Genomic DNA, 288358 nt, shown 5'->3' on the forward strand with positions numbered 1-288358 from the left:
TTTACCGATGAAGTGGCGCAGTGATTACGGTAATAGAGCTGCCACCCAGTTAATCAGACTTAGTTTTCCTTAAATTGACAAAGGATTATGCCGGGGCAGTTCCTTTGAAAGGACTCGGCTAATTTCTACATCTATCTTGCCCTGTCGGAGCTTGTAACCGATCTTGTTATCGACGATACATCAAACCATGCTCTCCCTTCCTTCCATTTCTTTATTCTAAGCTGAACTCGACAATATAGTCCCTCTCTATCCCAGAAAGCAGAAACAGGTACAAGAAGAGAATCACAGCGTTCGAAGGACCAGTATATAAACTAACGACACTGAAGGTTAGTGTAGTTAGCTCGTCGTATAAAATAATACAGTGGTTGTACGACTGTGTAACTGCGGGTTCAGCATGGCTGGATGTCACACGAAGGGGTCCTGTTTCGATTCTCAGCCGGATCGGGGGTTTTCTCCAGTAAGCGACTGTCTGTTGTGTTGATGTCGTCGTCAGCATTTCATCATAACCGACACGCAAGACGCCTAAATGACGTCACCGAAAAGCAGTTACACCAGGAGGTGAAGCCACCACACGACAGAGCGAGATACAGTGGCTGTTTCAAATTAAATTTCTAAGTGTTGTACCAGTTATTTAACATGTAACAGTTGTTGCAAAACAATGTAAACAGCTAACCTATGAGTGTTGTCAGAGTGTGCGAGTAGGGCAGAAGTATTTCGTTCGCGTTGTGTATTTTCCTACTAGAAAACATTACATTTTTGCTGATGTATGTTGCACCTGTTTAATAATATTTGAACAGTACTTTGGAGGAACATAATTCAAGTAATGTCAGTAGTTTTGATTATGGGAAGGAACAATAAATACGAAACAAATATTGCCACTAAACCCGATGATTCCATTTTCTGATTTCCAGTAATGAAAAACTAATGTCCTTCCGCACCCTCAGTGTGAGTTTCGCCGCTGTCGAAATGGCTAGAAGCTCACAACTGATTGGCCTTAAAAAGTTAACTCCAAGAGTAACTCCTTTCTAGTTTGGATTACAGTTCAAATGGCTCTGAGCACTATGGGACTTAACATCTGTGGTCATCAGTCCCCTAGAACTTAGAACTACTTAAACCTAACTAACCTAAGGACATCACACACATCCATGCCCGAGGCAGGATTCGAACCTGCGACCGTAGCAGTCGCGCGGTTCCGGACTGAGCGCCTTAACCGCGAGACCACCGCGGCCTGCCCGCATCTCGTGGTCGTGCGGTAGCGTTCTCGCTTCCCACGCACGGGTTCCCGGGTTCGATTCCCGGCGGGGTCAGGGATTTTCTCTGCCTCGTGATGGCTGGGTGTTGTGTGCTGTCCTTAGGTTAGTTAGGTTTAAGTAGTTCTAAGTTCTAGGGGACTGATGACCATAGATGTTAAGTCCCATAGTGCTCAGAGCCATTTGAACCACCGCGGCCGGCTTGGATTACAGTTCCATGAAAGTTGTAGCATCTCTGCACTGGAAGGAAGGAAGGAAGATTGGGATTCAGCTTTCCATAGACGATAAGGTCATCAGAGACGAAGCACAAGTTTGGACTGAGAAAGAAAATCGGCCGCGTCCTTTTCAAAGGAACCACCCCAGCATTTACATTAAGCGATTTAGGGAAACAACTGAAAACTTTTTCGTGGATGGGCGGACGAGGAGGTGTAATACTAGTCCAGTGTCTTACTATGCCGAATGGGTCAAAGACTCTCAGTATGAAGATGATAGTGTCTTCTTTAACACCAATATTATAAATCAGATTTTCAGTCAACAATGAAGGGCGAGGATTCAGAAAGTCCGGGCGGCACTGTGTCATGTTATACTAACAAGGACAAACCAGAGGAATAAGTCCAGGAGCTTACAGCACGAAGAACATGTTACGTGATGGACTGAACACGACAGTACCAAGGCCGTCATGGTTGGAAAGCATGACGGGACCTGCCGAAAAGGCAGAACAAGGAAGCGATGGGAGGATGGTTTCGGGGAACACGGACTACCAGGGTCTCAACGAAAAGGGTCGCAGTTTCTGAAAGCCCGCGTGGTTTCGAGGGAATAACGTCGACCAATTGCCAAAAATTGTCGGCTAAGTTCCCCGAGAGTATTTGTTACGCTTATCTGTTTGCAATGCTGACCTACTAACCTCCCTTTACACCGAACTAAGACAAGCGAACGCGCAACACTGACGAGAACTGTGCGTTGCGTTCTCGCTTCCCGCTCCCAGGTTCCCGGGTTCGATTCCCGGTGGGGTCAGGGATTTTCTCTGCCTCGTGATGACTGGGTGTTGTGTGATGTCCTTAGGTTAGTTAGGTTTAAGTGGTTCTAAGTTCTAGGGGACTGATGACCATAGATGTTAAGTCCCACAGTGCTCAGAGCCATTTGACGAGAACTGTCTGTGGTGTAAACGCTAGGTGCACCTGAGCAAACGGCATTCGGTCGTGGTCGGTTCGAATTCGCTAACGTTCACTCGTGTTTCGTTGGATGTCGCTCACGTTGCGAACCATCAAAGGAAGTCACTTCCTCTCCACTTCGGCGCTAGCAGTACAGAAAGCCTTATCTGCTGTCTTGCCCACTTTTGTCGTTGTTGACATGAACCGCGTGAGCAAAGGATTGGATTGAACAGAATGTAATGCTGCTGACAGTGTAATATAGATACCATAGGATCCAAGAGATTCGCCACACCAATGCCGAAGGAAAAGAACTGGTAGAAAATTGCCGAAGCACTCTCACATCCTACTGGCGACGTGAGAAATACGATAAATTCATAATTCTATCCTCGGAGTAGTGAAGCAACTTATATCACTTAATAAAAGCAAGTCTTCTGGTCCAGACTGTATAACAATTAGGTTCCTTTCGGAGTGTGCTGATGCATTAGCTCCATACTTAACAGTCATATACAACCGTTCGCTCGACGAAAGATCCGTACCCAAACGCTGGAAAGTTGCACAGGTCTCACCAATATTCAAGAAAAGTAGTAGGAGTAATCCACTAAATTACAGGCCCATATCGTTAACTTCGATATGCAGCAGGATTTTAGAACATATATTGTGTTCGAACATTATGAATTACCTGGAAGAAAACGGTCTGTTGACACACAGTCAACATGCGTTTAGAAAAGATCGTTCCTGTGAAACACAATTAGCTCTTTATTCACATGAAGTATTGAGTGTTATTGACAAGAGATTTCAGATCGATTCCGTATTTCTGGATTTCCGGAAGGCTTTTGACACTGTATCACACAAGCGGCTCGTAGTGAAATTACGTGCTTATGGAATATCGTCTCAGTTATGTGACTGGATTTGTGATTTCCTGTCAAAGAGGTCACAGTTCGTAGTAAGTGACGGAAAGACATCGAGCAAAACAGGAGTGATTTCTGGCGTTTCCCAAGGTAGCCCTTTGCTGTTGCTTATCTATGTAAACGATTTTGGAGACAATCTCAGCAGCCGTCTTCGGTTGTTTGCAGATGACGCTGTCGTTTATCGACTAAAGAAGTCATCAGAAGTTCAAATCAAACTCCAAAACGATTTAGAAAAGGTATCTGAATGGTGCGAAAAGTGGCAGTTGACCCTAAATAACGAAAAGTGTGAGGTCATCCACATGAGTGCTCAAAGGAACTCGTTAAACTTCGGTTACACGATAAATCACTCTAGTCCAAAAGCCGTGAATTCAGCTAAATACCTAAGTATTACAATTACGAACAACTTAAATTGGATGGAACACATAGAAAATGTTGTGGGGAAGACTAACCAAAGGCTGCGTTTTATTGGCAGGACACTTAGAGAATGTAACAGACCTACTAAGGAGACGGCTTGCACTACGCTTGTCCGTCCTCTTTTAGAATACTGCTGCGCGGTGTTGGATCCTTACCAGGTAGGACTGACGAGGTACATCGAAAAAGTTCAAAGAAAGGCAGCACGTTTTGTATTATCGCGAAATATGGGAGAGAGTGTCACACAAATGATACAGGATTTGAGCTGGACATCATTAAAAGAAAGGCGTTTTTCGTTGCGACGCAATCTTCTCACGAAATTCCAATCACCAACTTTCTCCTCCGAATGCGAAAATATTTTGTTGACACCGACCTACATAGGGAGGAACGATCACCACGATAAAATAATGGAAATCAGAGCTCGTACGGAAAGATATAGGTATTCATCCTTTCCGCGAGCTATAAGATATTGGAATAATAGAGAATTGTGAAGGTGGTTCAATGAACCCTCTGCCAGGCACTTGAATGTGATTTGCAGAGTATCCATGTAGATGTAGATAAGATGCATTCATCAAGCGGAAATGGAGTGAAAAATCACAAGGTTTGAAATTATTTTTATTAAAAAGGAAAGACAAATTTCCTTCAAAGAAAAAGGTGCGATATGCATTTGTTGTGGTGATTAATATGCGAGAGGCCTGATTGTTCTCGTCGCTTATGTTGATGGTACCTGTAGTTATATGGCTGACGTATCACTGTTATTTTAAAGACTTTTGATAGTAAATAAAGATGGCCTCCTGACATCACGCTTTCTGCCCTCTACAAACTATACAGGATGCCTCTGCTACGAGGCGTCAGGCGCATTTTCTATGGTTTTCCGCAGATATTTGCAATATCATTTTTGCAACGTGTAGCTGGAGTCAGCTCAAACAAATTGTGCTCATCACGTCTTTTGTGCGGCCTCCAGCTTCGATACAAAACGTCGCTTTGTTACTTGTTCAGACAAAACACCATGATGAAAAGCATCCTTATGATGGACGTTAAGTGCAGTTCATAAACCACAGTCTCCTCCGGAGAATAATTTTGCATATTACACAGTCGTACTAACATCCTCTGTGCCGTAGGATTTCTTCGCACTCCTCATTATCCGCATTTTATGCCCTCGTTCTAAGTTGAGGTATGTGGTCGGCTGCATCGAAATTGGGCTTATGCGAGTGCGCGTTGTTCAATGTATCAATGTACACCTTGCAAGGAATTTCATGTACACATTTTGCCGAATGCTTTGGTGACATACGGTTCATCGAGGTTCCATATGGTGCTTTCTGCGCTATGTTCATACGATAAATGATGCTCAGATGAAACTATATGGTTCCAGAGAGCTTTCCAAGTCCCAAACATCTATTATATCTATTATGTATATATGCAGACTGAAGAGACGAATGAAAATTTATACCAAGGCCTGGATTCGAACCCGTGTCTCCTGCTCGCTAAGCAGATGTGTTAACCACTGTGCCATCCTTGCACAGTAGTTTTGCATCACTGAACACACTACGCTAGTTCTCCTGCCTACTTAATCCAAACTCCCACTTATGTCTCAGTCCACTATGTATTCCTCCCTAAATACCTCATAAACCTTATTGCCTCTCCGTTCTGCTGGGGTCTTCGATCTGACCAACTTCCCACCCCCAACCTCGGTTCTTTAAACAATCAAACTCCCATGAATCAACAGCTTCCAACATCTGATTACTTTACAACTGAGTTGATATGTTAAGCATTTGATACTAAGCATGTAAAACGTCTTTGGTTAAAGACGCAAAACCCTAATTATGTTCGTTTTATTAGTAGCGGATTATTTTCAAACTATAGTACGCCAGCTAAAATCCAGTACAGTCCAGCCGATTCTTAAATGGCAATTCTCTGCTTGGAACGTACTTTCGTTAGAGAAGCCATTTTGAACGCTACGTATAGCGCCGCAACGTACTGGAACTTCCTGAAACTATAGGAGCTAAAGCGGGAATTCTCCACATCCCAAAACAAATTGCGCATTTTTTCAACCGATATTGCTTGAGAAAAGAAAGAGTGGCATTAATTAATGAACTCCCGTCGTATTACAAGCGTGGCGTTGTAGAGGGGACTTACTAGACAAGGTTTAGACAAGGAAACCGTATCGGAAATTATAGCATTTGGATATGAAACTGCCGGCCGAAGTGGCCGCGCGGTTCTGGCGCTGCAGTCTGGAACCGCGGGACCGCTACGGTCGCAGGTTCGAATCCTGCCTCGGGCATGTATGTGTGTGATGTCCTTAGGTTTAACTAGTTCTAAGTTCTAGGGGACTAATGACCTCAGCAGTTGAGTCCCATAGTGCTCAGAGCCATTTGATATGAAACAGGTTTGAAAAGCGGATCACTTTCAAATCACCCGTTTCGCGGTACACATGTAGGCTGAGTTGTAATTATGCCATCACCTAGCAGGCTGAGAGAAATTGGTGCGAGGAGAGTTGGCTATGGTGCTCCACGGACTGTGAAGAGGTGGTCCTCCGCCAACATGAAGAGAAGCCGAAGACGAGCATGGAAATATGCCATGCAATGGGCTCCGCTGTGTGCGTGCAGTAAAGCTAGAGCTTTGAATGTGATCAAATATTCGCACTTATTTTGCATCCAGACTTGGTTTCCCCACCAAAACTAACTATATGGTTCCAGAGATCTTTCCAAGTTCAGACTTCTACTATGTATATACACCATGTGATCAAAAGTATCCGGACACCCCCAAAAGGCCGGCCGGCCGGCCGCGGTGGTCTAGCGGTTCTAGGCGCTCAGTCCGGAACCGCGCGACTGCTACGGTCGCAGGTTCGAATCCTGCCTCGGGCATGGACGTGTGTGATGTCCTTAGGTTAGTTAGGTTTAAGTAGTTCTAAGTTCTAGAGGACTGATGACCACAGATGTTAAGTCCCATAGTGCTCAGAGCCATTTGAACCCCCAAAAGCAAACGTTTTTCATATTAGGTGCATTGTTCTGCCACACACTGCCAGGTACTCCATAATCACCGACCTCAGTAGTCAGACATCGTGAGAGAGCAGAATGGGGCGCTCCGCGGAACTCACGGACTTAGAACGTGGTCAGGTGATTGGGTGCCACATGTATCATACGTTCTTACGCGGGATTTCCACACTCCTAAACATCCCTAGGTCCATTGTTTCCGTCGTGATAGTGAATTGGAAACTATTGAAGGGACACGTACAGCACAAAAGCGTACAGGCCGACCTCGTCTGTTGACTGACAGAGACCGCCCACAGTTGAAGAGGGTCGTAATGTGTAATAGGTATACATCTATCCAGACCATCACACAAGAATGCCAAACTGCATCAGGATTCACTGAAACTACTATGACAGGCGAGAGGTGAGAAAACTTGGAATACATGGTCGAGCGGCTGCTCATAAGCCACACATCACGCCGGTAAATGACAAACGACGCCTCGCTTGGTGCACGGAGCGTAAACATTGGACAAGAACAGTGGAAAAAGGTTGTGTGGAGTGTCGAATCGCGGTACACAATGTGGCAAACCGATGGCAGGGTGTGGGTGTGGCGAATGCCCGGTGAACGTCATCTGCCAGCGTGTGTAGTGCCAACAGTAAAATTCGGAGGCGGTGGTGTTACGGTGTGGTCCTGTTTATCATGGAGGGGGCTTCCGCCCCTTGTTGTTCTGCGTGGCACTATCACAACACAGCATGTTTTAAGCACCTTCTTGCTTCCCACTGTTGAAGAGCAATTCGGGAATTGCGATTGCATCTTTCAACACGATCGAGAACCTGTTCATAATGCACGGCCTGGGGCGAAGTGGTTACACTTCAGTAACATCCGTGTAATGGACTGGCCTGCGCAGAGTCCTGACTGAATCCTATTGAACACCTTTGGGATACTTTGGAACGCCGACTTCGTGCCAGGCCTCACCGACCGACATCGATACCTCTCCTCAGTGAAGCACTCCTTGAAGAACAGGCTGCCATTCTCCAAGAAACCTTCCAGCACCTGACTGAACGTGTGTCTGCGAGAGTGGAAGCTGCCATCAAGGCTACGTGTGGGCCAACACCACATTGAATTCCAGCATTACCGATGGAGGGCGCCAAGAACTTGTAAATCGTTTTCAGTCAGGTGTCCGGATACTTTTGATCACGTAGTGTATGCAGATTGAAGGTACGAATGAAACTTTGTACCAACGCCGGGATTCGAACCAAGGTCTGCTGCTCGCTAGGCAGTTTCGCTAGCCAGCCAGTATGCCACCCTGGCACAGTGGCTTTGCACAACTGCACGGACAACCCTAGCTCGCCTCCATGCTCAATCCAAATTCCTATTCACGTCTCAGCCCACTTGGTATTCCTCCTAAACTCGAAGAGGATCTATCTACTAAGTTTGCTCCACAACCACTAGCAGCCAGTACTAGGAATCGTGAAACATCGCGTATATACAGTACTGTAAACGGTCCGAAAATTGCGTTTACATCTGTCGATTTTGTCCCGTTAAGAAAAATGCACCTGCTAGGAAACACATTTGGCATAACTAGCCTTTGTGTGTTGACTCTCGCGCAACTGAAGTGTGACTACATGTGAGAATCGGCCGCAATTCCTCGCCCGTCGACCAGGTGACCCCTGGAGCTGGGACAGTGGGCATCGGTGTTGCCGCTAGCGTTGTCCCGCCAAGGTCGTTGTCGGTGCCCCACTGTCCCGCTAGGCAAGCCTCACAGTCGGCGTGCCAACGCAACGGTCCACTGTATATACTCAGCATGGCTACTGGGTATACTCTACTTCCTCTCTTTTTTTCTGAGGAAAGGAGAAGGAAGAGACTACAGCGTAGCTTCCGACCTACTACATCACGATCGTTTTGTTTGGCGGCAAGAGGTAAACAGATTAAACTCGCATTCAAACGAATCGACTTTTGTGATCGACGGGTATATAGGGGACTGAACATACAGTGGGTAGATAGAAACATGGAAACACCAAACACTCAACACATTACCACGCCCAGTATGGCGTAGGAAAATCGCTGGCTCTCAAAATAGTTTCCAGTCGTCTCGAAATTGATAAATACGAGTCCTGTCCAGCATTCAAGAGAATCTCAAACCCACCATCCTCCAAAATAATTGGAAGCTCAGGTGACGATGGCGGAGGTGAATAGCGATCGCACACCCTTCTCTCCAAAGTACGTCCACATCTACATAAATACTCCGCAAGCCAACGTACGATGCGTGGCGGAGGGCACCCTGCCTACTAGTTGTCATTCCCTTTCCTCTTCCGCCCGCAAACAGATGGAAAAATGACTATGCCTCCAATGAGCCCTAAATTTTGCTATATATTATCTTCGTGGTTCTTACGAACACTGTATGTTGCCGGCAGTAGAATCGTTCGGCAGTCAGCTTCAAATGCTGGTTCTCTAAATTTTCTCAATAGTGTCTCTCGAAAAGAACATCGTTTTCACTCCAGGGACTCCCATTTGAGATCCCGAAGCATCTCCGTAATAGCCGCAATTTGCATGAAAATCCAAATATTGTTCGAACCTACCGGTAACAAATCTAGCAGCCCGCCTCTGAATTGTTTCGCTGTCTTCCTTCAATCCGACCTGGTACGGATCCCAAACACTCGAGCAGTACTCAAGAATAGGTCGCCCCAGCGCCCTATATGCGGTCTTCTTTACAGGTGAACCACTCTTTCCTAAAATTCTCCCAATAAAGGGAAGTCGACCAATCGCCTTCCCTATCACAATTCTCACGTGCTCGTTCCACCTCATATCGCTTTGCAACGTTACGCCCAGATGTTTAAACGACTTGGCTGTGTCAACCACGACACCAGTAATGCTGTATTCGAACGTTACAGGTTTGTTCATCCTACTCATCCACATTGACATACATTCTTCCACATTTAAGGCTACCTGCCATTCGGGAAATCTTGTTTAAGCCGTCTTGTATCTTCCTACAGTCACTCAACTTCGACACCTTACCGTACACAACGGCATCATTGTTGCTGTAGTGTTGGCAGAAGAGCCAACACTGTTTTTCTAGAGTAGGCCGAAATGCACGCGTTTAATTACACGCTGACTGGCGTGAGGTCTGGAACAGGACAATATCTTGAGAATTGCAAATAAAGTAAGTAGTTGATATAATACTTAACTTTAATCTACAATTGTAGAACATCTCTCGTTACGGTACATGCTTCATAATATTAATTATCAATTGAATACGGTGCCTTGCTAGGTCGTAGCAAATGTAGCTGAAGGCTATGCTAACTATCGTCTCGGCAATTGAGAGCGTATCGGTCAGTGTAGCTTCGCTAGCAAAGTCGGCTGTACAACTGGGGCGAGTGCTAGTACGTCTCTCTAGACCTGCCGTGTGGTGGCGCTCGGTCTGCTATCACTGACAGTGGCGACACGCGGGTCCGCCGTATACTAACGGACTGCGGCCGATTTAAAGGCTACCACCTAGCAAGTGTGGTGTCTGGCGGTGACACCACAGTTGCCACCTCGTCAGGCGAATCATTTATGTACGCAGAGAACAGCGGTCGTGTCACATTTCCCTGGGGCACTCTTGACGATATCCTTGTCTCCGATGAACACTCACTGTCGAGGACAACATATTGCGTTCTAAGAACAGGTTTTCGAGCCACTCACACATCTTTGAACCTATTCCATGTGCTCGTACCTTCATCAACAGCCTGCAATGGGGCAGGTTTTCTTCTGCTGCCGACGATATCATTAGAGACGGATCACAAGCTAAGACTGGACAGGGGGAAGGAAAACTGGCTGTGCTTGTTTCATAGGAATTCATAGGAACGAAACCATCATACGGTTTATGCGATATAAGGAAACGACGATTAACCATCAGCAATGAATTTCATGATGCCGGTCGCTATACCATTTGCGCGGCCCAAGTTGACACTCGGCGCAGTGCCTGATGGGAGCGACTGTGAGCGGGACTTGACGCTTTTGCTGTCTGGTTAGCCACCACGCCGAGTGTCAGCCTTGCTTGTGCGAGATGTTGAAGTACTCCGCCTGCCCCCTCCTTGTAAACGGAGCCTCAACAGTCCAGGTGCAGAGAAACTTCTTTGTAGTCGGTATTTATGTATGGAGCAAAAGGTAGACATGCTCTAAAGAGGCAGAGAATTCCAATTATTGTAGTAATACGCATGATTTATTGTTTCCGTTCGTTTTATGTACAAAAAATCAAAGGTATTCAAATAACAATGCTTAACGGCCGCGGCGCGCGAGGCAACAATACGGGTGAAGAGACTGTATCAGCTCATGCTTCCTGGAATTTCCGAGTCGCCTGCGCGTAAACCAGTGATGTGTGGAACGATTGTTTTGCGATTTCAGTTACCACGGTGAAATTAATTTTTCGGTACGAGTTATTTTTAGCGGTGATTGACACCTGTCAGTGGTTCTAAAAGTGTGATTGGCTATCAGAGAGCAGAAGAAACAGACGCCATATTTTATTTCATGATTCTGAAGGTAGTGTGTTTTATTTACTGTTTTACCTATTATACTTACGTGCGACGAAGATTTGCTCTTTTTAGCCGCCATGTATTAATGATCTGTCAAAAACTGGTCTTCTAGAAAAGGTAATGCCAGAAAGTGGTACGTCGATACCTAATAACAGTCCACACATTAGCGACAGATCGCAGTGATCGTCGGCAAGGAATGTCCCTGCAATTAGCCGCTCGGCCCAACCGCACCACACATCAGCAGGTTGCCAGGCAATTTCATTAACGACCGATCGCTTCAATTTGCCCACACACGTGCGTTCTACGAAGCGATCGCATGCCCAATCGACAATGCTCCTGACTTTGGCGAAGTCAACGAATTTAAATACGGAATCATAGTTGTGGCGTTAAATTAATCTGTAGTGTAGCCTGAAGTTTACTTTAGATTAATGGGCTACTTTCCTATGTTAAAAATATGGTTGAGGTTGTTGGTATTTGGAGTGATTATAACATTCATATCACATTTACGGTTCAATATTCTCCCAAAGCATCATTCATTTTTATGCAATTAAAGATTAAAAATCGTTAAATATCAAGATTTGATCACGTGATCGAAAACGCTGTGTTACTGGCTTAAGCTCTGGTGACGTCTCAGACTAGGAGTGAGACGAAGCTATACGTGTGTCATACGAATGTTAGCCGAAGGTATTACGTTTTACGTACTTTTCTGCAAATAGTTCAGCTAGTTAGTGATGGAAAATGCATTACAACTCTTAAGTAGCAATAGAAAGGAATTTTGTGAACACTGATAGTGGAAACCTTACGAAAATTGATGCATTTGTGCGTCAATCGTTTAGAGCAGCGATATGTACAAGGACGGATATTGTTTTCCCTGCCCTCTGTTGTTGCTGTTGTGGTCTTCAGTCCTGAGACTCGTTTGATGCAGCTCTCCATGCTACCCTATCCTGTGCAAGCTTCTTCATCTCCCAGTACTTACTGCAACCCACATTCTTTTGAATCTGATTAGTGTATTCATCTCTTGGTCTCCCTCTACGATTTTTACCCTCCACGCTGCCCTCCAATGCTAAATTTGTGATCCCTTGATGCCTCATAACATATCCTACTAACCAATCCCTTCTTCTAGTCAAGTTATGCCCCAAATTTCTTTTCTCCCAAATTCTATTCAATATTTCATCATTAGTTATGTGATCTACCCATCTAATCTTCAGCATTCTTCTGTAGCACCTCATTTCGAAAGCTTCTATTCTCTTCTTGTCCAAACTAGTTATCGTCCATGTTTCACTTCCATACATGGCTACACTGCATACAAATACTTTCAGAAACGACTTCCTCACACTTAAATCTATACTCGATGTTAACAAATTTCTCTTCTTCAGAAACAGTTTCCTTGCCATTGCCAGTCCATATTTTATATCTTCTCTACTTTGACCATCATCAGTTATTTTGCTCCCCAAATAGCAGAACTCATTTACTACTTTAAGTCTCTCATTTCCTAATCTAATTCCCTCTGCATCACCCAACTTAATTCGACTACATTCCATTATCCTCGTTTTGCTTTTGTTGATGTTCATCTTATACCCTCTTTTCAAGACACTGTCCATTCCGTTCAACTGCTCTTCCAAGTCCTTTGGTGTCTCTGATGGAATTACAATGTCATCGGCGAACTTCAAAGTTTTTGTTTCTGCTCCATGGATTTTAATACCTACTCCGAATTTTTCTTTTGTTTCCTTTACTGCTTGCTCAATATACAGATTCTGCTCTCTGTAACATCATTGAACTCCTTCAGAACTAAGGAATCGTTGAAGTTTTGCAAATGGGTCCGTATGTCGACTATCAGTCATGAAATACGACCCAAAGCACAATAAAATAATTTTTGGCAAATTTTAGTGCTGATTTCCACTATACAACACACTCAGCAATGCAAAGGCCGAACCTCTGCGTTCTGTAGCGCAACGGATAGCGCAAGTGACTGCAAGATTCTTAAATATTTAAAAGTCTTACACGAAATATGAAAATAGCGTTACCAAGAACTCATTGTAGCAATTGTTTCGATGGTGGGATGTAGTATTGTACATAGTTTCACATTAATCCTAGTTTAAGAAATGGACGAGTGAGCATACTTTGCTTACAAATAATTAGGTACCTTTTTTGGAGAGCATTGCTGGGCTATGCTGTTTGTGAGTGTAAACTAACGTCAATTTGTGAAACAGACTTAATTTCATCATATGTAAGATGATGAAGCTTCAAAAGATTAAACAATAAGGATCCTAGATGGACAGACCGAATATAAAAAACGTTGTTTTTCATAACGTAAAAAGTGTGTGGTCACATTAACTAGAAAATATCTTTTTAAACGTGATGTATGTGAACAGCTATTGTAAATGTGAGCGTGTGTAAACATCAAGGAAAACATAACAATACTCTGTTTCGAATCGGTTTGGTGAAGCTTTGTAAATGTGATCTGGTTTTCACGTGAAAGGGCTGTCGATTTGTTTTATAAATAAGTTAAAATATTGTTGCGACCTATATTAGAACCAGGATCCTAGGGATATCATCGTTTGATAACCAGTACTCCACTGCTCTACCAACCGAGCTACCAATAAAATTCAAGAACCCGGGTACTGCGATAATTTTTATTGAGAGTTTAATTTCGCCGACTGTCGCAATCTTTTGTAAAAGGGGAAACCGTATCTCGGAGATAAATTTCCGCTAACTTTAGAATGCAAAACATTTTTAATTAAGTACGGGAGCTTCGGCATCGACATGGTGCATTTTGCCGGTGCAATACAACCAATTTTTACACACCTTCACATTTTCTGAAACAGTCAAAAACGATTTTTCAAAAGGTTTTTATGGACGTATTTGTGCAGTGTGATACTGCACAGCATTTGCGATCTATTTTCCGAAACGTAAATTCCAAAACAAGATATCACTGTGAATTAGCTGGATGACAGTAGAAGCAGCGAGCTAGTCAGTGACGTCACGAGACTCGAATGGAGTGTTTTAGCGGGCTTTCAAATTACTTGAATTTCATTTCTGTTATTATAAGAGAATAATGAAATTCAAGAAGGTAAAAAAAGCATGTTATGAGCATAAACGGACATAATTAACCATTTCAGAAGATTCCCAGAAAACAGTCAAATACCTTATTCCTAACGCACTTTTCGTTATGTCCTAAAATAGAAATAAAGCTGTATTAAGTAATAGACAATTCTCCGACGTGTATTTTGGTACGTATTATTTTTATAATATACAGTATTATACATATATTCACTATATAAAATGCAACCTGGAACAGTAACTCTTACACTGATTTGTTAATACCAAGTGAATAAAAAATACACTTGAATATCCAAGTATGTGGTACGTATCAGAATTTGTACATCAGTACTGTACGTTTGGCACGAATGTGCATGCCTTATATTGCGGTATTCATCGCTTTCCAGGCGGTTTTTTGTGCATTGCATCTTACGTTTAGAAAAGCGAGGAATAGACGTTTTGGCAAATAAAAATTGTTTTGTAGAAGTGACGATATTCCAGTGCATGTGCTCTTAAATGAAAGGTGGACTAGTATTCAGAGGGATCTTGACAAGTTTTTCGAAGTGGTATAAAGATTATCAACTTGCTTTCAGTGTTTAGAAATATTAAATTGTGCCCTTCATAAAACGAAAATATGTAGTATCCTATGACTATAATATCAACGAGTTACGGTTTTTATAGGTCAAGTCCTACAAATACCTGGGCGTAACACTTTGTACGGATATGAAATAAAAAGAGCTCATAGGCTCAATTGTAGCTAGAGGACGTGGCAGAGAGATTCATTCGTATGTACTGGGGAAATGAAACCAGCCTACAAAGGAGACTGCTCAGAAATAACTCGTGCGTCCCATACTAGAATACTGCTGAAGTGTGTTGGACGGCAGGGCGTCGCCTGGAACGGCGTTCCGGCATCTCCAAGAAATGTTTTTAACACACTGACAAATGGCACCAGAGATTTAAAACAGCACACGTGTATTAAGTTGCAACGTAACTATAACTTGCTGCTGCGCCTGCATCTGTTACCGTAACAGTGGGTGACCAACGTGCTGTGATGGGCAGGGTGTTGGGCGAGGTGGTGTGTGTGTGTGTGTGTGTGTGTGTGTGTGTGTGATAGGTACATATCGATAACCTTCGTGTCGACTGCCTTTTGTTTACGACTGCCAGCGAACTCAGTACAACCAACTTGAGCTTCGCTCCGATGTTGTGATCAGTACAAAGCACCTTTTGGTTACGACTGCAGAAACTTCGGCAATTCAGTAGCATGATGATGTCTCGTGTTATGTGTGTCAATGAGGAATAAATGACGTAACGAGTTTTTGAACATGAGCGTCTGTATAGCGTGCTGTCAGGAATTCTTGTTTCTTCTGTGACGTAATTTATGCCGTACCTAATGATCAACTACGTGCACGGCTACGGCAACTAAGGAAGAATGAGTTGATTGTTGATGTTAATAACGATCATCCTCCTTTACCTCCCCTGCATTACTGCAGATGACGTGTCACTGAGCACATTTGTTCTGTGCCTAGTTGTTTCCACTGCAGTGTGGAATACGAAGGTTCTGTTATAGTTAACTAACCTTCTGTCTTCAAGTTGATGTCCCCAGCGCAGAAAACAGCACGCAGGTCGTAGGATCTGTATATTGAGGCTGAAACTGACATTTAGCGAGGTTCTGTTCTGAAATAATGTATCACTTCATTGGGATGCCACTCGCGTATTTTAATATAGCCACACGAGAAGTCTACATGATCTTAATACAACACCTTCTGATACAGCAAAGTACATGATCAAGCACAATGTTTACGTAAATGTATCTTTACACTATTTGTGGCTAGTGTGTGTGCCTCATGGCTACCGGAATGAATCTTTTAATACTGAATACTGGATCGAATTCGCCCGGCGGATTAACGACGAGGGCTGGTGTGCCGGCCAGCCTGGATGCGGTTTGTAGGCGGTTTTCCACATCCCCTAGGTGAATACCGGGCTGGTCCCCACGTCCCGCCTCAGTTACACGGCTCGCAGACATCTGAACACTTTCGCACTATTCCATGGATTACACTAGTCGCAGACAGTTGGGGTACACTAATTCCTTCCCGGGGAGGGGGGGTTACGGGGTGGTGGCAGGAAGGGCATCCGGCCACCCCTTGAACTAACATTTCCACATCCGATTAACCATGCCGCCCCTGCGTATCCGCGGGAAAAACGGCACAAGCAAAAGAAAGAAAGACTGGGAAAAACATCCTGCCACAGAAAACATGACTGTACGTACATCTCGATTGCCTAATCCAGAGTGACGAACAGGAACTTAAATAAAAATTGGAAACACATCATACGACAGACATGTCTGTTCTTCTCGACTGCCTAATCCAGAGTGACGAACAGCCTGAAACACTTCGCGCGCCATACCAGAAAAGGCGTGACCCGAACGCTTCCGAAGTGCTTCGTCTGCAATTTCGTCAGTCTTTTGTTTTTGATTAAAATTGTTTTTAATAATTCTAAAATGACTGATTGATAGTCAGCTGTTGAGAGATATTTATATTAAAAAGCGAAGTCATTCCAATGAGTAGTTTAACTAATAATAATAACTATATTTTAACGTTTTGGCGCCCTTGCTCCGAACACAGCAGCCAATCAAAGAGCAGTAGCATTATGCAGGCGGTCCTTCTCACGGGCATGGTACCGAATCTAACATCTGTCACAGGTACCTCACACCACATTTCGTCATCTATATACTTGTTGCATCTCCACCGCTCTGGGATCAGCTTCTTGGAGCCTAATATTATGGCTGACTAAGACAGAAATATTACACGGTGCACGTTGGCCAAAGGTTGGCAGCCTTTCGAGCCGATACGTAAATATCCTTCCCCCTCACGGACCGATGATCTCGATGTTTGGTCTCCTCCATCAAATTAACCAACCAACCTCCCCTCACGTCCATTTGCCCTTGGCGCTCACGATCTTTCGCTCTTTCTCCGTCCCGCACCCTTATAAGAGCACAGATTGACGCTCAACTTATCTTTGATTACCTACCGACTTGTGCCGATACGTATCGAGCAGAAACAGGAAGCAACGTGCCACTGTTGACAGGGACAGAGGGCAGTAACTGTTGCACGTATTACGTCCTGTGATTTTATTGTTTTGATTATACGAAATTGTTTTAAGAATTTGAATTTCCGGGCAGTATTTTATAAAAAAGTATTTCTCATTGCAAGTTTTATCAGAAGTTCAGGGACTGGGTGTTGTGTTGTCCTAATCATCATCATTTCATCCCCATCGACACGCAGGTCGCCGAAATGGCGTCAAATCGAAAAACCTGCACCAGGCGAACGGTCTACCCGACGGGAGGCCCTAGCCACACGACATTTCCATTTTCCATCAGAAGTTTTCAGGAATTGTGATTTTGACGTCTGGGGGCGGGTTCAAAAAAATGGTTAAAATGGCTCTGAGCACTATGGAACTTAACAGCTGAGGTCATCAGTCCCCTAGAACTTAGAACTACTTAAAGCTAACTAACCTAAAGACACCACACACATCCATGCCCGAGGCAGGATTCGAACCTGCGACCGTAGCGGTCGCGCAGTTCCAGGCTGAAGCGCCTAGAACCGCTCGGCCACAACGGCCGGCCTGGGGGCGGGGGTTTGAAGAAATGCGTACCGAAACCTATAATTTTAGAAGTTAACTCTGGGGGGATCCGTAACAAATAGGTCTAACAGGTGGGTTTGAACGTTTATAGAGAAGGGCATTATGAATTTCCACAATTTTGCTTCACCTGTGGGAGAGTCGCCGAAAAATTAAGACGTTTAACGTGGAATGGTGTTTGGAGCTAGACGCACGGGACATTCGGTTTCAGAAATCGTTAAGGAGTTCAGTATTCCGCGATCCAGAGCGTCAAGAGTGTGCCGAGAATACCAGACATCAGGCTTTACCTCTGACCGCGGACAACACAGTGGCCGACAGCCTTCAGTTAACGACGTTCGCGTAGAGTTGACAGTCCTAACAGAAGCAACAATGCATGAAATAACGGCAGAAATTGATGTGGGACGTATAACGAACGTATCAGTTAGGACACTGCAGCGAAATTTAGTGTTGATGGGCTATTGCATCAGAGGACCGACGTGAATGCTTTTGCTAACAGCAGAACATCGGCTGCAGCGCGTCTCCAAGGCTAGTGGCTATATCGGTTGTACCCTAGACGAGTCCCAGTTTAAGTGGATAAGAAATGACGGTAGGGTTCGAGCGTGGCGCAGACCCCAGGAAGCCGAGGAACCAAGTTGTCTGCAATGTACTGTGCCAGCAAGTGGTGGCTTCAAACGGCGTCGGCTGTGTTTGCTCGGAATGCACTGGGCCCTCGGTCCAGCTGAACCCCTCATTGACTGGGTAGACCATTTGCTGCCATGCATGGACTTGATGTTCCCAAACAGCGATGGAATCTTTATGGATGACAATGCGCCGTCACCGGGCCGAAGTTATTCGCGGTTGGTTTGAAGAACATTCTGGATAATTCGAGCGAATTATTTGGCCACCAATATCGCCCGACATCAGTCCCATCGAACATTTATGGGACGTAATGCAGAGATCAGTTCGTGCTCAAAATCCTGCATCGTCAACACTTTCGCAATTATTATTATTATCGTATGCATAAATTACAGTAATACACATTTAGCAAAACAAAGAAATATATATAAAAATGAACATATGAAATTATACATAGTACACAAGTTTCAAAACGGCTCAGACATCACTCGAATGTTGATGGACTCGATCCAGTGGAGTGCCTCGTGGGATGCTTGATGAAGCTTCTCAGTGCCACCAGGGAAAGCGTCTGATTGGACCTCTACACAGGCCGGCCGGTGTGGCCGTGCGGTTAAAGGCGCTTCAGTCTGGAACCGCGTGACCGCTACGGTCGCAGGTTCGAATCATGCCTCGGGCATGGATGTGTGTGATGTCCTTAGGTTGGTTAGGTTTAGGTAGTTCTAAGTTCTAGGGGACTTATGACCACAGATGTTGAGTCCCATAGTGCTCAGAGCCATTTGAACCATTTTGAACCTCTACACAGCTGATCTGCCGAATTTGCCCGCCGAAAATTTCGATATGCAGATGACCTGGCAATTTCATATCAGAATGAAGACCTTTCTGAATGTGAAGAATTCCTAACGAACTGACTTACTAAACTTTATGAGTATTTTGAGACATGGCGACTGAGACCAAATGTTTCTAAAACCGACGTAAGCCTGTTCCATCTCTCTAATCGCCTTTCATCAGCAAAGATCAGGCCACAGTTCGGCCTTTTTGGCACATTCAGATACAACAAAAGCCCAAAATACCTGGGAGTCACTCTAGACAGAACTGTAACATACAAAAAAAAAAAAAAAAAAAAAAACACCTTTCCAACTTGGCCAAGAAGATACAAACACGAGTGAACCTTGTGAGAAATCTGGCAGGCAGTACATGGGGAGCAACTTGGCAAAGAAGATATAAATACGAGTAAACTTTGCGAGAAAGCTGGCAGGCAGTACATGGGGAACCACCACATCAGTCCTCCAAGGAGCATCGCTTGCACTGGGCCGGCCGGTGTGGCCGAGCGGTTCTAGGCGCTACAGTCTGGAACCGCGCGAGCGCTACGGTCGCAGGTTCGAATCCTGTCTCGGACATGGATGTGTGTGATGTCCTTAGGTTAGTTAGGTTTAAGTAGTTCTAAGTTCTAGGGGACTGATGACGTCAGAAGTTAAGTTCCATAGTGCTCAGAGCTATTTGAGCCTTGCACTGGTATACTCTGCAGCAGAATACTGTGGACCAGTTTGGCTCCGAAGCGCCCACGTAGTGAAAGTAGACGTCCAACTGAACTCAGTTATGAGAGTAATTAGTGGTACAGTCCGGCCTACACCTACTTGCTGGCTACCAGTGCTTTCAAACATCTGTCCACCAGACCTCCGTCGAAGGGCTGCTCTTTACAACCTCTGTCAGCAAGTTTCTGAAAACAACTCGATCCCTCTTCATGACGATTTGCTATCACTGCCCAGGAAACGCCTCAGATGTAGAAGACCAGCATATGAAATGGGAGTCCAAATGCTATCCACAGGATTCGACCAGGACGCAGAGTGGAAACGTGAGTGGCAAGCTACAAGAACCAACCACGGACTTGTAGACAATCCAACAGTTCCAGTCCCAGGCTTCCACCAACCGAGGGAGGTGTGGGTGCAGTTAAACAGATATCGTACTGAAGAGGGTAGGGGCAAATACAACACGCACAAGTGGGGCTCCTCAAGTGACAGTGTGTGTGTGAGTGTGGTGACACCCAAACAATGAGCCACTTTCGCAATTATGGATGGCTGTAGAGGCAGCATGGCTGAATATTTCCGCTGGGTAGTTCCAACGGCCCACGTGAGGCAATACCGACCTTACAACTTATCTTAGAAGAAAGATTAAGGAAAGGCAAACCTACGTTTCTAGCATTTGTAGACTTAGAGAAAGCTTTTGACAATGTTGACTGGGATACTCTCTTTCAAATTCTGAAGGTGGCAGGGGTAAACGATAGGGAGCGAAAGGCTATTTACAATTTGTACAGAAACCAGATGGCAGTTATAAGAGTTGAGGGACATGAAAGGCAAGCAGTGGTTGGGAAGAGAATGAGACAGGATTGTAGCATATCCCCGATGTTATTCAATCTGTATATTGAGCAAGCAGTAAAGGAAACAAAAGAAAAATTCAGAGTAGGTATTAAAATCCATGGAGAAGAAATAAAAACTTTGAGGTTCGCCGATGACATTGTAATTCTATCAGAGAGAGGAGCTGAACGGAATGAACAGTGTCTTGAAAGGAGGATATAAGATGAACATCAACAAAAGCAAAACAAGGATAATGGAATGTAGTCAAATTAAATCGGGTGATGCTGAGGGAATTAGATTATGAAATGAGGCATTTACAGTAGTAAAGGAGTTTTGCTATTTGGGGAGCAAAATAACTGATGATGGTCGAAGTAGAGAAGATATAAAATGTAGACTGGCAATGGCAAGGTAAGCGTTTCTGAGGAAGAGAAATTTGTTAACATCGAGTATAGATTTAAGTGTCAGGAAGTCGTTTCTGAAAGTATTTGTATGGAGTGTAGCCATGTATGGAAGTGAAACATGGACGATAAATAGTTTGGACAAGAAGGGAATAGAAGCTTTCGAAATACGGTGCTACAGAAGAATGCTGAAGATTAGATGGGTAGATCACATAACTAATGATGAAGTATTGAATAGAATTGGGGAGGAGAGGAGTATGTGGCACAACTTGACAAGAAGAAGGGACCGGTTGGTAGGACATGTGCTGAGGCATCAAGAGATCACAACTTTAGCATTGGAGGACAGCGCGGAGGGTAAAAATCGTAGAGGGAGACCAAGAGATGAATACGCTAAGCAGATTCAGAAGGATGTGGGTTGCAGTAAGTACTGGGAGATGAAGAAGCTTGCAGAGGATAGGGTAACATGGGGGGCTGCATCAAACCAGTCTCAGGACTGAAGACTACAACAACAACAACTTCCAACGACTTGTTGAGTCCATGCCATGTCGACTTGCTGCACTACGCCAAGCGAAATGAGGTCAGACACAGTATTAGGAGGTATCCCATGGCTTTTGCCGCATCAGTGTAAACCATACACGAAAATGTGTGGCTGGTTGCGGTTTTTTTCTTCAGCGATGTTGCGTTGCAAGCCGCGAAGTGTAAGCGAGAGGTGGTCGGTGGCTGTTGCAGGCGATGTGGCGTCCGGTGGCGCTGTCGGTGTGGCTGCTGCTGGCGACGTCACGCGGCCTGCACGTGCCGCCGCCCGGCGAGCCGTCGTTTGTGCGCGACGCCGTGGAGGCGCCGCCGGGCCAGAGCCTGGCGCTGCGACGCTCCGCCACCGCCGGCCGCCCCCGCCTGCCGGCCTTCGGGACGAGGCAGCTGCCGCTGCGGCAGGCCGTCGAGAGTCCGCCCATGGCTGCCAGGTACGCACCACAGAACACGAAAAGAGAAGCGCAACTCTCGTGTTAAAAGAGGGCAACACTGACTGATAGCAGCGCCTCTAGTGGTATGGACATAAACTACAAAAGGATAAACATTGAGGGTTCTTTTAATTTTCTTATCTCAGTTTTCTGGGCGTGCTATGTAATTATTTTGGCTAGCATTGTTGTTGTTGTGGTCTTCAGTCCTGAGACTAGTTTGATGCAGCTCTATCCTGTGAAAGCTTCTTCATCTCCCAGTACTAACCGCATCCGGCTACTATCGAAATAAATGTTTTTGGGGTCGAGGCTGTTTGTAATCCATTTTTGAACTACCTTTAGCCAAACCACTGTTTCTTCACGAGAAATCTTCTAAAAATTAGTCCTATACTGAGCTAAAAGTTTCAAGTTCCTTATTGAGATTTGTCTTTACTGTTTTTTTATCTAGTCTACTACAAATATAAATCTTTCTATTTTGATGTGCCCTTTGTATTTTGGTAACCATTGCTGCTACAATCGCCTCTTGACCAACGATACCTGTTGCAATGTTAACGTCCTGAAAGAGATCAGATTTATTTGTTGCCATTAGATCCAATATATCTCCATCATTAGTGGGGTTCTAAACTACCTGTTCTAAGTACACTACTGGCCATTAAAATTGCTACACCAAGAAGAAATACAGATGACAAGCGGGCATTCATTGGACAAATATATTATCCTAGAACTGACATGTGATTGCATTCTCACGCAGTTTGGGTGCATAGATCCTGAGACATCAGTACCCAAAACAACCACCTCTGGCCGTAATAACGGCCTTGATACGCCTGGGCATTGAGTCAAACAGAGCTTGGATGGCGTGTACAGGTGCAGCTTCAACACGATACCACAGTTCATCAAGAGTAGTGACTGGCGTATTGTGACGAGCCAGTTGCTCGGCCCACCATGGACCAGACGTTTTCAATTCGTGAGAGATCTGAGGAATGTGCTGGCCAGAGCAATAGTCGAACATTTTCTATATCCAGAAAGGCCCGTACAGGACCTGCAACATCCGGTCGTGCATTATCCTGCTGAAATGTAGGGTTTCGCAGGGATCGAATGAAGGGTAGAGCCACGGGTCGTGATATATCTGAAATGTAACGTCCAATGTTCAAAGTGCCGTCAATGCGAACAAGAGGTCACCGAGACGTGTGTAACCAATGACACCCCATACCTTGAGGCCGAGTGATACGCGAGTATGGCGATGACGAATACACGCTTCCAATGTACGTTCACCGCGATGTGACCAAACACGGATGCGACCATCACGATGCTGTAAACAGAACCTGCATTCATCCCAAAAAAATGACGTTTTGCCATTCGTGCACCCAGGTTCGTCGTTGAATACACCATCGCAGGCGCTCCTGTCTGTGATGCAGCGTCAAGGGTAACTGCAGCCATGGTCTCCGAGCTGATAGCCCATGCTGCTGCAAACGTCGTCGAACTGTTCGTGCAGATGGTTCTTGTCTTGCAAATGTCCCCATCTGTTGACTTAGGGATCGAGACGTGGGTGCACGATCCATTACAGCCATGCGGATAAGATGCCTGTCATCTCGACTGCTAGTGATACGAGGCCGTTGGGATCCTGCACGGTGTTCCGTATTACCCTCCTGAACCCGCCGATTCCATATTCTGCCAACAGTCATTGGATCTCGACCAACGCGAGCAGCAATGTCGCGATACGATAAACCGGAATCGCGATAGGCAACAATCGGAAACGTGATGGTACGCATTTCTCCTCCTTACACGAGGCATCACAACAACGTTTCACCAGGCAACGCCGGTCAACTGCTGTTTGTGTATGAGAAATCGGTTGGAAACTTTCCTCATGTCAGCACGTTATAGGTGTCGCCACCGGCGCCAACCTTGTGTGAATGCTCTGAAAAGCTAATCATTTCCATATCACAGTATCGTCTTCCTGTCGGTTAGATTTCGCGACTGTAGCACGTCATCTTCGTGGTGTAGCAATTTTAATGGCCAGAAGTGTAGTTTCCAGAGAAGGCATTAAGTAATGGACTACAGGATGTTTTGTCACCCCCGCCACCAACAAAACTGTGCCTTTCCCAATGTACTGTTGGACGTTTAAAGTCTCCACCAGTGATTGCTGTATGTTTGGGGAATTTACGTGCAAGAATACTGAAGTTTTCTCTTAAGTTTTCGGTTACATCCGGAAGTGAGTCTGGTGGTCGATAGAAGAATCCAGTTAACACTTTTATGCCCACCCCCGATACCAAGTCTTTTCCAAACAGTCTTGCGTGCGGCTTCAATTTCTATTTTGGTGGATCTAAGTTTCTTATCTATTGCGATAAGTACACCATCTCCATTTCCCATTAACCAATGCTTTCGATATACGCTTAAACTTTCTACAAAAGTCTCACTGCAGTCAAGTTCAGGTTTTAACGAGCTTCCTGTACCTACTATTATGTGAGCAACTTTAAAGTCTGTTTTACTCAAGAAAATTTCTGGTTAAAATCAACTACTCGTTGTGGGTGCGCGCCATGTGCTCTCGTGTAAATCATCAGCCAATCACGTCGCGAGTTTTAAAATCGTGAGTATGTTTAAGACTGCACATGCGCAGAAACAGGGGACCGTGGCATCGTATGCTAATATGTACTGTATATGCTGGCGTTCAGTGCTTAATCCAGGATGTAAAATTCTGTCGCCTCCTCATCGCTTCCACATACCCCTGTAAGGTCCTCCTTCTTTCTTAATACATGTCCAATCCACTTTCATTGCTTTCTATCCATCAATTTATTCTTTCTGCCCTCCGCCGCGTCTACATCTAAAAAGCCAGCAGTCTTGATATGTCTTTCTTCCTCGTTGTCCACGTTTCAGGATTATGTAGGAGAACACTGCATACAAAGTATTTTAATAGTCTTTTCTTCAAACTTTTGTACCAACATACAGGAGGACACTACATATAAAGTATTTTAATAGTCCTTTCCTCAAACCTTTGTAGCACCATACGGGAGGACACTGCATACAAAACATTTTAATAATCTATTCCTCGTACCTTTGTCGGCATCGCTGCAGAAAACCCTCTTTTTATTGCAATACGTCTGTTTTAATTTCAGTGATGCTCTTCCTTACGCTTTCTATCCTGTTTCCTAGGTACTTAAAGCTTTGGATATTTTCTAATATTTCTGCATTTAGTATTGTTATTTTTACCCTTACATTTCATCCAAGTGCCTTTAATTTTCTTTTCTTTGCACTGATTTTCTTCCTATAGCCCATAGCTTCAGTGGTATCCACTTCATCCTGTAATTCCTTTTCGTCTGTTGCTAGAAGGACCATGTCGTCTGGGAACCACAAACATCGTATTCTTCTGGCCTCAACAAATTTTTACCCCTCTTTTCATATAGCGGACTGTGGTCAGTCTTATTTCCTAAGTACAGACTGAAAAGGGCTGGAGATAGATAGCAGTTTTGTATCAAATTTGTGATCCCTTGATGCCTCAGAACATGTTCTACCAACCGGTCCCTTCTTCTTGTCAAGTGTGCCACAAACTCCTCTTCCCCCCAATTCTATTCAATACCTCCTCGTTAGTTATGTGATCTACCCATCTTATCTTCAGCATTCTTCTGTAGCACCACATTTCGAAAGCTTCTATTCTCTTCTTGTCCAATCTATTTATCGTCCATGTTTCACTTCCATACATGGCTACACTCCATACAAATACTTTCAGAAACGACTTCCTCACACTTAAATCTATACTCGATGTTAACAAATTTCTCTTATTCAGAAACGCTTTCCTTGCCATTGCCAGTCTACATTTTATATCCTCTCTACTTCGACCATCATCAGTTATTTTGCTCCCCAAATAGCAAAACTCCTTTACTACTTTAAGGGTCTCATTTCCTAATCTAATTCCCTCAGCATCACCCGATTTAATTCGACTACATTCCATTATCCTCGTTTTGCTTTTGTTGATGTTCATTGTTGCTCAATATACAGATTGAATTACACCGGGGAGTGTCTACAACCTTGTCTCACTCCGTTTCCAACCACTGCTTCCCTTTCATGCCCTCGACTCTTATAACTGCCATCTGGTTTCTGTACAAATTGTAAATAGCCTTTCGCTCCCTGTATTTTACCCCTGTCACCTTCAGAATTTGAAAGAGAGTATTCCAGTCAACATTGTCAAAAGCTTTCTCTAAGCCTACAAATGCTACAAACGTTGGTTTGCCTTTCCTTAACCTTTCTTCTAAGACAAGTCTATGGTCAGTATTGCCTCACGTGTTCCAACATTTCTACGGAATCCAAACTGATCTACCCCGACGTCGGCTTCTACCAGTTTTTCCATTCGTCTGTAAAGAATTCGCGTTAGTATTTTGCAGCTGTGACTTATTAAACTGATAGTTCGGTAATTTTCACATCTGTCAACACCTGCTTTCTTTAGGATTGGAATTATTGTATTCTTCTTGAAATCTGAGGGTATTTCGCCTGTCTCATACATCTTGCTCATCAGATGGTAGAGTTTTGTCATGATTGGCTGTCCCAAGGTCGTCAGTAGTTCTAATGGAATGTTGTCTACTGCCGGGGCCTTGTTTCGACTCATGTCTTTCAGTGCTCTGTCAAACTTTTCACGCAGTATGGTATCTCCCACTTCATCTTCATCTGCTTCCTCTTCCATTTTCATAATATTGTCCTCAAGTACATCACCCTTGTATAGTACTTAACCTAAATTATCCTAAGGACAAACGCACACACCAATGCCCGAGGGAGGACTCAAACCTCCGCCGGGACTAGCCTCACAGTCCATGACTGAGAAAAGCAATTACTTTTTACGACAAGTTATCAGCTATCACGCTGCTGGTGAACAGAGATCTGTCAAAAACCCATACATTTGGTACGTAAAAATCCTCATAGCACCACTTCTCTTAGAGATCTCAACGACCTGTCTTTTTTGTCATGTGAATGCAGAGCCTTTATTTTCTTTTTTCTTTTCCTCTGCTGTAGTCTGTGGCCTATAGCCTTTTAACGTGGTGCATATTTTGCATAATACTGTATAAGGTTTGTTCCTGATGTGGTGATGTCAAAAGAAGGAAGGAAGAGTTTAACGTCCTGCCAACAGCGACGTCATCAGAGGCGGAGTACAAACTCGGGCTACGAAAGGATGGGAAAGGAAACTGGTCGCGCCTGTTTCAAAGGAACAATCTCGCATTTGCATCATATCGTGTGTGTGTGTGTGTGTGTGTGTGTGTGTGTGTGTGTGTATGTATGTGTCCCTCCGAATGCGAGTTCGGCGTGTTAACCACCTCACTCGGTTAATGTCAAAAAAACACTGCTTCAGTTTATGTTGTTTGTTACAACTTCCATACTCCCCCTTCATTCTTCTCGAAATCATTTTTTCGGCGGGCAGCAAGAGCTGCAAAGTGCACAGCTGCAGACAATTATCCGCGTTTGAAAGCACACCTGCGAGTGAATGCTTCGGCTTCCATCGGCAACATTCATATATCATCGGATGCGCTTCAATGCACGGGTATACGTAGACTACGTGGGCGACAGAAGCGAGCGACAGCGCGCGACAGCTTTAGGCGACAAACCACAACTGCAGGTGTAGTTACGGCAGTGCCCTACGTGAGCGACATCTGTGTCGCTGCCTGTCTCCCGCTGCAACTGGCGACGTTTGAAATCAAACGTGTTTGAATCTTGTCGCTGCAGCACGGGCGACACAGAGCGGTAGCCAGGTGTCTTCTTGGCAAAGCAGTGGAGCGGACGCGATGGCAGCTATGAATTACTTAACATACGGCTTTAAGAAAACTATTCGGTGAAAAAATTTGATTCTTCCGCAACGTATAGCTTGATATCCTTAAATGATAAAGGTCAGGATTTATTTTCGTTACTCGTCATAGTTACTGTGCTGTACGAAATTGAGTACATGGCTGCACGAAATTTTTAATAATTTGCAGAGGTAAAATCACATTGTGTAGACTTTCCGTATAGTTCATTTAAGGCTATATATTATTGCGTATGAAATGTAACCAATATCCAGAATGAGATTTTCAGTCTGCAGAGGAGTGTGCACTGATATGAAACTTCCTGGCAGATTAAAACTGTGTGCCAGGCCGAGACTCGAACTCGGGACCTTTGCCTTTTGCGGGCAAGTGCTCTACCGACTGAGCTACCCAAGCACGCCTCCCGCCCCGTCCTCACAGCTTTAGTTCTGCCAGTACCTCGTCTCCAACCTTCCAAACTTTACACAAGCTCTCCTGGGAACCTTGTAGAACTAGCCCTCCTGAAAGAAAGGATATTGTGGAGACAAGGATTAGCCATTGTAACCAATATATCTTATTTGTATTTAAAGTTGAGACCGGAATGATATCTCTTTTTATTCTTGAGATATTGGTTGAAATATCCGCGATCGGGTTGCTCGCAGTACGTCCGAACCTTTCCTGCGCTTCGGGAATCAAGTGGTCGTAAAAATCGTCGTTTCTCATAAAAGGTTCAAGATACCGAAATGACGAATTTTGGAAATGACAGCATGCAGAAAGGACTATTTTATCATATGATTAACACTCGATATGTTTTTGTAAACGCGTTAGCAGAGCGAAAACAAGACTCCCTATAACTTACATGAGGTTTTGTCCAAATTTTTATAGCCAAACAAAGGGAGAGAAACAGGTAAACGGGGTATCAAAGTGATCAGCGTGAGGTCTAGTTTGGCATGAAAATATGTAACTGCTTGAAAGTAATCAGGGTAATGAACGAAAACTTAATTAATAATCTGAGGAAAAATTGAAATATTTCGCGAAAAGCTGCTTTAATAAAGAGTCAAAAAAGTCATGTGTTCAAGACCTAGCTATTTTGCAAATAAAAAGATAATCTAATGCGGTATTTAAATGTCAAAAAGGCTTCCTTCGAATCAAGTACGTCAGGAAGGCAAACGAGGAGTCAGTAAGATCATGCTTTCTGAATGAAACGTGAAATTAAAAAATGGAAGAAATCACTCAAATATTTTATGAAATAATTTGTGTAAAATAAATAAGTAGATCAGAGAAACGTACTACGTGCCTTTGAATAATGCTCGAAATCATGGACAGAAAATGAGGTGCAGCAAATATTTCCCTAATATTTTTTTATTTCATACTGTTAGACAATTCACTACACAAAACGTTTGACTTTCTTTTCAAAAATTTTGTAAGCTTTACTTTTACAGACTATTTAGAGTAATTGAAACGCTTGGCCTTAACAGTGACTGCTGATGATTACGTTCGCAACATGAAATATCTAAAATTTCATGGTTCATTGTAATTTATTAGGAATTAAATGTGTGTGATATACTGGGGTAGGTGTGAAGATCAAGTTCTTTGGCCATACCTTAAAAATATACCGTGCGGTTAAAGGCACTGCAGTCTGGAACCGCAAGACCGCTGCGGTCGCAGGTTCGAATCCTGCCTCGGGCATGGATATTTGTGATGTCCTTAGGTTAGTTAGGTTTAACTAGTTCTAAGTTCTAGGGGACTAATGACCTCAGCAGTTGAGTCCCATAGTGCTCAGAGCCATTTTGAACTTAAAAATATACTTAGCGATGCAGTAAATAATAATAATTTCGTGTGACGAGGGCCTCCCGTCGGGTAGACTGCACTCCTGGTGCAAGTCTTTCGATTTGACGCCACTTCAACGACTTCCGCGTCGATGGGGATGAAATGATGATGATTATGACAACACAACACCCAGTCCCTGAGCGGAGAAAATCTCCAACCCAGCCGGGAATCGAACCCGGGCCCTTAGCATTGACTGTCCGTTGTGCTGACAACTCAGCTACCGGGGGCGGACAGCGATGCACTGTAAACAGTATACATAAAACTTGGTATACAGAATCATAAATGAGTCAGTAAAAATGTAAGAATGGCCCAGAATCGAACCCAGGTTCGTTTCTCCAAATGCTATTGCGTGTGGCGTACACTACCCTACACCACAGACAGCTATGACTCAATGGTGTCAATCTGTGTACTTATGTTTGTACATTGCGTAGTTAGTCACGTAATAGTCATACCTCCGCATTTATTGGCTGTTAAAAGTTCTTGATCATGTATAAAAACATCCGTATTTAATTTGTTGATGCTCCTCTGATCATTCACGTGTATTCGAAGAATTTGTCTGGTGATCTTCGTAGTTGACGATACTTAAGAAATTCTCCATGGAGATTCCTCTCTTTGTAAATTTCATGCACAGCACTGCTTTTCGCTTTATTTTCTTAAGTAAACCTAATTCTGTAGCCTTATTCTCCAGCTACAGTATTCTACAGGTTAAGGATGCTGTTTTATAGAAACATCTGGTTGGCTCTAAGCAACCATCTTATAGTGCGATATGGTCGCTCGCATGCAGGACACCAAAGCTTGTGTCACCCGATGTTGCTGCTTGTTGCTGGAGTGTCGCGTATCCAGAAGTCTGTCGCTGTCGCTCGCTTCTGTCGCTCACGTAGGACACGGCCTTAAGCCGTCGGCACACGGACCGTGCTGTCGAACGTTAACGTTGAGCGTGCCAAGTTCAACGTGCCGCTGTACTCTTAGGAACGATGCGACTTGTGCATACGGTACGTGGGCCCCAACGTGGTATACGCGATCGCAACGCACTCCAGCGGCAGTTTTAGGGATGTTTCTAGTTCGTAAATGACACTGTTTACGAATCGGGCGCGCGTAAAATTCCCACGTTAGCTCTATTAAAACGCACATTTCCTCCATCGTCCACGAAAAGGGAAGTACCATCTCCAATCAATAAGGACACAGGCTTATAAAAGTTCCATTACAAACAGTGCGGTACAAATTTGGAATACTTCTCAGCATAAGATAAACATTATTTCATCATTCCCAAATTTTAGTAAAACCCCAAGGTCAGTCTTACTTGACCACTGTTCCTACCCAATAGCAGAATCTTTGCAACATGTGTATTACGAAGTGTAAAAGAAAAAGGACCAGAATATCATTATACAAGTAACGCAAGCTGTCCTGTAATTAAGCCAGTCGAGCAAAGTCACCCCTCAAAAAAAGGTGAAGTTATATTTACATAACATCAAATATTATAGCATATACTTATATTAAACTGATAACAAAGTATCAGAACTAAATAAAAACGCGAATATTAGGGAAAAAAATTGGGAGCGTTTAGACGCGAAACCACCGCCCCATGAAGGATTCATTACTGGACGCAGACGCTACTCATTACGCTAAACCAACAACAGGCTGCTATTTCTTAAGAATATTCTTGCTAAAAATGTTAATGGCAGATAATTATATTGTTAATTGAAATTTAATTATAACAAATTGAACGAAGGACAACGCGTTTTGGGTGGATCCTCAGTGTGTCGCTGCCTTCAAATAGGCTACTCTCATAATACTCTCGTTACAATAATTCTTTTGCCATGAATATGATGTTTCTCGTTGTTTTATTGGTACGAATCACACAACTAACAACGGGTTTTCCAGTGATTCTCAATTTTCTGGTGCTCAGAAACGGCATATATACATATAGGCTTGAAATGAATGCCAATATGGCGCCTCACAACTCTGTACTGAAGGGAGACGGCGTGCGTGTGACGTAGGTGGCGTTGTGCCATCTCATTGGTCAACGCTCAGACGCACGCTCAGAATATCTGACATGCCAGATACTGCTCTGCACGTTAGGAAAGACTCCCGAACGTGCTAGTCCACGCTATGACGTCAGAAACTCGGCACGCTCAACGCTCGGATGCACGGTCCGTGTGCCGACGGCTTTAGACTTGCCATCGGTCCCGCGCGACATGGATCAGCAGTGTAGACAGTCTGCGCAGCTCCCTGTAAACACTTGCTGTGAGCTGACAGGAATATATAAATGTCTTCTAGCACTCGTAGCTCTAAAACAGCCCCCCTTTCTCAGGCTGAGATCTTCAGAGCGACTGCCGCTGCGAGATGCGGTGGAGCACGTGCCGTATGATGCGCGGCCTGGCGCGCCGACCGCCAGCGAGGCGTTCTCGCTGTGGCGCGGCTTCGGCGACTGGCTGCCCGAGAACCTGGCCAGCACGCGGCAGTTCAACCACTCGTTCGCCTGGTGGCACGACGCCATCATCGCCAAACTGTCGCTCGGCGGACCGCGCACCAAGCCGCCGTCGCTGCAGGCGCCCTCTACACACAACTCTGGTAAGTACTGCACTTCTGCGTGCTCGTAAGCATTACACCCATCACCACTTGGACTAGAGATAGCCGCAGTATTGGAAAGGTGTGGCTTCTGCCCAACAGAGTATGGAATACTTTGGCGTATCACGTGACTAAGTTGTCATTGTGCTGGATTTGGTATGACAGTACACATCAAAAGTATCCATATACCCCTATGTAATGCAGAATTAACCACTGAATGTCACGAGAGGGGGACCCGCCAGTGTAAAACGAGACATGTTGTACACTACTGGCCATTAAAATTGCTACACCAAGAGGAAATGCAGATGATAAACGGGTATTCATTGGACAAATATATTGTACGAGAACTGACATGTGATTACATTTTCACGTAATTTGGGTGCATACAGTCTGGGAAATTAGTACCCAGAACAACCACCTCTGGCCGTAATAACGGCCGTGATACGCCTGGGCATTGAGTCAAACGGAGATGGCGTGTTCATCTACAGCTGCTCATGCAGCTTCAACACGATACCACAGTTCACCAAGAGTACTGACTGGCGTATTGTGACGAGCCAGTTGCTCGGCCACCATTGACCAGACGTCTTCAATTGGTGAGAGATCTGGGGAACTTGCTGGCCAGGGCAGCAGTCGAATATTTTCTGTATCCAAAAAGGCCCGTACAGGACCTGCAATATCCGGTCGTGCATTATTCTGCTGAAATGTAGGGTTTCGCAGAGATCAAATGAAGGGTAGAGCCACGGATCGTAACACATCTGAAATGTAACGCCCACTGTTCAAAGTGCCGTCAATGCGAACAAGAGGTGACCGAGACGTGTAACCAAATGGCACCCCATACCATCACGCCGGGTGATACGCCAGTATGGCGATGACGAATACACGCTTCCAATGTGCGTTCACCGCGATGTCGCCAAACACCGATGCGACCATCATAATGCTGTAAACAGAACCTGGATTCATCTGAAAAAATGACGTTTTGCCATTCGTGCACCCAGGTTCGTCGTTGAGTACACCATCGCAGGCGCTCCTGTCTGCGATGCAGCGTCAAGAGTAACCGCAGCCATGGTCTCCGAGCTGGTAGTCCATGCTGCTGCAAACGTCGTCGAACTGTTCGTGCAGATGGTTGTTGTCCTGCAAACGTCCCCATCTGTTGACTCACGGATCGAGAGGTGCCTGCACGATCCGTTACAGCCAGACTGTCATCTCGACTGCTAGTGATACGAGACCGTTGGGATCCAGCACGGCGTTCCGTATTACCCTCCTGAACCCACCGATTCCATGTTCTGCTAACAGTCGTTGGATCTCGACCAACGCGAGCAGCAATGTCGCGATGCGATAAACCGCAATCGCGGTAGGTTACAATCCGACCTTTATCAAAGTCGGAAATATGATGGTACGCATTTCTCCGCCTTACACGAGGCATCACAACAACGTTTCACCAGGCAACGCCCGTCAACTGCTGCTAGTGTACGAGAAATCGGTTGGAAACTATCCTCATGTCAGCACGTTGTAGGTGTCGTCACCCTTGTGTGAATGCTATGAAAAGCTAATAATTTGCATATCACAGCATCTTCTTCCTGTCGGCTAAATTTCGCGTCTGTAGCACGTCACCTTCGTGGTGTATCAATTGTAATGGCCAGTAGAGTATTATGTTGTCAGTAGAGGCGTAGTGACAGCAGGATGGAACTCTCACAAGGGAACCTCCCCATCGCACCCCCCTCAGATTTAGTTATAAGTTGTCACAGTGGATAGGCCTTGAAAAACTGAACACAGATCAATTGAGAAAACAGGAAGAAGTTGTGTGGAACTGTGAAAAAATAAGCAAAATATACAAACTGAGTAGTTCATGGCAAGATACGCAACATCAAGGACACTGAGAACGAAGGAGCGCCGTGGTCTCGTGGTAACGTGAGCAGCTACGGAACAGAAGGTCCTTGGTACAAATCTTCCATCGATTGAAAAGTTTAATTTTTTATTTTCAGTTTATGTGACAAACTCTTATGTTTTCATCACTTTTTTGGGAATGATTATCACATCCACAAGAAAACCTAAATCGGGCAAGGTAGAAGAATCTTTTTACCCATTCGCCAAGTGTACAAGTTAGGTGGGTCGACAACATATTTCTGTCATGTGACGCACATGCCGTCACCAGTGTCGCATAGAATATATCAGATGTTTTTTTCTGTGGAGGAATCGGTTGACCTATGACCTTGTGATCAAATGTTTTCGGTTCCAATTGGAGAGGCACGTCGTTTCGTCTACTAATCGCACGGTTTTGTGGTGCGGTCGCAAAACACAGACACTAAACTTATTACAGTGAACAGAGACGTCAATGAACGAACGGACAGATAATAAATATGTAAAAATAAAGAAAGTAAAATTTTCACTCGAGGGAAGACTTCAACCAAGGACCTCTCCTTCTGCAGCTGCTCACGCTACCGCGGGACCACACCGCTCCTGAGCTCGCAGTCTCCATAATGTTGTCTATGTGGCCCATGGACTACCCAGTTTGTATATTTTGCTTATTTTTTCTCAGTTCCACACAACTTCTTCCTGTTTTCTCAATTGATCTGTGTTCAGTTTATCAAGGCCTATCCACTGTGCCAACTTATAACTAAATCTGAGGGGGGTGCGATGGGGAGGTTCCCTTGTCAGAAGAACTCAGTGACTAAGAAAGATGGGCCAGTCACTGAGTCACCTGAATAACAAATTCATAAGGGACACTTCAACTGTTCTAAAACTGCCGAATGCGACTACTGGTGGTGTTGCTGTGAAGTGCAAACAGGAAGGAACAACCAAGATCAGATAGACCTCATTTACTGGCTGACAGGTATCGTTGATCATCGCGTGTAAAAAAGTCCCAGGAAATCAGTGGCTGAAAACACTCAAACCATTACCAGTAGCGCTATGACTGGATATGAGTGATTTGGAGTGATGAATCATGCACACCCAGTGCTAATTCAATGGAAGGGTTTGGGTTTGGCGAATCCGAGAACGCTACCTCTCATTACATCTAGTGCCAGCTGTGAAGTACAGAAGAGGTGGTGTTACTGTACGGGGGTGTTTTTCATAGTTAGGGTGTGGGTCATCTATCGTGCTTAAGAAAACCCGAAGATTTCTTGCTTGGATCGTTGAAGATAAGCCGAAATAATAAAATAATCCAAATGGATTGTCGAGACGAAGGCAACATTAATGTAAGGACTCAAAACTATATGCGTCATTTCTGTACTGTCATTTTTTCTCATCCCTATAAGTTAAAGGGAAAAGCAGTCGTATTGTTCTCTTCCCTGCCGAGAACGTTGTTCGTACGTATACACTGTCTCCGTTGTAATTAACATCTCAAATTTAGGGACCTATCATCCCCTCCAACCGTTAATCGTGAACATCAAAATGTTACGTAGGCTTCTCATGTATGCTGAACTTCAACATTGTGTTGTTTCAATACCCATCACCGTTCTACTGTATGAGAAATCACTACTAAGAAATTTATAATTTAGAAGTTAAAAATGTTGGAGGCCGCTCTGTGTCCTAAAAACAATGTGCTGTTTTCTCGAATTTATTCTTTGTTGCTCATCTTATATTGGTTGAAGCATAAGGACATTTTGATTTTCCTGTTGCTTTAGTGGTGACTTTTCGGAATTCAACCATTTATGACCGGAATAATAGATTTATGACTGAAATAAAACTGCGACCCATACTTCAGTAAAAAAATACGAGGTCCAGTTTTTACACGCAAATCCTTTACAATAATATATTTGCCAACAAACGTTTTTTAGATTTTTGACACAGTCATTTTGTAAAGTACTAGCATGCCTCGGCTAGTATTGCAGGAGGCCAACACGTTGGCGTGTTTTATAAAATTACGCAGTCACACATGCTGGCAATTTTATTAATACTAACTCTTGCCACTGAAGCCTACGCTCATAACAATGTTCAATTAAATCAATTTAAATAAATTGAATTATCCTCTTACAGGTATACGTCAGTTTAAGGTAGTATGCTTCGTGGAAGGATGGGCCGGCTACAGAAGGGATCCAATGCGGTTTACCACTGCCGACATCGACCCATTCGCCTGCACACACATCATTTACGCCTTCGCCGTCATGGATCCTCACGACCTACACATCAAGCCCCAGGATGAACAGTATGACATCATACAAGGTACGTACATATGACTACACTCACAGGCTTAAGATTGTTTAATTTTCTGTCTGATTCCGTTTTATCTTTGATATTTAAACACCAGCTAATTAAAGACCTTATTGTGAATTGTGGTTGTTAAAACGCAGTAAGTCAGGGTTTCTAGCTATTACATTTTGAAAATAGTAATAGAGGCGAGGAAATGAGAAAAAGAGCCCGGATATTATGGTGTTTCACCACAAATGGTTGAAGGTGTGCAGGGGGGGGGGGGGGGGGGGGAGCCGGCCGGTGTGGCCGAGCGGTTCTAGGCGCTTCAGTCTGGAACCGCGCGACCGCTACGGTCGCGGGGTCGAATCTTGCCTCGGGCATGGAAGTGTGTGATGTCCTTAGGTTAGTTAGGTTTAAGTAGTTCTAAGTTCTAGGAGACTGATGACCGCAGATGTTAAGTCCCATAGTGCTCAGACCCATTTGAACCATTTTTGAAAGTGGGGGAAATGCGGTACGGAGAGAATTTGTAATATTATTTGTAGAACTTCTACAACGGAAAGCAAATCTCTCAAACCGAAGCAATGCTGTAATTCCTGTAGTTCGCAGGACAGAATGCAGACAAAACACAGAAAACTAGAAAGTTTTGAGACTCCTCTTCGTCAGGTGCAACATATTCTATAAACTATCACCAACCTTTTGGGGGAAAACAATTGGAAAGGAAAAAGGAAAGAAACAAGAAAAAATGTTCAAATGTGTGTGAAATCTTATGGGACTTAACTGCTAAGGTCATCAGTCCCTAAGCTTACACACTACTTAACCTAAATTATCCTAATAACAAACACACACACCCATGCCCGAGGGAGGACTCGAACCTCCGCCGGGACCAGCCGCACAGTCCATGACTGCTGCGCCTTGGACCGCTCGGCTAATCCCACGCGGCAAAGAAACAAGAAGTTCTTGCAGTGACGTATCACACTGGACCATTTGCAAGAAGTGAACGGAAGTGAAGAGTTTGAATTATCATTTTGTCTTTGGTTCATAGCTTTTCGGAAAGCTTTTGAGTCAATTTCCACAAAATCTATGATAACAGTCATTGGTATACACGGCATTTATTCAACCCTTATGCTAGACTTCACAAAACATTGTGTTTCTGAAGTTCAAAATGTAACTTGCGAGCGGAGTTCCTCAAAAACGTGAATAGTATTTCGGTACGTATTTCCGTAGGAGGTGAGCATGCAGAAGCGAACAGTTACTACGAAAATAACTAACTGAATGAAAATACTCACTGATGATGGCACAAAGGTGCTGAAACATGTTTGGTCATTCAAAAGGGTAGTAGTCAGTATATTAGGCAGAAGCGAATTCCCATAATTAAGTCTGAAAACACGGCTGCTGATAGGGCTTCGAAATCAAACGATGATTATTCTGTTGGGTAGCCAGTATGTGGAGAACGACTTTAACTAACCTTCAAGGGATATTTCAAAGTAGTTCTGTGTGTTACTTTGGTTGTGGGGTTGTGAATGGGTAAGCATGTGTAGATATCATAGGTATGTAACGGTAGGTATTTGATCCCCTACTATTTCCGTGGATTTTGGCACCTTCAGGAGCCCATGCTTCCATCACGCTTTTCAGTGAATGTGGGATCATTGGGATTTACGAAATGTAGAACAGAGAGCAAGGGGTATGTTGGCACCACTGTAAGGAAGAAGGTGTACAGGAGACATCAGCGCCGAGATTGAATGACAATAGGGAAATGGCGGCCTCGCAAAAAGTGTTGGTAGATAAATGAGCACTGCATTTTTTTTTCCAGGAGGGTACCGCTCCATAGTGGGCCTGAAGAGACAGAACCCGCAGCTGAAGGTGATGATCTCTGTGGGCGGTTGGCCCGAGGAGCGGCGCAAGTTCGCCGAGATGACGGCCAGCGCTTCGACCCGGCGCGAGTTCATCCGCTCCGTTCTGCACTTCATCGACGAGTACGGCTTCGACGGAATAGACCTCGACTGGGAGTATCCAGGTAAGAGCCCTAAACATACAGTTTGGCAATTTTTGGCCTTAAATATGTATACACAGGAGGACAGCTGTAATATTCTGAATAATTGGGGTGATCTTTAGAAACAGCCACCACTCTGTACAAGTCTCAGAGATGTTGACCTCGATGCAACTAATTAGATACTTTCACATTGCATGAATCATTTCTGTAATTACGAGAGCATGTTGAAAAGTAATTCCTCTGAAGTTTTTACTCCATTCACAATATCAATTAAGGTACAGGGTGTTTAAAAAGAGTATGGGGGTTTTAACGCTTTATAATATGTATTATATTAAACTTACAGTTATAAATGGTATGCCAAATGAAAGAGCAACTCGAACAGTTGTGTTTAGCACCAGTGCGCATGCGCAGCGCGCAATGTTTCCGCCGCAATCCGCTAGACAGCGGTAGTAGCGAAGATGGCGACTAGTGAACAGAAAGCGTTTTGTGTTTTGCAGTTTGCAAAGACCGAATCTGTAGTTACTGTGCAACGTGCGTTCCGGCTGAAGTTCGGTTGTGATCCTCCAAGTGGTAATAACATTCGTAGATGGTATCATCAATTTGAAGATACCAGCTGCCTTTGTAAAGGGAAGAGCACAGGACGACCAAAGAGTTAGTGAAGAGACTGTTAAGCGAGTGAGAGAGTCGTTCACTCGTAGCCCAAAGAAATCAGTCCGGGAGGCTAGTCGTGAATTACAAGTTCCCATGTTGATTGTTTGGAAAGTTTTAAGAAAACGTGTACAACTACGTCCTTACCATTTACAGTTATTACAGACTCTAAAGCCGGCAGACCATGGATTAAGTGCCAACTTCGCAAACGAAATGTTGTTTCATGACGATGAAGATTTTCTGGATCATGTTGTCTTCAGTGATGAGTCGATCTTTTACCTTAGTGGACATGTAAACACAATGTGCGCATCTGGGGCTCAGAAAATCGTCATGAGGTGGTACAAATGCTACGAGATTCCCCTAAAGTGACTGTTTTTTGTGCCGTATCCCGGTGGAAAGTTTATGGGCCTTTCTTTTTTGGTGAACCTACTGACTGGCATTTCTTACCTTGATGCCTAGAGCAATGGCTCTTCCCTAAGTTGGAAGAAGATGAGTCAGAGAACTTCATTTTCCAGTAAAATAGTGTGCCACCTCGGTGGCATAGCGAAGTACGCGATTGGTGGAACTTCAATGTACCCAAGCGCTGGATAGGCTGCAAGGGGCCCAATGACAGGGCTTGGTTTGCATGGCCTCCAAGTTCACCCGACCTAACGCCATGCAACTTTTTCCTTTGGAACTTCATCAAGGATCGTGAGTATGTGCTTCCACTACCAGCAGACCTCCCTGAATTAAGAAATAGGACTGAAGCAGCTGTTGCTACAGTGACTGAAGACACACTTATCAACATTTGGGAAGAACTCGGCTATAGACTTTATGTGTACTGTGTGACAAATGGTGCTCACATTGAACATTTATGAACATTTATAAGGTTCCTGGTAGAACTATTTGAGTTGCTCTTTCGTTTGGCATATCATTTATAACTGTAAGTTTAATATAATAAAAATTATAAAGCGTTAAAACCCCGATATTCATTTATAAACACCCTGTATTACACGTCACGCATGTTACTCATTTGGCTTTTCCGCTTCGCTGATGCAAGTTGCAGCTCTTTGCCGCTAGGGGGATCCGATTTGTAGCGTATAATGTGGCGGTGTGTAATGTTAACCATGTCGGTATGTGAGAGATGACCCCATCTGATTTTCATCTGTTTACAAAACTTTAAGAGCACTGTCGAAGACTTCACTTTGATAGTGACGAAGCGGTGCAAGCAGAGGTGAGGTTGTAGCTCCATCAACAACTCAAACGTTCTACAGTGACAATATTAACAAATTGGTCTCTCGTTGGGAACAATGTGTTTGTCGCTCCGGTGACTATGTTGAGAATGTTAATAATGATTGTTTTACAGTTTTCACATAAAAAAATTCGGACGTGTTACTTTTCAGCATGCCTTCGTAATTGTAATGACGTAAAACAAGTCGTTTATATTCACATATATTCAAATGGAGGTGGAAAGAAATTATGGTGGGAGATCAAAACACCAATATAGTTAGCAGATTCAAAAAGGTGTAGGTTGCAGTAGTTGCACAGTGATTAACAGACTTACATGTAAATTAGTAATTTCTAACGACCACCTTTTACATACTACGCCCCAACATGCTTGATGTCTTTCGCGACGGCGCTGACACGTTCCAGTAGGGTAACTGTTTGTATCTGTTCGAAAGGTGGACCAAAACGACGTTATCAAGCACGTGATCATAATGTTTTGGCTTATCAGTGTACCTAGATATACAGGAAGATAATTCGTTTTAATTTGTTTCAAAAAACTTTAGTGAACATTGTCGCACAATGTGTCAGTTTTTCGAAAATCTTGGCCGAACTTAAGAAACTTAAAATTTCTAGTTAAGAAAATTTAATTTGAGCTAATATGTTCGCTACAGTGATGTTTGGACTGCCAAATCCTGCCCATAGAAACAGTCAGCACCTTTATCCGATTGTTGTATTTCAGATCAAAATTACTGCTCTGTTGTGTGCAGAATCTCAGATTAGGCAAGCCGAGAAAGTATTGCGTATGCCGCGTTAAATATTTTTGTTTTGTATACTCAGATCATGAAATCGGGAAGTAAGTTCTTAAATGAAAATACTTATTTCATCATTTGGCCAAATAGGTATTTTGTTTTTTAACTAATGCTGACAAGTTAAAATCAATAAAAAAAATCACAAAATGTGAAGAAAAGTGAGGGACAAGTTGCGTATTCTACAACATTATACAATTTTTTAAATTGTCTGATGAAGTATGTATTATTTCTTCACCAAACACTTGTAAATTTAACTATTAGCCACTATTGTGGTAATACGCCACATTTGAAATGGCAGCTGCAGTATGCCGTCATTTGTGCATTTTTTGAAAAACGATTAAAAAATGCAAAATCTAATTCAGATTCGTACAAATATGACGTTAATCAGTACTTACAGCATAATTATACGAACACAAACAGCTAAACTACGTAGTTTGTTATGTAAAAAACAAATAAAATACCATTTAAACAAATAATGAGAAAAACGAAAATCAGAAGTTGATAAAGCATATGCAACAGTAATATTATATGGAAGAAATACTGTGTATATTGATACAAGCAGGCAGTAAATTGAGAGGATTACGTTTTTAAGAAGTTCAAGAACTGTTTGTATAGTAAGGTATCCTTTTTACATAAAACAGAAAGCACATCGTCAGGTCGACCTCAAAAACAATTTGAAAAATTATTTGCTATGTCAAAAGGAATTAGAACTAACGATCTTCGTCGAATTATAGACCATTTGTGTCATCATAAGCTATGCAAATGGATCACCAAGCTTTAGGAAAAACTGACATTTCAAAAGTTGCTAAGGAACATTGCGCTCTCCAGCCCTGTCAAGGCAACAGGGAATGGGAACAGTTGAAATTTTGAGATAAACTTGAGGGCAGTGAAGACATGTCTTTTATATTTCACTCTGGATTATCAAAAGAAAAGTATCAGCGATTGAGAAGTTGATCGATGAAAAACATTTCTTAATTTTTGGATTTTCTCCGCCGCATTGGACCCATCATATCAATTTTCATGAAAATACTGATTTTTCTTTCTAACTTTGTCTACCATATTAGATCCATTGTTTTTCATTTTTGTTGCCATATTTGTTATTTGCGACGTCAAAAACGCCATTGTACATATTTTTGTGGAGGAGGAGATTAGTGTTTAACGACCCATCGATAACGAGGTCATTAGAGACAGAGCACAAGTTCGGATTAGGGAAGAACGGAGAAGGAAATCGGCCGTGCCCCTTCACAGGCACCGTCCCGACGTTTGCCTGATGCGATTTAGGGCAATTACGGAAAATCTAAATTAGGATGGCAGGAAGTGGGTTTGACCCGTCGTCCTCCCGAATGTGAGTCCAGTGTGTTACCCACTGCGCCACCCGCTCCTTCATATTTTTGTCTACATTGACAGAGATTCTGAATGTTTGCCTTGTTTTGACAGTTCTGAGGCATTATGCATTGGCAGCATCCGCCATGTCTCTAAAATATTATTGTGCATGTGCAAATCCTCTTCACGCCAGATACATCCATCTGTTCATTCATGCTGCTTTTCCTTCAGATCAGAATGCTAAAGTGTTTTCCCAGTTTCCACAAATGTCGCTGGCACCCTCTCTTGCCCGTGACATCCCCTTTAAACATAAAATAAAACCTCATGTGTCCGTATTTTTGTTTTTATACACTACTGGCCATTAAAACTGTTACACCAAGAAGAAATGGAGATGATAAACAGGTATTCATTGGACAAATATATTATACTTGAACTGACATGTGATTACATTTACATGCAGTTTGGGTGCATAGATCCTGAGAAATCAGTACCCAGAACAACCACCTCTGGCCGTAATAACGGCCTTGATACGCCTGGCACATAATTATGATCTCAATGGCTGGCACAAACATGAAGTGTGGTTACTGCATAGGTAATCCAAACTGAGGCTGACATCTGCGATGCAATGTTGTAACCATTGTTCTCTCCCACTTATGCATGTACCGGTTAGTTATTAATGGCTAGTTGTTGTAATGCAAAACTTGAATCCATGTTCTCACTCAATTGTATTTTGTCATATTGTGGGTTTTTTATCGCCTCTTATGGCAAATGTTTTGCCCTATTACTATCATGTTATGTAGTTGGGTGTAAGGGCCCTCGTGTCAGGGCTCTATAAAATAAAAATAAATAAAAGAAATTAACCTCAGCTTTACCGAAGGGGGGTGTGGGATGGGGGTGGAAAGAGATACTTTGTGCCCATCTTTTGAAAATATTGTAATCTAGTAAGTTAGTTTATTTTTAAAAAATAGAAAAAAATATTTACTGTTTTTAATGAATTCTTCTACTAGATTCCACACATGTATTAAATTTTTGAGTTATACATAACCCAAAAATTAAAGTCTCATTCCCAAGTGAATGCCATATTCAGTATGACAATATTCAGGGTCTTACTTAAACATAAATATCACTTTAAAAAGTATGTTAAAAATAAAATTCAGCAACAATGCACCAAATTTGTATCTTTTAATTTTTCTACTCTGTACTACACGTTACTGAAAGTACGTTGATATTGCTAATAGTATTCTAAAAGATATTTTCAGGTTCTGAACCATACTTACAAATAAGTACCTCTTTAAATAGTATGTTGTCAATACAATTCAGCAATAATTAACGAATTTTGTTTCTTTTTTAAATGTTTTGTAGGATGAGCATAACGTACCACACACACCCCTCCAGTTGGTATTGCGCGTTATGGAAAATGTGTTGGTAAGGGTTAAATGTTAACTCTATAACAAATCAGTATGTACTACAGTCGTGCGAAAGATGAGCACAGTTGTGGAATTAGTGACACTTATAATACTTTACCTTACAATTCGCCTTGGAACTCCACTCATGGAAGCTTAAAAGCAAGCCACAATCTAACTTAAAGAATCCCAGACTGCCAAACAATATTCATGTGTATCTTTATTTTTTATATATTCCGTAGAGCCAAATTGAAGAGCAAGTGTTCATGGTTATGGAACGAGTCAGTTCATGAAATTATAACAGAAGAGTAATAATAGATAAAATGGAACGCATATGATTCCTATGCAGGCGACAAGTCATAAGTTTAAATAAACATAATCAACAAACTCATACACGAATTAGCTAAGTTTCTTAGTTTTTCTAGGACTATAGCTGAGGGTTTTGTAAGACTTTTCTTTGTGGATAAATGACACTCCTTGCAATTCTTACAAGTAACTGGTCTAACATTTGTCTTCTCCACAATGAGATTTATACCGTCGTTTTGCTTAAAGCACTTAACATGGAAACCCCTATGTATCTGGCAGGTGTGATTGATCCCAGAAGTTGATGGGCACAGAATTGTATCGATCGGATGGCGGGATTGGCCCCCACCAAAAGTGCAGGCACAGAAACTGACAGGAAAAACAAGAAACAAAACGAAAAGAGGGAAAGGCGGTTTATGTTTGCACCGAGAGATGTACGAAAGTTCTCTTTATTGTTCCTATCTTTTGTCCATGAGAAAAAGCCTTTTACTTGGCCCAAGCTTTTGCCACATTGTCGTTTCGTCCAAGTAGCATGCTACAGAAACGACTGTTGTCGAACAGATGTTTATCGCCAATATAGTTTATGTAGCAACAGTGCATTTTTTCACAGCTGTGGTGCCTACACAGCTCTCTTAGGTTCAACAATGGATCTCTTGCTGGTACTTGGTACGATATTATAGGACAGGCAGGCCTAGTTCACGTGCGTACTTACTACTTTCCATAGAGTAAATATCTCTGGAGTGAGCATTCACATGCGCAGAAAAGATTTTGTGTTGTCAACATACATTGCCGGCTGGTCACATGTTCTCGGGACGTGTGTTTGTCTGTATAGCGCCCTGTATATTTAGAATGTCACTACATCCCTAATACAGATGGATTCTTTTCGTACGTGTCGTGGATTATTTATATATGTTGCGCAGACATTTTAATAGTATCCATTTGATACCGGGAATAAACCAGCTACGTAACTTTTAAGGGCAAGTGGTATTGCATTCTGCTTCCTTGCGATAGGTGTCACAGTTCAGATGCAATCGATTTTTGGTAGTTTTCGGTATGATACGGCACTTTTTAGTATTACAGAGCCTGAAGTACATTTTTGCAGTGATAGTCTTGCAAAACGACTTGACAGTACGCTAGTACTTTTGCAAGTGTCCGAGAAACACCGAATTTGCTACACATTAGCGATTATATCCCTGCTAATTCGTCCTTTTTTCTGCTATTTCTGCGTATTTATTTTCTCGTTTTTGCGACCTAAAGCACAATTTTTCTTACTGGTGACACTTTGAAGTATTTATTTAACGCAATTTACGTACTTGCTCCCAGTTTTTTAAATAAATGGTAGACTGAGTAATCTATATACATAATCGACAAGTCACTGATAAATGCATGGAGGATAGTATTTGCTGAAACAACTAACCATTCCCTTTCCTGTTCCACTAGCAAATTTACGTGAGGAAACGATTGTTTGTAAGCTTTTGTACGAACCGTAATATCTATTATATAGTCATAAAATCGTAGGAAAATAGGTCTAGAGAATCAAGCCTTAATTATAATGCGTCTCGAAATTTTTAAACATATACAGTGTCTCTTACTAATATGATAACTATAATTAGAGCTACATGGTATGTACCCATGAAAAGTTACTATCCCTACTTTCACATATTTTTCTTTGCATCCGTAGCAACGACAGTAGTTCACCATCGCTATTACACTATCAACAAACGGTGAAACGCAACAAAAACTCTTGATATTATAAACTTCAAACGCTGCAGAAAGCACACACGCACAGCGAGGTCCCGAAAACACGTGACACTCCTAGTTTAATGTTGACAACATGCGCAGAACGCAATGCTCACTCCAGAGATATTTACTCTATGGTACTTACGCATGAGGGCCGCCTCGTCACGTGACACGACAGCAGCGCTCCTAGCACATACAGAGTCAAACTTATAGCGTCCGCGACGTTAATATCTATGGCGCAACGCACCGATATGAATGGCACTCCTTTCCTGACACGCCGCGCCAACACATTATGCCAAGAATATGCGTTTTTGAGAGTGCATACATTTTATGTTCACTTCGTCTTCGGATGTTTACATTTATTTACGCGCATTGAACATAGTTTCTTTACTTTCTTTTTACAACAGCTGTCTAAACTTCCGTTGCAAAATTCTACATTGGTGTCAGTAAAGAAACAATGTTCACCACACATAAATATACGTAAACATCTGAAAATGTGATGCCAGGCGTCTTCAAATGTTATCATGGAAAAATAAATGCCCATAAAAGCATCCTTTTGTATGCATCAGAAACATGGACTACCTATGCCAAACAAGAACGTCGCCTTAATGCTTTCCACATGCGGTGCCTGAGATCCATCCTCGGAGTAACGTGGAAGAACCGAGTAACCAACGAAGCAGTGCTATCTAAAACTAACTGCAACAGTATTTCAGCTATCTTGAAGCAGAGACGACTCCGCTGGCTGGGACACGTCCACCGTATGGATCCTGAGAGATTACCACGTGAGGTGATGCTTGGAGAGATCTCTATAGCCAATGTAGGACGTTCTGTATTGAGGTTCAAGGACTCCTGTAAACGAGATATGGAGAGCTTTGGAATCGACACAAACAGATGGGAGGCACGGGCTAGCACGAGACCAGAGTGGCGTGATGATATATCATCTGGAATGTCGAAGCATGATGAAGGCTTTGTAGACAGATTAAGGCAGAAAAAGCTTCGCAATGCTACTGCTGCTCCTGCCTCAGCAGGATATATATATATATAGAGTCACCTAACGTTACCGCTGGATATTACGTAAACCACATCAAATACTGACTAACCGATTCCACAGACCGAAAGTGAGGAGAGGGGCTAGTGTAATTGTTTAATACAAACCATAGAAAAATGCACGGAAGTATTTTTTTAACACAAACCTACGTTTTTTAAAATGGAACCACGTTAGTTTTGTTAGCACATCTGATCATATGAACAAATACGTAATCAGTGCCGTTAGTTGCATTGTAAAATGTTAATTACATCCGGAGATATTGTAACCTAAAGTTGACGCTTGAAACCTCCGACGTTCAGTTGAGCGTTGTAACAAATACGGGCCACGGTCGGCGAGCAGCATCTGCAGGGACATGTTTACGATGACGACCGTGTTTACGAGTGTGGCTGTAGTGCACTGTTGTGGTTTGGTCTAGCTGTCGCAGTGTCCGCATGTAGCGCTTGCTACTATTGTTATTCTGCATTCGTCTCCGCACGCAGACCAACTGTAGTACACCGTGTTACCAGACGTCTGTAATAGTGTAGTGTTGTAGGAACTGTGACCATGGTGTATTCGAACTCTGAAAAGGCGGAGATGATACTCATCTATGGCGAGTGTCGACGAAATGCAGCTGAAGCCTGCGGGGTGTATGCAGAACGGTACCTGGACAGAGAGCATCCAACGTGCCGCGCATTGCAAAACATCTACCGCCAACTGTATGCAACAGGTATGGTCGAAGCACGCAAACGGGTCCGTAACAGTCCCGCCAAAGGAGAAGCGGGTGCAGTTGGCGTGTTAGCTGCTGTTGCCATGAACCCACACATGAGTACACGGGACATTGCGAAAGCCGGTGGACTGAGTCAAAGTAGTGTCATGCGCATACTGCATCGTCACCGCTTTAACCCGTTTCATGTGTCGCTACATCTGCAATTACATGGTGAAGACTTTAATCATCGAGTGCAATTCTGTCAATGGGCATTAACAGAGAATGCGTTGCAGTTCTACCTGTTTACCGATGAAGCGGGTTTCACAAACCTCGGGGCAGTGAATCTACGGAACATGCATTACTGGTCCGTGGACAATCCTCGCTGGCTCAGACAGGTAGAGCGACAGCGACCGTGGACTGTAAATGTATGGTGCGGAATCATTGGCGACCACCTCATTGGTCCCCACTTCATTGCAGGGGCCCAAACAGCTGCAACATACATCGCGTTTCTACAGAATGATCTGCCAACGTTGCTCGAAAATGTCCCACTGGAAACGCGTCGACGTATGTGGTATCAGCATGATGGTGGACCTGCACATTCCGCAATTAACACTAGGCTGACCATTGACAGGATGTTCGACGGGCGTTTCATAGGACGTGGAGGACGCCTAAATTGGCCACCCCGTTCTCCTGATCTTACACCTCTGGACTTCTTTCTGTGGGGTACGTTAAGGAGAATGTGTACCGTGATGTGCCTACAACCCCAGAGGATATGAAACAACGTATTGTGGCAGCCTGCGGCGACATTACACCAGATGTACTGCGGCGTGTACGACATTCATTACGCCAGAGATTGCAATTGTGTGCAGCAAATGATGGCCACCACATTGAACATCTCTTGGCCTGACATGTCGGGACACACTCTATTCCACTCTGTAATTGAAAACGGAAACCACGTGTGTACGTGTACCTCACCCCTCATGGTAATGTTCATGTGCGTCAGTGAAAAAGACCAATAAAAAGGTGTTAGCATGTGGACGTAATGTGCTGTTCCAGTCTCTTTTGTACCTAAGGTCCATCACCGTTCCCTTTGGATCCATACGTAATTCGGTGCTCTCCGATACACACCATCGACCAGCGGAGGAGTGGTACTCAAGCGTCAACTTTAGGTTACAATATCTCTGAATGTAATTAACATTTTACGATGCAACAAACGGCACTGATTACGTATTTGTTTATATGTTCAGATGTGCTAACAAAACTAACGGGGTTCCATTTTAAAAAACGTAGGTTTGTGTTAAAAAACATACTTGCGTGCATTTTTTTATGGTTTGTATTAACCAGTTACTCTAGCCCCTCTCCTCACGTTCGGTCTGTGGAATCGATTCGTCAGTATTTGATGTGGTTTACGAAATATATTTAGCGGTGACGTTAGGTGACTAACCCTGTATATATATATATATATATATATATATATATATATATATATATATATATATATATAAGCAATTGGTTGCAGCTAATTCATTATAAATTACCTTTGATTCCAACAGTTGTAGTGTTCTAATACGTCCACATCGGACAAGAATTATTTACTAATGCTTATACAAGAAGCAAGATACGTTATTGAAATAGGCAGCTGCAGTCGACAAAAGATGTAAGTTTGCCATTTTGGCTACAGACTGGTCGTTCTAGTGTTTGTGGATATTAACAAAACTGAGGTGACAAAAGTCATGGCATACCTCCGAAAATGGTGTCGGACCTCCTTCTGCCCGGCTCCTTAAGCCGTTTGAAGGCTCTGCAAAAATATTCAGCTATGCTGCCTCTACAGCCGCCCATGCAGCTTTGGCAGTTTGAAAAAATCGCTTTATTTTATTGTCAGATTTGGTGTTTTCTTTGGCCAGATTTGTTGCCGAATTCGGCGTTATCTTTACGCCCAATTCGTTGCTATTTTTTTCCAGATTCCTTGAGTTTTTTTTACCAGGTTCATTGATATTTTTTGCCAGATTCATTGTTTTTCTTTTGGCAGATTAATTGATATTTTTGCCAGGTTAATTGTTATTGTTGTGGAAATCGTTATTTTTGACAAATTCGGTGTTGTAATTCAGCGTAATTTATTGCAAAATTTGGCGTTTTTTTGCCAAATTCAGTTATTTATTTTGCCAAATTCGGTATTTTGTGCCGTATTCGATTGATTGTAAAATTTAATACTTTTTGCCAAATTCCAGGTTTATTTGCCAAAATTGACAGTTGCTAAAAAAGCCGATACGACACTATTGTAGTCGTCACATCAATGCTTGTTTCGCAGGAAATGAAATGTTATTTTAGGACCGTATTTTAAGATTATACACAAAACTCAGCCTTGAGGAAGTTGTTAAGTCAAAATGCAGTTTTATCATTCGCTAACTGTCAATTATTAATATTATCAAACTTCCATCCTCAAATGTAACTTTTTTGCTCGGCAAAATTGCGAATAACGCGATATATTGTGACAATGGTCGATTTCGCTAAAAACTGCTAATTTCGCGTTGTCGTTTTCGCGATATTTTCCTGTTCGTAGCGATAATGTAATCACACAGAGGAAACTACATGAAGAGACAAAGAAACTGGTACTCGTGCCTGATATTCTATAGGGCCCCAGCGAGCACGCAGAAGTGCCGCAACACGATGTGGCATGGACTCGCCTAATACTTGCAGTAGGGCTGCAGGGAGTTATCACCATGAATCCTGCAGGGCTGTCCATAAATCCGTAAGAGTGCGAGGGGGTGTAGATCTCTTCTGAACAGCACGTTGCGAGGGATCCCAGATACGCTAAATAATGTTCATGTCTGGGAAGTTTGGTGGCCAGCGGAAGTGTTTAAACTCAGAATAGTGTCCAATTCTAGACGTGTGGGATGTCGCATTGTCCTGCTGGAATTACCCACGCCCGTCGGAATGCACAATGGACATAAATGGATGCAGGTGAGTAGACAAGATGCTTACGTACATGTCACCTGCCAGAGTCGTATCTAGACGTATCAGGGGTCCCACATCACTCCAACTGCACACGCCCATTACAGAGCCTCCAATAGTTTGAACAGTCCCGTGCTGAGATCCAGGGTCCATGGATCCGTGAGGCTGTCTCCATACCCATACATGTCCATACGGTCGATACAATTTCAAACGATGCTTGTCGGACACGCCAAGATGTTTCCATTCATCAACAGTCCAATGTCGGTATTGACAGGCCCATGCAAGGTGTAAAGCTTTGTGTCGTGCAGTCATCAAGGGTACATGAGCAGGCCTTCAGCTCCGAGAGTCCATATCGACGATGTTCGCACGCTGACACTTGTTGATGGCTCGCCATTGAAATCTGCAGCAGTTTGCGGATGGGTTGCGCCTCTCTTCAGTCGTCGTTGGTCCCGCTCTTGCAGGATCTTTTTCCGGCCGCAGCGATGTCGAGATTTGGCGTTTTACCAGATTCCCGATATTCACGGTTCACTCGTGAAATGGTCGTACGGGAAAATCTTCACTTCATCGCTACCTCGGAGATGTTGTGTCCCATCGGTCGTGCGCCGACTGTAACACTACGTTCAAACTCACAAATCTTGCTAACCTGCCATTGTACGAGGGTCACTCCAAAAGAAATGCACAGTATTTTTGTAAAAATACAGTTTTCATTCTGCATGTGTGTAAGTTTTACAGTGTGTAGATACATTCTTCCCGCTTGTTTTCAAACTTAGTTCAACCTGTTCCCGTGAGTGGCGCCGTCACAGCATGTCTTCAAGATGGCTGCTACACTTGACGTTCGTCAGAAGCAACGTGCTGTCATAGAATTCCTCTGCTGTAAAAACGAGACAGTGGGAAACATCCATAAGAGGTTGAAAAAGGTGTATGGAGATGCTGCTGTCGATCGCAGTAGTTAGTCGGTGGGCAAGCAGGTTATATGATGAAAGCGGGCACGGCAATATTGAGGATTGTCCTCGCAGCGGCAGGCCTCGTACTGCAGACACTCCAGACAATGTGCAGTGAGTTAACGAATTGGTGACTGCTGACAGACGCATCACAGTGAACGAATTGTCACGCTAAGTTGGGATAGGGGAAGGATGTGTTTGCAGAATACTGAAAGTACGGCGTTAAAAAAGGTTTGTGCCAGGTGGGTTCCCAGGATGTTGACAGTGGCTCAAAAAGAAACAAGAAAAACGGTATGCAGCGAACTTTTGGAACACTATGAGAATGGTGGAGTTGAATTTATTGGAAGAATTGTGACAGGTGATTAAACATGGCTCCATCATTTTTCACCAGAGACGAAGAGGCAATCAATGGAGTGGCATGATGCAAATTCAGCCGAGAAAAAAAAATCGGAACGATACCTTCTGCTTTAAAAGTTATGGCTACGGTGTTTACCGACTCCGAAGGACTCTTGCTTGTGGACATCATGCCAAGTGGAATCACCGTAAATTCTGATGCATATGTGACGACACTGAAGACACTTCAAGCTCGACTGAGTCGTGTTCGACCACTTCGGCAAAATCAGGATGTTTTGCTGTTACACGACCATGCACGGCCACATGTCTGTCAAAAAACCATGGAAGCGATCACAAAACTCTGATGGACAACACTGAAACACCCGCCTTACAGTCCTGACCTGGCTCCGTGTGACTATCATCTCTTTGGGAAACTGAAAGACTCTCTTCGTGGAGCAAGGTTTGAAGATGATGACTCCTTTGCGCACTTTGCCAAAAAGTGGCTCTATCAGGTTGGTCCAGAATTTTACCGTGCGGGTATACAGGCGCTGGTTCCAAGATGGCGTACGGCAGTTGATAGGGATGGAAAGTATGTGGAGAAATGAAGATATTGTTCCTGAATGATGTATCTACAAACTGTAAAACTTTGAAACATGTAGAATAAAAGATGGATTAAAAAAATATTGTGTGCATTTCTTTTGGAGTGACCCTCGTAGCAGCAGTAACTGGTCCAACAACTGCGCCACACGCTTTTCGTCTTACATAGGCGTTGACGTCCCAAAGAAAGCAGGTGTTGACAGTTGTGAAAATTACCGAACTATCAGTTTAATAAGTCACGGCTGCAAAATACTAACGCGAATTCTTTACAGACGAATGGAAAAACTGGTAGAAGCCGACCTTGGGGAAGATCAGTTTGGATTCCGTACAAATATTGGAACACGTGAGGCAATACTGACCCTACGGCTTATCTTAGAAGCTAGATTACGGAAAGGCAAACCTATGTGTCTAGCATTTGTAGACTTAGAGAAAGCTTTTGACAATGTTGACTGGAATACTCTCTTTCAAATTCTGAAGGTGGCAGGGGTAAACGATAGGGAGCGAAAGGCTATTTACAATTTGTACAGAAACTAGATGGCAGTTATAAGAGTCGAGGGACATGAAAGGCAAGCAGTGGTTGGGAAGGGAGTGAGACAGGGTTGTAGCCTATCCCCGATGTTATTCAATCTGTATATTGAGCAAGCAGTGAAGGAAACAAAAGAAAAATTCGGAGTAGGTATTAAAATCCATGGAGAAGAAATAAAAACTTTGAGGTTCGCCGATGACATTGTAATTCTATCAGAGACAGCAAAGGACTTGGAAGAGCAGTTGAACGGAATGGACAGTGTTTTGAAAGGAGGATATAAGATGAACATCAACATAAGCAAAACGAGGATAATGGAATGTAGTCGAATTAAGTCGGGTGATGCTCAGGGAATTAGATTAGGAAATGAGGCACTTACAGTAGTAAAGGAGTTTTGCTATTTGGGGAGCAAAATAACTGATGATGGTCGAAGTAGAGAAGATGTAAAATGTAGACTGGCAATGGCAAAGTAAGCGTTTCTGAGGAAGAGAAATTTGTTAACATCGGGTATAGATTTGAGTGTGAGGAAGTCGTTTCTGAAAGTATTTGTATGGAGTGTAGCCATGTATGGAAGTGAAACATGGACGATAAATAGTTTAGATAAGAAGAGAATAGAAGCTTTCGATATGTGATGCTACAGAAGAATGCTGAAGATTAGATGGGTAGATCACATAACTAATGAGGAGGTGTTGAATAGGATTGGGGAGAAGAGAATTTTGTGGCACAACTTGACCACAAGAAGGGATCCGTTGGTAGGACATGTTCTGAGGCATCAAGGGATCACAAATTTAGCATTGGAGGGCAGCGTGGAGGGAAAAATCGTAGAGGGAGACCAAGAGATGAATACATAAAACAGATTCAGAAGGATGTAGGTTGCAGTAGGTACTGGGAGATGAAGAAGCTTGCACAGGATAGAGTAGCATGGAGAGCTGCATCAAACCAGTCTCAGGACTGAAAACCACAACAACAACAGGCGTTGACGACCGCAGCGCCGTGTTCTGCCTGTTTACGTATCTCTGTGAATACGCTTGCCTATACCAGTTTCTTTGGCGCTTCAGTGCTGCCACCGGTTCACAAGCGACGCTGTTTCCGTGCAGGCGCGGCGGACATGGGCGGGTCTGCGCGCGAGAAGGAGCACTTCTCGCTGCTGGTGGAGGAGCTGGCGGAGGCGTTCGCGCCGCGCGGCAGCGTGCTGAGCGCGTCCGTGTCGCCGTCGCGCTTCCGCGTCGAGGACGGCTACGACGTGGCGCGGCTGGCGCGCCGCCTCCACTTCGTCAACCTCATGGCGTTCGACCTGCTGACCGAGCAGGACGCAGCCGCCGACCACCACGCGCCGCTCACGCAGCGCAGACACGACTACGGCCTCGCCGTCTTCTACAACGTCGTGAGTACCCGCTCGTACCTTAGCTGACAGACGAACCTGATAGTGTTGCGTAATGAAATAAGTATTCACGATAAAGGATGACAGCCAAAAACAGTTGCAGGATAAAAATTTATTAAAATTCTTGACCAAAGTTTCGGTACATATAAATATACCTTCATCGTGGCACAATTGTTTTATTAATCTCCATTGCATGATGTAATTTTAGATTTTTTACTTCTGATGAAGGTATATTTATATGTACCGAAACTTTGGTCAAGAATTTTAATAAATTTTTATCCTGCAACTGTTTTTGGCTGTCATCCTTTATCCTGAAGAATTTCAACAGTTGCTGTTGCAGCCATGTTCAAAATCTTGAAATAAGTATTACTGTCAGTGGTGTTGAGAAGCAGCTGAAATCGTTAAAGTCGAAGAAATCTCCAGGACCCGATGGAATCCCTATCAGATTCTGTACCGAATTAGCCACTCTTCTAACTGCAGGCTGACAATTATTTGAACTATATGAAATAAAATCGTCATAGCTTCCGAACGGTTTGCGTTAGGACGTTCAAACTGCACAATTGACCACCGGGCGCGATGGGAATTGTATGGTTCGGTTTAGTGATGAAGCCCACTCTTGTTTCGATGGGTTTGTCAACAAACAAAATTAGATCATTTGGGGGACTGAGATTCCGCGTTTTGCGATCGAGAAGTCTCTTCACCCTCGACAGGTGATTGTGTGGTGTGCAATCTCCAGTCACGCAATAATTGGTGCGATGAAACTTCGTGGCAGATTAAAACTGTGTGCCGGACCGAGACTCGAACTCGGGACCTTTGCCTTTCACGGGCAAGTGCTCTACCAACTGAGCTACCCAAGCACGACTCACGCCTCGTCCTCACAGCTTTAATTCCGCCAGTACCTCGCCTCCTACCTTCCAAACTTCACAGGAGCCCTCCTGCGAACCTTGCAGAATTAGCACTCCCGGAAGAAAGGATATTGCGGAGAAATGGCTTTCACTCTACAGCAGAGTGTGCACTGATATGAAACTTCCTGGCAGGTAGAAGGCGAGGTACTGGCGGAATTAAAGCGGTGAGGACGGGGCGTGAGTCGTGCTTGGGTAGCTCAGTTGGTAGAGCACTTGCCCGCAAAAGGCAAAGGTCCCGAGTTCGAGTCTCGGTCCGGCACACAGTTTTAATCTGCCACGAAGTTTCATATCAGCGCACACTCCGCTGTAGAGTGGAAATTTCATTCTAGAAACAACCCCCAGGCTTTGGCTAAGCCATGTCTCCCCAATATCCTTTCTTCCAGGAGTGCTAGTTCTGCAAGGTTCGCACGAGGGCTTCTGTGAAGTTTGGAAGGTAGGAGGAGAGGTACTGGCGGAATTAAAGCTGTGAGGACGGGGCGTGAGTCGTGCTTGGGTAGGTTAGTTGGTAGAGCACTTGCCTGCAAAAGGCAAAGGTCCCGAGCTTGAGTCTCGGCCCAGCACACAGTCTTAATCTCCCAGGAAGGTTCATATCAGCGCACACTCCACTGTAGAGTGGAAATTTCATTCTAAAATTGGTGCGATATTCCTGAACTGCATGCTGACTACCAAATGGTATGTGAAGGTTTTGGAATATAATTTCATCCCCATAATCCAAAGTGATCCTGATTTCGACAAGATGTGGTTCGTGCAAGATGGAGATGGACCCCATCGAATCAGGAGAGTGATGTCTTGGAGGAGCACTTTGGGGATCGCATTCTGGCTTTAGGGTACCCAGAGGCCACTGGCATGGGCCTCTATTGGCCACCATAATTTCCAGATCCGAGCACAAGCGAATGTTTTTTTTGGGGGCTATATTAAACGCAAAATGTACAGCAATGACCCCCATAATCATTGGTGAGCTGAAAACACCCATTCAGGAGGTCACTGACAACATCATTATTCCGACACTTCAGCAAGTCATGCAAAATTTCGCTATCCGTGTGCGCCACATCATCACCATTGACTGTAGGCATATTGAATATCTGTAGTGACATTTACGTGTTGAATAAAGTGTGTGCACGCCGTAGTTTGTAACTAATTTATGTCTTTCATATATAGTTCAATAATTGTCACCCGGTATAATCTGTCGTAGATCCCATGAACAAAAAACTGTGTCCAGTTTTTGGAAATAGCACAAGTCACATCCGTCTACAGGAAGGGTAGTGGAAGTCTTCCACAAAAGTACTGCCCAGTATCCTTGACATCAGTTTATTGTAGAATCTTATAACATATTCTGAGCTTAGACATAACAAGGTATCTCGAACAGAATGACGTCCTTCATGCCAAACAGCACGGATTCTGGAAACACTGATTGTGTGAAACCCATCTCACATTTTTCTCACGTGACATACTCAAAGCTGTGGATCAAGGCAGTCAAGTAGATGCAGTATTTTTCAATTTCTGAGAAGCATTCGACTCAGTACCCCACCTACACTTATCGTCAAAAGTACATTGAAATGAGGTATCGAGTGAAATTTGTGACTGTACTGAGGAATTTTTGATAGGAAGGACACAGAGGAGAGTCATCGTCAGATGTAGAAGTAACTTCAGGTGTGCCCCAGGGCAGTGTGTTGAGACCCATGATGTTCATGTTGTAATTAATGATGTTGCAGACAATATTAATAGTAACCGAAGACTTTTCGCAGATCATGCAGTTATCTATAATGAAGTGCTGTCTGAAAGACGCTGTATAAATATTCAGTTGGATCTTGATAAAATTTCAGCATGGTGAAAAGATTTGCAACTTGTTTAAATGTTCAGAATTGTAAAATTGTGCACTTCACAAAAAGAAAAAATATGTAGTATCCTATGACAAGTATCAGTAAGTCACTGTTGGAATCAGCCTGTTGGTACAAATACTTTGGTGCATCACTTTGTAGGGATATGAAATGGAATGATCTCATAGGCTTAGTCATGGGTAAAGCAGGTTTTAGATGCTGATTTATTAGTAGAATACTGAGGAAGTGCAGTCACTTGCGTAACTGCTCCCAGAATATTGCTCAAGTATGTGGGACACATACTAAATAAGACTAACAGGGGATATTGAATGCATACAGAGAAGGACAGCACAAATGGTCACAGGTTTGTTTGAGTCATACAGAGATACTGAAGGAACTCAACTGGAAGAATCTTGAAGATAGGAATAAACTATCCCGAAAAACCCTATAACAAAATTTCAAGTACTGGCTTTAAATGATGTGTCTAGGAATGAACTGCAACAACAACAACAACAACAACAGCCAGTAGGGATCACGAGGATAATATTAGAATAAATACTGCACAGGAAGGCATTGAAACAATCGTCTCCCCACAACATTTGTGAATGGAAAGAGGGAAGAAACTCTAATAATTGGGACAATGGATGGGGACCCTCTGCCTCACACCTCTTGGTGGTTTGTAGAGTACACATGTAGATGTAGATTTCTAGATTTAGCATGGACGCCCACAGAAATTCATCCAAAATAATAATTTCTTGTACAGTGTGAGCCAGAAGTTATGCAACCCTACATTCAAACCTTTATTAATGTACTTATAATGTATACACTCACAATATATATTTGCTCATAATAGATGCTGGAAACACCCTCTATGTGCTGCAACACATTCCTCAACACAATTCTTTGTCAAAATTTTAAACATGGCTGCAACAGCAACTGTTGAAATTCTTCACGATAAAGGATGACAGCCAAAAACAGTTGCAGGATAAAATTTTATTAAAATTTCTTGACCAAGGTTTCGGTACATATAAATATACCTTCATCAGAAGTAAAAAATCTGAAATTACATCATGTAATGGAGATTAATAAAACTGGAAGTTCATAAGTGAAGTAATGGTGCTAAACTGTTCGCTTTGGCGCTGTGCCTTAGTCATGTTGTACTAATGGAGAAGATGTCTCAATTATTGATGACGCCTTTGGCATAATTGTTTTATTAATCTCCATTACATGATGTAATTTCAGATTTTTTACTTCTGATGAAGGTATATTTATATGTACTGAAACCTTGGTCAAGAAATTTTAATAAAATTTTATCCTGCAACTGTTTTTGGCTGTCATCCTTTATCGTGAACAATTCTTTGTGTTGGCTGCTACTTTTTGGATGGGTGCTACACTTATGCAGGCTGTTTTGTCTTCAGTGTTGTGTTGGTCAATTGTGTAAGAATTGTTCTTATAGATGTTATCCTTCAGATATCCCCAAAGAAGCTAGTTGCCATGCAGAATGACAAATGGCATGGAATTCTTTTATTTATAAATCTAATCAAAAGAGTTTGATCATCATATTTATTCAATTAATGTATTTTCATCATCATATTGATGTTATTATTTGCTCTTATTTTTCTTCCTGTCATTCTGTTTTGTTCTGGAATGTCCCTGTGTCATCTGTAATCTGCAACAATGTGGCAACATGGACTGCCCATCAGTTGGTAACATTGCAGTTCGTATTGCTAATGTGAGGGTAGTTTCATGTAAACAGTGTAATGAGAAATTACAGTTTGCTGAAAGTGCTCAAACTGAAATTGCCGGTAGATGTTAGCTTTAATAACCATGAAGAGGGGGATCATGATTTTATTTTTGCCGCAAATTGTTGACCACTGCTGTCTCAGATACGTTACATGTCCCAAGGTTGTGGTTAGCTTAGGACATGAGTTTAAAGTCAAGGCTACAAAATGTGTCTCCTACTGCTGTTAAATCATTGGTCACTTAAAATCAGCTGTTGACAGAGCATCTCGTATTTCCGACATACCTTGCAGCTGCCACTTCCAACACTGATCTGTGTTATGTATTGACAGCACTTGTGAATTGACATGCCATGTTTGTTTGTTATCTGTAACTGAGCAGTAGCCAGCGGCCAACATAGCAACAAGTGACAAATGTCAACTATCAAGTAATTTTAAACAGACTGCAGTTAGTCTAGGTGGTTGCTTCGTAATCTCACAGCAATACAGCAGGAGACAAGGGTTGATAGATGAGGAATGCTGTATGAGAGTGGTTTGAAAAGTTCTCGGAACTGGATGAGACGTCAGCGCTAGCGCAATGAGTTGTCCATGTGATATTCATTGGACCATTGCCTGTAAACACGTGCCACTTCAGTGCTGTTGGAAGAAAGCTGTGCTGGTGATGTGACACTGTTGTTGTTCCCACATAGTGATTTGTGAAGATGGAAAAAATCGATTCGAGAGGTGATTAAGTACTTTGTAAAGAAAAGTATGAAGGCTCATTCATGCTGATTTCCAGAATACACTGGGGGACTCGGCTCCTTCATATTCAGCTGTTGCCAAGTGGACAAATGAATTTAAATTTGGTCAGGAGAGTTCAGATGATGATCTAAGCAGTGGTCGGCCAAGATGTGTCATTACTCCAGAAATCATTGCAAAAGTGCACAAAATGGTCATGGAGGATCGCTGACTGAAATTGCGTGAAATTGCTCACGCTTGCCAGATGCCATCTGAAATGGTATATCACATTTTAAGAGAAGAATTATAAATGAAAAAATTATCTGCAAGATGGGTCCGCAACTCTTGATGCTGGATCAAAAACGCATGATAATGGACCTATTGGAACAATGTTTGGCCCATTTTAGGAAAAACAGACAAGATTTTTTGCACTGGTTTGTGATTACAGATGAAACTTGGATGCACTACTATACCCCAGAGACAAAACAACAGTCAAAGCAGTGGAAACATGCTGATTCTCTGCCACCAAAGAAAGCAAAGACAATTCCTTCAGCGGGAAAGGTCATGGTATAAGGGTTCTGGGATGCGAAGGGGATTCTGCTTGTTGATTATCTCCCCACTGGTCAAAAAATTACTGGAGAATACTATGCTAACCTCCTGAACAAATTGCAACAAAAGATACGTGAAAAAAGGTCAGGTTTAGCAAGGAAGAAAGTCATCTTCTGTCAAGACAATGCACGCCCGCACACATGTGCCATCGCCATATCAAAATTACACAAACAAAGGTATGAATTGTTGCCACACTTGCCTTATTCACCTGATATGGCTCCATCAGACTTCCACCTCTTCCCAAAATTGAAAATTTTTCTTGGTGGACAAAGGTTCACTTTAAACGAAGAATTGATAGCCGGAGTTGACAACTATTTTGCAGGCCTGGAGGAAACTAATTTTCAAGATGGAATCAAGGCACTGGAACATTGTTAGACCAAGTGCATTAGTCTACAAGGAAACTACATTTTGCAGGCTCAGAGGAAACTCATTTTCGAGAGGGGATCAAGGCACTGGAACATTGTTGGACCAACTGCATTAATTTACAAGGAAACTACATTAAAAAATAAAAAAGTTTCAGACATGTAAGTACTTTTTTTTATATTCCGTTCTGAGAACTTTTCAAACCACCCTCATATTATTATGATCAAATGCTCCTGCCACTGCTTACAATACATTGTCACTGCTAAACATGGTATGCGAACATATGTCAGTACAATGCAAAACAAAATGTCAGTCTTACGTACTAAACTGAAACATGTGCAGCTGTTGTCGTAATGCTATTTTATTGTATTGCACCAAGTTTTGGTGGCTCAGTAAACCATCTTCAGGCCTTAACTGACCTGAGGGGGTCAACTTCAGTCATATACATGATCCCATCAATGGCCAACATCTATGAATTGGCTTTTGTAGAATACTATAACAGCGATGTTGTGTCTGCAACTATGGTTATCACTAATGGGATTGTGTAAATGATTGGAGTTCAGCCCCACAGAAGCAGATATGGCCTGAAGATGATGTACTGAGTCACCAAACCTGGTTGCAATGTAATAGAAAGGTCATCAGAATGCTGGATGTAGGTGTTTCATTTATTATGCAAGTGAACAGTTGAAGCCCCACAGACCATCAGTCAGAAGAATGGCCATACAAAAACTAAATGTTAGTCTGCTTGTGAGTCATTCCCAGAGATGAGCCCCATATGAGACAGTTGGTCTTCTGCATCTCTATTCTACAGGCCTTGCTATATGTGGATATTGCATGTTTTCAGAAGCCAGGTAAAACTAGCAGGAACAAGTATTTAAAAGTCCAGGTGAAGCTCTTTTGTCCAAATTGTGATATATTTAAACTCCCAGTCCTGAGGAATGCCACCAAAACATAGAGAATGGTGCAGATTACTTTGAGAAGTTGCAAGGGGAATCATTACTTACAGTAAATGTGGCTGAAAAATCTGGAAAAATTCACAGTGATCTTCATATTGGTGAACATTGCCCTTGTTTCATGAGGGAACCTGATTTTTTTCAATAATTTCTCATGATTTGATTTGTTGTGTTTATCTAACATCAAGAAGAGTGATCGTAATAAATTCACCATTCAAGATAAAGAGCATAAACAACAAAACACACCGTTACAGAAAAGAAAATCTGTTACTTTAACAAGGTCTTGTAGAACTTAAACTTTTAGCTAATCTTACCTACCCCCACCACTCCACCTCCACTGCTCCCATCAGTCCCTGGGCAATTACTTTAATTCATGCGAACACTTTGTTTGGATAGCATTGCAACTTAAAGTGTGAAACAAATCAACGGGTCACCTATTCCTCACTGCAGTTTATTACCACTTTAAATGCAGAAATTAATTTTGCCTGTTTTATACCAAGAGCATTTTATTGGAATTGCTAAGGTCCTATTGGTAATAACAGATGGCTTGAACAGCTAGTTTATATTTACTTAAAGCTTAAGCAGCATAACTGAAGCTGACAACACTGACTCATCTTTATAGGTATAACAGGCTGTGTTTGTTTATCATAAACCAGCTGACAAACCCAGTGTTGCCCAGGTATTCATTTTGCCAATTTTTTTCCATTTTTGCATGCATCTCAGTGTTTATGATCTCATACCTCCTGAACTATGTGTGGTGTCACACATTTGGAGGTGCATTTAGTGGCATATGTGGATACTACCTGCGAAATTTATTGAAAATAGAGTTAGTACCATACAAGTAATAAATTTAAATGTCATGCATGATGTGGCTCTTTTTCACACATCTCATTGTTTGTGATGTCATATCTCCTGTGATATGTAGGTGGTCATTACTCCAACAGTGATTGTTGACTGACAGTGACGGATGTGTGTACCAAGTTTGATTGAAATTGGATCAGTGATTTAGGAGATGTGGAACATACATACATACATCAGTTTTTATAATATATATGGAGATCATAAAAAAAACTACATCCATTTGTTTTAGGTACCATCATGAGTAGAGGAATCAAATATTTCAGCAGCAATTTAGCTCACTGCACCTTCAGCAACATATTATACTTAAAATATGATCATTATATTTTGCTCTCATTTCACACTCAGTCATAAAAACACCAACCAATTAAGTAACTATCATTCTTTATGCAGCTATACACAATGTTTACATTTAGTTTTTAAACTTTCATTATGTAATTTCTTTACATCAGTTTTTTATAATATCAAGTTCAGCTTCTATGGACCGTGTGGTAACAACCAATTTCATTTTAGTGTCTAGGTCTGGTTCTTGTTGCAGCTTTGACTTCCTGCCAGTATCTTCTGAGTCCACCAAGGAGTGCCTGTTTATGCTCTTTAGATAATGGTCATCTCCATCTTTTGGATGTTGATGCTATTTTAAAACCTTGGTACTTGTTCACCAATCTTCTAAATTTGTTCCTGTCAGAAATTTCTCTCTCCGAGATAACAGTCTGCCTAAGATCGTTTTCACATTCTTCAAACCATCTTGACCTTGTTTTCTTAGGTTGGATGAAACTCCATATTCTTTTTGTTAGTCGGTCACAATCCATCCTCATGAGATGACTGTAAAATAACAATCGTCTCTTCTTAATGGATGGTGCAATAGGTTCTGTCTTGCTGTACAAGTCCTCATTTGCTCTCATTTGCCATTGTCCATCAACCCATCTAATATCTAGGATTTTCCTTAATATTCTATGCTCTGGATTTTCCAGCTGCTCAGCCTGACCTTCTCTATTCATGGTCAAAGTTTTGGACGCATACAAGCCCTCAGGTTTTACAACTGTATTATAATGTTGGAACTTGGCCCCTATACTCAGAGGCTTTTTGCTATAGGTATTCTTTATCAGTTGGTATGTGTGGTCTAACTTCCTCATTCTGACATTAATTGCTTCTTCTTCTCATCCATTCTCCTGGATGACTTCACTGAGATACCTGAAATTCTTAACTCGTCCAATTTTTCCCAGATTGGTGATCATCCATTCAGGTCCATCACAGATGTACATAATATGTTTTGTCTTTTGAATAGAAATCTGGAATCCAACTTTTTCAGCAATTTCTGACAACCTATTGATCTTGTTGGCTGCTGATGTTATGTTGTTAGCAAAAATGGCCAGGTCATCCACAAAGGCCAAGCAGTCAATGTGCACCCCTTGTTCTTAGAAACAAGTCTGAACCGCTCTTCATTTGTTTCTTCTTGGGCTAACAACTTTCTCCACTCTCGAATGATCTATTCCAAGATGCCATTGAAAAGGAGTGGGGATAGTCCATCTCCATGTCTTACGCCCATTTTGATTGTAAAGGGTACTGATATCTCACCAATAAATTTTATTTTTGATACTGTGTTAGTGAGAGTTTGCTTGATCAGCTTTCTTGATGTATCATCCACCCCAAACTCTTCCAAAATATTCATTTGTTACATTATGTCTACAGGATTATGCAGTTCGATACTGGCTTAGGAAGGGAGCCCGACGTGACCAACTGGTTGTTGGCATTCCATTCCATGGACATTCATTCACCTTGCAAGATGAAGCTAAAAATTCTCCAGGAGCCCCTGTGAAGGGCCTAGGAAAAGAAGGACCCTTTACCCAGGAGAAAGGTTTCTTGGCATACTTTGAAATATTGCAACTGCTTGAGGAAGGCCACTGGATGAAGGCAACTGATGATGTAGGCAGCCCCTACATGGTTAAAGGCAACCAGTGGATTGGCTATGAGGACCAGCGTAGTGTTGCCACTAAGGTAAGTTCTACACACTACTTTCAAGTAATTTCATAGTATTACTATTAAGATAAGATCATTTCTTCATTTGTCACTCATGGTCACAAGAATATTTCATTTCGTATGCTTTCTTAAATCACCTTAAAGTGTTTGCTGATAAATAGTAGATGAATAAACATGAGGCTTGGTTAAAATTGTGCGTTATCTGACATACATCAGTCAGAAAACTTTTCTATAGGTCCATACACATGTGTGTCACATGACAACATAAAATGCCTTTTTGTGTTACAGAAGATAAAAAAATTAAGAAAACTGTATCAGGTGTAAGGAGAAGTGGGTAGATGTAGACTGTGCTTGCTTCATCCTGTTTGTCTCATGTCTACCTCACCTGGATTTCTATTTACTTTAATTAGCATATATTTGATTTATGTCTATCTACATATCCATTTTTATTCCTTTTGTTCTTAGTCTTGGATAGTGAAATTTTCGTAAGGCGAGCCTCTTGTCAGGCAACTTTAAGCCATCATCTGAAATTAAAATATCTCTGGCATTTCATATTATTAAATAATTCATTATCTTGGTACATATTATTTCTGAACCTGTCAATTTTTCTACAAATATATTTGCTTGTGGTACTTCAAAAAGGAATCTTGGATTACAGAATTTCACTAATAGTTCAGATATATTGTTATACTAAGTGATTGCTGTCTTGAAATGTAAGTTATAGTTTTTATAGTGTAATGATAGTTTCCCACAAGATTTTTCAAGATCATAGTTTTCTCCCTTTGCACAAACAAGTTACTAATTTTACTGTTATTAAAACATGCAACAATTTATCTATTTGTGTAGAAAGTACTATGTCATATGATACTATGTTTATGAAAAATACATTTTCTTTTCAGGTCATGTATATCAAGAAAAATCTTCTCGGTGGAGCCATGGTGTGGGCACTTGACTTAGACGATTTTGAGGGAGCATATGGACAAAAATGGCCTCTTCTTTCAGTAGTGAAGAAGGGACTCTTGGGTGAGAACCTTTAATTATTGTGATATAATAACTAGTACCCATTGACAAACACAACATGAATTTACATAAAATAAATCTACATATGGGCTTACTTTAACAGTATTTTGGTTACAATATCTCACTACATAAAGACAAAATTAAGAAAATTTGCATTCCCTATCAGAAAAGACATTCATGCAGTTGGACACTGGCCCTTTAAACTGTGATATTTTATCCTCTTCCATTGTCCCCATCCTCTAGTATTATAGCATGACTGTGGAGGCATAGGATGCAGGAGGGTTTGTAGTCTCCAATTTAGAGCACAATAGTAATTTACCAGCAGTTGCTGAATACACTGCAACACAGAATAAATTATGCACAGATTGTACAAGCTACTGATCCTGTCAATTTCTCATGACTGCAAATGAAAACAATTGGAATTTACACAGTTTAAATCACAGTGGTAGAAACCACTAAGGATATGTGGAACATAACTGTATTCTAGTCTCAAGCAGACCTAGTTGTAACAAAAAAAGTCCAAAGACTAACCATTTGAAGTGCAGAACCATTGTCAGTACTTCAGTCAGCTTTGGAGAGGAATACATTACCTTCTAAATAGAAGCAAGTGTGAGCTGTGGCAGCTTGGCCTTAAATTGGCTAGCTGATGGGCCCATGTGACCTAATGGCTCGAGATGCTGTCTGTTCACTGCTTACAGTGGCACTGCTGGATGTATGTATAATGAGGCATATCTATAGTATGGCATCAGCCATTGATATATCTGGTGGGGTTACAACAGGGGGGAAGGACAGCAAGTATGCAGTAAGGATATACACAAAGAGGAATGGTTCTCCCAGGTAGAATCCCAGGTTATGGTATGTCGCATATGGGAAGGCAGGGATGGAGCGAGGGAGTGGGCATGGGATTGACAGAAACTGCTTTGAAAACTACGTCAAAGAGCTTTTATGGCCCAGAAAGAGACAAGTGCGCCAAGAAGTATAGTGATAACTGCAGGCTGAGACTGAAGAGGAAAGTAATGTACAGCGATAGATATGAATAATAACAGCAGCATAGGGCTAAAAGCTGGTAGAGCCAGATGAATCTCTATGACCAGTGAAAACTATAAAGTCAGAAAGGTTATGAGACAGTAAACTTTGTTCGCTGGCCAGTTTCCACCTGTGAATTTCAGAGATACTGGGAAATGGGAAGGTATCCCAGTGCCATTGGTCATGAAGTAATTGTTGAAATCAGTCATATCCTTCTGTGTGGTCAAACTTACCCTTGTACACTGCTTGGCATTCACCAATTATATTGGTGAACAGCTGATTTATGATTCTGCTGACATTGAAAGCTGTGTGATGATTGCAGTTAAAGTGATTCATGAGCCCTTTTTCACAGTATACAATATTTTCCTCTTTGTTTAACCCTCCTTTCCCTCCCTTTTTACTCTCCTGGCAGCTTGTGTTAAATCTGCCAGTACCACAATTTGCACCTATGAGAACTGCTGCTCATGTTGCCTATGTGTGCATTCCACATCTTTTCTCTCCATCTCTTTTCTCCTCACCTCTTTGTACCCATTATTGCTTCTGCACTAATATATGCCTATTTTCTCCTCAATTCAGTTTTCATGCAGTGAGTACTTGCATTCCCCGTACTTTAGTTATTTATTTATGTATTGTACCCTAGGCAAACTTTATTGCACACACTGAGTAGTATACGTTGTTCACTAACTAGTATTTAGCCAATTATATTTTGTACAATAATATTCTAACCCTGTTACACATTAAATCATAATTTTGTTTCCATCATTTGTGCTATATGTACTTGTACAAGTAAGTTACATGACATTTTGTTACAGTAACTGCACTGTAATTTGTCTTAAACTGTAGTGCACATAAATCATTTACGCTGTAGTAACAATTATACCAAGAAAGTTTTGAGAAATTTTTTGAAAATATTTTTATAGTTTCTCTCTTAAGTATGAATGTAGTTTTTCTAGGGCTTTTGTACCTGCATGAAATGGTGCTGATTTGTATTTCATGCTGTCTCATATGGGCACATAGGACAGGTTCCATTTCCTTGTGTCGTGCTCTCTTATTACCTAGAGTATCGAGAGCATATTTAAATTTTGTCCAGCGTAAGAGTTCACATAGATGTATGCTGGATGGTGGTAGTATCTTAAGGGCTTTAAATGCTGTCCTACATGATGTTCTACATTTAAGACTGACTATCGTTCTTATTGCTATAAGTTGATGTTGAATAGGTTATTGCATAGTATACAATTTTAATAATATTTTTGTACTCCTTCAATAAAATTCTTCAGGGTATCAGACCGCATCGTCATAATTTAAAATGCGCCAATGTTTCGGCCAGCGTTGCAGCTAGCCTTCATCAGGGCCTTACGTTAACTGCTAACGTAAGGCCCTGATGAATGCTAGCTGCAACGCTGGCCGAAACATTGGCGCATTTTAAATTATGACGATGTGGTCTGATACCCTGAAGAATTTTATTGAAGAAGACAATGGCCGCGGAAGCCTACGCTTACAATATTTTTGTACTTTAGATATCTGAGTCTATGCAGCACATGTGGATGTCAGCTGAGTTTTTTGCCTATGTGCTTATCTCAATTTACATTTTCAACAATTATTATTCCAAGGAATTTTGTGTATTTGGAGTTTTCTCCTATGCACTTACATCTTGATATCTTCATTGTACTGGTTTTTTAGTTTGAAATTTAGGCAAAGTGGTTTAGTAATGTTGTTATGCAAATTTAGTTCAGTAAATCTTTGGATTGTACTATTTACTTCTAAGTTGGCTTTTATTTGTAGATTTTCTGTGTCTTTATCCTTGACCAGTAGAGTTGTGTTGTCTGCATAAATGACTATAATGTGACGACAGTACTGGAAGTGGTGGTGACAGGTTTGAGAGACGTGTGCGACAACATGACAAAAATAACATTTTTTTATTTATCTGCACAAAACATGCATCTAAAACCAAAACCTAATCAAGAGGGGAATTCCTGATCACAGTGTTATTATCACAGTCTATAATAACCCCAAATGTATACTCCATGTGGGAAAAATATATTTAAAAACAAAGATGATGTGACTTACCATACGAAAGCACTGGCAGGTCGATAGAAACACAAACAGACACATACATACACACAAAATTCAAGCTTTCGCAACAAACTGTTGCCTCATCAGGAAAGAGGGAAGGAGAGGGAAACCCACTTCCTTTATATATATATATATATGAAGATGAGGTGACTTACCGAATGAAAGCGCTGGCAGGTCGATAGACACACAAACAAACACAAACATACACACAAAATTCTAGCTTTTGCAACAAACGGTTGCTTCGTCAGGAAAGAGGGAAAGATGAAAGGAAGTGGGTTTTAAGGGAGAGGGTAAGGCGTCATTCCAATCCCGGGAGCGGAAAGACTTACCTTAGGGGGAAAAAAAAGACTTACCTTAGGGGGAAAAAAGGACAGGTATACACTCGCACACACGCACATATCCATCCACACATACAGACACAAGCAGACATATTTAAAGACAAAGAGTTTGGGCAGAGATGTCAGTCGAGGTAGAAGTGTAGAGGCACAGAAGTTGTTGAAAGACAGGTGAGGTATGAGTGGCGGCAACTTGAAATTAGCGGAGATTGAGGCCTGGCGGATGACGAGAAGAGAGGATATACTGAAGGGCAAGTTCCCATCTCCGGAGTTCTGACAGGTTGGTGTTAGTGGGAAGTATCCAGATAACCCGGACGGTGTAACACTGTGCCAAGATGTGCTGGCCGTGCACCAAGGCATGTTTAGCCACAGGGTGATCCTCATTACCAACAAACACTGTCTGCCTGTGTCCATTCATGCGAATGGACAGTTTGTTGCTGGTCATTCCCACATAGAACGCTTCACAGTGTAGGCAGGTCAGTTGGTAAATCACGTGGGTGCTTTCACACGTGGCTCTGCCTTTGATCGTGTACACCTTCCGGGTTACAGGACTGGAGTAGGTGGTGGTGGGAGGGTGCATGGGACATGTTTTGCATCGGGGGCGGTTACAAGGATAGGAGCCAGAGGGTAGGGAAGGTGGTTTGGGGATTTCATAGGGATGAACTAACAGGTTACGAAGGTTAGGTGGACGGCAGAAAGACACTCTTGGCGGAGTGGGGAGGATTTCATGAAGGATGGATCTCATTTCAGGGCAGGATTTGAGGAAGTCGTATCCCTGCTGGAGAGCCACATTCAGAGTCTGGTCCAGTCCCGGAAAGTATCCTGTCACAAGTGGGGCACTTTTGTGGTTCTTCTGTGGGGGATTCTGGGTTTGAGGGGACGAGGAAGTGGCTCTGGTTATTTGCTTCTGTACCAGGTCGGGAGGGTAGTTGCGGGATGCGAAAGCTGTTTTCAGGTTGTTGGTGTAATGATTCAGGGATTCCGGACTGGAGCAGATTCGTTTGCCACGAAGACCTAGGCTGTAGGGAAGGGACCGTTTGATGTGGAATGGGTGGCAGCTGTCATAATGGAGGTACTGTTGCTTGTTGGTGGGTTTGATGTGGACGGACGTGTGAAGTTGGCCATTGGACAGGTGGAGGTCAACGTCAAGGAAAGTGGCATGGGATTTGGAGTAGGACCAGGAGAAACTGATGGAACCAAAGGAGTTAAGGTTGGAGAGGAAATTCTGGAGTTCTTCTTCACTGTGAGTCCAGATCATGAAGATGTCATCAATAAATCTGTACCAAACTTTGGGTTGGCAGACTTGGGTAACCAAGAAGGCTTCCTCTAAGCGACCCATGAATAGGTTGGCGTACGAGGGGGCCATCCTGGTGCCCATGGCTGTTCCCTTTAATTGTTGGTATGTCTGGCCCTCAAAAGTGAAGAAGTTGTGGGTCAGGATGAAGCTGGCTAAGGTGATGAGGAAAGAGGTTTTAGGTAGGGTGGCAGGTGATCGGCGTGAAAGGTAATGCTCCATCGCAGAACGTATCTCTGCCTACGTAGATCAACACCTTCAACCCATTACATGCAGTCTCCCATCCTTCATCAAGGACACCAACCACTTCCTTGAATGGCTGGAATCCTTACCCAATCTGTTACCCCCGGAAACCATCCTTGTAACCATTGATGCCATGTCCTTATACACAAATATTCCGCACGTCCAGGGCCTCGCTGCGATGGAGCATTTCCTTTCACGCCGATCACCTGCCACCCTACCTAAAACCTCTTTCCTCATCACCTTAGCCAGCTTCATCCTGACCCACAACTTCTTCACTTTTGAGGGCCAGGCATACCAACAATTAAAGGGAACAGCCATGGGCACCAGGATGGCCCCCTCGTACGCCAACCTATTCATGGGTCGCTTAGAGGAAGCCTTCTTGGTTACCCAAGTCTGCCAACCCAAAGTTTGGTACAGATTTATTGATGACATCTTCATGATCTGGACTCACAGTGAAGAAGAACTCCAGAATTTCCTCTCCAACCTCAACTCCTTTGGTTCCATCAGTTTCTCCTGGTCCTACTCCAAATCCCATGCCACTTTCCTTGACGTTGACCTCCACCTGTCCAATGGCCAACTTCACACGTCCGTCCACATCAAACCCACCAACAAGCAACAGTACCTCCATTATGACAGGTGCCACCCATTCCACATCAAACGGTCCCTACCCTACAGCCTAGGTCTTCGTGGCAAACGAATCTGCTCCAGTCCGGAATCCCTGAATCATTACACCAACAACCTGAAAACAGCTTTCGCATCCCGCAATTACCCTCCCGACCTGGTACAGAAGCAAATAACCAGAGCCACTTCCTCGTCCCCTCAAACCCAGAATCCCCCACAGAAGAACCACAAAAGTGCCCCACTTGTGACAGGATACTTTCCGGGACTGGACCAGACTCTGAATGTGGCTCTCCAGCATGTTACGACTTCCTCAAATCCTGCCCTGAAATGAGATCCATCCTTCATGAAATCCTCCCCACTCCGCCAAGAGTGTCTTTCCGCCGTCCACCTAACCTTCGTAACCTGTTAGTTCATCCCTATGAAATCCCCAAACCACCTTCCCTACCCTCTGGCTCCTATCCTTGTAACCGCCCCCGATGCAAAACCTGTGCCATGCACCCTCCCACCACCACCTACTCCAGTCCTGTAACCCGGAAGGTGTACACGATCAGAGGCAGAGCCACGTGTGAAAGCACCCACGTGATTTACCAACTGACCTGCCTACACTGTGATGCATTCTATGTGGGAATGACCAGCAACAAACTGTCCATTCGCATGAACGGACACAGGCAGACAGTGTTTGTTGGTAATGAGGATCACCCTGTGGCTAAACATGCCTTGGTGCACGGCCAGCACATCTTGGCACAGTGTTACACCGTCCGGGTTATCTGGATACTTCCCACCAACACCAACCTATCCGAACTCTGGAGATGGGAACTTGCCCTTCAGTATATCCTCTCTTCTCGTCATCCGCCAGGCCTCAATCTCCTCTAATTTCAAGTTGCCGCCACTCATACCTCACCTGTCTTTCAACAACTTCTGTGCCTCTACACTTCTACCTCGACTGACATCTCTGCCCAAACTCTTTGTCTTTAAATATGTCTGCTTGTGTCTGTGTATGTGTGGATGGATATGTGCGTGTGTGCGAGTGTATACCTGTCCTTTTTTCCCCCTAAGGTAAGTCTTTCCGCTCCCGGGATTGGAATGACGCCTTACCCTCTCCCTTAAAACCCACTTCCTTTCGTCTTCCCCTCTCCTTCCCTCTTTCCTGATGAGGCAACAGTTTGTTGCAAAAGCTTGAATTTTGTGTGTATGTTTGTGTTTGTTTGTGTGTCTATCGACCTGCCAGCGCTTTTGTTCGGTAAGTCACCTCATCTTTGTTTTTTTATATATAACTTTTCCCACGTGGAATGTTTCCTTCCATTATATATATATAATAGAGGGAAACATTCCACGTGGGAAAAATATATCTAAAAAGAAAGATGATGAAACTTACCAAACAAAAGTGCTGGCAGGTCGATAGACACACAAACAAACACAAACATACACACAAAATTCTAGCTTTTGCAACCAATGGTTGCCTCGTCAGGAAAGAGGGAAGGAGAAGGAAAGACAAAAGGATATGGGTTTTAAGGGAGAGGGTAAGGAGTCATTCCAATCCCGGGAGCGGAAAGACTTACCTTAGGGGGAAAAAAGGACAGGTATACACTCGCACACACACACATATCCATCCACACATACACAGACACAAGCAGACATTTGTAAAGGCAAAGAGTTTGGGCAGAGATGTCAGTCGGGGCAGATGTACAGAGGCAAAGATGAAGTTGAAAGACAGGTGAGGTATGAGCGGCGGCAAATTGAAATTAGAAATTAGCGGAGATTGAGGCCTGGCGGATAGCGAGAAGAAAGGATATGCTGAAGGGCAAGTTCCCATCTCCGGAGTTCTGACAGGTTGGTGTTAGTGGGAAGTATCCAGATAACCCGGACGGTGTAACACTGTGCCAAGATGTGCTGGCCGTGCACCAAGGCATGTTTAGCCACAGGGTGATCCTCATTACCAACAAACACTGTCTGCCTGTGTCCATTCATGCGAATGGACAGTTTGTTGCTGGTCATTCCCACATAGAACGCTTCACAGTGTAGGCAGGTCAGTTGGTAAATCACGTGGGTGCTTTCACACGTGGCTCTGCCTTTGATCGTGTACACCTTCCGGGTTACAGGACTGGAATAGGTGGTGGTGGGAGGGTGCATGGGACAGGTTTTACACCGGGGGCGGTTACAGGGGTAGGAGCCAGAGGGTAGGGAAGGTGGTTTGGGGATTTCATAGGGATGAACTAAGAGGTTGCGAAGGTTAGGTGGACGGCGGAAAGACACTCTTGGTGGAGTGGGGAGGATTTCATGAAGGATGGATCTCATTTCAGGGCAGGATTTGAGGAAGTCGTATCCCTGCTGGAGAGCCACATTCAGAATCTGATCCAGTCCCGGAAAGTATCCCGTCACAAGTGGGGCACTTTTGGGGTTCTTCTGTGGAAGGTTCCGGGTTTGAGGAGATGAGGATGTGGCTCTGGTTATTTGCTTCTGTACCAGGTCGGGAGGGTAGTTACGGGATGCAAAAGCTGTTTTCAGGTTGTTGGTGTAATGGTTCAAGGATTCCGGACTGGAGCAGATTCGTTTGCCACGAAGACCAAGGCTGTAGGGAAGGGACCGTTTGATGTGGAATGGGTGGCAGCTGTCATAATGGAGGTACTGTTGCTTGTTGGTGGGTTTAATGTGGACGGACGTGTGGAGCTGGCCATTGGACAGGTGGAGGTCAACGTCAAGGAAAGTGGCATGGGATTTGGAGTAAGACCAGGTGAATCTGATGGAACCAAAGGAGTTAAGGTTGGAGAGGAAATTCTGGAGTTCTTCTTCACTGTGAGTCCAGATCACGAAAATGTCATCAATAAATCTGTACCAAACTTCGGGTTGGCAGGCCTGGGTAACCAGGAAGGCTTCCTCTAAGCAACCCATGAATAGGTTGGCATACGAGGGGGCCATCCTGGTACCCATGGCTGTTCCCTTTAATTGTTGGTATGTCTGGCCTTCAAAAGTGAAGAAGTTGTGGGTCAGGATGAAGCTGGCTAAGGTAATGAGGAAAGAGGTTTTAGGTAGGGCGGCAGGTGATCGGCGTGAAAGGAAGTGCTCCATCGCAGCGAGGCCCTGGACATGCGGAATATTTGTGTATAAGGAAGTGGCATCAATGGTTACAAGGATGGTTTCCGGGGGTAACAGACTGGGTAGGGATTCCAGGCGTTTGAGAAAGTGGTTGGTGTCTTTGATGAAGGATGGGAGACTGCATGTAATGGGTTGAAGGTGTTGATCTACGTAGGCAGAGATGCGTTCGGTGGGGGCTTGGTAACCAGCTACAATGGGACGGCCGGGATGATTGGGTTTGTGAATTTTGGGAAGAAGGTAGAAGGTAGGGGTGCGGGGTGTTGGTGGGGTCAGGAGGTTGATGGAGTCGGGTGAAAGGTTTTGTAGGGGGCCTAAGGTTCTGAGGATTCCTTGAAGCTCCGCCTGGACATCAGGAATGGGATTGCCTTGGCAAACTTTGTAAGTAGTGTTGTCTGAAAGCTGACGCAGTCCCTCAGCCACATACTCCCGACGATCAAGTACCACAGTTGTGGAACCCTTGTCCGCCGGAAGAATGACGATGGATCGGTCAGCCTTCAGATCACGGATAGCCTGGGCTTCAGCAGTGGTGATGTTGGGAGTAGGATTAAGGTTTTTTAAGAAGGATTGAGAGGCAAGGCTGGAAGTCAGAAATTCCTGGAAGGTTAGGAGAGGGTGATTTTGAGGAAGAGGAGGTGGGTCCCGCTGTGACGGAGGACGGAACTGTTCCAGGCATGGTTCAATTTGGATAGTGTCTTGGGGAATTGGATCATTAGGAGTAGGATTAGGATCATTTTTCTTCGTGGCAAAGTGATATTTCCAGCAGAGAGTACGGGTGTAGGACAGTAAATCTTTGACGAGGGCTGTTTGGTTAAATCTGGGAGTGGGGCTGAAGGTGAGGCCTTTGGATAGGACTGAGGTTTCGGATTGGGAGAGAGGTTTGGAGGAAAGGTTAACTACTGAATTGGGGTGTTGTGGTTCCAGATTGCGTTGATTGGAATTTTGAGGTTTTGGAGGGAGTGGAGCTGGAAGTGGGAGATTGAGTAGATGGGAGAGACTGGGTTTGTGTGCAATGAGAGGAGGTTGAGGTTTGCTGGAAAGGTTGTGAAGGGTGAGTGAGTTGCCTTTCCGGAGGTGGGAAACCAGGAGATTGGATAGTTTTTTAAGGTGGAGGGTGGCATGCTGTTCTAATTTGCGGTTGGCCTGTAGGAGGATGCTCTGAACAACAGGTGTGGATGTGGGAGAGGAAAGATTGAGGATTTTTTCCAAAGGCCTCACCTTCAGCCCCACTCCCAGATTTAACCAAACAGCCCTCGTCAAAGATTTACTGTCCTACACCCGTACTCTCTGCTGGAAATATCACTTTGCCATGAAGAAAAATGATCCTAATCCTACTCCTAATGATCCAATTCCCCAAGACACTATCCAAATTGAACCATGCCTGGAACAGTTCCGTCCTCCGTCACAGCGGGACCCACCTCCTCTTCCTCAAAATCACCCTCTCCTAACCTTCCAGGAATTTCTGACTTCCAGCCTTGCCTCTCAATCCTTCTTAAAAAACCTTAATCCTACTCCCAACATCACCACTGCTGAAGCCCAGGCTATCCGTGATCTGAAGGCTGACCGATCCATCGTCATTCTTCCGGCGGACAAGGGTTCCACAACTGTGGTACTTGACCGTCGGGAGTATGTGGCTGAGGGACTGCGTCAGCTTTCAGACAACACTACTTACAAAGTTTGCCAAGGCAATCCCATTCCTGATGTCCAGGCGGAGCTTCAAGGAATCCTCAGAACCTTAGGCCCCCTACAAAACCTTTCACCCGACTCCATCAACCTCCTGACCCCACCAACACCCCGCACCCCTACCTTCTACCTTCTTCCCAAAATTCACAAACCCAATCATCCCGGCCGTCCCATTGTAGCTGGTTACCAAGCCCCCACCGAACGCATCTCTGCCTACGTAGATCAACACCTTCAACCCATTACATGCAGTCTCCCATCCTTCATCAAAGACACGAACCACTTTCTCAAACGCCTGGAATCCCTACCCAGTCTGTTACCCCCGGAAACCATCCTTGTAACCATTGATGCCACTTCCTTATACACAAATATTCCGCATGTCCAGGGCCTCGCTGCGATGGAGCACTTCCTTTCACGCCGATCACCTGCCGCCCTACCTAAAACCTCTTTCCTCATTACCTTAGCCAGCTTCATCCTGACCCACAACTTCTTCACTTTTGAAGGCCAGACATACCAACAATTAAAGGGAACAGCCATGGGTACCAGGATGGCCCCCTCGTATGCCAACCTATTCATGGGTTGCTTAGAGGAAGCCTTCCTGGTTACCCAGGCCTGCCAACCCGAAGTTTGGTACAGATTTATTGATGACATTTTCGTGATCTGGACTCACAGTGAAGAAGAACTCCTGAATTTCCTCTCCAACCTTAACTCCTGTGGTTCCATCAGATTCACCTGGTCTTACTCCAAATCCCATGCCACTTTCCTTGACGTTGACCTCCACCTGTCCAATGGCCAGCTCCACACGTCCGTCCACATTAAACCCACCAACAAGCAACAGTACCTCCATTATGACAGCTGCCACCCATTCCACATCAAACGGTCCCTTCCCTACAGCCTTGGTCTTCGTGGCAAACGAATCTGCTCCAGTCCGGAATCCTTGAACCATTACACCAACAACCTGAAAACAGCTTTTGCATCCCGTAACTACCCTCCCGACCTGGTACAGAAGCAAATAACCAGAGCCACATCCTCATCTCCTCAAACCCAGAACCTTCCACAGAAGAACCCCAAAAGTGCCCCACTTGTGACGGGATACTTTCCGGGACTGGATCAGATTCTGAATGTGGCTCTCCAGCAGGGATACGACTTCCTCAAATCCTGCCCTGAAATGAGATCCATCCTTCATGAAATCCTCCCCACTCCACCAAGAGTGTCTTTCCGCCGTCCACCTAACCTTCGCAACCTCTTAGTTCATCCCTATGAAATCCCCAAACCACCTTCCCTACCCTCTGGCTCCTACCCCTGTAACCGCCCCCGGTGTAAAACCTGTCCCATGCACCCTCCCACCACCACCTATTCCAGTCCTGTAACCCGGAAGGTGTACACGATCAAAGGCAGAGCCACGTGTGAAAGCACCCACGTGATTTACCAACTGACCTGCCTACACTGTGAAGCGTTCTATGTGGGAATGACCAGCAACAAACTGTCCATTCGCATGAATGGACACAGGCAGACAGTGTTTGTTGGTAATGAGGATCACCCTGTGGCTAAACATGCCTTGGTGCACGGCCAGCACATCTTGGCACAGTGTTACACCGTCCGGGTTATCTGGATACTTCCCACTAACACCAACCTGTCAGAACTCCGGAGATGGGAACTTGCCCTTCAGCATATCCTTTCTTCTCGCTATCCGCCAGGCCTCAATCTCCGCTAATTTCTAATTTCAATTTGCCGCCGCTCATACCTCACCTGTCTTTCAACTTCATCTTTGCCTCTGTACATCTGCCCCGACTGACATCTCTGCCCAAACTCTTTGCCTTTACAAATGTCTGCTTGTGTCTGTGTATGTGTGGATGGATATGTGTGTGTGTGCGAGTGTATACCTGTCCTTTTTTCCCCCTAAGGTAAGTCTTTCCGCTCCCGGGATTGGAATGACTCCTTACCCTCTCCCTTAAAACCCATATCCTTTTGTCTTTCCTTCTCCTTCCCTCTTTCCTGACGAGGCAACCATTGGTTGCGAAAGCTAGAATTTTGTGTGTATGTTTGTGTTTGTTTGTGTGTCTATCGACCTGCCAACGCTTTTGTTTGGTAAGTTTCATCATCTTTCTTTTTAGATATATATATATATATATATATATATGACACCACTTACGTGGTTGGTTGACAACTTAATGAATCTTCTTTAAGAAGGTTAAACAACATGCACAGGGTTAGAAGAAATGCTCAAGCATATACATCCCTTTAAAAATGTCAGCACTTACAAATACTCCCATATAGTTTGAATTTTGAGCTAGCAGTTACAACAAATGAACTTCAAATCAGCCAACATGAAGTGTGGTAAAACATTAGTTTAAATGTGGGGGCCTAGTAAAATACACAATAACAAGAAGAAGAACAAAGTGGTAAATGATAATCATTATAGAAAAACAGTCAGGGCCAGTCAGTGGACCACAGAAAATTACACAAAGTCTCTTAATGTCAGTTAATAATTAATAACAAGCATTTGTAGTGAACATGTTCACCTTGTTTAATTACACAAAAGCACCTTTAATTTCATACAGCTTTGCATGATACACTTTCTAGTGATCCAAATATCTCATATACTTGAATAAAACAGATCGGGCCATGGTTGATATTGTCTGCTGGCTGGAGGATCTGTGGGTGGGTCCCATCTCTTGCTGGATCAGCACTTGTAGGAAACTTTCTCCAGTCATAGCTCATTGGCTATAGACAGGAACTGAGGCCAATTTGGAAGGCAGCATTGTGGAAACAGCCAAGAAGCATCCTCTCGGCAGTTGCGGCTGAGGTTGACACTACTCCAGCAACACACAGTGGCCTCACTGGAGCCATTTGGCGGGTATTCAGATTGGCTTGCATACATAATGGAATTAAACTGTGACATATGTTCTCATAATTAAATAATGTTTGGAGTGTGATTTATGTATAGAATGAAAAGCAATGAGCCAACAGTGGATGCCTGTGGAACAGAGAATTGTAGAATTTTGGTCCAGATCATATTTTCTCTTGTGTTTTGTTTGCAATTTCTGTACATCAGTTTCCGTTCTTCGGTATGATGGGATGCAGTCTCTTACATTCCTTCTGATACCATGTGCCCCTAATATTTCTACTCATGTTTTGTAGTCTACAGAGTCAAATACTCCTATACATTTATGTCTACAGTGTAACTTGATTAGCTGGCCGGTGTGGCTGAGCGGTTCTAGAGTTTCAGTCTGGAACCGCGCGATCGCTACGGTCGCAGGTTCGAATCCTGCCTCGGGCATGGATGTGTGTGATGTCCTTAGGTTGGTTAGGTTTAAGTAGTTCTAAGTTCTAGGGGACTGATGACCTCAGATGTTGAAGTTCCATAGTGCTCAGAACCATTTGTAACTTGATTAACGTATTCTTGATGAGATCTATGAATGCAGCTATTGTGCATTTATCTATCTGGAAATCAGAGTGGTTCATGTTGATTAATTCAAATTTCATCAGAAAAACAATGAGTCTCTGTGTATACGCCTATTCAAATATCTTTGATATGAGTAGTAAGAAAGATATGGGACTGTAACTTTCTGGTTTGTATTCATTTCCCTTTCTGTGTAATGGTCTTATCAGAGCAGTCTTTAAGCAGTTGGAAACTACCAGGCATGTCTGGCAAGTAAGTACCATTTTGGAAAAACTCATGAAAACATTTTTCCAAATCAAACTTTATTTTTACACTATTTTTACACTATTTTTCTATATAGTTGCCACCACTGTTTATATGTCATTTTGACTTTGTGGGAAATCACATTTTCTATGCCCTCTTCATAGAAAGATGACGCCAGTGAAGACTGCCACTGCTGAACACCCTTTTTTGTATCATCACTACTGTCAAAAGTTCCTTCCTCAAAAATCACACTTCAGGTTCAAGAACAAGTTGTAGTCAAAATGTGCAAGATCAGGGCTATAAGGTGGGTGACTGGATCACTCCCAACCAGATTGCTGAGGAAGGTTTTGAGTGACATCAGCAGAATGGGGACATGTGTTGTCATGAAGCAACACAATTCCCTGACTGAGCATTCCTTGCCATACAGCCCCAATGTTGCAATGTCTGACTATCACCTGTTCTTGAACTTGATATGTGATTTTGGAGGAAGGCTCTTTGACAGTAATAATGATACAAAAAACAGTGTTCAGTAGTGGCCGTCTTCACTGGTGACATCTTTCTATGAAGAGGCCACGGAAAGCTGATTTCCTGCTGTTACAGCTTTCTGAACAATGGTGGCGACTATGTAGGAAATAGTTTAAGATAAGCTTTTTCCTCTAAAGATAAATTTTGGTTTGAAAAAACGTTTTTATAAGTTATTTCCAAAGTGGTACTTACTTTCTGGACATCCCTCACATGATTTGCATTGTAGTCAGAATTCCTCAGTTTTGTATTCATTTTATCACACAAACCATTTCTGATGACAGAGACAACACCACAGAGTGATCAACAGCAGACGTCGCAGGAACCCACGCTTGTCACACCACCTATTGCTGGAGTCCCTGTGAGTGTTGACAGTAGCCAGTACAACTGTTCAGGCCGTGGTTATGTGCGAGACTCGGCCAGTTGCCAAATATATCACCGTTGTGAATGGGGCATGAAGCATACTTACATCTGCCCAGAAGGCTTACATTACGACTCGCGCACTCAACTATGTGATTGGCCACAGATAGCTAACTGCCCCATGGATAATTCTTCACAGCGTATAGGTAAGAACCTCACAGACTTTGTATGTTACATTGTACTTAATGGAAAAGTCAATTCAGAAAATTCTTAAATTTACAAAGAAACACATGGACTTTCTGGTACTTACCTTCAGGAGGCTCAATTCCCAGTGCTGATGACAGAAATACATACAAGATATAATGATACTTCTAGCTTCTGGAAGATATTTGCATTCCTTTCTCCTCATACAAGGTGGATCCCTCTAAGTTTGAATTTTAAGACACCTGTCCTCTCCTCCATCCTTCTCCCCCATCCAGTCTCCCCTTGCTGAAGAAAAAAAAAACTTTATGGCACTGATTTTTTTGTGTGCGTTTCTGTTGGCAATAATGGAAGTTGTCTCTCATGAAGGTAAGCATTAGGCAGCCTTACCCATCTGTCTAAATAAAAGTTTATTTTCTTAACAAATATTTTAATGCAGAGGTGTAAGGGGCAGTCCAGTCAAAACAAGACATTCAATGCCTTCAAGGGAAAATGTTTGTGGTTGTCTATGGAACCATGGTTGTATCTAGATGTGCACCATTTCATTGGAATCAAATTGATGGCTACAAATGTCTTTCTTCAGGGCTCCAAAAATATGGAAAGATTGGGACTGTATGGAGGATGTGTGAGGGCTTACCAGTGAACTTCTGAAGCATAATCAAAACAACCTCAACAACATGTAGGTGGGCATTATCCTGCAACAGAGTGATGCTGCTTGTCAGCCTGTTGCTCACAAAATTTCTGGAACATGGCACTACAATTAATGCACAGCAGTATGTGGACACACTGCGAAAATTGAAGTGTACCATCAAATCCATTGCTAAGCAATGTTGACAGACAGCATCATTTTGTTGCAAGATAATGCCACCCACATGTTGGCAAGATTGTTTCAGTACACTGCAAAAGTTTTGCTGAGAGGTCCTTTACACTTCCTCCATACACCACTGATCTCTCCCCATGCGGTTTCCATATTTTTGGAGACCTAAAAAAAGACATTTGTAGCCGCTGAGGTGCAAGCCTGAGCATCATCATGGTTCCGTAGGCAACAGCAAATATTTTTGCATAAAGCTGTTGACTGTCTTGTCTCACAATGGGATAAATGTTTTAACAGTTGTGATGATTACTTTTGCAATAATAAACAGTTTACTTACTTTTTTCCCATCTGTCATGTTTTTGTTAACTGTGCCTTATTTAATAGCAAGAACTTTATTAAAAAGTGTAGCTGAAAACAGTTGAATGTGTTTGTGAAATGATTTGTGTAAAAGTAAGAAATAAAAAAGTGTAAAGAAACATTTTATACACCTTTGAACAGTGCTGAAATCATGTATAGCAGATGACGTGCCAATTGAGAATTTTAAGTTCAGTGTTTAGCTTAGAACCTTAGAATTTTAAAGAGTACTATGGCATATCTGTTTGGTAGATTATGAAGACCACCAGACAGACATCCTCCAGTGCTTTTTAAAAGTCAGAGTTAAATGTTAAACTTTAAATTGTCAATTGACACCTCATTTACTGTACGTAATTTTGAGCATCGTTCAAATGTGCATTTAATGTTCCTCTAATCTATTTTATTTCCTATTTTTAGACAACTCTCAAAAAATTTGAATGTCCCTTTTATTTTTCTTTTATTTTCAGATTTTATTCAGAAAGAATGAAATACGTTGTATTTATTACCTTGATTATTTTAAGCAATTAAATGTTTTTTTGCACAACTGGACCTCATGCTGGTCAATTTGGTGACCTATTTGTCCATTTCCCACTCTTAATTTGTCTATGAAAATTCAGACAAAAATTCATTGTGTAATTTATAGAGAGCCTTGTTTTACCTCTGCTCAAATATTTGATGAAAAAGAAGTACTTACATGCTGTACTTTGTTACTATGAATCTACAATATTTATTTTGGCAGCGGTCAGAATTCTAAGATGAATGGAAGTCACATATACTTACTTTCATGTGCCAGAGTGAGGAATGTTAGATGACTTAACATCATGTTACTATTCTGCTCTATTACAGTGCTTCAACTGCATGTGGGGATGTTTATGTATTTGTGGGTTGAGTCCGCATTGTGAGTACTGTTTGGGAACTGCTGCAACAGGTTTAGTAATCATTCAGGGATGCACATCAAATTAAATTATGGCAGTAGGTGCTGACCTAGAGATAATACCATAATTTCTCTTAAGATTATCATCTTAAGTTACAAATCAGGGCTGAAATCCTTATTCTGTTTATATGGTCCATTAGAGTTACACGAGTGTTTTCTCAGGACTGTGTAGAATGTTTCAGTGACAATGCAGGAGAGCCATAATGTTGATTGTTTGGTGATACATTGGCACCAATTCCACTTGCATGAAAACAGAATTATCATTTCTTCTTATCACTTTCTCTTACTGATGCATTCCTATACTCATATTTAATTCACTTCAATAATTCCACATGTACTTTGTGTCTTCTAGAACAAGAGAAGCAGTCAGAGGTAACCTGCAATGAGGAAGGACTTATGGAAGATCCAAAAGACTGTAATAGGTATTACATGTGCCACAAAGGCATGGCACAGCACTATTCGTGCATGCTTGGTCAGTATTTCAATGTGCAAAAGGGCATTTGTGAATATGGCAGTTGCATGCCAAAGGCTTCTCAGGACAACATTCCAAGCAGTCAAACAAGAAATCTGGTTGGAGGTAACTTTCAACTTACATAAATAGCTCTATCCTGATTTTTTACTCATCCTGTGCAAGTGTACATGTGTGTTTTGCACTACATGTCTTCTGAATAGAGAGTTATCATGCACTTATCTTTTATCATCTACAAATAGGAGTGAGAGAGTCAGTTTGTTTATTCATGTGAATAATGTCAAGTTCCCAAAGCAAAGAATTACAGAAAATCATTAATTACAACTTCCAGGCTGAATTGCCGTGGTCCATATATAAAACCTCTTCTCCTTCCTGACGTTTTGTTGCCTACTGCAGGCAACAAAATGTCAGAAAGGAGAAGAAGTTTTATATATGGACCACGGCAATTCAGCCTGGAAGTTTTAATTAATGAAGATACTGGCCGTGAGAGCTTACTTACATGTTATGAACATTACAGAAAATATTTATAATATATGCAAAGAAAATATACTCACTGAGTGGCAAACTAGTCACAATATTTTTATTGATAATAAGGATGATGTATTAACAAATCTATGCATATTAGCACTAGTATTTCCCTGAAGAAGCAGTATTAATTAACTTTCATGCAGAAAAAAATATTGAATTTTATTGATACAGAAAACTACAGTTCATACATAAAATGTCAGTGAAAATCAACTGTAAAATATCAGTCCATTTTAAAAAACAATGTCCTTGATGTAAATCCAAATAAATAAGGCTGATGTCTGAGGACCAGGAAGGAGGAGAAAAGGGGGGGGGGGGAGGAGCTTAGCAGTTACTTATCTGCTGGTAATTACAATGCTTTCAGATGGAGCACAAAGTTTGATAGGACAAATATGGGGAATGAATGTGACTGCGCTTTTTTCAAATGAACTATTCCAGTATATATCTATATTAATTTAGAAGGACTGCAGGAAACTTAAACCATTTTGCCAGATAGTGAGTTGAAGATCACAACCTCTGAATATAAGTTCAATGTGTTAATTCCTGCAGCACTTTGTGTAATCTCTTTTAGTTGGGAGATAGCACATAATTGAAGCATATCAAGTATACTCGGATCAGAATAACAAAATGATTGGCAGTTGAGGGTGGAAGGGAGCAATGTTGTCAGTTTTCCAGTACATGAGCCACAGTATGGCTGCAGCAGCAACAGCCTGTGTTTTTCCTTATTGGACTGCCTTCTGACGTCACCTTTTAACGTGCAGTACTGAATTCACTTTACAGGATCATAATATCCTTGTGGCTTAACAAAAGCAGTCCCATGCATAAAATGATACTGTGTTACTGTTATTTGTATATCTCAACAAAAGCAACAGGAATTGCACTGTCTTTTACAATAATCAGAATGAATCACATTCACTTGTCATATTCAGTATGAAAGGTGTGTTAAAATGGATCTGAATTGTTCATGTAAATACAGTTACTAACAACATTAAAATAATATAAATTGCCTGAGTTCTTACCAATCACTGAAGTGTGCATGCAGAGTGTCATATTTGTGCAGAAGAGTATTCCTTAATAATGAGATGAGATTTATTGTGCAAATGCAGCTCATACCATTCAGTGTAAAATATGAAACGCAAACACAAAGATGTAGATAAATTAAGGCAAAGGGTAAATGCCACTTAGTTCGGAACCACTTTCTTCCTCAAAAGTGTCATTATTTGAGCTCTGGTGTGTGGACAAGTCATTTGAATTCCCTAAGGATATAATAACATTTTCAATATTACTCTCTAACTTTTCCATGCTTCTTTAAGAGCCATTTCTGTGTGTCATACAACATAACTCCACCTTCCTGGCATTATTTGTGCCACTGATTCCTCTAACAGTATTTTAATTTCTGCCACAGTGAAGCTTTTGTTGAAATGTAATGTTTCATCTGCCCCCCAATTCATTTTGATGGTGTTGAAGTGTCAGTGGTATAGTAGAAGTGTAAGAACCCTGTTTCCACCTTCTCTAATGCAAAATAAAGTCACTACACCCAGAAACAAAGCAGTAGCAGAGAGATTTGTCAACAATGAATGGAACGAGGCATAGCCGAGTGCGTTCTCTGATGGGCTGTTACTGTTGTAACAGCTCTACAAACAGCTTCACTTCAATCACTTTTTCATTCTGATCTGGGTATAAATTATGTACTGTGGTTTCATCCTCACTGAAAAGTAAGGGACCAACCACATGACTATAAGTGTACATGAAAATGCTCAAAGCTTTGATTTTGGAACTCTTTGTTACATACGCCTGGACAGCACAAGGCTTCCAAGAAATTTGCGTTTGAATTTTGTGTCTACCTTTGATAACAGATCTCTTCATCTGAGTGATGTTTGTTTCAGTTTCTATACGCTTTGATTTCTTCCAAGACCAAACTTGTGAGACTGTACTACAAACGCTTTTTTTAACTGTTACCTTTGTAATGCGTCATTTGCAACTGGTACAGAGATAGATGTTAATCTCTCATATTTGAATGTTTCTTATCAGCACAGGTGGCCTCTCTGTCCCTTTTATGTAACACACACTTAATTTTTTGAAACTGACTCAAGCACTGTTTCAGAAACTGCTCTTTAAACAGTGTAATTAAATTTTGTCCTAAACTGATATCCAGCTATCACATGAAAATATGTTTCCCATAATAAGAACATGCACAATACTATCTCTCAGATAGATATAAAGTTTACATTCTGCTTATGGTGTGAAATGTTACTCAGTAATTCCAGCTGCATGTGGGAGACTATTTGAGATGTGTTGCTTACTAGCATCATGAAACTTCTTTTCATTTGAAAATTTCTCTGTATGTAATATACATTCTACATATACATCTATGCAGTCTGCAATTCACACTTAAGTTCTTGGCAGAGGGTTCATTAAATCACCTTTACATTACTTCCACCATTCCACTCTCAAACAGCATGCGGGAAAAATGGAAATGTAAACTTTTCTGCACTAGTTCTGATTTCTCTTACTTTAGTATGATCATTTCTTCTTATGTAGGCTGGCATCAATAAAATACTTTTACCTTCAGAACAGGAAGTTTGTGATTGAAATTTCATGAAAAGACCTCACTGCTATGAAAAATGCCTTTGTTTTAATGATTGCTGCCCCAATTGGCTTATCATCTCCATGACAGTCTTTCCACTATTTCACAATAATACAAAACTAACTGCCCTTCTTTCAAATTATTTGATGTCCTCAGACAATCTTATGTGGTAAAGATCTCATACTGCATAGCATTACTCTAGCAGATGACTGACAAGCATAATGTAGGTAGTCTCTTTTGTGGACCTGTTGTGTTTTCTAAGTGTCCTGGCCAATAAAACACCGTCTTTGGTTTGCCTTCTCTGCCATATTATCTGTGTGATCATTCCAATTTCAGTTGTTCATTATTGTAGTTCCTAGGTGTTTAGCTGAATAGACAGCCTTTAGATTTGTGTGGTTTATTGTGTAAATGAAATTTAACTGGTTTCTTTTAATAGTCATGTGGATGATCTAACACTTTTTCTTATTTGCAATCAATTGCTACATTTTGTGCCTTACAGATATTGTGCTTAAGTCATCTTGCAGTTGATTTTGATTGTCTAATGATGGTAAGTCACAGTGTCATCTGCAAACAATATAAGATGGCTGCTCAGAATGTCTTCTAAATTGTTTATGTAGATTAAGAACAGCAGAGGGCCTATAACACTTCCTTGGGGAACACAAGCTATCACTTTTGTTTTATTTGATGACTTTCTGTTGATTATTATGCACTGTGACCTTTCTCGTAGGGAATCCACACAAGTGAGGTGATACTCCACTGTTACAACATTTGATTAGAAGTCTCTTGTGAGGGAAAGTGTCAAAAGCTTTCTGGAAATCTAGAAATGTGGAATATATTTGAGATCCCTTGTCATAGCTCTCATTACTTCATGCAAATAAAGAGCAACTTGTATTTCACAAGAATGGTGTTTTTTGAGTCCATGATGACTGTGTGTCAGTAGTCCATTTTCTTTGAGGTAATTCATAATGGTTGAACACAATGTCTGTTTCAAAATCCAACTACACATATGTCAGTGATATTGGTCTGTAGTTCATCAATTACTTGTATTTCTGTTCTTGAGTACTAGTGTGATCTGTGCAACTTCCCAGTCTTTGGTATGGATCTTCCATTGAGTTAGTGGTTGTGTGTGATTGCTAAGTGTTGAGCTTTTGTGTCAGCATACTCTGAAAGAAACCTAATTGGTACACAGTCTGGACTGGAAGACATGCCCTTAGAAAGCAGCGACTTGTTGATGCACATCTTATAACCTCTTTTCAAGACACTGTCCATTTTGTTCAGCTGATCTCCATTGCTATCTCTGTAAAAAATTAAAATGTCAGCATCAAACCTTGAAGTAATATATTTATGCATTTTTTATTGCAGAGGATCATTACAAAGTGGTGTGTTATTATGCCAGCTGGGCATGGTATCGCAAAGAAGGAGGAAAATTTGTGCCAGAGCACATTGATCCCACTCTGTGTACCCATATTGTATATGCTTATGCATCACTGGATCCTAACACACTCACCATGAAATACTTTGATGAGCGTGCAGACAAGGAAAACAGTGAGTATAAAAGTGTTCTTAAATTTAATTATGTAGGGTTAAATTTTGTCATTGTAATATTTGATATAGGTTAGAGAACATATAATGTGGATACATAAAGATATGAGAACTGTTAAATGTTTTAGCCAGTGCAGCAGCTTTGTCCCATCAAGAATTTCCACAATAAATGTCTGAGAGTGTTACCTAATTACTGTAGATAGCTCTACATACATACTCTGCAAACCACTGTGAAGTGCTTGACGGAGGTTACTTAGCATGATACCACATGTTTGGCTTTCTTCATATCCAAATTTCGTATATAATTTCAAACTGAAAGAATTTAAATCAAAAAGCTGCTGATACTGAATGTTGTGAGCATTCGGACCTCTTTTGATTTTCAAGGTCCTATTTGCACCTTCTTTTTTGTCTGCAATGTATTTAAAATTAATAATAATAATAATAATAATAATGGTGTTATACTAACACATCCATGTTTAATTGATGTGGTATTTAGTTTTTAGTGTAACATATGTGCATTTTTATAACAGTTTTTTTTCCTTATATTTGACTACGTGACACACTCCACATCACTTAAGATTTTCGTTCATGGTGAGCTCTTTGGAACTCATTGTGTGAATTAATTAACAGTTCATCATACTCTTATGGGTTGTATAGTTAATGATTTTTAGTACTGCTGAAATTAATACAACTGCTTTCTCAATCAGTCATATCTTGCCATTAATGTAGTAACCACTGTGTGCATCACACAGAGTAAATTGTTTATGTGTATATGTGTCTTATGACAGAGCAGAGGTATGAAATTTGTTATCTGTGTAAGATTACTTGGTTTAATGTTTTTATGTGCATGTCACTACATTTGTTTCTCTGCTTACAATAAATATATGTACTTTTTTTCAAATTATTGTTCTGCAAAGACTGGAATAATGAGCCATAAATGTCTTATGTTAGAACGGAATGTATTTATCATGTTTTACAAAGTTGTTTTTGTTTCTATAAAAATGTCTCTGCATTATTCCATTGTAGATTTCTATGAGAGGTTAACTGAATTACCAAAGAAGTCAGGTCACCACCAACAGCATGCATCTGATGTGACAGTGATGATAGGCCTTGGAGGATGGACAGATTCTGCTGGGGATAAGTACAGCAGACTAGTGAGTGAAGGATCAGCACGGCGACGTTTTGTGTCTAAGGCAGTGGAATTCCTACAGAGACATCAGTTTGGTGGTCTTCATCTTGACTGGGATTACCCTCGCTGTTGGCAGTCCAACTGTGGGCGTGGGCCTACTTCAGATAAACCAAATTTCACAAAACTTGTACAAGTGTGTAATATATCATAACATCCATGCTAATATTTACTTAAAACATTGTGTCATATTATGTGCTGGAGTGAGATAATGTTTTAAAGGTTTTCAGTTATTTTACCACTTGTTTCCTACAATTAGAAAGTTATTAGGCTTTATATAGGCTAAAATTTCGCTGTTATACTAGCTTACAACCAATCTTATATGAAAATTCCTGTTTATACCACTGTTTCCCTAGATTACTGTTATGTGACTTTCCTGGTGGTAAATGAAAACCAGAAGATTGGATACAGATCTTTTGAAGCATAAGAGATTATCAGTTGATTTGAAAAAATGGCTGACAAGTAAAATATAAAGAATACATTTGAGTTCTTTTACCTTTTGAAATCTAGAAGGTCTAATGACTTTATTTTGGCTGCCTCTCAGCTTTGGAAATAACTGGTTAGTCCAAAATGTGAACAAAATGATAGCAGCTGTCACTCGTACCTGTAAAATTTGTGATGCTTTACTTTTGTTGCATTTAAACCAGTATTTTTCTTTCATGTGTTCAACTTTTAAGTCCGGTTACAACATAACAGTCCTAAAAGAAAAGTGAAAAGCAAAATATGAAAAAACTGTCAAATTTTACATATTTCTCTTTATAAATTCTAAATCTTCTTTCTCATTCCATTTGTTGTAGTGTTCCATTAAACCTGCATTCTTCAAAAATATTTTTGTAGCTGCATATTCCAAGCTGTTAGTCATTATTATTGGGTTATTTCATCAACTGATGTTCTCTTATTTCCAAATCTCCGGTAACTTACTTAAATTGAAATAAAGTAGCGAGTAAAAATACCTCTAAGTTTTAATTGTAGGTTAAGTATCACAAATTTTGTTTCCTGATAAGACTGAATGTTTCAGGAACTGCGCCAAGCATTCAAGAAACAAAATCCGCCACTTGCACTGGCAATTTCTATTTCTGGTTATCATGAAGTGATAGATGAAGCTTACGACTTAGCTGAACTAGGTCGCAACACAGATTTCATGTCTGTCATGACCTACGATTACCATGGCAGCTGGGAGAAGAGTACAGGCCATGTCAGCCCACTATACCATCGCAGCGGTGATATTTTCCCCATGTACAATACAGTTAGTATTACTATTTTCACAAGTATCAATTTTTAACGAACTTATTGTCATACACAAAATAACATAAATTTTCATACAACTTAAACATAACTATATAATCAGAAATAATAATTTACATGCTTTAAAATACAATTGAACAATTTGACTTGTAGTATGTATCATGAATAAATTTTAAATAATTGTACTCTATCTATTTAATTTCAACAGAATGACACAATGGAATACCTTGTGAACAAAGGAGCACCTCGCGACAAACTGCTGGTTGGCATTCCATTTTATGGCCAGAGCTATACACTCGAAAACCCAAGTAACCATGATATAGGTGCACCTGCCACAGGACCAGGACTTGCAGGAGAGTTCACCATGCAGCCAGGAATGCTAGCATATTATGAAATATGTGATCGAGGTCAGTGTCAACATTAACTCACTTCATAAGTGATGTGTACAAACATCATCCAGAAATTTAAAAAAAAAGAACACAACATTTTGTCATGCAAATATATTTATTAACAGTACGGAAAGACATACATTTTACTTCTCCACATAGTTATCTTGATCGTTGAGGCACTTGTCTCACTTTAGTAACAGTTTAAGTAATTATTGCTAATGCCATGCAGCTACATGGTGATTCACTTTTTAGTGGTGGCATCTTTTAAATCATCATCATGTACTCAGTATCGCTCTTCATTTTCAGAAAGAGGTGAAAAGAAAGAAGCAGTCTGTGAACTGTTTGCACAAAACTCAAGTGTCTCACTGTGGGAGTCATCACTTAACCTCTCCAACAATCAGGATTGTTGTCTTCATTTCCCCTTCATGCAGCATCAAGCCTGGTTGGGACATTTATGATGGTTTTCCACTTTACTCTGACTTTCCACAGCACTTCTTCTGTAACTGTTTTGTTCCAGTCCAGATTCCTTCTTCTTGCACTCATCTTTATTAAGTCAATCCATCTTGTTCTATGCCCTCTCTTTCCCTCAAACATCATGTCCATCTTTCATGTTGGTATTCTTCTATCTTCCATTCTCTTTATGTTTCCAAACCATTTTAACTTGTTGTCCTCATTTCTCTCATTCAGCTTGTCTACTCCAATTTCATTTGTAACATTGTCATCCCACTCCCTCTCCTTGTTTTTCTAACATGCACTAATAATGAAGATACTGTTGCTAAAATATTTTAGTTACTCTTATATATAAGAAAAATCCTCACTTCTTGATGATGGTTGTCTTGTTCTAGCAGGTTGCGTCCTTGTGGATATTTTTCTGTTTTATCTGACGATGTAGTTGTTTATGTAGCTGAATATGTTGTCACTCTGGCTGTTTCTTTGTTCTCTGGTCCTGACTGTGTTTGTTTTAGAAATAATATCCTGGTTATTGCTAACAATGTAACTACTGGAAAACTTTTTCACAGTTTGCTTCTCAAAACAATGTTACATATCCAATGTTACTATAATGTCAGAAACAATGTGGCCATACTCTAATTAATATATTTGGTTCATTACTGGTGGAGCAGCAGGTACACCAAAGAGGATACATTCTTTTCAGTTCTTTAGACACACATATATTTCTTTGTGTACTGCCTGTAATCACATAAAGTCCTTTTGCTGGTTCAATATGAAATCATTCCAGTATGATTCTTGCACCATCATTTATTTTTTTGAGCAACAAGATTACATATGCAATCAAGGTATTTAACAAATATCAAAACATTTTTGACAGAAAATAAGCTCACTAACTACAAATATTAGACACCACGGAATCTTTTCTTTTTTTTTTTCTTTTTTAAAATAAATGTTGGTAGCTGAATTACAGCCTTTTGACCCTGATCATGAACCAACATCTTGTACTGTGATAGTCATTTATAAGTTGTTTATACCTGAGTTTCATAATTACCAATTCAAAATAAGTCTTCTTTGATTCAGTTCTGTACTTTGCCAGGATCTTTTTTTCTGGACTATCTTTAGTTGCTGAAAAACACTTCTCTTTACAGTGTCTGCTTCTGAAAATCTCTGGCAGATTTCACCTTATAGACATATGTGGCCAATACCGAGTAACAATGGTCTTAACATGTCCAATATCCTAAAAATAATCACTGGATAAATAAAGCTACTGCTACTACTACTGCACTTCTGAAAAGAACAGGACATTTTTGTGGGAAATTGAATGTAGTTAAATTTTGTTGTGGATACATTTTCACTGGAGGCCGTAGTTTCTGAGTTATTTAAGAAAATGTACCAAAGTTAGGTTCAAACGATCCCCAACCTCAACACTCAGCCCCCACTGGAAGGGTTTCTAGTACATTGTTCACAGTACTCCCTCCTATCACTTTACAAAGATTTCTAACTGCACGAATTGTTGCCCAAATTCGAGTGTTTTGGTCTTCATTGACTGACGTTTGTGTAGATTCTACCTAACAATTTTGTGAATTTTGACAGTGTAAAGTAAGCAGTTACATCTTGTATTTGTCAGGCCTTCTACTACTGGGCTTGTAAGGGTTAAGTTTGGATCAAATTGCCAATACAGTTAGTTTTAGCGTAATGTTTACAAAGGTCATTTTTCTTTCATTACCCTCATGGTCATGTTTAAATTGATAATATTAACAAAATAGTCAAGTATGTTGGTGGTGCAATAGCCTAGCCAGTAAAGACCAAAAAATGTTGAATATTGGGAATAGTTCATGTAGTTAGAAATTTTTGTAGAGTGGTAGGAGGAAGTGGCATGAACAAAATACTAGAAATCCTGACTGGTGAGGGATGAGTGTGGGAGTGGAGGTGCATTTGGAGATGACTTATACATGCTTTTCTCGAATAACTCAAAACCATCATCTCCAGTGAAAATGTATCCCAGTACAAAATTTAACTTAAATTTCCAACAAAAAGGTCCTGTTAAATTATTCTTTAGGACCAATAGTCTGCATATAGCATGCAAGAGCATATGAAAACTGCATGGTTTTGAAAGCCAGATATAACACTGCAGGTTGCTTAAAAAGACATCAGTAGGGGCAGCTGAATCTCCCAGTATATTCACTTCTTTGTATAGCTGGCATAATGTCCCATTTTCTGCCATGTTCATTGCCTGTAGTGAAATGGAACCAACTTCTATGTAGTTTACAAGCAGTTATCCATTCACAGTGAAGTTTTTATCATTTGCAATCCAGTGTCCATCTTTCATCATCTTTCAAAAACACCAGGCGTTTCTTCTTTGCACATCCAAGGCATACTGTATTGGTGAATAAAGTCACCATCATGTATGTTTTTTTAATTATATATTTCAGCCTCGGATCACACAAGTGATATCATTACTGGTTTCAGCTTATTAGCAAATAATCACCACATGATCTGTGTAAAAAGAAACAAAAGGTGGGTGGTAAAATACTAGGAAATTAAATTACAAATCAAACGGACAAACAGTGATATGCATTTAAATACTTTGCATAGTAACTTGACTCTCTGAGCCTCTTCAGTTGATGAGTTACTATGAATGGTTGTATATGGAAGTTAATTTAATTTGTAATTAAGTTTCCTAATATTTTACTATCCACTTTTCCTTTGTTTTTAAACAGATCATGTTATGTTGACTTGGTAATAAACTGAAATCAGTAATAATACCACTTGTCTGTCAAAGATTCACTCTCTGAGTCCACCAAGAACAATCAATGGTGAACATTTGAGAATACCAGCTACTCTTGCTAGTGAAATGTCAGAAAAACCATTCTGTGAACGCTGGCAAAAGATCTCAAGACGAAAACTAACAGGCCATATGTCATGAAATAAAATGTTGGAATGGCATCATTATACTCCCCAAAGCTGATGATTAATTATTTTTATTCTTGAGCTACTAGTTTTGCATGTAGATCATTGTTAACCGTAGATTACTAAACCCTCATAAAATTTATGATTACTGTAGAGTATAAAAAAGGTCATTTTGTATTTAACATGGTATGTAACATACAATTGGAGATCTGATAATTGTAATTAACTAATGCATAACCTATAAATTATGTTTTCTCTTTAGTAAAGTGTGGAGTAGTAAACTTTATGATGGGTTAGTAGCTATGGAACAATTCCCCCCTGAATACTCACCATTTGATAACAATTAGTTTTAGTGGTGTATAGTGATGCAAGTCATACAATAAACTGCAAGTGTCGATCAAAAGACGCAAAAAAATAGTCATGAAATAAAATGGCTATTTAACTATAGATGCTTGCTTTCATTTCCTCTCTTTAATTAACAAACTTTGTAAAACAAGTAATTTCTGTACTAATGGATATTAATCATACAAATAAAAATTGTAAGGGGATAAGCAGCTTCAAGTTATTTTGGGGGAGGAGGGGGGGCAATGGAAGATAATTGCTTGATATCCCTGTTTTCAGTATTTAAATTTCATTGTAAGATTAATTATTACATGAGTTATGTATTTCTCTACAGTGCGCAACAACTTTTGGAAGATTGGGCGTGACCGATTAGGAGCCACTGGCCCATTTGCATATGCTGGCAACCAGTGGGTCAGTTTTGAAGATACCAAATCAGTGAAAGAAAAGGTAATGTAATTCCTTATTGACTGAAGGAAAGAAGTAATACAGATCTCTTGATTGGTACAAAATGTATCAGTCATTTTGTCACCATTAACCATTAGACAGCCAATGCTGGATAAAAGCCTTCACTAACATTTTCCTTGTATTACACTCTTCAGCTCTACACATCCATGTTGCTCCTGCATGTTTTCTAATGTCACCAGTAGTCAGTCAGCTTACTGACAAATATCCTGAGGGACGATAGGACCAATAATAAGGTTCTTGGTTTTAGATCATATCATCTTGTTCTCACCCATTTGTTATAATTTTATTGATTTATTTACCTGTATATCACAGAAAATATACAATATTGTACAGCATAATAATTCTGTGTATTTTCCCTTTCATCTGTGAAAACTTCTTTAGTAGCAGAGCAGTAGGCTTTAACTAATTGTTTTTATCTCTTAGAAACATATTGTTTGTATTAGGTACTGACAGTTCTTACATACATTGTGTATCATAATGTAATGTTCTGTGTACCAAGGTAATTGTACATTTATATTAAAAAACTAAAAACCCGCCTCGATTGCGAGAAAAGCACCTAGTGTTAAGCATTAACCCAGGTTTTGGCGTAGGTAACTACACCTTCTTCAGAACAACAAGAAAACCCACAAGTGCCTAAGAAGACCTTTGTCAATGATTAAAAGAACACCAGAGCTATACATTTATAAATGAAAAAGAAAAGGAAAATACAAACAGTACATATGTACAAAGTCAAAACCACTGCTTAACTTAATGTTGTACGCTCCACCTCACACCGGCCTATGTTCGATGGGCCATGACCCACCATAAATTGGCCCATCAAACTTAGGCCGGTGTGAGCATACACCATTAAGTTAAGCAGTGGTTTTGACTTTGTACATATGTACTGTTTGTTTTCTTTTTCGTTTATAAATGTATAGCTCTGGTGTTCTTTTAATCATTGACAAAGGTCTTCTTAGGCACTTGTGGGTTTTATTGTTGTTCTGAAGAAGGTGTAGTTACCTACGCCGAAACCTGGGTTAACACTTAACACTAGGTGCTTTTTTCGCAATCGAGGGTTTTTTTTTTTAATATATTAACCAACAAATGCTGATGCGCTGTGATGTTGAAGGTTCTTTAATTGTACACTATCTAATTGCAATACAACAGCATGTATTGTACTGAAACTGCATAGCAGACATGATACAGATATGCAGATAAGCACCTATTGAAGAGTTTCTATCAATGTGAAACATACATGATATTCTAAACAAATCACCTCCAAATTATAAATCAAAATTAGTGTGTTTTAAAATGGGATTATATTGAAAAAAAATAGTTTTTAGGACATTACAGAGTATTTCATATGGCTATACACTCATTTGGCCACTAGCGCTTATATCTCACAAAATACCTGAATCCAGTTGCATTAAAATGTGAAACAGGTCTAACTGCAGAATGAAAAGCATAAAGATGTAGTGAAATTAGTTCTACATCTACATGGTTACTCTGCAATTCACACTTAAGTGCCTGGCAGAGGGTTCATCAAACCATTTTCATACTACTTCTCTACCATTCCACTCTCGAATGGCGTGTGGGAAAAAGGAACACCTAAATCTTTCTGTTTGAGCTCTGGTCATTTCTCCCTACATAGGTGGGTGTCAACAAAATATTTTTGCATTCGGAAGAGAAAGTTAGTGATTGAAATTTCATAAATAGATCTCGCCGCAAAGAAAACCGCCCTTGTTTCAGCGAATGCCACCCCAACTCACATGTCATATCAGTGACACTCTCACCCCTATTGCACAATAAGAAGATACGGGCTGCCCTTCTTTGCACTTTTTCAATGTCCTCCATCAGTTCTACCTGGTAAGGATCCCACACCATGCAGCAATATTCCAGCAGAGGACGGACAAGTGTAGTGTAAGCTGTCTGTTTAGTGGTTTTGTCACATCTTCTAAGCGTTCTGCCAGCAGAGTGCAGTCTTTGTTTCACCTTCCCCACAAGTTGCTCATAATTGTAATTCCTAGGTATTTACAGCCCTTAGATTTGTGTGATTTATCGTATATCTAAAATTTATCGGATTTCTTTTACTACCCATGTGGGTGACCTCACACTTCTCTTTGTTTAGTGCCAATTGCCACTTTTAGCACCATACAGAAATTCTCTCTAGATCATTTTGTAATTGGAATTGATCATCTGATGATTTTACTACATGGTAAATTACAGCATTATCTGCAAACAATCTAAGGGGGCTGCTTTGATTATCTCCTAGATCATTTATGTAAATAAAGAACAGCAGAGAAAGGCCCTATGACACTACCTTGCAGAACGCCAGATATCACTTCTGTTCTACTCGATGATTTACCATCTATCACTACGAACTGTGACCTCTCTGAGAGGAAATCACGAATCCAGTCAAACAACTGAGACAGTACTCCATATGCATGCAATCTGATTAACAGTCGCTTGTGAGGAACAGTATCAAAAGCCTTCTCGAAATCCAGGAATATGGAATCGATGTGAGATCCCTTGTTCACAGCACTCATTATTTCATGGGAATAAAGAGCTAGCTGTGTTGCACAAGAACAATGTTTTCTGAATCCCTGTTGGTTATGTGTCAATAAGTCATTTTCTTCGAGGTGATTCATAATGTTCAAGTACAGTATATGCTCGAAAATCTTACTGCAAATTGAGGTCAGTGATATGGGTCTGTAATTCAATGGGTTACTCTTATTTCCTTTCTTGAATACTGGTATGACCTGTGCTACTTTCCAGTCTTTAGGAACAGACCTTTTGTCAAGTGAGCAGTTGTATATGATTGCTAATAAAGGTGCTATTGTGTCTGCATACTCTGAAAGGAACCTGATTGGTATACCATCTGGACCAGAAGACTTGGCTTTCTTAAGTGATTTGAGTTGTTTCGCAGCACCTACGATATCTACTTTTGTCACTCATGCTAACAGCTGTTCTGGTTTTGAATTCTGGAATATTTACTTCATCTTCTTTTGTGAAGGAATTACGGAAAACTGTATTTAGTAACTCTGCTTTAGTGGCACCATCATTGGTAACATTTCCATCACTATCGCGCAGTGACGGTATTGACAGTTTTTTGCCACTGGTGTACTTTACATACAACCAGAATCTCGTGGGGTTTTCTAGGATATTTTGAGGTGATATTTCATTGTGGAAACTATTAAAAACATCTCGCATTGACATCCGCACTAAATTTTGAGCTTCCATGAAACTTAGCCAGTCTTGGGGATTTTGCATTCTTCTGAATTTGGCTTACTTTTTTTGTTGCTTCTGCAACAGTGTTGTGACGTGTTTTGTGTACCACGGTAGATCAGTCCCGTCTATTAACTTATGCGGTATGAATCTATCTATTGCTGTCGATATTGTATCTTTGAATTTGAGTCATATCTGGTCTACACTTACATAATTAGCTTGGAAGGAATGGACACTCTCTCTTAGGAAGGCATCGATCGAATTTTTGTCTGCTGTTTTAAGTAGATATATTTTGTGTTTATTTTTAGTGGTTTTGGTTGATATGCTTTTGAGCGTCACTACAATGACCTTGTGTTCACTAATCCCTGTATGCATCATGACACTCTATTGGATCAGGATTATTAGTGGCTAAGAGGTCAAGTGTGTTTTCACAACCATTTACAATTTGTGTGGGCTCATGAACTAATTGTTTCAAGTAATTCTTAGAGAAAGCATTTAGTACAATTTCGGAAGATGTTTTCTGTCTACCACTGACTTTGGACATGTATTTTCGCCAACAAATCGAGGGTAGATTGAAGTCTCCACCAATTATAACTGTATGAGTGGTTTACTTATTTGTAATGAGATTCAAGTTTTCTTTGAAGAGGTCAGCCATTATATCATCTGAGTCGGGGGGTCAGTAGAAGGAGCCAATTATTATTTTGGTATGGCTGTTGAGTATAACCTCTACCCATAGTAATTTGCAGGAACTATCTATTTGAACTTCACTACAAGATGAACTACTACCAATAGACACAAACACACCACCACCTACATTATTTAATCTATCCTTTCTGAACACGGTTTGCGCCTCTGTAAAAAATTTGGCAGAATTTATCTCCAGCTTTAGCCAGCTTTCTGTTCCTGTAACAATTTCAGCTTCAGTGCTTTCTATCAGCGCTTGAAGCTCTAGTACTTTTCCAACACAGCTACAACAATTTACAATACCGACTGTTTCTTGGTTGATTCTTGTCGTTTCTTTGCCCTGTACCCTTTGATACTGGAGCCCTTTCTGATCTTTCCTGAGACTGTCTAACCTAAAAAAACACCCAGTCCACGCCACACAGCCCTTGCTACCCGTGTAGCTGCCTCCTGTGTGTAGTGGACACCTGACCTATTTAGTGGAACCCGAAATCCCACCACCCTATGGCGCAAGTCAAGGAATCTGCAGCCTATATGGTCACAGAACCGTCTGGGCCTCTGATTCAGACCCTCCACTTGGCTCTGTACCAAAGGTCTGCAATCAGTCCTGTCGACGCTGCAGATGGTGAGCTCTGCCTTAATCTCACCAGCAAGACTGGCAGTCTTCACCAACTCAGATAACTGCTGGAAACCAGAGAGAATCTCTTCCAATCCATTGCAACACAAGTCATTAGTGCCAACATGAGCCACTACCTACAGTTGGCTGCACCCTGTACCCTTCATGGGATCCGGAAGGACCCTTTCCACATCTTGAATGACTCCCCACGGTATGCACACAAAAGGGCACATTGGCTTTCTTCCCATCCTTAGCTGCCATATCCCTAAGGGGCTCCATCACCCACCTAACGTTGGAGCTCCCAATGACAAGCAATCCCACTCTCTGCGCTTGTCCAGACCTCTCAGGAAGACGTGCCACTGCCGCAACAGGCGAGGCTGCCCTTGCTGGCTTAGAAGTACTTTCAGCAGTGGGCAACACCTTAAACCTTTACAGATGCGTAAGGGTACAGCCTTGCGGCCAGTCCCAACTTTCACCTTCCGGCCAGGGATTCGCGACCCCGCCACTGTTCGCCAATCATTGTCAGGCAAGTGTCGAGTAGCAGGGATGTCCGAAGCTGAGGGTGTAGTGGCATCAGAGATCCCAGGTGATGCTGCATGTTCTAGAGACGCCAAAGTGCTTGCCTCGGGTGTCCCAATGTCACCGCGGCCCAGGGCAACAGCCTGGAGCCTGTTGACCATGGCCAACACAGCTTCCAGCTGTTTACGGACAGTGGCCAATTCCCCCTGAATCCGTACACAACAGGTGCAGTCCCTATCCATCCCTAACAATTTTTTCCTCTTTTTTTATCTCACAAGCCGTTCAAAACAAACAGATGACTGATGACTATGTGAATTTACACTATACGGATACTAAAACGCAATGCTACAACTCTCAAATATTATAATACGCCCAAAATTTGTGAATTAAACTATGCAAGTACCCCAAAACACGCAAAGAAATTAAGAATTAAACTTCGAAACAAATAAGTGAGCTAAGAGTATGACTTGTTGCTGGCTGCTACTTATCCATCGGCGGCAGGGAGTAATACAAAATTACTATTAACATGTTTTTAGTTTAAGTGTATGCAAACAATACTCCTAATTGTTATCCCTTGGTGTACTCATTAGACACTGAATAGCAATACATCAGTCTCTAAGGTGCAGCATTAATGAAATATAAGTAACTCTTCACCATTTGTAATTATTATTTTTTCGTTATTAAAGGCTAAGTACATCAAGAACATGGGTTATGGAGGAGCCATGACTTTCACTCTAGATCTTGATGATTTTGAGAACCGTTGCTGTCGTGGTGCATTTCCATTACTACGCAGTATTAATCGGGTGTTTGGACGAATACCGGAATCTGCTGAGCCTTCAGGTGATGACTGCACTCGTCCTCCTCCTCCTGTCACACCACCACCACCAACATACACTACTGGTGTAGATTCTGGTAAGAATTTGTGCAAAATTTTCTAAAAAAGTTTGTAGTAACACTAGAGTATGTACAGTTATAGTTGCCGGAATAATTCCTTTTCACCTATCATTTATCTGTGGATACATATAAAGGCATTAGTGGTGAATAGCTCATGGTTAATAGGTGTCTATGAGCTCCAAAACCAGCCAGTTCATATCTGAAAGTTGAAGTATGAAGCAGTTGTAGAGTAGGCACATACTCTTCCTTGAAACAAAAAATATTTTTAGCTGTGGAGTGTCATTTGTACTGGGAGATATCTAGCTAAAAGCAGGCAATGTGCAGAAAAAAATGATGGAGAATAGGGTTTAAAGCATTTGTGAGTATAGAATGAAATAGGATGGCATAAATCAAATCAAAAATGATTGTAAAAATTGAATAATTAAGACTCATCCATATTTCTAAACTTTTATGCCTGTAAACCTGCTCATGTTATTTAATTTCCAGAAATGTTAAGTGGATACTCCTCTCTTCTCACGAATGTTACTAGTAAAATAGGGTGAAATAAAGGATCAGAAGGAGAAACAGTGCAGTAAGAAGCAAGAAGGGAAGTGATGGAAAATGAGGAAAAGAAAAAAATTAGTTAATGGAGATGAGCAAAGGAACTACAGTAGACAAATAGAGAATAATGTATGTAACAACATTTTTTTTTAAGTTTCCAAAGAAAAGCAATAGAAGAAAGAAGCTATATTAAAACAGATAAAATTTAACTGAACATCTAGGAAGAATGTGATAAAAGTGTGAAGAGAGAGGAGAGGTAACTCAAGGCTGAGGCAGAGGTGTACAAGTCTGCAGTCAGTCTAGGAGAGAAGTAAGTTACTCTGGATGAATATTTCAAGAGAGTCAGGCAAGAAAATTGAAGGGCTTCAAGAGAGGAGAATATTGTCTGGCAGACCAGCAGGGTGCAGCCCAGCTGAGTGCGGGCCAATGGAATGCTGTTCAGTGATGAGGAGGGCACCAACGGTGTTGGGAACTACAGAGGCACCAGGGTCAGTAAGGAGTGCACCAGCAGTACAGGAGCTGGGAGAGATGCAAGGGGCAGTGATGAGGACACTGGCTGCACTGTAATCTGGAGAGACACTGGGTCCAGCGATGCTGGAACAGGGAGAAGTGCTAGGGCTGGCAGCATGGGTGCCGGTGATGGTGGAACTGGGAGAGGCAGCTGGGCTGGTGGTGAGAACACCTGCAATGAGGGTGCCACACTGGGAGGCTCTGAAGGAAGTGGTGCCAGAGCAGGTGGTGCGAGAGCAGCTGACAGAGCTGGAAGCAGCATCAGGACTGGAGAGGACAGTGAAGTGCAAGGATGTGTCAGAATGGGAGAGAAAGCATCGAAGGCAGAGGAGATATTAGAAATGGAGAGGGTATCGGAGCCTGTGGAGTCAGTGCCAGTGGCTGTTGGGCCAGAAACAGCCAAGAGAGAAACATCAGGAAGAGCATAAATGTGTTGGAAGTGGTCCAGTGCAGCAAGGAAGATGGACCATGAATCGAAGGCAATTTCAAACTTCAGGTGAAGTGGAGGCAGCAGAGATGAGTCCTGCCTGGGCAGGGGGAGTTTCTGGACAGATTAGGCACCTTTGAAGCAGCTCGTTGGTGCGTGGGAAGTGCCGTGTGTGATGCAGAAGCCGTGCTCCATCTGTAACATGTAAGGTTGTTGTCACCAAACAGTGCTAAATCAAGTGAGTGATGTCCTGGGTCAAATGGTGCAACTGCTGACTCCGAAAATGGGAAATCTGCAGGAGTGATAGCTACTGCATGGAAACAGCCATGGTAAGGGGCAGATAGTATCAAGTAACTGGGACCAAGAAGGTTCGTCTGACCCCATAACAGAACATGTAATGCCTGAGAACTGCAATGACAGGGTAAAAATGTGATACTGACAGGAAATTAATAGAAATGGAACAGGCAGAGTGAACAGCTCGAGCATTGAATGCAGCTAATCACTGGAGCACAGGAATCAAGGTTCGCTAGCGTAAGACAGAAACACAGGAGGATGAGGGACAAAAATATGGCGTATGATCATGAAAGGTGATAGAGCAAAAATGTGCACAGACAAAATGCAAGAAAGCCAAAGGAGACAGCAACAACTTTGGTGGAATATGGAGCAAAACCATGAGAGGAAAAAAAGACTGTGTAGTGCACATGAACACAGAAGGAAGGCCACTTGGTTGAGCAACAAGACACTGAAAAAGAAAGCGTTGTTGCAGAAAACACAATTTTATCTCTTTGTCACTGTTGTATTGTTGACTGAGTGTTGTCCCAAGGTTGTGATTGATGTTCACACACTGAAACAACAACATTTTTCAAGCAAAATGTAATGCAAATTCCTTATCCATCTTGTTTTGAAAGCAAAAATTTGGCAAGACTTGAAAACGTGTATAACCTTTTTGACTGTCAATAATAAACTAAATATTCAAAACAGCTGTAATGCAAATATACTTTAAGAACATGTGTACCAACAAGATTTAAAAAATTTGAAAATCAGATGAATAAGCCCACGAAATTAAAAAGTTCCTGTTACTTTTTTTATCACACCTCATACACAGCTATAACACTCTTTGACAATCTGCAAGTGGAAATAAAATGTCTGACAGACAGCAATTTTTTATATGTAGATTAAATTAATTTGTCCTTGACAACTCCTTTTATACCAAACAAAAACTCTTGAATAGCAAGAAAAAATAGTAAATTAAAAGAACTGTAAATGGCCAGCATGTGGCCTAAATATCTTTCTTCTTTGGCTCTGCAGTCTTTGATTAGTTGAAGCATTTCAAATCATAACATATATCATCAATATAATCTGAAGAATATCGGACTAACTAAATGCAGAAGATACTGATACCATCATATGTTTCAACAAAAAACTTGCTATACCTAGCAGAATTATGTAAATGCTGTCCTAACCAATAGTAAAAGAGAACTGATGTAAAAATTCGCCCTATTATGAGATTTTTCCAAATACAAATAGAAACAGGGAGAATTATTAACAGAAAAACAAGAGGTGACAAAATTAAGAACATATAAAGTGGGAGTAAAAATGAGTGAAAATAAAACACAAAAAATACATCACAAAATTCAGGAACACAGCAATCACATAAAAAACCTCTATACATAACAAGTTTTTGTTCTACATATCAATGCCTATGAAAGTTGTTGCATTTCACAAAGAAGGTACTGATACACAGCTGGATTTTGCTGTCTTTGTTTATATTAATGTATGTAAAGAAAGGAAGTTCGTTACAATAAGCCAGCTGGTAATGTTCAGATTCTATTTTTATTATTACATGGACTCAGAAGCTTTCTTGCCTTAACATTTTATTTTCTCCGTATTCAAAGTTTCTGATTGAAACTTCAAATAAGACACTAATTACTTGACTTTTTTTAATGTGACATCTGTGTAAATAATGTACGGGTCCATATTTATCTCTGCCTTTGAGATAGTGAAGTCATCAATTTAAATTGCTAATCTAGGGTATTTTCTATAAACAACTGTAATGTAAACTCATTTGCATGAGCATCACTTTGTAGAAACATGGAAAGAAAAAATAAACTGCCCATATCAACTGCTGGAGTGTGACTCATCAGTGAGAATACACAAGGTCACTCAAGACTATATAAAGACTGAAGTACATCTCAATTGTGGGAGGTTTGAGAAGTTACTTGATAGTCAGGAAACATTGTTCCCAATAGTTTTAGGGAAATAATTAAATATATATTTTGCCAAATATATTTCATATTTTTTGTGTATATTTCATGTAGTAGTTCCTCTGTCTAATTCATATTCATTCACAGTCCTTAAGTACATGAGAATGGTGACTTGTATTCTTTTCTCTTGGCACATTGCAATCCAGATTTTGGGCAAGCTTTTGTTGATATTAATCTACTATGTTTTTTTGTATGATTTCAGTTTATTTTTACAAAATTTATTTCTTTCTTCCCCCACAGGTGACCATCGCCCAACAACACCTATTTCAACTACTCATCAGCATCCTACATCTCCCAAGCCATCTACAACTGAATATCCTTGGTGGACTCCGTCAACAACTACTTCAACAACTACAACTACTACAACAACAACTACTACTACCACCACTAGCACTACTACGACACCTAGACCCACCACAAGGCCTACAACTATGTCTACAACTGAGTATCCTTGGTGGACACCTTCAACTACATCCACAACAAAGAAACCTCCAACTACCAGACCTTCAACTACATCTACGACTGAATATCCTTGGTGGACACCTTCAACAACATCCACCACGAGGAAGCCTCCGACCACTAGGCCTACAACAACGAGCACTACTGAAGAATACCCATGGTGGACACCTCCTAGTACAACAAAGAAGCCAACAACAAGCTCTACTATGGAACAACCCTGGTGGACTCCTTCAACTACCAGTACCACATCAACAGCTGCTCCAACAACTACAATGACTACAACAGAGAAGCCATGGTGGAGTACAACCCCACAGAAGCCCTTACCACCAGATTCAGGACCTTGTGAAACTGGAATCTATTATCCTGATCCTACAAACTGCAATGCATATTACAGATGTGTTCTTGGAGAACTGCGTAAAGAATTTTGTGCTGGAGGTCTGCATTGGAACCCAGACAAAAAGGTCTGTGACTGGCCCAGTGAATCCAAATGTGACACAAGTAAGTAACTAAAATTTTGTCAATATCTTCACATAAGCCCATTTTGTGTGTGTGTTGGGGGGGTGGGGGTGGGGTGGGGGGGCCGCGTGCTCTATCGCACATGCTTGCATGCTAACTTGTGTGTGTGTGTGTGTGTGTGTGTGTGTGTGTGTGTGTGCGTGTGTGTGTGTGTGTGTGTGTGTTCATGTGCAGACACAGATGTAAGTCAATAGACAGTAAAAGTCAAAGTCAAGATTTGGCCAACTTTACCAAATGTTGAGATTTGGTACTTATTATTTTCTAGGTTCTTGTGTCTTCTCCAACAACTGATTAGCTGTTCAATTTTTTAAAATTTTAAAGTCTTTCATGAAGAGTTGCATATTGTATTTTGAAATTATATTTGTTCCTCTATGGGCACCCTCTAGAGCCTCTTTAGACAGATCATATGATTAAAATCAGAAGGCAAATGTTTATTGATTTGTGAAAGGAATGACAGTGATTGAATGTCATGTGCAGTTGTGTTCTGTTGTTGTCTCAGCTGCCATGTAGGTAATGTACATGAGCATTGGAATTTAGTATCAACATTAGAAGCAAGAGCAAAAGTTCTGCAGTCATTGTATCATGCATCTCTTGCCTTGAAGTACAACAAGGTCCCCATTCTTCAGAATAATGTGGACATGAGACTGCATGGATGACCAAAAAACATTGATAAACTAGATAACACTTTCTTATTAGTGGAAACAGCTATTTAATGTAGTTACAAAACAGCTAACAACCTGAATAAGCAGAAATATTTCAGGAAAAAGAAAGAGAAGAAGAAGAAGATGATGACAAAGCATCTGTACATCACATTTGAAATCCCACTGTATTACTTACGCATTATTTTCCAGGAACAACAGGTTGAAAACTATCAAATTTAAGCTCCTAGGGAAAGGACTAGGCAAAATATAGCCAGGCAATCAGCTTTGAACATGTTACACTGGCAGAGTCCCTACATTTATCTGAAGGTTAAATGGGGGACAACAGAAAAATGTCTGATGATAGGTTAGGGCCTGCACCATCTCCTGGTGGAAAACGTAAGTCACGTCCATAATAATTTATTCCAAACAAAAAATATTCATTCTAATTATAAGCATATACTTCAGGTTTTTTGATATTGCTTAACTATTCATGGGTAATCCAGAATTGGACAATCTGCACCCACATAACTGGGAGCTTGCTGTTGCATATCACATTGTACTGTTTAGGATGTTTCTCTTGGACCAGTGTGATGCCATATTAATGGCTCTTTTTATAGTGTGATAATTGCAGAAGAGAATAGTCTGTTTAAAGAACATCTCTTACCTCTACATTGTGTCATGTTTCTTCCAATTCCCGTCTTTCAGATAGCAAGAAATGAATAAATACATATTTTGTTGAAAATTTGGTTCATTGCTTTGCTGAATTTTATGACTTTTAGAACAACTGATGACTGTAAGGGGAATGATGCATAATGCTGTGTTAAGTTATGGGAATGACCATTATGTTCAGCTTTTTAGTGATTTGACATGCCTTGTCTTTTATCATCATTATCTATACTTTCCGTTGAAATTGGTTAGTGTTTGAGTGTGATACTATCCCATATAGTGACATCTGATATATGGTTAGCCACAATTTAACCTTCTTGAAAGGATGCTATAATCATATTTGTCTGTAAGCTATTCCTTATTGACAGTAGCGATCTAAGTGGTGAAAGTGTCACTGCAGCAGTGTTTGAGTGTGATACTATCCCAAAAAGTGACATCTGATATATGGTTAGCCACAATTTAACCTTCTTGAAAGGATGCTATAATCATATTTGTCTGTAAGCTATTCCTTATTGACAATAGCGATCTAAGTGGTGAAAGTGTCACTGCAGCAACATCACCAAGTTGACTGAAGAGCCAATGTGCTCTCTGCAAGAAATAACCCCATAATCTCATACCTACTCACTCAACTTTCATTGTTCACTCCACACAGAACCATGTATGTCAGTAATCATGAGGCTTTTCTCATAAAATATCCTCGATCTGTTGCAAGCTTCAAAGGAGTAGCTTCACATGCTGCATACTGTATGAAGCACTGTGTGGACAACTGTTTGCACATGAGAAATAAGTTTCTACACCTTCCACTTAACAGTGATGTAGTAAACCCTTGTAGATAATGGCTATGAATAATTGCTAGTCTTACAGAATAATGTCTTCTACTCTACAATTGTATGGAGGTCAGAATATGTAATCAGCCTAATTGCTTTTGTGTTTTATACATACATTATGTTTCTATCCATAACAGTCAGTGGAATTTAGCATATAAATAAGGAATTGACTCTTTTTTAGTCAGCTTTTATGCATATGGTAGCCAATTACCAGAAGGCAGTTGGAGTTTCACTCTCCATCCACACACTGTATTGTTACTGTGATGTTGCCTGCAGTGTATTTTGTCACCATGTCCACAGTATCTTTCAAGTGTATTGTCTATGTATGTTTGATTTCATAAAAATCACATACTTTCTGTTTTATTCTCATTTTAGCTCTCATGTAATTCCATGGCACACACAGAACATTTGAAAATATTCTACTGGTGGAGTAGTGATGATGTCCCAAATACTGACCCAGTGAAGAGAGAAGGATATAGAGGGAAAAGGGGTACACTGGCATAACAGAGATAAAATACTACATATTACTGACATACTCTGCATTGGAGCCTTGACTAATGCAATTATAAATTATTTTTATTTGTTTTAGTTTACAGTCACATCTTTATTTTGTGGAAACACTCCAAGTTTCAGTATCAAGTGCACAGTATTGGCCTATAACGGCACTTGCTATTGAAATTGGTCGACATTTGACAAAATAAAAATGTGACTGTAGGCTAAAGCAAACAAAATGATTTTCTAGTAATAAAATATGATGGTTGGGACAGGCTGGCTTGATCTGTGTCCTGTGAAGGTCTCTTTGTCAGATGCAGAAGGGTCATCAATCGACCAAAAAAGACTGAGCATAATGGAGATACTGCAAAATAATGCTGGAGATGCATAAAAGGTACAGGAGTTCATTAACAAAACAGATCACACCAGTATTGGTGAAAGATAAGTATTCAGAGTATCCTGTTTGTGTGATCTAACTAACAACCATCCTTTTGTGGAACACATCATATAATACTTCTGAAATGAATTATAGAAATATATGGCACAACAGAAATTTCAGTAGAAGAACAATGTTTGTTTGAGCATCATGTAAACGTCTTGTAAGTTTCAATGAGGAATATATCTTTTGTTTATTTATAAGTGTGAATAAGTCTGTATTTGTAGAAGAAATTCTTTAATACTTGCAGTTAGCTATTTGTTTACTTTAAAACTTTTCAGAAGAACCTTCAGAGACAACTGTAGGTAGCACTACTTCTAGTACAACAGAGAATCCATGGTGGACACCAAGCAAACCATCTGAGACACAAGCAACTACGACCACTACGGAAGTACCTTGGTGGAGCACAACAAGACCACCACGGCCACCAACAACTGAAGGGAACAGTGAATGGGTGACGACATCAAGGGTATGTACACAAGTGTATCCTTCAGTATTTTGTTATTACAGATAACAGAGATTTATAAAAGAAAAGCACAAAAATATGGATCTTTTGTGCCTTTTATTTGTAAATGTGGAATTTTTATAGCAAGCAGCAATGGAGTTACTTATAAAAATGTTACAGTGATTTCTGAAAGCAAGAGAATTAAAGGTAAATAATCAATGCCACATTCAAATTATGGATCCAAATGTCTTATTTTTGTAAAATAAGAAAGATATTTAGAGAATGGAGAGACATGATGATGGCTGATGACACTTTTATCAAGGCATTTTAGAGTGAAAGCGTATCAAAGCTGTGTGATGTCACTGGCTCCAGCCATGTGACCACCTCCCTATGCCGTCTTGTGGTAGTCAGTGTAACCCCTGGCAGTGGTGACATCAGGCTATCAAGGCAGAGGTATAGCATAGCTGTTGTTATGAACTGAAAATTTGCTGCAAATAGTACTGCTAAATGTTTGACCCTGTCACCAAAATTTCAACATACCTCCATAACTCACAAAATTTTGTCAAATAACTCACAAAATAAAGTATAATGGAAAATCCAGGGTGTATTGGTGGAACTGAAGGCAGTGTAGCGATGGAATAAGAACAGGGAAGGGGTAGGTGGGTGAAGGTCAGTGTCGAACGAAGGTTGAGGACAGGGGGGTTACAGGAAGATACAATATATTGCACGGAGAGTTTCCATCAACACATCTCAGAAAAACTTGTGTTGGTAGGAAGGATACAGTTGGCACAGGTTATGAAGCAGTCATTGAAATGAAGAATGCTGTGTTGGACAACATGCTCAGCAGCTGGGTGGTCCAGCTGTTTCTCGGCCACAGTTTGTTGGTGGTCATTCATGTGTACAGTCAGTTTGTTGCTTGTCACAGGCGTGTAGAATGCAGCACAGTAGATGCAGCTTAGCTTGTAGATCACATGACTTGTTTCACAGGTAGCCCTGCCTTTGATAGGATAGGTGATGCCTGTGACTGGACTGCAGTAGGTGGTGGTGGGAGGATGTGTATGATAGGTCTTGCATCTAAGTCTATTATAGACATATGAGCCATGAGACAAGGGGTTGGGAGCAGGGGTTGTGTAGGGGTGGATGAGGATATTGTGTAGATTTGGTGGTTGGTGTAATACCACTGTGGGAAGAGTGGGAAGGATAGTGGGTATGACATTCCTCATTTCAGGGCACGAGGAGAGGTAGTCGAAACCCTGGCGGAGAATGTGAATCAGTTGCTCTATTCCTGGGAGGCAGTGAGTCACAAGAGGAATGCTCCTCTGTGAGCACACAGTGGGACTTTGGAAGGTGGTGGGTGACTGGAGAGATAAGGCATGATCGATCCATTTCTGTACAAGTCTGGGAGGGTAATTATGGTCTGTGAAGGCGTCAGTGAGAGCCTTGATATATTTCGAGAGGAACTGCTCATCACTATGGATGTAATGGCCATGGGTGGCTAGGCTGTATGAAAGGGACGTCTTGGTATGGGATGGGTAGCTGCTGTCAAAGTGGAAGTACTGCTGATGGTTGGTAGGTTTGATATGGATGGAGGTTCAGATGCAGCCATCTTTGAAGTGGAGGTCATCATCAAGGAAAGTGGCTTGTTGAGTTGAAGAGGAGAAGACGAAGTGAATGGGGGAGAAGTATTGAGGCTCTAGAGGAATGTGAATAGGGTGTTCTCACCCTCGATCCAGATCATGAATCTGATCAATGAATCTGAATCAGGTGAGGGGTTTGGGATTCTGGGTGTCTAGGAAGGATTCCTCTAGATGGCTCATGAACAGGGTGGCAGAGGATAGTGCCATGTGGGTGCACATTGGTGTACTCTGGAATTATTTGTAGGCGATGTCTTCAAAGGAGAAGTAATGCAGGTGAGGATGCAGTTGGTCGTGGTGACCAGGAAAAAGGTTGTAGGTTTGGAGTCCATCAGGTGTTGGCAAAGGTAGTGTTCAATAGTGGCAAAGCCAAGAGCATTAGGGATGTTATTGTAGAGGGAGGTGGCATCACTAGTGATGAGCAGGGCACCCTGTGGTTAAGAGAACAGAAACTGGGGAGAGTCAATGAAGGTAAAAGACACTGACAATTTCCTCTGCTCACTCTAGATGTATTACATCATACCCATTTTGTGTGTAGCCAGAATATATAATTTAGTATCTTAAAAAAAACTGGTGTTGTATAAAAAGGAAAATTTAGTTGAGAAAACTATAAAATTAAAAGGAGCTGCAATGGTTGGCCACAATTTACCTTCAAGAGGAAAATTTGTAACTACTGCCAATAGAAATATGTAAAAGTAAAAGAAACTATCCTATTTTTCAGGATTGTTGTTTCCTCCATCAAAGAGGAACCAGCAGGAGAAGTTTAGAAAGGAGGAGTAGGTCACGCAGACCCAGGATGTGAGGGACTCATCTGTTTTGAGGGTGAGGAGAGACAAAGATGAAGGGGGCACTTCAGAGGAAGTTCATATATCAATTGTTTCTCCATATTATTCATCAATCACTAATCATGTACATGATATGGATTTTGATATGAGTATGATAATAAGATCTTACATTAGAATTACTCATTTCATTTATATTTCACATTAAAATTTACAAACTATGTTTGGGATACCACACTATTATAGAATTCTATTATAGAATCAGTGTTTATAACACTGATTAAGAGTTTCTGCACATACCTCTCAGAGAAATTGCGTGGTTAGTCTCTCACTCCCAGGAGTAGTCTAGTCTACAGCTTTATGCTAGTGTATTTAAATTTATTTTGGGACTTACATAATCTACTATATTCTAAATCTATATCATTTTTGTTCCTTGTTCCATAATTGTGGACAGTGCTTATTGAAGTTAATGTCTTTGGCTGTTTTTTTTTCCATTGAGAGGAGACAGGCTTTAATATCTCTGTTTGGAATGCCTCTAATTGATCTTACTGCTCTCTTTGTAATAAAAACACTATTTTTGCATTGGCAGAGATGGCACACATGACATTTCCATAAGTTAAGTGAGAGCCGAAGATAGCATAATATGGAGACCGAAGCTGTTTCATACTGATACAGGGTTTCAATTTGCATTGTAACTAAATCACTCATGATAGTTTAACATCCAACTACTCTATGTGTGAATCCAGCTCAGTTTTGGGTCGAAATGAATATGTAATAGTGTGGCAGATTCACAATCATTTATCTTTTCACATAGTTTATGGAGAAAAAAGTATATTGTTTTGCTTTTATTCAATATTAGTTCATTTTTGAGTAGCCACTGTGCATGCATTCCAACCATTGTCAGTTTTCCCATTTCACTTTGTCTATTTTGGAGTCAGTCATTACAGATGTTGTATCATCAGCATATATCACAGACTTGTAGGGCAAACAACTAGGTGGATCATTCATGTACATTAGAAAAAGAAAAGGGCCAAGGACCATACCTTGTGGCACTTCTGTAGGAGCTACAATTATTTATGGTATCAACTTGTTTCCCATTTAACAGATACAATTTGATTAATGATAGTTCATTGTGCCTGATACAATATTTTTTTAAAGTTAGATATTAGGATATAGTGTGATACAATGTCAAATGCTTTGCTTAGATCAAGGAGCATAGCACAGGCAAAAGAAAAGCTTTCAAAACAATAAACTAGGCTTAAAGGCACATAATGAAGAAGAGATTAGCTTCTTGTTCTCAAAGTAGCTGCATAGTTGCTCTTTTTTGCAGTGTTCTATGACCTTAGATATTATGAGAATAATAGGTAGTTCCCCTACCCATTCTGCTTTTCACCTTGAGGGAGGAACCATCTGTTATGAAAAATCAGATACTTTGTTCTACTTATATATTTGGTTATTGGCAGTACTTAGAATTTTACCTCTTGAAATACTGGCCAGCCATTCTGTCTCCTTGCAGGTATGGTATTAACTTCACCTCACAGTTTCGAATGCTACCTGTATAACAAAATATAAGGTCACATTGAGAGATACTTCAGAATAAATGCAGAATGTGGGAAGGTTTGGCATGGCACTGAATGAATAGTTCCTGTTCTGCAGCAGTAGACAAAAGAGGATGTGATTGGGCAGATAAGATGGCATGGGGGAGGGCTTAAAGAAGAAATTGGGATCAGGCTAATCAGAACCCACTTTCAAACAAAAGGAAGCAAAAAAGTGAAAATGATCTGCATTGGGTTTTCTCTGCACCAGAACAACATATCTGATCAGCAGTAATTTTCTGTATACAGAGCAACTATCCAAATTAAACTGTATTTCCATACAATGTATAAAGTATGTAACAGTGAGACATACATTAAAGTATAAATATCATCTCTCTCCTGATACATTGATTAATACAGAACCAAAGGTGATCTGATGATTTCCTTATGTCTCACTCACTCACTTTTAGAGTTTTCGTTCTACCTATATGTAATATCACAGTGAGAGTAACATGTAAGTTGAAAATTAAATGGGAGTGAACGACTGAACAGCCTGGAATTTTACAAATCAATAAATTGGTTCTCCTGCTATTTGGAATAAAACAAACTCTATGAAGATATTGGGGAAAAGTTCATCTCTACAGATAATTGGTGGATTTTCTTCATTTACATTGATTTAAGAATAACAGATTTGTTCTCTGTAAAAGATTAACTGCTGTTAATGTTATCAAATTTTCTGCCTCAGCCTACAACTACCCAACAGCCATCAGAAGAAGTGTCAGAATGTATGAATGGTCAGTACTATCCAGTGGCTGGGTCCTGCAAGAGCTTTTACATTTGTGTCAATGGCCGCCTCATCAAACAAACTTGTGCACCTGGCTTGGTGTGGAATCAGGACCAAACTATGTGTGACTGGGGCTTCAATGTGAAGTGTGCAGATGATAGTGAAAGAGAAGGTAAGGAAATTTTTCGTTGTGTTTGCTAAATTTTTTCCACACATTTCAGTCATTTTAAGCTCTTTAGTGTGTGGAACTTAAATTTATAATCTGACTGATATTCATTTGGTTACTTTGTTTCAGTCATTACATCAAAAGAGCTATATTTTCTTAATTGGTTGCATGACACACATTTAAACAACAATAATTAGCTAAATGACCCATAACATTATTTCTTAGCAAGAAACTGATGTGATATAGATCATTGAAAATTGTGGAGATGGACCCATGAATTATAAATATTTTTCTTCTTTTTTTAAAAAAAATTGTGTTGCTGTGTATCTTAGCAATAACACTGGGAATTCCACCCCTTGTTGAGAAATGCTAGGAAAGGTACTTGAAAAACATATTTATACTGCATAGTAAATACTACAAACTAACCTATATTTCCTTTTTCTTTTTTTCTCACCCTTTCTTGATGTTGTCTGTTTATTTATGGTCTGTGAATACTAAAAATGACTTAATCACAAAAGCTTTGTGTTGAAAGCCATTGGAGAATAGACGCTAAAGTAAGCACTTTTTTGTTAGTTGTTGTTGCTTCACTTCTTGAAGTATATTCTCTCTTGGCTCACAAAAAGAACTCTTGTTCTGAAATCAAAACTCTCTCCTCACTTTTCTTTGTGCTATTAACAAAAGAGGACCATAGAGGAAAATATGTTCCTCATAAATTTCCAAGGAGTTGTAACAATTGGCCACTACTTACCTTCACCAAAGGAAATTCCAGGCACTGGCCTACAGAAACACATACAATTATTACTAAACACTGGTTGTCTGGCTTCAGCTGCCAGAGACCATTGTCATGTGTGTGTGAGTTGTGTTTGCCTGAGTGTGTGTGTGTGTGTGTGTGTGTGTGTGTGTGTGTGTGTGTGTGTGTGTGTGTGTGTTGTCTGTTTTCAATGATGGCCATGTTTGTTGAAAGCTCACTTTCCAACAGATTACTCGTTCTCCTTTGATAGGGAGGGAAGATGACCTTCCCCCGCATATCCCTCTTTCCTTTGAAAGCTATGTTAGTTTTGTGATGACGCAAGCTGGGATCTCTTTACTTCCTCTCTTCTTTTGCCATCTGCCTCTTTAAATTCATCTTATTTTCATTTTGGCCTAATTACTTTTAACATACATGAGTATAATCTGCATTTCCATAAAACAGAAAGGTTGGCCTTCAGTCTTAAGGAATATACCACCAGATCTAATTTTGTGCTTAGTTTTGTGTATGTAATAAATTTCCTAATTCATTTTGACCATTCCTAGTTAATACTTTTGATATAGGGTGAAATCAGTAACTGTTTTGTGACTTACATTCTATTGTTGACTTATAAATAAATATAAATTGTGTACTAATTATAAACATTTGGAACAAGAACTACTAGGATTCTATAAGTATTTATTTGGCTCTCTTCGAAAACATATTAGCAAAGCCAGTCCTTAATTAATTCAAAAATAATTACCAGGTTTGTCAAAAGTATTGTTTACATAACCATATCTGTTAATTTCATTATTTAAACAAATAATTCAGCCTAGCCTTTGCGGTACAAGAAACTGTTAAAAAGAACCAATTTTTTGATGTATTCAGTTAATTGAATGAGTCATGTTTTAATTGTAATTTCTGTAACTTAAAAATCGAACAATGTAGAGTTTCAGTGCCTATTATTGTGAGGACATATAAAGGCCCAATTTTTGGTCCTGAGACAGTCACTCCACAGCCGATTTTCAGACAAGAAACCTGTATTGGTTAGGTCAGCAACAACCGTGAAATAAGTGTAACACAAATAGGCCGTGTGTTAAAACAATGACAGTGTCTGTTCAGTAGTACCACATGTACCATATTATTCTTCAAGAACTGTGTGGTTAGGTTTTTACTGCTTATAGATTTTCAACAGTAAACTATTGTAGCAGTGTGCTTACGTTTGCTTGCAAAGTAGTAATGAGGCTTATCAGAAGTTAACCAATAGTGAACTGGCCATATTAACTGTGTAATAGTGGGGGATTGTGAACAGTGAAAGTAAAGAACTGTGAAATACAACTTTGCAACTGTCGGCTATATCGTTTACAGTAGTCAGTGTTGAACTTCCACCACCCTTTTTTCAGCCAGCATAACAACACAGTACGTCAAACTCAAGAACTGTCAGTGAAGAAATAAAGCAGCTGAACATCTCAGTTCCTTTTGCTTTTAAATAATTCTGTCGATAAGTAGTTTGAACTTTACTTCCTGAAGGTGAGGGTTGGCCAGTCGTCCCATTGCCTTCTTAATTTTTCAGTTTTATCATTTGAATTTTCCATTTAATAAATAGAGTCAAAGAAATGATAGAGGAAGCTCAATAAGATTTTTTGAGAAAGGAGGCATAAATAATGTACCATAAAGTTAAGTTCTTTAAGAAGCCATACAAGAACCACCAAAAGTTCTTCAAGAAAAATATTGTACCATATCCACCAATGAGTTGAACATCGCTGAGAGATGGAAACAGTACTTGTTTCAACTTCCTGGCATTGTAGATTTAGATCATCTGCCACCCACACTGAATAAAATAAAGAATCAAACAAAGGTAGCTGAAGGTGAACAAAAGTCCACGAGAAGGATGGAATCCAAGAAGAAGTAATTCTAGCCTGAGGGGAGAGACTCCACAAGAGAATTCATCAGCTGATCAAAAGGATCTGGATTGTGGAGGAAATCTGAGAAGACTGAAAGACAGTGGTCATCTGCTCTAACACAAGAAAGGTGACATAATGGACTGCACCAATACAGAGGAATTGCTCTCCTGAATGTCTGCTTTGAACAGTTGTCCAACTGTATACTGGATCATATCCAACCATTTGCAGAAGAAGTGAGTGGCAAATACCACAACAGTTTCAGAAAGTACCATTTAACTGTGGACAGCTACCGTATTTACTCGAATCCAAGCTTCACTCGAATTTAAACCGCACCTGAAAAATGAGACTCGAAATCGAAGAAAAAAAATTGTCCCGAATCTTAAGCCGTACCTGAAATTTGAGACTCGAAATTCAAGAGGAGAGAAAAGTTTTAGGCCGCACCTCCAAATCAAAACAAAGTTGGTCCATTGTAATAGGAGACACAATTTAGGTGATTGAATGATGATACAGCTACAGTAGTTTGATTCGAGTCGTAAGCTTAGCAGTTAAGCTTTGCCAGTACAGCTACAGTAGTTCAGTTCGAGTCATAAGCTTAGCAATTAAGCTTTACCAGGTAGCCATTGCTATGCGTCAGGCGCTCCATCTGTATTTATACGGGTACCCTTCCTTTTTCACGTGCTTTGTCTGGTTTGAATTGATTGCTTATTTTTCTTTGATCTGATAAGTGCCATTCTCTTTGTTATAGGTATTTACTCTAAGCTGAAAATGCATTATTGTACTGTGTCATGCATTGCTTGTCGCATTCTGATAATGGGTTTGTATGACCTGTTGCCACTCGGGGCATGTCTTGCTTTTGTGTGCACTACTGCCGCTTTCAATTAAAAAAGGAACGAATTGTCTCATTAGCGAAACGATGGCAAGAGACTGCTATTTGTTGTTACTAACACTGCTGCTTTCTTTGATAATGATCAACAAGAACCAAATAATAGACTGCGTATGATAGAAGATGTTCTGAACAAGAGTTCAGCGAAAATTTATCTCTGTTTGAGAATCTTGGCAGATGCCTCTTTAGTACATTACATTCTGCACAGAAATTAGGGTCATCTTAGATTTAAAAATCTAGTCAGTTGTTATGTTTCATTTCTGACTGTATCACTATTCGGCATAAGAATAATATGAATATAAACATGACATGATATGTATATTCTTCCGCTTTTGCTGTTGTCTCACTCTAGTTTCGTAGTTTATTAGGCAGACAGGATTTAAATGAGATAGCAGCAAACACGAAAGAATACATGGCAAAATGTTTATATTCATATTATTCTTATGGTGAAGAGAATACTGCATGTGATTCACAATTCATAAAAGTTCCTATTAGCAACCATCTCTTGTCACAGGTAGGAAAAAATTCAGAACGTAGAGTTGGCCATATTGACAAACATCCCAAATAGTCTTGCCAGTCGGATTTTCATAGTACATTGAAAGGCTGCTACATTTGAAGATGAACAATATGGAATTTATATTTACTTCATTGGATAATGTATGAAAATGCAATAGTCGAAACTTGGGGTGAAGAATAAAGCTCATCTTCCACTTTTTTTTTAAATTTATTTACTGACGCAGAGGTTTTGGCGCCAGTATTTATCTTTGTGCCTGCAAAGCATGCCTGTGTAGTGTTACATATATTCGACGGCAGAAGTTAGTTGTGGTGGCACCTACCAACATTTTACAGAACTTCCACTTATTTTGCACTCAATTATAAGACGCAGGCAGTTTTCTGGATTACAAAAACTGGAAAAAAAGTGCAGCTTAGATTTGAGCAAATACGGTATATGTACTGCAACAGCTAGCCAAGAAATATGGTGAAGTGAGACAGAATGGCAAATTCTGGACAATATTGCTGATGCTGTCTCAAGAACAGCTTCGGTAGCTTGTTACTTTATCAGTCAACCCCCATCTGCTGCATTACAGCAGAAGATCGAGAAGCAGCACAATGATGTCAGCTGAGGTAAGCAATTGCAGCAGATGAACAGCCAACTTCATATGCATGGCAATTGTAAAAACAACAGCAGAATGGAAAAGCAGCTGTGTACTGTGTCTCACCACCCAAGGAAATAAAGCCAGGCTGACATGGGTCAGCATGTGGCTACACTTCTCACTGGCAGCAACAATGCTCCCTCAGACAATGGGAGTTGTCAACCAAGAAGCTGACAGACAGTAGAGGAGGCAAATTCAATGACATTACCCCCTGCAGTGCACAAGAAATCAGAAGGGGATGCCTAAGGATCAGGCAGTGATGGAGTGAATTATGGAATGTGGCAGACAATTATTGATGTTACAGTAGGAGTAGACATATTTAGATTTTGTAGTAGGGGTAGTTTTTATTAATGACAGAATTAGTTGTGGTGATGGGAAGTAGAATGTAATGATGTTTATAGTACAATTAGTTGCTGAAGTAGAGAAAAAAATTGTGGTTGATAGTACTAATTTGTGTATGAATGAATACATCCTGTGTTTAAATTATAAGCAACAGGCTACAACATAATAAATAGATAAATATTGGTGAAGACCCTCATGAACTCTTCATAGATTTTAAGAAGACTTACAATTGCATTCACTGGGAGAGCTTGATGAAATGTCTAACAGAGTTTGGAATACCCAAGAAACTTGTCAGAGTAGTTCCAGTTTGTCTCACTGATTCAAAAGGCAAAGTGGAGCTCGGGACCCAGGTCACAGAGAGCTTTAACATAAAGACAGGACTGAGACAAGGATGTAGCTATCCTGGTACTTGAAAAGATAATAAGGGAAGTTTCCTATCAGAATTTTGAAGGGATTCAGGTTGTTGTTGTTGTTGTTGTTGTTGTGGTGGTCTTCAGTCCTGAGACTGGTTTGATGCAGCTCTCCATGCTACCCTATCCTGTGCAAGCTTCTTCATCTCCCAGTGCTTACTGCAACCCACATCCTTCTGAATCTGCTTAGCGTATTCATCTCTTGGTCTCCATCTACGATTTTTACCCTCCACGCTGCCCTCCAATGCTTAATTTGTGATCCCTCGATGCCTCAGAACATGTCCTACGAACCGGTCCCTTCTTTTTGTCAAGTTGTGCTACATACTCCTCTTCTCCCCAGTTCTATTCAATACTTCATCATTAGTTATGTGATCTACCCACCTAATCTTCAGCATTCTTCTGTAGCACCACATTTCAAAAGCTTCTATTCTCTTCTTGTCCAAACTATTTATCGTCCATGTTTCACTTCCATACATGGCTACACTCCATACAAATACTTTCAGAAACGACTTCCTGACACTTAAATCTATACTCCATGTTAACAAATTTCTCTTCTTCAGAAACGCTTTCCTTGCCATTGCCAGTCTACATTTTATATCTTCTCTACTTTGACCATCATCAGTTATTTTGCTCCCCAAGTAGCAAAACTCCTTTACTACTTTAAGTGTCTCATTTCCTAATCTAATTCCCTCAGCATCACCCGACTTAATTCGACCATATTCCATTGTCCTCATTTTGCTTTTGTTGATGTTCATCTTATATCCTCCTTTCAAGACACTATCCATTCCGTTCAACTGCTCTTCCAAGTCCTTTGCTGTCTCTGATAGAATTACAATGTCATTGGCGAACCCCAAAGTTTTTATTTCTTCTCCATGGATTTTAATACCTACTCCAAATTTTTCTTTTGTTTCCTTTACTGCTTGCTCAATATACAGATTGAATAACATCGGGGAGAGGCTACAACCCTGTCTCACTCCCTTCCCAACCACTGCCTCCCTTTCATGCCCCTCGACTCTTATAACTGCCATATGCTTTCTGTACAAATTGTAAATAGCCTTTCGCTCCCTGTATTTTACCCCTGCCACCTTTAGAATTTGAAAGAGAGTATTCCAGTCAACATTGTCAAAAGCTTTCTCTAAGTCTACAAATGCTAGAAACATAGGTTTGCCTTTCCTTAATCTTTCTTCTAAGATAAGTCGTAAGGTCAGTATTGCCTCACATGTTCCAACATTTCTACGGAATCCAAACTGATCTTCCCCGAGGTCGGCTTCCACCAGTTTTTCCATTCGTCTGTAAAGAATTCGCGTTAGTATTTTGCAGCTGTGACTTATTAAACTGATAGTTCGGTAATTTTCACATCTGTCAACACCTTCTTTCTTTGGGATTGGAATTATTATATTCTTCTTGAAGTCTGAGGGTATTTCGCCTGTTTCATACATCTTGCTCACCAGATGGTAGAGTTTTGTCAGGACTGGCTCTCCCAAGGCCTTCAGTAGTTCTAATGGAATGTTGTCTGCTCCCGGGGCCTTGTTTCGACTCAGGTCTTTCAGTGCTCTGTCAAACTCTTCACGCAGTATCGTATCTCCCATTTCATTTTCATCTACATCCTCTTCCATTTCCATAATATTGTCCTCAAGTACATCGCCCTTGTATAGACCCTCTATTTACTCCTTCCACCTTTCTGCTTTCCCTTCTTTGCTTAGAACTGGGTTTCCATCTGAGCTCTTGATATTCATACAAGTGGTTCTCTTTTCTCCAAAGGTCTCTTTAATTTTTCTATATGCAGTATCTATCTTACCCCTAGTGAGATAAGCCTCTACATCCTTACATTTGTCCTCTAGCCATCCCTGCTTAGCCATTTTGCACTTCCTGTCGATCTCATTTTTGAGATTGTATTCCTTGTTGCCTGCTTCATTTACTGCATTTTTATATTTTCTCCTTTCATCAATTAAATTCAATATCTCTTCTGTTACCCAAGGAGTTCTACTAGCCCTCTGCTTTTTACCTACTTGATCCTCTGCTGCCTTCACTACTTCATCCCTCAGAGCTACCCATTTTTCTTCTACTGTACTTCTTCCCCCCTTTCCTGTCAATTGCTCCCTTATGCTCTCCCTGAAACTCTGTACAACCTCTGGTTCTTTCAGTTTATCCAGGTCCCATCTCCTTAAATTCCCACCTTTTTGCAGTTTCTTCAGTTTTAGCCTACAGTTCATAACCAATAGATTGTGGTCAGAGTCCACATCTGCCCCTGGAAATGTCTTACAATTTAAAACCTGGTTCCTAAATCTCTGTCTTACCATTATATAATCTATCTGATACCTTCTAGTATCTCCAGGATTCTTCCATGTATATAACCTTCTTTCATGATTCTTGAACCAAGTGTTAGCTATGATTAAGTTATGCTCCGTGCAAAACTCTACCAGGCGACTTCCTCTTTCATTTCTTAGCCCCAATCCATATTCACGTACTATGTTTCCTTCTCTCCCTTTTCCTACTCTCGAATTCCAGTCACCCATGACTATTAAATTTTCATCTCCCTTCACTACGTGAATAATTTCTTTTATCTCATCATACATTTCTTCAATTTCTTCATCATCTGCAGAGCTAGTTGGCATATAAACTTCTACTACTGTAGTAGGCGTGGGCTTCGTGTCTATCTTGGCCACAATAATGCATTTACTATGCTGTTTGTAGTAGCTTACCCGCAAACCTATTTTGTTATTCATTATTAATCCTACTCCTGCATTACCCCTATTTGATTTTGTATTTATAACCATGTATTAACCTGACCAAAAGTCTTGTTCCTCCTGCCACTGAACTTCGCTAATTCCCACTATATCTAACTTTAACCTATCCATTTCCCTTTTTAAATTTTTTAATCTACCTGCCCGGTTAAGGGATCTGACGTTCCACGCTCCGATCCGTAGAATGCCAGTTTTCTTTTTCCTGATAATGACGTCCTCTTGAGTAGTCCCCGCCTGGAGATCCGAATGGGGGACTATTTTACCTCCGGAATATTTTACCCAAGAGGACCCCATCATCATTTATCCATACAGTAAAGCTGCATGCCCTCGGGAAAAATTTCGGCTGTAGTTTCCCCTTTCTTTCAGCCGTTTTGGTTAATGTTGCAAGGCCAGGTCAGTCAATCATCCAGACTGTTGGCCCTGAAACTACTGAAAAGGCTGCTGCCCCTCTTCAGGAACCATACGTTTGTCTGGCCTCTCAACAGATACCCCTCAGTTGTGGTTGCACCACACAGCCATCTGTATCGCTGAGGCACGCAAGCCTCCCCACCAACAGCAAGATCCATGGTTCATGGGGAAGGAGATTGAGATTGAGGTAGATGATGAGAAAATTGTACATCTCACATTTGCTGTTGAATTGGCACTGTTGTCCAGATCTAAGGAAGAATTAATGCAGGTGAATGACAGTGTCAAGATGGCAGGATTAAAACAGGTCTCACTGTGAATGAATCAGTGACTGAGTATCTCGTGATGAAGAGCACTCATGCCTATTCAAGAGGCATACTCCAGTCTCTGATAGTCAGAACCAAATCCTAGAGAAGGCTTAATATCAGGGGATAATCTTTACAGAGGTTGCATCACGTGAAGCAGAAATCAAAGCAAGGATCCAAGCCACAAATTGATCATACTTCAGTCTGATAAGCTTTTTAAATCACACATTCTCTTCAGGAATTTCAATTTCCACCTGTACAAAACACTGATTCAGCCTTCAGGGCTACGTGGTTGTGAAACTCTGAGTCTGTGGAAGAAAGGCTTAAGTAATCTTCTCATTTTTAAGCAGAAATTCATAAGGAATATCTGTTGTCTGGTACAAGATTAGATCATTGGGGAACAGAGGATCTGGCATAATTGTGTAGTGGATGAGATCTACAACACAAAAGATGCTGTAGGCCTGGTGAGAACAAAACAGCTTGTATGGGCAGGTGACATCATTTGGATGGATAGACACCAGTGACCTTGGAAATTCATGGATTTTACTCACTGCAGAAGAAGGCCACATGTCAGACCAAAGGAAAGGTGGGGGGATGGAATCCAATTGCTTCAGATCAAAATAGAGGCATACACACTTCAGTTCTGTCGGCAGAGTATGTGCTTTTGTTTAAAAACTGAAACATTCATTCCCCCACACCAACATCCATTCCCCCACACCATTCTGGGCCATTAGAGAGTGTATCAAGTAGCTATGACTCACTTCTGGAATCCTTTTCTGTAGCTCAAAAATGTTGCATTCTTACTCTGGCCATCTGCCTCTTCTCCTCTGTCCAGGCTCTCTTCTGCTTCTGCTTATTGTGGAAGCTCCAAAAGTTGTTAAACAGTGACCATGACTGTAGAGACATCTTCCTGATTCAGTCCAGTGCTCTCATTACATACTTCCATGAATCATTTGTCAGAGACAGGTCTGTTGCTTAGTACATGAAAAATCTGCTTTGTTTGTTGGGATGTGTGCACCCTGAACACAAGTCCATAGAAATTTAATCATCATTTCCTTACTGATGCCATGAGCTGTTCGTTATCCATCTTCCTTGAAGGCTATACCATCCATCTATTATCTTAGGAGCCCTGACTTTCCAAAGGATCTTGTGTTCGGACTTCTCAGCATCCCTCGGTCACTCCTTTCCTGTCATTTGTAGGCATCCTCTTGCACATACACAGTCAAAAAATGCTGGAGTTAAGCTTTTGTTAAAAGTGTCTTTGTCTTATATAGAACATGTGTCCTATGAAAAGCAAAGGCCATCTTCTCTCTCCTGCTGTTTCTGGCTTTTCTTTTGCTAGTTGGCATTCATACTATTTTACCAAGATCTCTGAAATTGTCCACTTCCCTATTTTACTGTACTCTCTTGTTAGTTAATGAGATGCTATTGAATTGCTGTTTGTGTACTTTGGCATTCCCATTACTGATTACCACCTGGGGTAGGTCTTTCCAGAAGTGTTTCCATCATGCATTTAGGGGAACTACACTTGTAGGCCCTGTCATTGGGAATGTTCCTATTCCACCATTGAGGCTGTTCACCAACATCCTTTTTTCATCAGTTGATATGTGGTTGCTTATTTGGCTAGGCCTTACTTGTACTTGTACTGCATATCTACAGTAGCATTTGCTATCAGCCATTGGGACATGCTATGTTGGGATTGAGAGCTTCCACTCGGTGTCTCACGAAGGACTCGGCCCAGCCCTTACTTAACTGAGAGCTAAACTCCCACATAAGCTAACTGGCCATGAAATTGTTGTTATCCATAATGTGTGTTTGAATTTTTTGGTGTTTATTATCATAAGTATGACTCCCCCACATATTTTGACATCCATGCAAAAAATGCAATCAATACAGAGTGGTCCTATTTACTTATGTAAGCAGCAAAAATTACATGGGTATTGACTGATATCCAGAGTGGTGTTTTGCATCTTCAGAGTTTCTCCTGGTTCCACTGAGTCTTGAGCAGTTTATAACACACAATTTGATACTTAGCTAACTTATTAACATAGTTCAGCCACTACAAATGTCATACATACAGTAAATGAAAAGATAAATAACATTAATATGCAGTCAGTATGAACAGACTACAGCGAAACTTATAGGACAGATATATATGTGATTTGAGGCACTCTAAAGAGATAGGTTCTATAAGAAGACCAGTTTGATTCCTTCAGATATTTCCAAAACCTTATGAGGAATGTGGCCTACTACAAATAAAATTCCCCCGAATGAGTGGATATGATTGGACATGAATGTATCCATAGAACCACACTCTGTGACATGCGCACTGCGTGTACACCCAAATTGGTTCAGAGCATAGTACAGGCTGTCAGTGTGAATGGAACAGTGCAAAGGGGATGATGGTACTCATAGGGGAGCAGTAGGTGTTCATTGTGGAAAATTATGTGACAACAAAGTCGTGGAAATGGTGTGATCAGTTGTTTGCTGAGAATTTTTACAGTGTCAAAGTGCCAGCAAAGAGTGCTACACAGTGCTTAGTCCAAAAATAGCATCAGGCAGGATCTGTTTTGGATAGGTCAAAAAACATCCTGCAACGTGTCTGCACACAAGAAACTGTCTCTGCATTACATCAAAAAATGCTTCAAAGTCCTACCAAATCAGTTCAGTACCTGTCGCAAGAGACTGGCACATCACATTGATCATGTGGACAAATACTCCATGTGGACCTGTTCCCTGGGCCACTTTTCTTTGCCCCCCGTTCATACACATACCAGTTTTTATAAGAACAACTTGTTCACTTGATCTCATTTTTGCCTTGACAAATGCTTCTCTGCAGAGGAATACAATAACATAACTGAAGTTGTTATTTTCTTTAGTTTATTAAGGTCCTCTTCATTTCAAACTAAATTTTGACCCATACTCTGTGATTTTCTGTGAAACGCATGGTAAAGAGTACTATTGTAACACATGTTAGAAATTTTTGCCATTTCACTTGTGTACAAACTTGAGGAAGAATGACTGCTTAAATGCCTCTGTGCATGGTGTAATAATCTAATCTTGTCTTCAAGGTCTCTAGAGGAATGATACATGGGGGGCTATAGTATATCTCTAGAATCTTCACTTAATACTGATCCATGAAACTTTGTAAGTAAGCCTTCCGGGATCATTGGCCTTTATCTTCAAGAGACTGCCAATTCAGATTTTTAAACATTTCAATGATGCTATCCCTTGAGTCAAATAAACTTGTGACTGTCATGATGCCCTTCTGGGTTCAACACACTTGAGCAATACTCTAAGATCAGATACACAAGTGATTTGTAAGGAATCTCCTTTGTAGACTGGCTGCATTTTCCCACCATTCTGCCAATGAACTGGTCTGCCACCTGCCTTACCCACAACTGCACCTATGTGATCAGTGCATTTCGTACCCTCACAAATTGTTGTGCCTAGATATTTGTATGAGCCAACTGATTCCAGATATGCGTCCTTGATATTGTAGTCATAGGACATGATAGCCTGCATTTTACTTTTCTGTACATTCAAAGCAAGTTGCCAATCTTTGTACCCCTTTGAAATATTACCAATCTCTTCCTGGGTATTTGTGCAGATTTTTTCAAATAGTACTTTATTACAGACGACTGCGTTACCTGCAAAAAGTGGAGGTTTCAATTAATATTGTTTGCTAGGTTACCTGACGTTACTTTGCTTCTGTCAATGATTATCCATCCAAGATAAAACGCTGCGTCCTTCCTTCCAAAAAATCCTCAGTACAGTCACAAACTCCATATGACTGTTCTTTCTTTAATAGATACTGATGCAGTGCTGAGTCAAATGGTTTTTGGAAGTCATGAAATACTTCATCTAGCTATCTGCCTTGATCAATGCTTTCAGGATGTTATGTGATAAAAGTATGATTTTGGTTCCACAGGACGATTGTTTTCAGAAACCCTGCTGGTTGATACAGAGCATTCTATACAAAATACCTCATTTTATCTGAGCTCATAACACATCCTAAGATTTACAACAGATCTAAATGATTAATGGAAAATCTCATATAAAGATGTGAAACAAATACTAACAAAGAGATATAGGGGCTGGCCAGTACTTACCTCAGCTCAGCACAGCTGATAGATACACAAAAAAACAGAACCCTCTGACAACCATATCTCCATCCTTGCTACCCTCCTTGTTTTCCTTTCCCTGTTGCTTCATAACCTGGGTTGTGAGTAACTGAATCTACTTTTCCTTCTTCCCTTTCTTTCCCCTCTCTCGTCCCTGATGAAGGAACATTTGTTCCAAAAGCTAGGAACGTAAATTTTGGTTCTGTTTTTTTGTGTATCTATCAGCTGTACTGAGCTGAGGTAAGTACTGGCCAGCCCCTCTATCTCTTTGTTAGTATTTGATTTACAACAGATGGAAGTCAATGAAACTGGATGGTAGTTTTGTGGATAATGTTTGCTACCTGCCTTGTGGACAGGTGTGATCTGCACTTCCTTCCAAAAAATGAGCACGGTTTTCTGTTAAAGTGCTCTGTGGAACACTATGTTTAAAATGGGACCTTACTCAACTGTGAATTCTGCATAGAATCTGAGTGGAATTCCATCAGACTCTAGAGCCTTGTTTAATCCTTTAGTTATTTCAGCTCTTTTAAGTATCTGTATCACCTTCTAAAGGAATGTTTGAATACGTAATTCAGCATATTTGCTTTTCCTTCTCTATCCTCAATTTCTGTGAGTGTCTGGACACTAGCTTCGGTGCTAGTGACAGCCATTATGTATGACTAGAATACTTTTAGGTTTTGTGACAACTCTTTAGATCAGATAATGGTAGTCATTGATATTTGTGTCAATTACAAAATATGACTGGCAGAACTGCAATGTTACAGAACTGATGACAGTTCTTTCCCCTTGAAAGAATAAACACCTTACCTTTATAGCACATAACAGTGTGACTTTAAGAGATTGATTCATAAGAATAAAACTGGATACAAAATGGAGGAATAACATCAAACAGTGGTATCCCAAAAGGTTCAGTATTTGATATGCTCCCACCCTTGATGTTCATTCGTAGTCAAAATACTGAAGCCCTTTTCAGAAACTTTGATGCTTGCTAATGACAATGGCATGTTAACTGTGCGGAAAAAACTAAACAATAGCACACACAGATAAATTAGTAAAAGTCCTTTTGCTGGATCACAGCAAACAATATTACATCATCCAAAACCCAGTTTATTCCCCTACAGCAAGTACTTCTACAATTCATTTGAGCATTTTATTCAATGATTTTATATAAAATCTGGGATATGTATGCCTCAGCAATTTTTATAATGCTTAAAGTCACATTTCAACAACGGAAAATTCAGAACAGAGTAACAATAATGAAATAGAATAGATAGCTACTCACCACATGGCAAGTGACATTGAGAAGCAGACAGGCACATTTGAAGAACATTTGTAAGCAGAATAAGCTTTCAGATAAAGTCCTTCCTTGGACAGACTCTCTCTCTCTCTCTCTCTCTCTCTCTCTCTCTCTCTCTCTCTCTCTCTCTCTCACACACACACACACACACACACACACACACACACACACACACACACACAAACCTGCACAACTCACATACACATGACCGGTATGGTCTTCATGCCCGGAGATGATGTTGGCCATGTGTTTGTGAGTTTCGTGTGTGTGTTTTCTATGATTGAGGAAGGCCTTTGTCTGATTGCTTAAACAGCTTGAAAATGTACTTTAAATGTGCCTGTCTGCTCCTCAGTCCTGCCTCTGTGTGGTGCGTAGTAATCTATCCCATTTTATTACTTTTAGTCACCTTTCTCATACAAACAATTAACTTCTGTTGTTTTCTAGATCCATAGAATCTGGTATGTTTGACAGCTATGATTTTGCAAATGTAAATCTCCTATGCAAAATATTGCCTTCAGAAATTAATTTTCTACATTTATTTCATCTGTTGTATATTCTTTTCTGTTTTTCAATTTTTGGGCATTCTTAAATAACCTGTAGATAAAGAAAATATATGTATTGATCAAACCTTTCTGAAACAGAAAGCTTATAGTTAGTAATACTTCCTCACATTTTCCTGTCTTGTATATTAAATATAAATGCTGAATACTGCTAATTTCAAGAAAGTAAATCCTTCATTTACATGTTGAAGGAGATACCAACTTCTATGAATAATTAAAACATCAGTTAGAGCCTCATTAAACTTCATCTCCTCACGAAGGTATAATTGAGACATTTTATCTATGTTAAAAACTGGCAGTTAGGTACCAGATGTGAATAAATAGAACAGGAGAGTAATATTTATTTAATTGCTGTATTGTTTATCCATTGATTAGGTGTCTATGATGTAATCAGTATCACAGTAGCATATTGTTGTGTTGTAGATGCAATCTGTTTTTATGTCTCAGAAGTTTTTACAATGGTTACAGTGAAAATCCAAACAATGGAAATTTCAGAATGAAATAACAGTAATGAAACAGGACAGATGGTTACTCGGCACATAACAGAGGCATTGAGGAGCATACAGAAACTAAAATTTGTATTTAATGTGCTGAACTCATTTTCCTTTGTATTCTCATTCTGTAAAGCATACTAAATAAATTTTTGTTGTAGCGGTTCACAAAGCTCAGCCAGATGACCCTTGTAATCAGGGTGCCCTCAACCCTTATCCAGGAGACTGCACGCGATACCTCTATTGCCAATGGGGCAGGTATCATGAAGCAGACTGTGCAGCAGGGCTCCATTGGAATGAGGTAAAGACTTAATGCAGATGAAAGAAGTCACAGATTTTATGTTTGATATAATTATGGATGTCAAAGGGGACCATATGTCCAGAAGTTGAAAGACAAATAACATGAAATTGCATAACTTATTATATTTCTCTAATGATCTCACTTCTTATGTGGTGAAGGTATTTACTGATAGTTAATAGAAACAGCATAGTGTGATTTACAACACTTATAAATTAAGACACCCAATCATATCTTCCACATCACATGTATAAAAATGCAGAAAGAAAACAAATGTTATTACTATTAAGCCTCTCCACCGTGCAGAGAAAGAACCATTAAAAAAATAAGTTTGTATGGTAGAATGTGAGCAACATTACATTACATCATATGACTGATACTCTTGCACATATTGATTCACTAATAAGATTACCTCATAGCTTTTCATACATACATAGATTGCCATATTTATCACATCAGTCCAAGCATCATACCTTCTCAAAGATTTACTGAGTGAAGTGATGTCATGTTCAGCACACTGGACTTGTATTCAACAAGAGTGGGGCTCAAATCATTGCCTAAGCACCCTGAGTTAGGTTTTACTTGGTTTCCTAAATCACTTGAGGTGAATGATGAGAATGTTATTTAAGCAGGGTCACACCCATTTATCTTCCCCATACTTTTTCATTCCAATCATGTTGCCAACCCATAATGACTTTGTTATTGACAAAATATTAAAATCTAATCTTCCTCTTATCCTTCTTGCCGAAAGCTTGCCGCTTTCCGTTACTAGTAATAGATTCAAATATGTATCACACTTCATAATAATGTGAAAACTTTCTGAACTCCATGCCTAATAGTCCACAAATACCTCTGAAATTTTTCATCATAGCTCAAAACAACTGAAGAACTTGCTCCTCTTCTAGCAGCAGTGTACCGTAGGTCTCTTGAGAAGTGAACCATTCGTAATGATTGGAAAAAAGCACAGGTTATTCCCGTTTTCTGGAAGTGTTGTCAAACAGACACACAGAACTACAGGTCTAAAACCATTATGTCAATCTGTTATAGAATTTTGGAACATGTTTTATACTCACATATTATGACATTTCTGGAGGTTGAACATCTCCTCTATAGGAACCAACATGGATTCCAAAAACAACAATAATGTGAAGCCCAGCTTGCTCTGTTTGTGCACGAAACACAGAAAGCAGTAAATACAGGTGCCTAGATAGATACCATGTTCCACGACTGCTGAAAGGCATTTGATACCATTCTGCACTGCTGCCTATTCAATAAAATATGAGCATATGGAATGTCAAAGCAACTGTGTGACTGGACTGAAAAGTTTCTAGCAAACAGACTACAGTATGTCATTGTGAATGGAGTGAAGTCTTCAGACGTAAAAGTAACTTTGGGGATGCCCCAGGGGAGTGTTATAGGACCATTACTTTTCACAATATATATAAATGACCTAGTAGATAATGTCCAAAGTTCGAGCTTTTTGCAGATGATGCTGTTGTATAAAGAGGAGTCACAGCGTTAGAAAATTGCAGGTGTTGCAGTGAGTGGCAACTGACCCTCAACATAAACAAATGTAACTTATTGTGAATTCATAGCAGAAAGACCCTTCATTGTTTGATTAAAAAATTTCAGAACCATCACTGGACGTGATTACTTCTATAAAATATCTAGGAGTATGCACATGGAGTGATTTGAAGTGGAATGATCACATAAAATTAATTGCAAGTAAGGCAGATACGAGACTGAGATTCACTTAAAGAATTCTCAGGAAATGCAATATATCTATAAAGGAAGTAGCTTACAGATCACTTGTTCAGCTGATACTTGAATATTGCTTGTCAGTGTGGGTACTATATCAGACTGAACTGACAGAGGAAATAGAGAAGATCCTAAGAAGAGCAGCACATTTCATTACAGGTTCATTTAGTAAGTGCAGAAGCATCATGGAGATGCTCAATGAACTCCAGTGGTAGACGCAACAAGGGAGGTGTTCTGCATCACATTATGGTCTACTGTTAAAGTTCCAAGAGCATACATTCCGAGAAAAGTCAAGCGGTATGTTGCTTCGTCCTATGTATATTTCACAAAAAGAACATGAACATAAAATTAGAGAGATTCGAGTGCACACGGAAGCTTACCAGCAATTGTTCTTCCTGCAAATCACACATGACTGGACCAAAAAAAGGGGAAGTAACATGATATACAGAGTACCACTTACCACACATTTTAAGGTGGCCTGCAGAGAATAGATGTTGATGTAGATGCTGTTTGGCATCAAAATTCCTTTTAAAATTTTTAATAATACTTTAGCCAACTACTGTCTTCCCCATCCTTGCCCAATACAAACTTGTGTTCAATCTATAAAGACCTCATTTCGGACAGGACACTAAACCTTAATCCTTCTCTCTAACTTTTGTTTAAGCCAGAATGAGTAGAAGTTTACTGCCATGGTCATTCAAGTGCATATACGAGAAGATGTAGCAAATAGATTTCTTTCTCTGTGAAGGATTGTTGGAACATAAGTAGTATTTAGTATGTGTGTGTAAAAGAAGAACACTGTGTTAAATAGTTGAAAAGTTGTGATTACTATATTTGTATTTAATTTTGTATTAGATATGTTTGTAATATGTAATGAATGCATTCTTATCCAGATGGAGAAGATTTGTGATTGGCCAGAAAATGCCAAATGTACAGACATGGAGAGTGGTAGTGAAGCCCCAGCTGCTTCATCACAGAAACCTGTTACAGAGATGAGTACAAGTTGGACAACTGCTGCACCAACAACCAAGCCACCATGGACATGGGCAACAACCACTACAGTGAAACCTGTAACAACTACTTCTACAAGGGCACCACCAGCTCAGGGTCCACCTATCTCAGGTACTTCCTTGCAGCCTTATAACTCTAGCATTGAACTTTAAACATCAGGTTGTAATTTACTTTCATTTCTGCAACTTAGTAATGGGGCTATGATTTGATTATCACTTTTCATTTTATTACCTTATCTTCCTTTTATTACTTTTGACACTTTATTGGACAGTAATACCTCCTTTTGTTTATTTTAATCAGTTACTTAGAACTTATTTCAGAATATTGAATTTAATACCTTGTATTTTATTTGAGACACATTTGTTTCAGGTTACTTCAAAGTTGTGTGCTATTTTACCAACTGGGCATGGTACAGACGGGGCCTAGGAAAATATGTTCCAGAAGATATTGATGCAAACCTCTGCACACACATTGTCTATGGATTTGCCGTACTTGATTATGAGAATCTCATCATTAAAGCTCATGATTCATGGGCAGACTTTGACAACAGTGAGTATTGCAGTTACTGATCTTATCTGGCTTAGTCCTACTTTTCTTCAATAAAATGAATGTGAATGAGTTGGGAATAAATATTATTAGTCATGATTTTCTCACATCATCTCTACATGAGCTATTTCGTAAGTAGTGCTTTGTATTTTATGTCTTCACAGTTTTCAAGATTGGTTTTGCAATAATCTGTTTACTTAATTGCAGGTGTTCTTCTGAATAGTGCATGCAATTATCTCTCATGCTACAGAGATGTAGATTTCACATATAATTCGAGTTCTGGTTCTGGCTGTGAGGGCCAAGATTAAATTTAATCATACTAGGTGGCTGGCATTGGTTAAGTAATCTCAAGTAAAGATTGATATGGGATAGTAAGAATGCAGTAAAACATTGAACTTCATCTGTTAAACAAAGAAATAGTTGAGTGTGGGAATTGTCATAGCAGAATATCTTGAAATAATGCACTGCTTTGTTCAACTTTTTTTCCTATTCCCTGTATGACTGTTCCAGTTAAGCTAACAGTAGGATTGAGGCAGTCATAGTCAAGTATAAACTAAAATCCACCATGTCTAAGCAGGTAGAAGGCTAGAGATGATCTATAAACATGTTAAATTCACAATGCCTGTGTGAAAAGGCCAGTTTTTTTGTCTGTCAGGTACAGCTCCCAGTATGACCAACAGAAACACATAAAAAGAAAAGACAGCACTTCTTTGTTACATTAATATTAATTTATGTAATTTTTGTTTATAAAACTAGTAACAATGATCTGTGTAAGCAGTTATCTATAACAACATGGCGTTGGAAAAATCTTGCATTTCTTAGTGAGATGCATTACAACTCTGCTATATTACTGCCATAAAAGAATTCAAAAATTTTATGATGACTTTTCAAACGTTATAAACGGTGACTGGAGCTGTATTCAACAAACAGAGGCGCAGAGTAAAAACTGTGATATGGCTGAGGCACACAGTAAGAAGTGAGGTTCAAATTAAGATATTACATGAAATCATAGATTTATTTATCGACAACTAAAATAAAATCAATGTACAATAATGTGAGATGTATTGTCTAGATAGAGAAACAGATGGTGGGCAAAGGGGTTGGGGGGAGTGGTGAGGATACAGTGGCTGTTGATACATTACTCTCTTGATTGTTTAACACTGATGTGAATTTTGCCAAATGTTGTTATCTATTTACATTTTTAATTTACATTTTTAATTTACATTTTTAATTTTTTGTGACTGCTGCTATTGCTCAAATAAAAAACTTTACATATTTTTCAACAGAGTTCTATGAACGAGTAGTGGCTTATAAAAAGAAAGGTTTGAAAGTGTCACTGGCTATTGGAGGCTGGAATGACTCTGCTGGTGACAAATACAGTCGACTAGTGAACAGTCCTTCAGCAAGGCGGCGCTTCATTAAACATGTTCTGGAATTTTTGGAGAAATATGGCTTTGATGGATTGGATCTTGACTGGGAATATCCTGTTTGTTGGCAGGTATGGCTTCCTTAAACTATATTCCTAGCTATTCTACATCAGGAAAGAGTAGTCAAAACTAAATGCTCAGACTACATAAAGAGACCAGAATGACGTTCCTTTCTCCTCTGCCGCAAATATGAGTGGAAATAAAACATCAATTGTTAAGTTTTGAGATTTCTTCCAATTTCATGACAGAAGTCCATTCTCTATCAAGAGCAAAAACATTGCAAACAATTAATATGTTGTATGGCTGTAGAATTTGCTGGTGTATTCTACTAATGAAAAGCTCTTATGTTTGCATCCAGGTGACAGCATAAAGATACCACAATGTTTTGATGAGTGTCACAGTGTTCATCTTCTGGTGACGTGTTGAGACTCTCATTGAAATATTACAGTGTCTTAACACTGCCACCTGGCTGGAAACCCAAGAGCTCTACATCAGTTAATAGGCTGGAGAAAAAGAAATTGTCTTATGAACAAACATAAATACAAATTTATACTTTGGAATAATATGTGGTAGTAATGTAGCAGATATAAGTTGAACACAGTAGTAAGTTCCAAGTTTTTGTGTTCAGAGCTTGAGAATGGCAACAGGCAAAGGAGAAAATTGTCAAAAGTATTAAAGAATAAGACAGATGTAGATAAATCATTCAATATTACTGACCAAGAAAGAAACAAAAGAATGTTGAGTGAAAATTGACATATATTTGTAATGAGAACGTGATACTGCAGTTGTGTCTCTTCTTGGATAGCTCCATGATGGAATTTCCTGTTTAGCTGTGTTACAACAATGACAGAAGTTAATTCCAGCTTTCGAAGTTGAATATTACAATCAGTTCAGATCATAATAAAATTCATTACCAATCTTCTCCCTTGCTTTAAAACATCCCAAATGTCATAAAACATCCAAAATGTCAAAATTTTAATGTTATTATTATTATTATTGTTATCTGTTTGCAGTAAATTAAATAGCGCTGTCACCTACTCTGACCACACACTTTGTTCATGATACATTTCTTTACACATATTGCACAGGAATGTAGTAAAAGTTGTTGGCCAAGCAATAACACAAAACTGTCTAACTTATTCATGTCTACATTTATTTTTACATAAAATCATACACCATTTGGATGATAGTATTCTAATAAACAGATACAATATCAGCAAGTGACGATTGGAATCTGTCACTTCATACAAATACCTATGTGTAACAAACTGTACTGATATGAAATTGAATAATTACACAGGCTCAGGTAAAATTGGTGGCAGACTTTGGTTCATTGGGAGGATACTGGAAAAATACAGTCAGTGCACAAATGAGACTGCTTGCAAAGCACTTGTGTGAACCATCCAAAACATTGCTAAATGTGAGAGATCCATACCAAATAGGACTGACAGGAGGTATCAAATACATATAGAAAGACACACAAATGGTCACAAATTTGTTAAACTAATGCAGGATGTATACACCCTGGGACAATGGGAAATCTGGGAAAACGATGGGAATTTTTTCATATGGGATAAACTTGGGTACTTTTTAGAATTAGGGAATTTTTCATTGTTTTAGTTTTCAGGTAAATTTTTGTAGTTTTGAGAGGTAAGAACTGATACTCTAACGAGGAATTTTATTTTAGCCTGCTACTGCAGAAAATTCCTGGAGAAATAAAACATACATGAGAGAATAACGCCAGAATAAAACTTCAGTTGCAAAGAAAATGTGCCATTTGTAACAACAAAACACAGTTCACACACAGGCATCTGCTGACAGTAAAATGTGTCAAAGGTTTTAGAATGAAGACTATGGAATACTTCATAACAACAAACAGCTTTTGATGAGCATGACACCACAGCTGTTTACGTTTCTAACAGGTCACAGGAAAGATTAGATTAGATTAGATTAGATTAATACTAGTTCCATGGATCATGAATACGATATTTCGTAATGATGTGGAACGAGTCGAATTTTCCAATACATGACATAATTAGGTTAATTTAACAACATACTTAAGTTAATATAACAACTTTATTTTTTTGTGTTTTTTTTTCTTTATTTTTTATTTTTATTTATTTTATTTTATGAATGGTGTTTTGAAAAGAGTTACTTTCAAAGCAAATTCCCTTTTTTGCAAGATGAATTTGTTGAGCATGAGACTGTGAAATGAATTTCTTAAATCATGGAGCATTTGACTTATTCAAAACTCAACACTTTGAGGACCAGCCACTTAGAGAAATTTTGGGCTCAGAAGACCAGCCATTTATGGCATTATTTAAAATTTTACTGGTACCTTTGTGTTTGATATATCTCAAAGGGCAACACATCTTAAAAAAGATCAATATTATTTGGAAAAGCTTAGCTTTTCTTGTAGCTGCACTGTATGCATATTAATTTGAATCATTAACTTTTCATGTTTGTGCGTTCGTACTACTTAACAGTGATGTTAAGTCCTATGCTCTGAGTATTTGCTGTCATTGGCTAACAACATCATGTGATGGAGCCAAGATTTTCTGACAAAAGTGAATTGAGCAGCACTGTTGCAATGTCAGTGCTTCAGAAGCTATCATGCTGTGTTTGGTGGAATTCTTATTTATACTCTTTTAATATGAAAATATGCACTGCCCATGTTCCCATTGTGTACTGTGTATTGAACCAGGGACCTTGAAACTATGGAGGGGCTTTGTCCCCCCTGTAGCCCTCAGTGGATCACAACCGCACAACAGGCTACAGCAATCCACTCACTGCCCCACACCAAACCCAGGGTTATTGTGCGGTTCGGCCCCCAGTGGATCTCCACCCCCCTCCACACCCCCACTCCCCCTGGGAATGTCTCATACCAGGTGAGTGTAAACCCAGATGTTTGCGTGGTAGAGTAATTAAGGTTTACGCATGTGTGGAGACAGGTTTGTGCAGCAATTGCCAACATAGTGTAACTGAGGTGGCGTAAGGGGAACCAAGCTGTATTCACCGAGGCAGACAGAAAACCACCTTGAAAACCATCTACAGGCTGTCTGGCACACAAGACCTTGACACTAATCCACCGGGCGGATTCATGCCGGGGACCGGCACGCCTTCCCGCCTGGGAAGCAGCGCATTGGACCATGCAGCTAACTGGGCATACCATGTTCCCATACATCAGACCTTACCAAAACTCATTGTTTTATACTGGATTTTGTTTCCTAAAGTGCCGGGAATTTCTATGCCTGTGTATAAAAGATCTACCATTCAAAGGATTGATACGTTTTACAGCTCAGAGGGAAAGTATTGCTTTCACCTGGTAAAAAGTGTATTTTTACCCAAGAAAAAGTGAACATTCAAGAAATCCAGGATTTTTTTTTTTTTTTTTTCTTGTCCATGTATGCATCCTGTGATTGGAAACGCTGTGTGGTTGCCACATGAAGACAGATGTCAACTGTGTCACAGCAAGCATACCTAAAAATGTTCAAGAACCAGTTTTAAGTGAGGATAAATAAACAAACACCATCTGGATCACTTATTTTAAGTGGGGAATCTGAAAATACACTGCAACCACCTACATATCTCTCTTTAAGGACTGTGAAGATGATCTTAGACTAATTACAGAACGCATGGAACTATTTGTGAACTAAATATTCCTGTGCTCAGTAAGTAAATGGAATGGAAACTAATGCTAATACATGTTACAGTGGGAATACCCTCTGTCATGCACTTCACTGTGATTTTCAGGGTGTGGATGTAGCCAGTCTAACTCTGCCACATTCTTGTCATCAGTCGTATTGCTGCTAGTAAGCAGTGAGTAGGTTTTTTAATGATCAAGTTTGCTGTTTTCATCCATTAATTTATCTCTTTGATCCATGATGGTAGACCAAAATTTTAAGGAAGGAAAGGAAATTAGGATTTAACATGCCATTGACATTGTTAGAGATATACTCAAAGCTTGAATTGGACTAGGGTAGAGATGTGAATCAGCCATGCCCTTCTCAAAGAGTGCATCCCACCATTTACCTAAATAATTTATCAGAGTCACTGAAAATCTAAGTCTGTGTGGTTGTAAAGAGGTTTGACCCCTCCTCCTGCAGAATCTGAGTCCAGTGCCTTAGCCACTGCATCATCTCACTCATGCAGGAACTTTGTTTTAGATTAAGAAAGATCTGAATTTTGAGTTAAATAACTGTTTAAAGTATATGAGACATAGTTCATGTGAAATTCACTTGATCTCGAAATTTTGGCTCATTTATGTCACAATACAATGATTTATTTTACATAAATAATTTTATCTTCACGGATTTCTGTATGTGGATGACATTATGCAGATATCTTCTCTTAGGGTTGTGACCTCTTTAAAGCTGCCTCATTATTTCACATGGTTTACAGCCTGCTGCAAGCATTATTAATTGGTGCCACTTTAGTAGTGTACAGAGAAACTGAAGTATGCTAATTCAGTGGAAGTGACTATGATGAGTGAATGTAAAGCACAGTGTTAAAATTTGTCTCAGAGCTGTTATTTCTTCTTTTCAGTCTTTTTTCTCTTTTAATGAAAAATATCATCATAGTTTTCCACCATGAATAATATCACAAACTGCTCCTTTTCAGTATTCAGATATAAGTCTTGTAGCAAAACTGGAAGCCATTACGAGTTTTTTATTCCACCAGGGCTGAAGATCACACAAACAAACAAAAAAGGCTATGAGATATAGTACTATATGAACTGAGGATATGCTAGTATTCAAATAAACTCCCATCTTAGTCAGGGAAGTCATTTCCTGCATAGCCTGTTTTATTTTTAAATAATCCCTTTTTTCACCCCATGGGCATTTTCAAGCTGCCTGTTGATAAAACAATGCCAGACGTTACAGCAGCTTCAAGAAGAATAAAAAATATTAATGTACAACAGTATTATGAAACGGATAGATTGTTACTCAACATATAGTTGAGATGTTAAGTCGCAGACAGGCAGAACAAAAAGACTGCTAAACAAGTGAGCTTTCAGCCAAAAGGCCTTCTTCTGAATTAGAGACAGTGGTCATGTGTGTGCGAGATGTGTTTGTGTGAATGTGAGTGTGTGTCTTGTCTGATTCAGAAGGCCTTTTGGCTGAAAGCTTACTTGTTTAGCAGTCTTTTTGTTGTGCCTGTCTGTGACTCAACATCTCAACTGCATCATTACCATCATTTGACTATCGAACAGACTCCTGTATGAACAACATAGTAGTAAACATGCCTGGTGTACAGAGACAACTCAAGGAGCTGAAAACAAATAAGTCACCAGGTCTGGGCTGAATCCCAGTTCAATTTTCCAAAGAGTATCCTACAGCATTGGCCCCTTACTTAGCTTGCATTTATTGTGAATCTCTTGCCCAGTGCAGAGTCCCAAGAGACTGGAAAAATGCAGGTGACTCCTGTGTATAAGAAGGGCAGAAGAATGGACCCACCAAATTACAGAGCAATATCCCTAACATCAGTTTGCTGCAGAATCCTTCAATATACTGTCAGTAATAAATTTTCTTGAGACCAAGAAGCTTATGTCCACAGATCAGCATGATTTAAGAAAGCATTGCTCTTGTGAAAATCAGCTTGCCTTTTTCTCACATGATATACTGTGAATTATGGATGATGGGCAACAGGCAGGTTCCATATTTATAGATTTCAGGAAACTGTTTGACACAGTGCCCCATTGCAGGCTGTTAAAGAAGGTACCAGCATATGGAGTAGGTTCACAGATATGTGAGACTTCTTAAGTTATAGAACCCAACACTTTGTCCTCGACAGTGAGTGTTCATCAGAGACAAGGGTACCGTCAGGAGTGCCCCAGGGAAGTGTGACAGAACCACTGTTATTCTCTCTATATACATAATTTATTTCATGGATAGTGTGGGCAGTAGTCTGTGGCTGTTTTCTGATGACACTGTGGTGTATGGTAAGGTGTCATCGTTGAGTGACTGTAGGAGGCTACAAGATGACTTTCACAAAATTCCTCAATTTTTCTTCTTTATGGCCAGCAGCATAATATACATCTGATAATGACATGATTATTGCAGTAGATCCACCAAATAGCTGTTCATAATAAGTAATCTTTATTTATGACACCATTTTCAAGTACGTCTAGAATGCTATGATGCCCATATTATGTTGTTAATGAACTGTCTTATAACAGTCACTGTTTTAATAAGATTGTAAATGGTGTCAATATGTTGAAAATAAAATGTTAATTACAATATGACAGTGGTTTGACAGCTCCACTCTTATGACACTATATGTTAACAAATGTTTAATTAACATTTTATATTCAACCTATTGACATCATTTACCATCTTATTAAAACAGTGACAGTTATAAGACAGTCCACTAATGACGTAATATGGACAGCATATCAATCTAGACATATTTAAAAATGGTGATAAAGCCAAAACAGTTGTCATATATAAAGATTACTTATTATAAGCAGCTATTTGGTGCATCTGCTGTAATAATCATGTTTTATCAGACAAAATTTCTTATGTGTGTGATGAATGGCAGCTAGCTCTGGATGTATAAAAATGTAAGTTAATGCAGATGAGTAGGAAAACCAAGGCAGTAATTTTTGGATACAGCGTTAGAAGTATCATGCTTGACACAGTCACATTGTTTAAATACCTGGGCATAACATTACAAAGCGATGTGAAATGGAATAACATGTGAGGATTATAGTAGGAAAGTTGAATAGTCAACTTTGCTTTATTGGGAGAATTCTAGGAAAGTGTGGTTCATCTGTAAAGATCACATATAGGATGCTAGTGTGACTTATTATTGAGTACTGCTAAAGTGTTTGGGTTCTGGACCATGTTGAATTACAGGAAGTTATTGAAGCTATCCAGAGGCGGGCTGCTAGATTTGTTACCGGTAGGTTCGAATAACACACAGGTGTTATGGAGATGCTTTGGGAAACCAAATGGGAATCCCTGGAGGGTAGGAGACATTCTTTTCAAGGAACACTATTGAGAAAATTTAGAGAACTGCAATTTGAAGCTGACTGCAGAACAATTATGTTTCCTCCAATATACATTATGCATAAGGACCACGAATATGAGATACAAGAAATTAGGGCTTATACAGTGGCTTATAGACATTCATTTTTTCCTCGTTCTGTTTACAAGTGAAATAGGAAAGGGAATGACTAGTAGTGGTACAGGGTACCTTTCACTACGTGCCGTAAGGTGGATTTCAGAGTATCGATATAGATGTAGATGTAGATATATGGTGAATAGAGTCTATCCTTTTCACTATATTGCCATTATTCCATCCTGGATCAAACATTAGTGTATATTCAACTTGAAGCTGCTGTAATTTTTGGTGTCATTTTCACCACCAGTAACTTAAAAAGGCCCAAGGGGGTGAAAATAGCTGATAGCTAAATCATGGAATACAGTGGTTATTCAAAATAAAACTGCCTACCCAGGAAAATGACTTGCATCAAGAAAGTCATGCAGCTCTGGACCCATATACAGGGTGTTCCAGGAGGAATGGTCAGTATTTAGGGGTGTGATAGGAAGGGTCATTTGAAGCAGAAAATTTCGTATGGACATATGCCGTATTGTGAATGGTTTCTGAGGGAAAACACATTTAATACACATTCTCATTTATTTTCTGTATTTTTTGGTACATTGTGAGGTTCACTCATGTACAACAGCAGTAAACATTACACTATTCTTTTTATGAAGCATTAACTAAAAATATGTGCGTTTAGCCCATTCACCTCTAAGCATTATCATACACATGACATTATAGCTGTCGTACAGTTTACAATGAATGTTTGAATATCTCACCATCAACTTCAGTGCATTTGTGCACTCTTAGGAGAAAATGTGTTTTTTGTCTGAATGCCTCTGCATGTTCCATAATGATGGCAGCAATGTCCAAAAAGTTAATTTTGTGTATTCACCTTTTACTTGTACATCTCAGACTACAACCCCATAAACAAAAATCTAATGGCATAATGAAATGACAATCAAATGTCCAAAAGAATAGATACCATCTTCATATAGTTAAGGCTAACCGGCCATTGACCTCATTCTTCTGTGCTGGATGCACACACATTTCCCGAACTCTTACGGGACTTGGTAAGATTGTCTGCTGCGAGTAATGAGTGTAATGGACATTAAGTTGGGAATGTGGGTCTCATGGGGAGCATGCAAGGGATAAATCCCTGCAGTCACACTATCCTCTGTGGCTCAGATGGATAGAGCGTCTGCCATGTAAGCAGGAGATCCCAGGCTCGAGTCCCAGTCGGAGCACACATTCTGAACTGTCCCCGTTGATGTTTACCAACGCCTGTCGACAGCTTAGGGTCTTGATTTAATTATCATTTCATTCTAAGAGAGCTGCATGGTCACTGATGGTATTTGTTCTTTTGGACATGTCCGAAAGAATAGATACCATCTTCATGGCATAAGGTTTGGCAATCTTGGTGGCCAATTAATTATACTGCCATGAACAACACAGTGATTAGGGTAAATGTGGTTGGGCCCAAAAAGAAATATACATTAAATGTGTTCTATATCAGAAATCATTTAGACTAGGTATATGTCCATGTGATGTCTTTTGCTTCAAAAGAGAATTCCTGTCATATCACTTGTTGTTGACCATTCCATCTGAAAAACTCTGTATTGTTGTTGTAGCAGTCTTCACTCCTAAGTCTGGTTTGATGCAGCTCTCCAAGCTACTCTATCCTGTGCATGCCCCTTCATGTCTACTTAACTACTGCGACATACATCCTTTTGAACCTGTTTACTATATTCGTCTCTTTGTCTTCTTCTACAATTTTTACCCCCTACACTTTCCTTCAGTACTAAATTGTTGATCCCTTGATGGTTCAGAATGTGTACAATGAACTGATCCCATCTTGATCCCTTCTTTTAGTCAAATTATGCTACAAATTTCTTTCCTCACCAGTTATATTCAGTACCCCTTCATTACTTACATTTACCCATTTAATCTTCAGCATTCTTCTGTAACACCAAAATCTTCTGTTCTCTTCTTGTCTGAACTGTTTATCATCCATGTCACTTCCATACAAGGCTACACTCCAGATAAATACTTTTGTATCCTCTCATCAGTTATTTTAATGCCCGAATAGCAAAACTCATATACTGTTTTTAGTGTATTGTTTCCTAATCTAATTCCCTCGGCACTGCCTAAGTTAATTCAACTACATTCCATTATCCTTGTGTGCTTTTGTTAATGTTCATTTATATCTTCCTTTCAAGATACTGGCAATTCCATTCAGCTGCTCTTCCAAGTTCTTTACTGTCTCTGACAGAATTACTACGTCATTGACAAACCTCAAAATTTTTATTTCTTCTTCCTCAAAATTTTCTTTGGTTTCCTTTACAGACTGCTCAACATACAGATTGAATAATATTGGAGATAGGTTTCAATCCTGTGTCACTCCTGAAACACTGCTTTCCTTTCATGCCTTTAGATTCTTACAACTGCTATCTGGTTTCTGTACAAGTTGGAAGTAACCTTTTTCTCCCTGCATTTTATCCCTGGTATCTTCAGAAATTTAAAGTGTGTATTCCAGTCAACACTGTTAAAAGCTTCCTCTGAATCTACAAATGCTATAAGTGTATGTTTGTCTTTCTTTAACCTATGTTCTAAGATAAGTCATCGGGCCTGCCTTGCATATTCCAGTATTTCTCCAGAACTCAAACTGACGTTCCCCAAGGCTTCTACCAGTTTTTCCATTCTTCTGTCAATAATCTGTGTCAGTACTTTGCAACCATGACTTACTGGACTGATGGTTTGGAAATGTTGACACCTGTCTGCACCTCCTTTCTTTGGAATTGGATTTATTACATTGTTTTTGAAGTCTGAGGGTATGTCTCCTGTCTCATACATCTTGCTCACCCGGTGGAATAGTTTTGTCATAGCTGGCTCTCTCGAAGATATCAGTAGTTCAGACAGCATGTCAACTACTCGAGGGGCCTTGTTTTGACTTAGGTGTTTCAGTGCTCTGTCAAATTCTTCCCACAATATAATACCTGGTGTCTGATCTTCCTCTATGTCCTCTGCTCTTTCTATAATATTGCCTGCAAGTTCATTGCACTGGTGTAGCCCCTCTATATACTCCTTTTCAGCTTTCTCTTCTTTGCTTAGTACTGGTTTTCTATCTAACCTCTTGATATTTATACAGCTGCTTCTCTTTTCTCTGAAGACTTCTTTTATTCTCCTTCAGGTGGTATCAAGACTATTAACTCTTTAATGATTTGAGCTAGCAAGCTGTCTAGCAATTTGTTATATTGGAATTAAAATTAAAACTTATTTTTGCAGCATGTGTAGGACAAGGAACTCCATGACCTATATATCATGACAAACAAAGAAATAAATGCAAATAAATAGATTAGATATTAGGAATGAATGAAAGATTGACAAGAAAAATTACATTCAGAATGAAACTAGGTACAGATTATAGAAAAGTATTTATCTGCTAAGCATAAAAGTCACTCAAATAGGTTTCCTAAAAAATTAGGACCTTTTTTTGGGAAAAAAAACAAGATTAATCAGAGATGCTCAAATCAAAGGACACATATCTGGACAGAATGAATGGAAACTCAGCACACTGTTGTATTATCAGCTGTTGATTTGTTTCTTGTCTTGTCCTGTAGTGTTCTCACCTACTTTGGGTTTTGTTTCCCTCTCCTCCATCAGATGGATGAGCTTCTGGCTCCAAAAGTTAATATATAAGCTTTTGCCTGTCTCTGTTGGCATATTATAACTATAGTTTAGCCAGAATATAAATAATTTAAGAGTTCAGGGAACAACTCACTGAATAGTAGAAGCATTGAGCCATTGACAGATACACAATATGGCAACCTAATATTGCATTGGTAACTATAGAAATACAACAGACATAAACACAGCTTTGATACAGAAAGAATAAAAACAAGTGGCAAACATCCATGCTGTGATATTTGCATACCATGACTTTTAAATATTCTTTAAAAGTACTGGTAACTAATGTAAGAAATAATTTTTTGTTCATGTTTAAATACAAAGAAATGAGCATTTTGTTCCACACAGTTCTTTAATTTTGTTTATGTTTTCAGGTTGATTGTGCCAAGGGACCAGCTTCAGACAAATCATCATTTGCTGCACTGGTCAAAGAGTTAAGGCAGGCCTTTGAGCCTAAGGGATTGTTGTTATCTTCAGCTGTATCTCCAAGCAAAACTGTAATTGATGCAGGTATAGGAAGAGAAATGTCATTCATTTGCAGTGTGTTTTTTTTGTATGCTTTCAGATGTACCTTACATTTTTTATGTTGTCATCCAGGTTATGATGTTAAAACTCTGGCAGAGAATCTTGATTGGATAGCAGTGATGACTTATGATTTCCATGGCCAATGGGACAAGAAAACAGGACATGTAGCACCTCTTTATTTCCATCCTGATGACGATTTCTACTTCTTTAATGCTGTAAGTAACAAAAGAAATAAGTTGCACTCTGTACTGTATCTTATGAAGTGCTCTTAAACTTGAGAAAACTTGTAATGTTAGACAATTGCTAACAGACAGTCTTGTTACTTTTGTTAACATGGGCAATGGAACACCAGTGGACTGCATCAGCATCAAAAGAGTTTACTTTCTTTGTTTTTACACAATACAACAAGACTTATGTATCATGAATGCGCTAGGACAACAACACAAAGCTGCACTCAGAACAGTATTGTGTGATGACAGGAAATTATATTACCATATTTATACCAACTAACCATCAAGAAATGAATTAAATGCACTGAAATGAAGCAAATGAATCAATGGGGATGATATCAATAAAGATGTAGTGACACAGAATGATATCAGTGCAATGCATTCAAACATGTTGAACCTGCATAGTAATAAACCTGCAATGACAAAGGCAAATCTGTCAGATCAGGACTCACACCTGCATTTGAGTCAGGCCTAGATGCATACCTAGATAGCCTAATTATTAAGGATGAATGCTCATGAAAACAGGAAATCCAGAAATATACACTGAGGTAACAAAAGTTATGGGACAGTGATATGCGCATATACAGATGGCAGTAGTATCATGTACACAAGTTATAAAAGGGGAGTGCATTGACAAATCTGTCATTTATACTCATGTGATTCATGTGAATGGGTTTCTGATGTGATTATGGCCGCACTACAGGAATTGACATACTTTGAACATGGAATGGTAGTTGTAGCTTGATGCGTAGGACATTCCATTTCAGAAATCATTATGGAATTTAATATTCCATGATCTGTAGTGTCAAGAGTGTGCTGAGAATGCCACATTTCAGACATTACCACTCACCACAGGCAACACAGTGCCCAACATCCTTCACTCAACGACCAAGAGCAACATTGTTTGCACATAGTTGTCAGTGCTAACAGACAAGCAATACTGTGTGAAATAAATGCAGAAATCAATGTGAATTGTACAATGAATGTATCCATTAGGACAGTGTGGGAAAATCTGGCCTTAATGGGCTATGGCAGCAATTGACCGACGCGAGTGCCTTTGCTAACAGGACAACATCACCCGCAGCACCTCTCTTGGGCTCGTGACCATATCAATTGAACCCTAGATGACTGGAGAACCATGGCCTGGTCAGGTGAGTCCCAATTTCAGTTGGTAAGAGCTAATGGGTGGGGTTCGGGTGTGGTGCAGACCCCACGAAGCCATGGACCCAGGTTGTCAACAAGGCACTGTGCAAGTGGTTGGTGGCTCCATAACAATGTCAGCTGCATTTATATGGAATGGACTGGGACCTCTAGTCCAATTGAACTGATCATTGATTAGAAATGATTATGTTCAGCTGCTTTGAGATCATTTTCAGCCATTCGTGAACTAATAAATGTCGTGTGACTAGGGCCTCCCGTCGAGTAGACCGTTCGCCGGGTGCAAGTCTTTCGATTTGATGCCACTTCGGCGATTTGCACGTTGATGGGAATGAAATGATGATGATCAGGACAACACAACACCCAGTCCCTGAGTGGAGCAAATCTCCAACCCAACCGGGAATAGAACCCGGACCCTTAGGATTGACATTCTGTCGCGCTGACCACTCAGCTACCGGGGGCGGACATTCGTGAACTTATTGTTCCTAAAAAACAATGGAATTTCCATGGATGATAAGGCACCATTCACCAGGCCACAGTTGTTCATATTTGGTTTGAAGAACATTTTGGGCAATTCAAGCAAATGATTTGGCAACCTAGATAGCCTGAAATGAATCAGATTGAACATTTATGGGACAGAATCGAGAAGTCAGTTTGTACAGAAAATTTTGCACCAGCAACACTTTTGCAATTGTGGATGGCTAGAGAGGTGACTTAGCTCACTATTTCTGCAGGGGAATTTGAATAAGTTGTTGAGTCCATGCCACGTCTAGTTGCTGCACTACATGGGACAAAAGGAGGTCCAACATAATGTTAGGAGGTATCACAAGACTTTTGTCACTTCAGTGTATACCATCCTGGCCTGCTGCTGTTGGCTTCCATCTCAATGTTTAGTACATTATAATTGTGTGGCACACTGATGGACAGATGTCACTGGAATGCACTTAACAAACCTCTCACTATACTGAGTGACACTGTGCAGTTATAGTGAAATGGTGAACTAGCACGTTATGAAGCAATTTTTACACGAATACAGACCTATTCCTTTCATCACTTGACATGTGCCCTAATCTTCTCTGCCTGTTACATATTTTCCATACTCACCAGAATGCGCAGGCACAGTTGTGTGCCTCTCTTCAGCTGTGTGATCACAATTTTCAGCAATCGTAGCACATACACAACTATGGTGACTTTTTGATCCCACTCGAGCAGTCCCATTACTTACTCGTACGATGCCTTTTACACATCCTTCAGCACAGTTATTCATTGTGTGCCACAATTAATTGCTTCCACATTTGTGACTGTCCTGATGTTTTATGAGCCTTTATCAGTGAGTGAAACAGATTTTCGCTTGTTAAGAGAGCTCCACAGTCGTGCTTTGTGTGGATCTGGGAGAAACTGCTTGTCAGTATCCTCCTCCTACAACTTCAAACAGATACATCCCTGACACCCCTGCAGAAGAGTGGCAGAATGTAAATCACATTTTTTTCTGCCACTTTTCATGATCTGATAAGAGGATAAAAATCTATTGTAAGAGTTTTGTGGTATTTCTCCCATATTAATAATGGCCAAATCATGCAATATCTAGATTTGTGGGGCATTCAGCTGCGACAGTGGCCTGATGTTGGAATCCATGGGAACATGAAGCCATGCATACTCGCCATCGAAGTTTTGGTCAACCACGTCTGAGCACCACAAGGGAGGATCACTGTATTGTGCACCAAGCACATCGTAGCCACTTCACATCTGCTCCTTCCATCTGAGAACAAGTATTGGATTCACTGTAACACTCTGTGGTACTCTGCACCATTGACTGGAGACTGACAGCAGCCAGTTTAGTGTCTTACCACCCCAAACATAGGCTGCTGTTAAAACTGCTACCAAACTTGTGTTGTGTCATGGCTGCAGAGCTGTGGCTGCTGATAAGCAGCATCACGTTGTGTTCAGTAGTGAATTGTGGTTCTGCACTACCCCAGATGACCATCATCAGTTGAGTATAGGTGCAACCTGGGAAGAGGTCCCATTCTTCCAATGTTCTGGAGAGGCACAGCAGTGTTACTCTTGCTGTGATGGTGTGGGTTCCATTGGCTATGACTCCAGGCTACATGGTTGGCAGCAATTTAAGATACTCTGATAACACAGCAGTTAGTCATGCACATCCTGTGTCCTCATGTGTTGCTTCTTGTGTGACAGTATCATGGTGTCATTTTTCAACAGGACAATGATTATCAACAAAAAGCACATATGTCTCTAAACTGTCTGTGTGATATTGAGATTTTCCTGCAGCTAACAATATCCGCAGATCTGTCCCCAATAGAACATGTCTGTGTTCTTTGTAAATTTTATTTGATTTTGTAATCACGGAAATAACATCACGTACTCTCTCAACCCATGAAGTTTTATTTTGGTTACTCCTCTCCTTCTGGGTGCTTAACTTTTTTTGTCAGATACTGCATACTGCTTGAAATTCAAAGCTTTCTACACATCAAATGAAGAATCATACGTTTGCCTGAAGATGGCTGTACAAATAGCAGATAAGTGAAAGTGTATGTTGTACTTTTGTAACTATGTGGATAAAGTTGGCAGCCTGGCACAGAGATGTCATGATAACAATGAAATTTGGCTTTTATTGTGTAGGAACATGTTGCAATATGATGTAAATCAAGTATCACTGTGATCTTAAAAATAGTTGTATCTGTACAGCTTTTGAAACTAGCCATGTTGCATATTTTAAGATGTAAACAGCTAAATTCAAATGGTTTCCTAAGTCTCTTGAAGATGAGAAAGATATCCCAATTCTGCAACCACAGATTAAAAAAAATCAAGAAAATGCATTGTATCACTTTGGGCAATTGTAAATTAAAGATTTGTGAAGTAGCCAACACTATAGGAATGTCATAAGAAAAAATAGGACACATTTTCCATGAAGTATGATCTACAAGAAAGCTGTGTGCAAGATGTGATCTGTCTTTGCTGAATACTAACTAGGAGGAAACTAATTTACCAGAAATATTTGTATCATTTTACTGCGTACAGAATGCATTTATGTTGTGCTCTGGCCTGTACTGTGGTTGAGGCATGAATGCATAAAATCGTGCTAGAATTGGAACAGTAGTCAAAGCTGTGGGTGGAAGCTGATAGCACTGCATCAAAATGAAGAAGCCATTTAATTTTCTGGGCAGATTGTGGCTACCATTTTACACTCACATATTGGTTACAGAGAAATAATAAAATGTCATCCCAAGTTTCTGAAAATTCTATAGTATATCTCTAAAGAGTCTTCATCATTTCAGAACTTCTCCATTAATTACTGGATATCAGAAGGAGCACCCAGGCGCAAAATCGTCATGGGTATGCCTTTGTATGGCCAGTCTTTCCAACTGGAGAAAGCTTCTACTAATGGTCTAAATGCTCGATCAACTGGACCAGGCCAGGCTGGAGAATTCACAAGGGCTGCTGGTTTTCTGGCCTATTATGAGGTAACAGATGAGTTCTGTATGGAATTTCAGTCACTTCTGCTTACTTTAAAACCCTAATAAACTTAAAATACTAATAATTTTATACCATTCACATCAGCTGTTGTCTGCCTGTTCTAGAGTTTTCACTGCATAAATAAATTTTATATTTATGACTGGATGCCTTGGTGGTGTCACACTTCTCTGAAGAACACACAGTTTATGCTAATTTAGTTGTATGTGCTTCACCCTCATTTAAATTTCATTATTTCATACTTTTGTATTGTTTTCGGCAGTGGTGGCTCATGCAGAATGTTACCAATATGCTACAATGTGGTGGCCTATAGAGTTTTTATTCAGAAGGTTAGTAATCATAAATCAATAAAACAATGGAAACTCCTGGCTGGAATATCAACAATGTAGGAAGAGATAGGTTGTTACTGACCATAAAGATGACACTTTAAGTTAGAGACAGGCACAATTAAAAGACGCTTACACATAAGCCTTTGGCAACAGCCTTCATCAGAAAAAGAAAGAGAAACACACACCATTCATTTTCACAAGCAATCACACCTCACATACATGATCGCCTACTCCTGAAGCTTGGACCAGAATGCATTCTGGTCTGATCTGCCAGAGTTGGCGATCATGTGTGCATGAGGTGTGCTTGCTTGTGTGAATGAGTGGTGTGTGTTTCTCATTCTTCTTCTGATGAAGGCTGTGGCCAAAAGCTTATGTGTAACTGTCTTTTAACTGCATCTACCTGAAAAATAATGTGTCATCTTTAGAGTAAGTAGCAATCAGTTTTTTCTTACATTGTTGAATATATTAATTTTACATACATAAATTGAATTGTTTAAATAGATTCAAATTTCATAATTAATAGTTTAACATTGCAAGGAACAAAATAAAATTAAAAAACTATGACGATAACAGGGGGAATTCATCACAGGTTGACAAATTGCCAGTCAGTGGACTTGGCTAGTTGGCCAAGGTGCCGCTAGGTCAACTGCTCCTCAAAAGTCCCTCATACTCTACACTTGCACAATACATTAAACATTCTTTCAAATAAAAAACTTATCTGGTGCTGTGAACAACATACCAATCTTAGTGCCAGAAGTGATGATGAAATATCAGAGCATGCGCAGTTGAAAGCAGACAGCTGTGTTCCATCTCTGAATTGTTCGTATCACAGCTGAGCATAATTTCAGTACTCCACACTGGTTTGTATTTATCGTGGAGAGAGCACTACAAGACATGTTTTCATCCATTTTATTTTCATACCAGCATTCATTCGAAGAAAAATGGAATAATTTTAGTGCAGTTTCTTGCTTGCATTCAAAAATAAATGGTGTAATTTTAGTGTAATTTATGGCTTACATTTGAAGAGAAACAGCATAATTTTAGTGCAATATTTACAGACTACTGTAGCACATAACCAGCTGCCACTGGTACTAGGTATCAGTAGTAAAGGACTGTGTATATATTTGCAAAGCTGATCACTGCATGACCTTTTAAACAATCATCATCATGTCATGTGGCTGAAACACAATCTCATCATCACATCAGTTCTTGGTTGCTGTCACTATGAGACATACATTTTTTATTTTAAAATCAAAGTTGAGCATACTTTCTACACTAATTCATATGATAAAATTTTGCTAGACATTCATGTCTATCATCCATATGAAGCATGGTCTTTTCTAGGAAGAAAATGCTGTGTACAATGGCTGTTCTTATCATGTTTCAGATTTGCGACAGAATTAAGAACAAAGGATGGACAGTTGTGCAGGACCCAGAGCGAAGGATGGGACCATATGCATTCAAAGGCAATCAGTGGGTCAGTTTTGATGATGTTGCAATGATTCAACAAAAGGTATGATTATTGCATTTCTTACGTAGTCTCCATTACCCCTCGTTTCCTTTGTACAGTTCAAAAATATGACTGCTTTGCTTAGTTAAACACGTTATTTGTTGTATGTTAAATTTTGTTTTCCTCTCTATTGCCCCTGATCATAATTGCCTTATTATTACATCCACTCTTAGGTCTCTTGATAAATAAATCACACCAGTTCTTGCACCTGCCCTGGAGTAAGTTACTTACATCTAATTACATGATTAGCTTTATTGTTATTTGACTCATGGTTGTTTCTGCCTGCTATCTTAACTTTATCACATATTGAAGTTTGTGTAACTTCTTCTGCCTGTCACTGTCCTTCTTTCACAACTCTCATCATTATTCCATATTTTTAAATCAGTTACAACATATGTCTGGTTGAAAAAGCTCAGTTACTTATTTATAATTTTCATATATTGATACTTATTTGAATATTGCTTCATATCTTCTTGAATGTAATTTATTTTGATTTACTGTTGTATATGTGTTAGTATCCATTTCACATGGACCAGTCTGAATCATCAATAAACTGAGTGTGATTGGTACCAAATAATACTGGTTATGCTGGTCACAAGAAGTTTACAAACTATAACATAATTTTCATATTGTAAGGGATGTTTAGAGTTAAACTATCTTAATTTTGGTCTATTTAATATTCTTATAACAATTACTGCTGTTTTTGTAGAGTGAATACATAAGGAAAATGGGCCTTGGTGGTGGAATGATATGGGCCCTTGACCTAGATGATTTCCGCAACCGATGTGGTGGTGGTACACATCCTCTTCTAAATACAATTCGCACAGTATTGGCAGCACCACCAGGAGGAGATGGAGGTATGCACAAAGTAACCAACAGAAGTTAATTTACATTAAGTCATTGATCTTATTTAACATTCACATTCACAGGATAAATTATTAAGATGTGAAAGTATCAGGTAGAATAACTGTTTATTGCATCTGTAGATTTTTTCCCAGTCACATTATTCGTTAGGACAGTAAAGGCTTTCGACAGCAAATTGTCAGTCAGTGTTGTGCCTTGGTATGATTATCTGGAGTTATTCAGATAAATTTCAGTGATACTTACTCCTGAACCAAAACACATAAAAAAACAGGTAAAACTGGATAGGAAAAAATATAAACTTCAAAACACATAAAAAACAGGTAAACTGGATAGAAAAAAATATAAACTTACCAAGCAAGTCCTCCAAGCTCCTTATCTGTGGTAATGAAATCAAAGGGAACATAATCAAGCAGAGCCATTAGGTCAAGGTAGCCACTTGTGACTGGCAGAGAAAATGGAGTCTTAGGTAAAGGAAGCTCATATCCTAACCTGTTTGAACAAATATGACATGAAATTATGAAATTGTATGTAGAAAATGGACTACTGTGTACAATAACAGGAATGTATATTTTATGACTGCAGAGGTGAAGGAATGACCTTATTTGGTTTTGGATAGTGAAACAAAAGCGTCAGAAAAAAAATGACAATGGTCATATCAAATTAAATAAAACCAAAAATACATTCTTCAATAAACATTATTGTCATAATGTTAACCATTTACAGCTGAGAGAAAAAAAAATTCTTATTATGTTGTACTACATTATAATGAAGTAAAACATGGAAACAATCTGTACTAATTGTGATGTGATAGGATAATGATGGGGTCTCATAGGTTGTAAAGAGACAGAAAAGCCCCTGGAATAAAATTGATGGAAGGTGAAACAGTAGGATTTGTTAAGTTCTCTGGCATTTAGTGCTGATTTTGTGGTTAGAGAAAGGTAAATACTTGGCTTCACAGTAAAAAGTGATGGAGGTTATTGAGTGTCTTATTTGTGTTAATTAGATGGCTGATAGAGATGGGTTGCTAGTCCCCATCCCTCCATTGGGCATTGCCCAGGTGACGGATAAGGGATTGCTCTCCAGATATAAGGGTACTGGGATAATAAAATACTTGGGGCAAACCAAAACTAATATGTACACGAAAGGCTTGTCAAGCTGTGGTGAGGGTAACTTTCCTAGTGGTAGGGCACCACAAAAATCAAGACTCCTGGTCATCACATTTGGGACTGTGCAGAAGGTTATCAATTCATTCATGTAAAACAGTGACTGGTCAGAATACTCAACATATGTTTCAGGAACAGGACAGAATTTACTGAACATGAGTAAGAATATCTGAAGTAGTGGACCTATCACTTAATGGATTCACTTTCAAAGCAGTTCACCAAACAGATGAAGGCAGTCTTTTTAGTAAAGACAGCAAAATAAAAAAATGTCATGTGACTAGGACCTTCCGTCAGGTAGACCGTTCGCCTGGTGCAAGTCTTTCAATTTGACGCCACTTTGGTGACTTGTGCATCGATGGGGATGATATGATGATGATTAGCACAACACAACACCCAGTCCCTGAGCAGAGAAAATCTCCGACCCAGACAGGAGTCGAACCAGGCCCCTTAGGATTGACATTCTGTCAAGCTGACCACTCAGCTACCAGGGGCGGACAAGACAGCAAAATGAATATGGAAATAGATGCCCATATAGAATCAGCTAACAAAACACTTCACAGTTTATATCAGTATCTTAGAAAATATCACTCAGTACTAACTCTAAAATTTAGCTGTCTTACCAGTAATATTATGTGGATGTGAAGCTTTAACACATAGAAAGAAAGAGGAAGAAAAATTATTAATATATGAAAGGAAAATATTAAGAAATTTTTTGCATGTGTTATCAGTGAAGACAACAAGGAATAGAGGATAAAAAATATAAATATGGGAGTTGTACAAACATTGCAATGTCATTGAAGGGCTAAAGAAGAGGAGGTTGAGCTGGGATAGTCATACAGCAAGAATGTCAGAGAAAAGGCTACCTGTTGTAGCATTGTCTAGAATAATAGCTGGAATGAGAAGAAGAGGAATGTAGGTGCTGAGACAACATCCATGATGACAGCTAGGCTGAACCTCAGTATCAAAAACACAACCAACAGACTCAGCAGAAAGAACTGGAAGAGGCTTGTAGAGCAGGCACATGGTTATAAGGTCCATGCCGTATGTGATGTAAGTAAAGAGAGAATGGAGAATAAAATCAGAATAAAGTAATATGAAGGAGGCAAGCATATTTAATACTCATCTGAACATTTATATTTTTAGTGCATGCCTCATATCAAAAAATATCTGATAGAAATTGTGGGCATAAATACCAGAACTTCACAATTGTTTTTCTTTTTTGTGGACCGATTAGAAACTTTGCTGGGTATTTAGCTTGTAGCATTTGTCAGTTTGTTCATTAAGTAAATATATGAGGAATAGCCATTATATACCAGCAAATCATTCCTGGAGCAGACATATCTAGTATTAGGGCACAAAAAGGTCCATTGACAACAGTTCGAAAATGTATCTTCTTAGGTTTTCTGATGTTGTGCCTGGCTGATAATTCCTACACACCATCACAGCCAAAGCAGAGAAACAACATATCAAGCACTAAATTTGTGAGTTCAAGCAAGCAAATTCACAGAGAATCCAACATGAATCATGGATCTACCACATTTTTGTGTATGACCTAAAGTACAAGGATGTGCTGGAAAATAATGCCTTCAGTTTTTTTATGTGAAAAAATCTTAAAGCTTTTTAAATAAAACAAACATTATTAAAATTCTACATCTTTATTTTTCATGTCTACATATTTATTTCTCAATATAGTCACCCTAGTGATGAAGACATTTCTCCCAGTAAGAGACCATATATTTGGTCTAGAAACCTGTGTCTAGAGACCAGTTTGTTCATACCATCACTGTAGACTATTTTAACTTGATGGAGCCACAACATCACTTCTGCTTGCATCACTTCATCCCTAATAAACTGAAGTCCTTGAAGGAGTTCTTTAAGTTCTGGAAACAGATGAAAATCTGATGGGGCCAAGTAGGGCCTGTATGGAGCATGAACAATGACAGTGAACCCAAGACATCAGATTGCTGCAGAAGTCACAGTATATCATGTGTGGTCTGGCATTATCATGCTGAAGGAGAGAGCACTTCATGTGTGGATGAACTCTTCAAATTCATAACTCTATTACAGCATGCTGTTTCTCACATACCAACATAGCTACATTATACACTGTCATGTTACAGGCTACAATTCAGAGATTTCTAGCAGCAGAGGCTGCAAATATGGAGACATGAAGAATAAAGATGTGGAATGTTAATAACATTTCTTTTTTTAACACTTTAAGGGTTTTCATATAAAAAATTCAGAGACATTGCCTTTTAGCACACCCTCGTAAATGCAGGTGTGTCCAGACAACTGCCCTCTGATGTTTCTGCCTCACATACACAGTTAGGAAGATGAAGAGGATATTTTCATAGCCACAGTCTCCCAAAAACAGTGATACGCTGACTATCTTTTGCAGTGTCAGGACTCCAATTGGTGCACTGTTAGGATAAATATCAAAGTATAAAAATTCTCAATGCAGCAACTTATAATGAAGAACTAAAATAGCACAATATGAGTCATATACCAGAAATTTCTCTCAATATCCTTATTTTTATGAACTTAGATGTATTTTCTTCAGTTTTGAACCATACCTGAGAACATTTTTGATGGTTGTTTCTTTGATATCTTCTATCAACCCTGTTAGTTCATGACCCATGCCTTTAATTTGTATAAAATAAAAGTAGTATTAAAAATAAGATCACCTTCATGTGAATTAATTGCTAGATAGAGCATATGTCATCTGTATTTTTGAATAAAAAAGGAGTTGTTCTCAATTCAGTATTTTATTTCTTTTTTCGTATGCATAACCACATATTTGTTTCCATTTTGAATGAAAATAATAAAAATAAACAACAATATATATGAAGGAAGTGATCTGTCTGAGCTGTTGAATACAAGTTTAATACTCTATCAAGTTGTCCAGCCACTTAGGTAGGTGGTGGTGGTGGTGGTTAGTGTTTAACGTCCCATCGACAACGAGGTCATTAGAGACGGAGCGCAAGCTCGGGTTAGGGAAGGAGGGAGAAGGAAATCGGCCATGCCCTTTCAAATGAACCACCCGGCATTTGCCTGAAACGATTTAGGGAAATCACGGAAAACCTAAATCAGGATGGCTGGAGACTGGATTGAACCGTCGTCCTCCCGAATGCGAGTCCAGTGTGCTAACCACTTAGGTAGGAGCAGTACATATTTTTGAATATGTCACTATATATACCACACAAACAGAATATGTTGCAAGCAACTGGACACTTATGACAATATTTGCCTTAGTTATTGAAACTGAACAGAGAGCTAATGTGTGTAAATGTTTGGCAGCATGACTAATAAATGCTGTGTGGAGGTATGACAGGCTGTCTGTTATACATTATCCTATGATTTATGTCTTATTTCATAACACTTAGAAGAACAGGAAATGGCTCTAATCATCACGTTATGTATATCCTCATTCAAGAAAGAATACTGCATAACTGGCAAATTATCGATTTTGCATTTTTCAGTCAGCTGATATCCTTGACTCTCAGCACATCTACTCTTACCACCAGAATATGAATTTTTTTAATTATCTGTAAATAAAAGAAACTGAAACAATACCGCGTTTGTGACACAGCGGAAAAATAGGTGGAAATACCACATAAGTGCAAAAGAATGAAATACTGCATAACTAGATTTTTGTGGATGTAGGAAACAATTCCGCATAAATTCAAAAGTGCACACAGCCACAACACATTGTTATTGATTACTACTTGTCTTCCAATGTTCAAAAGTGGTTCTTTGGTTCTCCCTTCAGTTCATGAAAATGGCAGCGTTTTACAAGACGATCTCTTTACTAAGGAAGAAATTGTTGCTCAGCTGAACTTAGCATATGAAAGTGGAGAATTCTTCTTGGGAGTGATTGATAGTGGTAAGAAAATTGTTTTATTTTAACACCACACTTCACTTATTGTGCACTTCAGTCCTTTTTGCTAAAGATGTTTTGAATACCCACTTGATTATAGGTCCTCACATAAATCCAGAACAAACAACAGACAAGAGCCATAGTAACATTGGTCTTTGGTATTATTAAGTTGATGCACAAACATTTCTTGTCTAGAAACCTTACTGACTGCATCCAAGAATGCTCAAAATGATACAGCAGTCACAGTTGTCACTGGAGATGACAGTACTTCTTCACATTTATTGCTACATGATGGTCTTGATTTCTTACCAGACAATTCAGATAACTTATTTGAAGTTGACCGAAGCAAGGATATTGAAAGTCGAGGCCAAGAATTTTGTGGTGATCTAAGCAGTGACAGAAAAAAATCAAGTAAGTGTGGCAAGAAATACCAAGATGTCCGAAAAAAATTTCCGAAAACGTTTACTTTACGAAACTGAACAAAGAAAGACGGAAAATCAAGAAAGCGAGATGGGATCATTTCCAACAACTTAAAACCATTGTTCCTACGGATTGTAATTGCTATTATAACAACATTCCTTGCAAATGATCATCTTGGACTTAACTGTTTCAGGAGTGACAGTGCAGTGTGGTTCTTTGTTCAGTAGTTTTTTCTTGAAGAAATCTACAGACATTATAACACCTATATGAACCATCTGTGTATTTGAAGTTGTTTCTGTGAAGTCTTTCAAAAGCGATGTTGGTGCTGTTTTTTCAGCACCAAAAACAATGTAGAAGCAGTAAGCCATACTGGAGACTGAGAAACAAATACCAAGTAAATAACATTCCTCTTCTGAAAATACTGAGACAATTCCACATATACGCCGCAATTAAGCTTTCTAACGAGTATCTTCTTTGTTTCACTTTCTGTTACAACCCAGAATATCATTGTAGTGCAACAATGCAAAGTTTATGTCCTTATGAAACATATAATGTATTCTACAAAGTTTTTAATGTCTCCTGTAAAATTCATGTTTTGCTACATATGCAGTATTGTTTCATCACTGATGTTGAAAAGGGAATGGTGCTTCAAACATGTCACACTTGATGAAATACTGAAGGGTAATTAAATGGTTAGTAGAGTGACTTGTTCACAACATAGGTGTGGTACCACAGAATTGATCCTATTAACAAAAAAACATGGCAATTTGATGTGCTGTATATCTCTGCTGTCCCCATTTTATAATTGATGTGGTAATGTTCTAGAATTTTTAGTCTCTTAAAGCAAAGAAACCCACCTCCATAGGATAAATTTATTAACTGATTACAATCCACAGCTACAGAAATGCCTCCCACATGGAGCACACCTGGCGGAGGGCAACCAACAATGTCAACTGAAGAGTGGATGTCATCAACATCTATTTCTAGCACTGAAATAACTGACGGTGGTCATCATAGTACACAAGACTCAGGTGGTGAAGTTACGTCTGTATCACCGGCTATTACAACTACAAACAGACCTGCCCATCCAGGGACATCATCATCTCCTCCTCCTCTTCCTCAAGGAGAATTTAAGGTGGTCTGCTATTTCACAAATTGGGCATGGTATAGGTAAGAAAACACATTGTTTATTTCATAATTAATAAAATAACTGAATTTTATATGAACAATAAGAAACATGACAGAAACTCAAGACTATGGACAGCTATACCTGGAAATTTTGTTGGTTGGATGTATAATTAGCAAATAAATGAGTAGATAAGTTGGAGCTCAGGGGTGCATTGTGATTTATTCATCTCATAACATATATAATTTGATTAGAGTATAGGAGACATATCAAAATATGGTTCATATAATTTCTCTGATATAAAACTATACTTAATAAGATGGAGTAGTATTTAAAAATTAATTTAACTTTTTGTGAAAAAATGTGTTTACATATTTACGTAACAAGACAGTTGATAAACTACATCCTGCTCAAATATACACTCCATCATCACGAAATCTTCAACTTGAGTAATAGTATCACTGAAGCAAAGTATCATGTAGCTTTTTTTTTTTTTTTTCAGTGACTCTAGGTTCATACTCAGGATATTCTTGGCTTTTAGTTGTAGATTTTCATTCCCGTATGCTGGGGAATAGCCTTCTCTGAGACTCCACCATAAATTTATTGATGCCCCTGAAAGTGGTTTTAAGTTTTGCTAGAAACTTAATACTCGGCTCCTGATATTCTTTTAGCAATACAGTTTTAAGCAATATCTATATTAGGTTGCTTTATGAGACAGTGTCAGGGTGGAACATGGATTTTAGCAACTGAATTTACTCAGTATTCTTTGCCTTCCTTTGGTATTAGTTCATGCTGTAGCTCCCCTATGGCATGTGTACACTGGGGCATCTCCTTGAGCTGCTCACTGCAGTTAGTTACATGGGTCAAATATGGCCACCTAAGCACTTATTCAAGTTACTTTTTGCAGGTCAACAATTGGCATTTTGATTCCAGAATGAGATTTTCACTTTGCAGCGGAGTGTGCGCTGATATGAAACTTCCTGGCAGATTAGAACCGTGTACCCGACCGAGACTCGAACTCGGGACCTTTGCCTTTCACGGGCAAGTGCTTGATTGTTTGCAAAGGCATTTCTATGCTGATGTTGGCTTTCTCAGGACTATGCCACTTCTCAAGTCATTTGTAATGGGTTTCTGGGTTATATTTTTCCATCATCTTGAGTCTTACCAGTCAAACTTACCTTTTTCATGCTTCACATATGCAGTTCTCTCATACTACTGGATAAATCTGTAATTTTTCTACGTGGTCTGCTGTAGTTTTGTTGTACACAATTAGGGTATGTTCTACTGATGATTTACAGCCTTAACAGCCTTTCTACTGATAATTAATTTTGTTTATTGTCCTACTTAGTCTTGATTAACTGTTACAGTAGAACCTGGAGATGGGATTAGGGTTGTGAAATGTGGTTAGTATACATGCTTTTATCCAAATTGCAGCTGCAACAGATTTTACTCACCATGAACAATCATAGGAAATTATTTTAAGAAAGTTCTGTATTTTCAGTGGAATTTATACAGCTTTGCTCATTGTCTCTTTGATATTTTCTTGAGAAATACCATTGGGTAAATAATTATGTTTTCATACCTTTCCTGTCAAAAACTGAAATTCTACTTGCACTGGACAGTTAAAGGTGCAGTTTCTGTCCTCTATTTATAACCCCATTTTGACAGTTTTCATAGTTTTCAAAACTTGTATAATAGGACTGCATCACTCAAGATTAATGTCATTTCTTCAGATTTGAAATTTTACATAAATATTCTTCTTGTTATTGCTAGGTTGCATATTTGGAGGTACCCTTCTATGCTACCATTAACTAATATGTTTCAGCAGTTACGTCTTTTCCAAATAATTTCAAGTAACTGGTAATGAAATGTGGCAGACAGGAACAGCAGAAAAATACATTAGATTCCCTTGTTTTTGGATTACTCTTGTGGGAGAAAAGTGCAAGATAAGAACATAAATGAAAACATTAAACACTACGAAGAAAGAGAGAACCCATTCAGAAATATGTTGTCAGTGGGATGAGGTTTACAAATGAAGAAGGAAGTAAAATTGGAATACAAAAGATGAGATTCCAATGAAGGAGTAATAACAAAGAACTGCAGACAGCCAGTGGCTCATAGATAAGATGATATTAGAGGGAGTCACATGTTTTGGTTGTAAACAATTTAAACTTAAAAAGGTTGAGAAATAGAGTGTACAATGGGAGAAGAAAGCACAAGAAGGGTTAGAGGAATAGGAAGAACTTCTAGATGATTTCATTCTTCTTTTGCTGTATCCTCCAACTAATATATGTGAATGTGAGTGCACTGAGTGTAGTGTTGCTGTGTGTGTGTGCTTGAATCAGCTGCCAACTGTATCAGCAGGGTCCGGCCACTGGAGGCTGCCTATGGGAGACGTGTGCATGGCACGGTTTTCTGCCACGACATCTGCCGGCAATTCATGTGTATAAATCTGTGGAGCAGCGCTGACTGCCTCTCTCTGTGTTCTGCCAGTTGTACTGCTCACATCTGTTGTTTTGTGTTGTTATATGTGGATTCATGAGAGGCTTAATTCCTTTATTGTTCATAGGTTTAAGAATAAAGCCATACTTGTGTTACTTGGATTGCTTTCATGTGCTACTTGGTTACTATATGTTTCTTGCCTGAGCTTTGAAACCACAAGACACAGAAGACAAATATTCATGACCATTTCCTTAGTGTCTTTGCCATCTATGGTCCATATGTTCCAGTTTGGTAGTGGTGAGCAGCTGCTATTATTCAGCCCTAAACTGTATGTAGGAGCAAAGACAAAAATTTTGTTAGGTGATCATTTCAGAAAACATCCCACTGATGACCTGTGCTAACAGCAGCATCAAGTTCATTTTCATAGTTTCTGATAATAACAGTCTTTCCTTATCATGAAATAGTGTCCATACACTCTGTCATGTTATTTTATGCAATGTTTGTAGTCTGCATTACTGTGTACAAAATTGCATTGTGATGTTATTCTTCTTCCTTTCAGGCAAGGTGTTGGCAAGTACCTTCCAAATGAAATAGATCCTGATCTCTGCACCCATATAGTTTATGGGTTTGCAGTACTGAATGGAGATCGACTGACCATAAAACCACATGATACATGGGCAGACTATGACAACAGTAACTATTTGGCTTATGTTATTGTACTGCATGCAACACATTCTTGGTTTATTTGGACTTAAGGTGCAAACCCAGATATGAAAATCACGTATATTTCATGTTTCAGAATTCTATGAGAAGGTCACAGAATATAAGAAAAAAGGCATCAAAGTGCTTGTAGCTATTGGGGGATGGAATGACTCTGCTGGAGACAAGTACAGTCGGTTGGTGAATAATCCTGGTGCCAGAAGGAGGTTTATAGAAGATGTAATAGATTTTATTGAACAAAATAACTTTGATGGTCTTGATCTAGATTGGGAATATCCAAAGTGTTGGCAGGTTGGTATTTAACATTTAAATTTTTTTCTTTCTTCACACAGTTAATTGTAAGGTTAACTTCTGGGACACTTAAAATAAAACATTTGTAAGTGGAGATACTGACAAAGTCACTGCACAGTTTACTTAATTGAGTGATTTTGAGTGATTTCTGCTTCTTGTACCTTTCCAGTAGACACAGCAGTACCCCTGTGTTCATAAGGAAGGACAATTTTTGATTGCGTAGTCTATGAATCTTACTGTAGGCTTACGTATAGTGACAATGCCTACTGCATAATCTTGCCACTTTCTAGCTCAACAGCCACTTCCGTATCCTTTTTGAAAACTGCATCTTACATATGTAGTAATAATGGCATGGTATCTCAGCCTTATGACACTTAATTGCTTCTGTAGAACATGATCTACCACCTGTAGCTACTTGCCCACTTTTCTGACATTTGTGCACACCATTCTTGATCTGTGAGGCATTTCTTTTTCACAATTTTGACAAAAGTTCATGAATTCTCTTGTCCTTATTACACATCATATGCATTCCCTTTTATTTTTTGACAGTAGTGTGTTATGTGGCCTTGTGATTCACATGAGAAACACTTTACATCTATAATGTCTCTAGATATATTTACAGCATCATTTGCATGATCAATTTCCCTTGCAGAACTATTTCTGATTCGTGCAATGAAAGCAACGCAATTCTCCTTTGTAATTCTGTCACCACAACTGTATCTAACCCAGTCCTCTACTCCTCACAATTGTCTGGACTCTGCTGTTACCCAAGGCCTAGGTGAAACAGACCCTACCTATGGAGTCAGCTAGCATTATAACACCTAAGCTTTCCATTCTGCTATTCTATTAGTGGAGAGTATTTTTAGAAAACCATGATATGGAAAGTATAGAGTGGCTTGAATTGAGAAATACCCTCCCCACTATTTACAGTGTATATAAACTACCTTGTAGAAAGTGTCGGAAGCTCTTTAAGGATGTCTGCAGATTATGTGGTTGTCTATAAGAAAGTAGCAATGCCAGAAGACAATATCAATTTGCAGAATGACATAAAGGGAACATATGAGTAATGCAGGTTCTGGCAGTTGACCCTGTATGTAAATAAAAGTAACATATTGCACATACATAGGAAAAGAAATCCACTACTGTAAAACAACACTATTGATGACAAATTGCTACCATAACATATTTAAGAGTAACTATCCAGAGTGACCACATAAAGCAGGCAATAGGAAAAGGAGATGACAGACTGAGATTCACAGGAAGAATTTTAAGAAAATGTAAATCACCCACAAAATAATTGGTTTACAAGACACTTGTTTGACCAATTCTTGTGTATTGTTCATCAGTCTGGGACCTTACCAGGTAGGACTGATAGTACAGGTAGAGAAGTTCCCCTGAAGAGTGGTACATTTTGTCATGGGATCATTTAGCTGGCATGAGAGCTTTACAGATATACTCAATGAACTCCAGTGGCAGGCACTACAATAGAGGTTTGGAGCATCATGAAGAGGTTTACTGCTGAAATTTCAAGATAGTACTTTCTGCCACATACATCTTGCAAAATGACTGTGATGAGAAAATTCGAGAAATTAGAGCTGATACAGAGAAGACTACTGACTTTTTCCCATGTGCCATTCACAGGTGGAACAGTGAAGGGGGGATGAGTTAGTGGTACCAGAAGTACCCTCTGCCACACACCATGACCTGCCATATACATCTTGCAAAATGGCCGTGATGAGAAAATTAGAGAAATTAGAGCTGATACAGAGAGGCCTACTGACATTTTTCCCATGTGCCATTCACAAGTGGAACAGCGAAGGGGGGATGAGTGAGTGATACCAGAAGTACCCTCTGCCACACACCATGACATGACTTGCAGAGTGCTGATGTGGATGTAGATGTATTGTGCCCAGACCTCCCACAGTGGTTTTCTGTCATGTAACCAACCTACACAGTATCCTTGTCCATCCCTATTTCATACTGCTGTCAACCCCTTGCTAATGGCTAATGTTCCTGCAATAGACCTAGATGCAAGAACTATACCAAACATCTTCACACTATCATCTTCTCCAGTCCTGTCACAGACATCGCCTACCTCATCAAAGGCAGAATAGGGTCACCAGTGAAAGCAATCATGTGGTCTACAAACTTAGCTGCAGCCACTGAGCTTTAGTCTATTTGGACATGATAATTTGCAATCTGTCTGTCTGCATAAATGATCACCGCTGAATTCTTAACAGCCTGTGCCATCTTGATTCTTCCTACCAACACCAGCTTTTATGAATTGTGCAGGTGGGAACACTCCCTGCAACATATCATTCTTTCCCATAAGCCCGCTGACCTCAACGTTCTTTACTCCTTGCCCTTCACCTGTCTATCCCATTCCCTGCTCCCACTCCAGTACTATACATGTCTTCTATTCTGTCAACTGCAGATGCAGTTGCAGTATGGCCTTAGTGTCAGGAGACACCAGAGGCCATGTTTGTGTGTGTTGTGATTGTGTGCCTGTTTTCTACTTCTAATGAAGGACGTAGTCCAAAAGCTCAACATTTCCAGCATTGTTTTTCATTGTGTCTGCCTGTGACTCAGTGCCCCCTCTGTTAAAAAACAGAAAAGCAAAAAATGGAAAATCATGTAACACAGTGTACCATCTACCTAATATGAATCTGACTGACTAAATATAATCTATCTGATGGGTCAGTATCAGTGAAAACTCAATTATTACACCATTCATATGCCGTCAATTATTCTCTGTTTCCTTTCTCAAATAGGGGCCTTTTGTTATGTAAGCTAGCAGCATTATCATATTTTTGTGTGTTTTTGTGACCCATACTAATAGTATCCATTCTGAGGGTACTTGTTGGCCAAACTATCTCTCATTTTGTGAATTTATCAAGAGCAGACAAAGTTTTTGTAGTATAATTTCTTACTGCCTTGATATTTTTCTTTTTGTAAGTGCCTGTCTGCTGTTTAATACTTACATAGACCAAATTTTCACACTACATCAAATTGCTCATAGTTTAGTGTATACTACATACTGCTGTGGTGATCTTAAATTTGTTTCATGATATTTAGAAATTAAGGACATTAAGCACCCTTGCATTAATTGTGTCTAGAAATTATTTGGTGATCTGCACAGTCAATATACTGCAGCTTTATGTTCTGACCAAATATGTTCAGTTAATGATATTTAGCAATTGAGGACATCAATCAGCCTTACATTAATTTTGTGCAAAGATTATTTGATGATCTGCAATTTTCTGTGGGACTGCACAGAAGTATTACCATTTTTACCCTCTACTAAAACACAAGAACTTGTCTGTAGTAAACTGTGTGCCCACTGCTCACTTAATTGGCCTACTTTTATGAAACTTGTCACAGAATAAGGAATATGGAACTATACATAAAATATAGGAAATTCAGCCACAGACACATATCAGACTGATGTTTGAATCACAGGAACACATAACAGAAAACAGCACTCCATACTAGCTTTCAAGCACTAGTGTTTTTTCTGGCAAAACAAACACATTCCCACATACAACCACGCAGACACCCAAATGCACACTCCCGTGGTCACGGCAAGACTAATTATTGATACTCGGTTATTGAAAGCAGTTGCCTGAGCTGATTAAGGGCAAGGGAGGGGGGGGGGTTATAGAGAAGAATGCAAGGAGGGGCTGATTAAGGGCAAAGGGGGGGGGGGGGGTGCAGAGAAAGATGAGGATGAGGAAGGAGAAAGGGAGAGGAGTTGAAAAGGACAAGAGAGAACGTCAGCATGTTGGGGAGGGAGAGGAGGGGGGGGGGGGGGGGGGGGAGTGGAAGTGTGAATGGAGAAGGGCAATGCATGATCTGGATCAAGAAGGAGTGATATGGACAGAAGAGAGAAGGGAAAAGTTAAGGTTAGGCAGTGGGAACAGTTTAGCAGAGGCTTAGGCCAAGGGGGTTGTGAGAATGCAGTATATATTGAATAGAGAGTTCCCATCTGCGTAGTTCAGAGGTACTTGTGCAGGAAGGGAGTATCCAAATGACCCACATAACAAAGCAGCTGTTGAAGTCTTTTTTTGTGATGCACAGCATGTTTGGGAACTGGACAGTGAAGTTTGCAGTTTGCCACAGTATGGTGATGGCCATTTGTGCGAGTACACAGTTGGTTACTTGTCATGCCCACATAGAATGCTGTACAGTAATTGCAGCATAGGTGATACATAACATGGTTGCTTTCAAATGTAGCCTGCTCTTTATTGGGTAAAAAATGCCTGTAACTGGACTGGGGTAGGAGGTGGTGGGTTTGTTTATGGAACAGGTCTTGCATGTGGGTTGACCACAATGAAATGACCTATGAGGTACAGGATGGGGAGTAGGATTGAAATAGGGATGGGCAGGGATGTTCTGTAGGTTGAGTGGGAAGCAGAACTGTACTCTGGGAGTGCTCATCAGTTAATAGTAAACAAGTTTACTGGTATCAGAGAAGCAGATGGCATGGCAGATTTGTTTATGGATGAGTGGGATGGGATACTGTTTGTCAGTAAAGGTTTTGGTAAGGTTATTGGTGTGTATCAACAACTCCTGCTTACCACGAGAGATGCAGCATCCACAGATGGTGAGGCTGATAAGAAGAGATTTTTTGATGTGGAAAGAGGGACAGCTATCAAAGCAGAGGTACTGTTGGAGGTTGGTGCTTTTCACATGGACAGACAACTCAACTCATTGAAACACATTCTTTGATGTTGATCTCCATTTCTCAGATGGCTCCATAAATATGTCTGTATCAGGCATACCAACCTATGACAGTGTCTCCAATTTGACAGCTGTCTCCTGTTCTATGTCAAAAAAATATCTTCCTTATGGCCTCACCATCCATGAATGCCACATCTGCAGTCAAAAACAGGAATTTTCAAGATATGTTGATAACATTACCAGAGCCTTTACTGGCAGACAGTATCCATTCAGATCATCCATAAACAAATCTCCCATGCCATCTGCTCCTCTGACACCAGTAAACTTGTTAACCAATCACTGATCAGCACTCCTCTGATCACTCACTATCACCATTGCTTTGAAAAGCTCGACATCCTCCACCAGGGAATACTCTCATTGTGTCCTGAGATGAGAGATATCCTACCCAGAATCCTACCCACTTTCGAAAAGTAGTGTTCTGCCACCTACCCAACCTACAGAATATCATTGTCCATCCCTATTTTAATCCTATTCCCCATTCTGCACCCTATTTATTCCCTTGCAGTCAGCCCACTTTCAAAATGTGTCCCATTCTGTAAGCCACCACCTCTTGCAGTCCAATCACAGGCATTTCCTACCCAATAAAAGGCAGGGCCATATCTGAAAGCAGCCACGTTATGTATCACAAATGCTGCCATTACTGTACAACATTCTACTCAGGCATGACAAGTAACCAACTGCGTACTGACATTTATGGCCAGGACCAGACTGTGGCAAACCACAAACTTGATCATCCAGTCACTCAACATGCTGCATACCATAATACAAATGACTACACAAGCCATTTGGATACTCCCTTCCAGCACAAGTTTCTCTGAACTATGCAGATTGGAGTTGTCTCTCCAACATATCTTGTGCTCTCACAGTCCCCTTGCCCAAATCTCTGCTAAACTGTTTTCCCTTATCTCGTCTATCCACACCACTAGTTCTCCATCCAGACCATTCACTGATTTCTCTCGCCACTCTCCACTCTTCCTCTCCCCCTCTCCCCCATGCAGGCATTCTCTCTCTCTCTCTCTCTCTCTCTCTCTCTCTCTCTCTCTCTCTCTCTCTCTCTCTCTTTTTGATAAACCCTCTGTGCTTGTTTCATTTTGTTGTGTAGCTGCACAGTCACCTGTCCAAAGACCTGCTCTTTCCCACTACTCATTCCTTGTATCCTTCCCTAGCCCCTCCTCACCATCAGCTCAGGCAACTACTTTCAATAATTGAGTATAATTAATCGTCATAGCCATAGGAATGTGCATTGAGATGTCTGTGTCAAGTGTGTGTGTAAATTTGTGTACTTTTGCTAGAAAAAGAGCTGTTGTCTGAAAGCCAGAGTGAATGTTGTTGTCTGTGCTCTGTGCATCAACCCGCTGTGTGTGAGAAGTTGCCGTTCCTTTATTTTATGTATTGCTTCATCCAGAAATTTCCATTATTGTAATGAATATGTAACTGTGGTATTTGATGGAATACTGCAACCAAAATATTATTTCAGTTGAATTTAGAATTTGGTGTCTTTATTGTATTAGATATTCCTGTGTTACATTGACCAATTGATACTTATCTTGGTGCATTTTGATTATTACAAAACACTAATACATTGTAACATAGTAGCTATAAATTACAATGTAAAAAAAGATTTTACTGTCAAATTTCTTTTAGCGGCTGTATTGTATAATATAAATAATTCAAATGTAGTTCACAGAACTGCCTAATTATGGTGAATTTCATTTAATAGGTAGACTGCAAGAAAGGACCGGATTCAGACAAAGAAGCCTTTGCTGCTTTTGTGAGAGAACTGAGGGCAGCATTCAACCCAAAGGGATTGCTGTTGACAGCTGCTGTTTCTCCTAGCAAGGCTGTTGTTGATGCTGGTAATGTGTCGTTAAATCCTCAAAATATTAACAACTTTAGCATCGAAACGGGCTTTTAAAACTATGCGCAAGACAGTGAAGTTACTGATTCAAAGCAGTAACATTCTAAAAATGGTTAATGAGTGCCTTCTAACCCAGAATTCCAATTTCCAAAATATGCATGTGGGGCTCATTAATATAGATCTTTTATCTACAGGATTCAAGCACAGACTGATTTTTTAAGTATAATATTGCATTTAATGCACCAACAAAACTTGAAATCAAGGCATATTCCACTATTAAGTGAAAACATAATTAATTCTGGAATGATTTAACCTCTTCTATGGTGCTGCATGATATTGAAAGTAATATTTCTACTAGGTTCAGTTGCTTTTAACTCATACACATTGCTTATTCTTTCCATAGTCAGTAAATTTAATGTAACAGTGTTTTAAGGAATATGTTGCAGTTCATGATTGATCCAATACACCAACCCTGCAATATTTTTTCTCCCCTTTCAGTCCTCATACATAGTTAGTCTTGTGGAACTCGCAACTAGTAACTTATATCCTGAAGCAAATTCAATCAAGAAAACTAATAAATTGTAAGACAGAATTGCTGGCCATTACTTACATTCAGGATGTGAAATGTGTAGGACTGCCAATAGACACATGTAAAAGTAAAAGAGGCACTCTTCTTAGCTTTTGGAAGTAATAGTTCCTTCCTCAGAGAGGAGAGAGAGATAGGTTGGGGAAGGTAAAAATGAAGGGTAAGTCACTCAGACCCAAGGCTGAGAGGGACCTACCTATAAAGAGCATGAGAGCAGACAAGGCTATCCATCCTCCTCACTCCTCGAGTGTGTGGGATCTACGCCATATAAGACTAACAGGAGTACTGATTTTATAAAGGGACCCCAGAAATTAAGTTACACTTTATTATGACAGGTCAAGTAACTTTTATTGGATACTGCACTACACTTGTAACTGACCCAGTTACATAACAACATTTTTCAGCATAGTCACCAAGTCTCTGATAACAACTGTCAGAATGTTCTATGAACTATTTGGTTCCTTGAGAATAGAAATCCTCTCATTGGTCAAGGAGCTGTTTGAGAACCATTGTGTGAATGTTCTCATCATTAGAAAATCCTCCCCATGTTCTTTCAGATTGCCAAAAAGATGGAAATCATAAGGTGCAAGATCTTCCCTTCCTTCTGATCAGCATCTTATGTGCAGCCTTGGTTAGAATGTTGGCACCATTTCACCATGGCTGCAAGCAACACTGCAGTTTGTCCATATAAAGCCAGAATTTCATGGTGAATTGGAGTACAATTTTGACTTTTGCTTACAAGAGTAATACAATTCCACATACTTCAACTTTTGGGTATACATTTCCAGTTGCCATGCCATTTCAATCCTACACTGTGGTGCACATACAACAGCACAACTGTGCATGCAGAAAAGCTGTACACCCACTTGGGAAAGTAGTCAGGATTGGAAAGTGTTGTGAGCTTGTACTTAATATATGATACTCGTGTTTAGAAAAAGAAACCATATTAGTTTATTGCTCATAGGCATCACATGATGAGAATTGCCAGGCGGTTGAGAGAAGGTTCCAATAGCCCCAGACCCATCTCTGAGGAGAAGAAAATGCCAAGGTAAAGAAACTAAGCCACTTAATGAAACTAAGCCACTTAATGTCTGCTGTTGGTGGCAGCTTAGAACGGAAGAGGAAGACGTTTTTCGGCCGCAGCTCCAAGAGCCTTCACTCTCACAAGTCAGGTGATCCTGCAATGTGATCTGATTGGCAGGACAGCTTTGCTGACAATACAGCCTATTGCAGCTTGAGCTGTTCGATTGTTGTTGTTTTAGCAGAAAGGTAAATGACAAAAAGGCAGTCCCTTTGTAAAATTTAAATAATAAACATTTCTCACATCTGGGGCCTGTAGGCACAATGTACGTATATCTTCTTCTCTCTCCCTGTAAGAATTCTCCATGGTTGAATTCGACAATCACACTGGGGTAAAATATTCTAATTCCATTTAACATTTCAAGTCTTGGAGTGTGAGTATAATTGTTGCATCACAGTATGGTGACAGCATAGGACTGTAATGGTGCCAGTATTACAAAGGTAACCAAAGCTGGTTTCATGTATGGTTTTAACGAGTGCAAGTAACTGAAACACTCATATGACAAGGATTAGGATATAATGTAAAAATAATCAATACATATTTACAGATCAGTTTTTAAGGTCAATAAATGAAGTGAATGATTGAATTCTAGCATTATTAGAGGAGGTAATGGACCCAGTGTGATTTGTAATAGAATAAAGGCCACATGACATTGAAGGCCATCTCGTCAGACTGCATTCAGTTTTTTAAGACTATGTGAGCACGCAGTGTTCAACGTCCTTACAATGTCAAGGAAACCCCCGGGGTAGCACCAATTTGTTGCCAGCCTGAAAAAGGGTAGATTGAAATCACTGAATAGAGTTTTGAAACACAACTGTTAGTTCACAATTAATCAAGAAGGATGGAAACGTTATAAGTAAAATTTATTTCAAGTTTATTAGTACCACAGCTTACATCATCTAAGTAACATTGTAACTATTTAATAGACCAAAGAAAAGTTCAAAACTGAATCTATATTAATGTGCAGAAGGCACCAAGCCATCTCCCTTGATTAAATCTTTCTGAACATCGAGCAGAACTATGAATGAAATTAAATAGATTTAACTAACAAAAGCATAAAATTCCAACCACAAACCATGGATACTTGTCATTGAATTAATGCATCTCATAAACAAATAATAAATCGTATGATAAACAACTGAATGATGAATCCTACAGCTCAAATTTATATGATTGCAAAAGCAAGGTAATTCAGTTCAGTTAAACTGAATGGAAAGATTGTAAAAATAAATCATGACAATGAAATATCAAATGAACATATAAGGGCAGTGATAAAAGACTATTGTTTGGAACAGTCACAAAAATAAGCATTTCATAAGACAAATACAAAACAATAGTTCTAATTAAAGAAAACATTTCTAGGTGAGGTTGAAAAATTACGAATCATGCCAGTGGAAAAATAAAATTTGCCATTAACTTGTGCACTTCACGTTGGTACAGTCTACTGGAACTGGCCAAGGCATGTAATCAGCTGCTGTGGCTGTGCACATTCTACTATGAGGGTGGTTTGAAAAGTTCTTGGAATCACGACGAGAGGTCAGCACTAGCTCAACGAGTTGTTCACGTGATATTCATTGGGCTGTTTGGTGATGGTTTGATAGTGGTTTCAGAGTTCTTATAGTTGGGCAGAAAACTGAAATTTAGGTCCAGGATATAACACTACTATGCTTTGAAAAGAAGGCGGACTGATAAGATAAGTAATGGGGAGGTTCTCTGCAGAAGACAGGAAGGAGGGACAGAATGACAGGAAATGTGCTAAGACATCAGGTACTAACTTCCTTGGTACTAGAGGGAGCTATAGAGGGTAAAAACTGTAGAAGACAGAGATTGAAATACATCCAGCAAATAATTGAGGATGTAGGTTGCAAGTATTACTCTGAGGTGAAAAGACTGGCAGAGGAGAACTATTCATGACAGTATGTAAATTTCTTTTTTTCTGCCCAGTTTGATGGTGGCTAGTCATAAGATCAAATAATCTCCTTCTTGGTACAGCAGCAGCCTAGCATTCTTTCAGCTACAGAACTGTTGCTTTTGTGTTGCAGTTGCATTGTTCTGCTGAACTCCCTTTCAAATAAATTCAATATTTTAACCAGGTTCTACACTTCATTTGAATTTACTTCATATGACAACTTCTCTACCTCAAAAGGGGAAGGCACTTTGTAACCGTAAACAACCTCATAGGGACTTAAACCTGTTATTTCACGTACCCTGTCATTGTATGACAAAATCACAAATGACAATATAAGATCCCAGTCTTGGTGAGGATTGTTCACATAAGAAGACAACATCTTAATTATAGCTTTATGAATGTGTTCAACCCTGCCATTACTGTTAGAGTGAAATGGCATAGCTCACCATTTTTTTTTTTTTTTTAAGTAGCTGACATACATGTACCATAAGAATGAACATGATGTTTGTCTCTTGATCTGTTCCAATGGTCTCTGTACTCTCAAATGACATTACCTTGAGTTACAAATGCTTTCACAATTGTCTCAGCTGGCATATCTTCAGTGATTATCATAATAAGAAAGTGAGAAAACTTGTCAGTGGCAGATAAAATATATCTGGGATTTTGGTCCATTATGGGAAACAGTCCCACGATATCAAGGGCTGTGATTTCCAAAGGTCCTGCTGCCTCAAGCAAAGTTTGAAGAACTATATTTGATCTTCATCCTTGCCCTCTCTTATCACAAGGGAGACAGTTTGAATATAATCTTCTCCATCTTTGTTTTGTTGTGTCCGCTATTAACAGTGTGTGATGCACACTTGCATGGGACTTTTGCCATTACGGCATGCAAGTAAGCTGTCATAACAATGTTACAGTATACACCACCTGCCAGTAACCTTTGGAACTACTATCTGTTCTGCAAGAATTGTTTTCTTAAATACTCACTAAATGCCATCCCTTATAATAAAAGCTGGTGAGGCAGCCAAATTCTTACACTCAGGATTGGACTCTTGTGCCTTTTTTAGTTCCTCAATAAGACATCAACTACTAGCAAGATCTTAATTTTCATTCTCAAGGCATTTGCTTTCTGATTTAACTTGCCAGTCTTGTAATTTGATCATGTAGTCATATTTAACAAATTTTAAGGCCCGTCTCGCAAGTCTGCTGCTGGGATCTTTTAAACTCAGAATCCATTGTAAAGCTGCATGACCTGTAATTGTTGTGAACTGTTGTCCATATAGGTCACACTGAAAGTAGTGAGTGCCAGAAACAAGTTCCAGAAGTTTCTTTTCTATGGCACTCTAGTTTTACTCAGCTTGATTCAGAGGATGTAATGCATAACCAAATGGTTATTCTTCACCCTCTTGTATTTGACTCAAAATGCAGCTGACAGTGACAGTACTAGCACAACATTTGGATAAGCCAAAGCAGGTGATGTTGTAAGAATTTCTTTCAGTTTTAATGTGGTACTCTTGCAGTCCATTGACCAAACAAAATGAGTTTCCTTCTTTAGTAATTTCTTGAGAGGTCTTAAGGTGGCTGCATAGTTCTCCATGAAATTTCGACAGTAATTTGTTAACACTAGAAATGAATGCAGTTCTTTTAAGTTTCATTGTGGTGTAAATACATTTGTTTCATTCTTGAATTGCAGGTCTTGTCTTACAACATCTGCTGGAATTATGCGGCCTAGATAGTGTACTTGGGATTGCATGAAACTAAACTTTTCTAATTTCAAATTTAGGTCAGCATTACTAACATGAATTAGCACATTTCTTAATCACTCTTCATGTTCTCTCAACACACTTGAAAAGACAATTATGTCATCTGGGTACACTAGACACATGATCAGCCTTAAGCTTTGTGAAAGTAAATTAGCAAAATGTTGAAATGTGGCATGGGCATCTTGATGGCCAAAGGGCATCCTTGGGTAGTTGTAATGCCCAGTAGTGGGGTATGGACCTGTTACCTCATCCATCTGAAAGCAACTCAGTTGCACTTGCATGACATTTGTGTAAAGCCTGCATAAAAAGACAATTGCACTGTTGTCACCAGCAGTTGTTACTTACAAGCAGAATCAATCTGAGAATGTGGAGCAGCTGCCTTGAAGAAATGTTGTGGGATTTACGTGATACAATCCCAAGAGCCACATATTCAACAGATAAGCCAGGAACATCTAAAGTGCCATACTCGTAGAAATCAATTCATAAAATGAAAAACAAATGATCTGAAAATAAAAGTATTTATGAAGCATAGGGAAAATGAAGTGTTATTTCAGAATAACTATCATAATGGTTTAACAACAATTAACATTTCAGTAATTCAGAATCAATTATCAGACAGGTCTGTGCAGAAATATTAGTTTATGCTGTTGAGACAAAACCTGTACTTTATTTCTCACAGTTTTTGACAGGACAACGGGCAGTAGGAATTTCAATAATGGACTTCGATTTTTTTGTACACTATTCAATTATTGTGAGGTCACTACGAAGTTTATATCATTATGGTAGAAACAATAGTGACTAAAAATTAATAGATCAAAAGGAAATTTCACTTAAGAAATGTATATAGTTATGAGAACAACTTCTGGCCAGTACTTACAGGCAAAATATTAGCATGGTACTGCCAAAAACATGTACAAAACAACACAAAATAAAAATCTTTGTCTTTCTCATGCTCACAACAGTTGCATACCTCTCATCCTGGGGTCAGAGTGGCTACCCTTCCATTTTAATCTTGCCTAGTCTGTACCTTCCAAACGAAGGAAGTAATACTTCCAAAAGCTTTTATATGTGACTATCAGCAATACTAAAATTTTATATGCTGGATGAAAGTACTGTATAATGATTCTGACTCATAATTTTATGCTTTTGTTTATGTCTTTCTTACTGGTATCAAATCACTTCTGTGAGAACAATTTCTATGGAGAGAATATTAATTATATCTGTTAATGATTGCAGGTTATGATGTTCCAACACTTTCCCAGAATCTAGACTGGATTGCAGTGATGACATATGATTTCCATGGACAGTGGGATAAGATAACTGGCCATGTGGCTCCAATGTACACACATCCAGAAGATGTTGATGTCACATTCAATGCTGTAAGAATTCATAAAAGTTATTAATAATTCTGTTTAATTGTATCAAAGTAGGAAAATGATAAAAGCTTTTACCAGGTGTACCGGTATAAAATGAGCATTTTTTTTCTGTTTTTTCTTTTCTTTCTCTCTCTCTCTCTCTCTCTCTCTCTCTTTTTTTTTTTTTTTTTTTTTTTTTTTTTTGAAAATAAAACACTAATTTTGAACTGAAAAGTAAAAACATTTTATTCAAAGTACTGACCATTTCTTTCTATACATTTTGACCACCTTTCTGGCAATCTGTGGACACCATGCCAATAGAAATGTTCGTCTTTTGAAGCAAACCAATCAGACACCCAATTTTCGACTTCTTCGTAGGAATTGAAGTATTCCTCAGCCAATGTGTGTCCCATTGATGAAAACGAATGGTAGTCAGAAGGGGCCAAATCTGGTGAATACGGCGGGTGGGGTAGCAGCTCCCAGCCAAGTGTTTTGATTGTATCCTGAACCAGTTTTGCTTTGTGTGCAGGTGCATTGTCATGTAAAAAAAATTACTTTGCCATGTCTTCTGGCACATTCTGGTCTTTTTTCGATCAATGCATAGTTCAAATTGATCATTTGTTGTCAGTAGTGATTAGTATTCACAGTTTCATCGGGTTTTAGAAGCTCATGATACACCACACCTTTCTGATCCCACCAAACACAGAGCATTGTCTTCTTGCCAAATCAATCTGGTTTTGCAGTAGATGTTGATCATTGTCCTGGGTTAACCCATGATTTTTCCCGTTTAGGATTCTTAAAATAAATCCATTTTTCATCACCAGTAACAATTCAATGCAAAATTGATTTTCTTTCATGTCTTTAAAGCAAAATTTGACAAATGGTTTTTCGGTTTTCCATCTGTCTTTCAGTCAATTCATGTGGTACCCATTTTCCACACTTTTGGATCTTTCCCACAGCTTTCAAAAGGTCAGAAATTGTTTTTTGTGCAACGTTTAGCATTGCTGCCATTTGCTTCTGACTCAAAGTGTCATACTCATCCAATATTGCATGCAATTCGGCATCTTTGAACTTTTTTGGTGGTCTTCCACGTTCTTCATTTCTTACATCAAAATCATCTTGTGCATATTGCGTCTGATAGAGCATGATCACCATATGCCTCGACAAGCATTCAATGCGACTCTGCAGCACTTTTTTTTTTTCAAATGAAAACAAAAAATTAATACTTTCCGCAAATCATCACTTTCTGGTACAAAATTCGACATTGTTAACACGATGAAAACATATGATGTTGTTTGTTCCATGACTTGATGTATACTAAATATCTTTGACAGATGTCATACAAACCAAACAAAAAAATTAAGGCTCGTTCACAACAAATGTTCCCTGTTGACACATTTGTACCTTAATGCTCATTTCATACCGGTACACCTGGTAAATTACACAATAGTAGACAGTTAAGAGACTAATATGACTTGTGTCTTGAAGTAGTTTTTGGCCAGAATAAGGAAGTATGAAGTGACTAAGTATCTGTTGATGTAGAACTAAACATGATTTATACAGTTATATACACTGCCAGGGAGTACACCATTTTAGAGGTTTCTAGTTCACTCAAGGTTTATTTTTGCAACAGTGCATATGGAGTGCATGAAATGATTATAGTTGCAGATAAATGTCACAAGTAGTTCTGAGGTGCCAGGTATCAACCCATGTTGAAACACCCGTATTAGTATGTGGTGTAGCCTCCACAAGTGGCAATGCAGGCACTGACTCTGACATCTAGTTCATCACACAGATGGCAAATACTGTCCTGGGATATGTTACATCATGCCTGATCGGCGTTTTCACATAGTTCTATAAGAGTTGTTGGTTGGCGAGTCGCACAATTCACTTCTCACCCTATCGTATCCAACAGGTGCTTGTTGAAGACAAGTCTGGAGATTTTACTGGCCAAGGAAGTTGCTGCACATCTTGCACAGCATGGCAGTCTGTGGACAAGCACTATACTGTTGGAACAACACATCATCTTCCAGTTGCAAGAATGGCAAAAGAACAGGTCTAACAACATTCTGCACTGGTTAGCATCCCCTCCAGGAACATTAAATGTGAACAAGATTTATACTTTATTGCATTCCAGACCATAAAGCCTTGTGGGGGTCCATTGTGTCTTACATGAATGCACTGTATGAGACAACTTTCACTGGGTCTACATTGTGCATTCAAATAACCATCACTTGCATGCAGGCAGGATCTGCTTTCATTGATGAAGACCACTGTGTGTCATTCCATCTTCCATGTGGTCGTCTGATGTGACCAGTTGAGCTGTGCATGTCAGTGGTGTGGCATGAGTGAAAGACAGTTTGTTTTGACACGTCTGGGCTCACAAGGCCTCTTATCAATTCTGTTGTAACTGTATGATCAGCCACTGCTGCCCTTATAATATGATGATCCTGGTGGGCATCTGTGCTGCATGGATGCCCAGAATCTCATCTACAGGTGTGAGAATGCTCACATGACCACTGATACCAGCATTGTTGGGGAGCTGATGCAGCACGTCCAACTTTTGTGGTAGCTCTCTGAAAGGACAACCTTGCCACTCAGAAGGCTCCAGTTTGACCCCTTTCAAACTCACTCAGTTTGCTGCCACAATTTGACCCTTTCAAACTCGCTCAGTTTGCTGTAGGAAGCATGAGTTTATCTCCAAGGCATGGTTGCTTGCTTGCTTCTCATGTTTCCACAACAGTGAACCTTCTGGCTGTGAGTATTCCCTATTAAAGCATTGACACAGATGGCATTCTGACTGCTATGCCTCTGTGCTATGGTGGATGATGTCGAAACATTATCAGTACATCTACTATCGCCCAAGGTGGCACATGCCATCATTGGATCAAAATCAACATTGTGTACTAAATTTTTTCCTTGCAGTGTATATTTCACACACTAATGTAATACTATTCCAGTAGTCTTCAGTTGTGACTCATTTCTTTCTTTTTTTCTTTCTTCCCCCATTAGTACTTACATCCTGCTATAATCAAATAATAGTTAATAACTCTGCATTGTCTAGACTTGGTAAATAAGAAATAGAATTTATTTTATTGGTGTCACGTAAATTTTCTTGAAAATGCAGTTTCATTTATCTGTTGGGGAAAAGAATGGAATTAGATTGCTGAACTACATTTGCACTTAACTAGTCAGTACTTTGAAGATAAAGTGAACAATCACCTCAGTGTTCATTTTCTTTGCACTGGAGAGAAACTGTAAAGTATATGGGTAGTTCTGTGTCTGTTTTGTGAGGTGATATTAGGATCTAAAAGGTATCTTTGGTTCTCGTTTTATAAAAATGTCCCCTCTTCCTATTGCATGCCATTGTGTATTGCAATGGGAACAGCAATCCAGCAAGTTCTTCAAAATAACTATGTGTTAATGTATGAGTTGCTGTACAATCTGCTGTAGCCCTTCTGGAATACAGTAACAAAAGCTAACAGTTTTGTTTATTATGTATTTTTTCATCTTCTAATACATAGATAAATATATAAACATGGCAGTTTAATTGAACAATTACTTAGTATCACTTTAATAAAGACTGTTTTCATTTTTAGATTGTGTCACCATCTCAAAAATTAGTAACGGAGAGCATGAGTCAACTATAATCTCTTTAAGATTCCATTCCCCATTTCACTGCACAATATTCTTTTAATAGACTTCATAAAGAGAAAGTAACTGTTGTTGGTATTTTTGGAAAGCCTTTTTCTAATAACAAATTAACATATTATAGGGATAAAATAATGTAAAATTTTCCTACAAAAATTGTCTCTTGTTTAATTTTAAATTAATTTACTGTTTTATCCACCACTGTTCAGGAGATAGTTACTATTATCAATATACTGTAATGATAGTTACTAAGGCTTACTACAAAAATCATTTTTTTCAAAATATTAACCAACACTAATGTGAATAAGCATTAAATGCGGATATCAGTCTCACATTTCTGAAAAACAAACTTCAGCGCAACTTGTGTTGATATGAGCAGTTCTGTCTCTATTTTGTGAGATTTCATTGGGATCTAGAAGGTATTTTTGTTTGTTGTTTTAAAAAGTGTTTTTCTTGCTATTGCACAGCTTTATGTATTGTATAGGAAACAGCACTGTCTCATCAAACACATAGGTTCCATTTTCACATTCTTTAAAGAATACTTCTCCTTACTTACTATGAAAGTAGAGCATGTGTGTATTTATATACAGCTATGACATGTGTGATTTATTTTTTTCTCCTTATTGGTTCATTCTTCCTAGAATAAACATTCAGATTCTGTAGGTTTATCTTTCAAACCAGAAAGGAAGAAACAACACAGTGAAAGCACTCACTACAATGACTATAATACAGATAACACTAACTCCATTCATTATCAATCTGTGTTCTTAATGTGTTGAAGCAGTTTTGCACTTTATTATTTCATAGACTCTCTGAAAACATTTTGGCCTTAACTGTAATTTCTCGATCAACATGTACATTTTTCCACCCAAGATTTATAACTGCCCTCTAACACAATACAACAGATGGTTTTATTTATTTATTTTATTGTGGAAATGAGGATAACCAGTCTCTCACACAATAAAGTACAGAAATCAAAATGACATCTAGTATGTGAAGTGCAAATATTCTGTTAATTAAAAGTTGTGCTTTTTATGCGATATTATGAGAAATTGACAGAAAATGTAATTACTGTTTTCTTGTTCACAGAATTTTTCAATCCATTACTGGATTCAGAAGGGAGCCAGCCCCAAAAAAATAGTGATGGGAATGCCAATGTATGGACAGTCATTCAGTCTTGCTGACAACTCAGACCATGGCTTGAATGCACCAACATATGGGGGAGGTGAAGCTGGAGAGTCTACGAGAGCACGTGGATTCCTTTCCTATTATGAGGTAAATGAGGGTGAGGTGATGGAGGTAGATTTAAGTTTTTGTGTCCTCATATTGATTACCTTGTTACCACAACAAAGAGTTTAACATTCTACTTGGGAGCAGGTAGAAACAAAGTTCATGACCACTTGTACAGAGAGTGATGTAGAGCCTATGCAAAGACCATTGGAAATAAACAGACGATTCCTTGGGTCTCTACTGACAGACTTCATAAAATGAGTGACTGACCAGCAACAAAGTCCACAGTACAGCATATGTTTTCATAAAGCAGGATAAATACATCCAGTGAGTAATCAAAATGTGGAACAGTAAACAGGCAAGAACAAATTCTGACCATTTATAAGATGCACTAACTTCATAAAAAGTAAGAGGGGGGATGCGATTCTGACGGCTGCAGTATTTATTCACAGTGTGAACAGTATGTTGCTAGCAGCTGCACCCACATCACATGCTGATTCCACCCTTCACAGCACTACAGGGCAACTTTTTCGCAGGAGAGTCTGAGAAAATTATGAGAAATGACAGACAAGTATCAATAACAGAACAGATTATAATACCTGTACATTCGTTAGTAACCACATGTGGGGTAGTTGCTATGTTGTAGTAAGAGCACTCGTCGCAATGGCAAATGAGGTAGTAATGGTTGGTTGGTTTGTGGAGGTTGAAGGGACCAGACTACAAAGGCCATCGGTCCCTGAGGTAGTAATAACAATATGTAGTCAGCCCACAGTGTGGCAGACAACTCTTCAGTTTACTTCTGGACAACTAGAATTGGAGATCAACCTTACTATGGGGTGCAAACAGACCACAGTATTCCTATATCTCTGCTTATTGCACATTGTAGGTCACAGAGTATGGGTGCTGAAAGACCACTGTTAGAAAATTCGCTCAGAACAAGATGTGGTTTGGATTCCACTTAGATCCCCTTTGCCTGGTATGATTAATGGGATAGATTAGAGTCACACATGTCACCAAAGTGGTTCGCAATTGCACCAGGCTGTTGAGCCACATGGAACTATTACTACTACAAGACATCATACAAAATGGCCTCCTAGACTGGTGCGGCATGGTACACATTGATACATGCCAATCATAGAATATGTGCATTTTTAAAAACCACATGAGAAGATACATACTGCTTGTCAACTGGGTTTGGTTCAGGAAGATGGTAGGAGTGTTCTTATGTGGAGATGACAATATGGGTAAAATGCACCCCCTAGTGTCATGTCTCACTGGCATATGTACTTTCTTCAAATGTACATCTGTTTGTTCACCTACAGCATCCCACAGTTGATCTGTACCTGGAGCAAAACAATGCACCTCACCAGTGTTCCCAAATTGTGTTAGAATGGTTCACATTGCTGCACAGATTTAAGTGAAGTTGCTTGTTCCATACAGTCAGCTTCCCTTTTTCCTTTGTTATTATTTATCTTTTAATATATATAGAAATTATATTCTGAATTAAAATAGTAGCTAAGAACTCCAAAATACTTTTGCCAGTCTCTGAGAACTGCTCCTAGTGATAAACACAAAACATTAACAATCAGTTACAAAAATTATTTATATTCAATCACTGGGCCTGAATCACACCGAAGAACCAAAAGATACTAGATAATGGAAGTTGTGTAATGCATTGAATTGATGACATAGATTCTTGACACACAGCTGAGCATATTGAAAGTATATGTTTGACTCACGAGGGAACATTCTCAAGTGTCAATAAACAGTCTTGCCAGAATAGATGGAGCAAAATATCGCAATATGTTTTTGTTTGTGGCCAATTTCACTTTTAAGTGGTAAAACACACCCTGAAAGGTAATTTGGCATTTTTGGTTTAGAGGGAATCTCTTCAAAACAATGATATATAAGCAATTACTTTCATATAATAATTGATATGTAATTAACATTCTTGAAAACTGTATAATCAATTTTTGTAATAAGTTGAAATACTGCAAGATGCCCACCACCATTAATTAATTCTGACAAATGAAAACTTTTATTACAACATAAATTAAAGAAGCTTCCAAGCCACATGTATTCCTGTGTAATAAAACTGGATCACAAAAGACCAATTTTGGAAAATAAGCTGCACACAATGTGCTGTCAGAGTGTTTTCAAGATAACTAGTTAAAATATGTAAACATTCATTACTATTCTAATTATTTGTTTTAGTTATATTTGTTTTGTGTTTTAAATAATTGTTTTACATTTTACATTTTTTTCTTTCCCTTTTTTTATCACTTCATGTACATTTATTTTGTTAACTCAAAATAAGAAGTAATTAATTTTTATGATACAAGGTAATTGCAATAATGATAACCTGTAAGGAAGTGTTTAAAAATAACATCCTTTTTACAGCATGCACATCAAATGAACAAAATTTCTTCAGGTAATATACACAACAAAGAGATATAAAACAAAATTCAGCAGGATTTCAAACTGTCATGGTCAATCCTCTCAATATTCTGATTTGTATCAGGCATATTTCAGTACACTGGTAAGCCTTGGTGAAGAGAGTTAATTATGTATTAGTGACTGCAGTTTGACTTTATTGTTCCTCATATGGAGATTGACATTATAATCATTCAGCAGAACTAGATCTGAAAATCTTCTCACAAAGTTCTTCAAAAATTGCAAGCGGTATATGTTGCATGCCTGCAACTGTGCCATTGAGCCCTTTGGGATCATCAAATGTTTCTTGTCCTCAGGTATGATCCTCAAAATGTTTTCTTTTAACCCTGATCACATACCTTTTCATAGTTTCAAAAGAAACTAGTGATGAGTTGAACCAAGAATTCAAGAATCTCTTTTTGAAGCCCCAAACATCCTTATGACAGCATCGAAATCTGGTAATCAAATGACTGACCAGGTCAAAAGATATTTGAAAGATGTTTTCTTTCCAGTGAGGGAGAAATCTCTCTATAATTGTTAAATACTTCCAGAGGTCACTGGAAAAAATGTTTGGAACACAAAACCTGTGGCCTAGGAACTTGTTCTTCTGCTGATCCCAAAGCTCTCAATGGCGCAGGTACCCTTATGGGATGTATATAGCTTTCAGTGTTAGAAGTACTAATTCAGTTGAATGATTATCATGGCAATCTCCACATAGAAACAATATAATCAAGCTGCAGTCATTAATACATAATTAGTTCTCTCCACCAACACTTACAAATGTACTAAAATATGCCAGATGCATCAGGTTATTTAGAGGATCAGCCATGACTGTTTGAAATCCTGCCAAAACTTTTTTATATTTCTTCTCTGTCATGTATATTATATGAAGAAATTTCATTCATTTTATGTTCATGGCATAAAAAATGTTATGTTTAAGCACTTCCATACAGATTATCATTATTGTAATTATTTTGTATCCTAATAAAGAATTATTATCTTCAAATGGCAAATTGCACATATGTGAAATGGTAAACTAAAAAAGACACCATGAATGTAAAACAAAAGATAACAATTTAAAACATAAAACAAATGTAAGTAAAATAAATAATTTGAATATTAATGAATGTTTAAATATTTTAATTAGTTATGTTGAAAATACTCTTAACAGCACATTGTGTGCAGTTTATTTTCCAAAAATGATATTTCAGGATCCAGATTTATTACATAGGGATGTATGTGGCTTGGAAGCTTCTTTAATTTATGTTGTAATGAAAGTTTTCATTCATAAGAATTAATTAATGGCAATGGGGTTTGTTGTTGTGGACTTCAGTCCTGAGACTGGTTTAATGCAGCTCTCCATGTTACTCTATCCTGTGCAAGCTTCTTCATCTCCCAGTACCTACCGCAACCTACATCCTTCTGAATCTGCTTAGTGTATTCATCTCTTGGTCTCCCTCTATGATTTTTACCCTCCACGCTGCCCTCCAATACTAAATTAGTGATCCATTGATGCCTCAGAACATGTCCTACCAACCGATCCCTTCTTCTAGTCAAATTGTGCCACAAACTTCTGTTCTCCCCAGTCCTATTCAATACTTCCTCATTAGTTATGTGATCTACCCATCTAATCTTCAGCATTCTTCTGTAGCACCGCATTTCAAAAGCTTCTATTATCTTCTTGTCCAAACTATTTATTGTCCATGTTTCACTTCCATACATGGCTACACTCCATACAAATACTTTCAGAAACGACTTCCTGACACTTAAATCTATACTCGATGTTAACAAATTTCTCTTCTTCAGAAACGCTTTCCTTGCCATTGCCAGTCTACATTTTATATCCTCTCTACTTCGACCGTCATCAGTTATTTTGCTCCCCAAATAGCGAAACCCCTTTACTACTTTAAGTGTCTCATTTCCTAATCTAATACCCTCAGCATCACACGACTTAATTCGACTACATTCTATTATCCTCGTTTTGCTTTTGTTGATGTTCATCTTATATCCTCCTTTCAAGACACTGTCCATTCCGTTCAACTGCTGTTCCAAGTCCTTTGCTGTCTCTGACAGAATTACAATGTCATCGGCGAACCTCAAAGTTTTTATTTCTCCTCCATGGATTTTAATACCTACTCCGAATTTTTCTTTTGTTTCCTTCACTGCTTGCTCAATATACAGATTGAATAACATCGGGGAGAGACTACTAACCTGTCTCACTCTCGTCCCAACCACTGCTTCCCTTTCATGTCCCTCAACTCTTACAACTGCCATCTGGTTTCTGTACAAATTGTAAATAGCTTTTCACTCCCTGTATTTTACCCCCACCACCTTCAGAATTTGAAAGAGAGTATTCCAGTCAACATTGTCAAAAGCTTTCTCTAAGTCTACAAATGCTAGAAACGTAGGTTTGCCCTTCCTTATTCTAGCTTCTAAGATAAGTCGTAGGGTCAGTATTGCCTCACGTGTTCCAACATTTCTACGGGATCCAAACTGATCTTGCCCGAGGTTGGCTTCTATCAGTTTTTCCATTCATCTGTAAAGAATTCACGTTAGTATTTTGCAGCTTATTAAACTGATAGTTCGGTAATATTCACATCTGTCAACACCTGATTTCATTTCCAGAATATTGTCCCCAAGAACATCGCCCTTGTATAGACCCTCTATATACTCCTTCCACCTTTCTGCTTTTCCTTCTTTGCTTAGAACTGGATTTCCATCTGAGCTCTTGAAGTCTGAGGGTATTTCGCCTGTTTCATACATCTTGCTCACCAGATGGTAGAGTTTTGTCAGGACTGACTCTCCCAAGGCCGTCAGTGGTTCTAATGGATTGTTGTCTACTCTGGGGGCCTTGTTTCAACTCAGGTCTTTCATTGCTCTGTCAAACTCTTCACGCAGTATTGTATCTCCCATTTCATCTTCATCTACATCCTGTTCCATTTCCAGAATATTGTCCTCAAGTACATTGCCCTTGTATAGACCCTCTGTATACTCCTTCCACCTTTCTGCTTTCCCTTCTTTGCTTAGAACTGGGTTTCCATCTGAGCTCTTGATGTTCATTCAAGTGGTTCTCTTATCTCCAAAAGTCTCTTTAATTTTCCTGTAGGCAGTATCTATCTTACCCCTAGCGAGATAAGCCTCTACATCCTTACATTTGTCCTATAGCCATACCTGCTTAGCCATTTTGCACTTCCTGTCGATCTCATTTTTGAGACATTTGTATTCCTTTTTGCCTGCTTCATTTACTGCATTTCTATATTTTCTCCTTTGATCAATTAAATTCAATATATCTTCTGTTACCCAAGGATTTCTACTAGCCCTCGTCTTTTTACCTACTTGATCCTCTGCTGCCTTCACTACTTCATCCCTCAGAGCTACCCATTCTTCTTCTACTGTATTTCTTTCCCCTATTCCTGTCAATTGTTCCCTTATGCTCTCCATGAAACTCTGTACAACCTCTGGTTTAGTCTGTTTATCCAGGTCCCATCTCCTTAAATTCCCACCTTTTTGCAGTTTCTTCAGTTTTAATCTACAGATAATAACCAATAGATTGTGGTCGGAGTCCACATCTGCCCCTGGAAATGTCTTACAATTTAAAACCTGGTTCCTAAATCTCTGTCTTACCATTATGTAATCTATCTGCCTCAAGAGGATGTCATTATCAGCCAATGGGGTATTTTGCAAAATTTCAAATTATTACAAAATTTGATTACTCAGTTTCCAAGAACATTAATTACATATCAACTTCTACGTGAAAATCCTTTTTTATATATTATAGTTTTGAAGATTTTCTCTCTAAACCTAAAATTCCAAATTACATTTTGGGGTGTGTTTTACACCTTAAAAGTGAAATTGAGCACAAACAAAAGAATATGTATTGAACTATTTTGCCCTCTCTATGCACCTGCCAAGTTTCACTAAGATCATTTATTGACACTTCTTGAGATGGTTCCCTTGTCACTTTCACATCCTTTACCAACAGTACAGTCTTATGGGGTAACACATGAAAGTTGTGTGTGGATTGAGGATACCACATGTCATCTCAAATGGAGAGCCATTGACAGATATAGAGGTAACTTCAGGCTTGCCCCATTAGAATGTATCAGACCCTAGCTGTCCATGTTTTATGAATATGACTTGGCAGAAAATTTGAAAAGTAACCACAGCCCTTTTTTGTCAGATACAGTTATTTGTAATGTTGTTTTATCTGAGCAATATTGCACAAATATTTGGGCTGATCTTGATAAGATTTCAAAGTGGTGCAAAAATTGGTACTTTGCTTTAAGTATTCAGACATACAAAATTGTGCCTTCATAAAATGCAAAAGTATAGTATTCTATTACTCATTAATTGGAATCAGTCAGTGTGTGCAAATGTGTGGTTGTAACAACTTGTGCAGATATGAAATTGATTGATCATGTAGGCTCTGTTGTAGGTAAAGCAATCAGTCTACAAAAGAGTTTGCTTACATAACAGTTGCGCGTCCCATCTTTGATTATTGCTCACTTGTGTGGCGTCCATACCAAATATGTCTAAGTGGGGATATTGAATAGTTATGGAGAAGAGCAGTAGAGATGGTCTCTTATTTATTTGGCCCATGGGAGAGAGTCATGTAAATGCTGCAACAACACTATTCTTGACGTAAGCTTACACTAGAAGTGTTATATTTTGTCATAATTCTTACCAAGAAATGTGTAGACTTAAAATGAATGTAAGTTAAGCCAGAAACATACTTGCCAAAAATAGGAATACTAGAGGAATTCACAGGAAGATATAAGCAGAAATCAGACAAAAATGCTGTGAGTAAATATCAGTATCGAATATATTTTGCAACAAACTGTTTTAGATGTTGAAAGCAAATCAAAATTGCAAATATTTTTCATTCCAGATGCATTATGATGTCTTAATCAATAAAACAAAATGCATAAGGTGTTATAAAACCACATTTTTAGTAGTGGCAACAATATGAAGTATCAGTTCAGAAATGCATTAACCTTTTGTGCGTCACATTCAGAAAAAAAAATTGGGGAAAATTTTTTTGTGATGAATATTTACTGTGTATGTTGCACATATGCCATATCCATTGCAAAAGTTCTTTTGAAGCTATTGGTTAATAAATAAAATAATCATTCCAAATGGCATCATAGTCACAGAAATTCACCATAAGTATTACTTAGTATAAATACATAAACTAATTTCTTATTTATTTTATTAATAAGTGTTAAAACTCTTTATTGTTTTGTTAAGGAATAAAACAGCATGTGTCTTTGAACCTTTCATTTATTTTTAACACAAATTGATTTTTTACTGATTTATTTAAAATGAAAATTTCTGAAACAATTGTTTTGTTTGTTAAAACACAATGCAACATTGCACTTGGAGCATTTAACTCTTGAATATGCCTTCATACAGAGTCTGCATCGTGATTTTGATTCTAAATGCTCTGGCCAGTGTCCTATTTGGTCAAAGCGCACACCAGCGACTGGGTGAATTGCCTTAGGCTTTCTTTTGGGAGCAGGTAGACTTGGATGACCCCTCTTTCTTGCAGGTGTACCAATTCCTTTCTTCAGCAAGGCACTAGCTATTTCTGCTTGAAGCTTCAGCAGTGGTGTATATTTCTCATTTTTATGAGTGCACTGTCACCTATAAAGCAGCCAAGCGTTCACACAAGCCATGTCTGTGAAATGGAAAATAATTCTCAGGTAGTATCTCTTGCTTTTTATGTTTATTCTGTATATTTGGACCAACATATCATGGAGATCCACTCCTCCCATGTGCATATTATACTCCTGCACAATGTTGGGACGTGGAACGTCTATATATGATCTGTTTTTTTTTTACTCCAACGTGCCACGTTTTCAACGCCTTTATAAGTAGAAATCAGGTGGACAGCTTTATTGTTGTACCATTTCAAAATTATATATATATATATATATATATATATATATATATATATATAATTTTTTTTTTTTTTTTTTTTTTTTTTTTTTTTTTTTTTTTTTTTTTTTTTTTTTTTTTTCATCTACACTGTAATTACAGGTTCCTCTGCCTTCTTTTTTCATCTCTGCATCTCTTTTCAGATGGCATCCACCCAGTCTGGTTTTTCTGATGGTTTCCACAACATATATTCCTTCATTTCTAAGCTTTACAGCTAGGTTGTGGGAAGTACCAGTTGCCCGTAAAGAGTTTGAAATTTGCATGCCTAGGCAAGTTCTCATTCAGCCGAATCACTAGATTTCCACTCATTCCTAACTCAGGATTGCTTGCAGTGTTTGTCACCTTCACGACATACACTTCAAAAGTGTAAATGTGGCCACTTATACTAGCTCGAGCAAATACTCTTATGCCCCATTTGTGTGGATTTGATGTGATATACTGGCACAGAGATGTATGTGATTTTAGCGGAATAATAAGTTCGTCAATACTGTTTTACTCTTCAACTTTGGTTTTTAGAAAATTGTTCTTTAGTTGATTTAAAAATGGCCTGACCTTGAACAACTTGTCGTGATGAGGGTCATCCCTGGGTAACATATTTGCATTATCATTCACATGCAAATACCTCCTCAACTTGTAAAATTGACAGAGTGGCATCACATCAGCTATCTGGCTACACCTTGTCTCATTTGCCCAATACATCTTGTACCTTGGCACACTCACAATACCACTTAGTAAATGAATGCCAGTGAACTGTCTTATTTCATTGGCACTAGTGTTTATACTTTGTCCCAACACTTGAGTAGAGTATAGATTTGTCTGCGTAACTAAATTGTCAATTATAGTCTCATCAATAAAACTTTCAAAATATTTGAGGGGAGAACGTTCTTCACTTGGTCGATCCAAAAACTGCACAGCACACTGAACATCCATACTCTGCAGATCCTTGCATATCCACGTACAGCTCAGGCAGTTTGAATTTCCTGCTCCTGAAGTTTCAAGCCATACAGGTAGGAGAGTTCCATCATCAATAAGAACTTCTTCTAAACTGTTCAGTTCAGGTGCTGTCTGTAGAGGCAATACTTGCTGTACTGATAGATCATAGTCACTTTCATCATCCAAAACAATTTCGTCATCCGATATTTCAGAGTCATCGCCACGAAGAAGAAGAAGAAGAAGAATTTCATCATCCCGTAGAGCTTCATGTTTTCCACACTTAACCTATAAAGAAAATATGATGCAACAATGAAAACAACGAAATATTATATAAGAACAAACACAATTCACTCTTATGATACAATTTCATTTTTGCATACCTAATATATACTAATGCATCAAAGACTCCAAATGGCATCATTAGAAATCACACAATAATTACTCAAAAAAGTGTATACATAACTGTATTGTAAACTTACTGTATTTCTTTCTCTTGTCCTTGAGGAACTAGGTAAAGTTGGTTCCATAACCGAGAATTTCAGTATACACACAATAAAACTAAACACGACAGTTATTGTTCACTCACAAATGCATTAGTACAACTCACGACACTTCTCTGTTCTGCACTTCAAGCAAACAGCGAATCACGAAAGCAAACACCATTGTGATCTGTTGGCCAAACTTGGAACTACGTGAAGTGATGCCAAATGGTATCATTGAAGCATTGGGAAGCTCAGAAAAGCCAGAAATACTTAATGATGCCATTTGGAATCGCAGATGCAGAAAGGGTTAATTAAGTGATTTGAAATAGTTTAACATATGCCCATCATCACATTCCTCTGCTTTCTCCACATATTTCACCCAAGGTTTTTATATTTCATGTACTTTTCACTTTACATAATTTGTAATGCATGATGTATTGCATCAAAACTAAAGTTGGATAAAAGAGAGAAATTTATGCTAAGGTAGGGGATGCAGTTTGGTTACACACCTCAGTCTATGTTTGTGGATTTGTAAGGAATGCTATTGAAATAAAGCAAGCAGCTGTTCCTGCAACAGACCTGTTTTCCATCAAACCCAATGTATTATTCAGGAATGTACAAAGACTATGAAATAAAATTACTACTTCTTCTTGTATCACGGCAGTACCTGAAAACTTAGTAAGTTGTAAAGTATTGTTTTGTTTTTACCATTCTCTATTTGCAATATCATAAAAGTGCACTTCACGATTCATTTCTGTAACTAGTTTTGTAATAAGTACAACAGGTATTCAGATCTACTATAAATATTCTGTTGCAAAGAAAATACTAACAACAGTAATTACTTATATATTTTTTATTCCAGATTTGCACAAATATCCAGAAGAAGGGCTGGAGGGTTGTGAAAGATCCAGAAGGTCGTATGGGGCCTTATGCATATTTGCGTGATCAATGGGTGTCCTTTGATGACACATCAATGATTCGTTATAAATCAAACTTCATAAAAAGGATGGGATTAGGTGGTGGCATGATTTGGGCTTTAGACCTGGATGATTTCCGTAATGTGTGTTCTTGTGAGAAATATCCCTTGCTGAAAACAATTAACAGAGTGCTAAGAGGTTACCCAGGCCCTGGCCCTAACTGTGATATTGAGGCCACTGAGAAACCAGGCTCTGAAGGTATAGCAACAAATTTTACTATAAGCATTTCTTTAACACTATTTCAATGCATCTGCATGATGTATAACTAGTAATAAACACAGTTTTTGATTTTATTACCTTGCAGCATTCCAAACCACTGTCAGGCTGGCAAGAAAATGTATAGGATGCAACAAAACACCTTCACATTAACAGAGTAGGGAGCATCTTGTTGGGTAGAATTTACCAAATATCATTAGATTATAGAAATATATCATGTGTAAAAGGCCTCATTGTCAAATACTGTAATAAGCAAATTTATGATAATGAAGTATAATCAACATTGTAGCCACTAGCTGTAAGCTTACAAGTTATTTAAGATAATCATTCGTGCATTGGCTTCAGATATCGAACTTCACATCCCTTCCTGCATAGTAGCCTTTCATGATAGAGCCCCACCACTACTGTTGTTTTTTCCATTCCAGCAGGTACTGACCAAGTTATTTTGTGCACACTCTACAAATAGATGAACTTCTGTTCTAGCAAATGGATCAGTATCAGTAATACAATATTGGCAATTCCTGGGCAAAATACAAATAATGGAAGGATTAAAGGTAAACATTAACTGTAAAGTATTACTTACACACCACCCAAGCATGCCCACATGCAAACCCCCACCTCCCCCCCCCCCCTGCCCCCAAACACACACACACACACACACACACACACACACACACACACACACACAGTCACAGTCACAGTCACAGTCAGATCCAAATAGCAATTAAACAAAATTACTTCTTGGGTGTGAGAGGAACATTATGCAAAAGCTTAGCTACAAGTTTAATCTTGTTTCTGTGCCTTTCTACTGCTCCATACCTCAACTTCACAGAGAGTGATTACCTGTGAATTAACTAAAAGCAGAACATTTAAGACATTTCTGTTTATGACATTACATGATCATATTTTGTGCTTGGAACACACCAGTCAAGCACATTCTACCTAACCATACATCTTTTAAAACCCACATAATGCTTAATGCAGAAGAACTGCATTGGTGAATGTGCTCAAAATTTAAGAGCCATTTTATATAATAGTACACTTTTCACCTATGATAACTTGCCAAATTTTGCTCAATTCAGCATCGCCTATTGTTTTATGGCCTTAATATCTGATGGTCTTCCTGCACCTCTATGCAGTGTAATGACTAATGATGTCCATATGAATCCTTGTCTTTCATCTTATAATATTAAGAAAATGTTGGCTTCTTAAATATCACATAAAAATATTTTAAAAAATGTGTGCACCAATTTCTTTCAGCATGGATGAAAACTGACTTTTTTTTGTCAAGAGACTGATAATTGAATTTATTCTGAACTAAGAATGTAAGCACTAATTTATTTTAGCATGTATTAAAACCGACTTCTTTTTTCCAGAGACTGATAATCGAATTCATCCTACAATTCCTCCTACATCCCCCACTAACAACTGGAATGTAATAAGTGGAGGTGGTGGTATTGTTCCAAAAGATCCTACATGTGGGAACCGTCTTTTTGCTCCACATGATAAAGACTGCAATAAATATTATCTTTGTCAATATGGTGACTTCATGGAGCAGAGTTGTCCACAAGGGCTCTACTGGAACAAGGTCAGTTACAGCCTGTGTTGTTACTATGGTTCATGTTTAAAATAATTATTACAGTGTTCATTTTTGTAACCTTTTCTTTTTGTAACCTTCATAAGTTTTTTCCAGACACAATTTTTGTTTTGAGTGTGTGTTTTATATCACATTACACTTTCACAGATTCTATGTAGAAAGTAACAATCACTAACTTTGTACCTTAAATCAAATATAATAACAGAATCTGATTCATTTTGTGGGGACACATATTAGACATTTCTTATGCACCACTGGGAATAACATATAATTCACTAACACACTGTGATATCCAGGATCCAATTAAGTCTGTCATCTTAGATGAGATGATGCTAAGGACTGTATATAACAGTTCTGAGAAATGACACCATGTAACACATGAAGCTGCTGCATAATTTATTTATGAGAATAATCAATTTTTGAAACTATAATATAAAGCTTTCAGAGGCTTGTTTTGGCAGAAGGGTTGAGGGGGAAGGAAGAGGTTTGAGAGAAAAAGACTAGCAAGGTTTAGGAAATGGTGAGAATCATGGCAATGTCGACCAGGAACCTGGGTCAGGAGACTTGTTGGACGTGATGAGAAGGCTGCCACCACATGGTGAGTATATTGTATAATTAATTTTTAATCGTATACTGGTTTCAGTCAGAGACTACTTTCCAGAACCTCTTATGCAACTTTATGGATACAGGAAGCTTTCTAGCATGAAAAATGTCCTGTCTCCATAATGTTGTACAAGAGGGGTCAAGAAATGGTCTCTAACCAAGACCACTTGTACATTGAAAATAAATTATACAGCAGCTTCATGTGTTACATAATGTAATTTCTCTGATTTATCAAAGATGTAGAACACAATCAACAAATACTACAATTTTCCTCATAAAAATGCATAGTTATTTAAAATGTGAGTGCAGAAATAAATTATATTTACTATTCACTAGAATGTGGCATCGTGATATCGACTCCTCCACAGTGAAGATGGAAAACTTCAAATGGTTATATTTCTTCAGTCATGAAAGAAGGTAGAGAATATCATTAATGTAAGAAACCATGTGGCACTGAATCTTTTGTCAGGAAACTATAGGCTTACTTGCAACTTTTGATCGAAGCATAGCCAATTTGGCATTTTCTTAAGATGGCACATAGTTAAGATTTCTTCCCATCTGCAAATCAGTGTGATGACAGAAATGACTGGGTTACTAGAACATTGCCCTTGAAATGCAAAGATCCAGTGTGTCATACAGCTTTAATCTGTCAGAAGGCTTCAGCTTGCCATATACTTAACTGAAGATTGCAGGTCCTATTATCTGACAAACACAGCTAATGAACTTATTGTGAAGATCATCATAAATGTAACAAGAAGAGGATGACAAGAAAGTTACTAAACCAGTGAACAATGAACTCTTTTAATATAAACTAACACATTCCACTATGCACACAAATACACTGGATGGAAGGAGTTTCCAAAGAAAGTTGCATATACTGGAGAGTGAGATAATTGGGTGGGTGGGTGGGGGGGGGGGGGGGGGGGGGTAAAAAACAGTGTTAAGTTTGTGAAAGAAGTGGTAGAACATAAATAGGCATGAAGCAATTTTAAAAAAATGCAAAGCAGAAAAACAAATAAATGGGGAAAAATAATTATTATTGCTCACTGGTTGGAACAAGTTTGAAATCAATTCAGTTTTAAAGTAAAATTCTAAAATGCAGGGTTTCCCAGGAGGAGTGGTCAGTATAGGGATAGGACAGGATAATCATTCAAAGCAAAATAGTCTAGTACACACGAGCTCTAAAATGCATACCGTAAGGTACCTGAGCACTTGTTCAGTAGAAGAGATGCATTTCATAGTGTTGAAAATGAAAAAAAGTGCTCATAGTTTTTATGATATGCCTTTAAGATCCCACATTTGCGAAACTTTATTGCTTCAAATGATAATGCCTGTGTATATCCCTGAACATTGATCATTCCTCCTGGGACACCTTGTATAAACTCTTTAGTCTGGTTTATAAGTTCATGTTTACTTTTATGTATGTGCATGCACACAACCATACACACACACAATTTTAACTAAAATTAAGTTAATGCCACACTATTCTCACAAGAAAACAGACATTTAAGAAGCAGCATAATTTTTCTCTGTGCACAGGATCATTGCGACTGGCCTTCAAATACGGATTGCAGCAAGGAAGACAGCTCTGTAATTAATCCAGCACCAATTGCTAGCACCCAAGAGCCAGAAATGAGTTCAACAACAGAGAACATCCATATGTCTGAATCCACAGTCACAACAAGCATTCGCCCTAGTGAACCAGGCACCAGTACTGCTATGACACCCTCTGGAGACTACATGGTTGTCTGTTATTTCACAAACTGGGCATGGTACAGGTGAGTGTTCATTATATTAGCTATATAAACTACTGTTTCGTAAAATGGAAATTTTGCAATTTCTCTGCTTTTTTTTTTTTTTTTTCAGGCAAGGTCTTGGGAAGTATTTACCATCTGATATTGATACATCATTGTGTACACATATTGCTTATGGTTTTGCAGTGCTGGATGGCAACACACTAACAATAAAGCCACATGACTCTTGGGCAGATCTAGACAATGGTAAGAACAACTTATTTTAAAAAATGTAAATTTTTTAAATGTACATTTGGAAAATTATGTATTTAATCACTGATTTTGGTAAGTGTGAATTCCATCTACATAAAATTATACTTGGTGTAGCTAGTGGTGTGACTCCATGAATAGTGGAAAATGGAAATTTGATAAACTGGAGGAGCTCACTTCTGTTTCACAGTTCTTGAAAATAAGATTATTTCACCTCTTCTCTCTACTCCACCTCCACCCTTCTTCCACACTCTCTTTTTCTCTCTGCACAGTAGCACTGCAGTACATAATTTGGTATCTGTGACCATGAACATTAGTTTACATGTAGAAGTCTTTGCATAAACATAAAATGTATCAAGTTAACGAACACATAAAGTGTAACTGCACTATAAAATAATGTCATCGTGTAATAGAAAAGTGCATATTATGGAAATGAGTAAATGAGAAGTTCCTTGAATAAGTAAGCAGTGACATTGGCAGACATGCGGCTGAAGTTGGTAGCAGGCATGCTGGTGAAGTATGTGGCATCCATGTTGCAAAAGTAGCATTAAGCAAAAAGGTTTGAACAAAGCTGTGAGCCTTTATTTGTGTCTATGAGTGGGGAGTGGCACTCTTGTCTGTGTAAGTTCAGGAGCTAACTGACCTAGTATGTAGCATCTGGAAGCAGTTCCAGCTTAGGGTTCACAGTAAACACCTCAAGGGTTTCTGCCAATGGCTCTTGTTCTTGCAGAGAGGTTGAAGGGGAAGGAATAGGGATGTAGGGAGAAGACTTGCAAGGTTTAGGAAATGGGGTCATGGTCATGGGAGACTTACCAGACAGGATGAGAAGGAAAGACTGATTGTTAGGGATTGCACCATATTGGATTTTTCATCCAGTGTAGTCCCCACCAATCAGTCTTTCCTTCTCATCCCTTGGCCTGGTGTTTTGGTTGAATTTTCCATAACTCTCCACATATCCTAAACCTCACCAGTCCTTTCCCTACTTCCTCTTCCTTCCCCTTCAACTGCTCTGGCAGAAGAAGGAGCCACTGTCTCCAAAAGCTTCCACAGTCCCATAACTACTACAGAGTGGTCAGAAACAGTCTGAAAAGCTTGTAAGGGTGTTGCAGGTTAGATTTTGCTGAGAAGTAATTGTTAAGAAAAAATGCAATACATTGCATCATTTCCAAGTTAATTAGCATTGAAGTTAGCCAATAAGGCCATTGAATGCACATATCCATGCAGCCCACCAGATACAATTAGTGTCAATGCACAAATCCATGCAGCCCACCAGATAGAATTAGTGTCAGTTGTTCTCATAACGTAGATGATAGTGCATGACACTACTTAGCCTTTTGATTGATTCGTTTCTTACTTCCGTTCCATGTCCATTGTTTGTATCTCTCTCTTGTTTGGTCTTAGGAAACCAAACAGAGAACATGGCTTGTGACACTGTCTTGGGCAGGCCCCTTAAATTTGCGTCTGCAATGGCCTAACTGGCTAAATTCAATGCTAATTAACTCAGAAACTGCTCAATGTTTCAAATTTTTTTCTTTGTAATTATTTCTCAACATAATCTATCCTGCAACACCCTGACAAGCTTTTCCGACTGTTTCTGAACACTCTGTATATGTTTTTTCTCCTTCTGCTGCTTTGTGACTAGCTTTTTTATCTATGCAACTATGTTATACTCTCTAAAATTGATTTTCATTGCCATATTAGCTCAAGGGTTTCTTCTGCAGAAAAGGTGGCCTTTGGTAAATGAAGATGCAGTGAGACAGCATAGTTCTGAGCAAATAGCATGCCTGCAACCTTAATACTAATAACTGCATCTATACCATTAGTGGGCAGCTCCAAAAACTATTTGCCTTGCAGAAACTTTGGAGGAGTCAGGGTGAAGGAAATAAAACCTAACAGAAAATCTGGCATGGATTTCATAATAGGATAGTGAATATTATCTTAGCAACTTCTGCAGCTGTTCTGGTGCCAAAAATAGCACCTCCATCTCTCCCCTTGGACTTAATTATCAATTTAGATTCATAGATGATGTGTTTCATGTCTGGACTAGTGGTGATGCAGAAGTTCTTAATTTTCTGGACAACTTAACTCCTTCATTTTTGTGGAAGTTATATGGTCTGTTTCCATTTCTTCAAATACATTTCTTCATGCTAACATTCACATTCTTGATTGTTATCTTCACATTCCACTTAAAATAAAGTGCATAACAGCGGAATCTTTACTTTGACAGTTGCCATCTCCCTTCATTTTGAGTGTTCTCTTCCCTGCATCCTTGAGCTTATGTTAAACAGAATTTTTCTAATAGAGATACTTTCAGCAAATATTTAAATTAGATAACTATTTTTGTGTCCAGAAGCTACTCTGATGAGCTCATATGGAAGCAAATTTATCATGCTATAGTGGCTTAGTCTAAGTAGAATGATGACTATTGTCTTTATAACATAATGTCACCTGAACTAAAATCTATTAATCATTCAATTTGAGTCATGAGAATGACACCAAAAAAATATCTTTCCCACACTCTCAAGAGTAACCTCCTACCAGACTGATCTCTGTAATGTACTTATTATGCTACAAAACATTCCTTGCTGTTATCTTCCTCCTTTTTTAAGTTCATCTCTATATATCAGTGCATATAAACACCTCAAACAAATGACAATATTTGTATTCTGACAGCTGCCTCCATCTCCATGTCTACCAGTCCATATAGGAAAGACTTCATATGTATACCAGGTACACCAAATCTCTACAAAAACATAATTTTGTTTAGTGTTTCCACTTCTTGAAGATGCCAAATTAGTCTATAATTTTCATATGATCACCTGCATAACTGAAAAGTCACTTTAAAATGTGAAGTGTTCCCTTTATATCACAACACTGTCATCAACTAGTTTATGTTTGGATGATTTTATATCAGGAGTATGCATTTCTAAGTCAACCAGTTAACTGCATGTATCATGACTGTCCCATATTTTAAATAATTATAATGGCCTCAAAAAGAACAGAAGGGCACAGACAGCAAGCCTAAATAATGAACATGCGCCTGGCTGTTGTAGAGCATGCTGCCAAATACAGTACCAAGGATCTTGATTTTTGGTTCAGCAAATAGTTTATGTGCTTTCTCCAAGTACCAATAACCTGCAGCTGGCAGATTACTCTACAGTACCAGTTTTCTGGCTGGTATCACCTGACTATAATTTATGCTCCCTGTGGCACCTATATTCTAGTGATGGCTATTTCTTTTCCTTCTTTGCATCCCAATCTTCCATGAGGCATACTTTCTCTTGTGCGGATTTTTCTTCCAATCTTCATCTCATTTCCCCCCTCTCTTTTTTATTATTTGTCTTTTCCTCTCTTCAACACTCTCCCTTCTTTTTGCATTTTCTTATCCATTTTGAGGGTTCCATACCTCAGTTGGTAAAAATGGAGCCCTTATAAGATCACTTTGTTGTCCTTTTGTCTGTAGATTTGTTAAGACACCTTTTTCTCAGGGACAGGAAATACCAAGGTCTATAGCCCCTTGACAGTATAAAAAAATTAAGCTTTTAAGTCTCTACAGTCCAAAGATTTGGCCATTTACACCACATATTTTGGTACTCGCACTCATCAAAACTTGTAGATAAACTATTTATATACCTAATTAAATTTGTATTGAGCTCTCATAGCATGAGTCCTTCTTGCACTTATCCAATATTTTTTGTTTCTGGTCTTGCTTCTCTCTGCATCTGTCTACCTTTTCTGTTGCTTGTTCCTTCACCTTTGCATGCTGTAATTGTCACGAGATACGTTGCTTCAAATGGTGTGCATTGAGATGGTCTGATAATGACCAATGGTCAGAACTGGTAATTTGTGAAGTGTAATAACTGAATTAATTTAAAAATGTAATATTTTGCATTCTAGCCTGAACATCATAATACGTGTAAAAAATGATCATTCCCTTTTACTCAGACACTGAGCTCTCTTCATCTTCTGTGTGCAACTGCTGATCATTTGCTATATTTTATTTTTGTAAATAGACATTATATGAGTCTTCATACGGTTGATAACTCATTGCAGAATTTTGCTTCTCAACAGGTGTTTCTTGAGTGTTTCCTTCCTTTCTCTTTTAATTTCATATGATAGCAGTTGTGTAACAATTTGTATGTAGTAGCCAAGATAAACAATACATACAAAAATATATAATTGCAAGCTATACCTTTTATTTTGCTGCATGGAACAGCATCTCATTAAAATACAGGGTGTACATAAAGTCCGGGAACACTTTCAATTATTTATTGCACAAGAACTAAACATTGTACAGGTTTCATACATATTGCATTTTGAAGAGAAACTCTGAAAGTTTTTTTTACAAACATTCAATATGCAAACCATGAGTGACCCGGCATATGTCAATATGGTAATTGAATTCTTGCCATACCCGCCCCAGCCCGGCATCATCAACTGTGGCAGTTGCTTCCTATATTCTCTTTTGGAGCTCTGCTACATCTTGTGGTAGAGACAGTACATGCATCAGATTTTTAATGTGTCCCCACAGAAAAAAGTCAAACGGAGTGAGATCTGGTGATCAGGGAGTCCATTTCAGGAAACAGCTATTCCCTTCTGTAGCAAGGCTGATCCATCGATGCGGCAGGTCTGTGTTCAGGTACCCACAAACTTCACGGTGAAAACAGGGTGGAGCACCATCCTGCTGTAAGATGAATGGAGAGTCCGATTGCATTTGAGCCATTAGCCATTGCTGCAACATGTCCAACTAGAAATATCCAGTGACAGTGCTCTTGTCGAAGAAGAATGGCCCGTACAGTTTTTGACATGAAAAGGCACAAAAGACATTTACATTTGGGGAATCATGCTCAAATTCAGTGCATTCATGTGGATACTTTGTACCTCAGATTTGACAATTATGCCTGTTCACTTTTCCATTAGTCTGAAAAGTGGCTTCATCACTAAAAATTAAGCGATCAACAATGCCATCCCCATTCTCATTTGTTGTCATCATTGAGCTTCTGCACTAGCTCCAATCTCGATGATTTCATAGACAGCTTCCGTCGCAGGACTTTCCACACTGTCATTGGAGCCATTTCAAGTTCTCGGGATGCACGATGCACCGATTTCCTTGGACTCCTTACGAATGTCTCTCATACATGCTCCACATTTACTTCACTCATACTAGGACATCTGCTTCTCTTTGCCAGGCACAAGCAACCCATCATAATGAATTAGTTGTGACAGTGGTAAATGGCCTTCCTTATTGGTGGCTTCTTACCGTACTTGGTTCTAAACATCTGTTGAACAGCTGTAGCACACTTGTTTTTGTCAAACTCCAACACACAGAAATCTCACTCTGCACCTGAACTCACCATGTTCGCTACTAGTGTTGACTATTGGCAAATTACCAAACTATGCTGTGGCAATATACATGAAAAAAACCTTTCAGGGTTTCTCTTCGAAATAACATGTGTAAGATATCTGTACAATGTTTGGTTCTTGTGCAATAAATAATTGAAAGTGTTCCCGGCCTGTGTGTGTGTGTATGTGTGCAAATTCAGTGATTTATGTGTCAGGTAATGAAATCTATTACTTTTTATCTAAACATTTACTTAATGGTAGTTTTTTTCTCATCATTACACTTGTCTTTGTCCAACAGAGTTTTATACAAAAGTCTCAGGATTAAAGAAAAAGGGAATTAAAGTTCTCTTAGCAATTGGCGGTTGGAATGATTCTCTTGGTGACAAATACAGTCGGCTTGCAAACAATCCATCAGCAAGAAGAAAATTTGTTGAACATGTTGTGAAGTTCATCGAGAAGTATGGCTTTGAAGGACTAGATCTTGACTGGGAATATCCAAAATGTTGGCAGGTACAGAAAGATTACATATCATTTGACTAATGTGAAAAGCAATTTCAATTACAGGTGTTCCATTACTTCTATCTTATCATTAGACACAAACCACTCTACACAAATGCATTCCCACTCATATTAAGAGAAAACTGGAAAAATTGAAGCAGATATTAAGCATCTTTCTCTTTCCAATTTTGAACCTCAGCTTTACAGAGTGTGCTCAGATCATAGCCTCTGTGTCCTGACCATTTATAGGAGAACTGGTTAACAACTTTGTCAGCATCTGAATGTTTGCATTTTCAGCAAAAGCATCAAATATACAAGATGTTTTATTAGGCAAGTACTTTAATATGCCTGATGAAAACACTCATAAACATTAAACCTTATGTTTTCAGTACTCTTCTACAAGAGGTAGGCAAGAAAACATAAGGTGAGAAGCAGAAAAACAGAATAGTTTTCCCAAAATTTGTCAGTGTCTTGCAATACTGGTACTGTTACATTTTGTATCAGGTTAATGTGATAGTAATCTGTGGATTAATATGAATATATGCTTAATTTCCATTCCTACGAAATATTTTCACTACAGATAAATCTTGCTTTATATTAGAACATTACCACTTTGATTGCACTCACAATTTCATGAATAACAAATAACAAAAGTTTGTGGAATATTTGTGAAATGGAAAGTGAAAAAATTAAGGTGATGGATATAATGTATTCAAAAAGCTTTGTGACTAACAGAAGATTAGACTATATGATAATAAATTATACAATTGAAGATATGCAGTGGGTGACAGTTATTGAACTGTATGAAATAAAATTATCATAACTTCTGAATGGTTTGTGTTAGGACATTCAAACTGCACGGTTGGCCACGGGGCATGATGGCAATTAGTATGTGCATGCACACGCACCTTGTTGTTGTCGACCATTTGCATGTGAAAATGTCATGGTACTGGGTGCTTGAGCTTATAGCACTTGTGAAGGCCTACTACGTGAGCAATAACAGCTCAACTGTGGCTCAAAGGAAGTTTGCAACTAGAGTTCAAGCTGAAGACAACCGGCCCAAGTGTGTTAACAATCAAGAATTTGATTCACAAGTTTGAAAGAATGGGTAGTGTTCGTGATGACATTATTGGCAATGTCGGTCATCCAAAAAGGGTGAACATGCCTGAAAACATTGAGAAGTCATGTGCTGTGTTTCAAACCAGCGCCAGGAAATCGATCAGATGCACTGCACAACAGCTGGGAATCAACTGAGAGACATGTAACAAATTGTTGTTGGATACCTGCATCTCTTTCCATACAAAATTGAAACCAAAACCCATTAGCCATTAATACCCAGGGCCATGGAACAGCAGTTGTGTTTCACAAATACTATTGTCCACAGAATTCACAAACAGGACTTTGATGTGAATATGATTTGGTTTAATGACGAAGACCACTTTTGTTTGGATGCGTTCATCAGTAAGCAAAGTTGGTGCATTGGGGTGATTGAGAATCTGCATTTTGCAATCAAGAAGTGTCTTCACACTCAACAGGTGACTGCATGCTAAGCAATATCCAGTCACAGAATAATCGGCGCAATATTCCTTGATAGCCTGGTGACTACCGAGCAGTACATGAAGATTTTGGAAGGTGATTTCATCCCCATTATCTAAAGTTACCCTGATTTCAACAATATGTGGTTCATGCAAGATGGAGCTCATCCCCATTAAAACAGCAGAGTTTTTGATGTCCTCAAGGAGCACTGCGGGGACCGCATTCTGGCCCTGGGATATCCAGAGGCCACTGCCATGGGCCTCAATTGGCGGCCATATTCTCCAGATCTCAACGTATGCAACTCTTTTTATGGGGCTATATGGGTACAGCAATAACCCCAAAATCATTGCTGAGCTGAAAACAGCCATTCAGGAGTTCATCGATAGCATTGATGTTCCGACACTTCAGTGGCTCATGCAGGATTTTGCTATTTATCTGCATCACATTGTTGCTAACGATGGCAGGCATATTGAAAATGTCATAAACTAAATCCAAAAATCTCTAGTGACCTTTACATGTTGAATAAAATGTGTGCACATCATAGTTTGTAACTAATCTACATTTTTTTCATATAATTCAAAAATTGTCACCCTGTGTGTAAAAACTTGAGGCACAGCAATTACAATTGTCATTTTCTAATCTAATTTGTTTCAAGATATTCTGAAAAGGGCTAAATTAAAATATAAGAACTTTTTGTTCTGTCCATGGAACACCACGAGCTCAAGCAAGTATTAATGGAATATTGAAGTGTATGGTAGCCATTGTTGGCTCCATTTGGAACAATTAATTAAAATTTAGAGAGGCTTGAGTTTCTTCCAGCATACACAATGTTCAATGTTCAAATAACTTAACGGAAAGTAGCCAGGTGATGTCATTTTCAAGGCAAAGTTTCAGCAAGTAAGTGCTGTGCAAGTGAATTTAAAACCTTGGTTTTCAGAGCAATTCCAGAGAGATAACTCATAAACATACTGTAAACACTAGTGCCAACATACAACAAAAGATGACTGATGCCAGAAGTTATTAATTCTGTTCATCTTCTTCTTCTTCTTCTTCTTCTTTTTAACACTATCCCAGTTGCTGGAAGTATATGTCAGAATCTTCATGTTATCATATTCTATTGGATGATCAGTGCCAAGACAATGTTCTGCAATAGCCAGTTTGTTGTATTCTGTTGGATGAACAGTACCAAGACAGTGTTCTGCAATAGCCAATTTGCTTGGCTGTTGTAAGTGTGCGTGATGCTTATGGTCAGTACACTGGTCCTCCATGGTCCTAATAATCTGACCAATATATGACATGCCACAAATGCAAAGATTACAGTATACATCTACTTTACGCAAACCAAGGTAATTCTTAACAGAACCTAAAAGGGCTCTAAACTTAGTTGCAGGTCAAAAAACACATTTCACATCATATTTTTGCGAAATATGACCACTCCTGTTAGAGATGCTCTCTGCGTAAGGCAGACAGGCTGTAGACCCTTTCTTGGTATTATCATCAATTATCCAGAGCATATGTTGGTTGATAGCACAACGCACGTCTGATGTGTCTTTTGCTATAATCGATCTGGCAGAAGGTACCTCAAGCCACATTAACCCGGCTGACAAACTCTCAGGATCTGATATGATGTGGGCCCTGTAACCTAAGGTATGGAGTACCCTTCACACTGAGTCAGATGGTGACAACTATCAGCCTGTAGATAAAAGTCAGTGTGAGTAGGCTTGCTGTAAACAGTATGTCCCAATGTACCACCTCCATTGTGAAATGAATATTCGGTTTGATTGAATTCAGGTATTCTAAAAAGTTGTTCAAATTCTCACTGCAATGAGACCAAACAGCAAAAGTATCATCAACATATCTGCAAAAACACACATGGTTTCAAAGCTGCCCCTCCTATTCCCTAGCCATAGAAGATCTTCAGTGCACGTCCGCATTTTGCATGAAAACAACTCAAAATGATTGTCACTTTGTTTTCCTCACAAAAATTCAGTTTCTGCTTCAGTATTACACTGATCACCATCCAAATTAATTGATTTTGCCCTGCTATGTTATTTTTGCTGAGTTGCAGATAGGCACAACAAAAAGACTGTCAGAAAGTGAGCTTTCAGCCAATAAGGTCTTTGTCAAAAATAGACACACACAAATGCACCTCACACACATATGACCACAGCCTCTGGCAGCTGGAGTCAGACTGTGAGTAGCAGTGCATGATGGGAGAGGCAACTGGGTGGGGGTAAGGAGGAGGCTGGGACACTGAGGGTGAGGGAACGGTAAAATGCAGTGAGGGTGAAAGTCATTATTAACACTGTACACAAATTACTTAGTTTAAGAAAATCTTCGCTCTATTAAACCATTGAAGGTATATTAATACTTACAGTGTTGAAAATGCAAACATTCAAAGGCACATTTTAAAAACATATTTTTGTAATTCATCAATTTAACTGTACTGAGGTGTAAACCATTATCCAATAATTGGCATGTTACAACATGATTGTCACATTAACTTTTTTTGTATTAGGTTGACTGCAATGCTGGACCAGATTCTGACAAGCAAGGATTTGCAGACTTAGTGAAAGAACTGAGCATGGCTTTCAAACCACGAGGATTGCTCTTGTCATCTGCCGTTTCGCCAAGCAAAGTTGTCATTGATTCAGGTATACACTAACCAATAAAATGCCTAACTGTCATTATGAAATGAAAAACTTTATTTTTTACAAGCTAGGAAACTGAATTGTAAAATGATGGATGTGATATTCTTGGAGGAAGACATTATTTTCTAGATAACTGTTATGATATTTTTGTGACTGAAGGTGTGTATTTACTTGGACTTCACTTTGAATTGCTGGGTTTGGTACCTCACAACTGTTGGAACACTCATATCCTTGTCCTGTTTCTTCTCCATCATAAGACCCAGCCATTATTCCTCTACAGTGTGGTGGTATGTATTTCTGTTAAGTCGCCTTAGTATTATTGCATTACAGTATCGTGTAATGAGATTACAAGCAGTCCATCCTCCACTGGAATTACACCTTCATTATCAAGTGTGTAAATTTAAAGTATGTTTTCATGTAGCAGCTTAACATCATTCACAGTATAAATTGACTACTGCATATCATTTCTGTCATCAGTACTTGTACCTCACTACTGAACACATACTGTGTTCAGAGTTGCAATGCAGTGATACAAGTACACATTTCAGATAGTGAACATAATTATGTTCATGCTGAGGTATGTCCCTTGTGAGATTTTGCATAAATTTCTTCAGGTATTCTTACCATTTGACGAAAGCATGAAAGTATGTACAGGACCTTCGGCTATTATTGAGATGGCTTTGCCATCTCATCTCTAAGGAGGAAGTGATGCTGTGTCTATGGCCATTTCTGATCACTTCAGCAATGGCAATTGCACCTGTGTCTGGCAGGCTGCCAATATCCATTTATCCATCAGAACAGCATACATGCTGGTGATCCAGTACCAGCAGGGGCATGCTTCATATGTATATAACATTCTGAAACAACAACCAAAACATGATTGTTGTTGTCTACCATATCTCTTGCAGCCACCATGTGAGGCCCTAGTCTCAATGCCAACAGAGCAACAGGTATTACATAAAAAGTGAATAGGAGACCTGTTTTGTACAGAAACATCTTTTGGACCACTTTTGCAATGTGTACCATGTTTTTAGTGTGGTGGGCCTATGACCCACAAGAGGTTTCATTTGCTTTGTCAGATATTTGACTGCACTATAACAGGAGTCAGTTTATGGTGTTTATTCTTTATGTATATTTGGGAGACCACAAAGTTGTGTTGGTGTCAGTGCTCCAGAGTATAGCCTTCTTCTGAGAGTCTGTCTGCATCTGCTAGTGTAAAACTCTTCCTCACTTGATTCTGATGTTATGAAACTGTTGCTGGTATTGCCCCTCAACCAATTCCTCTTTTGTCCAAGAAGAAGGAACCCAAGGTTCTCAAAGCTGCAAGTGCTGTTATCTGGTTCTATTTGTTGCTATTGGCAGTATGTAGAGTCGCAGCTCCTGAGGGGGATATGAAATTGCTAGCACATGTGTCTTCTTAAGTGTATACACAAGCAAAGACAAGTGAAAAGATAACATCAGATATATGTAATAAGCATGATGTCCCAAATCTTTAGAGTCAAAAGTTATTGATAGACTAAAATATTCGTTTACAACCTTTGGCTTCTTATCTTAGAATACTCTGCTCAAATTACTCTACCACTGTACTTTTGACCCTATAGGTTTAGAACATCCTTTACAGCAGAAATAATCCTGAAAAGAAAGAAAATAACTAGTTTTCTGTCTCATACTCCTGATAAGATAGAACAGGAGCAGATGTGAAACTGGGACAGTGTAAAAGCTACAGCACAAGTTACAGTGTTACTCAATTCAGCTTTAAAAGAAGTTCAAGAACAGATTTACCTTTCTATTGTGTATAAACTGCTTAAGGATGAAATATAAAAGAATGCAGTTTCTCATTGTTTTTGTGTTGAAATCAACCACACTTCAGGTTTCTCATTAACTATAGCTTTTATTTTTGGTTATATGCTCTCTTCCTACAGGGTGTTGTTGACATTTATATTATTTTCTTCTTTACAGGCTATGATGTTCCTGTTCTGTCACAGTATTTTGATTACATCTCTGTGATGACTTATGATTTCCATGGCCATTGGGATAAGCAGACTGGTCATGTTGCTCCCCTGTATTATTACCCTGGAGATACTTATGATTATTTCAATGCTGTGAGTATTTTATGTCTAAAATGGTGTTACATAATGTCTTAAGATGTAACTACATATCAGTGAGATTTGATAATAGTAAAAACTTTTAACTGTTTATTAGAGTCTTGTCTATATTTACTCTGAAAGAGATGTTACAGAAGTTGCAATCTGTGTAATGGAATGGTAACCAGTCACTACATAGTTGAGGCAATGAATACTCAAAAGGCATATAAGTGAAATTGAAATATTGCTAACATTTCACACCATGACCTTTTTCAAAACTAACTAACATAACACACACACACACACACACACACACACACACACACACACACACTCATACACTGTTTGCTTATGTGCCTGTTCACTGCTAAAAGCCTCAGCAATATGGTGAGTGGTTACCTTTGTTCTTCCCATTATTTGCATTCCACCCAAGACATTTTCTAGTATTACACTAAAATTTACAGTCTCTTATTAGTGGTTCATACTGATCACAAAACATGAAAAATGTAAAGACTTACCTAACCCTTTCACTGCTGCAGGTATGCATACACGTCCGACTATGCTATTCCCCATGTGTAGACATGAATACATGTGCCATTTGGAGTTTCCTCCAGTGCTACAGGTGTCTGAATGCATCCTGAGCTACTAAACTCTCACTGCTGCAGATGACTTAGTTCCATAGCTTTGTGAATAAAAACGTTTTGAGTACTTATCATGCAACTAATATGCATCATTGCATGCTGTCATTCCCAAAAGAACTTCATTTCTATATCTTGAATCAGTTATGAGATATGATGATTTTTAGGACCACATGATTTGCGATGCACAAGGACGTGAATGGGAGCCTTGTGCGTGACTGTCCTTTGGGTATAAAGCCCAATGATTTGAGAACAAAATGAGATATTCTTCTGCTTTTGATTTTAAATAAAATTTTGATATGTTATCTACATTTCATTCACCGAAATGTATGCACTGAAATCAACCATCTACAAAGTTCACACAATGCATTTTTACCTCAGCAAAATCCTTAATATTTCACACAAAGTTTTACTTAATTGGCTGCAGCACAGTAAAAAAAATTAAGTCTTTTATGAAGCAAAGATATCAGATTGAAGCAAAGATATCAGATTCTATGATGTGCAAAAATCAAATTTTTTCACTTAATAGTTTGTTAAAAACGGATGATAAGTATTTCATAGCAGCTGGCAAGTCCATATGGACGGACATGGGCATGTCACACCTGACTGTTAGTTGGATACAAACTGCAATAACTCATGAAAAAAATCAGATATCACTCTGCTCTCAATTATAAATAAAAATTCGGTGTCTTATGTGCATTTCATTCACTTCAATGTATGTGCTAAAATCAACCATACACAAAGTTTACACAATACATTTTTATCCCTGTGAACTCATTAAAATTTCATGCAATGTATTACTTAATTTGCCTTCGCACTTATAATTGTATGATGGGTAACAAAAAGAATTTCTGTTCTCTATTGAGTGAAGATATCAGACTATAATATGTGCAAAAATCAAATTTTCTCACCTAACAGTTTTTGTAAAATTGTGTGATAAATATTTCATATTGGCTGGATTGCCATCTCTCGACACAGGAACCAACATTTGGTAAGAAGCACAGCCATAACAAAAGCCACCTCATCACATAATGCAAAGAGCACATTTGCAGCAGTAATACGGTTCTACGTCTACATCCATACTCTGCAAGCCACCTGAGAACGTGTGGCGGAGGGTACCTTGAGTATCTCTATTGGTTCTCCCTTCTATTCCAGTCTCGTATTGTTCATGGAAAGAAAGATTGTCAGTATGCCTCTGTGTGGGCTCTAATCTGTCTGATTTCATCCTCATGGCCTCTTTGCAAGATATACATAGGAGGGAGCAATATACTGCTTGACTCCTCAGTGAAGGTATGTTCTCGAAACTTCAACAAAAGCCCGTAATGAGCTACTGAGCATCTCTCTTGCAGAGTCTTCCACTAGAGTTTATCTATCATCTCTGCAACGCTTTTGCGATTACTAAATGATCCTGCAACGAAGTGCGCTGCTCTCTGTTGGATCTTCTTTATCTCTTGTATCAACCCTGTCTGGTACGGATCCCACACTGGTGAGCAGTATTCAAGCAGTGGGCAAACAAGTGTACTATAACCTACTTCCTTTGTTTTCGGACTGCATTTCCTTAGGATTCTTCCAATGAATCTCAGTCTGGCATCTGCTTTACCGATGATTAGTTTTATATGGTCATTCCATTTCAAATCACTCCTAATGCATACTCCCAGATAATTTATGGAATTAACTGCTTCCAGTTACTGACCTGCTATATTGTAGCTAAATGATAAAGGATATTTCTTTCTATGTATTTGCAACACATTACACTTGTATATATTGAGATTCACTTGCCATTCCCTGCACCATGCATCAATTCGTTGCTGATCCTCCTGCATTTCACTACAATTGTCCATTGTTACAAACTCTCGATATACTAACAGCATCATCTGAAAAGAGCCTCAGTGAACTTCCGATGCTATCCACAAGGTCATTTATATACATTGTGAATAGCAACAGTCCTACGACACTCCCCTGCGGCACACCTGAAATCACTGTTACTTCGGAAAACTTCTCTCCATTGAGAATGACGTGCTGCATTCTGTTATCTAGGAACTCTTCAATCCAATCACACAATTGGTCTGATAGTCCATATGCTCTTACTTTGTTAATTAAACTACTGTGGGGAACTGTATCAAGTGCGTTGCGGAAGTCAAGAAACACGGCATCTACCTGGGGTTAAAATATTTGGCAGATACATAAGGGGTTATTAAAGAAGATACATAAACTGCTTACTTCACTTTTACAAATAAATATTAACCCATTATTATAAGAGGGAAAGGAAAAGAAATATCCATTGTTTTAAACATATGATGGGACAGTGACATGAAGCAGTTCAAAATAGAGTTATAAGAATAACATGTACAGGAAAGAAATTATGAAGGAGTAGAAGGAACACACAAACAAATCAGGAAAATGAAAATAGATTTGTGGAAACAGCTGCAGGATTGGCAGTGATTAAGCATAACAGAAATAGAATGAAACCTTAAATACTATAATGGACACAGTATAGAAACAGGCAGTAACAATTCACTCAGGTGTTCAAATTCTTTCCTTTCCTTTTTTGCAGAACTTCACAATGCATTACTGGATAGAGAAGGGAGCTGACAGGAAAAAGCTTATAATGGGTATGCCCATGTATGGACAGTCATTCTCACTGGCTGATGCTAAAAATCATGGTCTGAATGCTAAGTCATATGGCCCTGGTGAAGCTGGAGAGTTTACAAGGGCTGGTGGATTCATGGCGTATTATGAGGTAAGGAGCTCTACAAAGTGTGAGATTTCTTTGTTGCCCATGTTATTGGTGATTCATTAATACTGTTTAGGCAAATCAGCCACATTGACAGTTCTGTTTTAGTATGTCCCATTTTTCCTCTTTCAGTATATTTCATTTCTGCTTTGTGTTTTCCATTTCTTTAAAAAAAAATATTTCTGTGTCATAGTGTAGAGGAAGATTGAGGTTTTCTTTGAAAACAGCAGACAGGACCAGATTTTCATAAGTCACTGTTACTTACATTTGACCTCATATCTCATGCAACTGGTGTATTTAATAACACCTACCATCTCTTACAGATATGTTATAATGTCAAGAGCAAAGGATGGACCACTGTACGAGATCCCGAAGGAAGAATTGGTCCATATGCATACCGTGGTAATCAGTGGGTTTCTTATGATGATGTGTCTGACATCAGAAGAAAGGTATGAGCTTTCATAATTACTGAATAAAACTTCACTAATGAATAACTTCAGATGTAATATGTGTTGCTACTAGATAACATTATTGCTTGATGATTAGACAACAAAGGAATTTGTGATCAGGAGGTACCAAGTTCTCTGAACTACTGAGGTGAGGACTGCCCCTCCAGCACACTCCAGTTCTTACAGTCCCGATGGCCTTAACTTCTGCTAGTTCTCTTCCCCTTCCCTTCCCTGTCATTTTCCATGTCAATCTTCTCCTAACCTTGTGCTTACCTCTCCCCCAAACTGCTCCCTCCCTTTAACTCATTTACCTTTTTCAGTCATCATTTTACTACTGTTGTTGAGAGCCAACTGTCTCCCTTTCCATCATTATCTCCCCACCCCATCCTTGCCCCAGACATCTTATTCCCATGAACTTGGCACATGCTTTTCTCCTCACACTCCTCTCACTCATAAACTAAACCCTGTGCTTTTGCTAAGGTTCATTTGCTGCTACCAGCAAGTGAACCTTAGCAAAAGCACAGGGTCTAGTTATAGGGCTGGTCCTGAAGAGACCAGCCTAATCCCCTGAAGCTGAACAGAATCAAAAATCTCACTGATCCATAAACCATTAATTTCTAATCTAACTGAGATTGTACAAAAGTGTTGCAAAACAATATGTATCCACCAAGACTTGTAACTAATACACTTCAAGAATTTTAGTGCCTTGAAGGACCTTGCCTTCAGGTTCCTTAGGTGTGGCAGCCAGCACTGAATCAATTATGAACCCCTAGAAACTTCACTATACGTTTAAAACTGAATGTAACGTACCTACCTCATTTGTAGGTCAAGAAAATGATAAATTCAACATACAAGTAACAAACACACACACACACACACACACACACACACTTAGCTGCTGAAAAACTAAAATCTGTATGAGCAGCCCCCTTTACCAACCTACTGTCTTCAAGCTGCACCTGACAAATCACTGCTGAGGTCTGCAAAAGAAACAAAAATACTACAAAATGGTCCAGAAATAAGGATCATAGCAAGGGCCCCTTCTCTGGGCACCATACTATTTGTGTCAATGACAAACAAGACCAGGCATAAAATACTGCATTCAGGGACACCATTCTCCTGGTCAAATCTGTCAGACAGATAGTATCACAGACATCTTTTCTAAGTAAAAGAAAGTGCCTGTAAGCTCCATAAGAGAGCCTGTTATATAGTTGTTTCCAGCAGAATGAGGTTAACAGTGGCCAAGGAGCTTCCTGCTCTCTAGGATTTAGACTAGTCACAGTTTATCATTTGCTCCAGGATGCTTCTTATATACTTCAGTAATTATTGGAGCATGTTTGGTTCTTTCCAGGTTTGAGAACAGGACCAAAAAAGCCACTCTCCATTTTTTGGGAAGTTGTCCTGTCTGCCATATTTTAATAAACTGTTCTATAAGTGTTTTCTTTGATTACTTTCCAAGTTACTACAACATCTTTTACTTGTTTCTGCCATAACTGTGTTGCAATATCATGAGCTTCTAACAGTGCTGATTCCAATCAGTTCCTTTCCACAATCACATTAAGGCAACAGGATGCCACATAAAAGCTATTGGCTAGAGTAGTCTGAGCAAAATGCTGTGGACTTATGTGGGTAATGCCTTTGAGTGTTATTTGGAGACATAACCTCTTTTGGTATAGCTGTCCAAACAGCTTTATGGGCTTTCCAGAAATTGTTCTCATAAACTAATTGAGCTAATGAAATGATTTAATGAATTCAAAAATTTTTGCTATATCTCTTTATGCTCTCCTTAACTATACAGTGGCTTCTGGCCCATACCGCTCTAAAGACTGTTAGGTGCTCTGCAGTTAGTTGACATCGGAACCTGCACAGAGCCATCCACCTGACCTATGTTGCACAGCAGCACCCTTCATTCCACCAGGGCATAAGCAGTTTACTTAAGCAATCTAAAGACTAAAGGAATGGATGCGTCTGTGGCTTTGTGGTTCATCATCATAATGTGATCCACCCATTCCTGGATGCTGTCCTAATGTTCAGGCACAGCCATTCACTGTACAGTGTTCAGTTTTCCTTGTTGAGCAGCTTTTGAAAAGGGGCAAGTGGTCACTGGAGTGCAATTTGTCACCAAGTGGTGTCAGTAAGGGCATGAGAGAATATCAACAGATTGGTGCTGGAGTCTGTTCCCATAGCAGTACTGAGAAGCTTACTCCATCCAGTGTTTAGAATACATAATACTTCTGAAAACTGGAGGCTTTCAGTAGCACTACACCAGGGATAGGGGGTGACAGATCTCCAGAGCACATTACATACATTAAAGTATCCACAAAGAAAGAGCAATTGGGGAAGGCCCCTCGGTATGTAGACTGTTTGGAAATGCATCTCATTGTAAGAACTCATAGCAGAAAGAAGTATTCCATATCTAGAGGCCTCAGGGTTTTATAAGAAAAAAGTGGAAGCAAAGTAGTGGATTCAAGTTTGTTTATAGAGATAGAAGGTATGTTTGAAAAGTATCTGCTTTACAGTTTTCCAAAAAGTGCAGTCTTGGAGAAACTGTCTTATACATGGAATGATCTCTAATTCTCCCCTGTCACAGGTTTTTCTTGACAGAGGTGACAATTTGTGTAATTTAAATTAAGGAAGGAGGGGTTGGGGCCAGTCTCAATATAACTGATTCTTTGAATAATGATTTTTCATGGTGACAGTTTTTTCATAGTTTTTAGGAGCTCCTTTTACGTTGAGAAAATTGTGTAATATTCTTCAAAAAGGTATGTCTTATGAAATAACTGACTGTGTGGGGGGAAGATAAACAGTTTTTATTTTGTTTATCACAGAAGAGAAAAGCCTGTTTACTAGTTATGAAAACATAAACATCTCTTGCAGGACTTACAGACACACAAATTTTTTTTTAAATCAAATATTTTTAGTGAATTTATTCATTTGAGTGAACCCCTAAGGCAGGGTGAGTCACAGTACTCTATCATATCAACCCCTCTAGGGATGTGCTCTAGAAAGAACTTCTGATTGGTTTCAAGAATGATAGGAAAACATAAGTGAAAGTCAATGTCTTGGTTTGTCCTGGAGACATCCTGCAGTGGCCTAACCAGTTAAGGTGACTGCTCATGATTAGTTGAAGATCTGAATTCAAATATCATCATGGTTCAAATTTTTTCTTGTTATGACATATTATATAAGAACACTGTCTGAAACCTAGTTATGAGTTGAGCCCTTTTTGTTTGTGTGCCTGTCTACCATTACACACACACACACACACACACACACACACACACACATACTATTTGCTATCTTACCTATGGAATTAACATCCCATCTAATCTTCCCTTTGATCATTTCAGTATGAGCACTATACTGCCCCTCATTTCAGATAATTGTCACATATAAGTAATGCTTTACTTTCTGTTATACAACTTTATTTTGGGATGAGTGTAAGTTTCCCTTTTTCAGTTATTTGGGTTTCACAAAGTGTTTAAGTGATCATTCATTTTAATAACACTACATCTCATAGAAATATGAAATGCCAGAATCGTATGTCTCTGTTTGTAACATATTAAGCCTCACTGAGATGAAAGAAAAGAGAAAGAAAATGAAAATTAACAATAAAGTAGCAGTGCTAGTGATGTCACTGTATCAGCTAACATGTGTATAATATTGTGTTCAGGCCTATTAATTTCCATCAGTTAAGTGAAAATATTAATCTATACTCTTAACTTCTATTGTTTGATTATATTTGTATACTTTAAATATAATAATGTGTTTTCACAGACTCAGTTCATAAAAGAACTTGGACTTGGTGGTGGAATGATATGGGCTCTCGACCTTGATGACTTCCGCAATCGCTGTGGTTGTGGCACTTACCCACTGTTGCGTACAATTAATAGTGAACTTAGAGGTCTGACAGCAAACACACATGACTGCACATAAACTTAAGCCCTCTTGAATTATTATTTATTGTGAAACCATGTGGAACTGTGCCTGGACAAAACATTTGTGTGAGTGGAAGACTTAAGTGATGTGAATGTTAGTGATTTCAACAAAACTGAAAGTTTGTGTCCTACAGCTACCAGTTGCTGTAGCAGCAAGGTTAGCACATACAAATAAAATGAGACTGCATCAAGAGGAATTATCACACATATTTTCAAATTCTTTTAAACTTTTAAAGAAAATGAGAGCATGAGATTTGAAGGGGTGTTATCACAAAACATTTGTGATCAAACTCTGCTGTGCCATAACTTAGATTTAAAGGATTCAAAAACAACTGGAACATTTGTTTTATACCTTCACATGTCTTGCTTTTCCAGCAAATACTGTTAAAAATGTTGGAAATAAATGAATGCTCAATTTTAATGATTATTCATGCATGTTTCTTGCATTTTAAACTAGACTATGACATCGTACCTTAAAGTTTGTGATTCTACTTTGGTTGTGACAAGAAATGTCTCTGTCAAATATGTGAGAACTGTAATAATGGAGAACTGTGTTAAGTCTGTTCATGCATGTGACTTCATAGACACATAACAATGAAACAGGATTTAGTCACAACAAATAAACAGTGAAATTAATTGCTTCTTACAACATATGATCTATGAAACTGAACTGCTTAATTGCCAAGTTATTTACATAGATATATCTCAAAGGACATTTTACATGCTCTACATTCTTTAAATCCTGTTAAAATTGTAAACTAAGATTTCATGTTTCTGTTGCAAAGGATATGCATATTTTAGCATGATGAATGAAGTCACGTTGAATCCATTCCCAGTACTGTTTACTACTTACAATACATTTTTGTGTTTTAAAATGTATTTGAGGTATTACACAACATACTACCTTCTGTAAATTTTATTTCACAGTATTTCATGAGCTGGTCTTAATTTTGTTTTTCAATTAGTAGCTTTATTAAAGAACTAGCTCAGCCATTTCTGCGAATTGTCTGTGATACTGAGAAGATGTCCAGATGTATGGTTCTGTGCAAAGATGTTAAATTGTTACATTATGTATGGAAGATAAACTGATGGAAATTTGTAAGTGTATATTTAAACAAAACCAGTTTTAAAGTATAGAACACTCATATTTGGCATGAAATTGTATGTTCTGATGCAATCTGGAGCTACTATGCAAAGGACTGCCTCCCATGTCCTTAAGGTAGAGACTGGATGTAAAATTATGTCAATAAAACTGATTCTTCCACAGCTGATGTTATTTACTTCAGTACTAACTGTCTACACACTGATTTTTTATTCAAGTAAATAAAAACTTTAGAATCAATATACCATTGCTTAAAAAATTTTAATTTTTTGGGGACAGACCAGCTAGTCCTTTAAGTAGAAATGCTAAATGATGAAGAGGCACATATGAAGCAGTGACACACACCTATGGAAAGTGTGTGAAAGACAACAAAGCAAGAGCTATCAGAAATTGAAACCCTGGTGTGATTTTTTTGAATGAATTGTCAGTGCACCAATTTCATTTTGCTTTTTTTACCTATGTTGATAACAAGATATTTCATACATGTACATTCATTTAGTATGTAATTATCAGTGTCAACTCCTGCTACTTTTAAGACATTAATATAGTGTCCATTAATTAGAACTTCCGGGCTGAATTGCTGTGTTCCATATATAAAACTACTTCTCTGTCCTGACGTTTCGTTGCCGGCTGCGGGCAACATCTTCTGAGGTGAGTCGGCGACTGGCTGCTAGGCGCTGGTGGTCCCACTTATATAGAGTGCTTAGATGGCACCACCACCACCACCACCACGGATTTTTATTGGTAAAGTTTTGGCCAAGTTTCAAGTGGAGACAATCTTTCAACCTACCAAGAAAACTAGTGAAACTTTAAGATCGGTGAAAGATGCACGACACCCCTTAGCTACCCCAGGTGTGTATAAAATTCCGTGTAGCTGTGGCATGGTTTACTTTGGAACAACTAAAAGGAGTGTTAATACCCACCTAACAGAACACAAAAGGAACTGTAGATTGGGATAGATTGAGAAATCAGCTGTAGCGAAACACGTTTTCAAAGACTGTGATCACAAAATAAAATTTAGTGAGACAAATGTGATAGCTAGGACTTCACATTATTATACTCGCATGTATAGAGAAGCTATAGAGATCTACAAGCATGGAAATAATTTTAATAGAAAAGAAGAAGGATTAAAACTAGACAAGATATGGCGTTCGACTTCGTACCAACGAAGTGACAATCGATTACCTGTAATCGAGAGAGATGGCACTAGCCAGAGATAATTTTAAAGTCGAAAGCACGTGACGAGTGGTGGCACCATCTAAGCGCTCTATATAAGTGGGACCACCGGCGCCTAGCAGCCAGTCGCCGACTCACCTCAGAAGATGTTGCCGGTAACGAAACGTCAGGAAGGAGAAGTACTTTTATATATGGACCATGGCAATTCAGCCCGGAAGTTAGTTAATGAAGATGCCGGCCATGAAAGCTTACATGCTATGATTAATATAGTGTGTCTGAAAACTGAAGATTGAGTAGATGAGGCCCTGACACTATGCATCCAGCTGCATCACAAAGAGTAACTATAAGCCGTTTCTTAAAAATGTACCAACCCTTCTGCAGTGCACTTTCTGAATCATTGGTTATGTAGTATGCAGATACATGTGTGTGGTGTTTATATTTTACTATATGCTTTACTACTACATGGAGTAAAGAAATGCATAACTAACATAACACATATAAGAAATGAAAGTCAACAGAATATACATAAATCATCTCACATCACGCTGTGCTGTATTACTAGACAGGAAACTGATTCTTGGTGCTCTTGTATTTTCATTATGGCATTCTTCCAGAGAAGGTCACTTCTCCCACCACAAGCATTGCTTGCTCATTAGTTTATAGAAAGATTACACTTGGCTAAGACTGCATACCGTGATGTTTAATTATACTGAGAAAAGCTGTTTGCTTTGGAGCAGTTATATGCTTGAAGTACAGTTATCTTGGCTTTATGGGATAGCTTGCTGCTGATCCAAAACCTCTAATTCCAGTGCTTGTGCCACTGAACTTATTTCCATATTCTGTAGACACTTCTGCATGTGGACTGTCTAATATAATTAATACACCAATGACAGTGCCACCAATGTGGAGTTACTAAACACAGTTTTCTGCAGTTTCTTCATCAAAGAAGACACAGTAAATATTCCAGAATCGGAATCAGTAACAGCTGCCAACAGTAGTAACTTAGAATCAGTTAACTTCAGTGAGGGGAAGCAATATAAATTTATATATAAAGGCCAGTATTCTAATCCAGATTGTACACCAGTTTAGTTCCTGTCAGACCATGCTGATACAATAGATCCATATTTAACAATCATGCTTGATAAAAAAATCATCTGTACCTAAGGACCACAAAGATGCACAGGTCATACTAACACACAAGAGATGAAATGGAAGTAATCTGCTGAATTATTCTATGTTGTCAGCAGGAATCTATGCTTTTCAAAGTACTGTTAAATTTAAATAATTTGGTGAAACACTTAGCTTCAAAATTTTCATATTTATAAAAAGGCATTTTTTACAACTCATTCCAAGAGTAAAGACTGAAAGCATAAATTTGCTAACTGGAAGAATACACTGCACTCTACATGGGCTGTACGAACGTGGCAACAGCAAGTGTTCTACCATCTGAAGTATTAAACCAATCAAAACTGTATACAAGCCAGAAATGTCACCAGCACACATAACATGTCAAGAAAACAAACCAAGAGAGAGAGATATTCTTAAACAAACAACATCTATCTGTGGCAGAATGCAACAGGTCTCGCATCTAAACTAGTGGAGATACAAATGATCTGAGTCCGTAGACACCTTTTTTTGCCTTAGGCACCAGTCTCTCTCTCCAATACACATAGCACAGGTGCACTGTGCTGACAGCTGCTGTAATGAGTTCACTGACCACCAGCATTGTTGGCTCCACATTCTTCATGGCGATGGCATTATCGGTAGGCATGGATAGCAGGTCATTACCTTTCAAGAAGTTATTGCTTTTTAGAAAGCTTAGATGTTGGAGTAATCACAGTGCACTTCATGTCAACCTTTTGTTGAATTATAATTCAAGTATTAAATATGTAAATGGCATTTCAAATCAAAAGTCTAAAGCTCACTTGGTTAACACAAGTATTGGACTATAATCATACCCCGAATTTTTTAACAAAGGTTTTATGTCACCTTGTTGAATTTCAGACTCAGAGGGGTGGCTTGGGGCACTATCTAGCAACATAATTTCAGGGGATGGTAAGTTCTGCGATTTCAAATGTTTTTTAACAGCCAGAACAAATGCATCAGAAATAAATCTTTAAAGAAATTACCATTCATCTAAGCATTTTTTGAGCTTTGTAATAAACCATAAGTGATGACATGTTTATGTTTTTAAGTGTTTTGTTTCTTAAATCTGACAATTACAAATATCAATTTATGGTCACCACTTCCACTGCTGCATATTGAAATGGCCAGGCTGTCCTATGGTAGTGTTATGCCAGTGGCTGTTTCATTCATTGAGGTAAAGGGGTTGGTGAGGCAGCATTTCATAGTTTAGCACAGTCTTGTGTAACTGATGAGATACCAGTATACTTTCTGACACTTTTTTTTCAAATCTTTCAACACAGTCCTTATCTGCATCATCATCATCACCTGAAATAGCAACATGCCTAAAGTTGCGATGATTTTTCCATCAATGAAGCCAACCTTCACATATTTCTAATTGGTTACTGGAGTAAAATCGACTGCTAACACTGGCATGCTGTTCAGCATGGAGCACAGACCAATGATCAGACACATGGTCAGATAATCCGAGGTCAGATAATTGAGCTTCTACTGTAAGCAGGATTAGAGGAAAGTGTAAGCAGGAACTTACTAGAACAGATGATTAGAGAGGTAGTTAACAAGATTTCAGACACATGTAGTACTCTTAAAAAAAAAAGCTGTACTGGGTGGGTATCAGACTTTTAGAAGAACTTTGACAGATAGACACCAAGCGTTCAAAGGCAAATGACAGGATTTAGTAACTCAGGAAAAAAAATTAGAAAATGGCAGGCTTCCAGAAACAAAGAGCTCAATTACATAGCAACGTTTCAGCAACAAAAAGTGAAACAGTCAGCTCTGATAGTTGAGGTTAGAAGAGAGCCAAGTAGTCACATACAGATTCAGATTCTTTATTAGTCATTCAGCATTGTTACATGCAATAGACTTCGTCAGTTCACTTAACCTATTAATTTTACAAAAAAAAATTTTACATATTTAAGTTGATATTGGGCATTTCTAAAAATTCTTCTAATGAATAGAATGGATTAGTTAACAAGCAGTTATGAACATTGTCTTTAAATAATTTGTCAGGCTTGATTGACCCATTTTTAGACAATTTGTTATATATTTTAATTGCCATATACTTATGACTATTGTTAGTTTTAGCTAATCTATTTTGTGGCACTATAAGTGAAGATGTAGACAGTTTGTTGAAAAGGTGAGTAAAATAGATGACAGAGAAGCCTCTACAGAATCCAGATGGCAAACAGTAGAACTCTAGGTGACAGAGGTGGAGTCTGGGCTCAGAGTTGAAATTTTTACGGTACATACATTCTAAGCTGAAGGGTCAAACTGAAACTGTCAACAGCCAGGATAACATGCACATTAGTATTTTAAATGAGAAAATTGAAAAGGAAGAGAAAATTGTAACTGCTAATGATAACCAGTGTAAAAGTAGTGTTTTAAACTCTAGTGAATATTCAAAAGCAACTGCAGTAATTACAAAATGGAAGCACATTTAAAAAGTTTAGTGCTGCTTATAATACATGGTCTAATGCAAATACACTTTTTCGGTTTGCAGCTGGATCATGCTGTGTGAATCCCACAATATTTCGTCAGTACAACTGTTTGACATCTTCAGGTGGTGGCAAATACTGTTGTCACTACTACAAGGCATGACTGATGATAAAGGGACTGCGGTGTCAAAATTTATCAGGCCAGGAGCAGGCAATATGCATGCAAGGGAAGGTGCTCACAGTGGAGGAAAGCAGTGCTCTTAGTCCCCCTGCCAAGAGGTGCAAAGAGGCCTTCTGTGTGTGCACTGTGGGCAAATACTGTGCTTCCAGACACTCCTTTGGTTAAAAGCTGTATCAAATATCAGCAGTGTGCTGTGCTGAACCTTGAATTGGAAGTTCTTGGTTCTTTTGCTTTAATTTAATGGCATCCAATGCTGGATTCCAGTTGGCACTTACCTGAAAAACCTGCATCCCTGTTGATAAGATTGTTCTCTGTAAGGATACGTGTGGCCTCCTTAAGTATGAAGTCCCAAAAAGATGATGCTGAGGATAAAACTTCAGTCTTCTCATACAACATACAATACCCCACATCCAGGCAATGCTCCACTACTGCTGACTTAGCAGGTTGCCCCAGGCGTGTACAAAAGTTCTTGCACAGATCAGCATGTCTGCACAATATAAGATTCAGGTCACCGAAAAACATACGTCATGTCTCTTGAGGATTCTCTCTATTCCTGAAGACGTGCTGCCAAAATATGGCTAGAACACCATTTCAATGGGTGACTCTGCATCTTCATTTACTTCATTTACATCCCTGCTCTGAACTTGCTTAGAATGAATGCATGGTGTATCTATCAGAATAGCCATTCTGTTGGAACACCATTCTTAGGTGTTGTAGCTCATCAGGCAGACTGTCAGTATCTGAAACCACATGTGCTCTATGTACCAAAGAGCTTAATAAGACACTACCACATTGTGCAGGATGATAATAGCTTGTGGCCTGCAAGTATAACTCTGTATGAGTTGGTTTGCAGTAGACACTAGGTCCCAGTGAATCATTGGCTTTTCTTCTAACCATGACATCCAGGAATGGAAAGAGGCCATCTCTCTTTGCTTCCATGGTGAACTGTATATTCCGATGGAGTGAGTTCAGATGCTGGAGAAACATAAGTAAAGTGTATATTCCATGGTGCCACACCACAAATGTATTGTCTACATATTGCCAGAAGCAGGAAGGTTGGAGTTTTGCTGACTGTAATGCTTTTTCCTCAAAGTCTTCCATAAAATTGTTGGCCACTATGGGAGACAGGGCTTCCTATGGTGGCACCATCCACTTATTTAAAATGTTGGTTATTGAATAAGAAATAAGTGAGGTAAGCACATGTTTTAACAATCCCACAATGTCTTTCTCAAACTTGCTGCTTATAAGCTCTAACAAGTCCTGCAGACGTACTTTTGTAAATAAAGGTGCAAAATCAAAGCTAACCAAAATGTCCAACAGTTGCAGCTTAAGTGTCTTCAGGAATCTTAGGAAGTCCTCTGAGTTCCAGATGTGATGGTCACATTTGCCTATGAGAGGTCTAAGCTGTGAAATAAGATACTTAGCCAGGAAACAGATAGGAACTCAAATGTTGCTCACTACTGGGGGAAGAGGAGATCCATCCTCACGTATCTTCAGTAGGCCAAACAATCTTGGGGGAAATGCAGTTTGTTGACGCAGGCCCTTAGTGACTTTGGTCACAATAGAACTCTTCTTGAAAAGGTCAAATGTTTTTCCCCGGATCTATCCTCTCTTACCTTGTGACAAGCAGGGTCACTGAGCAGTGCCTTTATCTTACAGTTGTATTCAGGTCATGAGAGAAGGGTAGTGGCATTCCCTGTGTTGGCAGGTGAAATGGTGAGGTCTTTGTCCACCTTCAAGTCTTGCAAAGACTTCCCTTCTGCTGAACTGATATTAAACTTTTTTGGTGTAGCTTGGGTTCAAATTCTGCAGGTGTCCCTTCTAATCTCTTCCAAAACTTCAGTGGGAGGTTTTAACATTGCCTGTTCTGCCTCAGCTATTGCATCTCAGATGGAATCTGTCTCAGTTGTCAGTGCATAGCTCAAATCTTTCTGTAGAACTGAAACTGTTGCATCATCCAGGATCCTATCCTCATGTCCTGATAAATTTCAGTGCTATCAAACAGCTATCAACAGTCATGTCTTGTAGCAGTGACAACAGCATCACCAATTGAAGATATCAGACAGTTGCATCAACAAAATATTATGGGATTTGCACAATATGATCCAGCAGCAAACCCGAGAAGTGTGTTTGCAACAGATCCATTGGAAAAGCAAAAGAAGTCACATGGTCTAATATCCCCATGAAAAGTTAGCTATATGGAAGAGACCCAGACACACAGAAAGGTTTCAGATTGCTTATCCCTGCCTAACAAAGAACTGGAGTACTCAGAAAACACAGTCAAATGTCAATGTAACTTCATACACTTTCAAATCATAGGCGAGTATGTAAGTAATTATAATTGCAATTCTCCATGATATAGAGAATAGCCACAAGAGTGCATTAGCGTTGTCCATGTGTACCAGGCCTGGTAGGGTGTATAAGAGGCAAGAACAGCATCAGGTGCTGAATGTTCACTGTGAAGGACATGGGAGATGCCAGGTAGATGTGTGAGATAGTGTTATCAGTACCTGACAAGAGTTTGAAGGGGACATCACAGTGGTTCTCCATTTGGCTGAGTGGTCAAATCGCGTAATGTACAGATTTGTGGGTCATTTGGAAGTGACAGTGACCTGATGTTGGACTGCATGGGAATATGAAGGCAGGCAAACTCATTTTCAAGGTTGAGGTCAACCACATCTGACCACAACAAAGGAGAATTTGCAGTATTATGCACCAAGCACATTGTAACCTCTTTACATCTGCACCTGCCATTTGAGAGCAATTAATGGGCTCCCTACAACATTCTATGTCATGTTGTGCCATTAGTCAGAGACTAGCAGCAGCAGACTAGGCAATTTTTGACCCTTTGCATAAGCTGCCATTAACACTGCTCCACAAATGACTGTATTTTGAATGGTGCCATGATTGGGAAGCATGGACTACTGATGAATGGCAGTGTGTTCAGTGATGATTGTGATCCTGCCCTACTGTACAACCCCAGATGATTACTATTGGGGAGTATGCTGGTGACCTAGGAAGAGGTCCCATTCTTTCAATGTATTGGAGAGGCACCACAGTTGCATTCCAGGGTCTTAGTATTGGGAGCCATTGGGTATGACTTCAGGTCATGACTGGTAGTAGTTGAGGGAACTCTATCAGCACAATGGTATGTCATGACATTCCACGTCCTCATGTGGCACTTCTCAGGCAATAGTATCATGGTGTCAGTTTTCAACAGGACAATGCTCTTCCAGACATGGCATAGGTCTCTAGGAACAGTATGCATGATGATGAGGTACTGTCAAGGCCAGCAAGTTCCCCAGATCAGTCCCCAATAGAACATTTGTGGGACCAGCTCAGGTAGTGTAGCTTCCCATCAAAGAGAATACAATGACTTTATGACACCGTTCTCAATAGAATCAGTGTATGCATTCAGACCACATGGGATGCAACCTTACACTGATAAGTGGGTCATACCGGCACATTCTTTGTAAGTTTTACTCAATCCTGGACTCACTAAAAAAATGTGACATTCTCTGTCAACTCATAAAGTTTCATTTCTTTCCTCCTCTCCTTTCACGTTTCATATTTTCTCTCTCTTTTCCAAGGCAGTGCATAATAATAAGTCTAAGATTTTGTAATCAGATTTTAAACTGCAAGAAACTTCCAGAGGTAGATGTGGAATCTGACCGTAATTTACTGGTAATGAATTGCAGATTAAAAATGATGATACTTCAGAAAGGTAGGAAATTAAGGAGGTAGACCTGGATAAACTGAAGGAGCTGAAAGTTGTTGAGGGTTTATGAGGAAATGTTAGGAAGTGGTTGACTGAAATAGGGGTAAATAACACAATTAAAAGAAAATGGATAACCTTGAGCTATGGAATAGTAACGGTAGCAGAAAATCAAATAAGCAAAAAGACAAAGCTCATTATTTGAATCTGTATGCCAAAAGGATAAAATAATATTCAATTAGTTTTTGATTAATACTTGCAAATGAAATGATGCTATTACTTTACGCAATTACATGGTGAACATTTGTTGGCAATGGTATCTTACTTGAGCTGTGATATGGATTCCTGCTGTAAAAGTTTGATACCAATTCTATCAAAATTAGCTGATGAGCAATAAATCAGTCACAGACTTTCGCCATCTGCACAACCTTTCCAGGAGGAACAAAGTGATGAATTCAATTCCTTTGATGATACCATGTCTTTCCATCGATATTCATCAGTAAAGATCTTCACAACTGAGAAGACTATCAATGACATGATTTTGGTGACTCATCCATTGCAGAGAAACTTCACTGAATATGCATTGTGTTTAAAATGTCCATTTTGTGTTATTCACTTGCATTTTTTTAAGCCATTAATTTTTTGATTTGTTCAGTATTTTATCTTTTCCCGCCATCTGCTAATTGCTAACCTTTTTCATCTCTACATAAGAATTACACTCAACATCATCTACATTATCTTTTGCACGTTCTAGTCTTGGTCTGATTCTAACACTGCCTCCTAGCCCCTGCTCCCCCCCCCCCCCCCCTCCCTCTCTTGCTGCTTCTTCAGGCAGTTAACTAATCCTTGTTGCCCCATGGCAGCTGTTCCTCTAATTAATTCTTTCATCTTGTAAATCTATTTGACACACTTCTGTCCTCACCTACTCCATTTAGCACTTGTTCATTTTGTACATTGTCAGTACTGTTAACTTCCAACATTATTCAGTAGCACTACATTTTAAACATTTTCTGTTTCTTCTCCTACAAATTTTCACTGCTCCATCTTTCACTCCCATACAGTGATGTACTCCAGACATACAAATTCTGGAACCTCTTTCTTGGTTCCACACTAATATTTTACACAGCTGTGTTAATCAACTTCTGATATCTTCCTTGTGCTGTGTCCTGGATAAGTTTGATGTGCCATTTGTGAATTTTTAAGTTTTATTCCTACCATTGCCAGGAAGTAGAGCCCAGTCCGGCTGTTGTGTTAACCAAGTAAGCCACTGGACGGTACTGTTGACATTGTGACAAAACACTCCAGGCAGATGGGAGTTTAGGATACTGGTCAACAGTCAAGCACATGTAACAGCTAAAACAGTGTAAACAAGTCTGAAATAATATTTTGTAACTTGGACACTTTTGTGCACCAAGAAACTCCCACATTGCAAATTTAACTGGACCTAGCCACCCATGCTCAGTGCAAAGCTGAGAGGACAAGCAATATGGAGCAAACTTACTCATCCTCCTCAAGCAGAATTTTCAGAAGCTTAGCTCTAAGGGTATAAATAACCATGCTTGAAGGCTCAAAGCATTCAGTCCTGCCATAATCCTGTCTGTGTCTTGAAGCAGAGAGAATGACATGCTTTTTAGTTACAGAGGAATCATGACCCATCCTTGATGATGAAGGTCGTCTGACTACCCGCCCACTGATTGACTCATCAGGTTCCAGCGAGGTGCATCTACCTGTGGCATAGCCACCATGGGCCTCGCAAAACTTCACCAATGTAGGGAGCTGGTGTGCAGCCAGCATCCTTCTTCTGAGAGACTTTGGCCGACTGGTGCAAGCTGTCTATGATCTGGATGGAGGAGGAATGCTCTCATGGCCTCCTAGCCACCTAGATGGGCCATTTCTGCTCAGCAACGGGCACCTGGTGTTGGTTACTGCCAGCAAGCACACTAGATGGGGACCATGAGTAAGTGCAGGGTTGTGTGGCCAGCAAGACTTCAGAGGATATTGGTGGGCTGCCTCATTCTTCACTGCTGATGGCACACACAATGTCAATACAATGGACATCACTGCTGAATTGGGGTATCAGCGCATTCTGTGATCAGCTGTATTTATAAGCACCAAGCATGGCTGTGAGGACAGCCAGAGTGCTGTATAAGACTGCTTGAAAAAGTGCCTGTCAATACTATCACTGTTTGACTGTATGCCACAGTGTAAATCTGCCCTCTCCCTCACCATTTCTCTCACCCATCACAATGTACAGTGGTCTGGACTAGGACAAGTCATTACTTTTGCTTAGGTAATAGTGTTTAATCTTTCGTTCTAGATAGGACAATTTTTTAACTGCTTCCAGTACCATGTCATTCCCAAGTTATATTTGAAGTACATTGTAAAAAAAAAAAAAAAAAAAAAAAATCCTCAAGTTTGTCTTAGTGACAGTGACACTAGTTATTGCCCGCCATCTGTGTGGAGCACATATTGGTCTCACCGCAGACTTCTAGTACTCAGCCACACACAATTGATATCATCAAAGTGTCGAAACTAGTAGTCAAATAAATATGAAATCTTAAATACAGCTGGAGGAGTTTCATTTTCAATAAAAAAAATTATACCAGCTGATGTCCCACCATCATCCAATTTAAATATGGATGTATGAAGAAGAAACGGACATGGTGGTGGTGCACAGGCAGCTGGGCTGTTCACATCACAGAGCCCCCCCCCTCCCCCCGCCCCGCCACCCCCCACACACACACTGTTCTTTGCGGGCTCGCCTACGATGTAGAAAGTGGAGGAACCAGATAATCCCCCTGCAGAGAGACACACTAGATGCCCTTCACGGTCTGGGCTTGCCCTGTTCCATCTGGCAGGAAGCCAAATGCCACCTGGTTGCATCACTGTAAACACTGCGTGCTATACACTACATGCTCCCTTCTCACATCCCACCTAGGATAAAGTTATGCTCAGCAGATAGACACTCAGGTTTACTCAAATTCTGGTATGAGACAGAGATGTCAAACCTCAAGTTACACGTGAACAATGTTTATGTGTCATCTTTTATTGTTGAGGAATGTTAGGTTTTCTGTGGGTAACATTTCTTTACATTTTATTGATACAAGTAGTCATAATATTGTACAATTTGCACGTATGTTATCAAATAAGTCAGCATACATTTTTACACATAATTTTTACAAGTAATTTTTACAACTATATTGTTACAATTTTAATTGTTTCATGAAAGTTTGTTCAGTATTACAAGAAGGTAATAGACACCACATTATACTTTCACTTGTTCATACTTTAAGGAAACATGCACTGTAATCAGGCCCAAGCGATCAATTATTAAGAAATTAGTTAAAATTTATTACGTATTCGAAAAAAAAGATTTTTTTTTAATTTCAGCTGGTAATTTTTTATACATCCATATCCCAACATGTAGGACAATTTTCTGGTAACAAGTTGGTCTTCACCGCATCATATGTAGGTCAGAATACTGTCTTATTTCATAGCTGTGAATGTGTTCATTTAATATTAATAGGCTGTCTTCGATTAATAGGTAGGTTTTAACAAATGATATAATACTGTAAATGTATACAGATGGCAGTGTCATAATGCCAAGTTTTTTGATAAGTTTCCTGCATGAATCATTATATCTCAAATTACATATTATACACATTGCCTTTTCTTGCATTTTAAAGATATCTCTGCTTCAGGATGAAGTCCCTCATAATATCACATACTGTAGTATGGAGTAAAAGTAAGAATAATATTCTTGTGTAAGGACTAATTTGATGATTGATTTGCTGAATAACCGTAGAATATAAACACAGTTGACAGATTATTTGGGTGTTGTATTTAAGGTTTTCTTCAAGCCTTTACAGTTTTTCCAAGCAATACAACACATGTTGTAAGAACTGGATAGTGACTGTATCCTTCACAGTAGCCAGAAGATGAAATTGCGTTCCTGTTATATCATAACTTGTGCCATTTATTAATATATTACTGTTTCAAAGTTCTACATTGGTCATGCCTATGGAATTCCCATTTTGGTAACAGTTTATGATAACAACTGCTGGCGAACAAACTGAATAAATCCACTGCACTCCCACTCAAGAAATGTGGTGTTTGTCTTTGACACACTGATATTTCCATTTTCTCTAATAACAACTGTACATCACATGCCTGTACATTAGTCTGTATCACTCTAGCTGAACAAATTGTAATGCTGTCTCTCATACATTGTTGTAATTCTGGTACTGCCATGAAGCTTCCCTTTGTTCTGATGTTAATAATAATACTTCTTGTGTTTGTATTTGGATCCATTTGTTTACAGTTCCCCATTTTATCAGATAAGGGTGAATACTGATATCGTGCATTCATGTCCACTATCATAAAGTTAATGGATACATCCAGTTTTCCTCTAGCTGAACCAACTTCAATGGTTTTGCATGTTAGCGTCCAAGTAGGTTTCTCTCAGTTAGAGTTACTACCTGTTGCAGTTGTGTGTGGAATTCTTTTTATGTCTGGTGCCTAGTGCTAGTAGGAATTGTGTTGTAAGCAAAAATGCAGAGCTCTGCATAACTCAGATGGCCACGCGTTGCATGGTGAACTGCTTCTTGCTCTATTGGTGCATCCAGAATTACGGCATTCAAGCTTAACTGCTAAGCTCGCAACTGTCTGGCTGTGGCCATTTCCCCATTTCATGCACTTAACAAAGCCTGCAGTCTTTCCAAGTTTCCAAGTTGTTACTCATTGTCTGCACAGTACTTTTTGTACATAGCACCAGTTCTGTAGTCAATTCTCTTACTATTTTCCTTTTGTTAAGCACCTTCCTTGTATGTCATTCTACTGCACTTCTAGTGGTTTCTGCTATTTCCCTTGTTTGTTGCACTGTGTTATTTGGGTTTTGTATATCTTCACTGTCTGCTGTGCCGAATACGGCTTTCAGTAATTCCTCTCCCACACCCAACCATCCTCTTTTCTTCCTGATTAATGTCTGTGGTGCTATTTCTGTCCACTTGTTTTCTTGCACTGTTTCTCTTATGAAAGCCTTAGCTCATGGCACTCATTTTGTATTTCCTCCAAAATATTCCCTTTCTGTGCTTTCTCATGTAATTCTGTGACTACCTCCTGTAACCTGCGCACTTCATTTCGTGTTTCTCATATGCCGAACATTAACCCTGTCACACACCGATTGTTAATAGCACATTAGGCTGTCTGGAGAACAATATACCAAAATTAAATGGCTGGTTCTGAACTGTATTTGGGACTCCTTCCTTGATGAATTGAAATGTTAGACTACAATAAACTTCCCATACACTAACTGAGAGAGAGTAATGTTTCATCAATTCCTTCCAACTTTCAAAAATGTGTGTACACATAAAGAAAAGGAAAATAAACTCTAGCCTAGTCAACACAACCTTCTGAACTCTATCATACATGATAAGTCATAAATACATAGCAACACTGGAAGATAAGGAATTTACATCAAATTGTAGAACATTTGACCATAACTACTTATTTCGTGAGCTGAGGCATAAGGCAAATTGCAAACATCTTGATCATCAGTATATACCTGTTTCCTGGTATGTTTTGAGGCCTTTTTTGAGACTGGTTTAACTGATGGAACTTGTGGTAATGCTTTGGCTGCTCCTTTAGATGGTTTAACCCTTTTTATATGAACAACAGATGTTTTTGTTGGCAACTGAACATAACACTTACAAGTGATATCATTTCAATGACCTGGTTCAAGCTGTGGTACTTATATAAAAACTTTATAGTTTTTACCTTTTGAAGTACATGCTTATTTAATGATACCCATTGAATACCCTGCATTGTGGTAGTTTCCTTGTACATTGACACACAAAGATTTTGTATTGGCTCATTTTATTCTTTCCCAAACTTCAAACCAAAGTTTTTAGAATTCTTTTACTGGCTCCCTATTAGCTCTAAGCTTGGATTTTAAAATATCAAAATGAGAGGGCAGTTTTCCACCATGTACTATATCATATGGAAAACAATTGGTTCTAGTGTGAACTTTAAAATTGTATATTGAAATTATGAATGCTATTTACATGCCCATTCATTGTGTTGGCTGCTAACAAGAGGATTAACATTTTGGATATTGTCCTGTGAATGCTTTCAATTTGTCCATTTGCTTGTGAGCGGAAAAAATTTGTTCTTAACTTGTGAATGTGAAGAAAATGGCACAACTGCTTCATTAGACTCAAAATTAAAATTGTACCTTGGTTGTTATTATGGTATCTGGTACTCTGAACTTAAGGATCCAATTATTTACTATCACTTGTACTACTGTGTTAGTTTGGTGGGTCTGGGATTGCCAACATTTCAGTGTATCTGTAAAATGATCTGTAATTGTTAATATGAGCTTATTCCCTGTAGGAGTCCTATTAAATGGTCTTAAGACATCCAACATGATCATTTCGAACTGTGTGTCTGCTTTTGGCAGTCTTTGCAATGGATCTTTTGAGGGAAAGATTAGCCATTTGTGACAAGTGACTCTGATGACCTATTAACATGTTTACATGCACTTGCAAAACTTTGTCTCTGAACAGTGCTAGAACTACCACGCAATGGTTCAAACTTGACAGTCTACAGAATAAGCCGTCATTAATCACAAACTGTGACTGCTGTTTGAGTACATGGCTCTCTACATCACTTGCCTGTGTCTTCTGCCATTCATGTACACTTCTGTCTATTGTTTGCAGTACCCTGAATTTTCACATGTTGTTAAGCTACTGGTGGGTTGCTTTAGTCCACAATGAGCAACACGAATTATTCACTGAGGAAGAGTAGTAAAACAAAATATGGCAGTGAGAAAAGCAGTCCCAGTTCAGAAGCAATTAGGAGTAACTTTGCGTTTTTTTTTGCCACATGTAGGTCATTTCAGGGTTTGAAATTTAATGTGTTAGTATCCGGAAACACTATTACTAAGCGTTTTTAAATACACACATCAAAGAAAGTTTTGCATCACCCCGGTTTCCAGAACTCCTGAAGACAGACGTTGACTTTGGATATTGTATCACAGACACAGCCCCTTTGACTGTTCAGAGATGTCACTAAACCCACCCAAAGATGTAAACAACCATGCATGAGCAGTGCCTATTGAATGGAGGGGGTCTTACAGCTGATCAGTTCCAGTCATTCCACCAGGAAGGAGGTATGCGGCTCATGTTGTCTGTAGTTCAACCAAGCCTAGATGGTCAATGCTGTGGTTCAATCGCATCCACATTGTTACTTTGTGCCAGGAAGGGCTCTCAACAAGGGAAGTGTCCAGTAATCTCCAAGTGAACCAAAGTGATGTGGTTCAGACATGGAGGAGATACAGAGAGACAGGTATTGTCAATGATATGCCTCACTCAGGTTGTCAAAGGGCTACTACTGCAATGGATAAGCACTACCTACAGATTATGGCTTGGAGGAACCCTGATAGCAACGCCGCCATGTTGAATAATGCTTTTCATACAGCCACAGGATGTCGTGTTATGACACAAACTGTTCGCAATAGGCTGGATGATGTGCAGCTTCACTTCAGATGTCCATGGCGAGGTCCATCTACGCAACCACAGCACCATGCAGTGCGGTACATATAGGCCCAACAACATGCTGAATGGACTGCTCAGGATTGGCATCACATTATCTTCACCAGTGAGTGTTGCATATGCCTTCAACCAGACAATCGTGGGAGATGTGTTTGGAGGCAACCCAGTCAGGCTGAACGCCTTAGACACACTGTCCAGTGAGCGCAGCAAGGTGGAGGGTCTCTGCTATTTTGGGGTGGCATTATGTGGGGCTGACGTACGCTGCTTGTGGTTATAGATACGTGAATGCCATCCTCCAACCAATAGTGCAACCATATCGGCAGCATATTGCCAAGGCATTCATCTTCATGGACGACAATTCGCTTCTCCATTGTGCACATCTTATGAATGACTTCCTGCAGGATATCGACGTTGCTTGACTAGAGTGACCAGCATGTTCTCCACACATGAACCCTATCAAACATGCCTGGGATAGATTGGAAAGGGCTGTTTATGGACGACATGACCCACCAACCACTCTGAGGGATCTACGCTGAATCATCGTTGAGGAGTGAGACAATCTGGACCAACAGTGCCTTGATAAACTTGTGGATAGTACGCCATGATGAATACAGGCATGTATCAATACAAGAGGATGTGCTACTGGGTATTAGGAGTACCGGTGTGTACAGTAATCTGGAACACCACCTCTGAAGGTCTTGCTGTATGGTGGTACAACAGGCAATGTGTAGTTTTCATGGGCAATAAAAAGGGCAGAAATGATGTTTATGTTGATCTCTATTCCAATTTTCTGTATAGTTTCCGGAACTCTCGGAACCAAGGTGATGCAAAACTTTTTTTGATGAGTGATTGCATAAGTATGGGCTGTTTCCATATCACTAAATAAATTAAACAGCCAATTCCTTGTGCACTTTAAAAGGATTGAAAGTCTAAACCATTTGAACTTAGCATATATTGTTGTATTTTAAGAGAAGTGAAACTGCAAAAATTTGAACAGAGTGGCGAATTGTCGGGCAGATAATACTCGCCCTCACACGCTCAGTACGTAAACCTGTTGCTAACACACTATTGAGAATAATTTGGTCGGCATCAGTCAGTGATTCTAGTAGTGGTAATATGACAATACTCTGAAAATGTGAAAATTCAGACAATAATTGCCCTCAGTCAGTCATTATATTGACGATAATATTGAATGTAGAGCTGCCACAGGTTCAGTTTTTGGTAGAACTGTCCCAGAATTTAAAGTACTGTCCTGGATCCCAGGTAGAGAGACTCAGAGCAGGAGGAGATTAGTGTTTAACATCCCGTTGACAGCCAGGTCGTTAGGAATAGAGCACAAGTTTGGATTATGGAAGGATGGGGGTGGAAATCGGCCATGCCTTTTCATGGGAACCATCCCAGTATTTGTCTGAATCAATTTAGGGAAATAACGGAAAACCTAAATTAGGATGGCTGGACATGGGTTTGAACCATCATCCTCCCGCATGCAAGTCCAGTGTGTTAACCACTGTGCCACCTCACACGGTGAGGAACTTGGGACACATTTTTGTCCCACCTTGTGCCAAATTTGCGAGTCTGTGAATTATGCTACCGAAGAAAAGGAATGATGAAACTTCTTGGCAGATTAAAACTGTGTGCCTGACCGAGACTCGAACTTGGGACGTTTGCCTTTCGCGGGCAAGTGCTCTACCATCTGAGCTACCGAAGCACGAGTCACGACCGGTCCTCACAGCTTTACTTCTTCCAGTATCTCATCTCCTACTTTCCAAACTTTACAGAAGCTGTCCTGAACACTTCACTGCAGAGTGAAAATCTCAGTCTGGAAACATCCCCAGGCTGTGGTTAAGCCATGTCTCCGCAGTATCCTTTCTTTCAGGAGTGCTAGTCCTGCAAGGTTCGCAGGAGAGCTTCTGTAAAGTTTGGAAGGTAGGAGACGAGATACTGGCAGAAGTAAATCTGTGAGGACCAGGCGTGAGTTGTGCTTTGGTAGCTCAGATGGTAGAGCACTTGCCCGTGAAAGGCAAAGGTCCTGAGTTCGAGTCTCGGTCGGGCACACAGTTTTAATCTGCCAGGAAGTTTCATATCAGCGCACATTCCACTTCTCATTCTGAAAAGGAATGATGTCTGAATTTCCTCTCCCATTCACTATACATGATTCAAAATACACATTTTCCTGTTAAATGAAGGTGTATTGTGTACTTAAGTTAATACTGGTAGTGTGTTCACGTCCAGATTGAGCAGTTTAGAATTCGAAAGGATTGGCATTTGGAGAAGATGTTTTGTCCTTCCTCTAATGATGAAGACAGTTCATCCATTCCACAGAAGAAAATTAAAAGATGCATTGCTTTCAATGAAGACTGGTTAGAAAACAAAGACTTTTTCCACATGACAGATGAAAGAGAACGACTTTGCAGCAAAATGTGTGATTTGTCCCACCACATTTTCAATAAAATTTGAAGGAAGAAAAGCTGTAGTGGATCATCAGCACACACAAAAATACATTATGGCACTACAACAGTTTCGTAAAAATAAAACACTTGTAACTTTCTTTGTTAAGAAACATATGCCTGAACAAGATGCCATGATAAGTGCTGAAGCTGCATCTGTTTATCACAGTGTAAACCACCGCCTTAGCTACATATTATCGTATTGCCAAATGAAACTGCATCATTCCTAGGTTCCAGACAGTAGACACTAATATTTGTTCTAAAATTCTGTGTGGGCCCATGCAGTCAAGCTATAGGCCAGCTTCATAGAGCCTGTATGGACATTGAGAGCTATGAAATGTCAAAACCTCTATGACATATGCAATAAAACTATTCATGTGTACTCGTGCCGTACATAATTTGGTAGCAGTTCTAGTACGCCTTAGTACCCTACCTCCACAAGGCTTTTACGTTTCTGTGCCTTCATATGGTTCACACAGAGCAAACATTAAAAAAAAAAAATCCTCATGCACTTCAGTATTTTGATGTTAACCATGGGATATGGCAGAGTTTGCTAGATATTTATGAAGACTCCAAAGAAACCCACAAAGACGTTTTCCCTGCAACAAAGAACTTTACATAATCTAATGACTTTGAGATGAATCAAGTAAGTGCATACAGTGCTGACAATACTCCTGTGAACTATGGCAAAAACAATGCAGTTCTTGTTTTACCGGTACTGAAAAACAAAATTCCATCCATTATGATAGCTAACTGCAACTCCCATGTCATAAATAATATTGTAAAACAGTCTCAAAACATTTCATATTGACGTAGAAGCATTAGTTAAAATCTGCAGTGAATTTGATTCCTCTGCATCAGATATTCTGTCACACATAGAATTTTCAGAGGTTTTTGAGATAGAGGTTAAGGAAATATCACAACTCATCCATATAAGATGGCTCTTGCTACATCCTACAACTGACAGAATTGTATACAGCTGGCCTGCCATCAAGTCGTATTTTATTTTAAAACGTGAAGAAGATTGTTCGAGATTGATTTGGATATTTGTGATATCAAATGGAAGCATAATGCTGAAGAAATTGAACATTCCCTTCGTGAATGCTATCTTCGTTGCCTGCAGCTTTTTTTTTTTTTTTTTTTTTTGTCCTGTTTGAAACTGCTATTAGAAGACTGAAAAACAAGTCAGCTGCTTCTGTTAGACAGAATAATAAGCTATCCTAAGAGAAAGCTAGACAGCAGAAAGCAATGTAAATTCTTAGGAAAGAAAGTTCATTAAATCCTGGAAGAAACATCAAAATCACAGAGGCTGAGTTTTGAAAGTGATGCACAATCTTTGTGTAACATTGCACTGATTGTTTCTCCCAAAACTATGACTTTTCTGAAAACAATGTGTTCAATCTGCTTCTCACATATAAGAACATGAAGATTTTTGTTTTGCAATGAAAGTGTGTTTAAAAAATAACAATAAATTGAATCTCAAACTACATGAAGATCAGTTATACAATGAATTCTAAAATTTCCAGAATGCACATGCTGGACTTAATAAAAGTAAAGTAGAGGACCAGATTTGGGTACAGTTCTTTAAGCAGCAGACCACAATTGACATCTCCCTTTCCCAACTGCTTAAGCTTATATGACACATATTTTGAATTTATACCAGTAACTCATTTGCTGAAATAATCTTCAGTATGATGAAGAACCACTGGTCAGAAGAATGAAATCAGGTGTCCATGATCTTAGTGGAAAGCAAAGTACAAATGAAAGTGAACTTTTCTGAAAGCTGTGGTGAATTCTTGAATTTTCTGAAAGAGGGAAGAGGCGGTGAATCGCTACTGAAAGCAGCAAAGAGCAACACAAAATATGCATTCAAAAATACAAAACAGTAATCATGTTACTATCACACATTTTCTTCAAGATTTTTTTTTTTTAATCTGGACCTTGACTTGAACTTATTATATTACATGTAAATGTTTATATGCATTCATGTAACTTAACAAATGAGAAAGTGTTGGTATGTTGATAGAGACAATAAAAAACACACAAACACACACACAAATTTCAAGCATTCGCAACCCTAGGTTGCTTCATCAGGAAAGAGGGAAGGAGAGGGAAAGGCAAAAGGATGTGGGTTATAAGGGAGAGGGTAAGGAGTCATTCCAATCCCAGGAGTGGATTTACATTTACATATGTCTGCCTGTGTCTGTATATGTGCGGATGGATATGTGTGTGTGTGCGAGTGTATACCTGTCCTTTTTTCCCCCTAAGGTAAGTCTATCCACTCCCGGGATTGGAATGACTCCTTACCCTCTCCCTTAAAACCCACATCCTTTCGTCTTTCCCTCTCCTTCCCTCTTTCCTGATGAAGCAACCTTGGGCTGCGAAAGCTTGAAATTTGTGTATGTGTTTTTTATTGTCTCTATCAACATACCAATGCTTTCTCATTTGGTTACAGCATCTTTGTTTTTATATATATATTTTTCCCATGTGGAATGTTTCCCTCTATTATATTAATATGCATTCAAAAATACAAAACAGTAATCATGTTACTATCACACATTTTCTTCAATTTTTTTAAATCTGGACCTCGACTTGAACTTATTATATTAGGTGTAAATGTTCATTTAAAAATTCATTTGATGCTTAAATGGCAAATTCATACATTAAAAATAAAAATGAAAAGATGAAGTCTTTCTTTTTTCCTTTTTTGTTAATACAGCATTAAAAACAAATTTTGATATGTTTACAAATTATAGGAAAAACAATTTGGTTATGGTATTTACAATATTTGTAATAAACTGAGAGCATTTTCTTCATTCTGTATGAAAGAGAAATTGTCCAGACCAAGGTCTCTTGAAAGATATCATACCTAATCAAACATGTGGGGGCCACTTAACTTCCATGGGACATTTCTACCATTGCAGATGATAGGCATGAATTGTATATTGTTTAGCACTGTGTGAATGACCTTAACTGCTAAAAGCCATGACAGCAGAGCTCAGTAAAACATCTACAGACTGTACAGCCCATAAGAAAGCAGTACTTATGTAGTATGCAGAGCATCAGCGGAAATATCCAAAAATGCGGGTGGAATACAAAGAGCATTGGGCTATTGCTTCCGCTAATTTCTTCAGCAGGCAGTTTGAAATGAATTGCAGGGCCGCTGACTAGCCACCCGCGGTCCATACCATTGAAGCAAAGCAATGTGTTATGATTTCATCAGTGGTAACAACAGCGGTCTCACAACAACCAGAAACTGGTTGTTGTAGCAATTTTTATATACCTGGTATAGCGTACTACCACAAGACGTCATGCATATTGAGAAATAGTCTTACGAGTGTTATAAAATAATGTCAAACTGGTATTACTTTCCATGTAAATCTGCAGGATTTTGTGGTCATTCTCACTCAAGGTAAAACCTTCTAGGATGTTAAATCACGTCAGACAAGTGTTCAACTAACTGTGAACATATCCAGAAACTTAGATGGTGTAGAAGAAATTGACGAAGAACATGACGCGACCTAAGATATTACCTTCAATAATCTTTCCATCTCTCGTGGAATAAATATTTGGTGGAAAGCATACTTCCCATTGGCCAACAACATCATCTGGTACGTGTGAACGCAATAAAGAAATACTGCAATTGCTGCTGCTAATGTGGGCTGTAATTATAATATGGCAGCAAAACTTGGTAGAACTGCTAAAATGTCAATACAGAAGCGATTTATGCTGGAAAAAAATTAGTTTCAATTTTGGGCCAGCAGGTGCAAATCTGGCACTGTACAGCATCTCATCAATACCTCTGGTGCTCATATTGAAGAAATTGTCTAAGTGGCAGTTAACAATAAAATCATCATGATACTTTTGTCACTCGGTTGACCTTCTCTGCCCACGTTTTGTTCCTAATCCATTACAAATGGAAACATTTCTATACATCTTTCTGGCATTCACTGCACCAGACTTGCACTTGGTGGGCAAAACTGGAACTAATTTTCTCCAGCATAAATCAATTCCGCATTAACAAATTAGAATATCTAGCAAGTTTCGCTGCCACATGATGATTGCAGTCTACACTGGACCTCTGTGAGTAGCTGCACTTTAATTATAATTGGTACATTCCATTACCCTTGTTTTACTTCTGTAAACAGTTTATAATGTTTTAAGGCATTATCTGCACCATTCAACTAGTCTTTGAAGTTCTTTGCTGTCTCTGACAGATGTAGAATGTCAGAGGCAAACATCAAACTTTTTATTTTTTCTCTCTGTACTTTAAAGTGCAGTCCAAATTTCTTCTTGGTTTCCTTTGGTGCATGCTCACAGTATCATCCTGCATAAACTTCACCACTGTTTTCTCAAACAGAGATTGACTTTCAAATTCTTTGACTCTTAAACTACAGCCTGGTTTCTATACAAGTTGTACATGACATTGTGCTTCCTCTGTATTACCCATGGCACCGTCAATATTTCCAAAATGTTTCTCTAAATCTGCAAATTCTGTAAGTGTAAGTAGGGTTCACAGACATTGAATCAAAAGAATACTGTGTTATCACCACAGGGAAGTACATAATAGGGCTGATGCCAATTCTAAGTAACACTTCCAAGGATTTCATCACAGGGCACTAAAGTCGTAGTTTATTTAAACAGTAGTATTTAATTAAATTTCAAGAACAGATATTAATTTGTTCTGTAAAAAAGCTAGTTTTTCCTTTTTACCAAGAAAAGCAAATAACTTTCTTCCAAAGAAGAGACTTAATCTTTCAAATTGAAGAATACTTTCTCTAAATTTTCAGGGAGAATTTTTTGTTTCTCAAGAGGAATTCCTAAGAGTGCAGAACCTAACTTGTTCCATGCAAGAAGTTAATTAAGGCCATGATGACAGGTGAAAGTATATGGGCCAATGAAGAACAATTTGAGTGCACAAGGCTGCATAGATGCAGACTTGTTATTAATAATGTAGCCATTAAAATACACTCAAAACAAAAAATAACACACTCCACGAAAAAATTATCCAACTGGGACAGAAATTGATACATATGATGTAGAAGCACAGACAAACAATTTCTGAAAAATTGAATGACTGATTCAAGTGAAAGTGGTCCACCTCTGGCCCTTAAACAAGCAGTTATTCGGCTTGGCATTGATTGACAGAGCTGTTGGATGTCCTCATGAGGGATCTCATGCAAAATTCTGTTCAATTGACACTTTAGATTGTCAAAATCCTAAGATTGTTGCAGGACCCTGCCCAAAATGCTCCAAACGTTCTCAGTTGGGGAGAGATCGGGTGACCTTACTTGGTGTGGGTGGACACAATCTTGTAGAAATGCAAATGCTTGTTATTAAGGGCAACAAAACGGGTCATAGAATATCGTCTAAGTACTGCTGTGCTGTAAAGGTGCCACAGATGACTACTAAAGGGGTCCTGCAACGCTAAGAAATGACACCCCAAGCCATTGCTGCTGGTTGTCGGGCCATATGGTGGGCAACACTCAGGTTGCTATCCCACAGCAGTCTGGGGCATGTCCAGACAAGCCTTCGGCCTGGAATCTCATTGACTGGAGTAGAATTGTCTTCAGTGATGCATCCCTTTTTGAACTGAGCCCCGATGACCAGCAAAGACATATTTGAAGATATCCCAGACAGTGGTGGGATAACAAGGTGCCTGTTGCTTGCCATATGGCTTGAGGCCAGAAGTGATGATCTGGAGGGCCATTTCTTTTAATATCAGGGCCCTTTGGTTGTCATCCATAGCACCCTTATAGCGTAGCGGTACATAAATGATTGTTTTGTCACTCTTCATAGCAAGCCGTCCTGGGCCTACATTTCAGCAAGATAATGCCCAACACACATGGCGATAGTCTCTAAATGCTTGTCTTCGCGCTTACCAAATTTTACCTTGACCAGCAAGGTCGCCACATCTCTCCCCAGTTGATAACATTTGGAGCATTATGGGCACAGCCCTCCAACCAACTCTGGATTTTGATGATCTAACACACCAATTGAACAGAATTTGGTTTTATGACCCTCAGAAGGGCATCCAATGGATCTGTCACTGGCAAGCTGAATAAGTGCTTGCATAAGGTCCAGATATGGATCAGTGCGATATTGACTTGCACTGTTTGAGAAACTCTTTCTCTTGAATTAGTCATCAATTTTTTCTGAAATTGTTATAATCTGTTTTTCTGTTCACGTACATCACATCTATTGATTTCATCCCCTTTAGAAAATTCCTTTCTGGTGTGTCTTTTTTTCTTATAGTGTAACTGTCTAATGATATATGAGGCACCGATTTTCATTCCAGCTCTCGCCAGTACTTTTCATTTAATTTGGAATTTATGGAAAGTTCTAGGATTTATTTATTTAGGGAACATTGCAAATTGCTAGAACTTTCTATGATTGTGTAAAGTGGAGCACTCGCTGATGAGACAGGAAGTTTTGCTTCATCTGTATTTTCTTATGTTCTCAAAAAATGTGTTTTCAAAGCTCTTGTTAATGATCCTACTCTCTTGATTGTACCTGATTCCACATTGTATGTGACCATATTATTTTCTCTCTTAACTCCTGCTGAAGCCACCATTACAAACAGCAGTGCACATTGAATTGTTCCACTTTCAAAGCAACAGTTTTCATCATTGAACGACCTGCCTCGATTTTGTCGACACTTCATGTATGCTATAATTTTTGTCAATAGAAGACACCCTTAACTTCAAAATCTGGTGTACCGCCTGGGTCTTGGGCGACTGTGACTGGACGGGGCAGCAGAGAAGTCAGTGGAAACTACTCGATGATGCTGAATAAGATGTATGTAAAGGTACTGGATGCTGAGGAGGATGGCCCGATGATGCCATACTTTCTGCCCTATGGTCTATATGCCAAACCTTCGTTTGCATACCGGGTTTCCTGCAGAGGAGACAGGGTGGTCCACGGGTAATATGGGTTATGCAACACGTCACTGTAAGCCAAGAAAGCTGCTTAGGTTTTATGGAGTTGTTTAGTAGGTACGTCAGTTTCAGCTACTTCTGTAATTGGTTCAGCACAGTGATTAATGGTTATGAAAATCGCACATTCCGATTGTGCATCTCTTTTGATATCATCTTTTTCCTTAACAGTCTTATTTAAGAATTTTGTCTGAGTTGCTTGAACGTTATCTCTGACAATGATTTTTTTATCAGTGTACTTCTTTTTATAGTAAAATAACAACACTTTGAAAAAATATGTGTACTCTTATTAGAGAAATTTCCACTATGTTAATGTGGAGAAAAAAGAAACGTATTAAAGTTATATTAGAATTACATGATCTTGAAACAGCGCAACCTTTTAGACACGTAAAAACTGCCTATTTATAAACTGAGCTATATGCAATGAAATGAAATGAATTGGTCTGTGGGTATAAAAATCATAGCCAAAGTCATGACATGCAATGATAACATTAATTTGATTTTTATATATTCATTATTCAGCTATGGACTGTTCCCTAGGAGCAGAAATCAAATGTGCATTCTACTACTTGATAGCAATGCAAATTGGTAAGTGATGCTGTCAGTTTCTTGTTTTGTATGACTGTAAATCTTATTCCATCATAAATTTGATGATTTTAGTACTCGTTCTTGAGGTATTTATACATAAAGTTCAGAGGGACATAAGTGAATAAAACTGTTATTTTTGTAACCTAAAAAATGATCGACTTTTTTCGTGAATGGAAAGTCAAAATTTCAACTTTTCGTAATTGCTGCTTACTCTCTTGTGAATAAATCTTATTTCAGGAAAAAAGGAAAGAAGCTAAAAACATAAAAAGTAAAAGGAAAAAAGGATGATAACTGACCCGTGCGAGAATGTGTTTACTTCTCAGCATCCCAAAGGGGCAAATGGGCAACATCCACTTAAGCAGATCAGTCTAGCTTGCCGAGGGAGTTTAAATACAGTGTCGGAAAAAAATTGTAACACCAAAAAAGTAGACTAATGAAATTTTGGGGACACATTTATCCAGATAACATATTTAAGTGATTAACACCACAGGTTAATGTAAGCGCGATATAAATCACTGCAAATGTGAAAGAGTGGTACATTAATAAGTGGTGTAGCCACCAGAATCTTGAATGCAAGCATGCAAATATGCATGCATTATGTTGTACAGATGCCTGATGTCAGTTTATGCAATGAATTTACTTGCCTGTTGCACTTGGTTGGTCAAAACAGTGACTGTTAATGCTGTTTGTGGATGACACGGGAGTTGTCATTCAATACGAACTAGATTGGAGACAGATCTGGAGATTGAGCAGGCCAAGGCAACAAATCGACACTCTGTTACAACAGCAGTATGTGGGCGAATGTTAGCCCGTTGGAAAACACCCACTGGAATCCTGTTCATGAATGGGAGCACAACAGGTCAAATTACCAGATTGGGGAACAGATTTGCAATCAGGGTGCAAGGGATAACTGCAAAAGTGCTCCTACTGTCATACGAAATCACACCACAAACCACAATTCCAGATGCAGATCCAGTGTGTTTAGCATGCAGACAGGTTGGTTGCAAGCCCTCCACTGGGCTCCTTCTGGCCATCACACCCCATCACTGTCACCAAGGCTGAACAAGCTTCTATCAGAAAACATAACAGACCTCCATCCTGCACTCCAGCAAGCTCTCGCTCGAAGTCACTGAAGTCGCAGATGGCTCCAGCATGAAGAAAGCTTTCACTCTGTCAGTTTAAGAGATGTTATCAAAAGAATGGTTGAGAATGAAACAGACCAAATTCTCCCAGCAGCTTTCAAGCTATTTTGTCTAAATGCTACCAGGCCTGCAAGAAGTAATTCAGTGGAAATGAGTTTTTCTTGTCTAAAACTCATAAAAACATATTTGAAGAACAATATGATCAATGGTCATTTACCAGCTCTTTGACATACCTCAACTGATAGAGCAGTTCTGCGAGTACTTGAAAGCCAAGACACACGGTACGGTGATGTCATCGAAAGATTCCTGAAGAAGAAGGATCATTGAGTTAACTTGTAAAACAAGTAACAACGCTGAAAAACCTGCTCTACCAATTCATTTGTAAATAAAAGTGCTATTATTATTTTTATTGTTGTTGTTGTTGTTGTTACCACCAGTAGTAGTCATGGTGGTGGTGGCGGTGGTGGTGATGAAGGTGGTAGTCATCATCGTCATCATCATCATTATCATAGTAGTAGTAGTAGTAGTAGCAGCAGCAGTATTCGGTAGGTATGCTAGGTATGCAAACATTAAAAGGGAAGGAACGGGAATTTTCCGATATATTTCCTGGAATTTTCCGATGTATTTCCTGGTCTCCTCAGAATTCAGGCCCATAATCATTTGGGCCCATAATCAGCCACTGTGCGAACATTGGCTCAACAGCACATTAGGACATGCTAAGAATTTTCACACACATATTATGCTCAAGGACAAAGCAAAACGAGCAAACAAAGTTGATACTCGGCATGGTGGCTGATGGGAGCAACTGTAAATAGGAAATCCCTTTATGGTCTCTCCCGTCAGCCACCGCGCTGAGTGTCAACTTTGTTTGCATGTGCAGTAAGTTTTACATGCTCATCTGATACCCCACACCATTAGTGATAACGCTGCTTCTGAGATCAATACTTTAGAACAAGTAGGAGTTTTGAAACCAGTTTCTTCAAAACAGTGGGAATCCCCCATTATGATCACAAGAAAAGGGACAATGGGAAGACAATACTTTGTGCCAATTTCAAAACTACAGTTAATGCTAAAACAGTGATTGATTATTTCCTGCATCCATGTATTAACGAGCTCATGGATTGCCTATCAGATGGACGATTCTCTTAAAAAACTAATTTAGCCCATGCTTATCGTTAACTTCTCCTGGACGAGGTAACAAATTTATTATGGTTGACAGGCACATTGGCTTGTATTAATACCAGTGCCTTTCCTTCAGCAGTGCATCTGTTCCTGCATTATTTCAATGTGTTCTTGAACAAGTGACATCAAAACTTCTGTCCTGTTCAAAGATGACATCATTGCATCTGGGCAAATGCCAGTACAGCGTCAAAAATTGAGTCTCCTTTTCAAGTTTGAGCTGACACAGTACTCAAGTTTAATTTACAGAAATGTTCAATTTTCAATACTGAAATCAAATGTTTGGGTCATATGATTGACACCCGCAGCACTTATCTCTCGACCAAGCACACAGAGCCCATGCAGAGATTACCTTCTCCTAAAAGTGCATGAGTACTCCAGGCTGTTCTTTGGCAAACTGACATACTCCATCAATTTCATTCTGAAAACAGTGCAGATTGCTGCTCGTTTGCTTTGTGTCTAGCATAAAAATTTCCTTTTAAATGGATTGGAGAACATGAACATTCTTTTCAGAAACTGGAACTTGCTTTGCTTAGTTGCCCATGTCTTATGCATTTTAAGCTGTAAGCCACAGTAGTGCATCATCACATGAATCAGGAGCTGTTTCATCTCACAAGGTTGGCAACATGGAATGCTCCACAGCATTCTTGTCTAAGATGCTGAATAAGGCCTATCTGCACAGTAGAAATTTTTTTTCTTGTGACTGAGCATTGGCTGCTGTTTTTCACTTGAAGAATCATCATACAACGCATAAACTGCAATGTTGGTCACTGCTTCTATCTAGTCAATATGAAATTCTTTACTGTCCTACAGGACAGCATGCAAATGCAGACACACTGCATCATTTCTTGTATTCAAACTGATCACCCTGGTTTGCAAACATTCAAGATTTCTCCATTAATTCTTAGCAGATTGTATAGGCTACTAACCACTATCAGTCACAACAATTGCTCAAGTACTATATTTGGATGGGTTGATCTCATAATCCAAAATCAATGTCAGATGCAGTGGTTTGGAAATACCATGCACAATGTAACAGCCTCTATCTTCAGAATGGTGTAATTTTATTGCAGTTTCCGAATTAACAAACAAACAAACATGAGTCCTCATTCCCATATCTTTGCAACAGTACTTATTGAAACTGTTACATAGACAACATAGGATAATCGTTAGAAATAATCATATGCTGTGCCAGCTCTGTATATGGCTCAGGCTAGATAAACATATAGAAGATATGACTGCTCACTGCTGCCCATTCACAGATAATCAGGCAGTGGCACACCAAGAATTTTTCAGTTGGCCTCAACCTGATGGTCCTTGGCAACACATCATATTGACTTTACTAGTCCTTTATGGAAGACAAGAGAATTCATTACTGCCAATGCAAAGAGCAACTATCCTTCTTGTCATTCCAATGCCTTCAGCAACTAGTGATAGCACTATCAAAGTACTTACTTCTGTCTTTTGCTTAGAATGTTTGTCACAAACACTTTTCTTCATTGGAATTTCAACAGTTTACCAACAGTGTGGATGACACCAATCTCTCCTCAATTGAAAAGTGAAGCCAAATGTTTTGTTCCTATTTTCAAAGTTCAGATATCCAAACTCCATGCTTCATATTCGAGGGAAAATGTTTTTTTGTTGTTTCTGAGCACCTATCGCACTATACCTACTCATCACGCTTCACCAGCAGAACTCTCCAATGGTCACCACCACTGCACTCTGCTTCATCTCTTTCACTCTCATCACTGTTTCCAATGCCAACTTGACAACAAAGTTTTGCATGTAGGAAAAAGTTGTCACGTCTATTGCGAGCCTCACAGCAGCAATCCAGCTTTGTCACTCAGATATCTGGCCATCCTCATTATATAATTCACGATGCATGAGACACTCATCGACAGCACCAAAACTGTGGTGACAGCACTCAAAACTTCAGAAAGTACGCACCACAATCGATAAGCCACTCATAGTGCAACAGCTGTATGGGTTGGCAGTATGAACTATACCAAGATCCACCAAGGGTCGCAGCTGCCAACCCATGGACATCACATGTGTGTCTACTGATTGGTCAATGCCTTATTAAATACCAGAGCACTCAGCTATGACGGACAGTTCTCTTCATGTACCAAGTCGTGTACAGTCTCCAGTTACCACTAAGTTGCAGTGTTTGTCCACCATCTCCGAGACCTAGGCTTCACAGGTGTCATGGGCCAGCTCTGGACTCTACATAGGCATCACCCAGAGGCACAGTGACAGAACTTTAATATTTTAGAGGACTTATAGTAATTTCAAACGTCTAATTGTGCTGCACATTTCACAAGAGGAAGCATCATTTAAGTTGAGCATTTCTTCATATTTAATAAATCTTTTTGATTGAAGGTAACCTTTGCTGTCCACCTGCATTCCCAACAAAAACCAACTTTGTTTCTGTGATTATAGTGATCCTGCTGTAGATTTTCACCTTTCAGAAATGCTGCCTGCAATCCAGCTTGCTGACCCCAAACAGTTCTTAACCAGTGCCTTATGTCTGGGAACATGGGTCTTTCTATGAGCCTGCCATGAAAATCGACCCCTGCCCACCACCATAGCCACTAGCACCTCCAGAGCCACCACACCCATCACCATTTGTTGTGAAGGTAGTCACGGACATTAAGCCTGCATCAGCCGTACAGCCTTCTGCGTCCTCAGCATCGCCAGTGCTGCACCCACTTGTGCTGTTGGATGGATGTCCTACATCAGCTGATATTCCTGGTGGTTTGCAAGATGAAATGTTGGGACGTGGGCTGTTTGGCGTCATCTGCCACAGGCAACATCATCAGTAGCACTACAGCACAGGCACTCCCCCCCCCCCCCCCCCATCATCATCCTCAGCCTCACTATGCAACATTTTGGGGGGCCCGGAATGCCATGTGACCTTCACAGCTACACATGAGATAGTACTTTTAAATTTAACAGCAGCACACCACAGCCTGTAGGATAAGGCCTCAATCTCCGCTAATTTCAAGTTGCCGCCACTCATACCTCACCTGTCATTCAACAACATCTTTGCCTCTGCACTTCTGCCTCGACTGACATCTCTGCCCAAACTCTTTGTCTTTAAATATGTCTGCTTGTGTCTGTATATGTGTGGATGGATATGTGTGTGTGTGCGAGTGTATACCCGTCCTTTTTTCCCCCTAAGGTAAGTCTTTCCGCTCCCGGGATTGGAATGACTCCTTACCCTCTCCCTTAAAACCCACATCCTTTCGTCTTTCCCTCTCCTTCCCTCTTTCCTGATGAGGCAACAATTTGTTGCGAATGCTTGAATTTTGTTTGTATGTTTGTGTTTGTTTGTGTGTCTGTCGACCTGCCAGCACTTTCATTTGGTAAGTCACATCATCTCTGTTTTTAGATATAAATATTCAGTGGCTTATATAAATTTAAAAGCATTCAAGACTATTTGGTTCTATCAAGGACATTATTGTCATTGTATATAACTCAGCACTGCACTGTGATTCTATAAACTCAGCACCACAGAAGTATCTGCTACCACGAAAAGTACATATAATTCTGTTATTATAGTACTTTTAAATTTAACAGCAGCACATCACAGGGCGAGCATCACTCTTCCATCATTCACTTTCTTGGTCAGATGACACAACATGTACATGCCAATACTAAAATCTCATGACCTCACTGGCGGTGTACATAGTGCAAATAAACTTATTAATGTTTTTTGTAGGTGTTTAATTGTGTTTGTTGGCCAACTCCACTACTGTCACAAATAGTTTTAAAAGGTAGGACTCCACTTGAGAAATCATACCTACCAAACTGGTCAATATAGGTATTTATAGTATCCAAAACACAGCAGACAAATCTGAGAACATACATCATAAAGGATAGCCGTGGCACCAATCTAGCACAAAGTTTTTACAGTGAAGTATTACAGAGAAGCATTGATCCAGACATGTTTCTCATAGAGCTTGTCATCAGACATCGAGGGCATCAGGTCTTGGTTCTTTTGCTCGGCTTCTCTTCCTCAGAAAACAGCTGGTTGGGTGTCAAAGACATGGTATGTAACAAGGCAGGCAAACCCTGAAATCATATAGCAGCATGCATCATACAAAGCACATGGGAGATAGTATTCTTGACAAGCTACCTGTAGAATTACACATTTCTCCTTATAACTAATACAGGCTGGGAACAAAACTATAAAAATGACTAGTACATGGTATAAGGGAACTGGATAAAGGTTGGAAAGAACATGACACCACATACACTGCAAATAATGATCATCATGCTCCCAATTAAATATTAACTGATTAAGCTATGTGAATATATGCAATCACAAACACTGATGAGAACAATGTAATGTTGCATTCGCTGTTGACAAAGCACTTCAAACTGAAATTTGGTGCTGGGATAATTTTTTGACAAATTATGAACACCATTCACTGCCAACTAAAGAAAACCCAAGAGCATTACAAAATGCATTCCATCATAACTATCAGAAGCTAACTTGTTCTGAAACAGAAAAGAATAATAGTAAGTGGAAGAATGATTAAAAAACTGTGGTTTAAATCAGTACCTCTGACATCATCACCAGGTAGAATTCTTCCATTCATAATTTCTGCACTGACAGGACTTTCAGTTATTTGATCATTAGTTAGAGGAGGGACTGACATCAGCCAAACAGTGAGAAATGCAGGAAAGCACTCAAGGACAGCTTGATGAGATGAACAGGATGATGGAATCTATGGCTGTTGGAAAACGAGTTTATTTAAAATGATACTGACACAGGCTGGTATTGTTCATGAAGAAAGTTCCTGGCTATATTAACCATCACATGCTTACAAATACCATTCTGATTAAATTCATCAAAAAGTTCCACATCCCAAGATTTCAAGGAGTTTTTATGTGAAATACACAGCACAAGACTGTGTGAAAATTGAAAGAATGTGGAATTGTAAATTTAGATGTTGCAAGAGGGTGTAAAACTCACTGGCTGGCATATGTTTAAAATATCTTGAAACAGTGTCTACTAATTTGATTAATTCAGAGACCTACACTCGTCCAAGGAATTATGTTACCAACTTACTGACAACCATGTGTCCTATGATTTTCAGCATCACCAAAACTTCATTACATATCTGTTTGGACATTTATGTCTCGTGCTCCTGACAGCTAGAAAGAAGAATGCTTTCTGTGTGATGTCGTACACTCTGATTTAACAAGAATGATCATCAGTCCTATGTGCAAATTACTTTCCACCAACTGATTTAAGAAGAGGAGATTGGAGTATCACATTGATAGGTTTGGAAACATACATCATTATTAATATCACTGCATCAAACTGTAACATTTAGGAAGTACCAAAGGTGTGGTGATACTAACTGGTGTATGTGATATCAATGAGTTAAACATGTATTGAAAACAGTCTGTGTGAGGGTTTGAGTTAAATGTAAGTGTCAATATGCCTAAAATGGAAGTAAAAAAGAAAAGAAAGGAGAGAGAGAGGCAATAGACTCTGAAAAGTTCTGTAGAATCCCTATTACATTTCTCAAAGGAACCATGACAAAATCATGATAAATGTTACAAGTTGGCTCAACCAGTGGAGATACAGCCAATTAACACAATTAATGTTGAGTGCAGTACTGCAACAAAGGCATATCTCAATATTATATTGATTCATGCAATCTGCCAATTCTTCCCTAAAGTTAACCTAGGATATAAAATCACTGAGGTGCCAATGAACACCATATGCCTTTCAGTGGCTGTCGAGACATTAGACAAGTTTGAGTTGAATATTCTAGACCAAGACAGGCATCCCATCAACTTTCATGATGAAAAAGTCATAGTATGTTTACTCTGGCTGCAGCAGAATGAGGTTGCAGCATTAAACCATTACATTCAATGCCACTCACAGTCCTCAGCAGGAGTTCAGGTTGCTATCACTCATCACATGTAGATGTAGATGATGCCAACAGCACAGCAAAATTCAAATTTGTGGGAAAGCTGGAGTGAATTGACAAAACAACTTACTTATCCTTTGTTACATCAGTCTCCTTGATGTTGAAGCTGTATCATCAGCCAGCTCATGCTCAGTTTCATACAGATATTTTATTTTAATAGGTGTTTTTGAAATTTCTACTAAAACCATGAGTGTACTTTTATTTAATAACTTCCACATATTTGCAAGCAGACTAACACCAGTGCTGAGTGTAATAACACACTGCACAATCAGTTACTATTTCACAATATTTAAAACACAAGAGCCCTTTACATATTAGTCTGCTCATCAGCACATGAAACAATATGTGTCGTGCCAAGTTGAAATGTCTCAAAATGCCAGAATTACCATCGGTTTCAACTAAATGGTTACACTTTGACCTGTTTACTTGTGCAATTTACAGAAGACAATATTTATGCTAAAAAGTATCAGATGTTGATGCTTTTCATGAATCAATTCAGTATTTATATGGAAATTTAATTTATAGTTACTTGTATTTATGAGTACAGATAATTGGAACTTGTCAGTTGTTATGTAGTTCTCTAGACAAATTTATGTTTTGAATTACATTTTTCTCTAAAAGTCCAGATCCATAGCTGAGTGGTCAGCATTGTTAGCTGCCGTGAGGAGGACCTGGGTGAACATAGGGATGTTGAATGCATACAGAGAGGGCCAGGTGAGTGGTCACAGTTTTGTTTGATCTATAGAAGATTATCACAAAGATGCTGAAGAAACTGAACTGACAGACTCTTGAAGACAAAATGTAAACTATCCCAAGAAAGCCTACTTAAAAAGCTTCAAAAACTGGCCTTAGATAATGACTCTAGGAATTTACTACCACCCCAAACATATGACTCCTGTAGGGATCATGAGGATGAGATTAGATTAATTACAGCACACACAGAGGCATTTAAATACTCATTCTTTCCACACTTCATACATGAATTTAATGGGAGAAAACCCAAATAATTGGCACAGTGGGATGTACACTCTGCCATACAATTCACAGTGGTTTTCGGGGTATAGATTTAGATGGGGATGTAATGACAGTGATTCTTCCTTGGTGGGAGGACTGCAGAGGAGTGCACTCAACCTCATGAGTCCAACTGAGCGGCTACCTGACTGAGCAGCAGTGGCTCCAGGTTACAAATACTGACAATGGCCATGAGAGTGGTGTGCTGATTTCACACCCCTCCAAACCACATGCAATGATGCTACTATCAGAGGATTATGTGGCAGTCACCAGGGCCTGTGGAGAGAATTTTCTGAGGAAGAGATGATTCAGGTGTTGAGTATTATTTTAATGGTACAAAAATCCAAAAAGAATAAGCTTATCAATTTTACAAATACAGCTTGTTTTGAAATTCTGAGGTACATTGCAATTTAAATATTTCATATTTCAGTATTTAATGTTCCAGCAAGATACACATAATTATGTCACCCGTTCATATGCCAATCCCCTAATTCCCACATACTGGATACTACATGTTCCAATTTTGGAAACAGTTAAGTTGTGATCTTTTGTGAGCTCCAGAAGTATTGGCGATACATGTTCCTCCTGATCTACTGCAGTCAAAGCTTCATCCAAAAAATTAAAAATATCAGTTTTGTCGATTTGTTTTTTCTGAATCCAAATTGGGTATGGTATTTGATTGGCAAAATTATTTTTCTCTATAAATGTAACAAGTCTGCTGCAAAATGCTTTTTTCCAAATATTTTGTAAAACACAGGCAGCAGAAATTTTGCCTGTAGTTATTTTCATTTGTCTTGTCTCCCTTCTTGATCAGAGGTCTTAACATCACCATATTTTCTGGAGAAATGCCACAACACAATGTGGAGCCGCGATAATGAGTTAGGGGCTTAGACAATACTGTTGCTTTTTTAAAAAAATATTTGATCAGGAACATTGTGTCTGCTTGAAGAAAATTTTGATTTTAATTCCTTTATAATACTTAGTATTTTCTTTTCAAAATGATGGAGAACAACAATTAGTCATTCTTTTCTTTCAGGCTTTCAGCCAATCAATGTGTTCTCCATAAACCCTACCTTCATTATACAGTAGTCTTGAATGAACTGTGACAGGAGCCCGAATAACAGGGGTCTGATGTACAAGGACATGTATTGAAACTTTGAAATACTGGTATGTAATTTAATGTACAAGCAACACAGGTTATGCCACGATTTGCAGTTTTTTATACTACCGCCTGACTGTGTACTTCTTGTATTTTTAGCACTGATAATGGCTAAGTTACATCTAGGTTTGCTTTAATAAAGTCAGAAAGGAAAGGACGACTGATTGCTTACACCATTATTTTGAAAGTCATATCACAGTCATTGAGTGCATTCTACATTTCCAATGGAAGGTAATTTGATTTCTTTTTCATCTGGTGGATACAAAAAGATTGCTTTTTTCATTTAAATAGGTTTTTTTGCTTGTATTTGTTTTCAGAAGTTGTTTTTGCTGGGTTTTTTTTTTATCAGGTCACTGTCTGCTTCTGTAAAATATATAAATATATGTTAAATACATCATTTACTCTGTGTCGGTCAGTAATTTTGTCTCCATTTTGAAACAGATTAATATTAAAGTGCTTTTACTGTCTTTAATAAATTTATTTTATAATATTTCTGTCATTGATCACAAAACTTCTGGTCCTTATGCTACTCGTTTCAGTCAGCAATGACCATTTTCAGATCTGCAGCGGAACAAGGGAAATGAAATGCAACAAGTGGGCAGATTACATCTTCAAACAAATAAAATATGCCACAAAGAGAAATTATTACTTTCAAGGATGTGGAAACACGTGCTTAAAATACAATGAGGCATAACTGGAGACCATTTAAACTGTTCATCCTTATAACACAAGGGACAGAAAACAATTGTGATGCATTTCACATAGACTTCAGATTTTAGAGAAAGGATCTAAGTACATCAAATTAATACAAGCATTGCCAGTGTACAAGAGCAGACAGTGAGCAAATCTTCATTCTGTGAGTGATAATTTTATGTAACACATTCAGAGAAAAAAGCATTAGAAATTAGTGTTAGAAAGTAATCTGGAATTAGAACCACTCATGTATAAGATACCACAAAATTGTATTTTTTTAACTGTCATCCTGGAAGTCATTATGTATATTATGTCATTGTGCATTATGTATCTACTGAGCAAACTAACATTTGTATTTACTGTCAAAGCTATTGTATGTATATTATTATATGTATATATTGCCTAGACCGTAAGTATAATGATGTGTCCTGTGTTGCAAGTATGAAGACAGAAGCGTCCACTCCCACCCACCAGCTTTGACCTATGACATAAGGCTGTTGTAGTGTGTAATGTCATGATGGCGTGGAGTTTGGTTTGTGAGTGTGGCGTGTTTGTACATTGTGTTTCTGTTCATGGTGCCCTTTGGTGGTGTGTTAAGGGGTTTTGTGTTGTGTGGTGTATTGGGTTCAGTTTGGTGTTACTGCTTGTTCTGGCTGGTTCTTGTTTTGGCTGTGTGTGGAGAGGAATTGTTTTCAGTGACTTTAACGATTTAGTGTTTTTGTGTAAAAGTTATTGTAGTGCTGTTCACTGTAGATTGTGTGTTAATTTGAGTAAATTAATTTGTTGCTGCTCTTGTTAGGTATGGATATGACAGATAAAATTAATAGTGTGCGCTTGCATGCTATGATGGGGGCGAGTACATTGGAGCTGATAAAATTTCTGCAGCTGTTTGGGTTGGTGGCAGAGGTGGTGAAGTGCGCTGTTTGTGGGCATGACATGACATTGGCAAAAGTTCTGGCATCTCAGACCAGGGAGTGGTGGTGCCGTAGGGATAACCTATGGCACTTCATACATCGTGGTTCCTAGTTCGAGAAGTCTAGGTTGGACGTGCACAAGATTGTGTTGTTGACGTACTACTTTTGTTATAAATCCTCTTACAGGTTTTGCGCATACGAGACTGGTGTGAGTAAGAGGAGTGTGCTTGATTGCTTTTCGTTTTGCAGTGACGTATGTTCTGAGTTTATTGAGTACAGCAGGGGTAAGTTGGGTGGGCCTGGGGTTGTGGTGGAGGTAGATGAGTCGCAGTTTGGGAAAAGGAAGTATGGGAGGGGTAAGTTGTTCTCTGGGTGTGGGGGGCTGTTGTACTGGGGGGAGGGGGGGGAGGTTCGGAATGTATTTTTAGGGTTGTGGAGGGGCAGTCTGAGAGGGAATTAGTGGGGTTAATTGAGGAGTTTATGGAACCGGGTTCTACTGTAGTTTCTGATGCCTTTTCTTCTTATAGGGGGTTGGGTGAAAGGGGATACAATCATTTAGTAGTGAACCATAGTTTACAGTTTACAAATTATGAGACGGGGGCTTGTATGAATACCATAGAGGGGATGTGGGGGGCCATTAAGTCAGTTCTTGGGAGGAGGAAGAGGCGCTCTTCTAACCTTCAGTCTCATTTAGATGAATACTGTTGGCGGAAGAGCGACCCTGATGGCTATTGTTTTTTGGGGTTTTTTAAGGGCTATCAGTAAGATGTACAGGCTGAAGGTGGTTAGTTAGGGTGGTTTGTGTGGGTGGGTGGCTGCGGCTCAGGGGGGGGGGGGGTTAGTTGTTGGTAGTGTTTGTGAGGGGTGGGAGGGAGTGTGTTGGTTTATGATTTAGTTGTGGAGGATCTATTTTGTTGCAGTTTTTGTTGAGTTGTAGTGTGTGATTCTGATTTGTTTATTTTGTGTTTGTTTTTTGTTTATGGGTATTTTATTTTGGGATGAGGGGGGAGGTCGGGTTGGGGTGTGGCTGGGTTGGGTCTTTCTTTTGGTTGTGTATTTTTTTTTGTTGGTTTGTGTGTGTGTGTCTGTGTGTGTGTGTGTGTGTGTGTGTGTGTGTGTGGGTGGGTGGGTGTATGTATGGGTGTCTATGTGTTTGTGGCAGGGTGTGTGTCTGTGTGATTGTGGGTGCTGACATAGGTTGCAGTGCCGGAACTTTGTTGTGGTAAGTTTTTATTTTTCTTGTTTTTAGTGTATTTGTTGTATGTTGTTGTGGCTGGTGGGGTGGATCTGAATTGTGTGGTTTGTTGTATTGGTGATCTGGTATCGTGTGTCGGGTTGTAGGTATGTAGTTGAAGGGAAGTTTTAGATTCCAATTTGTGGTCGTATCTGTAGATTTTTGGTATTGGGAGTCGCTGTTTACCTATGTGGGTGAAGGGAACTGTTTGATTCCAATGTGTGGTTGCTGTGGGTGTTCTGGTATCAGAAGTTGCTGTTGAGCTATAAAGGTCAAGGGAAATGTTCGATTCCAATGTGTGGTTGTGGCTGTTGCTGCTGAGCTATATAGGTCAAGAGAAGTGTTCGATTCCAATTTGTGGGATCAGGAGGTGCTGTTGAGATATATAGGTCAAGGGAAGTGTCCGATTCCTGAGGATTTTTGTTTAGCGGAATTTGGGGAGTTTTGCGTTGGTTTTCTTCATCGTTTTGTGTGGTTTGGTATGGTGGTGTGTGTCTAAATTTGTTTATATTTACTTTGTCCCCACCCATAAACCCCCAGTTTCCCACACTTGTCCCGTTAGTTTCATTAGGTTTTTTCTGGAACGTGTATGTGTTGGTTATTCAATGTATTATCGTGTTTGTTGTCATGTTTACGTAGTGACGCCATAGGCGCCATATTGGAGTCGTAGTATATGGTAGTTTCCGCCATATTTGTGACGTCATGGGCCAAAGCAGACAGGTGGAATCGGACGCTACCGTATTTCCGGTAATTTACAGGACCAATAAAAATCACAGTCTTTGAAATTAGGCATCCAACCCTGCAGCTATTTTGCTTTGCTTGGCTATCTGATAGAGAACTGTTTTTTCTTCAGTGAAACTTGTATGCTTGGAGTGACACAACTACTTTGGCCAAGGGAAGTGTTCGATTCCTACAGATTTTATAATTTTTTTTTTTTTTTTTGTTCGTCTTTTTGTGTGTTTTGGGATCGTGGTGTGGTTTTTTTACTGTTATATTTAGTTGTACCCACCCAAAATAACCAATTTCCAGCGGTTGTCCCGTTAGTTTGTATTTTAGGAGGAAGATGTTATTGTCTTATTTGTACGTATTTCCGTGTTTGTTGCTGTGTGTATGTAGTGACATCATAGGCGCCGTATTGGAGACGCTTAGAATAGCCATTTCCGCCATACTGATGACGTCGTGGGTCAAAGCATGGAGGTAAGAATAAGAGCAGACCGGTGGAATCGGATGCTTCCGTAATTCCACTTCCTCTCATGTCTCTTTTGCTACCGTAAGCTATGAACAAATGAACTTGCGTTTTTCACAGTGAATTTGCTAGTAGCTTTAAAAGCCTGTTGCAGTTGGGTAAACGCCAAACTAATATGAATACCTAGCTACTGTACAAACACATCAAAATCTCCTTACACTGATTTTAGGGAGAGATCCCTTACATTTAGGCCTAATCTTCTGGGGTGAATAGGTACGAAATGTTACTGACCAGGAAAAAATGCTAATGCCATTACCGAACACATACTACTGAAAAAGCTACACTGTTCGCTGGTATCAGGGTTCCTTCATGATTATTTTGTCGCAAGGGTAGTTGATTGCCTTCCGTTCTTCTGGCTCAGTCAGGTACAAATTCGAAACATTAATTCTGGTCTGTTATCAATTTCGAATAAATCAGGCACTGGTTCACATTCAGAATAGTCCAATCACATTATGAATCGAGATCAGTACCATCTGGTAGGTAAATCGCTGAAGCTTGATCAGCAGCCAACTGAAACTTTTGTCAGCATAAATCTGTCGTTGAGCGTTGTACTGCAACTAGGTGAAATTTAAGCACTGCGCTACTGCCCGCAGCACTCCTGGTGGCCAGCATGCGAACTCTTTTTGACAGCTTCGCCGAGCAAATCAGCTGATGAGTTGTCGAAGTTTATTGATGTTTGCCGCTACAATTTTATCCAAAGTGGCAATCTTCACTGAGCAATTACAAAATTTAGTATTACTTTGGTGCATAGAAACTGCTCTGAAATCCAAATTCATAAATTATTCCCGCCGAAACTACTTACAGCATAAATTATTATCGAAAACAGAAAAGATGTGGAATAGTGCGACTAGACGTTTCATATTGTAATCCCTAAATAATCGATCTAGGGTTCAGTATTCAGAGCGCTGTAATAATTTACAAAAGTATCGCATTCAGTATAAAAACATGAACGCAATGCTGGTAACATGACGTCTTGAAATATCAGGCAATCAGATGCAATGAGCCACTGTTTTAAAGTATAATCCCATGGTTTTATCACAAATATTTTATTCACATAAGCTTGTGACGTGCTCTGTATAATAATCACGACTACCACTTTTTACAAAGATACTTACATGCTACATGGACAGAGTTAATGTCTAAAATATCGAGACTTATTTTGCCGCGCAATAATTGTTGTCAAGCTCTTACAGCGTTTCCATGGTAACCGTTGCAGACGTTATTGCGAGTTGAGCGTGTTCAACTAGAACGTTGCAGATTATAGCATAATAATTAAGAACGTTTCACGTAAGTAATAAATGTATGGAGCTTTAAATACCAATTTTGCGTACCGATATTACTGAAGATTCATTTACTATTGTTAAATGAACTGAAGCGATAAACTGTATTCTGTTTTCCAAATAGCAAAAGCTTCGCATCACCACACAACGAAAATTGTTCCGCGGTGGTAAATTTTTTTAGCAGTAGAAAGTTTTTCGCTTCCTTGTATGATTTATTGTTATTACTATCCCAGCAGGTGTCGTCTCGAAGAACGTCATCGAATTAGAAGTGGAATTAACTAAGTGCTATTTTCTTCGGTATCCGTTTTCAGTTGTGACATAAAAATTGCAGAAATAAATCAAGAGCTTATATGCTATACAAGCAAGCTAACGTTAAACTGACATAAATTCTCTGGCAACGGAACTTCATTAGGATAAACACTCCACAGAGTGGGCCATCACAAGCGACTGTAAGCAAGGAAAACATCAAACAAAACCATTGCACCCTCACAATTAATTATAATTTTGTGTTTTCTTCCAGAATCCGCAAACCATATGAAAAATTAAATGAGTCCTAGAAATAATTTTAGAAATTTATTCAATCATGATGAATTTGCTTTTTATAGCTGAACACTGGCTCAGAGATGACGAATTTATTTACTTTCTGCTCCCAGATTACCAGTACCACACTGTCAATCATTTTTGTTCATCAAGGAAAAGGTCGAGAGACAGTGTAGAATGTATTCCCATAGTTAAAAATTCAAACGAATGAATTATGAGAAAAGCATTCAGTTCATTGCCGTAGATATTAGGTTAATTAAATTTTTCGTTACATGCACCTATAAATCACCTAATGGTAGCTTACCAATTTTTATTTGAAAACTAGACACATTGCTTCAGCTGTACACTTCAAAATATCCCATTGTTTTGATGTGTGGAGACCTAAATATAGACAGCTTAAAAGAATCTTACCTTCACCAAGAAATAGTGAAAGTGTTAAAATATCATAACATGGAAAACATGAAGCACTACTGAAACTGATGTTTTCATTCATTCATCATGTTCTTTAGATCTCATCAAGAAAGAGAACCTTTAGGGGAGAGGAGTGAGTCAGTGTGAATATTAAGAAATGACCTAGAAACCATAAACTTAATCTGTACACTGTATTAGTAATAAACTGCCACTGTAACTGCTGAATGGTATTCATGACTATCTATCTAAATTTAATCAAGTAAATTAAAAAGAAATCTGCTGTCTCTTTGGTCATACTATAAAGCTGCTGTTATTTTGTTTAATTACGATGATATTTTCAAAGAAAATATGTACTTCCAGGTAAATGTAACATCGGAACATATTTACTTACTTGTCACACAAATTTACAATAAATGCTGCTACCTCCTATGTAACTAACAGAACTTTTCATTCCATGAATCCAGATATTCAAATTATTTTGTAATAAGAGTGACTAATGACATATGTTTTTAATTTTCTTTTGAATTGGTCATGATTCCAAGTTTCTAGCATGATGTTACATGGGAGCTTATTGAATATCTTACCAGTAAAGTACAAATTCCATTCTCGGCAGTGAACAAGGAGACAAAATTTACATGAAATTACTTTTGTGTATTGTATTCTGACTGAATAAATGACAGTTGAGTTGCAACTGATTTTTTTTTATCAACACAAAACCATTAACAAATAAATGTATTGGGAAGTTATTGAAAGAAATCCAGGATCATTAAAAATGCTTCAGTAATGCATATGGTTATCTACTTTACATAATATTCTTATTGCTCACTTTTGCTGAATGAACACTTTGTTTACTTTATGTGCACTGTCGCAGAAGATAATTCCATATTACATGAAGTGAGAATTTGCAAAATACAGCAGCATTCTTGTCTTAAAGTAAACACAGTGAGAAATGCTTGTGAGAGTGTAGTATGCTGAACTGAGTTGCTTGCCTAGTTCCTCTGTGTGTTGACTCCATTTTAAGTCATAATCCAACTGAACCTTAAAGAATTTTACATAGTGTGTTTCATTTAATTAATGCCCATTAACACTGACTTCCAATGATAATGAGTCATTACTGCTGGTTCAAAATTGAGCAATATGAGTCTTTGTGAGATTAAGATGTAAGCAGTCAGCTGTGAGCCACTAGTAGGTGTCTTCAGCCATTATCATTCTTGGTAGGGAGGGCACAGCATGTTATCTTGGATGGAGAGTCACTGAACTTCAGGTGTGTCCCAAGGAAGTGTGTTGGGATCCTTACTGTTCATGTTGTATACTAATGACATTGCAGACAACATTAATAATAATCACAGACTTTTCTTATCTAAAATGAAATGCTGTCTGAAAGAAGCTGCATAAATATTGTCAGATCTTGATAATATTTCAAAGTGGTGCAAAGATTGGCAACTTGCTATAAATGTCCAGAAATGTAAAACTGTGCACTTACAAAAAAAGTAGTATCTTATGACTGAAATATCACTGGACCACAGCTAGAATCTGTCAACTTGTACAAATACTGAGGGTAACACTTTGTAGGGATATGAAATGGAATGAACGCATAGCCTGTGTGGGCGGAAAACAGCTGGCAGACTTTGATTATTGGTAGAATACTGGGGAAATTTAATGTCTGCAAAGCAGATTGCTTACGCATCACTTGTGTGACCAATCCTACAATATTGTTCAAATGTGTGGGGTTCACACCAAGTGGTATTAACTGGGGATAATGAACATATGCAGAGAAGGGCAGCACAAATTTTCACAGATTTGTTTATCTGTGGGAGAATGTCACAGAGATGCTGAAGAAACTAAACTGGCAGACTCTTGAAGATAAACTATTCAGAGAAAAGCTACTTACAAAGTTTAAAGAACTATCTTTAAATGATAATTCTAGGATGTACTACAACCTCCTATGTTTCGCTCCCACAGGGATTTTGAGGACAAGATTAGATTAATTATAGTGCATATGGAGGCATTTAAATAATCGTTCTTCCTACACACCGTGCATGAATGTTATGGGAGAAAACCTAGTAATTGGTACAATGGGTTGTACCCTCTATTGTACACTTCATAGTGGTTTGCAGAGTATAGGTGTAGGCGCAGATGTAGATAGGTGTAGATGTAGATCTGAGCTGTGTCTGCTGAGATTTATTTTTGAACCCATGACTAGTATGGTTGTGTCATCAGCAATCATTACAGTTTCATTCTCAGGTTAGTTTTGTGCTTGTGACAGTCTGTTAATGAGAGTCTTATTTCTATTATGAAGGTAAAACTCCAACTATGCAAGATATATTCCATTAATGCAATAACTCTTTATTTTTCCAAGTAGTGGCACGCTCTCTCAGGAGACTTCATATAATACATACAGTCTGTTTCACATTTGTAGCATTGTTTTCAGCTGAGAAAAAAATAAGGTGCATTACTTTCTGAGCAACCCTCATAAATTTTTCCCGGCATTCTTCCTGAATAACCAAGTAAGCACTGTGATTGAGTCATTGTTTATGGTTATGTGATACAACACTTTTTTTTCTATAGTATGTACCTAACTGATCAGTATATTTTATTATTAACATGTGGCCATCATGGTCAGGTAGATAATTGACTAATATAAAGCTCTCAGTTTTCCAGCCAAATGAGGTCATTGAATTGCACAGTCTCTCTATGAATGTCACTTACATCATCTTCTAGTGTAGTGTCATGACATTTTTGTAGTTGTCCATATACAGAGTGAACATTAATAAGAGCAACAAACTGCAGGGTGGATTTCTGAGTGGAAATGGAGGAAAAAATGTTCTATGAACATGTGTCCAAAAATGCATCGTTGCTGCAGTAGACAGCACTGACAAATGAAAGTTCCTCTGACCAGGTGGTGTGTGCCTCTTGTGTGTTGCAGGCTGTGTGATTCACACAGCATACTGTAAGCAGCAGAATAGTCCAGTATTCATGTTGGGAACAAGGCGAGGTCATGTTTGGGTATGGCCAAGCAGGTGGAAACGGTTGAGACGCATTACGGCTATACCAATACAAGTACTCTTACCGACCCCAACAATTTCAAACTACATTTCAAGTCCTTTTTCGACATTTGTATGATCATGGGTTCTTTCAGAAAGATGAATGTATAGGGAAGTGGTGGACTGAGCGTACACCAGATTTGGAAGACCATGTTGCCTCTCTACTGTTTCCATTTGTTTGGCCATAAACAAACACCATCTTGGCTTGTTCCCAAAATGAATACAAGACCATTCTGCTGCTTACAGTATGCTGCATTAATAACACAGCCTGCAACCCTCGAGGAACGTACACCACATGGTCAGAAGAACTTTCAATCATCAGCACCATCTACCGTGGCAACAATGCATTTCTGGACACATGTCCATAGGGCCTCTTTTCTTCCATTTCCAGTCAGGAATCTGTCCCTGCAGTTTTGTCAGTTTTATTAATGTTCACACTGTACTGAAACCACGGTATAGTAAGCTGCCTCTTCCCATCATCATGAGGTGGGTGAGAGTGGGCGGAAGGCTCACACTTGAGCCCGTCAAGTCAGTCAGCCTCCACCTCACATGCCATGCAGATGTCTTCCGGTTGGGAGCACTTCCATTGTATTATACCCAGTAATGAGTCCAAATCACAACATAGTTGCTATCCACCATCTCTGTTCACGGCATGTGAGGGGGAGTCTGGTTGACCACACTGGGACTCAAAGGAGGCCTCTCTTCACTCCCATCTGCTCTGGAGTGAGCTGAGGGGGAGCCTGCCACACTGCAGCATATATATAAGGACAACCAAGACACCATCTCAGCACTTCTCCAGAAGGTGGTGGGAATTACACTCATTGAAACAATGTGCCCATTTCACCGAACTCACTCAGCTGGAAACCCAAGACCTATATATATATATATATTCAACTTGCTGAGAAAGACAACAAGGTCGCACACCTTGCTGAGAAAGACAACAAGATCACATCAAACAACTAACTATTCATTATACAGTGTAGGTTGTTGTGTCTAATAAGTCAATAGCTGTTGCACTATGTCCGCCAGCCTTCATAGAGAATTTAACTGTGGAAAATAATAAGCAGAAGAGGAGGTATATCTTAAGATTGAATATAAATCCCAGTGTTAGGAAGTTTTTGCTGAAGGTATTTGTCTGAAGTGTAGCTGTACATGGAAATGAAATGTCGATGATAAGCAGTTCAGACAAGAAGCAAAAACATTGAAGCTTTTGGAATGTGATGCTATACAAAAATGCTGAATATTATATGGGTAGATCACATAACTAATGAGAAGCTACTGAACAGAACTGAGGAGAAAAAAAATCTGGGGCACAACTTGACTAAGGGATCGGCTGATAGGACACACTCTTGAGACATCAAGGACTCATTGTTTAATACTTGAGGGAAATGGGTGTATAAGAATTGGAGAGGAAGATCAAGATATGGATACAAAAAGTGTGTTCAAACGGATGTAGATTACAGCAGTTATTTGGAGATGAAGAGGTTTTCATGGGACAGAGTAGTGGGGAGAGCTGCATCAAACCAGTCTTCAGACTGAAGTCCACAACAACACATTCACACAGTTTGTATAAGTATCTATTCAATCTCAAGTGTTGATTGGTGAAGATTTTACAGGATATGTGGGACAATTTTGTTAATAACAGTATGTTGCTGGTTTGCAGATTAAATATCATAACTGTTTGATATTGAGTATGGCTTGCAGAAACTTTCCAATGTATACCAGTTTACAAAAAACCAATAGGCAACACAAGCAAAACAGTAACTTTTACCTTGTGCTCCATAAAGCTGAGACTTAGGGTGTCTGTTGTGCTAGTGATGCTGACATTAAAGTAGATAAATTTATGAGTACCACGTTCTGCGGCAATATTATAATGTTGATTTTATAGTCAAGTCATGCACATGCACATGCAAAATGTCTGGAATACATATCTCTTGTAGAAATAAATACTGCTGGATGCTTAGTGTAAAACTGCAGATTGCATGTTATTCTATAACTGCATCAAACACTATAACAAGCAGAGAAAGTGATTAAAAAATCTAGTTCATCGCTGAACATATTTCTCAAACCTTTTGAAGTGTGCTCCCCCCAATCAGCCTGTAATGGAAGGAAAGAGCTGATAACAACTGGCATTAAAATGTGTACAAAAAAGAGGAATCTGTATATAGAACAGAGGACTAGTGCAATCCAGTTGTGAAATTACATTGCAAGAAATCCTGTAAAATTCTAACAAATGTAATCAATAAGGCAAAACACATGCATTATACACAAAAAAGGCAGGTCAGACAAGGAATACCACAGTCCTAAGGCAATGGTATAGGGTAGAATAATCAAAATTTTTCAGTCTGAGAAGTCAATAGTTTTTATTACAACAACTAAAAAACAGGGAACCATAATGAACACTCTACCACTGAAGGCACAGAGCTACCTAATCATGTGCAAATCACAACAAACATAGGACTTCATTTCAAAAGCACAACTCCTAAAGAAATTTTAAAAATCATAAAATTGCTTAAAAGCTCACAGTCTTCTGGATATGGTGGTGCATCAAGTAGGATTTTAAAATCATGAGCAGATCTAATCAGTCACACATTGTGTTATTTTTGTAACCAGTCAATGAAAATTGAGATATTTCTGGATAGATTAAAACATGTGGCAGTGATGCCAATCCACAAAAGTGGATTAGAAATGTAATATCCAACTATCAGTTCACCTCTCTGCTGCCAGTGCCCTCAAAGGTATTTAAGAGAATAGCGTGTGAGAGGATTTATAGTCACACTACACAAAATGGTTTACTGATACCTACACAACATTCATAATGGATTCTTCACAGACAGAGCTATATTACCCTAATAGATGCAATACTAGGTGAACTGAATTTCAGATGGTGTCCACTGGGGATCTTTTGTGACCTTGCTAAGGTATTTAACCGTGCACATCATAACTCATTGCTAAAAAAATGTCCACACTATGGCATCAAAGGCAAACCTTTAGCTTGGCTAGAATCTTATTTACACAACATGAAACAAAGAGTTATCTCAGTGGAGGGCAGTGTAACAATAAACTTAAATTGGGGAAATGTAAAATATGGTGACCCTCAGGACTCAGTCCATGTGCTACCGATTTTCTTGATCTACATTATGTTAATGATCCACTAATTACAAACAATAACAGAGAAAAAATAGTTTGCTGAGGATACAAGTAATCTGAACAAAGGACCCAACTCCATAATGCAGGATGCAGCCCTGATGCGCACTAAAAAAGTATACAAATGGTTCACAGCAAATAGGTTAATCCCGTATTGTTCAAAAATAATATTATACAGTTTCAAACAACAAATAAAAAACTTCAAGTTTCAGAAATGCATACTAACAGTCAGAAAATAAATGAAACCCCACATACAAAATTCCTTGGCAAACAGATGGACAGTCAGTTCAAATGGAAAGAGCAAATTGATGATATGGTCAAGAAACTTAGCTCAGCGTGCTTCACACTGAGAGCCATTTCTCACTTTTCGAAAGAGAAATAATGTTGTTACTGAATTTCACATTATTTCCACTCTGTACTCTCTTATGGAATAATATTATAGGGAAATGCTGCAGGAGCTGAAAAAGTTTTCATACTTCAAAAACAGGCAAAGAGATTAATATATGGGGTCTCTAACAGAACATCCTGTAGGAGTCTCTTCAAATCTCTCATGATATTTACTACTACAGGTCAATATATATACTGTAGTCAACAATATGGAATGTCATTAGGATAAAAATATGTACTTCCATTTATTCTGTAATTTTAGTCATTCACTGAAATTTGTGCCATTAAACAGCGAGGTATAATATTACATGCAACGAATTGTTCTTAGAAAATAAGTAAAACATGATATATAAAATGCTCATGTAATACCACATTATTTCACTTGATTTGTCCTTTATTACTAGTAAACTATTTGTACAACATGCAATCAGCAGGACCAAATAAAAATCAAATCAATTCGAAACAGTAAAAAAATAATGAAAAGAAATGTGGAAAGCTGTGATTGAGACAGTTGGTAAGAAAGACAGGAGTCGACAACATTCATTAAGAATGAAGATGGCGTTACCTCTGGCCCTAAACAATGATATGAAATAATCAACAATCACTTCATAAACTCTGATGACAAGTTTTATTCTTTTATCAGTCTTCCTGAGGCCTCTCACGTGGTAATGTCCTCAAAATAATTTTTTTTAATGTGGCAGTATTCATACTCAGATACTTTTAAAGTATAGTAAACACATTAAATACCAGTACAAAAGTACACTGAGATGACAAAAGTTATGGGATACTTCCTAATATTGTCGGACCTCTTTTTGCCCTGTGTTGTACAGCAACTCAACATGGCATGGACCCAACAAGTCAGTGGAAATCCCCAGTAGAAATATTGAGTCACATTGCCTCTATAGCTGCCTATAATTGCAAAAGTGTTGTCTGTGCAAGATTGATCTCTCGATTGCTTCCCATAAATGTTCGATATGATTCATGTGGGGCGATCTGGGTGGCCAAATCATTCGCTTGGACTCCCCAGAATGTTCTTCAGACTAATTGCAAACAATTATGGCCTGGTGACATGGCACATTGTCATCCGTAAAAATTCTATCGTGTGGGAACACAAAATCCATGAATGGCTGCAAATGGTTTACAAGCAGCTGAACATGACCATTTCCAATCAATGATCCATTTAAATGGAGACCAGACCATTTTGGAGCCTCCACCAGCTTGCATAGTGCCCGGCTCCATGAGGTCTGTCCCCACCCTACCATCAGTTCATATCAACGGAAATGAGACTCATCCGACCATGCCATGGTTTTCCAGTCATCTAGGGTCCAACTGATATGGTCACGAGTCTAGGAGAGGCATTGCAGGCAATGCCGTGCTGTTAGCAAAGGTAATCGCTTCAGTCATGTGCTGCCACAGCCCATTAAAGCCAAATTTCACTGTGCTGTCCTAACATATACATTCATCGTACATCCCACATTGATTTATGTGGTTATTTCATGCAGTGTTGCTTGTCTGGTAGCAAATTCCACTGCTCTCGGTCATTAAGTGAAGGCCATTGGCCTCTGTGTTGTCTGTGATTAGAGGTAATGCATGAAATTTGGTATTTTTAGCACACTCTTGACACTGTGCGTCTCAGAATACTGCATTCGCAAATGATTTCGGTAATGGAATGTCCCATGGGTCTAGCTCCAACTAAAACTCCACATTCAAGGTTGTTAATTCCCATCACGTGACCATAATTGCATCAGAAACCTTTTTGCATGAATCACTTGAATACAAATGATAGCTCCACCAATGCACTGCCCGTTTATATCTTGTGTACATGATACTACTGCCATATGTATATGTGCATGTCGCAATGCCATGACTTTTGTCACCTCAGTGTGTAGCTCTGTAGGAGGAGAAGGAGATAAACCTAAATGTACAGTTATCATGCAACTTTTTTTCTGCATTTATTATCCTACCTCCCTTATTCTGGATGCATCATGATCAGCTTTGTGATTCAATTGTGCTCTTTTTGGTGTAAACATGTACACAGAATGTTAAAAAAAGTATTACCTGTTATGAAAGGTGGTAGTACAGACCAGAACAAGACAGAAATGTCTTGTAAACATGGGCTTAAAATGCACATCTTAAGATCTATGAGCAGTTGTTCATCTTTGCTATTGTGAAACGCATCTTTTCTACTGCAAGCTCTATGCTATTACCACTGCCCTACAGAATGCAGTGAACAAGTGAGGACACATTACTGTGTTATTTTTCATGGATACAGCATGCTGTAAACACCTGTTAATGTTGTTACTGTAAATGATGTTAACAGTTCTGGGTAAGTACAGTGCATACATTATTTGTAATAGAAACAGTTTGTGCTTTGCTAAGTTTATGACATGCTTTTTTATTGGAGTTCCATCTTTGCACTTACCAGCATAATGGAAGCCTATTACTCCACATGGGACGTGACAGACATTATCTTCTGTTATGGTCTGGCAAATGGAAGCAACCATTGAGCCAATTTCCTCACATCCTGATCTTGAAAAATATCTGTAACGCTGGGCACCATATCTACAATTATTCAGTCAGCCATCTTTCCAACTGTTAGCAGGCTCTGGTTCCATAACTGCAATCGCAGATCATAGCAAACCTTTGCACAATTCATGCTCCTGTCATGGAGGAGCAAGTAGTGGAATGAGTGGAAGAAGCTTGTTAAATTAGTGTACACAGAATTTCAGCATCTAATGGAATTAGTCATCCTCCAGTTGGGCAATCTTACATGAACAGTTACTGTATGCATTTCTTGTACAGCATGTCCAAGCCCTTCAGCCACAAGATCAACCACCAAGAATGCAGTTCTACCAATTACTATTGCAAAGGCATGATGTAGATTCACTTTTCACCATGAAGCTACTGCTCACAGATGGGAACGGTTTCAGAAGTGAGAAGGGACTGTTAGTTTTCATTACCGATATGTGAGCTGATGCAAATCCACAAGAAGCTGGGCACCAGGACCGATTTTCATTTAATGTATGGTCAAGAATTACTGGCAATAGACTAATAGGATATTACAGGATTTGACCAGAAAGTAATGTATTGCATCCACCACAACCAGCCCCTTACCCACCCCATCCCCCACCCACCCTCCCACCCCCACCCCACCCAGGTTTATTGACTGAGTGGGTTCAACAGCTTAAAATTCTTGGAAGCATGACCCTTCTGCATCAATACATTTTCACAAGCATGATTACCATGCACCATAAGCTTTCTGGAACTCCTCAGTGGGATGCTGTTCAGAGAAGCCATTGAAGTAGCTACATGTTGTCCTCTGACTCACAGTGCTCTCCTTTGAGCCAAGGAAACAAAAAATAGTCTTCTGTTGCCAGATCATGACAGCAGGCTGGCTGTGGCACTGTTGTCGCATTGATCCAGTTCAGGTAGGCTGACAACAAAGGCAGTGTGAGCCAATGTGTTGTCGTGGTGCAGTTTCCATGAAGCATGGAGCTCCTTTTGGACGTGGGTGATCCTGTGATTCTGTCTCTGAAGCACTTTCTTGTAGAATTAGCGTTGGTGGTCAGGCTAGGGGGTATGAAATCAAGGTGCACTATCCCCTTTGCATTAAAAATAAAAAAAGTAGTATAGACTTCACCTGGGACTTGTTTATGTGAGCCTTCTTCAGACACAATAACTGTGTCGTGCTTTTCCATGCACTTGACCCCAGGTCATATTGAAAGACCTATGACACATCCCCAGTGATCACATGGTGCAGGAAATTGGGAGTTTCTTGGGTCCTTCACACATTTCCACTCAATGTTGCTTATGCACTTCGGTCAAATTTCTGGACACAAGTTTAGGAAAAATCTTCTGCATAGCCATGTCTTCCAATACAATCTCATGAATAACTATTTTTGGCAAGTCCAATTATTCTGACTTTAAGTGAACACTCTTTCAGCAGTCTGAATTCAGTAACCAGCACACATGAGCTCCACAGTCATCTGTTCACGGTGTAGAAAGGCATCCTGCACAGGCCTCATCAGTTACCTCCTCGTGACCTCCAAACACCTTGTGCCACCGGTTCAACCGTCGTATGGGAAGGTAATCATTTCTGAAGGCTTCCTTAAGCATTCCAGAAGCTTCCACCTGCATGCTGTTGAGCTTCATGCAAAACTTTATTGCATAGCATTGCTCTAATGCTTTCACCATTGCAAGTTTGAAGCGACCATTAAGTAGAGGGTCACAGAAGAAGCCACCCTAATGCTCCCAAGAGCACCGAGACAATTGAGCAACCTGCCACTTGCGACCTACACCCCCCCCCCCCCTCCCAATCCCCCTCCCCACCCCCATGTCACAAAAAATGTGACATATTACTTTCCAGACACTGTACATGCTATCAAACAGATTAACTGATGCAAGGTATGGCCAGTTTCTATCAAGGGACTTACATGGCAGCTAGAGGAAGTACCATTCCAAGTGGTTGCAGATGTGGTTCAATCATGATGTAGCACCAGCCCATTTTCTCCAAAATGTCCAAGAATACCCCATGCAGACATTTAATAGACAATGATTTGGTCAAGGAAGTCCAGTACATTGGTCAACTCATTTCCCCTTTCTCAATCCCCTGGATTTTTGGTTGTGGGGACACGAAATCTTTGGTGTATGCAAGCCCCTTTAATTATGTATAAACACTACAGGAACGCATCATCAGTGCCTGCCAGTGCATCCGTGACCAACCAGGCTTTTTTCAGAGAGCGTGTCAGACAGAATCATGCCTTACTATGAATGGACACCATATTGAGCACCTCCTTTAGCAATGATTCACAAGTCCAGGTCACATGTAACAGCAAGCAGATTACATCAGAAGCTCTGCTGTGTTTCGCAGTAACAGAATAATATGTTCTCATTTGTTAACTGCAAACTGTAGGTCATTTTCAATAACAAAGAACTAGCAATAGAAGAGATGTGTTTCACAGTAGCAAAGATACATAAGTGCTCACAACTCTTACATACACGTTTTGATGCCCATATTTAATGGACATTTTTTTCTCGTTTTTGCCCATGCTGTATCCCTATTAATCTTCAGGCACTGCATCTCCCAGTGTCACCAATATATACACACAAAAATAGATCACATCTCTCCTAGCATTTGGAGCAGAAGAGTGTTCCAAAAATTATGAGTGCTGTGATCTATTTTTACAGTTGCAGAAATTGGTATTGGGCATCCTCAATGTATGTACTGACCAGCCTTTCTGCTTCATTGTCGTTTTGACAGTTTTTAGTTGGATGGTCACCCATTTTTACACTAATGCAATGATTTATATAGTGGTATGGAGTTGTGTGAATACCTCTTAACTGCATTTGCATGAGGAAATAATTGTCTGTCATATGTCAGTAGTCCAAGAGTACTAAATGACATCAAGATTCCGTTCAGTGCAACTCTCATTATTCTCTTCCCTGATGACACAAATGTTGTTGTAATTGATGTAAACTAGGTATTACTAACACCTGCAATGAGAGTTGGTTTGAAATCAACAACTTAATCATAAATCTGTCAAAAATTAATTATATTCATTAGAGAAAAACAAAGTCACATCATGACCCAGAACTCAGAATTCAAAATAAACATACTGAGAGGGTAGCTGTCACCAAATTTTTAAGTGTTTATGTTGACAAAAATTTAGTCTGGAGAGCCAAATATGCTCTGCCTCACTAACAAGGTAAGCTCCGCTTTCTTTGTGTTACATGTAATTGGTATTGTGTGTAGAAGGAAGTGTAGCCAAGATTAGAGAGAGAGAAGAACAAGGCCATTAACTATTTAGATATAACTTTTATGAAACAGGAAACATGAACTGTTTCAGCATTTTTAGAAAACCTACAAACACAGATAAGATTCAAAGAATCGTGCCAGCTGATGTGCTACAATATGGCATACTTTAGTACCATCTTACAGAGGATTGTAAGATTACCATCAGATAATGAAAGTGTAGATATAGAGCTGATGACACTTAAACTCATCGTTGATGTCAGTAGCTGTCATGATGGCCTAGTAGATGTCCTGTACAGAAATATTAATAAAAAATGTAGCAAAAACAATTGAGATAATAGCACTGTAAAGCAACCTGACATAAAATGAAAAATTGAGATAAAATTTATTCCTATTACATATAGAGGAAAAGCATCAGACAGAAAATGGCAATTTCAGAAAACTACTGTTAGTCTTGCATTTAATACTGCTCACATATTACAATCAAAATTGAGACATAATATTAAGAAAGGTGTATTCAAAATTTTGTAGATTGGTTTCGATTATATGCCTTTTACATGTAACTATTAATATATCACAAGACATAGAAGGAATAACTTAACCAATGGCCATACTATATTTCTTGATACTACATTTGGTATTAATCATCTAGAGAGAATATCACACGAAAATAATAATTGTGCTGCAATGTATTATGTACCAAGGGTTAGAAATACAAGGTCACAGATTAGTTTAAGAGCAACTGCAATCCTTGGCAAGTTTATAATTATGTTGGTTATATCATTAATGGAAGGGATTTTATGTAGATTGTATTCTGTGTAATTTTTGCCTTTGATTCGCAGTAATTCTGGACGGAGTAAAATTAATCAAGATGATATTGTTAGAAATATACGATGGCACATTGATGATCGTCATATAGGGAGAACACCTATGAATATATTAATTATATTGTATACAGATATCTGTGAATGATTAGCAACATTAGATTGTGGGTTATTTTATGAGCTTCTGCAATCTAAGTGGGGTGTAATTGTATGTTGATCACAGAAAACAATGGAAGAGATTTAACCTTGACACTGGGTGACTTGTTTGTACTTAGGCTCAAAAAATGGTTCAAATGGCTCTGAGCACTATGGGACTTAACATCTATGGTCATCAGTCCCCTAGAACTTAGAACTACTTAAACCTAACTAACCTAAGGACAATACACAACACCCAGTCATCACGAGGCAGAGAAAATCCCTGACCCCGCCGGGAATCGAACCCGGGCGCAGGAAGCGAGAACGCTACCGCACGACCACGAGGTGCGGACTGTACTTAGGCATCAGGGAACGTGAGTAGGCATCGTATGTGTTGCTATAAATAAGCTCATTTATACATTACATCTAACAAAAAGAGAATTTTTTTTTTAAATATATATTTCACAGGTTCAGTTAAGAGTAGTTGCAATCCTATGTGGTAAATTGTTTGTGGAAGAGATTTCCAGTGGTCATCGGGTGACGAAGTTGCAGGTAGACATCAGGGAATGAGCTCTTACCTAAACATCGCATGAGATACTGTCGTATACAAGTTCACACATTTTGGAGTACATATGGATGTAATTAAATTAGATTACATATGGCATCTTAAGGCATACATAGGATTTTTTGGGAAAGTTTTAGGTTTCTCTTATGTATTTTGACATTAAGAATCATTAAAAAATATTTAGAAATATTCTTGGAGAAAGTTTTCCAATAAAGATTGGCATATATTGTAATTCTATACAAAAATTTGTCTCAAGTATTTAGCACAGAAATGTTTTAAAATTATGATGATCTGGACACTGGCCATATTCCATTAAAGGATGACATTTTTGACATTAGTCATCTAAGATGTCTATCAAGCGAACATATTTGTTCTAGCACAGGCATATTTAGAGTGAGCTGGTAAAACTAGATCATGGGCTCAGTTTAAGAGTGATTGCATCCCCATATGTTGTAATAATTGTACTTTGGGTATATTAAACATAGACGAGTGTTCACGTAGATATCAGGTGATCAGATTGCACATAGGTGTCAGGTTATTTCACCTACACCTTGAGTGACTGAGGTGGATAAGCTCATGTAAATATCATAGTCAATAACAAAAGCACAAATATTAAATAACTCCATTGTTGGTATATATACCTTGAGTGTATTCTTGATGAAATGTCATATCTGTGCCTGTAGATATCAAGCTATTTCTGGATGTATTAAAACTCAACCTACATATGATAGCATTAGTTGTAAATAGAGAGCTTTTAAGTGGTTATAGTTATCATTTTTGTGGTATTGTATGAAGAACAATTAAATAAAGAATTGTTAAGATTTCTAAAGTGGTATAAAAAGGCATATGTGTAAATTACATTTTATGAGTGTTGAACATCCATTTACAGACAGTTTTTTAAAATTGTAGAATACTAACTTGATTTAGGCATATTTAATTATAACGAATAGTAGATCCATGCCTTAATCTAATATGAGATGATAATATCGATCTTTACTACCACTGTGCCATCTGATGTACTTACGTATCACTAAGACTTTTTACCCTGGGATCTGTAATTGTAAAGTGGTGATAAATATGAACACTTGTAATTGGCATAGTAACATGCATAAATAGCTGTTATTTTAAAATTGACATGTCGACTTCTAGTATAGCTTGCGATACCAACATTGACAAACATTGTATAGCATTGCTTACTGTACTGAAGGAGAAGATTGTGTATTGATGTAAGCTTGTTGTTATTCCATGTATTGCAAATCTTAGATATAATTATGTGTGTTGTTATGTTAGTTACTATATCCTAGCATTTTTGGTCCCATCCTTGCCGATCCAAAGGCAGAAACAGAAAATTGCCAAAACTGGTAATCAATATGAATAAATGATTTTAGCAATCTTAGGACCTGAAAAATGTATTCAGTGTTCGTAGCCAAATTGTTTGAGGCTAACACCCTCCAAACAATTATTTCAACAGTTAAATATTCTGCTCTTGCTGTGCCTCTATATACAAAAATGTGTAATTAATATAAAAAGGTACAATGGCAGTTTCAAAAGTAACTCAGATCTCCATTCTTACAATAAAAAGGGTAAACAAGCGTTTTTTTCATAGATAAAAGAAATAAAAACATTGTCTTAATTTAAGTATGCAATATTCAAAGTTTTAATGACCAAATGCTATTATAGTGTAAATGAATACGTGCATTAAACTTGTAGCAAATATTCATTAACTATGAGCCTACTGTCAATAGTACATTTAATTAACTGCCTACTCTGATGTGAATGAATATTTTGAACAAAATCTTTATGTAAATATCAACTAAGCATTCCATATAAAACACTTTTTGCATAAATTTTTGTAATTCATCAAAGTTGTACATGCAAATTTGAATATGATATTGCGTATGGTACTATGCAGCCTTGTACTGTGTAGGGTTCTGTACACCCTTGTATTTTTTATGCTATGTAGCCTATTTTCTGACAACACCCTTTCATCTCTGGATGAATAAACTACTAGTACTATTATTACTAATACTTGATAGTTTGAAATTGTAGCCTGTTTCTAGGCAGCCACTTAATTGGTTTATTAAAGACGATGATGACTCCCCTGTTTCAGGTAATGAGCGTTTTCTGGCCTGCCAAAGTATTTCATTACATAAAGCAGAATGGTGTATGTGGCTGACAGCATTGTCCCAGCAAGATTTCTCACACTTATTGGTCATTTGACAATTACACTTTTAATTTTCTGGGCCAAGGTGAGAAATTTGTGTTGCTGTGAAACCAAATAAATAAAACATATTTTCACTTGGTGAGAACTGAAAGCACAATAAATTGTTCTCTTTGTTGCATATATGGTGCAGTTTCTGTTTTTGAAAAATCAGTATGTTGTAGCTATTATTATTATCATCCCTCTGCCACGCACCATACAGTGGCTTGTGGAGTGTTTATGTAGATTTAGATGTAGATGTATTATAAGAATTCTTGTGTTCTTATTACAGGATGAAAGCATTAAAGTATGTCTGCCCCCCGACCATACACCAGAAGATTATGAATACAAAAATAAAGAGTAAGTCATCAGTTGTTATGCTAGGTAAGATAAATATTCATATCCATGTCAATTCTGATTCTTAATTTTCAGGTTGACTGTAGGTCTCAGTATTGCCCTAGGTTTGATAGGGTTTGAGTTCCTTGGCTTTCTGTTTGGAATAACCATGTTCATGCCAATGGTGGCTATGATTTGTATCCTTTAAATGCTTTCTCAAAACAAAATTTTTGGTGTCAGAGTATATTCTATTGTGTATTTGTCTCTGCAAAATATGTAGTGTTTAGTAGTGGTCAGTGATATCTCTTAGCAATTTTACAAAATCAGAATAGAGCACTCTCATGAAATCAAACAATGGAAAATCCAGGATGGAATGTATCAATATTATGAAAAGGAAAGCTGCCACTCACCATATAGCTGAGATGCTGAGTTGCAGACAGGCAACTCTGCGGCTCAGCATCTCCGCTATATGGTGAGTGACAACTTTCCTTTTCATGATATCGCACTTCCATGAAAAATTCATAAAAGTGTTGCCAACTACTATTTATAGTTAATGGCATTTCCTGTTGCTTTAAAATAAATTACATTGGTTGAATTCCTGGGGTTAGTAGATACAAGATTGAAATACCATAGCAGATTAAAACAATTGTCAGTCTTCTAGTAACTCAGTAGTCTTTCTCGACAGAGAGAGGTACTAGTCAAGGGAGGTGAGTAACTATGGCATAGATTACTGCCAAATTAAATATGTAAGGCAGACAGTAAAATAGGCCTTGATTTATTATTATTATTATTATTGTTATTATTATTATGGCCAACTCAAAAGGTCTACTGCCATCTCTGCTTAAGGTTTAGTGTTCACTAAAGTGAGATATCACAGGATGTGGGTACTGCAATGTTTGTGTATGTCTGGTTAAGGTTAACCATTTATATGCACACATCTGGAAATAGATCGGGTCAAAAGTCGAACAAAGGGTAGCAGTTTGAAGGGCAGAGGGAAAAAAGTGCCAAGGGAAAAAAACCTCTGCGAGAGTTAGGTCGGGTAGTAAGAGCAGTAGTAGAGGTCTTGCTGACTGGGATAGGTCGTGCAAGGATGGGTTATGTTAGAAGCGGGTATCATGCAATCAGATACTGTGTCATGCCAAGTTTCATCATAAGAGATCAGTCCTAGATGGTGCTGCTGCATGGTGTGCTGCAGTTTGAGCTGTGAGAGCCTCTGCCACACTGTCAGTGGTGACGTCACATGGGGGAGGTCCCAGGTCATCCATCGGTGTCTGGTGGGTGTGCATCGTAGCCAAGCGCATGGAGATGCATGGTCGCATAGTACCAACACTCCTCGCTTGTTGGCTGCACTGACAGGCTCAATGAGGGCTGCGGCTGAGTCTTCCCTGTGTAGCGGACGATGAAGCCCATGCCCTTGAGTGTCCTAGTTGCCCTGGTAGCCCACTTGTCGGAGCAGAGCTGCTCGGAGCCGATGGACTTCGGCATTGTTGCTGCATTCTCCGTCTTCTTCTTTGGTGTGTTCTTCTGCCTGTTGCTCCGTCAGGGGAGCGACGGCTGGCATCTTCTCTTCATCTGCAGTGTCCGCACAGATGACATGCACGATCTGTGAGTGCAGTTGCCACAGCTGGTTGCATGCCTCCTTCGTCTCTGCAGTCAGGGTGGCCTTGAAAGCTGCCCTATCTGTGTTCATGGGGGCTTTGAAGGCCGCAATTGCCTCCTCCATCTCTAGGGAGGGGGGGGGGGAGCTTCGGCGGTCACGGGAAAACCTAAGAGCTTCCTTAACCCGAAGATGTCACTGCCATCTGTCGCAGTTCCCACTACGACGATGTACAGCAGCGGCCTCTTCTTATTAGTCCGGTTGTGCAGTTTAGTAGTTGCACCCCAGAATCTGGCTCATGACAGTCCTTCCTGGACCGTCTTGTCATCACATATCCAAGGCAATCCACTGATCAGGACCTCGCATTGCTTTTCGCACTGTTTCAACGCTGTCGTCTTCTCCACAGCAGGTGGATGGACAAAGTGGGTTGCCACGGCACTCCTCAGTGCGTGGTGGTCGGCCGCACTCGCTGCCTGCAGTTGGACGATGGCATCTGAGTCAAGGGCCCCAATGCCTACTTCGCTGCAGCAGCTGCCTACAACATCATATACCTCTGTCCATGACCCTCTACTGCACTGAATGTACAGAGGGGGGACAGGTACATGATGCTCTTTGCACTTTCGATCTGCATTCCTGCTGGGTTGGGGTGCCGAAGGCTTCTTCTCTATGTCTGTCTTCTTCTTCTGTCCATTTCTGCTCATTCTGTGGGGTGAGATGCGAGAACATGACAATTTTGCAGTGTCGTAAAAACAACGCACGAAAATTTGCGCTAGAGTCACGCCACAGTCAGAGCACAGCTTCACAGCTCTTCTTTTTGCCCAGCACGGGTAGCGCACTTCACCAGTGATGTGCGCGCCTCCGCTCCCCAGCTGCAACTAGGCCTTGATGTCAGCCAATAGAGCACAGGTCTGTGTTCAAGCTCTGCTCCAGCCAAGAACACCCATGCAGTACTTTGTAGGGGGAGGGGGGTAGACCAGGGGACATGGAGTATTTTTAATATTTTGGAAGACAAATGGTGACTTGTAAGCAGCCATAAAAAAGTTCCAGTACTGAACCTTTTAAAGACCTGCATAATACCAACTTTTAAATAATTTTCTTGAAAGAAACATACCTGACTACGCTATTTTTTTTTTTTTTTTTTTTTTTTTGTGTGAGCTGGGGAAGGGTGGGGCAGGGGGAGGGTGGGAGAGGGCGGACCATTTCCCCCAAGTACGGGTGCCCTTAGCACCAGCAAACATTTTGTATATATATCACAAACATTCATGACAAAGAGCATATCTTATTCCAAGGCAAGAAGGAAGACTACAAAGAAAAACAGTCACCAGTATTATTCTATCTTTCAGCACTGAAGAAACCAGTGAGGCAAATAATGTATAACTACTGTAGTTACATAAAAGCCTTGATTATAAATTATTATGGGAGAGGTTTCAATAGCTTATCAGGGTTGTTGATTCATCCAATATTTGTTGTTATTCATAGGCCAGTCACACTTTCCTGGTTCTTTATTACTAGTGGTCTTCTCCATGCTGATCTGCTCATTTTTAGCAAATCTTATGACATAGGGCAAAAAGTTTGAAATATTGCAAAGATAAATGCAGCAATAATAGGGTCTGGCAGCACAAGAAGTACAGATATCTCATGTATGTGGGACGTAAATGGATTCATGATTAGTGTAGAGAAACTGAAACCTTTCATACAGATGAGAAGCTTGTGTCTTCATTTCCAAGAAACTAATTTCAAAGCTTCTGATGCTTTTGTGCTGAAGGGTTATAACATCCGTAGTAAAGTAGACCTGAGTGGGTATAGTGTTAAATCAGGAACGCCGATTTGTTAATGATGAATATTACTGCTTGCTTCATCTCCTCAGCAACATCATATAAGCAGTCACTGTAGCAGTGCACATGCCTTTTGGAGCAATTCTTTGTTTCATTTCACTGCTGCTACATGAAACATTATAAAATGAGGTTTTCAACTTCATCAGATTGTCTTGTCAACCATTTATCCATTGTGGAGACTTAAATGCACACAACATACTATATTTTGGATAAAATTGTTGAGAGCCTCATATGAGTAGAAGAACTATGGTTCCTGAAAAGAGTCCAATAAATACACTTTATCACCACTTCAGAATTATTCTCTGCAAGCAATCATTCAATATGCTGTAATTGAGCAAGTGAAGAGACAAATAAGTTGTGACTACTGTAATTGTATGAAAAGCCTTGATTTATAAATTATTAGGGGAGATATTTTAATATCTTATCAGGGTGGTTGGTTCATCCAGTATTTGTTGTAATTCATAGGCCAGCCACACTTTCCTGGTTCTTGATTACTATTAGTCTTTTCTTTGTTGATCTGCTCATTTTTAGCAAATTTTATGGCATAGGGAAAAAAGTTTGGAGTGTTAAATTATGAGTGACTGAGTGTGATTTGGTGCAGTTCTTAATTAGTTCCCATAATTATACAGGAGCCAGAAATTTAAAAAGATTTATCTGGTTTCCTGTCACTTACAGGTGCCATGTGATCCCAGTCAGTTTAATCATAGACAACCATTTTAGCGCACTTTCGGTTTTATCTAGACATCGATTGCTGGGACTTGGCTGTAAACAATCACTTTGCTGCACCATGATTTTTTTTAAGTCTGTGATATACAATGTTTTATAGTAGTTCACATCTTTTTTTAAAAACCATTGTAATTGTATAATATTTTAATTTCTCGTACAGATCACCTGAAGTTGAAGATTTACTGATGCTAAACCAGTAGTCACTTTTTAATAAAAGTATTTTAACAGCCAGTGTGGAAGATTTTATGCACCATGTGTTCTCTGTGTTGTTGATATGTTTTCTACATGCTTAATTCCTTAATAGTGCAGCTATTTCCTGTCATGCCAGTGCTTGTGTGCTGCTGGCCTATTTCATATTTGACGAATGGGACTGCAGAAACTACTGGTGGGTATTTGGAACATGCAGTGCAGTTCCTGCACTTACTGAAACCACTGTGATATTTACCATGCTAGCTTTCAGGAAACTGTGAGCTCTTGCAACAGACGCATGAAACAATTTGAATGGTTCTCTAATAATCCTAATATAAGAATCTATGTTTACTGTTTGTACTTTTTAAAATAAATTGAAATTCAATTCCACTCAGTCTCCCTTAATCCTTTAAAAATTATCAGTAAGGTTGTTGTCTTGGTGACAGTAATTTTTAATGCAAACTAAAGAAAGCCCATGATTACTGATAAAGGCTACATCTATTGCTTATATAATGAATGTGCTGTGTGATCACAGATATGTTGTCATGGGAGTAAATTTTTTACCTGTCATAGTAAGAATACAGTTGTTTATTAAGTTAGGTTGTTCGAAATTTATCCACGCATAATTTTCAAACAATATTAGTTATGGTTCATCATATTTCGGGCTTGCAGCCGGATCACGTTGACATCTTGGCACGATATTTCGGCTAGCAAACATGCAGCCATCTTCAGGTGAGTACGAGACTGAAGATTACTGGTGCGCGCCGTTCTATATATACCGAAAATTGGCGTGGCGGTGCCTGCGCAGTGGAGAAGGCTAATACCACGCCCCCTATCTAATTTGGCGAGCTCTGCAGCAGAAGCGGGCCGCGCATGCGTAGTGGTGTACCTACATTTGCGCTATCTGTCATAAAGCGCCTTCGCGCAGCTGAGGCGCGGTAGTCAAAAGTATAAAATCAATTTTCGTCAGCCGTCGCACTAGATGTAGACCCATGTCTCTGTGAAGCGATTAAAGAAATTACAGATCCAATGCTTTATCCATCTGAAAGCCGCCGTCTCGATTAATAAGATCTTTTGCCAATCGTATCTCCACGGACTCCTTGATAATGGATTCCCAAAAAGATCTAGTTGTCGCTAAAATTTTTGTTCCACAATAATCCATGGAGTGTCCCGTCGAAATACAGTGTTCTGCTATGGCTGATTTGTTGGGCTGTAGTAGACGTGTGTGGCGCTCATGCTCCACGCATCTTTCCCGTACTGTGCGAGTAGTTTGGCCAATGTAGGATTTGCCACATTGACAAGGAATCTTATAAATACCCACCTTCCTCAGACCCAGATCGTCATTCACAGAGCCAAGCAAAGCTGATATTTTCGTAGGTGGTTGGAAGATCACTTTAACACAATGCTTCTTTAAAATCCTTACTATTTTAGAGGAGAGGTTACCCACATACTGAAGAAACGCCCTGGACCTGACCACCTCTTTGTCTTCTTCTTCTTGTTTCTCTTTACATTTCTTCTTTGTTACAGCTGTGCGGATTTGGTGTGTAGAATATCCATTCTCCCTGAAGACAGATTGCAAATGTTCTAATTCTTTAGGAAGGCTGTCCTTATCAGATACCACATGTGCCCGGTGCACCAGAGTACGCAGCAAACCCATGGTTTGTGCAGGGTGGTGGCAGCTTGTCTCCTGCAAATACAGATCTGTGTGTGTGGGCTTCCGGTAGACGGAGTGCCCCAAAGATCCATCGGTTCTATGATTGACAAGGACATCCAGAAACGGCAGACATCTATCTTTTTCGACCTCCATGGTAAACTGAATATTCTTGTGAATGGAATTCAGATGTTTTAAGAATCCTGCCAATTTTTCTTCTCCATGGGGCCAAACTACAAATGTGTCATCCACGTAACGCGAGAAGACTTTCAGTTTAAATTCAGCCGACTTGAGTGCCTTCTCCTCAAAGTCCTCCATAAAAAGGTTTGCTACCAGAGGGGACAAAGGACTGCCCATGGCAACACCGTCAACTTGTTCAAAATATTCATTATTGAATAAGAAATAATTTGAGGACAGGCAATGATGAAATAATGCTGTTATGTCGGCTTTGAACCTTCTGCTAATGAGTACCAGTGAATCCATCAGTGGAACCTTAGTAAATAAAGAGACGACATCAAAACTCACTAATAAGTCAGAATTGTGGAGTTGGAGCGACTTCAGTCTACTAATAAAATCGGCGGAATTACGAATGTGATGTGGACACTTGCCCACATAAGATCTCAGTAACGAAGACAGATGTTGTGCTAAGTCATAGGTTAGCGCACCGATATTACTAACAATAGGGCGTAATGGTAGTCCCTCTTTATGAATTTTCGGAAGACCATAAAGCCTCGGTGGAACAGAGCTATGCGGTTTCAGTCTTTTAATGACTTCAGGTGGAATCGTAGAAGAGTTTAACAAAACTGTCGTTTTTCTTCCTACTCTGCTTGTCGGATCCTTGTCGATATGCTGATATGTGGATTCACCAAGGAGGCTATAAATCTTCTCATTGTAGATGTTTCGTAGCAAAAGTACTGTCGCATTGCCCTTGTCCACTCGGAGAACCACAGTGTGGGGATCTTCACGTAGTTTGCGAAGTGCAGCCCTTTCGCTAGAAGAAATGTTGTTCTTCAGAGGAGTCGCTTTCTTAAGTGGACGGCATGTTTCACGCCTGATTTCTTCAGCTTCGTCGCTGGGAAGGGGTCTAACAGCTTCTTCAATAGCACTCATGAAATCCACGAAAGGTGGAGTCTTAGGTGTAGGAGCAAAGTTATGTCCTTTTCCGAGTACAGACAGCGTCACATTGTCCAAAACTCTAACCGTGAAATTAACCACGGAGCGTCAAAAAGTGCCTTCTTTGCGGCGATGCTGTCGATGACTGCCTAGAAGATGACTTGTTGTCCGCTTTGGCCCAAGTGATTCCGTCAACCCACTCCCAGGTGAAAGAAGGAAGACTGGATGCTATTTCCAAATGAAGGTGATACAGTTGTCTTGAAATCAGATCCAGTTCACGGCGAGTGAAGCAAATCCTCTCCTTTACTAGAGCCAGGCTAGCCTTCCGAGTTATATTCCTGGTGGCGGCGGTCTTGATGAAATGTGTCACTTTGGCAAACTTAGGGATAAAGCCATTGTCCCAACACTTCAATAAAAAACACAGAGAGCTAAGTAATCTTGCTCGTTTGTTGCGTAACTTATCCAAACTCTGGACGTGTGCTACCATCTCCTCCCCGTAAAGGTGTCTGATGTGTATCTTGAAGTTTTCCCGGCGTATTGATCGGTCCATCATATTTCGGGCTTGCAGCCGGATCACGTTGACATCTTGGCATGATATTTCGGCTAACAAACATGCAGCCATCTTCAGGTGAGTACGAGACTGAAGATTACTGGTGTGCGTCGTTCTATATATACCGAAAATTGGCGCGGCGGCGCCTGCGCAGTGGAGAAGGCTAATACCACGCCCTACCTTCCAAATTAGATAGGGGGCGCGGTATTAGCCTTCTCCACTGCGCAGGCGCCGCCGCGCCAATTTTCGGTATATATAGAACGACGCACACCAGTAATCTTCAGTCTCGTACTCACCTGAAGATGGCTGCATGTTTGTTAGCCGAAATATCATGCCAAGATGTCAACGTGATCCGGGTGCAAGCCCGAAATATGATGGACCAATCAATACGCCGGGAAAACTTCAAGATACACAATATTAGTTATGTCAGTAAATAGTACAATAAAAAGTTACATACAGGCATAAAACAACTTACATATTTAGTTTGTCAAGGATTTGTACATTTTGTACAGCACTTTTTTATACATGCATACTTGCTGTAATGCAAAACCTACTATTACACTATCGACTCACATCTCATCACTGGTCATTATACATACTGAACGCACTTCGTGTAAGCAACAAACACACCCTGCAGATGATATCAGTAATGTGACAGTTACGCATTCCAAGTATCTCTTTAAGCATTTTTGAATATTAACATAGGCTCACAGAAAATTTACCCGCTGATGAACTCTGTTGTCATAATCCACTGCAGTCTGACAGTGGAACAGATATTTATAAATTCAATACTAGAAGTCAAAGTGAATCATGCTTTCCTCTAGTCAGTCTAACTAGGGCACAAGAAGTGAAATACACAACTATAAAATTCTGTGATGATCTTTCAATGAAAATTTAATGGTTAGAAGACAGCAGAAGTGTTTTCAAATGTAGATTAAAGTTATTCTTCCTAATACTTCTTTCTACTTCAAGTTCAAGTTCTTAAATAGAAAACAGTAGCAGGTAGCCACATAAAAAGGTTATTTTAATTGTCTCTGCCATCCTTTGTTCAGTTGACACATTCCATATCATAACATTTATCATGAACCTTTTTAAAAGTGTAATTTATAGTTGTTTCTTTAATGGTCTTATACAAGTTACTGTACAGTGTAATTCCCTGGTAGAAAAAAACAGTTTTGAGTTTTATGTCATTTTTTTAAAGTCTGGCTCTTGTTCCATCATCATGACTAGATTATTTATATAATAATTACTAATATTTTTCTTAATGTGTACAGTGAAAAAGATGGGATTGCAGTAGTGTACTTGAGCTGCTGACTGCACTTGATATGTTTTTCACCATGTTGGATCTGTCATTTACCTGTTATAAATCTTGCTGACGAATGGTTGGCTTTAGAAATTCTTCTAGTGTTCTTCTGGACTTTGATCCTTGTTGGGTGATGCTGAAATGTTACACCAGTGCCTTACATGACTACTTGCTGCCTTTATTGTTACAGTGCACACATCCTCTGCACAAACACAGGTTAGCATGCACAGTATTAGCTCCTTTCTTATACACTGTTTAACTCGTATCCACTAACACAATCATCTTTAGCTGGTATGAATGCACAGAGTGGACTGGGCTATTTGATAAGATGCCCCATTACTCTACATGTGTGTGATAGATTGGCAGATGTACTCAGATGATGCAAATACCATCCCCAATGTCTTATTTTTGTTGTTGTTATTCTTAAGCTTATTATCCGTACTTCAAATTTCTGTATTTTTGGCACTGAACCCCAAAAAGTAATTTCACAGCCAGGGGTAGAGTCTATATAGCAATACAAAGCAACTACAAGGCTCTTCTTCATCCATACTCTGCAAACCACTGCAGAGTGCATGGCAGAGGGTATGTCCCATTGTACCAGTTATTAAGGTTTCTTCCCATTCCACTCACATATGGAATGTGGGAATTTTTTTTATGCTTCTGTGTGTGCTTTAATTATTCTAGTTTTGTCCCCAAGATCCTTATGTGAGTGATATATACGGGGTTGTCCTATGTTCCTGAAGCTAAAGCTGTTTCTTGAAACTTTGTCAGCAGACTTTCTCGAGATAGTTTACATCTATCTTCAAGTGTCTACCAGTTCAGATTCTTCAGCATCACTGTAACACTATCCCATATGTTAAACAATCTTGTGACCGTTCATCGTGCCCTTCTCTGTATATGTTGAATATCCCCTGTTAGTCCTATTTGGTACAGATCCCACACACTTGAGCAATATTTTAGGTCACACGAGTGATTTGTAAGCAAACTCCTTCATAGAATGATTGGATTTCCCCAATATTCTACCAATAAACCAAAGTACACCATATGGTTTATCCACAACTGAATGTATGTGACCATTCCATTTCATATCTCTACAAAGTGTTATACCTAGATATTTGTACGTGTTGGCTGATTCCAGCTGTGACTTACTCACACTATAGTCATAGAATACTACATTGTTTCATTTTGTGAAGCGCAAAATTTCACATTTCTGGACATTTAAAGTAAGTTGCTAATCTCTAAACTACTTTGAAATCTCATAAAGAGCTGACTGGATATTTATGCAGCTTCTTTCTGACAGTACTCCATTATAGATAACTGCGTCATCTGCAAAAAATGTGAGGTTACTATTAACATTGTTTACAAGGTCATTAATATACAACATGAAGAAGGCACACTTCCATGGGTACACCCAAAGTTACTTCTATGTCAAATGAAGACCCTCCATCCAAGATAACATGCTGTACCCTCCCTACCTAAAAGTCCTCAGTTCAGCCACAAACTTCACTTTATACCCCATATGATCGAACTTTTGACAATAAGCACAGGTGTGGTACTGAGTCGAAAGCTTTTCAGAAATCAACAAATACTACATCTGCCTGACTGCCTTGCTCCAAAGGTTTCAGTATGTCATGAGAGAAAAGTGCGAGTTGGGTTTCACATGATCGATGTGTGCGGAATCCATGGTGCTTTGCATGGAAGAGGTCATTCTGTTCAAGATACCTCATTATGTTTGAACTCAGAATATGTTCTAAGATTCTACAACAAATTGAGGGTCAAGTATGTTGGAAGGTAGTTTTGTGAATCACTTCTACTACTCTTCTTGTAGATGGGTGTGACCTGTGCTTTTTTCCAAGAACTGGGCACAGTTTTTTGTTTGACAGATCTACAATAGATTATAGTTAGAAAAGGGGCTAACTCAGCCATAGATTCAATATAGAATCTGGTAGGGATTCCATCATCCCATGGAGCTTTGTTCAGTTTTAACAACTTCAGCTGTTTCTCAGCACCACTGACACTAATACTGATTTCACTCATATTTTCAGTGGTACAGGGGTTGAACTGGGAAGTACTCCTTGGTTTTCCTTCATAAAGGAACATTTGAAAATAGAGTTAAGTATTTCAGCTTTTGCTTTGCGAACCTAAATTTCAGTTCCTGTCTCATTCGCTAGGGACTGGAACTAACTTTGGTGCCACTAACAGCTTTACATATGACCAGAACTTCATTGGTTTGTGAAAGATCATTTGACAATATTCTGTTACGGTAGTCACTGAAGGCTTTACGCATTGCTGTCTAGACAGCCAAATGCATTTCATTCAGCATTTCTTTATAATCCTGTGCTTATTATACAGTAGTCTCTGTTTCTTTAGAAGCTTCTTTACAGTGACTGTATACCATGGACAGTCCCTCCCATTATGAACTGTTCTACTTAGGTACATATCTATCCAGTGCATGGTAAACTATTCTTTTAAATGTGAACCATAGTTTCTCTATATGCTGCTGCCCTGTGCTGAAAATTTCACATTCCTCATTGTGGTAGGACACTACTGATTTTTTGTCTAGTTTGCTGAACATATAGATCTTTCTGCTTGTTTTAGTTGCCCCTTGTACATTGGTAATCATTGTTGCCACAACTGTGTCATGGTCAGTGATACCACTTTCAATGTAAACATCCTTAACAAGGTCAGTTCTGTTTGTTGCCATGAGATTCAATATATTTCCACCATGTCAGAATGCCTAAGGCATAACATGCTGATGATATATTCTTTGCCAGTATCTTCGTGTGCCCATTCCATTTCAATGGCAACATCCATCCATATTGTACCGTAC

General features: G+C 39.4%; 2 protein-coding genes and 3 non-coding genes across 6 annotated transcripts; 3 read left to right on the forward strand and 2 right to left on the reverse strand.

The window, feature by feature from the left end:
- Positions 1-21972: 21972 nt before the first annotated feature.
- On the forward strand, positions 21973-217408 carry LOC124605926 (probable chitinase 10). The gene is made up of 43 exons (XM_047137883.1): positions 21973-22202; positions 32091-32350; positions 36323-36508; positions 38286-38489; positions 54074-54360; positions 64008-64313; positions 65195-65318; positions 80130-80411; positions 82861-83085; positions 87452-87634; positions 88658-88953; positions 89836-90063; positions 90271-90469; positions 94488-94600; positions 100325-100550; positions 104514-105230; positions 108592-108779; positions 113452-113662; positions 129164-129303; positions 131952-132180; positions 132439-132618; positions 133902-134113; positions 145151-145286; positions 145374-145516; positions 149983-150168; positions 151895-152020; positions 152727-152874; positions 159238-159511; positions 162469-162602; positions 162709-162920; positions 169381-169516; positions 176091-176233; positions 180950-181135; positions 191738-192050; positions 193445-193656; positions 195808-196046; positions 196135-196268; positions 201913-202124; positions 206167-206302; positions 208259-208401; positions 211576-211761; positions 212079-212204; positions 215982-217408. Exons 1-43 carry the CDS (start codon positions 21973-21975, stop codon positions 216138-216140), a joined length of 8910 nt encoding a protein of 2969 aa, XP_046993839.1. The 3' UTR covers positions 216141-217408.
- Trnal-caa lies at positions 28293-28367 on the reverse strand. The gene has a single exon. It is a non-coding gene; the product is annotated as a tRNA-Leu (tRNA).
- Trnas-uga lies at positions 55141-55215 on the reverse strand. Its single transcript has one exon. It is a non-coding gene; the product is annotated as a tRNA-Ser (tRNA).
- Trnal-caa lies at positions 55448-55522 on the forward strand. Its single transcript has one exon. It is a non-coding gene; the product is annotated as a tRNA-Leu (tRNA).
- Positions 217409-259144: 41736 nt separating the features above from the next.
- Positions 259145-281230, forward strand: LOC124607267 (transmembrane protein 107-like). 2 transcript variants are annotated; one of them, XM_047139545.1, is made up of 6 exons: positions 259190-259230; positions 259460-259672; positions 276139-276277; positions 276521-276588; positions 276661-276761; positions 281032-281230. In XM_047139545.1, the coding sequence occupies exons 3-6, from the start codon at positions 276188-276190 to the stop codon at positions 281190-281192; spliced, it is 420 nt and encodes a 139-aa protein (XP_046995501.1). In that variant the 5' UTR covers positions 259190-259230; positions 259460-259672; positions 276139-276187; the 3' UTR covers positions 281193-281230. The 2 variants fall into 2 exon arrangements, with proteins under 2 accessions (XP_046995500.1, XP_046995501.1); XM_047139544.1 differs by lacking the exon at positions 259460-259672 and having other exon boundaries at positions 259145-259230.
- Positions 281231-288358: the final 7128 nt, after the last annotated feature.

Source organism: Schistocerca americana, chromosome 3 (genome assembly GCF_021461395.2).
Source record: "Schistocerca americana isolate TAMUIC-IGC-003095 chromosome 3, iqSchAmer2.1, whole genome shotgun sequence".
Classification (NCBI taxonomy): domain Eukaryota; kingdom Metazoa; phylum Arthropoda; class Insecta; order Orthoptera; family Acrididae; genus Schistocerca; species Schistocerca americana.

Coding starts and splice junctions, on each gene's coding strand:
- LOC124607267 (XM_047139544.1), top strand. CDS start 276,188: ATGGTGTATGTGGCTGACAGCATTGTCCCAGCAAGATTTCTCACACTT. Junction 276,278..276,520: donor TTTTAATTTTCTGGGCCAAG/GTGAGAAATTTG, acceptor TTCTTATTACAG/GATGAAAGCATTAAAGTATG. Junction 276,762..281,031: donor GCCAATGGTGGCTATGATTT/GTATCCTTTAAA, acceptor TTAATAGTGCAG/CTATTTCCTGTCATGCCAGT.
- LOC124605926 (XM_047137883.1), top strand. CDS start 21,973: ATGTGGCGTCCGGTGGCGCTGTCGGTGTGGCTGCTGCTGGCGACGTCA. Junction 54,361..64,007: donor TCGCCGTCTTCTACAACGTC/GTGAGTACCCGC, acceptor TTATGTCTACAG/GATTATGCAGTTCGATACTG. Junction 100,551..104,513: donor CACTACTGGTGTAGATTCTG/GTAAGAATTTGT, acceptor CTTCCCCCACAG/GTGACCATCGCCCAACAACA.